The 288358-nt window shown below is 37.7% G+C and overlaps 7 protein-coding genes across 20 annotated transcripts in view; 4 read left to right on the top strand and 3 right to left on the bottom strand.

Annotated features, from left to right (window-relative positions):
- foxp4 (forkhead box P4) overlaps positions 1–2282 on the top strand; it is a 130438-nt gene extending 128156 nt beyond the window's left edge. For all 4 annotated transcript variants that reach the window (XM_060857897.1, XM_060857896.1, XM_060857899.1 and 1 more), the window contains one exon: positions 1–2282. This exon is cut by the window's left edge and continues 3419 nt beyond it. The gene's annotated coding sequence lies outside the window, so the exon portion shown is untranslated.
- A 6448-nt stretch (positions 2283–8730) lies between these two features.
- Positions 8731–43963, top strand: mdfi (MyoD family inhibitor). 2 transcript variants are annotated; one of them, XM_060858097.1, is made up of 5 exons: positions 8731–9146; positions 9892–10038; positions 24222–24353; positions 40788–41078; positions 41914–43963. In XM_060858097.1, the coding sequence occupies exons 2-5, from the start codon at positions 9930–9932 to the stop codon at positions 42165–42167; spliced, it is 786 nt and encodes a 261-aa protein (XP_060714080.1). In that variant the 5' UTR covers positions 8731–9146; positions 9892–9929; the 3' UTR covers positions 42168–43963. The 2 variants fall into 2 exon arrangements, with proteins under 2 accessions (XP_060714080.1, XP_060714081.1); XM_060858098.1 differs by lacking the exon at positions 9892–10038.
- Positions 43964–102036: 58073 nt separating this feature from the next.
- tfeb (transcription factor EB) lies at positions 102037–135055 on the bottom strand. 4 transcript variants are annotated; one of them, XM_060857710.1, is made up of 9 exons: positions 134731–135055; positions 114084–114331; positions 110858–111139; positions 109486–109560; positions 106572–106689; positions 106061–106117; positions 104680–104755; positions 104360–104507; positions 102037–104229 (listed from the first exon to the last, which is right to left on the bottom strand). In XM_060857710.1, the coding sequence occupies exons 2-9, from the start codon at positions 114267–114269 to the stop codon at positions 103690–103692; spliced, it is 1482 nt and encodes a 493-aa protein (XP_060713693.1). In that variant the 5' UTR covers positions 114270–114331; positions 134731–135055; the 3' UTR covers positions 102037–103689. The 4 variants fall into 4 exon arrangements, with proteins under 4 accessions (XP_060713693.1, XP_060713689.1, XP_060713692.1 ...); XM_060857706.1 differs by lacking the exon at positions 134731–135055 and adding an exon at positions 120242–120591; XM_060857709.1 differs by lacking the exon at positions 134731–135055 and adding an exon at positions 120242–120591 and having other exon boundaries at positions 106061–106108.
- A 4024-nt stretch (positions 135056–139079) lies between these two features.
- tmem183a (transmembrane protein 183A) lies at positions 139080–145268 on the bottom strand. The gene is made up of 8 exons (XM_060858540.1): positions 145054–145268; positions 144727–144816; positions 144282–144440; positions 143781–143940; positions 142844–143024; positions 142227–142307; positions 141971–142126; positions 139080–140184 (listed from the first exon to the last, which is right to left on the bottom strand). Exons 1-8 carry the CDS (start codon positions 145115–145117, stop codon positions 139999–140001), a joined length of 1077 nt encoding a protein of 358 aa, XP_060714523.1. The 5' UTR covers positions 145118–145268; the 3' UTR covers positions 139080–139998.
- A 722-nt stretch (positions 145269–145990) lies between these two features.
- On the top strand, positions 145991–243356 carry ppfia4 (PTPRF interacting protein alpha 4). Of its 4 annotated transcripts, none has more exons than XM_060858507.1 (30): positions 145991–146888; positions 211128–211229; positions 211749–211913; positions 212106–212180; positions 214823–214897; positions 215772–215993; positions 216829–216963; positions 217224–217358; positions 217443–217526; positions 218071–218202; positions 219029–219091; positions 219848–219939; positions 220536–220668; positions 222708–222934; positions 223785–224013; positions 225367–225402; positions 225586–225716; positions 228904–229013; positions 229112–229184; positions 229778–229859; positions 229985–230185; positions 232797–232859; positions 233907–233933; positions 234354–234529; positions 234731–234828; positions 237000–237175; positions 238422–238490; positions 238658–238838; positions 239189–239277; positions 241449–243356. In XM_060858507.1, the coding sequence occupies exons 1-29, from the start codon at positions 146640–146642 to the stop codon at positions 239245–239247; spliced, it is 3600 nt and encodes a 1199-aa protein (XP_060714490.1). In that variant the 5' UTR covers positions 145991–146639; the 3' UTR covers positions 239248–239277; positions 241449–243356. The 4 variants fall into 4 exon arrangements, with proteins under 4 accessions (XP_060714490.1, XP_060714491.1, XP_060714488.1 ...); XM_060858508.1 differs by having other exon boundaries at positions 216817–216963; positions 222729–222934; XM_060858505.1 differs by having other exon boundaries at positions 216817–216963.
- A 1645-nt stretch (positions 243357–245001) lies between these two features.
- Positions 245002–247018, bottom strand: myog (myogenin). Its single transcript, XM_060858040.1, has 3 exons — positions 246129–247018; positions 245639–245744; positions 245002–245536 (listed from the first exon to the last, which is right to left on the bottom strand). The coding sequence occupies exons 1-3, from the start codon at positions 246663–246665 to the stop codon at positions 245418–245420; spliced, it is 762 nt and encodes a 253-aa protein (XP_060714023.1). The 5' UTR covers positions 246666–247018; the 3' UTR covers positions 245002–245417.
- Positions 247019–257394: 10376 nt separating this feature from the next.
- On the top strand, positions 257395–276127 carry si:ch211-86h15.1 (uncharacterized protein LOC558435 homolog). Of its 4 annotated transcripts, none has more exons than XM_060858166.1 (5): positions 257395–257683; positions 260041–260465; positions 266682–266776; positions 269538–269692; positions 269805–270880. In XM_060858166.1, the coding sequence occupies exons 1-5, from the start codon at positions 257503–257505 to the stop codon at positions 270161–270163; spliced, it is 1215 nt and encodes a 404-aa protein (XP_060714149.1). In that variant the 5' UTR covers positions 257395–257502; the 3' UTR covers positions 270164–270880. The 4 variants fall into 4 exon arrangements, with proteins under 4 accessions (XP_060714149.1, XP_060714148.1, XP_060714151.1 ...); XM_060858165.1 differs by having other exon boundaries at positions 260035–260465; positions 269805–270869; XM_060858168.1 differs by lacking the exons at positions 269538–269692; positions 269805–270880 and adding an exon at positions 275706–276127 and having other exon boundaries at positions 260035–260465.
- Positions 276128–288358: the final 12231 nt, after the last annotated feature.

Raw genomic sequence — 288358 nt, 5'->3', positions numbered from 1 at the left:
GTTTGTATTGTTCTTTTTTTTTCTTCTTCTTCTTTTCTCTTTTTCTCTTTCTCTTCATCCTTTAAAATCACTCAAAAAAAAAACGAGCTGCAGAGAAGCCGGCTGGTGGTAGTAGTAGTCGTAGAAGCGCTGGCGCAAAAAATAAATATAAAATAAATGAATAAATACCCTGAATATCCCAAAGATTTAACGTCCATGCTAAAGACGACTACGATAAGGCTTAGAAACAGGAACCGTGCTGAATCTCACAGTAATAAAGGAACTGCTGCATTAATGAAAGAACGTCAATCGTGCTTTAAGGTACACACCTGTAAACAAAAGTTGTTTTATAAAGATGTAGACTGATGTACGTCAGTGGTATTAGCGATCACCATAATGTTTTCTTTTGTTAATCTTGTTGTAATGATGTATTATTGTATATTACAGCTTGGCTTGGCTCTCAAGGGCATTGTTTCTCCCCACACCTTTTTATTTTTTTGTCTTTATATATTTTTTTTTGCTGTTTTTTTTTTTTTTTTTTTTACGTTAATTTCTTACAATCCTCTAGCTATTGTAAAACTTCCTATACTGTATTGCTTATGCTGTATGTATTTATCATATTATGTGCTGCAAGTATCATTATTTTCACTCCTCTTTTTATTTTCTTTTCTTTCGCCTTCACAAAACATCTGGGACGATGCTTTTTTTTTACGTGTATTATCTCAAAAAAAAAAAAAAAAAATCTAAATTAGGTTAAGTGGTTTAGGTAAAAAAAAAGAGAAAAAGAAAAACACCAGTTTGTATATTTATCTTAGTTAGGTCTATTTTGATACTTTTTTGTCTCTGTATTGCAGTTATGCATTTTTAAGGGTAAAAAGAGAGAAAACTAAATTTTAAAAGAGTTTAATTCATTGTTGCAATGATACCTCAGAAGGACTTTTTTTTCCTCAAAGGACAGGACCAAAACCTCAAACAAGGAGAAAGAGGAAAATACAAAACCTGAAGAAGAAAAAATATGTAGCCCTCTCTTGCTTTAAAAAAAAAGTACTTTGAGGTGTTTGTTGGTCCTTTTTAGGTGCCAATAGATGTATTTGTACAGATTCCCTTTAAACCAAACCATTCCTGTAGTTTGCAGAAAACGTCTCAAAGCTGTCGCTCACTTGGCAATGGTGTTTTATATTACAATTACGGCGAGTTTGTCTTTATTCGTCACGTTTGGCTCAGAGCCCAGTGGACTGCGCAGCAAGGCTCTCATTAGCTTAATTGGCATTAATGGCTTAGTAATTAAAAATAAGCTGGTGCATTGTCGTCGTTTTCATGCCATCATTGAATCTATTGATTCTTTTTTTTTTTTTACTGTTTTCTTTTTCCCTTTATTTTCTTTAAAGATGCATTAATTGATCTCTAAAACAATGGGACCATGATTTCTGTTACAACCTGTTTTTTTTTTGTTTTTTTTTAGGGTTATTTATGATATTAATTATTGAAATCCTTCCGAGGCTGTGCTGATTGGATAGAAATTAAAAAAAAAAAAAAAAAAAAGGAAAAGCTTTTCACTTTTTTTTGTGGAATACCAAGCACCATTCCAGTGTCACTGAATTACACTGAATCTGTGTTCGATCATCCCCCCCCCAAACCCTTTTTTTTTTTAATATAAATATACCATTCTGTCTATTGAGCTGTCTGAGCTCCATTTCTGTGTGATTGACAGTTTTAATGTGACGTTATCCAGGAAACAGGTTCTTGCCCAGGAGCTGTGCCTGACGGTATTAACTTTTTTTTTCTTTTTTTTTTCTTTTGGTTTTTGGCCAATCAAATGGATTTACCACTTTAGCTCTCGTTTCATTTGCATCTTAAGAATGTGTGTACATTTTTTTAATCAGCAGTGATTTCTATGTACTTAGTTTAGTATAAATATATATTTTTTGTTCTATTTTTTTGTTCGAAACTTTCGAATGAAAATTTTAGGGGAATGAACACATGGTGGTTCTAAGATGGTATTAAAAAAATAGTTAAAGAAAAAAAAAAAAGTAAAGGCAACTAGCCAGCCACCGTTATTGTTTTTAACCCTGGGGTGACCGTGTTTATGCCAGTCACTGCCATTTTTCTTCATGCTGTATAAAAAAAAACTACAAAAAAACAAACAAAAAAAACACATATATCTGTGTATTTGTAACCTGAATCTTCATGTGTCTGCTCATGCAGACAATAAAAAAACTGTACAGTAGTTCTAGTTGCATGTAATCTGTACTAATTATTGACAATGGCATTATAAAATGCAATAAAATACTTATTACACTGTCCTCAGCTGTGTCCACTGCGTGTCCTCATTTTCTGGTTAAATTCAAGTTTTAAAAGATAAACGTGGCTAAACTTGAGAAATACTTATGTCTTATTTCTCAGATCTGTTATTTTGCACAGCTGCAACAGAAAACAAAAAAAAGCAGGATTACGTCCAGAACAAAAACGTGTTCTTGATTAGCGTCAGGCAAAAAATAAAAGGGAAAAAAAGCGTCAGATGTGACACTTAGCCATATCATGTTTGGCATGAGCAAATGATCGGGCCTCATTTGCTCACACTAAAGACCCTAAAGCTGTTTACGAAGCACTTGCTGTACAAATTCTATGATCTGGACTGACTGCTGGATAAGGATGCAGAGTGGGGGGAAAGGGAAACGTGCGTTCAATGGGATTTCAGGCTACAGCGTTCTGTGGTAAAAACATCTGGAGAGAGGTCTGTCCAAAATCTGGCTGATACAGACCTCCTTAACGTTAATAGGGTAATGTTTACAAGTGCCACTTTTGTCTAACAGGATCAAACTAATGATAGTTATTTGCGTTTCATTTTTACTTTCGTTGCATGCACTCTTTTTTTTCCTCTCGCTTATAAGCTGTCTGTATTGAATGGGTGCCAAGGACCTTCATCTCAAAGGACAAAAATGATAGCTATTGTTAAATTGATAGTGATGCGTGACTCACGAGTGTTCAGGCTTCACAAAAGTACATTCAGTCAAATAATGAAAAAAAAAATAAAAATCACGGCTTTAATCAACCCTTGCCAAGACGTGACACTTTTAGCAGATATATTTCTTTATTTTAGTGAATCAATGATTTAAAGGTGATAAAGAAAAAATAAATAAATAATGTTTATTTGTGTCTGAATTTCTGTTGAGATAAAGGAGCTTTTCTAGAGCCAGTAATTACGATATTAGATTTAAATATATATATATATATATATATATATATATATATATATATATATATATATATAAAAAACACAAAATTGTAACAAGGAATGGGGTAAAGCAGGAAATTGAGAAAAAGCAATATTTAATTAATTACGTAATAAAGTAATTACGTGAGATCTAAGACAGTTGATATAAAATCTATATATATATAATATATAAAAAAATAAAACATATATAAAAAATATACTGTATATATATATATATATATATATATATATATATAGAGAGAGAGAGAGAGAGAGAGAGAGAGAGAGAGAGAGAGAGAGAGAGAGAGAGAGAGAGAATCATGACAAAATTGTAACATTACAAAATTGTAATGGGGTGAAACAAGAAATTGAGAAAAAGTTAGATTTAATACAAATTTAAACAAACAAATAAAAAGTGCACAACTACTCATAAGAAAAATGGCAGTTTGCTCTACATGACTATCACTGCATCTTCTGTTCAGATATGTGCCTCAGGTCATGATGTCCTGGAGACAAAAATCCAGACTGCAACATTGGCTTCAGTTTTGTTTGCTGTGTTTCAGGCTCCGTCCACCAGGAGGGGTAAATAAACCAGTCAAAAAATGAGTGTAAAAAAAAAAAAAGAAAAGAAAAAAGAAAAGAAGAAAAATAGAGTAGGACAGGCCGAGCCAGTGAGCTTTCACACTCCTGAGAAAATCTCATGCTGACACACAGACAGGGTGTGGAGTGTTATTGCAACCTGCTTAGACTTGCGATCGGGTTCTCTTCTTTTACTTTTTTGGCTTAGGTGAAATATGCATGGTTTCAAAACCTGAATGCAGTGATTGCATCTATGAGAAGGAGTTGCTCATAAAAAGCAGACTGGACTTTTTTTTTCTGCAGGTCCAATATGTTTAGAACATTTCAATAATTTTTCAAGAATTAATGGTTTTGTCAGTTCAGCCAGAAGAAACACCACACACATACACACACACACACAAACAGCATGAATCCATGATTGATGTAATGCAATCTCATGCTGCTTACCATTATAAAGCCCTCATGGAGTTCATGACATAGAAGTACAGACCATGCTCCTGTAAGTCTATCCACCTCAGACTTAGAGCTGTTTATCTAATGACTATGTCTATTAAAATCCATCTTACAACACACTGTCCACATCGTGTCCCAGACTCTGTTGCACAATCCGCCTTGCTGTCCTGGCCACCCTAATGAGTCTAATTAAGAAGTCCCTGACAGACCAGGACTGGCCTGGATCACTGGCTCATACAGGACTCAAGTCAGAGAACAAAAGCATCTTTGTGAGTGATTGGAACCACATTTTCATGCATGTCTTTCTGTCGAGCCGTTCTTGCTGAAAACAATCGGCTTCAAAAGGTTAAAATAACACCTCAGAAAGTCCTGCTAGATATCTGTGGTACGTTATGGCTTTCTCTCACACTAACTCCTTCTGCCTTTTATCTCGCCTTAAAAAGAGCTACGCAAATTGCTGTCGGTTCGACTGAACGCTCTCATACACCTCTATCATATGCATGATGGGATTGCTAAAATATCTTACCAGTAACTGTTGTATACACACAGACTTGTAGTCACTGGAAGACAGGAAGCCTTTCCGGGATTTCACAGAGTGTTTGAGGGGATTGTAGGGCCAAAAATGATTGATTTTGCTACATGCTTTTTTGTGGAAAACTACTTGAATTAGTGAAAATGCAAGAACAGGATTCTTAAACGCCTAACAGTGAAGACACGAGTAATTACTTCTCTGATAGCTGTTTTCATGTTCAACACATTTGAATCAAAGGGAGTTTTAGCTGTATGTGCATTTTGATGACATCACACAAGTCATGGTCCAAATCTGCAGAAAATTGCAGTAACTTAAAAAGAAAAGAAAAAAAAAACAAGCACCTTCGTATATTGTGCTTGATTGTGATAATTTCTGTGATTGCAAACTTACAAAACTCTAAAGGGACTGGGCAACTCCATTAAAGCTGAATAATCCGTGTGACTCTGACATTTAATTTAGACAATAATTGCTTAGTCTATTTAAGTCTAGATTTTCCTCCAAAGAGATCAAAGATCAAGTTTTAAATCCAACGCATTCATATTTCTTACAACTGCTTTTGGATTTCCAGTGCATTTTCTCAATAACTAATGATGACTTACTGGATTTGGTTTGTGTCAAGGCATCAAAGCAGGCGTAGATAAATGATCCCCAATACAATTAAATTTTATGCTATTCTATTTATATAGCATTTTTAACAATGGACCATGTTGCAATAAAGACTAAGAGACACCACCGGAAGCTGGGTTCGAACCTGGAGCTCCACGGTAATCGTAATCAAATACAACATGTGTAACAAAACCATGGGAGCTGGAAAACACAACACAAAACAATGACTGACAAAGACATACAAAAGGGCTGATACAAATATATAGGGCAACATATTAGGGAAAATGAGGAACACGTGACATGGCATGAAGGGCAAAGCACAAATCACGTGAGAAATAGCAAACTAAAAAGCTCCCTCTGGTGGTCTGTCAGGGAAGTGTCCCAGAAGGATCTAAGTGATAATTCATCTCATTTTCTACCACTTATCCGAACTACCTCGGGTCACGGGGAGCCTGTGCCTATCTCAGGCGTCATTGGGCATCAAGGCAGGATACAACCTGGACGGAGTTAAGTAATAATTGATTATTTTTTTTTATTATTCCTAAGATGAAATTGCCAAGGAAAATCAATGCACACACAATGTAGAAGCTTTATTATTATTATTATTATTGTTATTATTATTATTATTTGTTTGTTTGTTTGTTTGTTTGTTTTCCAAATGGGTGCAAATCTAACACCTGGGCTTGAAAGAAACCAGCCCCAGCTTCAACTTCATAATACCTTACTGTATATTTTACATACTGTACAACAGTCAGTGGTGCTTTGTGTTTTTTTCTACAACGTTGGAAAAAAATATTTAACAGAAAGTAAAAATATGATGTGTATGCCAGAAAACAGATCCTTAACCAGGCTTGATTATAACATCTATCTGAATGAATAAATTAAAGGTGTTGCACAAAACAAGGACACACTTTAAATTCACTCTTTTATTTTGCGTTATTCAGCTTCAAGGTTTTTCTCTTCTCTAAGCATATAGCATGCATAATAGTTCTGATGATTGGCCAAGCAGTATTAGTTATTCATTCAATTATTTTATTAAATCTTTATTTCATTCCTCCCCACTGAGCCTGCAGGGTGGAATAGCATTCAACTTCTTGTATGGAACAATGTGTTAAACTGGGTCCTACAGAACTAAAGTGTTTACTTCTATATAGGAAAATGCATTTGGTATACATTATGAACTGGGGTTGGGACATAAGGGCTTTGTGGTTAACTAAGAGGTTTACCTTGCACCATCAGGGTTGGGGGTTTGCTCTGGGTACTCTTCCCCCAGTGCAAAGACATGTATTGTAGGCTGATAGGTATCACTAAATTGTCTGTAGTGTGTGAATGATTGAGTGTGATGGGTTGGCAGCCTGTCCAGAGTGTTGCCTTGTGCCCCAATTCCCCAGTCTTCCCTATGGGGTAGACTCCAGGTTTCCTGCAACCCCGTGTTGGAAAAGCGCTACAGAAAATGGAAGGGATGAGATATAGTGCTTATTTTTGTCTCCCTCTCTTATCCTTTCTTTCTTTATCTCTATTAAGACATGCACTATATGATAGCTATACAAATGAGATTAAATTGTAATCAGAATTGCTCAGTAATTGCTTTATACTAGTCAGGGTGTCTATGGATCCAGATCATGACCAACAAAACAGCACTTTTACTACTGCGTTTTCCACCATAATGGCAGTGGTGCTACTTTACACAAGGTGTCTTTAGCAACGGCCAAAAAAACGATACTGACGTTCATAGTATGTGTAAGATCACTATCAAAGCCGAGAAAAGACATCAGTCTGTATGATTTCTCTTAAATAAACAGCTATGAAGGTTAGAAAACCAAAAAACACACCCAAGCCCAATACTATGACTTGATTTTAAGTCTGAAATGAAATGATGTAAGATGTGAGATTCACACTATTTCAAAACGGAAATACGCCATAGCCCTGCATGCAATTAGTCCATTTCACCAAAGATTTGATGACAATATATCACAAGGCAAACACACAAACAGACATTCACACACACATTCACACATGGGGAAATTTAGCAAAGTTATTTAATCTATCTGCATAGTTGTTCACACTTACAGGTAAATAGAAGGAGAAGTTTTCAGAAGAAAACCAATGGATACAGTACACAGGGCAAACAAAAAAATCAAGGCCTCAGTATCAAACTAGGGGCCTGGATGCTATGAGGCATCAATTATGCTATTATCTTTACTTGCAATATTGCACCAGTCAAGTTCTAGGAAAAGTTTGAAAAAGAAAAATTAGGGACAGAGTTAGAGTTCATGCAATTAATATTCATGAATAAAAACAAACAAACAAACAAACAAACAAAGGCAACCACAAACATTGCTCACTTAAACAGTGTACAGTACAGTATATGTACAAATGTTTAAACTAGTCATGAACTTATGGTGGCCTAAGCAATATCCATGATAGTAAAAACAAAGGAATTCCAGATTAAAGCTGACAAAATGAGTTTAAATCGGAATGCGTAAAATCACCCAGATAAAAATGCAGTGCCAGCGGCAGCTAAAACTGATTTACGAATCACAAGACATCAGCCATTTCTTATCATGTCAAATTCACATGTGATTCTCATCTGTTGAACTTGAGGATCTCAGATCTTCTGTTGAACTCTGAGCTGATCCTTTTACAAGTACAGACCTGTTAGAAATGAATAACAAATTATTACAATTACAAAAACAACAATAGAAACTGCATGGTTACAACAGGCTACAGGACCTTTAGAAACCTGTGTGCACACAAGTTGTCTTGGGTTTTCTTGTATTGTCCCCTGTCTTATGTGTGAATGTGTGGATGGATCCCCATTTTGCACCCAGGGTCATAAGCTCCGATTCCACCATATTTATGACCAGGATAAAGTTAATGATAAAAGTAAGTATTATACTTAAAGTAAATTACTTAAAGTTAAGTATTGATTAATAATAATAATAATAATAATAATAATAATAATAATAATAATAATAATAATCTGAAATAATAATAACAATATAACAACAACAGTAGTAAAATAATAGTATTATTTATTTATTTGTTTGTTTGTTTGTTTGTTTGTTTGTTTGTTTGTTTATTTATTTATTTATTCTTACATACATAGTTACTTACTTGCCTAATTATGACTCAATAATGAGCAGTAACTTTTCCTCTCCATATATTACACCTTTTATTGTTATAAAAAAAATAGATGCAATTTCCTGTTGAAAACTCTCTCTCTCTCTCTCTCTCTCTCTCTCTCTCTCTCTCTCTCTCTCTCTCTCTCTCTCTCTCTGTGTGTGTGTGTGTGTGCGTGTGTGTGTGTGTATGTGTGTGTGTGTGTGTGTGCGCGCGCGCGCTTGTGTGTGAATCTCAGTTTGAAAGTCTTGAAGCTGAAACTTAAGACTTGAAGCTGAAGCCCCGAAAACAACAAAGCGTGTTTATCCTCTTAAAGAAGAGGATATCCAGTTTTTGTTTGTTTGTTTGTTTGTTTGTTTGTTTCTTCTGAAAGTTTCCTGAGAATAACGTGGACTTTTCTTTTTATTTTGGAAATGTGCGTTACCGAGAGGGCTGTCAAGTCTTTTGGAAGTTAGTGAACGTGGAGCGTTGTGTGGTGCAGACTGTCATTAAGAGCAGTTCAGAGAGAGAGAGAAATAAAAAAGTTTCTGACACAAATGTTGGTAGAACATGTTGAGGACCGAGACTTTTCACCGCGCAAACGGGACTTGTTTGAGGTCCTCTTAATGTCGGAAGAATATGAGTTACTGAAACAGCTTTAAATAACATCTTGTCTTAAAGGTAAGGCTTGATTTTGGACTCGATCAACAGGTTTTCATCCTGATCTTAAGACTCTGTGAACTTGTTTGGATTTGTTAAAAAACGCGATTATTAAAAATGAATAAATAAATAAATAAATCATAACTGTATAACCGTGCAAAAGATTTTCTTTCTTTTTTCAGTTCAGAACTTGTTCTTTTTTCCACAATCACTGTCATTAATATCTACAGATCTCATGAGAAAGTTGTTCTTTAGGATTATAAAATACCATCTGTCAAAAAATTTGTATTTCATCATATAGCAATGTATAATACTAAAGTCACAAAGCAAAGGAAAGTGAGGTGTTTGGATTTCGTTCGAGTTGCAGATCAACAAGAACCGTGAGAAAAGATACGAATTAATATATCTTTAAGGATGTATGTGATGTGGATTGTTACGAATGAAGTACAAACCCAGGTTGAAATAAACATTTTAAATTGTGTAATTTTAAAATTGTATATGATCAAAAAAAACAACAGTGACTGAAAAAAACAGAAATGTGATTTGCTTAGTCAGCCCCAGTCTAATCAATGTTTGGCTCAGATTATGCCCACTGGTGCCTATGCTTTTGCTCTTGCCAGTCATCACACCCCAAGCAGCTCACTGCTTTAAACGACTGGGAGATTTCCAGCACTGCGAGTTGGATTGCCTAAAATGCCAAACACAAGGAGGGCTTGTGTTGGCAAGGTCTCTGGTGAACCATGTTCTTGGCTGTCTGTGTGTGCAGGATAGATTCTGGTCTCCTGGCTCCCAGTTTCAGAGCAGATGTGGGAGGAGAACCATAGCCCGGGTGCCAGCTTGCCTCAGCCTCCAGATGGTGCCCATCTCGGCCCAGAGAGCTCACCAGAGGAGTGCTCCAATGGCCCAAGCTCAGGTGGGCACATCAACAAAGTCTTTTGCCCTGTTGAGCATGTTTGGTTAGGACACAAAAATGAAAAAGTTTTAAATTGACCTCTATGAGCTACTACTCCATTAGTAGTATTTACAACTCCACGATTATTTGCAGGCTGATCTGTATAGAATCGGCTAGGAACTGGAATCAATGAGAAAAACCTTCTCGTATACAGTACATATAATTCAGAGGCAATAAAGTTTGTGATGCAAATATCAAAACTAATTGAATATACAATTGTCTTTATCCCTTGTTTGTTTTTTATTATTATTTTTAAATAGGGCATTTTAAGTATGTTTTTCCTCAAACAGACAGAATTCTTATTCTACTCTGTCACGTTTCACATGCTTCTCATTTCTGTAGCAACATGGATTCTAAACGCCATACCTTGCATGCACATATATTTGGTTCAGATTACATAAATTGTACTTTTCTCAGTCCCTACTGCACTCTAGAGCACGCTCAGTTAGAGTTTTCCTAAATGTACATTAAGTAACGCCGGCAGCATGATCTGCATAGTTTTTTTTTTGGTTTAGTTTGCAATAAGAATCAAAGAACGAGGATGTGATCTGTTCATTGTTACAGAAAACATTGTTTATCAGAAACGACAAAGAGAGCAAATCATACGGATTCTTTTTACATCGCACTGCATATTCTACAGTTAAATGCAAAGCATAATATATGTCTGGGTCTGGATAGGGATAAGCAACACATCTAGTGTTTTTTTTAAGAGTTTGCAAGATAAACCCATGTTATGAATCTTTTGCATAGTAAATTTACAATCAGAGGAATTTCATTGCAATTCAGTTCAGCATAGTTCAGTTCAGACTGATCATCTTGTTAACAAACTGAACAGCTGTGAGCAGTTTGCTCCTCTTACTGGCCATCTTGATGGGGAATTGCTCTTAATACTGAGCAAGAGTTTGGGTATTTGTGAAGTGACTGTAACCTCATTTTTGATTGGAATCAAGTGGAAGCATGGTGCAGGATGATTCCTTCCCCAGGAACTCATTCCTCGTTGAAGTTCTGATTTTGACCATTAGGTGCAATAACACTCAGGAGCTAAATGACTGCTGACATCTTTGGTGTGGCGAAATAGGTTTCACTACAAGCTTTATAATATTCACAAACCCTTGACTTGTTTGGGGCAGTGAAAAAGGTCCAGGCGTTTCATCATAAACAAGGTTATTCGAGAGTTGTGTTTAAAACAGTTAATGACAAATAAACATTGGTGGAGATTCACCCATTCAATTGTCCTTTTCCTATGAAACTGTGTGACTCTAGGTCATGTTTATTAATGAAAGTGACCAAACCTTTTAATCTAAATGTACGGCCTGTGAAACTGTCAAGCATAGAATTACTCTGGACATTGGGTATTGGTCTGAACTGAACCATGAGACTCGGGAATAGGACAGTTGAAATAATCTGGAATAACCACTTGGGAATGACTGATTGATCTTGCTCTGAGTCGTGCCTGGTTTGTCATCCTGATCTTTGCCAAAAGTTGCCCACTAAGTTGCAAAAGTATAGAAAAGCACGGATGTGGTCTCTGCTTGTATGTGGTATGTGCGTTCTTGCATCAGTGCTTGTATATTTAAGTGAGTGTATATTTCAGGCCTCGGTGTGCAGCAACTGTGTATGCTACCACACTTGTTTGCCACAGGAGTTCGCTTAGCAGGCGGAGTTTAGCAAGTCCTGGCCCAGTCCTTCGTTCGCACCAAGCCAAGGCGAGTCAGTTCCTGCACGGCTGCCACAGCCAGTGGGCCATGAAAACTCAACCACATTCGAAAAATTTGCCCACTAGGCCTTGTTTAAATCTGCCTCGTTCCCACTAATTACATTTAGCTATGCATTGTTTTCAGCTCTCTGAGGCTTTGTCTTAACATGAAGCTTAGGATTCACACCCAAATTATTGACATCTTTCTTTTGCCTTTTGTTTCTTTTACCATTTTTGGTAAGTTTTATTCTTCTAGCACATTAGTTGTGTTGGCTAGCATGGCTTACTTCTGAAGGCAAACACCTGAGTTGACCTTACACGTGTACAAAAGCGCCCTTTCATGGCTTGACCTCACAGGAACGCACATTATCGAGTACCATTTCTAGAGCTGTTCTTATTATTGACACAGATTAGTGCACTCTGCGAAGATCTGATCTCAGATCATCGGGATAAAAAGTGCCTATTTTGAGTTACATTAAAAATACAGGCTTCAGGCCAGAGCTTGATTGAAAATATGGAGCTTGTCTGAGCTTTAACACTAACTCCATTGACTTAGCTGGCATGTGCCGGTTTCACAGAAGTGTGTCTGTCTGCTGTCTCAGAAAGTCACTATTGAATGTTGATGCTTTGATCAAATGATAGCCATAATATTCGTTATTTCGCATAGTTATGATTTGGGCAATATGTGTTGAAAATACACTGTTATACTCCCTGTTTAGTAGTCACTATGGATGAGTTCAATTAAAATTTTTATTTCATATACAGTATAGAAATAGTTTAACAGTTGTTTTATCCTTGATCCATTTGAGTGTAAACGGAATATTTGTATTGAGTTACATTGGTTTAAATCGAAGTCTGAGGGAAAAACTGTTAAAGAAAACAATTCTGCATGCATTGCAAATACGCAATTTATTTTTAATATGTTGTTGTATAGATGAGGATCATTCTGTGGAATCTTTTGCAGAAATCTTGACAGTTGTCGTAACCTTTTCCAGAAATTATAAGATAATTGCAAATTTACAAAAATGAACTTCCTTTCATGCTCTGTGGCATATATTATATACAATATAACGAGCAGACCTGTTTGACCTCGATTTCCGATCAAGAGGAAAACATCTAATTCTCAAAGACTGCTCAAATAGCTAATCTTTCAATAGGCGGAGTAAATATAGTGACAGCAGCGTTTCGATTTTTTGGGTAAATAGAGACTGGAAATTGTGGTCAAAAGCACACTGACCATGATCCTCGTGTATTAGTGTGATATGTGAGCAAAAACAGAAGAGCATCTGTTCTTCAGGTGAGTCAGAATGTCAGTTTAGGGTGTGGTCAGACTGTAAGAACAGTCTAGAGAGAGATATTATAATAGCGCTGCAGTGCATAAAGTCCAACAGCAACAGTGAGGACTGGTGTGTGGCGTAAACCAAAGGGAACGTTACAGACCTGTTATGTTGTGGCAGCATTTATTTTGATGGCGTAGTTGCAGACCATTTTTGCCGTTATGAGGCACATTTCTATTCTGATGAGAGTGGTTTCTTCTAGGATGACTCTGCCCCATCCACAGGGCACAAGGGTTCACTGAGTCATTAAAACACTAAGATCATTTGGAACATTGGTGTTCATCCCTAAATTGTGTATGTAACTGTAGCTGGTTTATGTTAATGCAATTTGAATTGATCACACTTGCTCTATTAATAAAGAAACTTTAAATATTGAATTAAGTTTAATTTAAGCAATGAAAATTTTAGTGTATTTCAAGGTGCATTGAAGCTGTTTTGGTGACATGTGGCAGCCCAAAACTTTACTAAGACACTTTATTTTGCTTTTTCGCGCTTTAATTTCTCACCTGTCTCTATAGTGTACTGAGAGCCAGATGTGCACGTGTCGGAAAGTGTCAGGCAAAAAAACTTGATGCACACTCATCATCTCATCATGCAAACCGCAACAGTTCAACCTAATTAAAGCTTCTGTATTTGAGGATCCAACTGCGGTTGTTGTGCACTGGTGAACCACAGAGACATTAAATAAAGACTCATTTGCCAAAATATGTACATTGTTGAGGGCATTGCCTATTGATGGTTTTAATTAATTAGCTGCTGTGTATAGAATAAAACTTCATAATAAATTGTGCACTTTAACAGCATTATTAAAAAACTGTTTCCCTAATAGTTCTTTCAACATGGTCTTTGTAATAAATTAGTATTTTCATATACACAAAATTATTTATGAGACTGACAAAAAACCCTAAACCCAGTTCTTCAGGAAAACCATGTACCTGGCAACATTTTTTATAAAACATATAAGAAATACAAAGAATTTAATGTTACTTTACAACTGGATTCAGAAGCGTGACATCACGAACAGAACTGACTGCTATTAATTTACTGAAATAAGCAACTTACAAACTAATCAGTACCACCATTTTTTGTGTATTGACTTTTGTGTGTTCATTTACAATACCACTCGTTCACACAAGCTGTTACATACAGCAAGGGTAATGTATGAAAGAGAGAACATATGGCTATGGCTCTGTATATACAACCCACATGCTTGTTCTGTAGTTGCTTCAGACTAAACAGAGAGAAATCATATATTTAAGTAAACAATATTTTTTAGTACAGTTCAGTGTGAAGAATTAAAAAATATATGTTAAATAGGAATAGATTCATTTTTACATTCATTTTTTGTGAACTGCTTAGTTTATTCTGGTGTAAATTTCATAATCGTGTAATGTTAGGATGCCAAAAGTAAACTAGGTCACATCACTATATTAGTATACTCATAGAAAACTCGCAGAAACTTCCAGAAAGTGCAAGAAACATGCAAAAAGAGGATACTGTAGTTTTATACTGTATCTTTTCCATTAATAACTGCTTGAATAATGTTCTTTGGCTGAGCATAATGAGATATTGATCAGAAGAATGACAGAATAACGCTCAATGGTCATTCAGATATACAATAAGCTTTGAGATTTGATTTGGTTGCTCAGTTAGTAACAGCTAACTGACTATTTTCTCACATTCAGGTATAAAGATACAGAATGTTTTCAATTGTTCATTACATGGAGGCCATTTTAGACTCTGAAGCACTGCTTGTAATATCATCCCTCCTCTATTTTTTCTGTTTTAAAGCACCCTCATACCTTCATTTTCTTTTAAACACATTTTGTCTCAGGTTCTTCAGCAAGCTGATAGAAGTTCTCTTGGCACTTGTGTATCATGAGCAGAAAGCCTTTGCAGCAGGGACTCTATTCATCTTTTCTTTTTTTTGCCTGCGTTTCTCTGCTTATGAAGCATCCAGTGTTCATTCTGGATTCTGTGTGGCAGTAAATACACTCCATATGACTTTCTTGGCCTTGGATTAAATGATATTTTTGCTGCCTCATATCTTCAGAATAAATTAATAACCTCATGACTGATGAAGGTATGTAAGTATGTGTGTATATAATAGAGATGAAACAGATTGGATCAGATATCAGAAGAAAAGAAAATTAAAAAAAAATAAAAAATCCACTCTATTGAGTGTTTAGTCCTAAGTATCTAAAAGTGTAATAAATGGAAAGATGATGATGACAGATAAATGAGTATTTAAATATGTTTAGTAATAATGGTTTACAGTTATATTTAAGATCTTAAAAATATGTTTTGTGTCCTTTTTTATTTACACGTCTCTCAGCATTCTAAGCTTTATACTAGAATAATATAATACTCAAGTTCTCAAACTTTTTTCATAGACAGTGACTGCAAATGCAGTCAAAATGCAATTTTACTCTTAAATCTACAATTCTGCAGGCTCCATCCAAACATTCAAATGATGAGCCAATTTTTTTTAAGAATTAATGATGCCATAGCCACTTTATTAATTTTGTAACCTTCCACTGACAGAGCACATTTGGTCCAATTTTACATTATTTATAGGCTTTTTGAAGTTTTGATGACTCAAGTGGTCGAACAGGTTAAACAGTTAATAACAGGTTATAAGAAGTCAATAATAAACATGACCAAACATCTCAGAGGGTTCAATTCTGAGTGTGGAGTTTTTTCTCCCTGTGCTTTGAGTGTTTTTTCCAGTGTTTTTTCTATGGTTTCAAAGTAGTCAGTCCAAAGACGTGTGTTATAGACATTGGCATTTCTAAATTGCCTGTAGTGTGTGTGTGTGTGGGTGTGTGTGTATGTGTGTGGGTGGGTGTGTGTGTGTGTGTGTGAGAGAGTTTGTACCATGTTCACCTTCTCTACTGTGTCCCCTGCCTTGTGCCCCAAGTCCTCTAGGATAAACTCCAAGTTCTTGAACAGATTTAAAAAGATACTAGAATCGAATTATACTCAGGTTTCAGTATTAGAAATGAAAAATCATACACACATATAAAAGTGATCTATATATAAATGTCTCTTATGCAAGAACGTATAACAGTGTTCTATTATTTGTCTTTCATTCCCTGCTGATGGATTTCAGTCTTTCTGAGAAGAATTAGTCACCATGTGAGTCACAGTGACTGAGTGACAAACCTCTAGTTAGTCTCCCCTGAATTGTGTTTTAACCTTTTGAGACACAAGAGAGAATAAGAAAAGGACTAGGAAAGATCAGGATCAGTACAAGACTGACCATTCCCCTGCATTGTTTCATTTTTAACCTCCTGTTGATCCGTGCTCGCCAAAGGGACACGACTGCACAAGCATATGTTTTTGTCTTTAAGCAGACATAGATGGCTGCAGAGCACCACGTCTGCTTGTGTGTTTCAGAATGCAGATATCCCTCACTATTCACCCCCTTTACCACCCCCCAGCCGTCAAACCCAACATGTACATTGAATAAATCCATCTAAAGCCTGTTAAACACCACTGAGTTTCTCATATAATGAGCTTACACTTTTTCTTCCGCTCGTCAATCCTTATCCTTTTCACTAAATCAGCGTATTTGGACAAATTCCAGCGTGCAGCTTTGAAGCTGCTCGTCGGGTATCTGTTTTCACTCCTGGCTGGCTTACAAGCGCCGATTAGGAGCCTATTGTCTTAGACCTGAGGCTTAGTAAAGACGTCAAGACAGTTATCAGTGCATCTCACAGGCAGATCCGTCATGGAAGAGCTGCTAATTATTTTCTCTTTACCCCTTAATTGTACCCCTGAGGGGTCATATTGGTGAAATCAAGCAAAATTCGCAGGAAACGCAAACGAAGGGCGGAAGATGGATGCACACCTTGAATCCAGTCATGGCGTCGTTCTTTTAATCCATTCGAGACGTTTGGTTAAACAGCACCACCTGTTTCTCACAGCCCACTGCGCTGCATTTACATTCCTGCAGCTGGATCGCAATAATTTTATGACAGCCATTGATTGTCAGAAATGGTGTCGTTTTGTATTGGTCGATTTTTTTTCCTTATCTGAGGAGAGCCGAGGGAGGCATTGCAGCATGTAAAATGTTATATGACGCATGTTAATGCTGTGAGGGACCATTGAAGATGAAGCATGTGCAGAGAACTAGGGCTGGATGGTTGGGATGCATGGCTTCACATGATCCTGATTTCTGAATGGATGACTGGAAAGATGGTTTGAAATGAGAGAGAGAGAGAGAGAGAGAGAGAGAGAGAGAGAGAGAGAGGGTTTGGGAAAGGGAGAGACAGTCAGTGAGAGTGGGCTTTACTGACGCATTTTCTCTGCTGGAATTACTGAGTGCTGTTTTCACTGTATCTATTCATCTACTACATTCCCTCATAGCCACACACACAGAAAGACAGACAGACAGACAGACAACACACACACACACACAGATTTAGTTCTGATTCTCAAACCAAGCAAATTACAGAATATACATTATAGCTGACTCACAGATCACATGTTCATAATTAACAGATACTTATACATTTGACAAAAGTCAGAAAATTGTGTAACTTTTTTTTTTACAGCTATTTAGGCAATGACAATTTTGACAATATACTATAGATTTATAGGATTTGGGTGGAGGATCTGCCTCATTAAGAGTGTCTTTTTACCTCACACCTACTGTTTCAGGGATAGACTCTGGACCAGTCGTAACCTTGACCAGGATGAAAACATAACCATAAGATGAATGAACAAATAACTTAATCATAATAAGAATCAAATACATTTTAGCAGAAAACTGAAGAAATTGACAATTTTACCTTGTGTGAAATCCACATACACAGCATCCTTTCCTGATTAAGATCACTGACTACAAGCTGACGTGCGTACGTGTATCACTTTAAGTGGCTTTCCACAAGCGATGGTTTAAATCAGTCTAGGTAATTAACTTCTATAGCAGTCTCCCATCACAGTGGTCTTCAAGGTCCGTCTTTTAATTTTGGCAGGGACTGAATAGATTTCTCTGCTCCTGCGTTGGATTGAAACCGCAATTGCAACCTTTAGGGAAGTCAGACTGAAAAGGTTTTCAGATTGGTGTGAATAATTGCGTTACATTAAAAAAATATGCTTTCCATATCTCGCAGCTTCTATGTTTTTAAGGAAGGTCTAATGGAGCCTAAGTAAAAGTTTTGTCAGTGTGACTTTTTGAAAGTTTTTTTTTAAAGCATCTCACTCTTGCCAAGTTCACTGTTTCATCTGGGTGTAAAACATCCCTAAGTCTCTTGTCAATTTCTTTTTTTTTCTGTTGAGTCGACACATCTAAACCAATGTAGTTTTCTCTTTCGCTTCATTGACTGACTTTGGAACAGGTATTAGTGAGGAGTTGTTAGGAGACAGAGCAACCCTGCCACAGAAAGGGGGATAGGGAGGGTTTGGAGGGACTGGAAGAATTTCAAAGTGTCCCTGTAAAGCCACATGGCTCCGTTACTTCTAATACCAGACCTCATACCTGCCTCCTCTAAGCTCCTAAAAGACTGTCTGTGCTCTCACACATCTCCAGAGAGTAAATAAGGGAGCACTCCCTGCAGGTATAAAGTCAACGAGAGAAAAACTTGAGAGAGGAGATGTTAAAGTTAGCCAAAGTCTATTGGACATAACTTTTTGTTCAAGATCATAGCTAAACAACTCCTTCCATTCCACTTTAAGGAAACATATGATATATGTCAGTTTTACTATACGGGACATCTATGAATATAATATAACATCTATGAATATATATGGTTTTTTTTTGTTTGTTTGTTTTTTTTTCCGCCCATCTTGGACTGTTAGAAACAGTTGGCAATTGTATTGTTGAGATTCAAACTTGTTATTTCCTGATTAAAAGGCCAACACTTTTACATTGTGCCACTGTGGAGATCATTAGAACCTTTAAGAGTGATCACCTTTTGGTCTGGAAATTAGGAGTTTGAATCTTGTTAATGACGAGGGAGCAAAATCGCCTGTGCTGAAAGGGTGGGAGTGATGGCATACTCTCTCACCTGTCAATCACACCAACACTGGCCAGTCATGGGCATCTGTGAGATCATGTATGTAAAAGATGGTAGATAATGCTTTTCTCTGAGTGTGTCCCATGTGACCAACAGTTTGAGAAATTGTTGCTGGTTGACTTCATGTGTCTCAGAGGAAGATCTGCTGTAGCACGATTAAGGAGAGCTAGTTGGTGAGTGAGAATTAGCAGGTGACTAAATTTTGGGGTGCAAAATTAGGAAATGTCCAGAAATTTAAGGTACTGTAGTTAATATGTCACTGGTTGGTCCTGGCTGAGGTAGACCTGGAGGCTACTTCGTGAACATGGCATGTGGCAGCTTGCAGAAGTACATCTTAAAAGTTGAAGTTCAAAATATCGAACAAGAAACTTTGCATGTAAATTTAAAACAGAAATCTTGAAAGTCACTCTGTTGGCTAGGTATAGTATGTATTGCTGGGGCTAAATCTCTTGCAGAGCAGTTGGAACATTAAATTAAGTTTTTATTTGGTCTTATAATAAGAGGAATTGTCTATGACACATTTTTACAAGCCTCGCAAAAGGATACTTTGATTTGTTTCTCTTAGACTGCTATGAGGAAACCTACAGCAGATGGTTTCCCTGTGTGGTAAGATATGATCCTGAGTAGATAAAGAACCTTCATCTTCATCCCAAGAACCCTTGAGGAACACTTTGTTTCATGACAGTGTTTACTGTTTCAGCAAGTATAATATTATAGAATCTGAAACATTAAATGATCTATTATACTGGTTCTAGAGCGACACGTGTGTATACTGTGTTAGATCCAGTTGTTTACCTTTTTTTTAACATCCACCAATGACCGAGTGTTAAAGGTTTGAGTGAAGTATAAATCTCTATATCGCTGGCTTCTTAAACCCTGCAATCTAGTACAAGTGGTACCCATTATATCTTAAAGTGTTATATGCTAGTTGCTACTTTATAGTTTCCAAACAACAATCTTTCTTAAGATACTAGTCTGTTTCTGTTACTGTGTGAAAAATATAATAAAACTCAGGCTTAGAACTCTTAAGGCTAAACAGGATGTCAAGTAGTGTACCAGCACGTTATGACCAACAGCCATAACAATATATTTTTATTCATACCCTTTTTTTATGAGGAAGCGTATGAGCTGTGTTTACAAGTTGAGTAAAAATTCCATATGTTTCTCACCTCAGGTGGTTCATGCATGTACTGTAGCATGCATATGGTGCATCCTGAAACTGGCTTCAGTCTGATTTTAATTAACTCTGACTTACACATGTCTTGGGATGCCAGATATGGAGCAAGTGTGTCGGATGTTCTCATGTCACTTTTGTTCATTCGTCACAGAAGCAACAGATTAGTCGTCTGCCCCGAGCTTGAGTAGTATTTTTGGTTGATAAACTGACCTTTTAGTGCAAGTTTAATCTTCATAATTGGGTGAAACATATGGCAATAAAATATACCATTATAACAACAATGGCAATGAGGTAATCCTAATCCTTACTGACTTGCCTTTGAATGTTGGTACCAAAAGAAAATCATAAAAATAACAGCAAACAAATTACCAGCCATTCTTTTATTAGATTTTAGCCATGTATGTTTTTGCTGAACTCACACTATGAAGGTGACCTGATTACAACAACTATTACCTACTCCACTACTATCAAACTGTGGGATGATAAGTTACTCTACTGCTCTCTGATTCAAACAACTCTGATTTAAACATGACACGCCGAATCAGTCGTTACTCGGCGTGTAACACTGAGAGATATTGGATAGCTTCCACAACTGATCGGGATCATGCCAGGGTTCGGCTGAAGTAAACACAAGATCACCATTTTTAAGAGGACTAGGGATCGACTCTCTGGTTTATTGGCGCTTCACCAAATGCACACACCTTTAGGGAAAAATGCCAGAAAAATGCACACACTGTTCTGTATTAACTTACACTATAAACTCTCTGAATATGGCCATAAAAGAGCAAAAGGAAACACTTTAGCTAAATTAAAACACTTTTATTGAGAACATTTTGTCACTCTGCCTTTGCCATACTGAGCAAATCCCATAAAGGTCAAATAATCTGATATGTCCTAATGCATACTGCTTTTTTCTCTTGACCGTATTAGAAGCCGAATTTTTTTGAAACCAATAGCTCGGGTTTATGTGATCTCCCCAGACTGCATTAGGAGTGGATTATGATGGAGTATTATGGCGTAGCACTTGATAATGGCTCAGCTCCAGTCGTTAATGCCCACTGATCCAGACCAGTGGGACTGTAGCAGCCGTGAAGCCTTCGTTCATGGGTAATGAAGGCTGTGTTTTTGGGTCACGAAGAGGAGCCGAACATGTGACGCTGAACATAATCTCAGTCTGTTTTCAGCTCCAGTTTCTCTGTACCGCACACAAAGAAAGCCACAGTTTAAATCTACCCTGTAATTCGGTTCGAGGAAGTTTCTCAGTCTCAGCTTCTCCGTCTTTGTCTTTTTGCTTACGTCTTCACAGTAAGATGTAACACACACGCTCATACTTTCACGGCATCCAGTCCGCAACAGGCTTTGCGTTCAGATTTGTGCGTCCCCTGACAATGAATTTCGTGTAGATCCTGGCACTCTCTTTGGCAGTAATAAAAGCGGCAGAGAGAGAGAGAGAGAGAGAGATTATTTTGAATAACTCCACATGGTGAGAATATCCAGAGAGAGGGGAGTAAGAGGCAGTAAGTCCTGCAGTAGTATTTGGGGGAGTATTTCAGCTTTGGGTCTAGAGAAACACTTACTCTTAGCTAGCACAGGATTTAGCACAGGTTGTATGTGTAATGTACTACACAAAGGCAGAAATTATACCAGGATCTGTGCAGGCCAGTTTACAAATGTACTGTATATTTAGGTGTGATAGCATTCCATAGTTTCAGCAAAACAGTAATACAGCATTTAAAATATAAAATGTGATTTATATACTGAGCATTTGTGAAAATAAACCATTTACCTGTGTCAAAAAATCAACACGAAAAGGAAAATATGTTCAGTCAGATTTAAGAAAAAATAATAGTAGTAGTAAATATTAAATTTCACAACAATGTGATTTTACTGCTAAGACTACATTTAATTTAAACACATTTCTGATTAATAGATTGAAAGATATAAAGTGAGTACGATCAATTCGTGTAGAATTAACATAAACCAAATAAAATAAAATTCGATTCCCAGCTTAGGTGAGAGCGGGAAATTAAATTTTATTCAGGGCTTCGAAAATACCCACTCAAATCCTGCTGTATGAAATTTCAATGAGACTTTTTTCTCAACTCAACAGAAACGCATACTAATCTCCGTCAGCTACTTAGACATGGCCAGAAATAGCATTAATACTGCTGATACGCTTAGAATGAAGTACAGCAATAGTAAATGATGAACATTTTCTGAGCTGTCCACCTTTTCTGTATCATCACATGCTGTTTCATGAACACTTTAACTTTCTTAGAAATTTCTGCCAGTGTCTTGAAATGCTGGGAAATGTGGTCAATCTGTGTGTTTATAAAGAAGGAAGACGTGTCCCCATGGCCCATGGACAGTCCAGCTGTTGAGTTTTCAGGCAAGGAAATGAGGGAGGAAGTTCATTATAAGTTGTCTCGGTAACGAGTTGTGTGTGTGTGTGTGTGTGTGTGTGAGAGTCTGCTGAAAGGAGAAACTGGCTTGAGGAAAGACAAATGAAGGGATAGCTTCTGGTGTTTGGATGTCATGCTGTCAGCATCCAAGTCTGTCTGCTCCATATTGTTTATGAAGTGCAATAACTCTTTGACCCTTGTCCTGTGCTTTACCGGCAGAAAAATATGTGTTCTCTGTCCTCTGCTTTAAAAAAATAAATAAATAAATGAATGTCGCCCAGAAAAGAATAAGGACGCAAGTGAAGGATGCCAAGAGCGAAGAAAAACAGAAGTCAGCGAGCGCGAGTGGCTAAAGCAAATAAACAAAAAGGCGAGCGGTGCTGCAAAGGGGGATGCTGGGTATTTACCGGACAGCAAATAAAGCCCAGCTGGCTCCCATTTGGCCAGGAATGAGAGAGAGAGGCCATTGAGCAAAATGCAGCGTAGCACTGTTTTAACTCTCATCTTGGTTTTTCTTCTCCTTTTATCTCTTTTATGCTTTCCACCTCCTGTTTCTTCTTTTCTCTGTCCTTGCTCTTGTCCTGTTGTTTATTCTCCTCTCATCCTCCATGCTTTCCTGTAATTTCCCCTCCAGTTCTCGTACTCATCTTTTTCTTTTATCTTTGCTTCTTTTTGTCCCCTTTCCTTTCCTTTCCTTTCCTTTCCTTTCCTTTCCTTTCTTTTCCTTTGCTTTACTTGCTATTTTCTAAGTCTTTGACACTCTTTCACATTCTCTTTCCTTTTTTACATTCCTTTTCTTCCTTCCTGTAATTTTCCTCTATTTTTTAACCCTTTCCTTTCCCTTTTCCTTTCATTTCCTTTTCCTTTTTCTTTCCTTTCCTTTCCTTTCCTTTCCTTTCATTTCCTTTCCTTTCCTTTCCTTTTCTTCTCTTATGCTGTCTTCTCATGTCCTCTCAATTTCTACAGCCTTTTCCCCTCATCGAAGCCCAAACCTGCACCGCTTTGAAGTCTGCTCAGTTCAGGCTCTTTCAGACAGCAGTGTGTAATTACCGGGCCGCATAATAAGCCCGCTTGGCTCCAGCATTTGCGTATAAAACACATGCTTGCCCACACACAAGTGCACACGCACACAAACACACGCACACACAGAGTGCGCATGAATGCTCCTTTGAGTATAAACATGCACAGTGCGCAGTGTGCCCCACATGCTCACGCTCACACATGTACAAGCACGTACTGTTGTGGCTACAAAAGTGATGAACAAGCAGAAACCTCTTGGACATGATGAAGCGTTCGTGCCATACTGCATTTTTCTAAACAGACGCTGTTCCGTTTTAGGACAAAACTGTTTGCTCTCCGTCATAAAATTAGCAACTGAAAATGTTGGGAGTTTAATATTTACCATGTTCCTCAGTTTGCCCTCAACTCATTAACTCGATTTGGAATCAAAACTGGCATGAGTTTAATGTGTGTGTTTTTTTCCACCTTCCTGTGTTTTGTTACCCTCAGGTGGAGATGGAAGTGGCAGGAACTCAGAGCTGGAGCCACGTATGGAGGAAACAACAAACATGGACAATGTCGACAACAACAACAGTCTATCACAGCTGGATTTCAGCAACACATCCAGCAAAAGCATCACATGTAAGCTACTTGCATGTTGTTATATCTTATAAGATGCGACTTCTGACTTACAAGCTATTATCAAGACTATACATCTACTTTAATAAGAACAGATGTACCTTGACTAGTAATCCAGTCACCAGAGCCCGTGTTCACAAAGATTATAAGATCACCTCAGAGAACTCCTAATTTAGTTAAAAAAAATTTCTATCTAGGAATCTTTGCTTACGAGTGATTCAGGATCTCAGAGCAACTCTGAGCAAGGAAAAGAAAACTTTTATCTTAGATAGGAGGCGGGACAGACCCCGTTGCTAGGTATGAAACATTCTTTTGAAGATTGTTATTGGTTGTCCAATAAAACAAAGATTCCATTATTGAAAAAAAAAATTCCAACATTGGTGAGAACATTGGTGAGACCCGTGGAGATTATCTGTTTCTGTTATTCAACTATTTTAAATGCAGGCTATAGTTGGTCATTCTGTCTGAGAAGGAATGATGCAACTTAGCAGACTTTGTCTGGTGATGGAGTATAAGAAACTAGCAAATAAATGATTCGTCTGACTGTCTTCATGTGTCTTGGTGGAATCACATGTTTGCCTTCACCCAAGTCAAGTCAAGTCAAGTCAAGAAGCTTTTATTGTCATTTCAACCATATATACTGTAGCTGTTGCAGTACACAGTGAAATGAGACAACGTTTCTCCAGGATCATGGTGCTACATAAAACAAAGACAGAGCTAAGGACTAAGTAAGTAGTCCTAGTCACATAAAGTACATCTGTGCAACCTGGTGCAAACAGTGCAGGACAAAGGCCAAAAAAAGACAAACAAAGAATACAAGACATTACACAAAGGCAAAAGATAATACACAAAAGACAATATACAAAAACAGCACCGATTACAGTGTAAATACTCGTATGTTCAGTCAGTATTACGTGTGTGGAAATACTGGAATGAATACGTTATAACACATTAACCCTCTCTAGTTGTTAGCTATGGTCAGATAGCAGAGAACTGTGATTGGGCTGGGAACTGGACAAGAAAAATTAGAGCAAAAATAGGATAGAAAAAAATCCTAGAGACGTTTGTCAAAAGGTTTTATCGTGACTCTTAATGACCTCTTAGATTTAGTGAACCTGTCTACGTATGGACTATGAGAATACTAGGGGGTACGTGTTGAGACAGATGTTATGGTTGGCAGATAAAGCATGTCCTCCTTTAAAGCACTAAATATTGACAAGTGTGAGATGATTATAAATAAATCAGCACTTTGGCAAACATGAGGCATACAGGTAACGTGTTCAAAAATGTGCCTGCTGAATCATCATTGGCAAAGTGTACTCCTACTCGTCAAGAGTGCTGAAAACAATTGACCACTTTCCAAGAGAAAAGAAGCAACTTGTGCAGGGAATTTGCCTTCAGCTTACTCATTTTTCCTTCGAGAGCCTGCCTGCCTTTCTATAAGGCCCAGCTGTCATTCAGGCAATCTGTAAAGATTACAAATCACCAAAATGATGACTGAAAGATAAAAGAAATCAATTACGTCAAAATCCCTAATAAGTATTCAGAATGCAGTGTTAGTGTGTTTGTACAGATTGTGTTAAATGTGTTACGATTTATCTTGGATTTGGATACAGTCTGAATCGTAAGTACTGTATTTGGACAAGGACACAGTTTTCTGTACACCACCACAGTGGATTTGAAATGAGCAAAGCAATCAAGATGTGATTGAAGTGTAAACTTTCAGCTTTCAGTCAAGGGGTTTATAAAAATATTGCAGCAACTATTTTGGAATTAGAGCTGTTTTTCTATATAGTTCCTCCATTTGAATAGGCTATAAAATAAAATGGACAAAAATTCCAAATATATCCCATGCGCATCAGCTGTCACATCATCAATAAACACCAATGACTGACTTCCATTGGCAGCCATAGAGTACATGCTCATGCCATAACACTGCCTCCACCATGCTTGACAGATGATGTGTTATTCTTTGGATCAGCTCTTTTTTCCTTCTCCATACTCTACTCTTCATTTTTTTCTGGTACAAGTCAATCTTGGTTTAATCTGGCCAAATAATCTTGTTCCAGAACTGGACAGGTTTTTTTTTTTTATTTGTTTTCTAGCAATGTCTAATCTGGTCTTAACCGGTTTTTGTATCATGAGGTATATTTACATTTATTAAGCCATTTCTTCATTTTAGTTGTTAACAATGACACGGCTACGACTTGGCTAGGTGTTGTAAAAAGGTTTTTCTTCTCCAAGGAAAGAATTTTGAGATCATCCATCATTTATATTTTCTGTAGTCTTCCAGACCTTTTGGTGTTGTTGAGATCGTTAGCGCTTCATTCTTTTTAACAATGCCAATTTGTTGTTTTGGTCATTCGACACCTTTTTTTACCTGGACATGAAACTACTTATTAGTCAATTGTCCAGTTCTTAAACCCTTAGCATTAAATCTGAAAGCCTACATGACAATTGTATCTTGATTACTTCAGTCCAAATCCATTGTGGTGGTGTACAGAGGTAAAATTACGAAAACTGGCTCACCTTCCAAACTCTTATAGACCAAAATGTATATCTTATAGTTTTGTATATGTTTATCCATGAATGGATATGGAAATGCTCATATAATTCAGTTTTGTTAAACTGCCATGTGAGTGTCAAACAAAGTCATATAGAGTGAAGAGAAAGCTTTGTGTCGTATTTCTAGATTTAGCAAAAGTACACAAGCGCTTGCTAAGACCATATGTATTTTCACCCTGTGGGACAGCTGGCCAAGGAAGTTGCTGATCTTGCGTTTTTTCTTCCTCACGCACAGTACCACTAAGAAGAAATTTGATTCTTCCGCTGGGTTCCATCGTCTGTCAATGCTCTCTCCGTGTGTGTGTCTGTGTGTGTAAGAAGCAATTTTTATGTGTTATATAAATTCCAGGTGAACATAAGGCTAAATAGCTAGCTTGCAGTGCTCTTATCATTATTACTGCAAATTGTTGAATGCCGTATATTAAACATGATACTATTTACCTGAAGGAAAGTGTGTTTATTTGCAGATTTTTAAGAACAGGCTGTGAAACATGGAATACATACTTCCTTTAGGCAAAAAGGTTGAGCTTGTGTTGTGAGATATCAAAACATTCTCAGACTGTTCCAGATGTGTTCTGTTTTCTGTGTTATAGTAACTCAGAGGAGCATGTCATTATAGAGCTTCGCTAGACTAAATGTGGGTGTGGGTGTGTGTGTGTTTAGGTGTGTGAGTGTGTGTCGACAGTTGGGTATAGGCCTCCACTAGACTGTGACTAATTGTTCTGACTAAAAGTGCACTGATGTTAAGATCTGTTACTGAATCACACTGAATTTCTGCAGTCTGGTTTATACCAGTCCAGACCGATGTATATTATTCACTTTTGCGTAATCCACCTCTGTAAAATATTTCACAAATTATTTGGTAATATATCACTCTTTACTCTCGACTTCATCAAAAATAATAAGTTAAATAACCCAGTCTAGAGTTTACGTCTTTCCATGACTAGGTTTATGTACAAATTCAATTATTTTCTGTGGTAACCACCATTGTTAACACGTTGCCTTGACACCAGCGCTACCAGAGTTACTTTTGTTATGGGTCAATCGCTCTCTTCACTCCTTCACATGATCGTCCGTGTTGAACGTTTGGTGTTTGCATTTCACTTTGGTCCATAAAATCTAAGCTTATGTTTCTTTTGATTTATTATCCAATCTTTCAGCAGGGTTTGACATACGGGTTTAACTCCTCATTCAGTCACAGGAAACTGCTTACATGCCTCTGATGATTACAGCTTGCGCTTTGGACATGTGAAGCTGTATTGTTTTTTTTTTTATAGGGTATTGGCTATTGGGTAGCAAACATGATGTAATGCCAAGCTTGCTATGTAGGTAAAATGATTACACGGATACAGACTAAGGGATTAACCGAGGCTGTGATGTCCTGGGTAGGTGGTGGCCGAGCAACCGTACTCCTTATCTGCTCATGTTAATGTTTTTATGAAACAAATTGCATTCGTGGTGACGAAAAGTCACCAAATACTTAGTTAGTGTACACTATATGAGCAAACATTTATGGTTTCATGATATTACTATAATTTTTTTTGTCTAAATGTGAGGTTTTGTCAGTGTTTCCACACACCTGTGAGTTATATCGTTGCACCTAAAATCCAAACTTTGGGAAACCAAGAATAAAAAATAAACCTTACAATCCAGTTGGGAAAGTTTTCAGGGCTACCGAACTGTCTGACGTAATTAAATGAGGGGAGGAAATAATGTTCCTGAGCTGCTGTAAGTCACCCTAGCAATTATGTAATAGTAAACCACCTTTAGTACAAACCATAAGGCATGTACTAGGTGTCGCTGATGAGGTCATATCCTGCTTGAGCATCTTCAGCTTGCCCCACTGACACACTGCAGGTCTTTACTACATGTTATTTAACTAATCATATAATGTTATAGTGAGCAGCTCAACTGAACTGCTAATTGCTAATCACACGGAATGTCTGAACAGGGTGGCTGAGTAGCAGCATCGCAATCAATGTAGAAAGAAAATTCCTGAGACTAAAAATTCAACATTTCTGTAATACTTAGAAGTGTTGAAAGTTTACTCTCAGGAATTCTGAGAACTTTGGAGCAGGGAGAGGCATGTGGAATGTGATAGAGCCCGGGGGAAAGAGGTGGACTGGGTGAGAGGGTGGAGGCGGTCTGATTCGTTGCATTGGCAAAGGAATAGAAGCAGAATGAAATGAGATATTGGGTGAGCTGATAAAATGGCGCCACCTCATATTATTCCTCATTCCAATGGTGCCAGTGAAGTTTAAAGTCTTACCTCTATTCCAATGACTTCTTCTTGAAGCCTTCTTCAACTGAAGCTCTCATGTGTCCCAGTAGGTTTGTTTAAGAGGATATAAAAAAATATAATCTCTCATACTAGTTAACTTAAAGCCCTTTGGTCAATCACTGTTTAATAATTCAAGATTTTGAAATAGATGAAAGTGCAAAAAAAAAGGAATCATGCTCAAGATATTTAGCAGGTGACAATACAATGAGTATGAACTCAAGAATTACTGTACCGTGTGGTAACATACGAACAATGATACACAGAAGTCAAAGAACAGCTGAACACAATCAGCAACAGACCATTGAGAGAAGGTGAAGGAGACAGGAATAAAACGGCAACAAAGACACATGGTTTTATAAACAAAAGCACATGGAAAACTAAGAACAAAACAAATGTCACACCTCCAGGGATGTGGGTTCAAGTGCTGCCTCTGCCCTTTGTTCAGGAAGTTTGGGGAGGAAACTGAAGTACCTGGAGGAAAGCCTCAAAGACAAGCATTGCTGATTGGCATCTCTAAATTGTCCGTAACGTGAGCTTTTGCCCTGCGATGGTTTGATACCCCATCAACAATGTCCCAATGTTCAAGGTTGCTGCTGAAAATATCTGTCAAGGCCACATACACACAATATTCTACATTTCTTTATGCAGACGGTGTCAGAATGATTCTCTGACATTACATGAGGAAGAAACTCATCCTCTTTTGGGTGGCACCAAATAGTTGCTTTATAACTGAGCACAGTTATAACTGAGCACAGTATACAGAGAGCAAGTGTGTTGAAAAGATGTTCTTCTGCATATTGTATCCTGAGATGTGTCTTTATGATAACGATAACAGCATCGGATATTAGTAGGTACAAATCAACAGGATCCGGGTGAGATTATGCCAATCATATCTGGAAAGGGTCAGTGTAGATGCAGGTTTTCATTTCAACCAAGCAGCAACAACTAAGAAGTGGCTTACTTCATAATATGTGTAAATTCTGAAACCGAATAATGCTTGATTTTTCATTCCTGGACTGAACGAATTGGGCTATAAACAATAGACCCGCATAAGTAAGGAGTAACATACTCTAGGGTGTTATGATGTAACCAACACAAAGCGAATATGCTATATTGTATAATACAACATAAATGATCAGATAGATTTGGTCAATCTGACCTGCATTCCTGATTGGATTGTTCCAGACAGTCTTGATCCAAATCACTGTCAAATCTTAGATTAAATAATTCAGACTCCTTAAAAGTCATTCATGACCTTTGAGAGTAGTGTAATATCGTGGCTCACATGTGCAGTCTCACTCCTTTTCCCTTCTGGTTTCCTGTGACGACAGCGCATGAGAAGTGTCTGTTTGGAACTTGTAAAATAGTGAACACCATTGCTTCATCGGCTTTATGAGGAGAATGTCTCTTTATAGATCCGTTCACTCTCTGAGGCATGTGCTTACTCTTGTGGGTTTTTTTTTTTTTTAATCTGGTTTGTACATTGTTTGCCCCATATGTCGAATGACTGGACAGTGAAGATAGGAAATAGATTATCAAGTTGTGTGTCAGATTGATGCTGACAGAAAAACCCTGAGGTCATATCACGTTCCACGAGGTCCAGATGCTCAGGCTTCAGAGCGATGATGTCATGAAGGTTGCATGCATCTGGACAAAGTGCCTCCGGCCGGCGTGTCTATGTACAAAGTGCGGCGAAAGCCATGAAATGCAGCTAAACTGCTCTTTGTTGTGTGTCTGTGAGAGAGCATCAGTTCCCACAGGGAGTCATGTGGATAAGAGAAAACAGAGATTTTGTCTCACATCTGCATCGTTGTTTTTTATTTATCAACATTTACTCACGTCTTTCCAGAAATCCTGCTGTTTCCTGACGAAAAGGGGGTGCATATTTTCCCGACATGTGTGAGATCATTTCTAAGTTTATCCTCAGACCTCAGCCATATGTCCCGCGTTTGTCTGGAAGAATAATAAAACACTCCTGTACCTCAATTCCAGGCTGTTTACACCTCTGATAGTAGCATTTATCGTATTTTCCCCAAGACTAACATGGAAACAATTGGGATTCATCTAAACGTGTTGCTCTTTGCCTACAGTATTTAATAGCACTAATGGGAATGTTTATGTTATTGGCTTTCTGCCATCAGCAGCCTATAGCATTCTTTGTTACAGATCCTCAGCTTCTCTTGGTTTTTAAGCAACCTCATTGTTCACAAATATCTTCTAAAAAACTGTGGTTTTAAATGTCATTGAATAAAGTCAAACACCATGGTCACACCTGAGCTGAGAATCGAACACACAATGCTGGTGTTTTGCAAAAATAATGAATGAATTACATAATAATGATATTAATGAATTATTAAAATAATGATTAAATAATCATTAAAAATCTAGTATTATAGTTCTAATTCACATCAGTGCCAACATAGTTGTGAGATTTCCATGTAACTGGTTAACGTTAATACTATGTACACCATTCCGTCTTGTAATTCGAAACTTTTCACGTAAACGTTTCACGTTTAAATAACGGTTTGTAGCGAAATATAATATCTTCATGTAAACTATGCGCAATATTTTTTCTTAAATCTTACTGACCACATGATCCCTTTTTTAGTATGCAATCAGTACATGTCGCTCTACCTTTACTCGCTTTATTATTTATTGTTTCACTTATTTTGATTTTTAAACCATTTTTATTATTTTCATATATTCTTTTTTAATTCTCTCTCTATGCTTTTCTATTCTTTAGATTATCAGTTGTTGTTTTGCAGCAGCAGATCTGACCATCCTTGTTATTAAATGTATTATTAAGCTCCAGTGATTATTAGCCTTTTTGACAGGACTCTTAAATTAAATGAGTTTAAACCAAACCTCAATAAATAGGTTTATATGAATAATGTTACCAGTAATGTTGCTTAATGGGCTCTGTTGGTGAAAAATTCAGACATAAAAATCTCTTTGGCTCCCAAAAAATAGCCAAATATTTTTGTACAATGCTAAATCATGAGCCCAATATTTGAATAGCTGGCTTATGTTCATTAAAATAACTTTATACTGATGGCGACGTTGGAATATATTTTAGTTTATATAAGTCCATGTCTGCATAATTTCCACAACAGCTAATCTACAACAACCCACACATCACTGATAACACACAGCATTCAGTCTTTAGCTTTAGCATGGATTTATCATTTTAATGGTCTGTATTTCCCTGTTTCACTCTTCATAAATGATTGTTACATTCAGATTTTTGACCATTATTTTTTAGTGTGGTTGTGTGTAGGCATTGGTGTGTGTGTGTGTTTGTTTGACTGTGACTGAATATGGATCCGAATAAGAGGAAGAAGGTTTTTCATTAGCATGTACTTAGTTACTTCTTTTGATAGTTTAATCCAGTGTTTATGGGGACTTCTGGTTTAGGCCACACCCATCAAAATTCAACTACAAATACAGATACAAATTTAAGAAGCACTAAAAAGATACAAGTACAGTGGGATAACATTACACCCCTAGTGTGTGAGTGAGAATGAAGGTGTGTGTGTGTGTGTGTGTGTGTGTGTGTGTGTGTGTGTGTGTGAGTGTGTGCGCAGTACTGAAAAAAGCCAGAACAAAGGCCTATGTTAAGACTTTCGTCTAATAGCCCATCAGGGATTTATATCCTTGGCTAAGAATATGCTCATCTCATCTCGTGTGATGGAATGCTTTCTCTTTTTCGCGCTCTCATCTTCATCTCTGGCTCAGACGTAAGAGAACATTTATTCAATCTCAGCAGGACTTAAAGCTCAATTCCGGCCATTTTTCATTCATCCATTATCACCCTTCAGAAGGGCCCTATCAGGGGAAATACACTCCTTTTAAAGCAGGTGAAAAATGATGGCTTAAGCCTCAGTTCTAAAATTCTCTAATTAGATGTCTCATCACTGGAGATTGTCATTGAAATGAGCCATGGCAAGTGTGGATTAAAGTACGGTTTGAACTTCTTCACCATCTTTTTTTTTTTAAGGAGTCGTCGAATCGTTTTTGTGGATCGGATCTTAATGAAGGGTCCAAGCAACATAATGTACAGCATCTGTAGAGAGGATAATATGTTTTCTTTTTACTTTCCCAGTTCACACTGTTCATGAGATTTGGCAACTAATTTGTACTGTCCAGAACAATCTTCTCATCAGTTTTTGTGTGTGCTACTATACTTACTATATACCCTCTTGTGCTACCAACAGGACAAAGTTAGCTACATATTGTAGCCCATAACTGTCAGATCATGGACTCTTTAAGGTGTGTAACGAAATCTTACATATTGAAATAGTTTGCTATCATACTGCTCCTACTCAGTCTAGTGATCAGACTTAAATCAGATGTTTGTCAGTGATGAGCTAAAGATGACAGTGGAATTTTCATAATGAATTAAATCCTTTTTTGCTCGTTAGGTTTAAGAAGACACCCTGAGCATTCTCTAAACATGCTGGATCAGTCCACTATTACAGTAGAAGGTGCAGTGTTTAAAGTATAAACAGGAAGTGAGGCGTTTAACATTTCTCAAAACTCCATGGTCTCCGTTCAGTTTTGAGCTCGGGATACTGTTTGTGCAGAGTTTCTTTGCACGTTCTCCCTATGCTCACTGGTTTCCTCTTAACCTCCAGACACACCCGGTCACTCTAGGTGTGAATGGGCATATATGAATGAACAAAACTTGACTTGCGCTATTGCTCGTCCAAGTAATATCCAAATATACAAACTTATAATCCAGATAGTATTTCAGTTGTACCTGATAAAAGTTATAAGATTCATTAAAATAATGTACTAATTTAATCAACAGCAAGGGTTGGGGCAACATGGAGCCAATTCTAAGGGCATACCCTAGAGGGAGTGTCACCCCATCAGACAAATGCTTTTAACACGTCTTTCGACTGGGAGAGCAAACCCAAAAAGCACTGGGAGTAGAAGCAACTACATACATACACACAGCAAAGGCTGGAATCAAACCCCTAACCATGGAGGGCAAGGCAAACTTACCACTAAGCCACCTTGTCCTACTTGATTAAAGACTCAAACCCTTAAATGTCTTTGGTACCCATGACTCTAAGTGTAGCTCATCAGACATATCCACGGGGTACATAACATTGTCCATGATATTTAAAAGTGTGTAGGTCTCCAAGTCCAATGCTCAATAACTCAAAAATAATGTGCCCTCTGTATAGAAATACACAGGAATATGGAATATGGCTCTAATAAAACATCCTAAATATTATTCTACACATTTAAGTAATGTTCTTTTAATAAAACTGTAATAAGGGGTCTGTGGAATTTCTTTTACTTTATTTATTTATTTATTTATTTATTTATTTATTTATATTACAAATATAAATAAATAAATGACGTTTGAGAGCCCCAGCTATAGACATTTACCATATGATTGAGAAATTTGGTTATCAATCCTTTTTATGAAAAACATCTCCATCATGAAACAGAAAATGATTTTTGGAAACAAATGAAAAGAATCATGCCTTAACATTAAAGCGTAATGTTTTAAACATGCTGTGTTTTTAGTAATTGTGTGTATTTGTATTGTAGCCCTTTAGCATGAGTCAGAGAGCACTGAGAGCACTGAGTCATTGCTCTCTGCTGCCATGTGGCTGAAAAACAGGGGCGCCATTACTCACTGCATTTTGGATGCAGCAGGAGATTAGGGGTTTAGGTTTAGGAGAAAAGGTTCTTTTCTTTGTGTATATGTGTGTGTGTGTGTGTGTGTGGAGCAGAATGTGCTTTTTCAGGGTGGAGTAGCCATCACAGGCTGAATCACCTTGCCTTTGACTCACCTCTAGCTCCCTGATGTTGTACTGCTCGACTACAAGCCTGATGTCCACACCCCTCTTTTATTCGCTCTCAGCATTCTTTTTTTTTTCTTTTTTTTCTCAACTGTGTTTGTCCCTCTATCCACCCTGTCTGTGAAGTTCTCTGTCATTAAGAAGCAAAGTAGTGTATTTTTAGCCACCTGAGGGCTGAATCTCATTTGTTTTAATGTCTAAACAAGTTTCAGGCCTGCAATAAGGTGTTCTTTTTTGGTATTTGTTTCCCCTGCTATCTAATACCCCCCCACCCCCCACATACACACACACACACACACACACACACACACAAACACACACATACACATGCACCAATTTTTTTTCTCTCCATAGTGCACAACTGGGAGTTGGCAAGAGATGGACAGCTTGTCTCTTTTGAGATGTGTGACCCATAAACCAGACAAAGACTCCTTTCTCCTGACTGTACAGCATACAGCAGTTTGCAGTGGTTTGTGTGTGTGTCAGAGAGAATATTCCAGTGCTTGTGAACTGGCACTGTGGTCAGTTATTAGTGTTGATTTGCATTCTGCCCTCTCGCTTTGAGAACAGATGGCCATGGCTAAATGGCTAACACACACACACACACACACACACACACACACACACACACACACACACACACACACACACACACACACACACACACACAGGGCTCTTACTCTCCTTTGCAGGACCTATTGAAGCTAAATAACCTTAACCTACATCTAACCCTGGCCTTAGTAATAAAAAAAAATCTTTTGGCTAGTTTAATGTTTTAAAAATAAGGCATTAGGTCAATACTGTCAGACAGAACTATTCTTTTGAGGACTCCAACTGGATATAAGTAAATGCTGTCTCACACACACACACACACACACACAGCCAATGTAAGACAGTATGTTTGATACCGTGCCCAAAATTTTTCACCATTTTTGTCTAGAAACAACTTCTTAATAGACTGCTCAGAAATCTCAAGAAAACCATGTCTTGATTTTTAAGTATTTTAGATATACTTGAAACATTTTCATATTGTTTTTTTTTCTCACAAGGTTATAATTTTTTAATACAAAATCACATTTCCTTCCTGAGTCACAAAGTCAGAGACTTTACAACTTTGTAGCCCTGATCGAAACATCCAAAATAAATCTGTTAAGGATTTAAAGGGGATTACAGAAAACTGAAAAATCTTAAAAAAAAAAAAAAAATCTTGAAATGTTTGTTTAGAGTTTATATTTCCTAATGTCATCAAAACAATCCCACTGAGGGTTAAATTACCTTGACTTGCTGTGGTCGTAAAGCTCAAAATGGACCAGATTATGGAAATGCTGTTAGACTGTTTCCCAAAAAAAGTTTTGGTGGTAAGCGTGTAAGCAGCGGGTGGTTCTATTTGTGTGTGAGAATGTGGAGGGTGTTTAATTTAAAACTGAAAAGCAGTGTGGTTTTTCTAAGACTGGTTCTTGTTAGCGTATAAAGCCATGACTGTGTGACTGTGTTGTTTTTTTTCACATACTAATGAGAAATTGGCTTTTTCTCACTGCTCATATTTGAACTCGTATAGCGAACTGGTTAAGAATCAAATTTGTTTTGCGATACCTACAGTACGTATGCTTCCTGACAGGTAGAGCGTGATGCTTTTATGCACTTAACATCATGTCCTGCCCTGTGGCATGTAAAATCCGCTGAGCAAGTCCAGACGATCTGGATTTTGGACTTGTGTAGAGGTTTCATTGTTTGCAAGGAAATAGTCTCAAAGAAATAGTGGATGTATGCATGTGTGGCATACATCCAGAAAAAGTACAGCTCTGAAAACGTGACCTGTACCCCTTCATCAGCCCTGTTATTATTTTTTGAAACATTTTTAGGTCTAACTGTAGATCCATGTAGTTCCAATTATCACTGCAATTCGGTGCAATTCTTCTGTTTGATACTTATCCTTTGGTGAAATTCTATACCGATGCGAGTCGCCTCTTTAATGTTGACGCCGCCCACTTCCATATGGTTCAAAACTCACTGAATGGTTTGATGATGAATAAAATCATAAATCATTGTAAATCATCATCTGTGGCCTTCACAGTAACCATATTTCCACACATACAGGATTTCAGATCTGAGAACACCATCATCAGTGGTGTTACATGGTGTAAAAAAAACTGAAATTTGTCAAAGGATATTTTATAGCATGGGTATGTTCCCAAAATGTGTAAGAGGATCAGCTCCATAAAATACTTTCCTTTATAAAAATCCAGATATGCAACTGGCATGACCGAACAGGCTACACTTACACTTTAATGCTGAAGCATTAATTATTGTTTCCTGGCTATAAATAAGGCATCAGTTTGAAGCTATTACCACTAATAGCTTACCACTATTGACTGAAGGCATAGACTCTAAACAGATGAGGCATCTGTTTTGAACTAAATGTGAAGAATAATCACACATTTCCCTTTGTATGAAACATTCTGTTGTCAGAAACCTACTAAAGTCTGCGCAAACTTTTTGTTTTCTTGACGGATTGCTTTCGGTGAGCGATTTATAGAAAGACGTGATTGAGAGGACAAGAGAGGATGTTTTTTTGTAAGCCACTTAACACCTCCAGTGCGACTGATTCAATCCAGTAGAGATTGGTTTGCTATGTTTTAAGAGGATGCCTGGAACCCTGAAAACTAACGATGCGAAATACAATAAAAAAAAAACAAAACAAAAAAAAAACAGATAATAGAGGCTGGGATAAGCTCCAGTAGCAAACTAATAATAAAAAGAAAAAGATTAATTGAATTAATTAATTAATTAATTAATTGGATTTATTATTATTATTATTATTATTATTATTATTATTATTATTATTATTATTATTGTTGTTGTTGTTGTTGTTGTTGTTGTCATAATTATTACATTTTCAATATTGAAGTGACACTTAAAAATTGGTCTCCGGCTTAATTTAAAATAAGTCTGATTGTTAAAATGTTTTTTTTTTTAAATAAAAAAAATTTTTCAATTTTTTTTTTCTGCATTTCATTCTCCAGATGTCTTTCATCTTCCTATCCATCACACTTTCTTTAATGTGAGCTGTGTTGGGCATTTCTGCGGAAAACCGACACTCACTGTAAACGTGGCAAAGCCAGACATGTATACATTAGAGCTCTGGTTTTTATAGGTGGGTTTGGGGAACAGTGGGGGTGGTAGCCAATTACCATCACTCGCTCTTTCTAACTCCAAACCTATGGATCCCATAGTGAAATGTGGTCATATGCTTGTTTTCATTCCGACCTAGAGAACGAGAGACGAGGGCCTACTATGACTTTTTAGCAGCTTGAGGGATTTGACACGCATAAATGCAAACAAAAAATAAGAACTTTAAAATCTTTCTTCTAACAGGTCAGACATCTGGAAGTTTGAAAAGACTGAATGAAAAAATATTCAGTCACACTAGATTAGTTGTTGCATAACCTCAATGGCTTCCCAAGAACAACAGAGCACTATTGGTCTAATGTAATTTTTTTTTTTCAAGTACTATTTCATATGCTTCAGGCCACAGTGTGTGGCAATCATGAGAGGTGTGTTTATCTACCCATAGGCGTTGGGACAAAACTCTTCTTCTAATGAATTCAAAATTTCACTTCCCTCTCAGGATCTTTTCTGTGTGACCCAAAACCAGTATGCTATGGTCACGAAAATGTTCAGTGCTACAGTACATCAGGATTCTATAAAGTCTTATGATAAGTTCTTATTTCAGATTTATAAAAGGGTATTTCTTTTGGCAGCAAAGGTGTGCTTTTCACTTAGTTTTTCTTTCGTCCGGCGTAATTAGGATGTGGTGTTCGGGAGTAAAATATATGCAGGTCTGTCGATAAGCTGCCAAGAACAACTCGCCGAGTGGTTTTGCGGAGGAACACTAGAACATTTGTAGGTTGTAAACTTATGGGGAGTCTACGTCTGAACTTCAAAAAGCAAAGAAGGAAACCAGAGGGACTGACCCGAACTATATGGCGTAAAAATATAGAAGCTGTCAGAATTTAGTCAGAATGTGAGTTTTTTAATTAATTGATTGAAAACAATTGGCAACCACAGTATGTCCTGAGCTAAAGTATTTGGTTTACAATTTCTCTGAGCAAAGTGTTTACTGCTTTCCAATGATACAAGGGGTGTTCTATTAAATTGTGAAACAGCAACAAAGTCCTTACATACAAAGCAACTAACATGGAGTTACTTTTTAATGCCGACTCATTCATTTTCTTTATTGCTAAAGGACATGCAGAGTTTGTAAGTGCTTTGGGGTTTCTTCTGGGATCTCCAGTTTCCTTCAACAGTCCAAAGACATGCATTGTAGGCTAATTGACATCTCTAAAATGTCCATAGAGTGTGTTTGTGTGATTGTGTGCTGATGGCTTGGAAACCTGTCCAGGGTGTCCCCAACCTTGTGTACCAAGATCCTGGGATAGACTCCAGGCTTCTTAGAGCCAGTGTAGAATAAGGGCAACACATAATGAATGGGTGAATAGTCTATAACATATAAATTAGACTGTTTGAACTGGATATGGTTAGGTTTCTATTTCCATTTCTGTCTTCTCTACCTCCATATCTCCAGTTTGTCGCTGGACTAATGATCTTTCTTCAGCTAATTCATTTACATAAATGCATGGGTTTGGATAAGCCACAGCAGATGACACAACAAAGAAGCTGCAAAGTTTTATGTTGTTTTCAAACGTTAATCGGTTTTCTATAGCGTATTTTCTAATCCTCAGTCCGATCCAATAAAAACTGACAGCATTTGGAAACAATCTGCCAATTTGTCATCTGTCATTAGCCAAATAGCATGTGTAGCATGTTTAATGATGAAAAGCAATGCAATTGAATGATTGTATGAACCAATTAGAACATTATGTAAACTGTTTTAAGTTATAATTGCCGCACTTTATTTATAGTCAGCAGGATTTTTTATGTTTGTGTCCCTCAGGTAAAGCAAAACGGTCCAATGAATTTACAAGAATTGGATTTCTCTCCTTGTTTATTCTTCTGATTACACAAATGCTTCCAGAGTTTTTAATGATATTGCAATCGGTTCTTGCCCGATATGATTTGTTTAGCTAGGTGTTTGTGTTTATTTGCCATACAAGTCCCCGTGAATGAGCTGTTACTGTACTTTAGAAACTAGAAAATTTCATGGAGCCGTGAAGAGTGACAGCCGTAACGAGTCGCTGCCGTAACGAGTGACAGAGCCCTGCTGTTATAGAAAATTAATCAACACTTTCAGCAGCTCTTCATGTTGCTATAAATTTATTTGTAGTGCTAACATCTGGTTAGTTATTATGGGATGGATATTACAAACACATGGACTTATTCCATCAAGACACATGGTCTTAAAATTGAAGGTCCCTGAACTGGCGTAAATCTCCCACGACCTTTTTTCTGGAAAAAAACAACAACGATGCTATTTTCTCAGTCGATTATGTGTATGCATGGGAAGCAGATCTCGTAGATGCTGAGTTATCATTTGTGAGTGTTCAAGTAAAGGCTTTGAACTCAGAAACTCAGGAAATCTACTATGAGTAGCATTCATTTTAATACTCATTAGCATTCCAGCCTGTTTTTGAGGAGGAAACAAGATACTTGATAGGTGTGTAGTACAAAACTGTGCAGACTTTGGGATTATTTTTGGGTCTCTAGGTTATAAGAGGAGAATAATTGTACAGTGGAAGACCTCATATTTTAACAAAGTGCTTGACCACAGTGACGATTGTCTCATCTTTGTTGTATTTTATCATTCTTCTCTAGGTCAACCTCAGGCCAGGTCTACACCCCTGCACAAGTCGTTAACCAGCCCCTCGGAGTCTGCAGCACTTATGAAAAATGGCAAGTCTCTGAAACACCAGGTGCACAGCAATGGCGTCAAGAGCGGCGCAGCAATCTTGCGGGCAGCGGCGTCGACATCCTCATCTTCGTGTGCACATCATAAGACCCCCAAAAAGTTGCAATCAAACCCGTCGATCAACAGCCAGAGCAGCAAGAGAAGTAAAGGAAGCTCCAAGTCTAACAGCTCACAGATCCCCACAGAAGCCCAGGATGGTGGGTACAGTTTATGTTTACATTAAGCATTTAACAGCTGCTCTTATCAATTAAATTTGTCACAAATCTAGAAATGGCTTATTGACTAGGAATACCAAAGCTAAAATTACTACATAGAGGGGTTAGTGTGAGTTTTATTTTCACTTAGCCCTTACATTATAAACACTGAAAGATAAGGTGAATTACTTTAAATCGAATTGCACCTTTCAAAAAGTGGTGGGACAAGGTGCCCATGCTGAGCCCTGTTCACTGTTGAAAGCACCTACAATGTGCATGTATGCATCAGAACTGGACCATGGAACAATGGAAGGTCCAATGAATCGGGTTTTCTTTTACCACTTGTTAACTGCCAGACCGCACTATATTAGGTAGGTGGTGTTAATGTTATGGCTGATGGACATCTGTCCAATGTATTATTGGACTCTTCTGAGCTATCTCCATTAAACTGTAGCATGATATAACCTTAGGGAGTCTAATTACCCTCTCCAACTTGAACTGATCTCAACCCATTTTTAAAGGTCACATGGTCATTTTGGCGAAAGAACTCCACATAGATAGTAACCCAAGCTCAGGATTGAAGCAGAGACCCTGGAGCTGTGAGACAGCAAAGGTACTGGCTGTGCATCATAGTCCACTAATGTCAGAAAAAAAAACTCTTTTGTGGGAAAAAAAATCAAGTCATAAATCACCAACTTTCAATGCAAATAAAAGACTTCCAGCTTCTGCTTCACTGCCAGTGTGAACACAGGGTTAAAAATCAAGCAAGTATTCTGCATCACACATTCATTTACTAACGTCAGAATTTTATGACATCATTTCTCTGTGTGTGTGTCAGACTGCTGTGTTCACTGCATCCTGGCTTGCCTGTTCTGCGAGTTCCTAATGCTGTGCAACATCGTGCTGGACTGTGCAACATGTGGCTCCTGCTCCTCTGATGATTCGTGCTTCTGCTGCTGCTGCGGCTCAGAAGAATGCGGAGACTGCGAGCTTCCGTGTGACATGGACTGTGGCATCATCGACGCCTGCTGCGAGTCGGCCGACTGCCTAGAGATCTGCATGGAGTGCTGCGGCCTCTGCTTCTCTTCCTGAACCTCCTGTAGGGGTCACTGCAGTGTCCGCTCAGAACTTCTTGTGAGAAGTTACACGTGGGAAATTCAATCAGAGGACTCCTGACTCACTGGGCTTCGAGGTTCGTTTCCCAATGAGAAGCATGACAAATCCTGTAAGGAAGATCTGGTCTGTGTTTCCGAGCTTGCTGATTGGGTTCCAGTTCAGTCTGCTTGAAAGTCAGTGACTTTTAGCCTCAGATTTTACAAGAATTCTGGGACACTGGCTTTTTTTGCAGTCTGCTTTAAGACTCTCCCTTCTGATCCATCTTCTGTAGTCCAACATGATTGGGAAAAGACATCTTTAAGACATAGATACTTGCTAATGGTTGCAGATGTTGTAGGCTAAATTGGCCAATTTCACTCCTTCATATTGCATTACAACTTACACATTTATTCAGAGAATGAATATCACCATCGCTGCTTAATATTTTGGTGCACCAAATCCCAGTGTGAAAATTCAGCAAAAATCTGCACATTATTATTATTATTATTATTATTATTATTATTATTATTATTATTATTATTATTATTATTATTATTACATTTCACCTTTAACAGTCCCACATTTCATTCCCAAAAAATGATGCTTGAATGAGAACTCACTGGCTTCTTTTTTTAAATATGATGTCATCTTTTTGAAGCAGCTTCCATTTATATTCTCCAGGAAACTGTAACCAGATTTGACTTCATCGATTTGGCGACGCTGACGGCACTTTTCTGTCTTCTAAGACACTGACCCAATGTACAGTAATGCAAAAGGGTTCCTTCTATATATGCACACTTACTGTAACACTCTGCTGTCCATAAACTGTGAGCACAGGACTGAAGTGGACAGGAGTTGGAGAAAGGGCTGTGTTTATTTAAAAATTTTATGCAATGCACAGGTTTGATGATTATTGTATTTACTCATGTGAACAGAGAGATTTGTTGCTCTCTTTATCCTGTCCTGTGATATTTTCAGTTTGTTCGTTTTTACTTTTGTTCCTTTTCTTCCAATTCTATTCTATTTCTTTTTTCTTTTAAAGCCCTGTTCCAAATGGCCAAAATACTGTGCAAGCCTTGCGTATGTTTTTTCCAAAAGTACAATTGGAGGCAAGAAATTAAGAAAAAAAAACTTTTAATTTTTAATTAAATTTTAAATTCTTGCTTGAAATTAATGTTATTGCTTAAAAAAAGAAAAGAACAGACTCCAATAATAATTAATATTAATTCCAAATTTTGCCCAAAATTTCAGTTTCTGCTAATAAATTTCTTTCTAAAATGCCAGCATCCTTGATTATTCTGTCATTTGATTACATCCTTTGTTAACAGTTTCAGTATACAGTATGTTTGTTGTGATCATGAAAGTTCTAAAATTGCTGATATCGGTAAACATGCATTAGTTTGAAACTGAAAAACACGAATGGCTGATTCTTTATTTTTCAAGATTCTATGGTGATGCAAATGTTTCAGCTTATTTGTTTTAACATGTGTTAATTTCATTTGAGTTTAGCCTACACATCAAGTCTTATTAATAGAAGCTTCTTATTGTAAGAAGCCCGATATTTGTTTTAATTTTTTTCTTCTCTTTCTTCTTTCTTTTTTTTTTTGTTAGCAGTAACATCAAATTAGCAAATCATGTTGTAGTAAGTAGTCGATAATGTTTACATCTTGATGACAATCTACAAAAAAAAAAGGAACTGGATATTAAATATAGAAAATAAACATAAACTTGACAAAGAGACTAGATATGTAAAATTCTTCATATAAACTATGGAATAAATGACAGTGTTGAAACTCTTGTGTTTGTACCATTTATTCCCACAGTATATTTGGTGCATTGTTTGTCATTATCTTTTATATCTTGTATACAGTGGAATGAAATGTTTCTTCAGGAAAAACATACAATAAATAATACCGTAGAATGAGCAAGACTGGTTCAAAAATAGCTGTTAATAAAATATCTGGCATGTATTTAAAAATTCAATATGGTAAATATTGTACATACTATGTGACCATCGGACATCTGATCATTTCATCTATACACCCATATTTTCTTAGTGAACGTCCCATTCCAGATTTGTCTCTCATTTGCGCTTATAATAACCTTATAATAATCTTCTGGGAAGGGTTTACTTTAAAATCTTTAGTGTGGTTATGGGGATTTGTTCATCCCAAAGGTATACAGTGGAGTTGAGGACAGGGCTCTGTGCAGACCATTTGAGTTCTTCCACTCTAACCATGTTTGTCATGGAGCTCACTTTATGAACATATGCACTGCTGGAACAGGTTTCAGCCTCTTAGTTCCAGTTAAAAGAATTTGTAATGCTACAGCATACAAAGACATCTTATACAATCGTGTGCTTCCAAATCTGAGGCAACATTTTGGGAAAGTTCCACATACGGGTGTGATGGTCAACATTTACAAACGTTTGTTCATATGTATAGGGTATTTCAAGGTTGGATTCATTGCCAATTGGGTTGATATTTAAGTAATCATTAAGGGTACTTGTAGTATAATCAGCCTTCAACATTTCACCATTTTGCCAGAAAGTGTAATAGATGATGATCAAACTTGGATGTTGTCTTAAGGCTCAATTTCAACTGCTTTTCTCTGATCTGAGGGGCTTTTTTTTGCGAAACAGAGAACTTTAATGCACTTTTTATAGGATGCCAAAGTGGTTGAGGAGAAATGCCAGTGCGCCAGTAAGGGAGGTGCAGGTTCTTGTTACTTCTTTTTTACTCAGGAGTTTTTAACCCTCTAATGTAAAAAAAATAAATCAGATCTACGTTTCTCACCTGTTTTATAAGCAGGAATCTGCTCGCTTGACACCAAAGACCGGATGCATACAGAGCATCCATTCATTTCTCTTCAGGACACTGTTAACAAGAACATCGCTGGGCATCCAACAGTTCAACAGTGTCCTGTATCCTGGACACCCAGTGCATTGGTATTCACACACATACTTTCCAGCAATCCCCTCAAGATATTCTCATATTCTCACACTTCACGAAGAGAGGACAAGTGGCTATTGAATATTAACCATGAAATTACAAAGCCTGCATTTTAATCGAGGTGATGGGGTCACCAGCTGTGATGAAAATCATAAATTAATACTCCTGACATAGAATTCGCCTTTGGCGCACAGAAATTTCGACTTCCCTTTTTCTCCAGAAGTCGAAATATTCCAAACACAGAACACAGCCTCCACTTTATTAATGTAGGGGTCAACAGAGAGCAAAGGCGTCCACAGAGCTGTTGTCTTTCAACTAATCCAGTTCAGACTAGAAGGCCATTGGTTCTTAGAAGTGGAGGGTGAACTGTAACCTCTCAGAAACATGAACCAAGATGAGAAGTGGTTGATGAAGTGCCGGCTTCTTTATATTTTACAAAGCCATTGAGAAGTGTTGGCTCTAGAATCGGCTTAAACAACGCAAACTAAACCTTACCGTCATATGCCATGTATGTGGAATAGAGGTCACATCACTTCGAAATGAACTCTACCATCTGGGAAGAATAAAAACAGGAACATTTAGTGAAATTCTTTGGTTTTTGCAAATGAGGACTGCAGTCAATCGCCCGGAACCTTCCTCAGTTACCACTAATATGTGCAGATCCAGCATATCTAGTGGTTTCTTTGTCATTTTGTGGCTTCTTTACACATGTAATGTACACTAAATAGCACACACACCATTGCAGATCAGTTTTGAAGAGTCTTAATGAGACACAAGCGCTGTGGGATTGGAGCCAGACTCTCACTACGACTGAACATTTTGGATTCCCACATTAAAGAGACGTTAGCTGCCCCAAGGCCTGTTTCGGAGCCATCCCAATCTCACTCTCTTTCTCTTTCTGCACATACATGCCTTAAAAACACGTAGGCTACATTTACACACAGCCTGGTGCACTCACTGGCAGGCCTTACCACAAAAATATGCTAAAGATTAACTGTACAATTGAGATCAAAACAACAAATACAATATGACTGTGTTTTCTCCACACTGATAAATTTCCTAGGGTGAAAATAGGTCAAATTTGAAACCTTCTGCCTTTTTGTTGTTTGGAACGCAGTCCTTTGCCAACTGGATTAGGACAAGGCTATTAATCTTCCTTGCAATATACAAAACACTGGCTTATTGTTTAGGACAGTGCTACATTCTGTCTCATAACATGCTGTTGTGGTTATTTATGTGGGAATTTAAAACTGCTCAGGCTTGCGCATGTCAGCTAAGACAATCCTGTTTCTTGTGCTTGTATTGCAATATTTTGTTTCTTGCTTAAAGTAACTACAGTAGATAGAGAAAAACAAAACTGTGTGCAATCAGCTGTTTAACTCGTACCCTCAAGGTAAAAAAAAGTTTTATTAGAAACAGCTGTTCTTCAGTTTGCCCATTGGCTGAAGAATGAGGCGTCACTGTTTTATGATCATGAAACACTTTATTTAATCCAAATTGTTCATGAGAGACGAGCAAATCAATCAGATGATCGGCGCTCAGAGCACATGATGAGCCAGAGAATGATGAGAGAAGAAATAGCTTATCCAACACTTCTTTTAAGTGATCAGAGTGAGATTTTTCAAAGCTTGCTATGTGCAACTACTCCAAAACTACTATAAGCCAACAAGCTTGGAGTCATTACAAGAATGCATTTTTCCAGTTAGTGAAATCTTTGCCAGTCAGACAATTTGAACCACAGCGTTTGCTTGCACAAGATCCCCATAGGTTTAAAAAAATTTTGGCTCTGCCTTCTTGATTTGTTACTACTCCTGTCTCACGGAAGCAAACGCGTGCTGGACACCACTCTACATGGTGGTGGAAGATTATCCTGGGAAAGCATCCCAGTCTGAGTTATTACTCAAAATGCAGAGTTTTTAGATAATTAATAAAGCTCACATTGAAAGCTGAGCATTTATGTCTAATGAGTGAAGCAGAGGACGATAAATGTTCTTGTTTTCCTGGATGAACTGTCCTGAAATGCTGAGGCAAACTGATAATTCTGAGTTTTACTTTTAAAAAAAGATTCTTGGATGTGCCAATCCACAGTGTAATTCATCAATGGTCTTGGCTCTAACATGACATACCAGCCATGGCACCCTTTGTAACGCTACGCCTCGTCCCCCTCCCTCTTGTTTTTCAAGATTGTGGTCATGCACCAGTCCCGTGTGGCGTGGAGGCTTTCATAAGAAACACATGTTGAGCTGAGTTCTTCTTCTTAAACACAGAAAACGGCAGAACACATGCTTGTCTGGACTCCTGTTGGAAGCTACAGAAAAGAACAGCGTAGAAATAAACAATAAATGTTAGGAATAAAACCAGTCAAAGATGATAATACACACATCATCCTCTTCAAATCAAATCAAAGAGATTTTTTTCAACGTACTGAGGCACAGCCACTATATATATATATACATGCATACGTTTTATATATATATATGCCTCCGTTCCCCCTCTTCACTGATTTTTTTTTAATGTAATCATCTCCATGCATCTTCATAGATGCATGACAGAAAGATTAATCAGCCTATCCAAATATCCTTGGTGGGAGACAGATTGCGGAATAATGAATCAATTGATGAATGTCCAGATATATCCCTCTTTTTTTAATTGAAGTTTGCTAGTTGGACAATGGCTATGTGCAACTGCACAATGAAGGCGGGGAGGATAATGGCGGTTGGAAGATGAAGGCGGAAGATTATTTCCAGTGGACTGTGGCAAGCATCATGTGTGAACTTAAATTAAAGGCAGAATTTGCACAACAGATGTGGGGGGCAGCTGGGAGTTGGGTTTTAACAAACAGAGCCGAGCGGACTCGTGAGGCTTTAATGACCTCTGTGCGGTGTTGATTCAGCTCCAGCCACAGCCTTGCGCAATTAACAGCCACATCCACCCCATGGCTTCTTATTTAATCAAAGACATATCTTAGAGAAAGAGAGTGAGAGTGAGAGTGAGGGAGGGAAAGAGAGAGAAATTAAAAAGGGAAATATTAAAAGATGAAGGAGATACTGCAGAAGCCAGTGGCTTTCATAATGAACCTGTCCTTATACGCATAATGCAACATTGAATAAAATGAACACGACTCATAACACTAAACCTATGGAGCTCAGAGCATAACATTAACTGGGATACAATTGTGTATTTCTGTACTCTTTAGACATAATTCTTTTTTTTTTTTTAATTAATATTATTTTCCAGATTCTTCAGATTAATACATAATAATCTGTGCTGTTAGAGGAATCTTAGCAAGATGCGATTATGGCAAGATGCTTGTATAACGGAACTCGGTTAAGGGGCTTGGACACTAAGCTTGTTTTCAAATTATTTATTTCATTTCTATGAATTGTTTTAGAAAGCACCTTTTACTAGTTCTAGCTTACCTCAGCAAACTAACTAGACTTGTTGCTATGAAAATGCTTGCCTTCATTGTAGTATTTGATGCAGGAAATAAAGAGAAGCTGCTTGTGTTGCACAATATTTCTTTGTCAAATCTCTCTCAAGTCTCACAATTGCTCACTAACACTTTTTTCACCAACACTTTGTTCTCCGTTGCTTGTGAGCAAATAGTAAGTACTGAAAATATTTCACTTGCAGTATTTCAAGGCAGCCCCATTCCATTGAATTGTAATGAAGCTTTCTTTCAAATCCATGACCGACAATGAAAACCTGAAAGTTTTATCCATCTTCTTCTTTTTCGTATCTGGAATGCCTGAAGGTGTATCAGTGTATAACAGGTATGACATTGAATCCTAGATGTCTCTGGGACACCCTCATTTTAGATGAGTTTATTTTAGAGTCAGAGAGTTGTCTTTGTGGGAAAATGGGTTAATTATATTGGAACACTCCCAAGGTAGAACTATGTCATTTAAGTGTTGGAAAGCACCTGTCCTTAATACGGCACCCAGGAATTAAACCACGTGCCTCTATTTTTGAGCACAGATGGCAATTCCATCCACAGGCATTAAGAGATACAGTATATGCCCCTTGGTCTTGTTTATAGCAGGTTATTAGGCTTGAGAATCAATGTTATGTTGCACTGTATACTGTACATTATGGACTCAATCCACCATTGTTTATGTTAAACAAATTTTTAAAAGTGCATCAGAGAAAAAACAATGGGTTAGAACTCGACGGATAAATTTGTTGATGCTGTATATCCATGGTAACTTCACATACATTTTTGGTGTGTGTTTGCATTTGTATTCAAGTCATAAAATAATACAGATACAGGTCAAGAGATTCAGCTAACATTCATGTCAAACATCAGTGACTTTAACTGTATTTCAGAAACTGCTGTTATGGGATTTTCACACACATGAGTTTTAGGACGATAAAAATCAAGTGATTGGCAGGCCTGAGCAGAAATGCCACTCTTTACGGCAAAGATAAACAGAAAAGCATCTCAGGTTACACAAAATGCCTAACCCTTAAAGCAAGAAGAGGAATCTTAGGGGACAATTGCATTACTGGACAATTGAAGATTGTTAATGAGTGATAATTTATGCTTTCTAAATGTAAATTGTCATCAGCGAAATGATCGAACAAGATTACTTTGAGACAAATGAAGTGTTTTGGTTGTTTAAGTGACATGAAAAGATCCATGTTGGTAATGCAGAGAGTATTCATTCATTCAGGAAAAATTATAAAGTAGTGAATGAAAAAAAAAGGTAAATATGCTGCATGTAAGTGAGACAAACAAAGTTATTATTCTTTTTGTTAGAATTTGAGCCCCAGTTTGAGATTTCAGATCCTTCCATAAAAATATGCACTTCAAGTCCTGTTGCTAAATAACCCACAGCATTTTGGGTATCTGTGCTAAATGTCAAACAAACCGTTTGCCAAAACAGACTGCCATTTCACCCGATGCTGACTCATAGCTACTTAGACAAACACTGAACACACACTGTGGCCTTGTACCATGCAGCGGCCCCTCACGGAGCCTTGCCACATGTAAACATTTTCTCACAGCTAACTGCTTCTCCGATCTCCTGCTCATCTTAAACATTTGGAGAATTTTGTCTCCTCTAATATTTATGCACGCTTGATTTGAAATGTCCCACTGTGAGAAACGCTAAAGCATGGCTAGAAGAGAGTGCACAGAATGTACCAGCTTAATCAAATTAGCATTCGTCTGGCTGGTTTGGGTTCGTGGCCGGACTGTTGACTGGAGGTCTGGCTATTGATTTTGGAAGCATGAAAGCAACTTCATATCCAGCAGGCTTTCGGTCCCAAAATGGAGCAGATATTTGTACAGCTTTGTGAAGATATGTTACAGATCAGCAGCGTTTGAAGGTCCCCAGTGCTCAGATGGAGACGGTTGCAGGTGTTTGGAAACACAAAGGACTATCTGGGCATCCTGGGCTGGAGTATCAGCTTTTTTCTTTTAAACAGCCAACAACAAAAATATTGACTTCCTCAGTAAAAATCTAAAACAAAGTAAATACTTAATGAACAATATTTTGAGTTAAAACACATGGTGTGGTTGTATGGTTTTTCTTCAAACTTTTCATTTTCAAACATTCTGCAAAGATTCAAAGTTTTATTAAAAAATATTTGCTAAAGCCACCACCTGGCCACAAAGAAGCAGTAAATTTGCTGAATATATCACGTTGTGTATAGCCAAAATATTTGATTTTAGTCTCTTCTAACCACAAAACACAATTACTATTGTAGTTCCAATGATGCTTTGTGAAAATCAGGCACTAAAATTGTGGGAAATTTTAGTGAGGATTAAATGTGTGCAAAGTTTCCAAACAGCTTGTTTCTACAGACGTGGCATATAATAGCTGATTTTATAATAACCCTAGTTCTTTTACAATCACTCTCACTGTGTGGGCAACTGAGTGTGTATGCTTTTTTTTTTTTTTCTAGTAACAGAACAAACTCTTTAATGACCTGATTGAGTTTATTCATATTCAAAACTGTTTATGTCTATTTTTGTTAAGAGAACAAAGAAGCAAGAAAAAGAACAATAAAAAAAATCAAAGATTTCACAGAGACTGTAGACCCCATAGAAGCAGTACCAAAATATATTTAACTGTTCTTATAATGCACCTTTTTATTGTTATTTTTCTTGCTAGAGGAATGCTGTTTTTGTCTTTTCTATTCAAGTTGTGTGCCTTTTCATTCGAAGTTCTATCTGTAGTTGTGTAAGAATATTGGACTATATATGATTTTAAGTGCTATAGATATCTGTAAGTATGGACGTGATTACTACTGGATTGGTAGCCCGGGTCTATCCAGAGAGTACTGGACTGGATAGCTAGACACCCAATTTCATGTCTACAGTTAGGTATCCAATCCATCCACTGGCATGTGAAGAAATCAGAGAATCTAATGGCAACCCATGTGAGCAAGATTTGATTTACAAACAAATAATATGGAAAATTTGCTTTGTCTTTGTCAAATTGTTCAGGTTTGCTGATGCTGGAGTGGCCTTTTACTTATTATGTCATAGCTAGACTTGCCGGACCCTTGCCTGCACCTGAGCTCCCAGAGTTTCTGAATGCTCCTGACTGCTTCCAGATTGCCTGATCTATCCTGAATTCCTACTTCTGGTTAAAGTCTCATCATTGGACATGCTCACTGCTGCTGAAGATGCCCCCATCTAGACAGCCTGTAGATACATGGAACAACCACTTGGAGACCATGGCGTTGGCACGGAAATGCTGTTAGCACAGTCGGTTGTGAGGTTTGTTGGCTTCAGCAGGTGGGAATTTATGTAAAAATCTATAATGATTTATGCTCATAGGGTTCTCAAACACCATTAGTTTCCACAATTCTACTTGACTATATACAGTTATAGAAAGGAAATCATTTATATTCACACTCTTCAGTGTCACCCAGACAAGGATGGCTTTCTTTTTGAGTCTGGTTCCTCTCAAGGTTTCTCCCTCATTTTGTCTCATTGAGCTCTTGCCACTGTTACATCTGGCTTGCTCATTAGGGACAAATTTTAAATGTATATTTTAAACTTTTTAATTTTTAATCTAAAGTTATATATACCTGGACAGATGCTTTAAGATAATGTAAAATAAATAAATTACAATTTTAATGAATTTAATAACATACTACGTGCCGTTCTAGTATGTGCAGTTTTTTTAAGTAGGATTTCATACTAAATTCAAGTCAGTTGCAGTAGACTACATCATGTAGCTATCTGTTTTGTTATCCTCTAATTTATCAGTGTCTCTCACTGGAACGGATAAAAGACCCAGTCAAAATGTGAATAGAATACCACCAGGGAAACTCAGGTTAATTCTGGAGTAAATGCTACAGTGCTACTGGGCATTCATCCATTGGGCTCTTAGAAGTGTGAACACGCTGTGGTACATAATCTATCTGCAAAGAAACCTGACATTTAAAAATTAATTTTTTAATGAAATTCCACTCATGATTTGTAGGACAGCATACAAGTGTAATAATTAAAAATGTTATTGATCTAGAACTTTTTATACATTTCCTATCCAGCGAAAAATTGCATCACGAGATGGTACAAGCATAACGAGAGCAAGAGAAGGAGCTGAACGGTGATAAGTTTAATAAATGTAAAAATATTTATTTAGAGAAAGAAATTCTTTCTTTACAAAAGAACTGAAATTGACATTTTTGCCACAACTGAAACATCATGTAATCTTAACACTGCACACCCTGGGTGAGAAATAAAATCTACAGACTGCAAACACTACTTCCAGGCTTAATCCCATGCATAAAAAAATGCTCAAATAGTTAGCAAGTGCTTATTGGAATTGGAAAATTCCCAGAATTAAACAGCTTCTTGATCTCTTCACTTAATGCTGCCAAGACAAACGGGTGGACCAGGAAATGTTTTTGTCAACCTAGTTAAAATTTCAATATAGAAAGCTATTGACCATGTTAAACTGTAAGGAAGGAAACCAAGAGTGTCACTTGTGTTGGTTTAAATTTCTTAAAGAGACATTTGAGTTTGACAGAATAGTTAGTTCAAGCATTTAGATTAGTCAAAAAATCACAGTCGAGCAGTACATCCGGATTTGTCCTTTCTTGTTAGCTTGGTTAAAGCACTTACCTAATTTTAAGTCTAGAATGCAGGGATTTATGGCAGTTCCAGTCTTCTTAACTTCTAGTCTCCAAGAGTAATGACCTAAAAGTCCATCTTTACTTCTGAAATAAGTGCTCTACGATATTTAGCTCTATCTTCACTAAGCTGGGGAACATGTCCAATATGCCCCTTTGTCAGGTGGGAATTAGGATTTTCTCACTTCCACTCTGGGATGAGTGCAAGAGTGCCCAGAGAGACAGAGATAACTCAGATGACTTAAGAAGAGCAATGTGAACTTGTGATTGTCTCGCACATTTAGTCTGTTTCAATAGGCAAGAATTTCATACATACTCTGCCTTTTTTTTTTATTTTTTTTTTTTTTGAAGTTGGCTGAAATGCTTTATTACAAATTCTGTGACCAGTGAGCTGGAATATTCTAGGTGGAAGCTTATACCACCGCTATTCAAGTGAAATTTGTGAAGGTTCAGCTACGTAAAATTCCTTGCTTATTAAGGTCCTGATAAGCAGCTAGCATGACTGAATGGTGACAACAGTTCCCTTTTCATGCTTCATAATTAGATATTAATTCAAGGCTATAAATTAGAAACATCAATTTGACTCTGAACTGAAATTTGACTCTTAGCAGATCTAAAAAATAAGTAACAAATACTTCTCTGTCCAGTTGTCCTTAAAAACTGTTTTTTTATCGTCAACTTTTTTTTAAATAAGCCATACTGTCATTTCAGATCTGACGAAAGAAAAATAAAACCTATGAAAACTCCTTGCACTCATTGTCATGAGCTGCCATCAGATAAATTATGTATATAAATGCCTGCCATTGGCTGCAACAGAAGCTGTGCTACAGACAGTTTTTAAAAATGTTTTGCAGTTCGGATACAATATTTTTTCAAGTGCATATTATTTTTTTTACCCAGTTCAAAATATTTAGTTCGGTAGGTATCCAGGCTGCCCGAATGCAAGATTCCAAAATAAAATGGCTGATAAAATGGATGTATTTACTTAGAAATGTATATTTCTAAATCCTCCCAGCGCTTTAATGCTGCTGATTATCTTTTAGAGTGTGGCATTCCAGCATGTTGGGCCAGACACTTCCCACTGGCCAGCACAGGCCTCTCCTACCTTTTTAATGAGGTCTGTATTATTGCAACTGTCAAGACACTCGAACGGTGAGCCACTTCATGCCCTCCGCTTCTCAACCCCCACTTCAGACCCATTGGTTCAGCCTGAGTAACTTTGTGATGTGCTGTGCTCCAGTGTAGGACAAAAGAATTGCTTTGTCTTATCTTCCAGTGGACAGAGGGTGACCTTGTGGAGGAATGAGAGAGGCAATTAATACAGCAATCACTTCTGCAGCGTCAAGAGTGCTTCACCGGGTCGTCCATGGTTAACCATTTCAGAGAGACGCAGAAATTAGGTTGGGTGTAGTGTTTGACTTGAAGTTTGTAAAGATAACCGTTTATACCAAAGTCCAACTGGCAAACCAACTGGGCAAAACTTTGTGGTTTGGGTTATGTTGAACTAAACATAAAATAAAATAACTAAAATTATTTACTTCACCACAATGACTTGAAGAAAGATTCTGAGGTTTACATTTACATTGTCCATTTACAATTCCAAATTATACTTTACTTTGTTTACCATTGTTAATTAGTGATATAACTGAATGCAAATATGTTATTTAGATTGCAGGACCAAAAAGCTCATTAAGATGAATGGCCTTACAGTAACTGCCTACTTAGCATTGTGGTGGTTTAAATTAGCCTAATAGTTTGCTTATATTTTGGAAAATAGAAGCAACTTAATCCCCTAGAAAATATTGCAGGCAAATAGAAATAATCACTGCGCAAGCAGACTTTTAAAAATAGATCTAGTTAACCATTACTGTCTTGGTTGGTTCCAAACTTCGCCCTGTGTACTTTGTGTTTGCAAGTTCTCCCCATGATTTTTGGGTTTCCTTTGGGTTCTTGGGTCCAAGTCCATAGACATCACTAGTTTGTCTGAAGTGTGTGAATGGGTGTGTGTGTTTGTGCTGCGATGGCTTAGCTTGTGTCCCAAGACCCCAGTGATATTCAACAGGTTACGCGAGACCCTGTGTAGGATAAGTGGTACAGAAAATGGATGGATGGACTATCTCGGTTGTTGTAGCTATGTTTCTAGGGATGTAGCAGTATGGTTCATATTTCATTTCAGGTTTAAATCTGATTATATACATTTAGTATAGAGATATTTGGAGCAGATAGAGCGATTATGATAGCAACAGATTGCTGTTTTACAAACAGGGATCCACCTCAAGAACTGAAAAATTAGTTAATCCTGTGCTTATTTGAATTGTGCCAGGCAGGGGGTTATGCTGTCTCCAAGGTAAGCAGACAGAGCTGCTGTTTTGACAGAAGGCTTGACTTGCTCTTTGTATCTTTGTGTGGTAAGCTTGGCTGAGAAAAATGGAAAAAGAAAAAGCAATGCCATACCCAATATGATGAGGCGGGACTGACAGCAGAAACCCACTCCACCTGCTTGGAGGAGATAAAAAAGAATGGATCGATTGTGGTGTGTCAAACAGAGCATACACTACATGTCCCTACGTGCTTTCGACAGCTTTTGAAAACAATTTAAGAGCATGTGTTTGTGTGGATGTCTGTGAAAAGATCTCTCATGCATCGTCATCTTTCTGGATACATTACATTTTGTTTTAAGGGCCTGGAGTCTGACAAGATGCTGAAGGATTCTGGGAAATATTCCCATTGTATAATAATCAAAACATTAAAATGGCTTTTATATGCCAAGCTAGAATACATTCGTACTTTTAGTCAATGGTGACGTGCCATAGAAAACCATTATCAATATGTAATATACTATAAGCTTGAGATCTGTTTATCAAACAAGATTTGTTTGAGAAGCTTCACATTTCGACAAAGTAATACTCACCATGATTTATTTTGTCACGTGTGGTACTTTTTTGAAATAAGTGTAATTATACTGTATATGTGTCTTTGTATAATATGTCATTTTAACCAATGCGAACATTTCTGAGATGTCCAACAGAGTTATTGTGAAGCACTCAGAGTCAAATATTATATTTGTTAATTTTATCCTATAGGTAAATGTATTTCATCTCAGGTTTTTTTTGTATAATCCTGCAGTTCTGTACTTGCCCAATAGATCCATTAGAAAAGTTCTATGTAGAACACTTGGAGATCAATGAATTTTTTTGAAAGAAAAGTTTTAAAATAAAATGTTTAAAGACTGTGTAAGGTGAAATCAGCGCCATTACTTTCTGAAATTTTATCTCTATGTAGATCATACAGAGAGGTGTTTCAAACATGGTTTATGAATGATTTTTAATAAGATCAAATAGTTTATTAAATGTGAGATTTTTTAAATTTTTTAATTATTTTATACATGAATTTATACACAAGTTTAATAACAAGTGTAATCATTTGAAATACTCACTCACTCATTTTCTACCGCTTATTCGAACTACCTCGGGTCACGGGGAGCCTGTGCCTATCTCAGGCGTCATCGGGCATCAAGGCAGGATACACCTTGGACGGCGTGCCAACCCATCGCAGGGCTCACACACACACACTCTCATTCACTCACGCAATCACACACTATGGACAATTTTCCAGAGATGCCAATCAACCTACCATGCATGTCTTTGGACCGGGGGAGGAAACCGGAGTACCCGAAGGAAACCCCCGAGGCACGGGGAGAACATGCAAACTCCACACACACAAGGCGGAGGCGAGAATCGAACCCCCAACCCTGGAGGTGTGAGGCGAACGTGCTAATCACTAAGCCACCGTGCTCCCCCATCATTGGACATATGATTACAAAAAAGGAACTCCCCAAATTTGCAGCCATTTCAACCTTCATAATGTGCACAGCTTAGAGACTTTAAAGAGTATAATCACTTTAAACACAGACACAAACACACACACCAGCAAATGTTGTCTGGTTAAATTAGTGGGGAGAAAAGTTAATCAGCTCTGGCAAGAAATTTTGGAATAGCATAAACATTGCAGTTAAACTAAACAGTTATAGTCACGAAATGATCCATATAATTTCCCCAAAACACTAAATTCAGTCTGTAGACCCAGTAAAGTCTTTCAGGTCCTGTTAATACTCTGTTCTCTGTCTGTATAGAGTCCCACTGTGTGTTATTTAGGATTAGAATGTGTTTGTCGAACTTTTCACGCACTGCTTCCCAAAGGTGTCATTCTGCATTTTTTTCTTTTTAAGGACATTGACTTGGATCTGGACCACTCTCACACCACCCACCCACACACACACCTGTCTCCATGTCTGCAAAAAGCATCACTCTCTGTCTCTACGTTTATTATACACACACATACACACACACACACACACACACACACACACACACACACACACACACACACACACACACACACACAGAGTTTCCTTATTTTAAATAGATGTGACTGCACATTGAGCCACTCAGTTCCAGCACTGATGCATTTAGTAAGACCAATATGAATTTAATCTGAATTTTCTGGGTCACTGCTTAGCCAAAAAACACAACTGCCTACATCCACCAAGTAACTCTGTATTCTGAGTGTAGAAGTGGAACATTAAGAAACAAGATGTTTGTGTGATCTCTGTGGCAGTGGTTGATAGTAAAAATCTCCACGTACTGTTATAATTATTTACTGTAATTTGTTCTTCATAATTAAAGCATACTGCTTATACATGTTTTGGGTTTTTTTTTTGTCAAATTTACAGTTACGCTTAAGCTTTGACACCATAGCTGTTTCCCGCGTTAAGATTTACGATTCAGCCCAAAATATTTTAGTCAGCAATAGCAATGTCTGAGACACTAGCTAGCCTGATTTGTCATTTGTTGTCTTCCATTTTATATGGAAACATTAACTTATTAAACTGAAAATTATTCTGGCCAAAACCTGTGGAGATATCAGCATTTCACAAACACATACAGTACAACTCACCCATCGACTAGCTGAGTGAGCTAGACTAGCGGGACAGATCTTTTGAGGCTTTACAGAATGAAATTGGTGTGGCATCATCCAAATGCTGCTAAAGCCTATAGGTAATGATCAGGATCTTTTCTTAATAGCGGAGTATGTAGCTACAAACATCTATTTAACAGTAGCTATCTATATAAAAATCCTTTCAAGCCGCTGAAACCGCATGTTAGCTAGCCTGTTGATAATTACCTTTGCGCTGATTGTGTTGTTCGCTTCAGCATATCTTACTTTGTTAGTTTTATTAATGCATTTCTCATATGTAGAATGTTTACAAGATTGGTTGTGTGAATTATGGAGATGTACAGAGTCGTTTATAAAGCAACTCAAATCAAAATCAAATCAAGTTGTTTTTCAGCAGATCTATTTTTACTCTGTTTCGTATTCTTCAACAAAGCTCATTTATACAGAAAGAATTAAGTAATAATTTTTGTCATTATCTGCAGGGAACATTACATGAATTATTTTCATATTAATGCATGGAACATGCAGAACAGTTAAAGCCTACATTGGGTGACATACGTAACCCGGTTTCCTGAGAAGGTAACAAGACCGTTTCATGGCTAGACACTATGGGAACGCTTCTTGTTGAAGCAGTGTCTGAAAGCACACCAATCTATTGGCTCTAAGTGGTCATGTGGTAAAGCAATGTGCACCAGCAAGTCCATATAAGGGCATCTACATCACATCACTCCAGCTTCTAATTGTCTGAAAGAAAGTACGAGTGGATGCTCAGAGTGTGGCATGCATTGCAGTGTCAGGTTCCCTTTTCAAGAAACGGGTTACATATGTAATCTAGTGTAGTTCCCTTTAAAGGAACATTGCTTGACACGATGGGAACGTCAATATCACCACCACCACATGCCGGGAGATGCCTGTACTTAAGTGCTGTGAGAGCGACATGGGCAACTACCAGAGCAGAACACCAAATAGCTCCATAAGATGCAGGATCCCGGACTGGGGTCAAAGTCTCAACTTTAAAATTTGATAAAGTCCAGCCTGCCACTGAACAGATATCAGCAAAAGGAACAACTCGAGTCAAGTCACTGAGAAAGGCAAAACTTCTAGTACAATAAGCCCTAATGCCTAGAGGCAAAGACATATTGCACACCTCATAGGACTGGAAAAGCACTGCCACTAACAAGTGCGCTAGGTGCTCCTTGTAGACCGCATTGCCTTTATTGCAGCTGGCAAAGTAGACTAGAAGTGCAGAGGATTTACAGATGACACGGTGGGCATCTTGGGAACGTATCCCAACCTGGGACCTTGCAACGACAACATGCCTTGAGAGTGTGACCCAAGGTTAGAAACCGGTAAGAGAGTAACAAAGTGCATAACACACAACCCTGATGACCTTGAAAGCGGTGAAACCCCTGCTCCTAAACCGAAACGACCTCATGTGTAGCAGACCCAAAGGGATAACTTCTGTGCCTGAGCAGAAGAGAGGTGTTGGCCTAGCCAAATGTCCTTTACCACAGAAAGAATGGATTTCACCCGAGTGGGACAAGCATGCCCGCATCGTGGTCGAATCCCAAATCACCCCCAGGACGGTGGTTCTCTGAGAGGGAAAAAAGCACACTCTTTTCAGTCCCAAAAGAAAGAAATTTTAGGAAAATTCTTAGAAAAGTGAGCGTTTCCATTCATTCATTCATCTTCTACCGCTTATCCGAACTACCACAGGTCACGGGGAACCTGTGCCTATCTCAGGCGTCATCGGGCATCAAGGCAGGATACACCCTGGACGGAGTGCCAACCCATCGCAGGGCACACACACACACTCTCATTCACTCACACAATCAAACACTACGGACAATTTTCCAGAGATGCCAATCAATCTACCATGCATGTCTTTGGACCGGGGGAGGAAACCGGAGTACCCGGAGGAAACCCCTGAGGCACGGGGAGAACAACCAAACTCCACACACACAAGGCGGAGGCGGGAATCGAACCCCCAACCCTGGAGGTGTGAGGCGAACGTTGTAACCACTAAGCCACCGTGCCCCCGTGAGTGTTTTCCCTTTAAAATTAAAGAGAAGGTCACAGTAAAGATAAAAGTCATTCACAAAGCATCTTATCCAAGGTTTTAAGCAGACCTGCCTGCCTTTGTTTAGAAATGCTGATGTAGCACAACACGGCTTAGGCAGGGAAGAGATGGCTAGCTAACCATGCTTAATGAGCCCTATGAATGCTGAGAAGTATACATGTTTTTCCACGACTTCGACATCTGTTTGGAAGTCGGGAAAGAAGGGAAGCTTTCTGCATGGAGGCAGCACACAATCGTGAAGTTTAGACCTGACAACAGTAGCCTGCTCATCACGTCAATCCAAACCAAGAGCGGAACCAATTCATACGCAGAGCACTTTCTGAAGACAAAGAAGCTGGAGTGATGTCACGTGGATGCCCTTATATGGACTTGCTGGCACACAAACGCTTCACCACATGAACTCCTAGAGCCAATAGATTGGCGTGTTTTCACACAGAGCTTCAGACGCCGCTTCCACAAGAATCGTCCCATAGTGTCATGACATGAATACACATTCATTGAGAAATTAGGACTGAATCCCAAACCACATCACATGCTCTTTATAGGATGGTTAAATATCAGTGATGACATATGTAAGTGTACCTACTGTACATATGTGTGTGTCATATGTGGTAGACTAGTGTTTAAGGTGTCGGAATACAGACTGGAAGGTCATGAGTTCGAATCCCAGGTCCACCAAGCTGCCACTGCTGGGCCCCTGAGCAAGGCCCTTAACACTCAATTGCTCAGTTGTATAAATTGAACTAAATTGTAAGTCACTCTGGATAAAAGCATCTGCTAAATGACAGAAATGTAAATGTGTCATGTAAATGTGTCCTAGCCACGTTATATTTTATGTGGCTAGGACAACTTACTCTAAGTCCTTGCAACCTGGAGAAACGTTGTTTAAATTGTCTATGTACTGCGTCAACTTTATATAATGGAAATGACAATAAAAGCTTTATGACTTGTATTGATATGGCGAAATCAACTCTAGACTACATTACCAATTCAACCCCTGCATGTCACATGACCTCGTGAAATAGAACTCTGCACTCTACAATACCCTGACTCTAGGGTAAAATGTGGTATGGAACACAGCCAAAGTATTTATGATTCTGAAGATATAATTATCTGCTGAGTCTGCAGAAGTGGTATAAGAATAAAAGCTTTATAGATATTATCTATCTACGAATTCATCTAATATAACCGTAAAAGCAGAGAAAAACGTGACATGCACACTCTTAGTGACAGTAGCATGCTCACTAAAACTAAGCAGTAGATAAAAAGTCATAGATAGTTATAAAACAAAATATACTATGTACATTTTTAAATGCATATAGTTGGCTAGTAAGTGGAATGTGATACCACTTTATTATACCACTAATTAAAACAGCTTAACTGACAAGTGGCTAATGATAGAAATGTCCCGAAGTTCACTTTATTTCTCATCAAATTAGAGAACTGTGGTTTACTGTGTAAGAAAAAGTTAATACTCCATGAGTCCTGACTCCTTTTTGCAATGTTTTAATATAAACATATGTAATTGTTAGTATCAGAGTAAAGATGTTGAACAGCTACACGAGTGGACTCTGTTACTCAAACTCTTCATCTCACTTTTAACATTGCACTTCTTACTATTTTTATAGTGGACACTTTTATTTAAAGCTACTTACAAGTCAGTACAAGTCGAGTCTAATCCGAGTACATGAGCAGTTGAGATTAAAAGGCCTTGCTCAAGAGCCAAACAAAAGCTCTCAGGCTCTCAGTCCCGGGGTCTGAATTCATAATCTGGTCACTAGTACAGAACCTTACCCACTGATCTAACACTGCCCAGCATAGGCTTATTGGATAATGACGGCAAAATCATGTCCGATTCTTTATTCTTTTTTTTTATTTGAAAGTGTTCCAGCAGAAGCCCTGCGCTCCCTGCTGGCCAGCAGAGTGTGTGGGCGAGCGAGAAGAAAAATGAGAGCACGCCAGGCCTCATTTCAGTATTCCTCCAGCACCCAGCCCCAGCTGTTCCATAATTAACACTGGTGAAAGGAGATGCTCTTCATCCTGCCTTGATTAGATAATTAAATAATTAATTAAGCAGGGGCCTTGCGTAGCCTCTTCAGATCTGTCTTTCTCTGTGGAGAGAGGGAGGACAAGAGGGAGGGAGACGCAGAGAATAGACACCACAGATGAGTTGGTCTCCCTTCTGCAGATCCTCTCATCAGACAGGGGTTCAATCCAGTGGCCTTCTGACCACACACCAAATCATGGCCACACACACGCATCTGTCTTACTATCTTAACCTCATTCACCAAAAAGCAAACATTTTGTCTCTTTTACATTTATCTTGTTGCAGTTTTCCTTATGGGGACCAGCCAAAACTTCACACAAGGTCAAACACTGGCCGTTCCCACAAAGCTATAAAAACACACCTCCATGCACTTACATACGTATACGTGTCCTAGAGACCCTGCCAGTGCTCCTTATATTACTTTTTGGCACTCTTTGTATCCTGTGCGTCTTCCAGTACACAGTATGTTACAATGTGTGTTCCAGCAATTATCATCTTCATCTGCCAATTATGGTTTCAAGTGAATACGAGAAGCGATTGTTGAAGCTTCTCAAAAATAAAACGCATGGCTTGACCAGCGTTTCCGCGTCCAACTGCTGACCGTGACAGATGTGTAAACGAATAGTGACTCTGAAACAACATATGGAAGGCTTGGTCACGCCCACTGTGTAATTAAGTGTTGGGGGGAGAAAAGGAAAGCAGCTGAGAGAGAAAATAAGTAATAAATGTCACTGCTTGCTTGTGGGTCTGGAAGCTTGAAGTCAGTAAAAATGTAATAATAATAAAAGAAGCCCAAATGCAGATGTAATGGCCTGTATTTATGTGTTTCATTTCGTCTTCAAAGATGGGTTGAAATGAAACAAACGTGCTGGCACAAAAGGCCACTTTAAAAATAATCCTCTTTTTTTCCACCCAAGAACGATCTCATCTCTCTATCCAAAGAGAATAGAGCTACCAGCAGTATGAGACGACATTAAGAGAAGAATATGTGCAAAAGAGAACAGAAGAGAGAGGGAATGAAAGAAGAAAGAAGCAAGAGAGAAAGAGAGAGAGAGAGAGAGAGCGAGAGAGAGAGAGAGAGAGAGAGAGAGAGAGAGAGAGAGAGAGAGAGAGAGAGAGAGAGAGAAAGGCAAGCGATGACAAAGATGTTTTAATCCCAGTTATTTCCGCCCGCATCAGGGCCCCCACACTTTCACACAAAGCCTGCGCCACTTCCTCTGCGGCTCCATTTTAAACACTCCTTCAGCCATAATCATTTTCATATAATTCACTTTCATACAATTCTTTCTCCTAATCATTATCAGGGCCACTAACGTCTTAATGACTTCATAAATTTAAGCTATAAAAAGTAATGGAGAAAGACAAATGAGATAATTAGGAATAAATCTTGGTGGAAGCCCATTTATCAAAACATCGAGAGCCACTGAATATTCAGAATCATTAGGCCCGGTGTGTAATTAACAAAGCCCCTCAGTTATGAAGGAAACCTGTTTCCAAAGATATTAAGATCCAAAAGGCTCCATGTTATTAAATTGACCGATGAATCTGCGCCATATAATATGATGTGGATTATTAGGATCCTTTTTAATTAAAAAGTACGTTCCATTTTTTTTTTATTATTTAAATTTTTTAACACTTTAATGGAGGGTTGAATTCAGCCCCTTCAGTCTTATAGATAGAGGGCAGTAGGGGTCTCTCTCTCTCTCTTTTTCTCTCTCTCTTTCTCTCTTTCTCTCTCTAGATAGAGTTGAAATAACATACAGAAACCTAGCCCTAAGTCTCAATATTTTACCCTCCCTCAACAATGTTGTACAGCACACGGACGAAAAGCGTATTTTATTTTAACACATTTTTAATTTGTATTATCTTTAAGAGTGTCTAATGAAATGGACTCTTCTGATTAGGGCAAGTGAAAATAAAAATCATGTTAAGTGCTGCTAAAGGACTTTTTTGATGTAATAAATGAGAACAGCCCAAATATTACTGTTATGACTGCAAAGTATCCTACATTTAGAAATTATTTCTAAAATCAAATTTCTTTTCACAATATACACACACTCCATACTAGTCTTTTATATTTATTTTAAATTTGATCACAAGTTCAAATGCACTTTCAATAAACTTTGAGTTCAGAAAGTGAGAAACATCATACACACTTACTGGTCATCCAGTGTGAGTTTATTATATAATAAATATAACATAAATCACAGGAATGATTAAATTCATGTCAGAATTTACTGAGAAGGATTCGCATGTACTGTTTGGATGTAAGTAATAATCACAGGGATCTGTAGCCCCCTGAAGAACTGGGGTCGGGGGGGGGGGGGGGTACAGAAATGGATGGCTCTTCTTCTCTACAAATATGTAATCAGCACACAGACACAAACACACACACAGACACACACACATACTCACAAACACACACAGACACACGCACACACACAAAGACACGCACACACACATACACACACACTCACAAACACACACACATACACACACAGACACAAACACACACACAGGCACACACACACAGACACACACACACACACACACACACACACACACGCACTCTCCCCCGTCGGCTTCACCGTGCACGGGCTTATCATCAGGACGCATAACAGCTCGTTGTTAGAGCATTAATTGAAAAAGTGTAATTAATCCAGCCACACTGGCCGCCTGGACCCCTGCCAGTTTCATCTGGTTGTGGTGAGCGAGAGACAGCAGCCTCGCCACACGGCTACCTTACCAAAGGGTGAGAAAGAGTGACGGATGCTGCAAGCTCGGTGTAATGTGACTCAATGCTGCCCCCTGTTGTCTGTCTTGTGGTCTCCGTGGGCGATTATGTGTGCATGGTGTAAGGGACAAAGCTATCTCTCTCTCTCTCTCTCTCTCTCTCTCTCTCTCTCTCTCTCTCTCTCTCTCCGTCTTCGAACGCTCAAGAAAGCCTGTGGCGAGTGAACGCACCTCAGACTGACACCCCAATGAGCTGCAATTACCCCCCTGACCAAACCTATTGTGTTCATGTCACCCCCCTGCTGACTGCGCACTCTAAGCAATCGTTTCTTTTCTCCTTCAACATTTGTACAAATAGCTTCCAGGAGCATTTGAGACAGGCAGAGAAATTAAATATTATTTTTTTTCCTCTCTGTCTGACAGGCGAGTGGCAAGTGGTGAACAGATACACCTGGAGAGTCATTTTGAGTTACATTTGATCACAGGGGCTGTTCTTGCAAAAGAAAATATCACTGTTGCTAACAGAGGGGCTTTGGGAGAATTCAATCATTCAGATGTGTGATTATTCCAATCTGTATGTGGCATGTTTTATTGTCAAGTCTTATGCTTGGAGAGTGTTTCCAGTTTACCTGTGCCTTCAGTTCTGTACAAATCACTACTTTGCTCTACTAAGACCCATGTGACTTTTAAGCAGGTGTTGAAGTAGTGCTTTACAAAATCTTTCTGGGTTTATTCCATGTGTCAGACACATCACAAAAAATAGTAGTTAGTGTGACTTTTTTTAAAGGATCAGAAATTCAAGGCTTGAAATTGCTTAGATTTATTTGATGTTAACTTCCAAATAGTCTCACATCTGCTTCCCACACAATCAAACGGTCATTCTAAAGCCTTGTGAGCCTACAATCAAGTCTCATTTCACTAATATCCATGTTACATAAATGCAGAAACAAACAATTTCACTTTTTACAGTCAACAAAATATTGAAAAAAAAAAGGTGAAATGTCTTGAGGACAAATATGTGTTTGATTCATGATCCGTTCATTTGATATAACAGTTTCTGAAAATCAAGAAGTAATTAAAAAGGCAATTAAAAAAATAAAAAAGTGCAATATTAATGAAGCTTATTGTAGATATGTCTGAAGAGGGAGGGGTTTAGAATAAATACAGTAGTAAGTATTTTATTAGCAAATGTGGACATATTGTTCTTTTTCTTATATTTCAATAAAAAGTTGACATCAGAAGTATTAGGTTATAATTATACTGAACACTTCTATTTTGAATTAATTTCTGATTGATTATTTCCATTACAAATCACATTACCAGTCGAAACAAGTGAAAGGTAGATACATTTCAGATTTTTTAAATATGTGGTACGTCCCCATTTCATGTTATGAACAAACCAGTAGAAGGGGAAAAGACTCAAAAAAATTTAGCAAATCCAACCTTATAAAGAGTTATACATAGAGTTATAAATAGTGTTATACATAGAGTTAACATAGTCAATCTGACAAATGTGCTTAGATTAGAATAATGACATAGAAATAGTTTAACAGAGTCTTGGACATTTTTGATAGTGAATTTTTTTCTTTCTTTTTTTTTTTTTTTTTTTTTAGAATTTTTCTAAATTCTAAAAGTTTCTGTTTATAACCAAACAAATAATAAAATAAATATGTTACAGAATTTCAACATGGTTTCATAGTTATGACCATACTGTATATAAACTATTAATTGTGACATACAGATTTTTATTGTTTAAACTTTCAGGACTTGCCATTGAGTCAGTACATCCATTCTCTTGTACTACAAACCCTTTCACTTTCACACTTTCACTGTCCATACCAAATATAAAACTATTGCCTTGACTGTATTAAATGTCTGTTATTTTTCCACTTGATGTACCATTAGAACCGTACACCGTCACACCCCACCGGTGTCTGCTGGATGTGCACACCCTGTCAGAGCTTCCTCTGGCCTTATGCGTACTGGATTCTCCCCAGAGAACTCCTTTTAACACACTCATATGAATGAGGCTGTAATTGGCTAACCCTGGACATATAGATCCTTCCGCAGGCTTAATTAGGTTGGCAAAGTGTCCCCATTTCTCCCCTCCTTTCTCACTCCACCAGACTGCGAATGGCAGGTCATGATGTGTGAATCGTCATGGCGATGCAGTGTTGTTTCTGAACCCTTCCCCCCCCCATGCGACAGAGATTACGACTGCAGGAAGACGAGGTCCTAGATCAGCAGTCTTGTGGATGTCATTAAAAGTGCGGTCCTTGGATGCGGTCCAGAGTGAGAGATCAGAGCGGGTAGTGATGAGGTCATATTTTTATGGACACTGGCTGATGATGTGAAGTAATCAGACTCTTGGCACGGACTCCACGGCTGGCTTATTGATACTGCTGAACTTTGGGTTTGCTTCAAGAAACTTCACCAGGCAGTATTAATTGAGCTAGACTGCGTCATAAAGTTTCTTATTTCTTGCCATGCTACTCATCAAGGTTTGATATGTAGTTCAATAAATCCACCTACATACAAATAAATAAAGATAAATAAAGCTTTTAATGAGTAATAAAGTTATACTTAGTTGTAATACTGTACAAGAGTGATTCAATGACTGGAGTGCTACTGTATTTAGTGCTGTCACTCTGTCCTTATAATCTAAGAAACCATGTATTTACTATTCATAAATATAATCTCTGTTGGCAATGGTTGCATTTTGCTTCTACGTGAGTAAGGTTTGAACACTTTTTAGAGTAGAATCATTTATGTTAATGGCACGAGGACATTAAGGACATTCTAATCACTGTTTCAATTTAATTAATAACCTACTTTCAGGCTATAATGTGGGTGACAGTGCTGTACATTTCAAATGACACTGGCAGTCAATATCACAGTGTCACCAAAGATAAAGTAAAATAGAATGATAGAGAGCTCACTTTTGTTTTTCCAAGGATCTCCATGAAACTTGGCATATCCATATTTTATGTGATTTGTGAAATACATGGATGAAAAATATTTGAGAAACTTGAGCTTTGTTAGTATACATATATATATATATATATTTTTGCGTTTGTGAAATTGAATACTCATATTCTTCCTTAATTACCTTGAAATGACATTGGAACCCAACTCACTTTTTGTACTACTCACATTTTTATTTAGACGTTCAAATTTGTTACGAAGGTCTCTTTCTCCTTTCATCTTGGCATCGACTGTATGCGCTACAGAAACCGAATGAGCTCCAGTGTATTTTATTAGCAGTTCATTTACATCTCATTTTAAAGAATCCAATCTAATCACCAATGAAGCCAGTTCATCCTCTGCCATGACCTACGACATTTCATCTCTTAAAAACATTTTTTTTTTCATTTTTAATACTCAAATGCATTTAAAAGTAGCACCTTTTTACTTGAACTCATTTGTGCCACGTTTAACCGAGTAGGATTTTGATTCATTATCTATACTTTCACTTATACATTTACTCATCTGTACTTTTCTGTTCCTTCATGGTTATTATTAGAGTTATGTGAATATATGGGACTAAAGTACAAATTTTTCATGATCACGAACAAATCTTGTGGAAAAGTAAGTTTCAAGCACTAAAGGGATGTTAATTTGATTCAAAAAAGATTTAAAAAAAATTATTTTGGAGTATTTTATTGATTATAGTATATCAAGATAAAGTGTAGTTATAATGGGCTGGAAGTGTTGAAGACAGGTTTTGTGAACATTTGAAGTTTTTCTGAAATTTACCCATCGGTTGGTGTGATTGAAACTGTTTCAAATGTAATTCAGCTTTAATTTACATGCATATTTATAAATGTAATATCAGTGGGACGCAAATGGCACGGCAGTCATGCAATCAGTCATATATAGACACATGGTGTGAGCGTCTTTGCAAATCCAGTGTCATATTGTTTCATTTGCTGCAGGATATTGTGCGCATTATATGCAATATGTGCTATTTACACTGTCCAAATGATCACCTTTCCCATGCAGGTGGAAATTAATAAACACCTCCTCATTAGAATTTATTCTCTGCTTCTCTCTCTCTCTCTCTCTCTCTCTCGCTCACTCTCTCTCTTTTTCTCAGTAAGTCATTCAGGCATCATACAGAGACACAGAGGAGGGATGCTTTAGCTGGCTTCTTTGCGAGTAAATTGGTGGAGGAGCAAGGCTGGCTTACTTTATTATTATAATCCGCAGTGCTGTCTCGGTGACCTTTCACGAGATGATTGTTTCTCATTTATGAGTTTGAAGGTGCAATTTACTGAACGGTTTGATCCATAGGACCTGACCTTTGTAAATTGGCTGTTAAGCATATCAGGACTCGAACCAACCTGCCCCACACATGCTGCAGATACACAAGCACGTGCCAAGATGCTAAAAAAAAATGCAAAATGCTGTCGGTGATAATTGTGGCATCTCTAATTTACTCTAAACAAATAGCACCTCGTTCTAGCTTAATTGAGACCTGTGGCATTTTACGCTTTTAATTACTTTAAGGTCATCCTGCCTGTCTGTTGAAGTTCTCTTTAACCCCAAATGGACATGTAAGTAATCTTTCAGCCTTGTGTACAATTCACTACCTTGTGAAACTATCAAATCAGGTCATTTACTTTCATTTGTTATGAAGCTGCTCATAATACAGTACATGCATCACAATCTCATTGTAGTTCACAGAGCTGGAAAATTGTATATAATATAAAGGCAGAGGAATTTTTTTTTAATTCACTTATTTATTTTTTTACACTGATGAAACAATGCATAATTGTGGAGAAATTTCCATTATAAAAGAGCACTAAATTATCATTATGTTAATCAATCTAGAGCCAAATGAGTGCTCTTTTACCAACACGCTCCAGAACAGAACATTATACCTCAGGGCCGTGCTGCAGGCAAACTATTTAAGATGGAGCACCAAAATCATTTAGCTGAGCAATAGATTCAATTAACGTATGAATTACAAACCCACTTGCCCATAAGAGAAATTGCTTCAAACCAATTAGATTTCAGTTCTGGCGAGTGGACCTGCATCTTGCACCTTCTGCTAAATAAAGTCTTAATACTTCCCCGTATATTCGTCCTCTTTTATTTTTTCACTTTAGGCTCTGCAGGGTGTGCTGTAAGGTTTCCCAAAAGCTGTAAGATTATAAAGGAGATTGTCTGGGATTAAACAGATGATTTCATTATGGATTCATGGGTGTCGGATGTCATTTCATGGATTAAATCTTTGCCGATTAAGTCGTTAGGGATCTTCTGGGGCATCTCATTAATAACTGATGGCAGTAACATGTAATTTGTGGTGGTAATCATTTGGATTATTCTGGTAAATGTATGCAAAGATAGAATGGATAGCATGAGCAATGTGGGATACAAAGAAAAAAGAATAATAATAAGAAGAAAAAGAAGCCTAAAGCTAATCTCATATTTACAGTAATATACATGGAAGTGGTCAGTGAAACTGTATACCTTTGCACAGAAAGACCATATAAAACATAGGTGTCCACATAGGCATGTAAATTGTAGATAAATCTGTGTTGATGTGTGATGACCAACTTAAATTTCAAGATTTCATCAGTGTCACATCGCCTCAAGGGACATGATCCTCGTTTGCAATAGAGCACCTTCTTATGACAAGCGACAGCCTTTCAGACATGAAGGACAGACGAGGAGGAAACAGTCAAACGGTTGAAGGGCAGGAGGGACTCAAGAAGAGGACAGGAAAGGAGCAGTGAGGCCACTTGGTTGCAAGTTGGCTGTAGGAAGCAGAGACATGTGAAATTAATGGTGATCTTCCTGCCATTAAAGAGAAAGAGAGAGAATCAGGCATTTTGCCCCATAGAGACCCGTTCGAAGGCATATGCCTCTTGCCAATCAGAGCTGCCTGGAAGCTCTCTGGCTTCACTGATGAAATATGGACAATGGCGCGCAAGGTGGGCACAAGGGGAAGCTGCCGACTTAATGAGGCAATTTCTCAGATAATAAGATTGGAGGATATGCTAATATTTCTACCTTAAGGAGATAATTATGATGTAGAATATTTTATCTTAAAGAAACAGTGCACGGCTGTCGTTCCTTTCTCTGAATCTTTTCTTTCTTTCAGAGTTGTTGGTGAGGATTTCTCCACAACAGGGGAAAACTAAGTCATTTAGGGATGCTTTAAAACAATCAAAAATGATGAGGATTGACCTAATACATTAAGGGACAGAAATCGTTTAGAGCTCACTGAAGAAAAACAAGATGTTTGTATGCAGTGATGTTCATTTAATTAACTCTTAAAACTATACAAACGTAGACACAAACAACAGAATACCTCCCTGTTGCTGTCAGTCTCTTTATAATCTGACAGCATGTTTTACTGATTTTCATTGCTTCATTAGCATTCATCTAGAAACGACTAATGCCTTTAAAGATGTGCATTCTTTCCCCAAAATCCCCCACTATAGCCATAATGATAAGGGCACCCAGCATGCATCAGTGAACCTGTCACATGGGTATTAACCAGGTGAGATATCACATGATGACTCTCGGGTCGTTAATTGGTCAGCAGTTGAAAAGGGCCTATGCTAATACTGGCGCATATCATTTGCATTATAAAATGGTTGTTTGTCTCCTGTTGATAAAAAGCTGAGGGTCACCGTGAGGGTAAGGAGCTCCATGGGCTTTTTTTTTTTTGCTTTTCCCCTTGGTCCATTTTGGATTTTATTGCCCTCCTTCTGAGGATGAGACCGCTTGCGCCGAACCACTCCAATTATAACCCATAATGAACCCATCAAATAATTAAGAGCTCAGCTGGACTGAAAAACAAGAGGCCAGAGCTGGTGAGCCTTTTAAACGGTGATGACAATCTTAGCCGAGGCTCAGCACGACTCTGATTAGGGATGGAATTGTAATGAAAAATGGAAGTATTAAGAGTATGCATTTTTTTCACTATATTCAAAAGAAGAGGACGACATTAGGAACGTGTTAAATTATTTCGGTGGGAAAAAATTGGAATATTCTTCAATGGACATGTGTTGCTCATATTATTTACTCATTTCCAACAACAATGGAGAAAATTGTGTTTTTGTCGATTTCATTTCACTTATTCAAGACCACACCTACGTTTGCTTATTATATATTTTTCTTTCATTATAATTTGTGCTATTATATTTACAGCTAGTTTCTTAAGTTGATCTCTTTAGGAGAACTTCTTAACCTCAACTTAAATAATTCAGGAGCTACACTGACATGATTATGAAATGTTTTGTTATGAGTTTGAGGAATGTATGTCTTTAACCAGTAGCAAATCCAGGACGCTAAGATGTTTATGTATGATTTCATCAGCATAACCTTGTTTTATGGAACAAGCCAGAACGTATATAATGTCTGATACTTTAATAAATACTTTTTGCATGTTAATTGGATACATTTCTTTATTTACAAATGGTCATTTCTATAGATTTCTTTAATCTATTATGTGCATTTTCACAAATCCTGTATTTACACATTTACACAAATTTCACGAGTCCTGATTTTTAACAAGTTTAAAGATTCCTTTCATTTACCATGTTAACTTTTACAATTCTTCCATAAATAGATTGATATACTGATAAACTGAATTAGTGATTTCACTATTTCCAAATGTTAATTTTCACAATTCTGTTATCTCCATATGTGCATTTTTATAATTAAATACACATGATACAAACATGATTTTTAAGTTTGTTTTCAGCCTTTCTTTATTTTCACGGGTTAATCTTTTACAATTTCATTTACTTTCGCATCATATTTCACATGTAGCATCTCAGATTTTGAGTGTGACCTTAAAATCCATGTTCACATGATTTCACCGAGATTTCACCGAGATTTACTTGAGATTTACTTGTGCATGGAGGAATAGATGCTCACATATTTCTCACATGTAGAAAATCATATCATCACATGTTAAATGTGTGGAACTTTTTTCCCCAGAAGGGGAAACACATTTCAATTTGTTATTCAACTTAAAAAATGGAAGGGGTGTCACACTACATACATCAATACCCTCTTTAGCATACTGACTGATGACTGTGAGAACACCGGCTCTAGGCAGCCCCGGATCCTTTTGTCAGCCGCCTCCAGCGCATCTAATAGAATAGTTTTTTGGAAGCCTTGCATCCTATTATACACAGCAAACTAGGTACTTTATCCTTGACAGCACCTGGCAAGCTGGCAAAATATGCACAAGCCAATCTGCCAAACACACCCTGTTCAAATCAAATTTATTTAGTTAGAGGCACTTTCAAAGACACCCTTGTAAGCTATCGTGTAACACTGTGATTAGAATACAGACAAGCAGAAAAAAAATTCATTTTCAATTCGAGGCTGCCCGGCTGCCTATTATGCGTCAGTATCAGTAAATTGTAAACGTGCCATCACGGCATTACAATTCAAGCATGGTTAGTTTTCTAACACCTGATTTGAATAAGCAGGGGTAAAAAATGAGAAGAAGAAGAAGTAGAAGAAGAGGAAGATGAAGAAGAAGTGGTGCTACATCCTTTATGTCTCAGCTGAGAGAAAGAGAAGGATAGATGCAGAAAGCAAAAGGCATGTGAGCAGGAGCAAGGCCTCTTTCGGAAAGGCGATGGCTCGGTGATAGCGCCCAGGGAAAGTGGCAGCTAATTTCAATGCAGCACCTGCAGCACAATTATTATTATTATCGGCAAATCAAGGAAATAAATTAAAAGAGGTGCTCCTAAAATAGAGCATCTGGGCCTTTGTACTTTGCAGGTACACCCAGCGGGGATTCAGAGAAAGATGACTTTGCCTCATTATGTAGTGTGTGTGTGTGTGTGTGTGTGTGTGTGTGTGTGTGTGTGTGTGTGTGTGTGCATGCATGTGTGGTAGAGGGCTGGTGAACTTGCATTAATGTGATCATGCAGTAGAGCCACCACCCTTCAACTGATGAGATAGGGGCTGTAATTTGAATGCCGGTGGGGGGTAATTTAAACACATGGCTGACAGAGAACATCAGGGCTGGGTGACACACACACACACACACACACTGATCAGGATTTGCCTAGGACCACTCTCTCCAAAGACAGTTCTCCTCATCAAAAGATGGCTCTCTTTTGGCTCTCAAAATAATGATTGTAAGTACACTAGTATAAGTTCATAAAAATTCAGATATGAAAAGTGACAAATGCTTAAGATCAGGCCAAACCACACATTTAGCAGGCTTAGGTTTTCTCACGACTTTTAGTATACTATGAATATACAGAGGCATAGATTAAGCCTTATATATAATGTTAACTAACCCCCTTACCTCAGTTTCCTATTAGTTTCACTGTAGTAACTTATTAATACAGAGTAGCTTCTGAATACAAATACTTATGCTAAAGCTTTAAGGTATTAAAAATGAGAATATTTTTTTTCACATGAATATATAAATCATGCATATTGTAATATATGTCAAATATTTCAAGACATAGGTTTAGTCGATGATTAGTGAGTTATTAAACGGTTGGCGTTTTATAACAATCCTTTCAGATGTAGTGGAAAATAATATAAGAAAGCAAACTCCTAACATTATTATTATTATTATTATTATTATTATTATTATTATTATTATTATTATTATTATTATCAGTAGTAATAGTAGAAATAATACCATGATTATCTTTACATGTATCTTTATATTTTTACAATTCCTTAGACACACATTTGTCACACGTTGAGCAATTTGTGAGTGAACAGCTAGCTTTTCAGCGTGAACTGTATGGCAACTTATAGCTTAGAACCCTGTTCCAATGAAACTAGGAAACTATGTGAAAAACAAATCATAACATCACACAGTATTTGTAAAAAATGTAAAAATTCTAATCGTAAAATCCTAAAATCGTAAAAATCATAAAAAAAAGAAAGAAAAAACAGACAAAAGAGTGACTTTTGGTAATATTTGTTTCTCTTTTGTAAAGTAGAAATTCTCAAATTTAATTAATTTAATTCAACTAAGGATTCTGTGAGTCTCTATAGGAACGAATGGGAAGCATTGGTTTTTAAATACTGCTAGGGAACCTTGACACACACTTGATTTTTAATAAATCATGGTGCATTAAAATCTAACCCTATATTAGTCACTCTTGTTAACATTTTTACTTAATTAGTTACACAAAAATGAAATAATCAACATGAGCGATGACCTTGTTGCAGTTGAAAGCTGAATTGTTGTACTGTACAAGAATAACCCAAGTACATCAAATGTACATACTTGCCACATGAACACAAACTATAATACAGTATCATCTGATGCTGAGTACTTTTGTGTAGGTCGATCTAGAACCCCAGAAAAATATCCATATCATCTTACTCATCTTCAGGAAACTGAATAGCTCCTTTTTCTGCAAAGTAACCTGTCAAACAAGACAAGACAGGACATTTGACAGGATGTCAATCTTTTGGAACAAAGGCTCCATTAGTGTACCTGAAACACATGTGGTGTAATCTAATGCAACACCTCATAGCATCGAATATAATGTGAGGAACGTTAGATCAGATAACCAGACATGCTCGGCAACTGTCAGGTCCTGTCGTCGTCCATCCTTCTTGACTTCTTGTCTCTTGTCTGTGTTTTCATGTTGCGTATACTGGTCTTGTAGGTGTGTGTGTTCTGGTTAGGTCCTTGGCTCTACACTCTTGCAATCCTCTACCTATCCAAAAGCCAGTGACTCATTCCTCCTCCTCATCCCCTCAGTCCAGTGATTCATGGACTTGAAGCAGGGCTCCCAATCTCCCTAGAGAAATTAACAGTGATTTTAATTGCGTCGACGTCTCCAATTCATTACGGCCCACTCGTCCAAATTTTCACCCTCGCAGGTGTCAAATGGCACTTAACACCTCTGCCAATCACCGCAGGAATAGAGGAGAGCTGAAGGAGAAGAGACGGGTGAGCTATCTCTGGTTCAGGAACTGCACAAAGACGATTCTACGCCTTCTTGTAGTATCTACAGGATGACTGAAGCAGTCCAAACGGCCAGTTACAAATGAAAAGCAAACACACAAATTCGACAACGACCTGAACTTGAATCAGGGTCTTGTTGACACCTAGGTCTTTTAAACAAAATAAAATTTCAATTTATAAATACATTGAGTTCATGTTCAATTTCTTTCTGAACATCTCACAAGCTGAAAAAGCACCGCGTGTGTTGCTTTCAGATAATCTGCGGCAGCTGCTTGACCTCACAATTTAACACTTAAATCCACTCCACTTTTCCCTCCGGCGCTGACAAGCGCTGAAGCTGAGTGACAGCTTCAGATATACAAACAACACCTTGCACATGTGCATACTCGATTTATACTGACAGGTGGAGATGGATTTCACATGTTTTTTGATTATTAACAATACGAACAGGAAAATGGCTGCACTTAAGTATCATAATTTGCTTGCAGGAGATTGTGTGTTTTTTTTTTCAACACTTGGTGACAGTATGGTAATGAGAAGGCAAAGACAGGGCACGAGTGTTACTGAAAAGTGTAAACATTATGGAACAGGAGAAAAAACTAAGCTCGTCTCCTCGACTCACAACACTGCAAACGAGCTGAAAAGATTAGTGGCCTTAATTGAAGGAAATTAATTAGCTGTAATTGGAGAAATATGTCACTGGGGAAATGGTTAACAGTGTCTTTTTTTCATTCACATTTGGATCTGAATTCTGCTAAATGCTCTGTTCTCTTACATTAAGTTTTACAGTCCATCAGTCATGACAAAGATCAGCAAATATATAAAAGGCAACAAATGTTCAGATGACCTGTAAAAGATAGATAGATAGATAGATAGATAGATAGATAGATAGATAGATAGATAGATAAATAAATAAATAAATAAAAAATAAAATACTAAGTTTTTCAGGCATTTAATAATGTATGTTAATTTACATCAAGTATAGAATAATTCTTATAAATAAATATATCCAGCATAATTATCAAAATTGCCTTAGGAAAAAAATTATTTCTATTAATTTTCTTTTTTTTCAATTTCTGTATTTTTTTTACATTTTAAAATAAACCATTTGAACTATTCCAGTATCTAAATAAATAAGTAAAATTTTTAAATGTCAATTGTAATTATTAATTTTTTATATGCAAAGGAAGCAGAAACACTCTCTCACTCACTAATTTTCTACCGCTTATCCGAACTACCTCGGGTCACGGGGAGCCTGTGCCTATCTCAGGTGTCATCGGGCATCAAGGCAGGATACACCCTGGACGGAGTGCCAACCCATCGCAGGGCACACACACACACTGTCGCACACACACACTCACGCAATCACACACTATGGACAATTTTCCAGAGATGCCAATCAACCTACCATGCATGTCTTTGGACCGGGGGAGGAAACCGGAGTACCCGGAGGAAACCCCCGAGGCATGGGGAGAACATGCAAACTCCACACACACAAGGTGGAGGTGGGAATCGAACCCCCAACCCTGGAGGTGTGAGGTGAACGTGCTAACCACTAAGCCACCGTGCCCCCCGAAGCAGAAACATATTTACAGAAAAATAAAACTGCTATTGTGGAAAAACGGATAAAAAATGTTACTGTGAAAAAGATATTTAATGTAGTGTGAACCTCTCAGGCAATATTTTGATGCTATATTGTTAAAAAAATGTTCCCTGTATAGATGGACCTATTGCTATTATCTCACTGCTATTGTCTCTGTTGCCTCAGTGTGTTGCAGTGAATAACGTTTCCGCTTCACGGCTCCATGGTTGCTGAACTCCATCCTGAACTCAGGCTATTGTCACATTTTCCCTGTGTCCACGTAGCTTTCCTCCAGGAGCTCCGGTTTCCTCCAAAACACACACTGACAGGTGAATTAGCTACTCTGAATTGTCCTTTGGCATGAACGTGTGTGAGTTTGTGCATGTGTGTGATGGCTAAAGCAGTTCCTGAATGAAATAGTAAAAACTGCAATATGTCTTAGGCAATAATCTCACTGCTGTAACAGATTTAACAGAAGCGTCCCCAGGAGGTTTCAGTTGTTAGTTCTAAGTCATCTGGCTCCTCGCTCATGTCTGACCTCAAGCTGACAAGGAAACACAAGGAAAATTTGCAGAAGGTTTGTTTTGGATCAGGTTTTTAATTATTTTATTGACCGGGAAAGAGAGACATGTTTTTGTTGTTAGTGTCTGCTCCGCTAAAGAGAACAAGATGCTGATGCTCTGCAGAATCGTCTGCTCATCATCAGCAGAGATAGAAAAAGACGGTTTGCTATTTAAACTTTTACTGTAGGAGCGTCTCAGCCTTTTAGACTTCCGTTACCATTACATCCTTCACATTAAACACAGAGTTCATACACATAAACAAGCAAAGTGTTTGTGTTTAACATTGTGTTGAACTTTTAGTTAAACTTTAAATGCAAGTTAATCAAATAATTCAATTCATTTCAAATTTATTTAACAATGGACGTTGTCGCAAAGCAGCTTTACAGAACATAAGAAACATAATACAAAAGGTTTAATATAATACAAAGATTAATATTATTCAAAAATGCATTATATGTATTAGACTTGTATTTAAATGTGTTTGTATTTATCCCTAATGAACAAGCCTGAGGTGTCTGAGGCAACTGTGGTGAGGATAAACTTCCTTAGATGGAAGAGGAAGAAACCTTGAGAGGAACCAGACTCAAAAGGGAACCTCATCCTCATTTGGGTGACACAGAGGATGTGATTATAAATATACTGCATAGTCAGGCAATAATAAGTAAATATGTAAATAAGTAAATATGCAGGGAAATACAATGTTGGTAGAAGAGAATAATGTCTAATAATTTCTACTAATCAGCGTTTCAATGTGTTCTATTCCACCTAGACCACAGCAATTTAACACTGACCTCAAGTTTGAATTCATAAGTTACTTTTTATCTGTTTATAGTTACTGTTATTGTTGTGCAATGTCCAAGAAACGGGTACTTTTTTACTTACATTCTAACAGCTAATAAACATACCATCAGCAGTCCAGATCTCTCTCTCTCTCTCTCTCTCTCTCTCTCTCTCTCTCTCTCTCTCTCTCTTTTAAAGTATAATAAAAAAGTAAACGTAAACATTTTGGTGCCAGAAAACTTTCTGACCTTTATATAACCCTAATATTCTCTATCCATAACTCCATCCATAAATGTTGATCTCTTTACAGAGATTTTCACCATATCACTGATCATATGTTTTCTTTTTGTTGTTAAGAAAATGAAGGCTTAGAGATAAGAATACAATATTGTCACTTGCAGCCTCTGGTGCTGTGCATGATTTCCCCTTGAATCAGGGGTTTCCTACCAGTTCTCTGGTTTCCTCCCCAAGTCCAAAGGCATGTGATTGGCATCTCTGAATTGTCCGTAGTCCGTGATTGTGCCTGCTGATAGATTGGCATCCTATCCAAAAACAATTACTATAAAGTCTTTGTCTGTATACATACAGCATGCAGTACACATCCTTTACAGATTAGAAGATGACTGTACAGTCAGATTCATAAAAAAATATAGTTATAGTTAAAAAAATAATCATAGTTAAACATCAAGTCCAGGCCTTTGTAATAAATGTCTTTCTATAAAGAAATTCATGTCAGTTTTTCTGTAAAAAAAGTCTCTGTGGCACGCTGTGGGTGGGAAAGACACATAGCTCAGGGTCAGGACCCAGCATGCTGTGAGGTTTTGTCCCACCGGTGAACCACACAGAATTAATTGGTCCTCATCACATGGAAAATAGGTGAGCAATCCTGAGAATCAAGGCACCGAGTGTTGAAGGCCGTACGAGAGTGCTAATTACCGTAACATTCCTGTTTTTTTTCTTTATTGTCCTTCATCTCATCCTTTTTTGTGTCCCTGAAGAAAAACTAGTCACATTTGCACGTACACAGTTTTGGAGATTTGGCAAAATCATGAGGAAAATAGCTGTCTATCAATCATCAGCTTTTAATACTGCTACGACTGCCAGGGAATGACACGCAGTTAATGACTTCAAGCAAAATGTCACGATTCTGTTTCTTTTTTACAATCAGCTATTAATTATTGCAGAGCACAAGGCATAAAAGTCAGAGATTGATACATGGCATGCTCAGGCAGTAGACTACGATCTATCAACCGACTTTCTTGATCATTTTCTTTTCTTTCCCAATTCAATTCAGTTCTATTTTGTTTGTATAGCATCAATAGAAATGGTCACAAAGCAGTTTTTACAGAAATCTGGATGAGGATTTAGATCTATGAGCATTGAAGAAAAACCACTGAGAAAATATGAGAAAGAAACCAGGTTCAAAAGGGAATAACATCAGGTAGAAGGAATATAAATTATTACTCTTCTACTCTTCTTTATATTGTGGATAAGAGTCCTGGGACAAGCACAGAAGAGTCTTTAAGAGTACAGGAGAAGCACTTATGTTCAAATCTACAGTATCCAGGTGAGATTACACACTGATTCAAGGGTCTTGGGCAAGACCTGATTAGTGGATCTTTGGGGATCATCTACAACAGCAGGACATGAGTCACAAGTGAACAAGTGCAGTAGAAGGATGAATCAAGCAGATCCAAAGGAAGAAAGGAGCAAGAACATCCTGAGCGTGTCAGAATGTCCAACTCGACTCCACCCAGAAGAAAAGAGTAGATCATTTAAAATGACTGATATCCTGAATGACAGTAAACAGAAAAGAGAGATCTGTTTTGTTGCTCCTTTATCTATTTGCATCTTATTTGTGGAATGTCCAAGTTCAGCATTGATTTTCATTGTCATGTCATGTTTTTATAAGTATTACTGTTTTTAAATAACCTAGGTTATTGATGATATATTCATCAATGAGTTAAACAAATACAAAAATTTCATTATTAACACAATTGTATATGATGATGTCAAACCCAAAGATGCCCCAAGTGCTTATTCATAAGCATCTAAGATAACATCTTGAAGATGTTATCTTCAGTCATTAAAATTCTCTGTACAGTTATTCCAACAGAGGTATAAACGGAATAAAAATGTCCAATAAGTCGATTTCCATTCCGTCTTCCGGTTCACCAAATGCCTGGCTGCTTTATGTCGCATCCTATAGGTGTAATGTAATGTATCTTCTGTATGCAGAATAATTTTCAGCACTTTCCCATGAGCCAGCAATCAAAAAATGTCAGCAACCCTCTTCAACAACACATTATGTAAAATGGCTCAAGCAATGAAGCCCCTAACTAAGAGGTGTTTATTTGTGTGTGTGTGTAATATGAGGTGTAAATCCTTCACATTTTTTTAAATGCCAAGCTAGATCAGGGACTATAGGCTCACACTAATTACCCATTGTGCCAAGCTTTTACAATTAATTAGCCCCTTAAGCTGCTTTTGTCAAATCTGGTAAACAAGGCAAGGAGAAGTTAATGACTTCCATCAAATGCTGAGGTTTTGTCTCTGTTTCTATGCCTGCATGTGTGGGAGGTTCAGTGCCTCATAAGGCAACGATTTCCTTTCATCCCCGACATCATCATCATCAGCAGCACAGTTAGATGCAATGAAAAATGAGAACTAGTATGAGTATCGAGTCCCAATGATAAAAGAATAAAACAAATCTTTTTGTTTAGTCACAGTTCTTTAAAAGAAATAATTATCATTATTTTCATTATAGGGGAGGTATTTTTGAAAGATATAGATATATAAAGCTCTGTAAGTCAAAAAAGTGGCCAAAAAAAAAAAAACAAGGACACCACAGTGAATTATTATTATTATTTTATTTCTTTTAGTAGTCGGAGACACTTATTCTTTGGTGGAAAAAAACCAAGGTCACACAGTGAACTTCCTGACCATTAAGAGATCACAAAGACTGGCTGAGAGAGTGCATAATATCCTCTCGGCTATTTTTGGCCTCAAATTAAAATATATGACATGTTGAAATGACTGCAATGTGCAAGAAGGGTATTCAAACCAGACACTAATGATGCTTATTAATGGCGTGAATGAAGTCTTGACAGGTCGTGTGTCATTTTCCAAGGAATGCTCGACTGGCATAATGGCTAATGTAAGTGGGTGTAATTATATATATTATACCCTGTCTTATGGTATTTTGGCAGAGGCTTGAAGGAGTCAGGCAGTTAGGATGAAAATCAGACGTCTTACACTAAAAGAACAGAAGACGGAAGGGAGGATTGCACATTAAATTGAATTCTCTCTCCGTAAACTGGACCATTTGTAAGACCAGAGAATGCAGTAAATGTAAATGTTTTTGCTAAACACTTACATGAAATAACACACAATGCTTCTGCATCTTATAAAAGTAAACCTATAGATGATCGATGTATTAACCAGCACCATATTAGAACTAATCCCCACTAAGAGACAGAAAGAAATCACATGGTGCTCTAATATTTTTTTCATTGTGGAAAAAATCTCACTAATTGGAAGCCCAGAGGTAAAGCCTTTCATTAATCGTTAAGCCTTCCAGTCTTTCCATATCCATAACAGATATAGGAAGCTCAAACACCTTTCTCATTTATTTTATATTTACACTTCCCTCCTTTTTTTTAAACCAAAGAGGAGGAGACCCTACAAGCTGACAAACCTTTTTTTTTTCCAGGATCAGCCAAGAAAAAGGATCTACGAAAGCAGTAACTTGTGCTCACTGGGAATTAACAAAGCTCTTAGTAATTAAATCTAAATTGACATTCTAGTAATTAGCCCCTTCATTACAAGGAATAACACAATTAGCCAGCGAGTCTTTACTAATTGTTAATTAGCACAAGCAAAGTTCCTGTGTGTGTGACAGGGAGAAGCGTGTAACAGAACAAATGTTAATCTATCTCATTCAACGTGACTCCCCCCAATCACTTTCATTCACAGACACAAACTCCTGCTTCTCTTGTTTTTTTCTGTGGAAGTGATTCATGAATTATAGTCTACTGGATGCCACAAATACCAGAAACTTGTCTTTGAGACTTTTTTTTTTTTTAGTACATTTTTAAATAAATACAATAAAGGATTTGTGGTTATTCTTAGAGTGTGCCATATCCGTCTGCTGAAAATCAGCATAATATAGGAGGCAACCACTGAGTGATTTTAACAGTTTGACAGATATCAAGAGCAATTTTATTCGGATTTGTATAAATGAAAGCAGGCAGAAACGAGTTACAAAGCTGCCTCATAACTCCAGGGACCTCGTTTCAGTCTTGTGTGGGGTTTCACATGATCTCCCCTTTGGCTATGTGGGTTTCCTCTCAGATCCTAGAAATATTTGTTACACTAAATTATCCGTAGGTGTGAATATGCATGCATGGGAACCCATGATTATCTGGTGTCCAATTCAGGCTGTGTTCCAAGACTTATGCAACATTTTCGGTAACTTTATGTTTAATGGGTATCCTCCCACAGCCCAAAAGCATGTGTTGTAGGATGATGTGAATCATGTGAATGAGTGTGTGTGTCTGTGTGTGTGTGTGTGCGATTGTGCCCTGTGATGGATTAAAACCCTGTCCAGAGCATCTCCCACCTTGTACTCTGAGTCTCCTGGTTCCCCATGACCTGTGCTACAGAAAATAGATCAATAGATGCATTTTAAAGCTGACCTCAGGATGTAAGAAAACGTTCCTGAATTTTGGTAGGAATTATCATTTAAGTGTTCAACTTGTCAAACTCTCCTGTAATGTCATCAGCTGTAGAACTTGAGGGCACATAAAATAAAATAAATTGTAAAAGCTATAATGCTGTAAATATTAAAGTAAATATTTGGCTTATTTATATAAGAATGTAAATTGTGTGAATAAAGGGATAGGTAAGAAGGTCTGATTGGGTGATACAGCAACTGGTTTTCATATTTAGCTGCAACAAATCCCAGTCAAGATGTTAACGATATAACGTATGAGCAAAGCAATAACATTAGCTCTGGCCAAATCACTGGCTACCCATACTGGCTTTCTGGACAAAAAAAAAAAGGTAAAATTATGAATGTTTGTGGAAATAAACACACTACATGCACATATCTACACAGCATACATCCAGTATAATTAAGCATTTGGTTTTGTTTTGTTTTGTTTTCAGATCCATTTGCTATGCTGTAGATAGATTAAATGGCTAGTTAATCATTTCCACATTATACACAGTCACTCAAGTTTAAATGACTGTTTATTCATGTGACCTCCTCAAACAAAACGATGTAACTTCCTGGACTTGGTATGGAGGGAGGTTTTTGAATCCATCCAGTTGTACAAGTTCACACTTGTTAGCTCATGCAAATTCTCATTCTGTCCAGCGACTGAGTGTGATGCTAATGCAGTGTGTCTGATCCGGCATGGCTTTGCTTCACCATGATCACAGCCACCTCTCCCAGAATCAGAACTGTGAGATAAGAGATTAGCCAGCACAAATATTTGGCCAACAGTCAGGCCATCTTGGAATCCAACCGAACATGAAATTAACCAGAGATCAGGGAAGCAGGAGTGCAGAGCACTGAAAACATGAACAGGCCTCAGTTACCACAAAAGTAGAGAGGTTAAAAGAGTCACAGGCTAAAATCTAAACTTTGCACTTTATTCCAAATTGTTTTCATCCACTCATTTTTAGTAAGTACCTAGTACTGGTCATTGACTAGTACATGGTGGATCCAGAAACTATCCATGCGATAGTCCATTACATGGAACCGTACACACCCAGACATACACATACACACACACATATTCCCACCTGGGGGCATTTTAGAGTCACCAGTCCACCTACAGGCATGTTTGTTTTGGAGGTGGGAGGAAACGGGTGAAGAGAGCAGGTGAGGTTCTTTACCTGTTATTTACTCTACCTGGGGGAAAAGGGTGGGGGGTATCAGCTGCCCTAATATCAATCCACATTTTGCCTCTGATCATAGCGCACCTTCCGCATCACTCAACCTGACCGGTCTTGTTCACGTCCTATTGTATTGGCTGGGGTTTGAACCAGCAACCTGTATACCCAGACGCCATCCACATGAGTCACAGCAACTCATACAAGAAGTCTGCTTTATAGACCTTTTCACATTCATCTAAATAACCCTGACCTAAAACCAAAACAAAGACACACAGAGCTGATCCTCACACTTGAGAGCCCAGGACACTAAACTCTACATGACGGTAGGACAGAGCATGCTGTTGTTTATTAAACTTTCGTCTTAATAAACGGCTCAAAGAGAACCAATGAAGTCTTTAAGGAAAGAGGAGGAGGTGGAGGTTCCATGTGGATCTTAATCTACAGAATCTTCAGATTTCTGTAAGTTTCTGTAAAGGCGTGACAGAGGTCATTGATTAACACCAGTCCCGTGTGCGTTTTTCAAACCAGCTAAACATGAGCAGAGCTAAATAAAATGTTGTGTGAAGTGTCTGCTGGATTCACACATTTCACTGTCAGAAAAAAGATGATAAGTAATATACAATACACACAGGTGTGTGTCGAAGAGGTGTTGATGTATTACTGATCACTAAACTGACTAACAGCACTGATGTAATTTACGTCATAACACTCTGGCTCATCCCAAACTGCAAGAGTGTTCTTAAACTACTGTATGTCTTTTGAGTCTGTCTCTCTCGCTCACTTTGTGTGTGTGTGTGTGAGTGAGAGAGAGAGAGAGAGAGGGAGAGAATGTGTGTGTATTGTGTATTTGTGTGTGTGTGTGAGAGAGAGAGAGCCAGTCAGAGAGAGTCATAGTGTGTGTGTGTGTGTGTGTGTGTGTGTGTGTGTGTGTGTGTGTGTGTGTGTGTGCGCATGTGTGTGTGAGACTGGCCCTCATTGCAGTATGTGCAGAGGGAGTATGGGAGGCCCCCACTGTTCCTATCCAACTGGGCCTTTAATTGGATCCTTATTACCATTCCAGCTTCCCCAATGATGAATTTGTATGTGTGAGAATTTCATTAATCATTATTATTCACAGTCCACAGAGGGAGAGAGAGAAAGAGAGAGAGAAATTAATATTTTTTTGAGAGACTGGACTGAATATCCTAATGAATATTCATGCCTGCAGGATATTTGGGGTCAGCGGTAATCAGGCAGGTAATTTGTAATTTGCTGTTTTCACTCAGGACTTGCTGCACAGGTTAATATGCATTGATTTTTTTGGCCGAGTTGTGGGAATTTGGGTAGCTCTGCATCTCTTCTTTAGAGCTGCACTTTTTAAGTAAAAAAAAAAAAAAGAAAAGATATGAAATTGAATAGTGCTATGAAGAGAGTTGTGATTAATATTCATTATGGTTATTGAATATAAAGAGGTAATAAAGATGATTATCTTTTGGTGGTGAGATTGTTCTCTTGGTGTGACACTGATCTGACATCAGTAATACTACAGAGAAAAGGCTGACTTCTGCATGTTCGCTTTTTCATTTTATTTACCATATGAACAGCATTCAATATTTCTCTAAAATGAAGTCCACTAGATATAATCAGAGACTCACTGCAAACTTGGAACGGGAGCAAGACGAGGAGATTAAAAATGTAAAATATTCCAAAATAATGTAAATGAGATATACATTAAAGTCTGGCTCACCTACACTGTTTTCATACTAAGTGACATAGTTAGCATATATTTTCTTTTTTATATATTTATCCTCTTAAAATGAAAAGCCGTCTTAGTGATGACCTTTTTACTGTTTCTGTCATCTCAGTATTCAGTGCTTACTTTGATCTAGTGTAGCTGAAGGGCACAGTTTTATTGAAATAATAATAAAGCGAGATTTTATTCAAAGGGCGTTTATACTGTAGGACATTTAAAGAAATGCTGCACATTGTATTTATTTTCATTTTAAAATGTAGTTTGTACTCTATTATAATTCTCATTCCCATCCAGTCTTTGTTTAACAGCTCTAGCTGTTTAAGTGCATTCAGTTTTGTTGCTTTTGTGATTAAAAACTTTGTCCAATTAAGTGAAAGACCTAGTTTACAAGTCAGAGAAGTACTTTCAACATGAAAGACTCCTCACAGATCATCAGTGTATCCACTTTTAAGAGCTCATCCCATCCAAAAGCATTTTCTCTATTCTTTTTGAAATTAATCCCATCTGGCAACATTATTTTATGTTGCTCAATTAATAATTAATCAATACATTATGCCTGATTAAAATTCATGAAAAGAAAGTATTTTTACGTCCAAAGTCCCGTGGGAGGCTCGTGCGGTTTGAAGCCGTCGCTAGTTCTTGCTAAAAGAATTTACCTGAATGTTTAGAAAGGTCAGAGATATGCCACACGGGTGCAAGTGTGTTTGTAACATCACACACACAAACACACACACACACACACACACTCAAACTCAATACTTTTCCTGGAAATGATTTCAGTAGCTAACGATTAGCTTAGCCTTTACCCTCACTGTATGAGAAACAAGAGCCGCATTAGATCAGTGCCTAAGCTGGTAGTTTTAGGGGGAAAATGACAGGAAGTGTGCAGGTAGGTGTATCTAGAGCAGGAAGAAGAGGATGAATGGAAAGATTTTCACAGTGCTGTGTGTTCCTACAAGAACAAAATTCATAGGAATTCTAATAAGCATCTCTGGTTGTATCATGAATTTATTTGCATCCTTTTAAACATTTAAAGTCTTAAAAGTCCAATTAATTTTGGGTTGAACTCAAGAAAGGTAGGAAAGATATGGTATAATGTTGGTGTGAGTTAACATAACATAAGAACATGCCTCAATATGTTTTATGTCACTTACACCACAGCAATTGAGCCAATGAGTACTAAAGCTAAACTATACATACATTAAATACATTATATTTTATCCTTTTAATGATATGGATGGTCAGGTCAGCAAAACTTGTTTATTTTTGCTGCTATTGCTTATGTTGTAGCATTCATAAATGGTTAAAACCCTTGTTTTTTTTTTTTTCTCTCTCTCAAAGTTAGAAGAAGACAAAATGTAGCTTGGCATGTTACTGAGAAAACATGAACAATTCTGTCCCTGAAGAGCTGGAATCCTCTCATTCAAGCTTGTCTCTGTAACTGGAATTCATACAATCAGACCATGTATTTTGTAAACTTTGAAAAGTCTTGAGATTAATGTTCTGTCTCATTTTGGGTTTTGTCTTATTCAAGGCATGATCACCAAAAGGACAGCTGAAAAGGAGTATCCTATGGGTCTGGCTTTCACCACATTTCTCTTTAATTTAAGCATGTCAGCTTAACCACTTTATAGGCCACAGACTGCTTTTTAATTATCATCCCAATACCACCAAATCCCACCTGACATGCTGCTAAGAGATCAATCATTCAAAACGAGGTCTACGGTGACTTGATAACAATTTGAAATGATCTCCGACTGCAAATAGTGAATGAGTCAGGTGAGTCTCCTGCTGGACACGTGTTACATATTACAGGTGATGGAGGTTAAGGAAGCTGAATGTTGCAGACCTGAGGGTGATGATTGACAGGATGGTGATTCTTAGCCACAAACAAGGCTAAGAAAGATTGTACTCATTGCACCTCATTACACAATCGTCTCTATTGTATCCAAGCTTTTGTGCTCTTTAATTAATCAGTAATATAGTATAATGAATTATTCCAAATAATTAACAAGAAATTTAGCAAAGAACGATTTGCATCTGCTGAAAGACAGAGTTGCAGCTGATGCCTATGCTTAATCAAATACTTATTTGAAATATACATATTTGATCTGCAGGAGGGACTTTTGTCTAGTGTGAAAATTGCATAATATTTTAATTAATTCAGGTTAAAAAAGGTCTGAAGGGTTTCATCCAGGCAGCTTGCGGAAATTCTTTGACAGACTTTCTATCTAATGTGACCGAGTACGTGTGGAACAAGCTTTCAAAAAACAATGATGTTCTTCCCAAATCACAAAATAGTCATTTATACTAGACAGCTAGTAATATTTATGTACATTTATATAAATTTTTTGCTTATGCTACATTCCAGAAAGAACAGAAAGGTTTACTGGCATGGTGTCAGAATCTACTATGAAGCCAGTGTTCATTACGCAGCACTGTATTATTATTATTAAGATTTTCCTTTAATAAAAATAAGATAAATTGTGCTAATTAAACACAATAAAAATTCCAAATAAACAGAATAATGAAAGGATTATTTTTTTCCCTAGCAGAGGTATGCAGCCTTATACACAGAGAACGATGCTATACGGAGCAGTGGCTCTATGAATAAAAGGATCTCAGTAAGGCAGGATTTAGGTCAGGCTACTGGAACAAACCATCAAAAAAATAGTGCTGTCGTATTCATAAAGGAACAATGTCTTTGTCCTAAACTTTATGCTAACACCAAGTATGAAAGCTTGTAAGAAAAACAATTCCTACTCATAGAACTTCTCATGGAAGTCCCATGAGATCCCAGTCTCAACGTTTACTCCCATTCTACAATCTGAGGCCTTGTGGAAAAAACCTACAAAATCAAGCACTGCACCTACACTCTTAAAATAAAAGATAAAGATTTTTATCTGAGGCTAAGAAACATATTTAATTTCTTGGTCAGGGAACAGGTGCCTACAAGGGGCACAGAATCCAGACCCAAAAAACACTAAGCAAAAAAACGTGCTAACCACTAAGCCACCGTGCCACCCTCTGGTTAAATCTATGAGATAATTAAAACTGAAATGATAGAAACACTTCAGTAAGATGGAAGAGTTTCTGTTATCGGTATGATAGGCAACTTTTTCTTAAAACAGTGTTTTTAAATAAATTTATACTTCTGGAAATGTGTAAAATTGTATGTAATAATAATAATAATAATAATAATAATAATAATAATAATAATAAAGGAAACTCCTAAATAGTTTTAAAAAGAACTGTTGAACCTGTATTTAAATAACCACATTGTTATTTTTTTTTTAAATCCCATTTTACCCCAATTATATTTTTACCCCAATTTAGGTTGGAAACAAGCCCATTCCTTAAACAGTGTACTGTATTCATTTAGAATGTAGTATCTGTTCCAATATACATGTATGTTAAATTGGTAGATTATTTTTACCATGACCTGGTATCACAAAAAAAAAGTTAAATAAAATAAATAATTAAATAATAATGACTTGCTTACAATTCTAGTTGTCATGGGAAATGCAAAGCAAAGTAGGAGACCTGCAATTCAAAATGAAACACGCTATGTGTCTAATGCAGGAGTGAGTTTATGTATACTATTGCAATATGTATAAATGTACTGTATGTTCCATGCCCAGGTTCAAAAGGCCAAACACCCATGAGGTTTGAGGAGTCTTTTAAAGATACGTGCTCACTTAATCACTCAAGAAAAGGGCCCCCTTGAGCGAGCCTAATATTATAATTAATTAATTCACCCAAAAGGGTATTAAATTTCCTCCCTCTAAGGATATTATCTGAATTCATTGACCTTTTAGGAAAATGCCTCCTAATTGCAAGCAGGTTCTGTTGCGTTTGCAGAGTAACTTGTTTTTTAGCCTTATCTCTCCCTGCCATCTTCTTTCCGCCAACCGTAATAACGATGATATTGAAGAATAGATTCTCCAAGACAGGGCACGCTGTTAAGATCTGGCTGGTGCACAATCATCCTTGCTTTATCTCCTGCAAGCCAGGTTGGAGAGTGAAAACTTTTCTTATTACCTGAAACCTGAAAATAGATTCTTGAAGTTGTGTTGTATCTCAGTATCTGGTCCCATAGACATAGAACACGCTGGCATTGACATGCACTGAAGTTTGGGAAGTTTCAGAGATTGGGGCTTTAGACAAAGCGAGGTTATTCAAGCAGGTTGGTGTGGTGACAGTTTTATTTTTAAATCAGCAGATATGAAGAAATGGATTATACTGCCTAGTGTGTAATACTTCATAAAGCCCAAGATCAGAACTCGAGTGAATGATATATGAAGAATATGCAAAGGTGGATTTAGATTTCAACAGCAGGATCTTAAAGGCTGACTGATTCGCAGTGATTTATGGGTACCGGATAACGATGTGCTCGTTCAACAGAATAAAGTTTGCATATATTTTATTTCTTTTGTTAAGTGCTATTCTGAACGCAAATGCATGTTCTCATTGATTTACACAACGATATGAATTTCAGAATGCTAACTTTAAGATTAAGATTACGGTTATGGATGCGCTTAGCTTTTTGTTAAAAAAGCCTTTTGCGCCTTTTGCTAACATCTTATTCATATGAAATTCAACTAAATACAACTTGATTGTTTAAATCTAAATACATGTAAATATAAAGGCATGATGCTCAGTCAGAACATATGGTTTGGGTGATTTATTTGAGCCTGGCTGTGTTTTTTTGAAAAAGGGCTTCTTTCTATTCCATAGCCCAGACATGTGAAGGGAATATGAGAGATTGTTGTAACATGCAGAGAGTAATCAGTACTTGTCAGATATTCCTCTGCAGCTTCTTTTAATGTTGCCCTAGGTCTCTTGGCAGCCTCCCTGGTACTATTTTGTCTTGTCTTGTTATAATTTTTTGGACGGACATCCGGGTCTTGGTGATGTAACTGTACTGCTCCGTTTTCTTTATTAGTTGATAGCCTTTACTGTGTTCCAGCAAATGTTTTGGCAATTCTTTTATACCCCTCCCCTGATTGATACCTTTCAGCAAATGAGATAGCATACATGCTTGGTAATCTCTTTGTGCACCATGGCTTCAGTAATCAGATGAAACTAACAAGATGTGAATAAAATCCAACAAAACAGCTGATCTTCATTTGGGGTTATAACTTCTGAACATGAAATTTTTACACAATTGGTTTATTCTGTACACAGAACATTCAGAATGCATCCCCAAAAGAGTATAAAATGTTTAAAAATTCACTTAATTTTTACACAATGTAATTTCACACTGAGGGTTGAAAAATTTCTGACATAATTTATCTTGGTTTGATTTTTTTAGCCATTTGTAGATTTTTATATCCGTTGTCCATTTAAGTCCATTTTATTCCCATATCAATTTAAATATAACCTGAAACATATATGTTATATTAATGTATGATAAGTTGATGTTCTTGTTTATTGGGCCACATGAGACTTGCATAAGCACATTGTGATAACTGACATTAATGATTGACAGTAATCTGTCACTTCACATGAATGTTATGTCAATCTGATGGCAAAAAAAACTGTGTATGTAGGTTTATGGCATGGTGCTTGTACTCCTATGAAGACTAGCCTTAAGCAAAGTGTTACAAAATCCCAAAGGTTATATATAGATATAAATTTGACAATCCTTTACTATATTAGTTATATATTTTATATATACAAGAACTTGCTCTTTTTTTGCATTTTTGTCACATAATAAATCAAATGGTAAATATGTTGAAAATGGTGTGCCTTAATTTTGAAAATATATTTAACTAAAACTGTGTAGTTGTGAGAATTTCACATACACACTATTGTCTTTTCTCTAAAGCATTAAGAGGAACAAAAGGTGTTTAACCTGCCCTCTGATATACCTTCATTCTCACCATCTTTAACAAAGCCCTCTGGGTCAAGCACCAGTTGAATAAACATGAGTCTTCTTCACTCCTTCTCTCTTTTTCTTTTTTTTTTCTTCATTTTTTTTCTCCTTTTGGCCTTTTTACCCCTGGAATCAAGACCTATGTGTAAAATGAGTAGTCTTTGCAGAAGCACATGATTTTATTGGGTTTTTGGACAATATTTTCTATCACAATTAGAAACTTATTTCAGACTCATTTCAAGATTATACGTGTATGAGTATCACTGTTCTGGATAAATGTTAAAACTAATGCTGAAACATTTTTTAATCCTGCAGTCTGGTGCAGTTTATTTCTCCATGACCTGCGCTGGACTTTTAATAACAAGGCATAATGAAATCTTCCTATGAACTGCATGTCTCATTTTGGACACTGAGGCCCAGGTAGCCACTGAAATCCAGGCTCTCCTTCACCATTACTCGGTCTCTGCTCATATATGGACCACTGCTTCCCCCTGTTGGATCTTTGTGTGCAGGTCAGTGCTGTCACTAACGCAGTAGCAGATAACAGCAGACATGCACAGTGCAGCTGCAGTGGTTTTGCAGAAAGCAGGAGTTCAGGTTTTAATCAGCCTCTGCTCACGGTTTGTGTAACTTGGAGCTCCATCCAGTCGGAGAGAGGCCCGGGAAAACACAGCTGTATGAAGTATGCAAAAACACCCAACTGCATAGTTCTCCATAATAAGTTTTGCAGTTCTGTGTGATTTCAAGTGGATGGGATTTGAAAAGTTTCAGCACTTGCTCATAATGCCTCACGACATGATATAACGATGACACACAAGCCACTTTTGCAAAGGGATCTCTGCTCTTAGAGTGGGATCTCAGAAGGGAAATGCTGTTCCTTTGGGGTAGAACATAGCCTACTAATAACACTCAGAATGAAGGAGTGGATGCACTGAAGATATGGTGCTCTAATCTCCAAGGTCAAACCCTGGTTTCATGTGACCTTAAGGCTAATCACTGAAGTGTGGTTCTAAAAGAAGCCCATTGTGGCAGAATCCACGCTTTTATTCTCAACCGCTCGCCCATTAATTGCTCGCGAGTCGATTTGATCTTCCCATTTTGCAAACAGTGAATTGGTCTCTTATTTCATCATTTTCCATCCGTGTTGCTTTAATTAGACCTATGTGAGGCGAAGAAAGGACTGATGGGTCATAACGGCTCGTCCTGAGCGAGTTTTGATCCACAAGTAATGAAAGCAGCAGCGTGTTCTAAAGACTGGACAACGGCGTTTAGTCTTCAAGCCTTTACTTTCTATCCTAAAGGCAATGGCTCCGTAAAAAAGGACTAGGAACCATAGATATGATATTAAGGGTCCTTAAAAAACAAGGGACCCAAGGGAACCCTAGGGAAGAAAAATTTCTCAGTGCATTAACCTGTCAAGGGGCCTGAAAGACACGAAAGGTCTCCATGTGAAGAATAATATTCACCTTCTTTCTGCCAATTTGGGTTTCCTTCTGATGCTGAATCGAAAAAGGGATTAAATATGTAGTGGAAAAGTAGGTGAAGTCACCAAGCGAGTACCTATGAGAGAGCTGTCACGTAAAAGCACTGACCTTTCGGAGAAAAAAAACCTGAAACGCTTCCTTTTACCTTCCTGACACAATACGGTGCACGTCAATCCTCCAACTTTATTATTCCCTTTCTAAAGAGCTCAGGCGCAGACAGGGGCCGTGGTTCTGTCAGCCTCATTAAAATAAGCCACGGCAGGTGGGCAGGAACTACTATTGATCATGGAGGATGTGTGAGAGGAGGACAGCACCATAACGAACACATAACTTTCAATTCTGCTATGAAACCTCACATTTCCATGAGCCACGTGTCAGGCCTGAAATACTGGCTGTCGATTCTCTGCCACGAGATCATAAAAAATGGCCTGTTAATGGATGTGCTAGGATCAATAAGCAATATCTAAAGTTTTAAAACAAGGCTATACACACGAACTTTTACGAACTTCACAATGTCACTCAGTGTTAATAAAAGTTTCTAGCATCTTTGGATGAAAAGAGATAAATCTGTCCCGACCTGTCAAGTTTTACAACCCAAACCCCCACCCCGCCTCCCACCCCGCCCTCTTGATCATTTTGATGTGTGCCTATTAGGAATGAGAATGAGAGGCCTCTCGCGTCCAAGAGCTAAATTACCTCAATCAGCAGCCTTTCGACCCCTTGATCCCTTGCTGGTAGGGGGTGCGATGACATACCCTTCCCAGGGGAACTCTCTGGGATGACAGAGTAGGAGTTTGCACAAGAAGAGGAAAGGAAGAAAAGAGACAGTTTGTAGTAGAGAAAGGCAGAAGACAAGTGAAATAGCTGGAAGGTGGAAGAGGATAAATGCACAAAATGCATTAGAAGTAACTTAAATATAGATAGAACACATTTGATGAATTGCAATGGATAACTGGATTGCTGAAAACGTCCAGCTTCAGTCTAACATTTTACACCATTGGGTAACTGTAGCATTTTAAACCCATCATGAAAGTAGAGTAGAAAGTTGGGGCAAATTAAATAAATGGTGGCACTTTACATGCATAATGACTTGTAACTCCAGGCATCAGCTATCATAGAAACTGATTTCATCGATTTTACTGACTAGCCGATATAACCCCTAAGCTTCATATGACTTTCCAGTCTGTCTTCATTCAAACATCATAACAAATGTCAGATTTCCGGTTTCTTTCCAGACTCACTGACATCTCATAAGCATACTACAGAGCACTGAGCATGAAAACATCAAAGACCATGAACATGAGGAACAAAAAAGGACAGATAACTGCTGTGTAAAACATGATGTGTAAATAGGCTGATGTGACGTTTCCATAACTCTGATACTTAAATACTTGAAATAGTTTGTCTCTATTCTAGTTTTTATCATCACTAATTTTACTAATTAAATACTTAATTAGGGGGCATGGTGGCTTAGTGGTTAGCACGTTCACCTCACACCTCCAGGGGCAGGGTTCGATTTCCGCCTCCGCCTTGTGTGTGTGGAGTTTGCATGTTCTCCCCGTGCCTCGGGGGTTTCCTCCGGGTACTCCGGTTTCCTCCCCCGGTCCAAAGACATGCATGGTAGGATGATTGGCATCTCTGGAAAATTGTCCGTAGTGTGTGAGTATGTGAGTGAATGAGAGTGTGTGTGTGCCCTGCGATGGGTTGGCACTCCGTACAGGGTGTATCCTGCCTTGATGCCCGATGACGCCTGAGATAGGCACAGGCTCCCCGTGACCCGAGGTAGTTCGGATAAGCGGTAGAAGATGAATGAATGAATGAAGTACTTAATTAAATTGAAGTCATATCGTATTGGGTGGGAGCCTGTGGTTTGTTGTGCCCTGCAATGGACTGCAGTCTCTTCTGTAACTTCCTGTGAGATAATGCAGTTACTGAAGATAAAGTCATGATTAACAACATTCTGGTGATATTTTTAAAAAATTAGTGATCTTTTTCTAAAAGTGAATCACAAAATATTTCTGAAATCGTGTTGCTATAGAATTCAATAGTCTGGGTCACACGTACATCATTTAAACTGTATACACTTTGATCAGCAAACTACCACAAGATCTGCAACATCTGGAGCTGTACTCACTTCAGCAGTGCTACATGCACACACCACAACAAATTAGTGTTTTTCGCAATCCCCCCGGACCCTCCATTCTCACACTCAGAGCCACCCAACAGTACACGCTTAACAGGCACTTCTCCTACACAAAGAATGAGCAGAAGAGAATGAGAGCACTAGATGGGGGGTGTTGTATTTGAGCGAACGAGCCATAACATCTCAGTACTTCAAATCTATAGGGATTTATTAGATATGGAAGTCAATTAGCATCATAAAGAAGGAGTGGAGAATGGTGCTGCGGTGAGGCTGGGACCTGGCATAGCTTAAAGACACAGCGACGTGTGAGTTGAAATAAGCCGATTTTCTTCTTCACGCCTGAGAAGGGCTGTTTTAAATGAAGAGTGCTGGAGATACATATCTATTCGTAGCAGCAACCGGGCCTTGTAAAGAGCCAGGAGTTTAGGTTAGGTTTTCTTTTTAGAAGGAGTTAAGACTGAGGAAGCCTCAGTTTTGGACCTGTGTAGTAACCAGACAGAGGGATAGAATTAAAAAGTAAATGTGAAAGAATGTAGAATGAAATGAAATGAGTGAAAAAAGGAAGTGACAAATGATGCGCATACGAGAAATGTTTAGCGAAAGGCTGATATAATATTGATACAACAGATACTGTAGGTGTTCCATCCGACAATAGAATCCTGACAATCACAGAACTTCTCTCTATTGCTCAACACACACAAACAGCTTAATGAACAGTGGCATGGCAGTGTCTCAATGTCTGGCCAGGTTGAAAGTCTCCTACTGGGTGTTAAGGGTATTTTACACCGGAGCTGTGGAAAGTCTTGTCACCTTCTGGGTCATAGGTCAACACTGCCCAGGACCAAAAGGCACTGTCCAGAATGGTGAGGATAACAGAGAGGGTCATCTCCATTTAACAATATAGGACCAGGACCAGTGCCAGGAGAATTATGACTCTTAAGACTCTCACCTGGACACAATAACTTCAGAGTTCTCTCATTAGGGAAGCAAAACCAGATCCTAAAGACAACTACACACACACCCACACACACACACACACACACACTTATCAAATGAAATGATTTCTGGGTAACATTTTTTCTTTCCACCCTCACCTCAGTGTTTAAACTTTAACTATATTGCTATTATGTGTATTTTTTCAGTCAGCCTGAAAAAAATGATCAAAGTTTCTATGTTTCATAGCCCACGTTCCCAACCCTGGTCCTGGAGAATCCTTCATTCACATTTTATTCACATTTTTCCTGCTCTAACACACCCACTTCAACTCAGAAAGAGCTGTGATATTGCTGATTAGGTGAGAGGACACAGAATAGGCTAAAATGCACAGGACCAGGAGTGGGAACCTGTGATTTGTAGCAACACAATGAAATAAAGAAGTGGGCACTCCACAACACATGAACACTTCAGCTGTAACAATTTTGTGTATGCTCAACACTCACCCAATATTTAGTGGATAATCTCACATAGCTTCTGTAGATTTTTACCTAAGAGCTGCTGCTGTACTCATAAACACTGTCTTTTTTCCCACAATATACTGGACAGCATACTGAACAACACACTTAATACTGTTGCTCTTTACTCTTTTACACCTGTAAGATATTTAATCCGACTATCCGTCACGCAGAAGATAACGTGTTCCTTTTAAAGTCTGGTTCCTTTCAAGGTTTCTTCCTCAAATCGAATCTGGGAATCGAATTTTTTTTTCAGCTTTTGGTTTGCTCATTAAGGATAGGAATATACATCTGGATTTCTGTAAAGCTGCTTTAAAATCCTTATACAAATTCAATTCAATTTAATTCAGTTCAATAGGAAAGAATCTTCTTCATTTATTGTTCTTCATCCAAGCTTGAACTTTTTACATGGTGATAATTGGATTTGCCTCCAGTTTGACATGAATCCGTCTGTTTAGTGTTGTTTGTTTTCTCTTCCTAACTGAGATAATGTGTCTCAGCACTTCTAATTCAGATGAATTCCCTCTGTCATGCATCCTCTCACTTTTTAAGATTGATTTGTTTAAATAAAGCAGCAGACCCTGCTTTGGTGTTCAGACTGTATGTGTGTGGTGGGGGCATGTACAGCTGAACCGCATGCTACTTTATTCCTCATCTCATCCTATTTTAAACCTTCCCCTATCCGGGATAAACCGCCCTAATAAAATGGTATTTAAAAATAGGTTAATTGCATCGCAGGTCTATTTCTGTAATTGTTACATGGGGAATAAATGAGATGAAGCTCTTGGCAAGAAGAGAAGCATGGGGAATTTCATGGGTCTCTAGTGCCCCCTGGCGGAACCACTAGGAATGAGCACCATGTGTTTTCTTCCCACTGAAGATGATTTCCACTTGAATCACAAGGGCTTAAGGAAAATCATTGGCCACGGCAAATTAACCATGATTGATGCTTGAATTATAGCTTTAAACCTAATTTTCTTTTCTTTTTTCCCCCTCTATTTCTTCTGTTATGTGGTAAAAGCATGTGGAGTCAAGCTACATGTTCCAGTGAGCCATCATTACCAAGGTTACTGGATTTAAAGCAAATAACCACTTTTATTATAATAAAAATGGATTATGCTTTTCAAATACAGGAAAATATATATTTATATATTTTTTTATTTAGATATTTTTGTAAAGTTATTGCCACAATTTTGTTCAAAGCAATTGATATTATAAAACATTTATTTAAAAGCAATATTTGTAAAACATTTTTAAAATTTAAATCAATGGTTTAATCAGAAATATTGTTGCTCTATTTATGACCAACTTTAAAATTATTAGCAACATTCATGATAAAAGATTATGTTTAAACAACTGAAATTAAGAATTGAAATTTAAATTATGTAAAAATAAATAAGGGCAATTAATTATTTTTGAGACTTTTCTTTCTTTCTATACATCTTATATATTAGACCATTAGACCAGAGGATGCCAGCATCTCATCTCATGTCATGCTCTTCTTTTTCATTATGGAACTGATTGTGCATAATTCTTTTTTAATCATGTAGGATTTTTATTTATATTCATTACCAAACTTGTGCATGTCGTTTCTTTTTCATTTCTATTTTAAACCTTGTATAAACCCTTTTAATATTTTTGTAAAAAATATTTTTACTCCTTTTGTCCTTTTACTTTTTTTCTTTTTTTCTGTTTTCCACACCAAATTAAACATATTTCGAATTTCCTCCATGTTTCCAGCGCCCTCTGCTGTTTGAATCATATACAATAATCCAGCCTTCCTTCACATCAAGTATGCTTTAATTCTTTACTTCAGTGTAGGTTTAGAAGATTATGATATGATAAACAAAAAATGCAACATCACAATTCTAGAATGTGGCTTGAACTGGAATATGGCAATAAATGCATTGAGGTTTTTAGGAGGTTTAGGGCAGGGGGCCAAAGACCGGATTTGGCCTTTACTTTGTGGTGTGTTTTAACACACATTCATATCCTAACACTAACACATGCCCTTGAGCAACTTATCTGATTTATAACCCAAAGACAAAAATAACATGATAAAATGCAATGATGTCATTTTTATCTAATAATATTCACAACAGGGGAGCACGGTGGCTTAGTGGTTTGCACGTTCGCCTCACACCTCCAGGGTCGGGGTTCGATTCCCGCCTCCACCTTGTGTGTGTGGAGTTTGCATGTTCTCCCCGTGCCTCGGGGGTTTCCTCCGGGTACTCCGGTTTCCTCCCCTGGTCCAAAGACATGCATGGTAGGTTGATTGGCATCTCTGGAAAATTGTCCCTAGTGTGTGATTGTGTGAGTGAATGAGTGTGTGTGTGTGCCCTGCGATTGGTTGGCACTCCGTCCAGGGTGTATCCTGCCTTGATGCCTGATGACGCCTGAGATAGGCACAGGCTCCCCGTGACCCGAGGTAGTTCGGATAAGCGGTAGAAGATGAATGAATGAATATTCACAACAATCGTTTGATGTAGTCTGTGAATGTTGTCTTAATTTTCTTTCTAAGCAACTACCGGTCAAAGATTTGGGCAAGACCTGCACAGAACAGTGGATTTAATGGTTTTAAACATGGCCTTAATACAGAATACAGTTATTTTCACACAGTCATGGGTCATGAGCGTATATCAAGGATTTTACACCGGCTTGGACCAAGGCTTAGCTGATCATATTCTATAACTAAACCTAATGCTAGCTTTATGCACTGTCTGCTAATGTTGTGGAGCAGCACTCTGTTCTGACTGTAAAAACCTTAGGTTTTAGAAGTGAAGTTAAAAACTTTTTTCCCCTTCATCCCTTTTTTGCGCTTCCCAGCTTTACTCAGAAACCTTGATTATTTCATAATCATTCAGTAACACACACACACACACACACCCCCATACAGTAGCCTATGGCTTGATATAACCATAAATTCACTATATGTCCAAAAATTCGTGTACACCTCAGAATAACACCCATACAGTATGTGCTTGTTCAACATCCTATACACAATTCATTCGTTATAATAAGCTCCACTCTTCTGGGAAGGCTTTCCACTAGATTTTAGAGTGTGAGTTTGGAGATTTGTGATCCTTCAGCTACAAGAGCATTAGTGAAATCAGGAACAATGTGCACAGAATCAATGTGATGCTGGAGAAGGTTTGGGCCTCTTAGTTTCAGTGAAATCTTAACTCTGAAGAATACAAAGACGTTCTATGTACAAGTGCTTCTAGATTTGTGGCAAGAGTTTGAGGAAGAAGCAGATGTAGTGTGCGGTCAGGGGTGCACAAACTTTTGTACAATCTCTTTTTATATATATTTAAATAGATTTTTTCTTGCTAGAGTTGATCTAGAATCGTACATTAGCTCGTTTGAATAAAATTGTAGCATATGTATGAGATTAATTAAAACCTTATGGCAGAAAGAAAATTAATTCATAGTTTCTCTTATGATACCCTGACAATAGCCCAGAATAGACAATTAATAACAAACACACAACACTACTGTATAATCATCTTAAATACATTTAATAATAGATGTCATTGACTTTCATAAAATTTTACAAGATTGAATTCAAAAGGCTTTTGGATGTGTTTACTAAAATAGTAACAATCATTTAAATCACAATCTGCCTGTGTTATCTGATGAGAGGATATCATTCCTTCATTTAGAGCAAACCTTATCATTCCTGGAAAATAACATAACAAAAAAATAGTACATTTAAGCAAAATTAAAAGAACCCCAACACTATAACAGCTCAGAACTGATTCTAAATGTTACAGTTTACCAAGTCAAAGATTTGCATAGGAAAAGTCCTAGAATGCTGGCGTTGGAGGAATTTTGGACTTTAGAAGTCGGAGCAAATAGAGGTCAGAAAGCTCTGAGCCACTGAAACACTGTAAAAACTATTTAAACTTTGAGGCAGGTTGTCTTTAATGGCTGTAAAAGGGGTATAGTTGTAGGAAAAGGAAGGCATCATGGGAAGAAAAAAAAATCATGCTGCTTTGCTTAAAACTAATATTTCAACTATTTAACTGTACAACAGGAAAAATTCACATTCACAAAGTTTTAATCCAAACTGATAAAATTACAGAATCATCACTCATTCTATATTTTTTGAATAACTATGTTAAAAAAAATCAAATCAATATAAAAACATGATACATGTTCTTTTTACGTTCTTAAAAGCCTGATAAATTCTAACATTAAAAAAACAATAATAATAACAACACGGCTCTGCTTGCCATGTACAATAAGGCTAGTGGTTTAAATATTTTCGTATTTAAATGGCTCTGCAATCTGATAGCAAAGGTCATTTTTGGAAGATTAAATAAAAAAAAAGTTACATAAGATAAAAATACACTTAAGTGGCTTAGTGGCATATAAAATCTTTATATATGTATCTATATATATATATTCTTTTTTAATCATCTCTTTTATAGTCATTGAATCATAATATTTCCTTCAGTGCTTTGGGAGAGAGAAAAGAAAAGAAAACATTGCAAAGGCTATTTCTCTTATTCTTTTTTTTTTTTTTTTAAACATCTCTCTATATAATGTTTTTTTAAAAAAAATTCCTAGCTGTAATTGCACATGAGATCCTTGCCCTGGGCCAGAGAGGAAGTGCACATAGCAATGAGGAGCTTAAACCTCATGTTCTGTTCAGGGTAAAATGACCCGAATCACATTTTAATCTTTTCAACATGAAACTTTATGTATGCTTTCATTTCGCTAATAAACATAAAAAATAATCTGAAAGGTCTCATATATTCTTTCTTATATATGTTGCAAAAAGGGGGTCATTTTAACCTGATTAACAAGGTAAAAGAAAAGAGATAAAAATGACTTATTCATAAACAAAAAAAAAAAAACAGATTACTGAGTCCATCACTCTCCATATTTATTTACAGTGCACACACACATGCACACTCACATGCGCATGCTGCTGTAAGGAGTGTATGAATGAGGACCACGTGTGTGATTATTATTTCTATTGCTAATAGCTCAGATAAAGATATTGTAGCCGTGTTGCTTTTAAATGAAAAACGCAAAAATGGCCTGGGTAAATATGAGTGAGTGGTGAACACTCATCATGGGGGATGTTTTGCCTTGCTGAGGAAGTACACTGGCTGGATTAACAGGCTAGCTTCATAGTCTGTGCCACTTGCATGTTTTTTCTAGCACCTTGATCATCCTACTACACTAATCACCTAATGCATATGGCACTAATATTGAAACCAAGCCCATTTATTACACTATTATGTTCTTAAGTTTTTCTTATTACTTTAAGGATCCATCTTGAAAGTCAATAAGTCAATACTTTAGGTACAGTTCCTAGCACACCATTTATAGAGTTGGTTTAAAAACAAAAAACAAACAAACAAACAAACAAAAAAAAAAAAAAATAAGGGATGCAGCAGAATCGAATCTACAATGATGAGTTGATGATAAGGGAACTTGTTCAGCTATAGTCACTTTTTGTGACTCCTGGACACTGGCGCAAGAACCTTAACTTCGGAGCTACCATTAACCCATGTATTTACACTTATATTGACATCTTTATTAGGTCAAATTGTATATAAAACAAAAAATCAAATAAAAGTCTATACAGGATTTCTGAATGCCTTCAAAAAGGGATCTTCAAATAAAGGATTACTTTAGATCCTTTTTGTTTGGGATGATCTCCCTGATGAGTTTTTTTTTCCAAAATGCCTGAGAAAAAGCTGCCATTCAACGATAATATTTAATTAAAAAAACATACCGTATGCATTTCTATATCACTCTATTATCAGTCTATGCCCCTTTTCCTTCTTCTGTTGGTTTAATGCTGAAGTCACCGATTAAGGCTATGCGTTTGGAGTGAGAACTAAACATTGCTTGCTACTTGTTGTTTTATCACCAACAATTGCTTAAATGTTTCCTTCTGGATAAAATGGCCTTTTGGATTTGTGTGGTAGCACTGGTATGTATTTTGCTTGGATTTTTTGGATGTATATATACATAAGAAATGTAAGTACCAGATTTAGTGTATGTATGTTTTTTTTTTTACCAGTGTATGGCTATGTATGGCAGTGTATCAAATCATATCTAACGTAATAAAGGTTTTTTGACTGCTGATGATATAGAGATATCCTCCAAAATGATCTTGAAGACATAAAAAGTTGCCCTTTTTGTTTTAATAAAATTGGTGTTTGTATGTGTTAATATTCCTGCTGGAGCCATTTCACAGTATGTCCGAGTCGTCTATGCTGAAGCTGCTACGGCGGCTGCTGTCCACAGATGCTTCGGGCGACATGGCAGAGAGCAGTGGGTCTGTGCCCAGCGGCGATAGCCCCTCATCCATCCAGGACATCTCGTTCTTCTTGCCCGCGTGAACCATAGTGCTACCAGCTGTGCCCCCTATAGAGCCCAAATCTCCCAGGCACCCCATGCCATCAGCATAACCTGGTATGCTGCCATCGCACAGGTCCAGTGCGTGACTGAAGTCAAAATGCTGTGTGCTCCCTATGGCCGAGTACTGCAGCGGTGGCTGGGGGTGGAGCTGAGAAACCTGGGGGTGGAGCTGCTGAGGGTGGAGCTGCTGAGGGTGAAGCTGCTGGGGCTGGGAGTGGAGTTGAGGGGGCTGATTAGGAGGATGTCGCTGGTGGTGAAGCTCATCAGGGCTGTTCTCCTGCTTCACAAACTGGTTCATGGTTTCAATGTTGTTCATGCCTGAGGGTGAATTGCTAGGCAGACCGTGCATTCGGGCTTGCATCTCCAGCTCCTGTAGGAAAAACACAAGAAATGAATACATTTCCCAATAATGTAGTCTAACTGAATTTGAATAGCATGCGCAAATCATAAGCTTTTGCTGGGCAACTATGACATGTTTTCACATCTTTTTAACCATTTACCTGGATGCGGAGCCACAACTGCTTATTGACCACCTCCATCCTCTTGAAGTTGCTCTCCACTTCCCTGGTTCTCTGCATGTCCTTCTGCATCCGTTTAATGTACTCTACTGAAGCCCGGAGAATAGTTCCCTTGTTCCAACGGACATCCCTAAGGAAGAAACAAGATGATGATCTACTACATTCTAACACATATCTAACACATTCAGTTTATTGTTGTGGAACTGAAAAGATATGGGAATAATTTTGTAAAGATACATTCTTGTTTTACTGAGAACATTTCCCAACTATACAGTATGCGTGATTGGCTGAAAAGGACTTACAGGTCATTCGTTTTAGGAATCATGGTGCCCAGCTCTTTGATGCGGTCATTAATATTGAACCTCCTTCTCCTTTCAACTAAATGATAAAAGAAAGCAGAATATGGCAAAATCAGTTATTTATAATCTGGCAAGCATAACGCAATACTTTGCTGAAGTTTTTCTACATTCCTCATTGGCCTTTTTTGCTCAGTCCATTCCACAAATTGTCTATGGGATTCACATCATGGCTTTCTAATGGACACTTCAAAACATCTAATTTGCCAACTTTGGAGGTATGCTAAGGACCATTGTCCTGCTCAAAGCCCTATCTGAGAATTTTACCTTTCTGCCTTCAGGATTTCTTAATAATCCACTTCCCTCGTGATCTCATCCAATATTTAAAGTGCAGCGGTCTTAGCTTGGTATCCTGTGTTTCTCCATAAGTTGTTCAAATCAATATGGCAAAATAGTTTTTTTGCTTCATCTGACTAGAAAACAATCCTCCACAAGCCAAGGTCTTGGTGACCACATGCAAGTCTTGAGTTTTGTATACTGGTCTTGGAGTATGGTCTTTTCTCCTGGATAATAGTCTTTCAGGCCATAGCATACACACATACTGTATGTAGCTGATGCCTCCAAATCTTCACCAGTCACTTTAGGGTTGACTTGGTGTTCAGTTGAACCTTTCAGTCCAAAATATATTCATATGTAGAAACTAGACAAGTGGAGGTCAACTGTGGTCTTAGCTGAGTTGTTTTAAAGTTCTTATAGTATCAATAAGGCATTCTCTCTAAAAGCAGGCAGTTATACAGCCATCACTATCTATCTCATTATTATGACAATTGGCCAACCGGAAGCTTGAGGTCATGACAACTTCTGGAATCTTCCTGCAATCTTAATCTTTTTTTAAAAAAATTACCTCTCATGTGAAGAAAGCAGATGCCTTAATTAACTTGGCAAAAAAAATTTAGAGTTATATGAAATGTGTTAGTTAGTTTTCTTTGGCTTTGACTGTAGGCCGCATTTTATGACCTCACACTATGACCAGTTCATTGGCAGCGAAGCATTTATAAAGCAATATATATGATGTTATTATAGTATCCAAAGCTGATCAGGTTTGGAACTTAGTGACGGTCCTGCAGCATTCCTGTTGCTTATTGTACCCATTCACTACCTGCAAATTGTCTCAGGCAATTACATTTTAATGCCATTGCAGCAGAATTGGCCTGGGTTAACGATACACCAAAGTGTTGTATGAAGTCAGCTAAATTTGCCCGGAGGTGGTAGGGGGTGGGAAGCAATGGAGGGTGTTTTGGGCAGGAAAAAATGGGGCCAATGTACTTCAGACTGGGAGTGCTTGTAAATGAGAAAGGAAGAGGAAGGCAAAGAGCATAGAACTCACTCAGGTTGTGGTTGTCTTTTTTCTGTCTCTCCTTGGCCATTGCACGAGCTTCAGCATCTCAATAGAAATACAAATGGCAATCAGTCATGGTTGTTGACTCGGTGCTGTGCAAGTACAAGATGACTTTATGACCATGTTTTATATATACGTATGTATAATGATGAAGCCTTTTCCCCCATAAAAAAACTGTTTGGGAATGGTCAAGATGTCTTGTGGATCATATAACAAAGTTACATAAACTCTTCCATTACTTATTTAGGTTTTAAAGTAGTGATCTTCATATAAAAAAGCTCTCCCAAATAACAATATTAGACTTATAAACAGGCACCTAACACATTTAACTGATACTGCCATATAAAAACAACAATACCTGCTCTTTACATACTGTCCAAACTCAGTCACACACATTATATGTATATATATTATATATACACATTATAGAATTCATAACATAAGAACAGCTACAGTAGAATGAAACACGGTGTGATGCCTTGGTTGTGATCGGTTCTACCTGATATCTCTCTTTTGTGATGTAGGTTGGCAGGGCAGGAGTTGCTAGTCATGCCGATGGCAGGACCTGCCATGCCAGGTCCAGTGTACACGTCCAAATGGCTGCTGGACAGAGGCAGCTAGGACAGACAAACAAAAGAGACATGAGAATTTGACAGATAGCCTTCCAGAATATTGTAGCATATATAAGAACACACTGGTCAGAGTCTAAGTAGTCAACATTGAAGAGATCAGGCAGGGTGACAGGCAGTGAGCTGTACGGACAACCAGAGGAAATTCGTCCTACCCCTGGGAGAAAGGAGATAGGAGAGACACCACTTTATTGTGTTTGAGGGATGTGGGTCAAGCCAAGCCGTGGTATTGGCTTGATGCAGTGCAGAGTTGGATAAGTGACTTCAGGCAGGTATGGCCTAGTCAATTTTTGGCTTTGGAGACATGCATCATGTGTGTTTCAGTGCTTTGCATGAGCATAACACCAACTGTTATACTGCATTTTGTATGCACCATTTCATGAAGGTACCACCCTTACAAGAGATGTTAATAGTTTTTTTTATGGCGCAGAATCTAGTATGACCTTGTCATATCATCATGATCGCAGTAAGCCCAATAAATGCATATCTTTAGTGCCAAGTTGTAAAATTGACAGATTCTATGCTGATACACTAGTAACACGCTGCGTTTTTTGCTCTAGAGGTGAAAGCAATGACTAACTTTGGCAGCTATAGCTTAGGAGCTTTATAGTTTTATATATCCTGTATCTTTTATTCCATCTGAATGACTCAATATAATTCTTGGTGAGTGAATGCTTGGCTTCTAATGAGCCTTGACTGATAAGCCAGACTTCAATGGCCTCAGATAGCTTATCGCACGAGCTACTGGAGACCACAAAGGCAAACAAACACAAAATCAACACTAAACAAGGACCAGTAAAATCAACAAAATGGACGTATATGGCTTAAATATACATTTAATAAAAAAGCATCTATTGTATACTTACTGTATTTGGTGGCACAAAAAAGCTTTTGTCCTCAGACCCCAACAGGAGTCCCATCTTATGCATAGTTTTAGTGGGTAAAACGTCTAAAGAGTCTCAGTTACATGCTTATGGAGGGAAATACCAGCTTGAATCTTTGAACTGGTTATGACTTTCTTTAAAGTTCAGACTCAATCAGTGGTTAGGGACAAATGAGACAAACAAGCTGCCTCTGATTGTGCTGAGAGACCAGAATTATGGCTGTAGTCTGCACTTCAAGAAGCACCGACCCCATATATATCCATCGTTCAATGCACTCTGTTGATTTCAAAAAACAAATCTTGCATGTATTTATAAATTGGAGTTTTTCTATTGTAACTCTCCCTAAGCTCTCTTTTTTTTAAACTTGATTTTCTTCCATTAAGACCGATCTCATAAATAATAAAAACGCAAATCCATTGTCCACCCTCTTTATTTAATCTGTGTTGCATGTATGCAAATGTATAACTTACTGTACATACTCATAACATCTGTTAGCTTCCAAAAACATGGGAAAACACCCAATGCCAGTGTCCTTTACACACTCATACAGTAGGCATTCAAATTCAAAACCTACTGAATTCCTTTAAGCAACTTGGAGCAAAGATCAATCCTCACAACAGGAAATAGAGTCTAAGCACTCTGTTGAATGAGAAAAGCCAATCAATTGCTAATCAATGTGCAGGGAGGTCATGACAGATCAGAGCAAAACAGAGCAAACGCTCGATAAAGCTTGATAACTCCAGAACACAGCATCAAAATATAGTTTGTTGATTGCTATTACTTGTGTTTTGGGGCCAGATACTTAAATTTTGTGTACAGAAAAAAAAGATTGAATTCAAATTAACATTACCATAAATGTAACTTTTAATATGTTAATATAAGTTTAAATTAGGACATTTATAGAGGTAATTATTGAGATAAGAGAGTCAAACGATGCACATAAACCCAGTCAAAGATCTGAGCAAAAGCAACTTTCACACACCTACATTTTTCCTAACAATAAAACACTCTCATTCTCTTTCTGTCACTCACAATCTGGAGCTCTGTGCTGTTCAGATAAGCAACAATTTCTTCTCTCTCTGAAGCAGGCAGAAAATCTCAAATGAGATACAAAGGAGAGAATCAGTGACCAGACCTGCCTTACCAGCTGGAGTTTCTCACCGTCGATCACCTCTACAATGGCATACGTCTTGTTCATGTCCTTCATGCTAGCTGCTGAGTCTCTCCTAGCTGCTTGAGCCGGCTGTCTGAGCGACTAAACTGACCTTCTGCTACTTTATCCTCACCACAAAAAAAAAACAATGAACTTTCCCCTATCTGGACTTTCAGCCTTGTTTTCTCCCCCATCCTCCCTCCTTCCTCTAAAGTCTCCTCCACTGCCACAATCCCAACCTAATGCCTTGTAAACAAGTTGAACTCTAACTGGAGGTGGCTTAATTGTTAATGCTGCACAGTTCTTTTAAATACAACATCATGCCATTCTGAGCAAGAGGTGTGTTACAGAAATTGAAAATAAGCTGTTCTGAAGTGCATATACAGTAACAAAACAGCATTGCAGCATCACAGTTGTATGGAAAGGGTCTGTACTATAATCAGAAATTATTTATTGATGACCAACAAAGCCGCTTTCCTTCTTCCCCTAAGCCCAATAACATCTAGGCAACAAATGGCTCATCAGTATTGCACTACTGAGTCACTGCATGTGTTGAAAATAGACACTATTAAGAAGTGGTGATTTATGCTTACAGTGTACGACTTAATCAGTCCATTTTCCACTTACCTTACATGAGTCACTCATTCGCGTTATTTATCTTCGCAAAAGGGCTAAGCAGACTAAAACATGTGTGTGACTCAAAAACAAAACAAAAGGAAACAAAAAAAGATCAGGTCGTTTACTTACTGTGTTTGGCATCTGTACTACAGGGTCGTAGCTGGACTGCATGCTTATGATGTCCTCAATAACTTCCTCCATCTGCTTGAAAACATATAGAAACTGCTTCTTTACTGAGTTTTTTTGGTCAACAGAGCAAAAATAGTCAACACAAAACTTCATGGATTTGATTTTTTTTTTCTTTTACATTAACTGCAGTTTAAAATGATAATATATATCATTTTATATATCATATAAAGCATTCTATGCCATATAAGGCATTATATCACCCTGAAAACAAAACATTTCTAGAAAGGGTATTCCTCTCTGTGTCATCGTATAGATTTATCGCTCAGTTGTTTGTCCCACAGACATCATACTACAGACTTAAATGTGAGAAGATGAGGAAAAAAGACCAAAGTCTACCGAGTTCAAAAGGACTCTGCAGTGTCTTCTGCGTTCCCTGTCACTCTATAATCTCTAATTACACCACTGCAACCATAATTGGCCACTTAAACTACAGTGACAACAGAGTTTGGCTAGTTAACACTCTGACCTTTGGGTGATATAAAAAAAACATGCAAGAAATGGAAAAGGATAGAAAAAAGACTGAATGCACTAAAATGAGTGTGGATATGGTGTGCAGTGAATTCTGGAATAGTGTGGACCAATTATATAACATTTATTTATTTTGCTCTAGGTACATTAACACACTGTTTTAATTAAAAAGAAGTCCAAATAAATTAGAACATGCATGAGGTCAACTGAACTCATATCAAGTGAAATATTTGACCCTGACATTCAGTCACACTTAGAAATATTTTTAATTCAGCACTACTAGCATATTTATAATACCTTTAGTTTCTATTAGTTATTGTGATCTTTTCTTACTTACAGGTAGAATTAACACACACTGTTTAATTATTTGATCTATTAACTTCAATTTGTGGATTTTCTTCCAGTTTCGCTAGTTTTTACAACCCAAAACCCACCATTCCAAGTAATTTAAAATGTTATGATTCCCTAGGGTGTGTACAGAAACAAAAGCTTTTACACATTAACATGCATCATTTTAATCTGGTAGGTTTTATGCAAATTCGTTTTAACTACTCATGATTTATGGCTGTTTCAGTTTATTAAGCTCAACCTCACCACAATATAATGTAAATATAATTTTTCTATCCTTTTCCATACAGTTTACACATTTTTTGGATGTCCACCAATGAGGTTCAAAGTATTTTGAGATTTCCAAGCTTCGGACAAGCATTTGACATCAAATTTGTAAGTCAAAAATCCTGGGACTTGTACACAAAGATATAGCATATTATAAAGGGGAAAAATACTTTGTGCCACAAAGATATAAGACACAAATATATAGTGTTCTAGGACTGGAGGTATGTACCTCTTTCTCATGGCTGCAGCTGATGTTCAGCATAGCCATAGGACTGTTGGGGGCGCTGTTCCCTGCGGTGGTGACAAGCTGTGACGCGCATGGTGACGGCAAGGGTTGCACAGCACCGGCTGACTGGCACTGCGCCATGCAGGGTGGAGAGGGGTGGACTATCCCGGCTGCAGCATGGACAGCTTGCTTGGGGGCGAATGTACTAGACAGGTACTCCTTCACCTGCTGCTTCTGAGACTGGCGGATGTGGTAGTCAGTGGGGTTCTCCAGATGTGTTTGTACCTGCCAGGGAAAAACATGAAAAGTCATCACTGGAGAAGGACCCAAAAAGAAATGGGAACCGGAAAACAGGAAATTAGCACAAACAGAATTTAACTATTGACTCAAAAAAAAATCCTACAGTTTCAGTAGTGATTTTAGTCCCAACGTGTGAAAGTTTCATTGTTTTCCCCTAATTTCTACAAGTCAAAACCAGGTGTTGGGCATGAAAGGGGCATGGGCACGTTCATAAAAATTTTGGTCATCTTCTGCGAGGTAACGTGCCTGGCCAGATTGATCTCATTCTTTCACATAGGGTCTATCTCTCTTAAACCTCAAAATTACATCTGCCACAGCCACGGCACATAAGTGCCGCACATATGTCTGTAAAGATGTAATGACTGAAGGAGAATGCTCATTTCATTTCAAGCTTGCACTACCAGACCAACACCATTCACTCCTTTTAATGGCTGTGTTTCTACTTAACAGTAGACACAGTCACAAAGCAGCTTTACAGAAATCCGGTTACAGGCTTAGCTCCCTAATCAGCAAACCAGAGGTGATGGTGTTGAAGGAAAAATTCCCTGAGATGACAAAAAAAATCTTGTGGGCACCAGACTTCTGCATGGCAACAAATAGTGGAATTACAACATTTATACCAACTGATCCTCAATCTACTCTGGCCTTTGCACAGTTTTGGTCAAGTCTGTTTCAGTCTTGTCTCAAATCCAATAGTATTGGATTACTTTTCCCTGTTCAAAAATGACCAGTAAGCATTTGCTTTAAAACAGCACCACCCTACATATAGCAGAAAGTCTATAGACACAATATCCCATCTTTGTAATTAGGAAAAAGAACATGTTAATTGGATAACATCCAAACAGTCAGCAGGTAGTAGAATGAATCCTACAATGGCTCTGGGATTAGCAGGTAAAAGCAGCTCTACTTTCAGATTTTCCCAATAAGCATTAATCAATCGTGTACTGGCATACTTTAAATAAACTTAATGGTCAAGGAAATGTTTAGCAGTCAGCATTGACAAAGTGAAAATAATGCCACCAAGGGCATTTACACTTAGCTCATATGCCCAGCCCTGGGAAACAGTACTACATATAGTCAGTTGCTGTGAGATCCCAGAAGTGAAATTCCAGAAGGGCAGTGAAGCTGGTGGCCACTGGCCATAATGCTTCCTTCCAGATTTCTCTACCCAGACATGGCAGGATGAATGGCTCTATAAACTTTCCAAGCCCTGGCTGGCATATGCTGATGACTCACTCCTAATGCTTCCCATAAGTGGCATGAATCACAACACTCCCAGCTCCAGTATGGCATCCACAATGAGCACGCAGTCCAGTCAGAGAGGTGGAAGCATACAGTACAGCTACCGTACTTTCTCTTAAAAGTCTTTTTCTCCTAAAAAGCCTCACTTAAACCAATGTCAGAATGCCAGTTAAGGTGCACTGGAGTTGCCTTACTTATGCAATCCTTAGTTACAAATTGTACTTTAAAGCCACAGATACAATCGCTTTTTATCTGTTTAGTAGAAACAAATCACGTAACTAATACACCTGATCACTATCAGATGTAAAATTCCACCGTAAAATTCCACTCAAACCCTAAACAACAGGGCTGAGCATCTGCCGGTAGTAATTTCTAGCACAACACAGGAACATTAACCGTACATGTTCCGTAACCGGAACATGTTCTTTTTTTAATCTAATGCTTGTGATGTTCACTGAGGTCACAAATGTTTATGAAGTGGAGAGGGGGCACAGTGGCTTAATGATTACGACTCTTTTTGCATGTTCTCCCCGTGCTTCAAGAGTTTCCTCCAGGTACTTCAGTTTGCTCAGCAAGTTTAAAGACATGTTGTGGGCTGGCATTGGTTGTCATTTCTAAATTGTCTATAGTGGGTGAATGGGTGTGTCCTGGGATGGACTGGAACCCTGTTCGGGGTGTCTGACCACCTTGTGCTCCGAGTACCCTGGGATATACTCCAGGTTCCCTTGGTTCTACATAATACAGAAAATGGATGGAAATTTGCTACAGTGTAGAAGGAATAATACACTTTGTGGCATGTTGTTATAGGAAACTCTGTGTCTTTAAGCCACCCTGGTATATGTATCAAAACATGTTTTACATACGTATTAACAGGTTCTCACGGAAAACAAAACAAAACACTTGAAGATAGACATGTGAAGACATTTCAGTTTAGCAGCTACCCCAAATGTACACAAGCCCATGAAGAGGCACTGGGCTGTCTGTTTTCTGCTTATTGATAAGATCAGGAACAGTCATTTATAGGATTGGCCATGTCAATCTCACCTCTTATCTGATTCCATGACTTATCTCCCCATTGAGAACACATCATGGCACAAAGACTAACAATAGGGCTAAGCATCTGCCAGTAATAATTTCTAACAACATACAGGTAGGTACCTGTTTTTTCCTACAACCTACATGATTGCTGCTCCACCACATTCTTCTTTAAAAGATTCATTGATCTTTTCCATTTCCTAACCTTGCATGAGCTCTGGTCAAGATTTCATGAGTAAAATTTGGCTTGAGCTACTGTACCTCTTAACCAGTATGGCACGTGAAAAAGATTACGCAAGTGCCCAATTCCCAATAATTTGGCCTCTTATGCCCTGTTGGGACGTCATCATACTGCAGCTCTTAGTAGAAAGTAGGATTTGGCAATTCTGAAGGACCTCATACATGCCTCTAAAATGCTTGCTCGGAAGGAATAGGAGACTTGGATTGGAACGAGAGTGCATACTCTAATGAGACTCAGCTTTAAAGCTTACATATCTCTGTCAGAACTTCTCACACAACACGTTTTATATTATTAAAGCAAATATTCAGTATAGTCACAGAGGCAATGAGGTAGTAGTTGACAGTATAATCATTTAATCAAAACTTTTGGGATTAAAGTCTTCACGATGCCACATGCATGACAGTTTCTTACCTTCAGCACCTCGACAGGCACCTGCATTGGTGCTGGGAAGTGCACAGGTGCATTGATGGCGGGCGTGGGAGCAGATCCGGACACCTGCTGTTGCATTTGATGCAGGTGACGCTGACGTTCCCGCTGCTCCTCCTGCTGCAATTGTTCACGCATGAGCAGCTGGCGCATGCCTACGCGGGACACCATGGCAGGGGGGCGTGGGGGCCGAGCAGCTGCCGCACAGTCCAGCCCGAAAGATGGTGTGATAGCTGCAGGAGAAGTTGGAAAACAGACAGGCATAAGGATGTAAAGAAAAACATTATGTGCAATTTAATAACAAAGCAAATATTATTCATTTTACATTTGCACCACGGAAGAATTTGCATTAGAAATGATTGGTGTGATGTACTAAGCTGTCTTAACATATATCCCGTGGCCTACTGAAATTCATATACTGTACTATAATGATCATCAGCCCTTTTCCTGGAGATCTGTTTTCATACAATCCCTATCTCACATCTCATCCAATACACCTGCTTAACCTGATTAACCAGATGAGCTCTGTTGGAACTGTCAGGAGATTTCCAGAAACCGAACTGGGGTAAATGCTGTAGCATCGCTGCGTGTGCCAGGAGTACAGACTCGAACTGATTGCAAGTGAAATAAATAAAGCTTAAAGTCATGCTGCGTAACCTCGTCGCTGACTGAGGAAGTCATGTGAGCATCATGTGCCCTGCTTGTTTTCATCATGTGAGTGGTATGTCCTTGTGGGATACACCCCCAAACATCCTCATGCTAAATCTCTGCCCCCCTCCTATTTCATCTGGAGGACTGGGGAGTCCCTACAAGGGTAAGTTCCCCTTTTTTTGGTTCACGGTTACAAGCTGATGCAAATCGCCCATGACTTTGCTCTTTTCCAGCTGCTGAACCATAGAGGAACAGAGAAAACCCATGAGCATTTCAGGGGAGGATGGATCATAAATCCATTATCTAGCCCACCAGAAAAGTAAAAGATCTTATGTGCCAAAATCTATATTGCTAGATCCATGTTTTGGCTGCATGGAAACCTAACTGAGTAACTGTTTGGTGGCTAGTCCAAGTGCAGGGCTTGGAATTGAAGTTTCAGAAAGCCCTGTTACATTCTGAAGAAAAACAGGAATCAAAATAAGTGAACACGAATGTGCTGGATGAATAAAGTTTTTTAAACAACAACCAATCTCGGTCTGCCTCTTGTTTCATACCTAGCTGTTTGGAATGAGCTAGCTCATGTGAATTCTTATGAATTTGGCAGTGTGGTGGCATGGCTGGAGCAAGCCCAACTCCAGGTTCCAGTTATTAGCACTTACCGCTGACCATGTTAAAAAAAAAGGAAAAAAAAAGACAGGCTGGATATGGAGAAAAGCTTATTGTGGACGAGGTACAATAAGCAAGACAGCTCCTATTGAGATAGGACTGAAGCAGCATTTAGCCCACTGTGTATATTTCAGTGGCTGATTTAGACACACACACACACACACACACACACACACACACACACACACACACACACACACACACAGCTGGCTTTGTGGTGATGGATAGTCAACAGACACTCTCAGGCTTTGTCACCAGGGCCACAGTTTGACTCCTTTCCAGCAGAACCAAGCTCTGGGACCAAGTGGCTCGAGGACAGCGGACACTCAGCACAGCTGGCCTGACTCACAGCTGCCAGAACACCTGGGCTTATTCCAGGAGATAAAAAGGTGGTGTGCAGTTATGCCATGTAATGTATTAATAACCATCACAAAGTGAGGGATGTCATTCTTGACTGCTTGAGTAATTACCTAGAATAAATAGAGATGGAATAGTAACCCTGAAATGCTCCAGCCTGAATTTGTTAGTTACAGTAGGTTTGTATAGCCTTGCTTCCCAGTTGTTCTTTACTTCAAACTAACATGGTTTATCTTTCGGAGTTTTCGCTCAAAGCTTTCCCTCTGAAGCTCTCCCACTCCGCCCATGTGGAATGCCAAGCTTTTGAATGCACTGACTATGACGTTCAAACGTGCGAACCTCGCACAAGTTGCCTATTGTCAGAGCCGGGCTACGATATCACAGTATGTCCACATCAAAGAGGAGGGAGGGACGAAATCTCATGGAAAAGATGGGCCGAGCAATGGTAGCACAAACACACATGCTATGCTTTTTTTAGCTGCTGACACTTCCATGTTAAGTAGTGCTATTTTACAAGGCCGGCTTAATGCATCTAAATCTAGGGCTACACTTAACTGCATTGTGGGTAATCTTTTTTCTTTTTTTTTGATAATATCAGAGTATTCTTCTTTAGCCATGTCTATGATCTTAAACCTCACATTGAGAACATGTAAACATTGTCACTGTAAGGACAAAAGAAGAATTTCCAGCAAAATGGAAAGAGGAAGAGCTACAATTGCAGTTCTACACAGGATTTCTCGAGTACAATCCAATATGCATTAGCAACGGCTAAACCTGAGACTAAATTCATATCATTATCTTTATTTTGAAATCGGATATGTGACTAATCAATATGGATGTAAGCACGTTGGATACGTCCTTGATTGTTCTAAGTTCAGGTTCAACACTTAGCTCTTGTCCACAGGCTCATGAACAACCTGACATTGCCTTTAGGGTACACTCACCTTCCCCAACCATGTCTCCCTTTTTCACCCTCTCTTACTGTGTCTAGCATAACGGTGAGGCAAGAAGGACCAAAATAGCCTCACGCACTTTCTGTTCCTCTTTTCAGATACACCCTTTTCCCCTGGGGTAGCTTTACCCAGGGCCTAAGTGTAATATGGAGCTATGTCTAATGTGTACAATGAGCTTTCACTGACAGTTTTACGGATTGGATTTTACAAGCCTGAGCAGGTGATTTAGGTTGGGTGGGGTGAGGGGTTTGTTGATGGGGTTTGAGATGAAGAGTTTTGGGGAAAGGGTGTTTCCTAAGAAGACTTTGATCAGTTCTGGTACCTTGCTATGTATGGAAAATATCACAAAATAGTATAGTATAGTATAGTATAGTATAGTATAGTATAGTATAGTAATAGTATAGTACTGCCAATAAGCAGTTTTGTAAAATGACAGCTGATTCAAGAGCATTAGAAAAAAGTGAAAAATGGCAAATAAACAAATAAAACAAATAAACTAAAACAAACTTGGGTAATTGGAAGGGTTGACGGATATGGCTTCTGACTATGGACTTCTGAATATGGTGGTGCTGTTCTGGACCACATGCCTGGTCTAGAAATCCAAAAAGGAGCCCCGATTGGGTGTCTTGTTCATTTGACTGCTCTTCTGGCTTTGCTACCCTACACTTTTTTCCTTCCTCTTTTTATGTCAGACTAACTAAAAGCCTACATTTTGGCTGACAACAAAGTGCAAAAGTGCAGAAAGAAGTCCGACTTTCATACATAAAGTTGTTTAAAGCGATGGAATTTGACACATAATGAATATCTTGGAGGTCTTCAACTCATAAAAAGACTTGATACAGTTTAACCTTGAAATTTATCTGCAAGACTCATTCTTACTTCAGAGGATATTATCCTTCTAAGACTTACAACACTACTTGTAATTAACGGCCTTTTAACACTGTCCAATTTTGCAGTGTACAATTATAAAAAAGTAATGATTTGTGATCCCTTGATCCGGTGTAACACATAAGATTTCCATTTTGATTCTGGTTGTTGCTTCATGTCTTTCCAGCAATATTGTCCTTGCATTGCAAATAAATAAATAAATAAATAAATCAAAACAAAACTAAATGCAATTTCTTTTCTCTTTTGTTTTTGAAGACAAAACTTATTGTTTTTAATATGCTGCACGTTATGTCCCATGATTAAAATTCCCCAAATGATGTAGCCATCATGTGCCATGAAGTCATACCAACAGAAACGCCCATCCAAATCTTAATGACCACACTGACGGTCCAACCTCCTCCTCCTCAAAAAAAAAAAAAAAAATAATAATAATAAATATATATAAAAACATCACATTTCTTCTGACTCTTATTGGCTTCTGCTTTCACACAACATGAAGCAAGTGAGTTATGTCCTCATACCAAATAGAGAAGTGCACTTTTGCAATCCAGTCAGTTTCATTTTTCTGTAAAAGATCTGATTTAAATAAAACATAATTTATCAAGCCAACGGGAGCCTAATGGAAATAAAGTGATCTTTGAACAAAATGAAATTTCTCAGCATTTTGCATTACAAAAAGTTTCAAAAATGGGAAGGAAAATTTGAGAATTATTTAAAGATCCAGGTTTAGGCAGCAGTACAACCTGCGAAAGTGACAAAGTCAAAATGTCATCAGTGTTGGTTTTGCTTTTAACAGGTACCTAAAATTAACAGCAAATAATTATCCGTAGCTCAAACCATAAAGGTAGCACTTCTACTTGAGTGCTGTTCAAAATACTATTCGGGGGAACCCAAAAAATTTCCCAAAGTCAACCTGAAGTTTCAGTTCCATTGCATTCTCAACACACAACTGAAGGAACTTCCAGAATCTGATATTATGCAGATTACAGCCAGAGATTTATTGTTGTCTATTAGGTAGGCATAGCAAATGTACACATCAAAATATTGTCATTCGTTTTTTTTTTTGTAAAAAAAAAAATATATATATATTGTTTATTTATTGATTAGGGCTGTTTCTGTGTCACCGCACTGTCGACTGTTTCAGAATGTTAATTAAAAATTTCAAAAGACTTTGTGCTTGGTACACTTTTCTGATATCAAGTGAGTTTGAAACGTAAAACAATAAAATACAGACAACCTTTTAAAGAAATCATCACTTCCTTTTACAGATATGGTACATATTATGGTCATGGGACTTACTAATGCTCAACTTGCACAGTCAAGTCTACTACAACAAGCATTTAAATCTGAGTTCAAATATTGCATTAAAATGTGTAATATATGTGTCATTTTGATTGTGACATGCTCTGAAGACTCTCTATCATGTACACTGAAATCACATATCTCATGCAAATCAATCAGAATTATTACACAATACACAAATGGACGATTAGTACTTAATTTTGCTGAACACGTCCTTCTATGCCTTTGCAGATTACTGGTTACTTGTATGTTATTGATGTGCATGTAAATATTCCCATATTCATACATCCTCCAAGGCCTGGTAACGATTTACTGATGTATCTGAGAACATTCATACAAAAAGAATCTTTAATGTAATATGGTATATAGAACATTGCTAGAGACATGTCTCTAGAGACTTTTACTAGGTTTACTGTGCCTCAAAGTAGCTAATGAATTATCACCCATTTTTAAACTCATGTTTTGTCATAAACCATGCTTTAAATCTACCTTTCATCTCTAACCGGCACACTATTAACAAACCAACCTAAAACCCCTCAAAGTTTCCTGAATTACATACAGAGGCATATTTCAGTGCTGCCTTCTCTGCCGCCTTTGTATGTCCCTATTTATTTATGTCAGAGGACATGGCCACAATTATCTCTTTGTGCAAAAAAAAAAAAAAATACTGAAAGTGATCCGGGTGTCACTATTCTACACTGTGCTTTCTAGATCCCTGCGCCAAGCCGGGGACAGGCTGAGAAATGGGAGAAAAAGAAACGCACAGAATGAGAGCTGATGAGTTCAGAGTAGATAGCAGTATAGGTGATTAGAAGCAAGACTTCATACACAAACATGCACACACAGCTCCTGAAAGGCCAATAACACTGTAACAGGTGCATGGCAACAATAGCATGCGGCTTATTAATAGAGGTGCAGTTACCCCAGGGAGGATAGCTAGAGTTACATGTGGTGAAATGTAATAGTAATTTGATGTTAATCGCATAAACAAGTCATTTTAACACCTCAGCAGATGGGATTCGACTGCAAATTCTCAGTATATTTAAAAAACCTTAATAAAGCTTAAACACAATGTACCAATCAATAAACTGGTAAGAAAAATCAAGTCAAGGCCGGGTCATTTAGAAGACTGGAGAACATTTTGTGCAATGTGTGTACAACGATTAAATGAATTCAACCCTTCTATAGATGTATGATCACATGACATGTATCCTGCATCGTAAGCTGTACATAAATAAAGAGTTCTAAAGATTCGAACAAGGTGCTGATTGAGACCTTTTAGTTCTTTTGAATATCTTCTAATTTTATAACGGTTGATCAACTTACCTAGCCTTGTGTATTCAAGAGTCCCAGCCATCCATATTAATCAGATTCAAAGTTGTGTATTGAATCCAAAAATAAGACCGAAAGAAACAGAAATCGCAAAAAACTCACAAATCGTAGCCGTAAATTGATGTATTATGTACAACGTATCACCCTACTTTAGTGGGATCTGGTCACCGGATTGATGTGCTGTCTAAAGCGAGTTCACAATGAGCATTGATACTGGCACTGCTTGCTTTAACGCTGCTGGAGCTGGTGGAGGCAGCCACTCTCCTCACGAGCCAGAGCAGTGGAAAATAAAGAGAGAGAAAGACACACAGGAAAAGCCTTAGTCATGGCCTGTTGTCCAGTGTCTACAACTCCTGTCTTCCTCCGCCTCCACTTCCCCTAAATTACACAAGAGCTGTTAGGAAGATTCGGAGAGGAACAACAGCCCTTAGTGTCCCAATTCCCTTTCCTAGAGCAATATTCTCTTCTACTTTATCTTAGGGAACTAGTATGGCTGTGGTGGGCGTCTGCTGAATCAGCCGGCGACATGCGTGATCACCACACTTGTGTCGGACGAGTTCTGTTCCCATTTAATACATTAGCTTTGTTCTTATGCAATATGCAAATCACATCAGTGTGTAGCAGCCTAGAGGTTAAGGTGTTGGGCTACCAATCAGAAGGTTGTGGGTTCAATCCCAGGTCCACCAACCTGGAGGGAGGGGTGTGAACTTGGAGATAGCGTGCGAATGGACAAAACAGAGGGGAGAAAGAAGGAAGCGACAGCCACAGAATCACACATGATGATACATATGAATGTCATGCATATTGTTCCACTTGACAAGAAAACCTCCATTAGAACTATAGTATCAATACATATAGTTCAATCTATATAAGAAAAACAACTTGGGTTAAGATTGCTTGAAGCTTAATTGCGGTTAGCTCTAAAAATAAAAAGAAATAAAAAGAGAAATAAAATAAAATTCCACCTCATCCATTCAGCATACTTTAAGCAATGACTCCTGACTTTAGCATTTGCATGGGGCGTGTACATGCCAGTCCTGGGTTATCACTTGAAGGAATTTTACCATTATCTAAACAATGTCATACACAGTTCAGGACCTGAACACAAAGTTATATGCATTCTTTCTTTCTTTCTTTCTTTCTTTCTTTCTTTCTTTCTTTCTTTATTCATTCAGAAAAAAGGGTCGAAATTAATTAGCAGTTTATTTCCCTTTTTTTTTTTACAATCCAATACAAGATATTGTGTCAAATGGGATCTAATGTCAATTTTTCTGTGGAGGGAATTCAGAAATACAAATAAAGACCAAATTCATTTATTCATTGGGATACAGGTATTCTTGGAAATCCTGTTATTTAAGAAAAAAAAAAATTGTATCCTATATGAAGAGAGATCACAAGTTGATCATAAAAGAATCATTATTTTAAACCTCAACTGGCTTTAAATCATATAGTTGGTGATGGGTTACTACTGTCACAGGAGCACACGCAAAATTTAATAAAACGTTTTGATTATTTTGAAAAGGAGAAAATAATATTAATTTGAGAAAGGCAAGAAATATCCATGTATTAAAACAAATTGACCGCTTAATTCATTAAAGAAAAAGCTGTATAAAATGGACGCTGAGGACGCTTATATAGGAGTTCTGTTTTCCATGGCATCTTCTTCACATGTTGAGTAACACTTTATATCCAAGTGATCAACTAGTGACCCATCTAGTATGTCTCAATTTGCAATGGGTTGTATACTCCCTAATATTCTGTGTGTGGGCAACATCGGGTTCTTCCTGATAACATCAGGCGTCCTTATGAAACGTCCTCCTACTTTTCCAACATAGCATAATGGACATTGGTGTGTGAGAGCCTTCTGGCTGGGACACTTACAAGCTATTAAAAAGCCTCAAAAATATATTTCTAATTTCTTTTGCTGTTTTTTCCTCATTTTGTGCTTTAAGCGCTCTCTGAGATTTACCTTATATGGAGTTATGTTATGTGGGTGTAATTAAATAGCAAATGAGCTTTGTCGTGCACTTTTTTTGCCATTCATCAACAAACACTAGAGAAGATCTGGAGTGAAGTCAATGTTTCAGTTCATCCCAAAGTTGTTCAGGTAATGTTCTTGTTTTCAAGCAGCTCCCTTTGTGTACAAGGGCATTGTCATGCTGGAACAGGTTTGGCCTTTTTCTTAACAGTTCTTGTTAAGAAAAATTGCAATGCTTAAGCATATAAAGACATCCTATACAACTGTGTGCATCCATCGATGGTTTCATTTTAAAAGACAGCAAGGGTTTCAGACTATAAGCTGAGGAATGTTGTGATCCTTGGTATAGACATTAGACATTTCATAATTAGAGAGTCTGATTTGTGACTGCGATTGCTGACTCACAGTCAGCCGGTGATGACTTGGGTATTTCTGTGGTATATACTGAAACTTAAAGGAAGCCAAGCTGCCTTTTGTATCTGGTGACATTTATGAAGATGGCAAACAAGGGCTAATTATTATGCAAGACAGGAGGCATTTGGGTTGCCAGATTAGTGACCAAAAACAGTATTTTAAGAGTGACATTACATTCAAATACTCATGTAACCAGCATTTGTGTTTCAAGTACATATTATTTTCAGCCAATTTCTGCTGAATTTCCACCTGCTAGGTAGTTCCCCCATCACATGACAGCTAGTAACTGGGAAGGTAGATGACTAATACAAGCATCTTTAAGCATAAGCATCTTTCAAAATGGTGGTCCTCTGAAAAATGTTTCATCACATTATTTCACATTTAGGATTAATTTGGAGTAGCCAGTCCATCTACTGGATGGTTTTTGGAACCAGAGGACACAGAGGAGACACACACACGCAGAGAAAACACAGAACTCCACAGACAGTAATTTAAGTATTACAGTAAATATCCCAGAATATAATATTATGGTAATATTCCATATTATTATTTCACCAGTCTATGTTTTACTATAAAAAGGTTATATGCATGTGTGCAGTAAACTAGCATACTGCTGATGTATTTCTAACACCGATGTCATTTGGAACTAAGCAGGAATAAACTGAACATTTTTTCTGAAAGAATTAAGAAGTTACTAGAAATGGAAAAATGACCTTTAATCATACCAGACATCATGTTTATATATTATTCAAAAGGCATGCAGTCTTGTTTTTGCTTATAGTAAGTTTGCACACAGTTGGTTGAAAGAAAATCAATATAATATTATATGAACTAAACAAATTTATAGAACAGTTAGTTTCGGTCCACTAGTTTTTAGCATTCCAAGAGTTATAACGGTATATTTCCAATAACCGCACCAAGACCTTTCACTGTGTACATTACTCTGCTCAACACTACATAAAAAATTCCACTTCCTATTTTTTCCTACGACCCATTACTGCATTTGACATAGCGACATAATCAACAGAGTTGGCTAACGTTACTTTTCAGAAAAAATAAATACATTTCGACTTAAAATTTGAAAGCTTTTATGACTTCAAGTTTACTAGAAGCACCCTTATAGAAAGGAGCTAACTAGCCGATGTGCCGCAAATTCGTGAGTATTTTCAGGATCTAGTTCCTATAGCAAAGCAACAATAAACAGAACACTTGGCTATATTGTGTCCGATCGTGTCAGTTTCTTGATTTCTTGTTTATAGAGCTGTTGAATAAAAGTGATGTAAGATTCATTTGTTGTGAAGTGTAAAAATAGGTCCAGTTTTCTGTTTAACCTTCATGTTGTCCCTGGGTCTTTTTGACCCCGCTGGAAAAATTTAATGTGTCATAACTTTGGTTTTCTTCCACATATTTGCCTGAAATTTACAGGATTGTTCCAAATTATGAACTTTGCAAGCAAAATTAATTTTGTCTATTTTCATTGAACTATGTGTTCAGAACAGTATAGGGCACACAAATTGGGCATTGCATTTCATTAGGCCTCCAGAAGAAGAAAAAAAAGCCAAACATTTGTAAATATTTCACACTTTTGATATGCCTTCGCCTAGCAGAGGGCAAAATATGATCTACCGAAATGATGCTACACACATGCACGCGCACACACACACACACACAAGCATTGGGCATTGCAATTCATTAGACCTCCAGAAAAAACAAAAGCTACTCATTTGTAAATATTTCACACTTGTCAGATGCATTTGTCCAGCTGGGGGCAAAATCTGATCTACCAAGAAGCTTCACACACACACACACGCACGCACGCGCACACACACACACACACACACACACACACACACACACACACACACACACACACACACATTCATATTTCTATAAAGAAGTTCAAAAATAAAATACAATGTGTTTTGTAAATCATATTTGTTTCCTCTCTCTTATTTATAAATTTAGTTGCATCAGTAAGCTTTGGCCTAGAGATATGCTGAGTAATGTTTGACATTCATCAGTCAGTAGTTATCCAAAATAATATTTAATAATTTCTGCTTATTTTACTCAAAACATGCCATAATTTTATAAGGTTTATCGTTCATAAAATAAGTGTAATTAAAAAAACATAAGGAGTGCAAAAGAAGTTTTATTCACATGAAATTATGCAATGTTTTTGAGTGTGTGTGTGTGTGTGTAGCCTGTTGTTGGTTGATCAGATGACATCAGGTGGGTAAAACAGATATTACAAGTGTAAAATAGATATTACACACAGAATGGTGATAATTGTAGAATGTTTGATTTATAAGCATTCAAGTCAATTTGGCCTGGAAAAAAACAGGTTTTGTTATTTGCTGACATTAAATGGTCAAAATGGTTTCAAAACAATCTCCTGCCCTTGAAATATACCAGCGTGTAATTGTGCATCAACTTTTGTGCCTCTATAGTGAAAATAATTAAAAATTTCTGTTTTTTTTTTACTAAAAAATGAGGCATTTTTGCATATTAATGAGGTTTATTATACCAAATATGACAATTTTTTTTGCAAAATATATGTTAATATGTTGGAAACAAGTTGCACTAAAAAGGTTAAAAAAAAAAAAAAAAAAAAAAAAAAAAAAGGCTATCATATATAGTTCATTTTTTATAAGCAGTCAAAACAGACAAGGTCAAGTTAACTCAGCGCTCCTAATTTGTATAGGAGGACAACACAAGGGTTAAGCGATATTGACTCAATTATGCTAATTGTTCTTGCTATAATACTGTTTATGAACTGAATCATGCAGTTTACACACAATACTATATATGGCAAGTGATATATATATGGCATAGTATATATATATGGCAAGTGAAAACTGCTTAAACAGAAAACCAAAAATAGATTTACAAACCAGGACCAATCCCATTTTTACACAATTCCAAACCATTACAAGCTAATCTCCTTTTACGAATCTTGATGCCAGCTGTGTCCTGAGGTTATACTGAAGTTCCAGAATGTTCCATTTGGCAACGTTCATGGCTTCCAAATGGGGAGTCAAGTTGCATTACATGTTGAGTCATATTCCACTTCAAAACAAACCAAATGAATATAAACATGCTGGTTAATGTAATGCATGAGTACAAATTTCTGCATCTCACTCTTGGTGAATCAAAAGGTTACCTAGAGTTTACTAATCATATATTGATATTAAACAGAATGTTGTTTTTGTGTATGTGACAATCCTCTTAGTCCAGCCTTCAGTACAACACTTGATTACTCACTAATTTCAGAGTATTTATAAGGAATTATGAGGAACAGGAGTAATACAATTCAACAGCCTGTTACTCAGTCTGGACTCATGTCTGCTTTTTGAGAAGCAATTAGTAAGACTGAATTAGTAAGACTATTTCTCTAAAGAAAACAATGTACATGACGTAACAATAAAGAACAATTTTCATGACTTTAATTCAAATTTGGATTTTTTTTGGATTGCCCATTTTGCGCAAAATTTTTTCCGCAATATTACAGGCAACAAAATCCGATATATGATATTATAGTTTGTTTTTGTTACTATAGACAAAAAAGTTACTCCAATAGAGTAGATTATTTTTTCTGAATTTATCTGAATTAACATCTAAAACGATTTAGGCAGGTGTTATGAGCTCGATATTAAGAGATGTTGTTCCGAAAGATTTGCACACTTCCCCTCCGTCTCGCCCGCTCTCGGCCTCCATTGATTTATCTTGGGGTAAATGGAGAATGCCTTGAATTCAGTAATATGAAAGAAAATCTAATGGTGTATATCCAATCTAGCATTGTGTATACATACGTACACACATTTATGGCATTTGACAGACTCCCTAATCCAGAGCGACTTAAATTTTATCTCATTTTATTCAAGTGAGCAATTGAGGGTTAGGGGCCTTGCTCAGGGGCCCATAGCAGTGGCAGCTTGGTAGACCTGTGCTTCGCATCTATAATATACTATATATATTTAAAAAAAATTAAATGGTAGGGTTGCATAAAAAAAGGGTAGCAGGCGTAAATCCTGTGAAAAATCAAAATTTGATCTGCTGTGGCAACCGCAAACAGGGAGCAGCTGCAGGACAACAACATGCATTGTATGTGCATTTCCTTCCATATTATGTTAATCATTATAGTGTGGAATATGTGCAATATGTCCCACTCTGCCACTTTATGAGTACACACATTGTTTACATCATTACTGCATAGGAATTTCATAGGAAGCGCGCACACACACACACACACACACACATATATATATATATTAGATGCTTTATTCACATGACCAACTTGAAATCTTCTTGTCGTTTTTGTTCCATCACTTTTAGATAAATAAAACATTTATCGCAGGGATAATTCTATACTTTACTGTGAACTCTACTGTGCCTGAGAACGCTGCAATTATACATAACTTTACAGCTCTATTTTTGCCAGTCCCAGGACAATTTGTTTATTATTAATTTTTGGAGAAATTAATAATAAAAGTATTAATTGATTTTTCCAATCAATCAATACATACATAAACCATTTTGTTTAGGGTATTAAACCTTGTAGCAGTTTTACATTGATTCATTACATGAGTGTATTGTAACAGGTTCCGTTGAATATCTGTGAAGATGTACCACCATTTAAAAGAGAACATCATTAAGTGTTAAAGTAGGTTGTGTTGTTAATATAGCTAATATAAGATTCATAGTTAAGCACAACCAGGCATAGCGTTTTACCTTTGTTTGTTACTGTACTTCTAGGTTTTTTGGTTCTGTTGGACTTTTGTAGGCAAAGCTCTGTTGTTGTTTCCCCTTTGTTAAGAAGCTGAGTGGGAAGCTGTTAATAGGCTGGCCACCTTGCATTTCTATTCATTCTTGCTGACCTCCCTGCAACCTTTGACCTGACTCAGGCATACACGCACAGAGAGTTTTTACGTAGATGCAAATCGTCACAGAAAAAAGGGTCCGAAACTACCAACATTCAACTCCTGGAACAGAACAGCCCTTGTGCTTGCACACACCGAGGGCCGTTTCAACGCTCTAAATTGAGACAACAATGTATTTACAGTACAGTTGTGATGCAAAGGAAGACTCCTCGGCTACTGAGTGGGAGGCCTCGGCTATGACCAAGAAGCTGTTGTGTTCCTAACAATGGACGGCGGAGACAACGAGATGCAAACAGGATATTTCTAGGCCCCACTCGCATACCCAAGCACTCTAGTCGGTTTCATTTTTCCTCCGTTGCTCGTCCAATTGGGAGAGATGAACAAAAAATGTTTCTTTTATTTATTGCCATGTCATTACTGGTATCTTATTGAAAGTGTGCCTTGCGGAGGAAACAAGGCAGCACAGAAACAGGCTGTGCGACATTGCTGTGATTTTTTAACACGGGTGAAAAATCAGACTGAGAGCGAGCTGACAGATTCTTTAGGAGATGGAGCCACAGATTAGAAGTCGTACTGTATTCAGACATGTTCTGGACAATCAGTGACGGTCATATACAGTTGCCTTAGAGTTTTAGCTGAAGAATTTCTGTCTATTTTCATGTCAACTTTCAAAACAAAATCCTGTTGAATTCTGCTTATACAAAATGCCTACAATAATGCAGTAATTCACTCTTTGACCAGCTATTTTTTATTGAAAAGTCTGTTGCTTTGCCCAAGTGTCTAACTACATAACACTGACAAACTTTTTTACTTTTTAAAGGCTTATTAAAATGTTCAAAAACCTTTAACCATTAAAAAAGACCAATAACACAAATATGGATTTTCACAGACATTAAAAAAGTATCAAAAGATATCAATGGTGGTTTTTACACCTGGTCACTTCATGCGTTTTCTGTGATCAGATAGCTATCCGATCGTAAAAAGACCAGGTGTAAATGCCCTCCGAAACGGTTTCGAGACAGATATAAATCCGATCGCCCAAACCACTTCAGGAGGTGGTCTGGGACGCATTTCAGATGAAACTGGACAGGTGTAAATGAATGTGGTTGTTCAAGCCACATACGTCAGCGCTTTACTCCTCCCAAACAGAAGTACGTCACTCGCAGGTGACTCACGAGTCGTGCATCGCGTCAGAAACAAATATGATTTCCCATCAGTGCTGGCTCCGATCTTTCACCCAGGTGTCTCGTTTGGTCTTAAAATGCACTGCTGCCACCAGCGAAAATGCAGCAAGCAGTAAATGCTGTTTTTTGTAGCAACCGCATACACCAAAGCGTGTTCCATTTCAATTACCCTGGAAATGAGGTAAAATATATTTGCATTTTGGGCGGGAGTAGAAAGATCGAATCAATATCCGATTCGCCAAGACGCATTTATGTGGCCTAATGTAAATGGAACAGTTTTAACAAATCAGATAGCTATCGGATCAGAGAAAACACATGAAGTGACCAGGTGTAAAAAGGCCCAATGTGTTAGCGTCATATTACCAACCAGCAAAAATATCCATAAATAGAAGAAACACTGAAACAAACCCAAGACAACCCAAGAAGGAAAGAAATTCCTAATTTGAAAGAGATCCCTCATTGATATCAAATTCAGAAATATTACTTTGTCTGGTTCCTTCTTAGTATTCTAACTGTAATGTTTTCAGTCATAAAAAAGGTGTACAAACTTTTGCACTCGTGCACTGTGGCATTAAAAGTACACAATGTTCTAACTGCAGGCATTCAGAGAAGGCTGCCTATTAGGGAAGATTTTTAACCGGCTCGTTTTAGAACGTCTGTTGTTTAAGGAAGAAAATCTACATCACCTTGTACAGTAGATCAAATGCACGATGTTATAGGTGTAACAAGTCAATATGCCTGTATGTTGACTGTTCTAAGGCAAACACTTGTATATTTGTAGTTATATTTAATGTTTATCTGCACTTCGTGGTTGGAGCAGTCATGCTGACTTGACATCTCTTTTTGAACTCTGCGTTTTTTCGGCTTGTTTTATGAATTATTAATGCAGCACCAAAAATGTACGAACTTTTGTGCGAGAAGCCATGAATAGAAATATGACTCATTTCATTCAAATTATTCACTAGATAGTCCAAAAGTCAAGCAAAAATTCAAACATGCTTGCCTGATGTTTTGTTTTTATGGAAACCTAACTGACTAGGATTCAAAAAGGTGGGCACTAATGTAATCTAACCCCAAAGGATGAGCAGTGAAATAGCTAGTTAATTGCATTAAGTAAGCAATAAAACACTTGTGGGCTGCTGTTATAGGAAAACGCTCACGGAGAGGGTGGTGTGATGTGAGCAGTTGTGTGGAACATCTTCCAAAACAAGTTAGTTCCTGTTATCCCCCTCCCTCCCCAGCCTCTTTTTTTGTTCTGTCTCAAAAGCTAATAACACACACACACACACACACACACTGCAGCTTGTCATGTTACTAAAAAACCACAAAGCCCTCTGTCCTGACAGACAAATTTCCAATGTCTGAAAACTGAAACTGGAAACTTACAACAACAAAAAAACTAACCATATTGACAATTTTGATTCAAACCATTCAAATGCGAATAATCCATGAGGGCGCCGGTGTATTAGAACATGTTAGAGCTGCTGTTAGGAAATGTACCTTTGAACAAATCAGAATTAAGTATTCAGCAGCACTGTGGTACGATACAGATTCCCAGGAAGACGTGGATGTTCTTCCTGTGAAGTTCGCTTCCTACCTCCTGCCGTGTTTGTGGCAGCTGAACTAAACCACCTTGAACCTGTTATGAGTAATCATGAAGTGATAATATAATGTTAATACATACCCAGCTGTGTGTATGAGAGAGAGAGAGAGAGAGAGAGAAAGAGAGAGCAAGAGAGAGAGTGATGCTTTACAAATTTTACACAGTAACTCATGCTGCCATTCAGACCTCAACAGCGTGCATATATACATATACCCATACATACATATTTTATGTTATACATTATATATTATACATATACACATATACACACACACACACACACACACACAATAGTAATATACATCGAATGTCAGGACACACACAGCTCTGTGTACACACACACACACATAAAATGTGTACACAAGCGATGTGGCACTTTTAATTCCCTACGCTTTACATAATGAGTTCCCGCCACACATGTAGACCGTGTCTGAAATTCCTGGGAAGGAGAATCTCTCTTATAAACATAATTTATTACAAAAACACAAAATCGTGTCAAAAACTGCTTGTTATTGTGATTCCTTCACCTAACTTCAGGTAACTGCCATGATACAACTTCCCTTAAATCAGTGATTTCAAAGTTGTTGTTGTTTTTTTTGAGCTATTATATTTACTTTTCATCTGTTTTGAATGCATCTAATACAACTCAAAAACAATTCAAAAACAAGCCTATATATAATAATTGGTCCTCGTGTCTTCTGGCTGTGGAAGTTTCAGGAAAAAAAGAAAGTCTCTAAAAGTCAAATAAATAGTAAAAATAATAATTTAACTGTGAGCCTAATGTCTGGGTCGTGTTCATTAAATAAATACATGATGTATATAAAAGACATAATGATAGTGCTTGTGCCACATTTTGATGCCTTTTTTAATTTAAAGTCTTCTTTATACCTTAAAAGTATCAACAAGTGCATACGGTCAGCTCCAAAAGTATTCGCACACTACATGAATTTGGATGCAATGAGTGATGTTTTAAACATAATTATATAGGGGTAAATTCTTGGTGAAACCGATTTCCATTACATCTAAATCATGGCACTCCTCAGAAGACTAAGAGTGATGAAATGGGTAAGAGAGGAAGCCTCACCCTATTTCTTGTACAGCCAAAATTCCCCATGGTCATACGGTCAAGCGTAATGCAATAGAATTTGTGCAACTGTTCAGCGTAAACACACAGCGATATGGCCATGCTTTACTTTAACTGAGCCACTGGGGGAGGATTAAGCAGTAAAAATCCACTTTTAACAGCCAATAAATACGCCTCTTTGTGTTTATTGATATATAGGGCGTCCCTGGACTCCGTAGGAATAATCAGGTGGAAACCACGCCAAAACAAAGCCAGCACTTTGGCAGTGAACCAGGAGAAGATCTGTTTGCTCAGACTAAGTGGCTGAAGTCAGAGATATAAGTGTGAACATGTAGGGTACAATTTAAACAGGATCCTGTGGCAAGAAACAAGATGGGCAGGTTTAGGCCAGGATTCATAATAACAGCACCTGAAGCAAAGTCTGGGCGAGGGAAATGAACCGCACATATTTATTGTTACATAATATGGATCGTTGTATAACTGAGGACGAGAGGGCAGAGGATTTAGGTGCTCTTAGCTGTTCAGAGGACATGCAGGGTCTTAGAGATGGTCAAGTTAGTAAGTAATAAGTTGTTGAGGATTGCTTAGATACCCTACATCTCTGTCTCTCTGTCGCTCTCTCACTCACTCTTCACGCTCCACCGGCTCTGAGGAACCAAAAACAGGTTGCACATTTACAGGAAAAGGCCACATTACCAAGAGGGCTGTATAAAATCTGTTAAAGTTAATAGTACAAGCAGGAATTTTTGTGAACAGCTATTTCACAAAGAGAAACAGAAAAAAAAAATCTTGAAAGTGGGCTTAATTTATTTTATCTCTCTTATTTGACCTTTTATTCACTATATGACTGCTTTTTTTTTGAATTGCACAACAACGGACCATTTTATTTTGCATCACATTTACACATAAGCAGGTATCAAGATTAAAGAAGTCGATGTGTAAATACACAACTGTGTCTAAAATACTGAATTTTAGAAAGAGAAATTGAAAATTATTAAGCTGCTTCTTCTAATCTCATCATAAAACGTTGCGGTATTTTGCTGCCATATTTCTAAAGCGAAACAAAATCTGCCAATAGAATAAGTCTTGTCTTGTTTATTATAATTGCACACTAGGTTTATTCCATTCATAAGATTACATGCATTATTATATTTTTGGCAAAACGAGAAACAAATCAAATCAAAACAAAACCACTACCTAAAAGCAAGCAAAAATGATCATAATAGTGATTTCGCACTGGGATGGGAAATAAAGGGAACCAAGTTACCTATTAGACGATGTGAGAAGTTTCACCTTTAGTACTAGCGTAGTTTGTGTGGTTTGCATACAACCAAAAAAGTGTCAGTCGCTCTGGTCGATGCAATAATGCAAACATACATTATGTCTTGTAATAGTGTGAATATACTTAATTTTCCTAATCCTCCTGAAGTTACATTTTGTCTGACCACAATGCCTTGAGCTCAGCACGTGGATTTGAAGCCCCAGTCAGCAAGTAAGACTGAGAAAGCCTGTTCACCATTGCTGTACTCATCTCTTAGAATCAGGATGGAGAGATTTTTTCTTTCTGAGCTCTTTGACTATACTAGATTTTCTGTCTTTGTTTTAAAGAATATGGTACCGTGAATCAGTCAGATATAATCCCTAATACTGCACCAAATGATAACCAGCATGGAAAGAAGGATCTAATTTGACCTGTGGAAATTGTGCATTGGGAAGAATATACATTATATATACTAAATTCACTTCAAAGCTTTATCTATGTAAAAGTAAAAGAAGGATTAAAATAAATGGAACATTTGAGGACTGTGCATAAAGAAATTTATATATGGACATTTTAAAGTACTGAAACAAACCAAATGCAACCATGCAACACAGGCTTCATGGTGAAGGCTCTGGATTACAGGTCAGAAGGTTTGATAAGTTTCTGTTACTTATGTACTTATGTTTCCATCCAAGATACAGATGTAGGTTTTTTTTTTTTTTTTTTTTTATAAACAAACAACAAAATGTAACTTTAATTCAGTGAAAAATTAGAATATCATGTAAAGCATTTGCAAATAAACCATTTCTGATTCTTGTGTTCATGAAAACAATACTGTCATTTCTGGGAAAACTTTTTACAAATCACATGCTTTGTCACATGACATATTTCAAGGAATTGATTCTGTAAATGTCCTTCCACTGTAGTCCCACCTGCCTCAAACTGCTCAGATTAGATAATGTCCAAATAAAGGGACCTGCCAAATGCCATGAATGTAAATTTTAGCATTTGTTTTAAATGCAATGTCCCAAACTCTGAATAGAAATGCATAAATGGAAACATAGCTACAGTATATCTCTGACCGTCTCTGCTCCAGGGGCTCTGTATCATGGCTTCCAATAATCAGCAATATGGAAGAAAAGCATTTCATACAGTATGTGGCAAAACAAATTAGGCTGCTGATTGGCTTTTAAACAACACAATCCCTGCATCCTATACAATGCCCTGCACTCTTATCAGCTCCCTCTAGGGTACATTAATTGCCCAGTTACCCCAAACATGTATTGTGGTACTCCATAAGTGACAAAATCATGTGCTTTGTAATGCAATGGAGGCAGTTTATCTTCTGCATTTTTGTAAGTACTCCATCTTTTAAAACTTGCTTTGATTTTCCAGCAGCTCAATTTTTTTTTGTTTTATTTACACAGGATATGTCGAGCCTGTAGACAAAAATAACTCAGTGCTCCACATTGTGCTTGACACCACAACCTGATTGGCTGATCTGTCCGCGCACGAGCGCTCCAATGCCTCCTATTGGTCAGAACGCGTAGCACAACTCGCCTTCCCTAACGCTCATTATAAACTAAACATGGACACACACATGCGCGCGCGCACACACACGGACACTCATTTAACCAGGCGATTAAAGCAAGAGCTAATATATATATAGTTAGAACTAATATATATATATATATATACTTTTATAAGTAAAAGCACCACAAAAAAAAAAAAAAAAACCTGTGTACTGTTTATGAGCAGTCATATAAACTAAACTATATAAATAAAACGTATATAAATAAACACGTTATAGATGCACGTCAACCAGACGATTGTTTGTTTGTTTGTTTTTTAATAAATAGATAAAATAAATTAAAATAAAAAACTTTTTCCACTCTGCCTCCTTTTACCGGAGGTGTCTGATGTGACAACTTTCAGTACAAAGCCAAAACCATTTCCAACACAATAACAACACAAAATACTGACCTTAAATTAAGTCCTGAATTAAAGCTAAACCGTATCCGGTGTTCACGAGAGCCGCAGCGCGCGCGCACACACGTTTTAACGTGTATAATAATCACTCACCCGCTGAAGGTCAGAAAGTACAAAGTTAAAACCCGGCTGTTGCAGACGCGCAGCTCGGTGACGGTGTCAGAGCCGCGCTCTAGTATCGCTTCCTCCTCCGGTTTCTGGAAGTGAAACTGGTAGAAAAGTGTCCCCTGTGTGACTTTTTTTGTATTTCACGTCGTCATACCGCTTTAGCGGCCCGCTTTTTGTTTTCGTAGGTCGGTCACCTGTAGGCGCGTGAAAGTGACAGCTGTGCTGACCAATCAGCTTCGAGCATAGAAGGCTTGCACGCGCTGCTATTCATTTACATAAACATCATGGTTGATTAAATATGTTTTTTTCTTTCTCAAATGCTGCCTTCCATAATGAACACCAATAAAATAAATAAATAAATAGTAATAATAAAAAATAAATCTCTGCCAAATAACCAGGAATGAATCACCCTGAGTTTAAATGAGATTTCAAAATTATTATTTATTATAAGTGTCTGTTTACATTCCTGTGAAGGCTTTTTGTTTATACAGTGAAACACTCCTTCAACACACACACACCTCTACACACACACACACACATCTACACACACACACACACACACACACACACACACACAACTCTACACACACACACACACACAACTCTACACACACACACACACACACAACTCTACACACACACTCAACCAACACACACACACACACAACCAACTCTACACACACACACAACCAACTCTACACACACACACAACCAACTCTACACACACACACACACACACTACACAACCAACTCTACACACACACACACACACACACTACACAACCAACTCTACACACACACACTACACAACCAACTCTACACACACACACACTACACAACCAACTCTACACACACACACACACACACTACACAACCAACTCTACACACACACACACACACACACACTACACAACCAACTCTACACACCCCCACCCACTACACAACCAACTCTACACACCCCCACCCCCAACTCTACACACCCCCACCCCCAACTCTACACACACACACACCCCCAACTCTACACACACACACACACCCAACTCTACACACACACACACACCCAACTCTACACACACACACACCCCCAACTCTACACACACACACACTACACAACCAACTCTACACACACACACACACACACTACACAACCAACTCTACACACACACACACACACACACTACACAACCAACTCTACACACCCCCACCCACTACACAACCAACTCTACACACCCCCACCCCCAACTCTACACACCCCCACCCCCAACTCTACACACACACACACACCCAACTCTACACACACACACACACCCCCAACTCTACACACACACACACCCCCAACTCTACACACACACACCCCCAACTCTACACACACACACCCCCAACTCTACACACACACACCCCCAACTCTACACACACACACACCCACCCACCCCCAACTCTACACACACACACCCCCAACTCTACACACCCACCCCCAACTCTACACACCCACCCACCCCCCAACTCTCTACAAACTCTACACACACACCCCCCCAACTCTACACACACCCCCCCAACTCTACACACCCACACACCCCCCCAACTCTACACACACCCACACACCCCCCCAACTCTACACACACACCCACCCCCCCAACTCTACACACACCCTCACCCCCCCCAACTCTACACACACCCCACCCCCCCCAACTCTACACACCCCACCCCCCAACTCTACACACCCCACCCCCCCAACTCTACACACACACCCCCCCAACCTACACACCACACCCCCCCCAACTCTACACACCCACACCCCCCCAACTCTACACACCCACACCCCCCAACTCTACAACACCACACACCCCCCCAACTCTACACACCACACCCCCACCACACCCCCACACCCCCCCAACTCTACACACCCACACCCCCAACTCTACACACACACCCCCCCCAACTCTACACCACCACCCACACCCCCCCCCCCCAACTCTACAACACACCCACACCACCCCCCAACTCTCACACACACACACACCCCCCCAACTCTCACACACACACCCCCCCAATCTACACACCACACCCCCAACTCTACACACCACACACCCCCCAACTCTACACACCCGCACACCCCCCCCAACTCTACACACACACACACACCCCCCCAACTCTACACACACACACACCCCCCCCCAACTCTACACACACACCCACCCCCCAACTCTACACACACACACCACCCCAACTCTACACACACACACACACACCCCCCAACTCTACACACACACACACACACCCCCCAACTCTACACACACACACACACCCCCCAACTCTACACACACACCCCCCAACTCTACACACACACACACCCCCCACAACTCCACACACACCCCCCCCCCCAACTCTACACACACACACCCCCCAACTCTACACACACACACCCCCCAACTCTACACACACACACACACCCCCCAACTCTACACACACACACACACCCCCCAACTCTACACACACACACACACCCCAACTCTACACACACACACACCCCAACTCTACACACACACACACCCCCCAACTCTACACACACACACACACCCCCAACTCTACACACACACACACCCCCCAACTCTACACACACACACACCCCCCAACTCTACACACACACCCCCCAACTCTACACACACACACACACCCCCAACTCTACACACACACACACACACCCCCAACTCTACACACACCCACCCCCCAACTCTACACACACACCCCCCCCAACTCTACACACACCCACCCCCCCCACTCTACACACACACACCCCCCCCCAACTCTACACACACACACCCCCCCCCAACTCTACACACACACACCCCCCCCCAACTCTACACACACACACACACCCCCCCAACTCTACACACACACACACCCCCCCAACTCTACACACACACACCCCCCCAACTCTACACACACCCACACCCCCCCAACTCTACACACACCCACACCCCCCCACTCTACACACACACCCCCCCAACTCTACACACACACACACCCAACTCTACACACACACACCCCCCAACTCTACACACACACACCCCCCAACTCTACACACACACACCCCCCCAACTCTACACACACACACCCCCCCAACTCTACACACACACACCCCCCCAACTCTACACACACACACCCCCCCCAACTCTACACACACACACACCCCAACTCTACACACACACACACCCCCCCCAAATCTACCCACACACACCCCCCCCACCTATACACACACACACCCCCCCCAACTCTACACACACACACCCCCCCCAACTCTACACACACACACCCCCCCCCAACTCTACACACACACACCCCCCCCCAACTCTACACACACACACACCCCCCAACTCTACACACACACACCCCCCCAACTCTACACACACACCCACCCCAACTCTACACACACACACCCCCCCCAACTCTACACACACACCGCCCCCCCACTCTACACACACACCCCCCCCAACTCTACACCCACACACCCCCCAACACAACACACACACACACCCCCCAACTCTACACACACACACACCCCCCTACTCTACACACACACACACACCCCAAATATACACACACACACACACCCCAACTCTACACACACACACCCCCCAACTCTACACACACACACACCCCCCAACTCTACACACACACACCCCCCAACTCTACACACACACACACCCCCAACTCTACACACACACACACCCCCCAACTCTACACACACACACACCCCCCAACTCTACACACACACACACACACCCCCAACTCTACACACACACACACACACACACCCACCCCCAACTCTACACACACACACACACACCCCCAACTCTACACACACCCACCCCCAACTCTACACCCCCCCCCCAACTCTACACACACACACCCCCCAACTCTACACACACACATACCCCCCAACTCTACACACACACACACCCCCCAACTCTACACACACACACACCCCCCAACTCTACACACACACACACACCCCAACTCTACACACACACACACCCCCCAACTCTACACACACACACCCCCCAACTCTACACACACACCCCCCCCAACTCTACACACACACACACCCCCAACTCTACACACACACACCCCCCAACTCTACACACACACCACCCCAACTCTACACACACACACCCCCCAACTCTACACACACACACCCCCCAACTCTACACACACACACACCCCAACTCTACACACACACACACCCCAACTCTACACACACCCCAACTCTACACACACACACCCCAACTCTACACACGATGGTAGTAGTGCTGCTTCTCCACTCAAACAGGAAATGAAGGGTTGTAATATTTATTACAATGAACATTTCTGACATCCCACTTTTACAGTGAAGAAGTGACACCAACTTTAGAGCATCTCTCCAGGTGCAAAATAATTTAACATGTCTTAGGTCTTATGACATCACCCTAAGAAGCATCTCTTGCCAGCGGAAAAAAAAAATGGCAAAAGACATTGAGCCAATAAACAGCTGACCCAATAAACGCAAACGCAAAAGCATTTGTATAATACATATCCTACCACACATCATTTATCTGATGAAGCATGCATTGTAACTGCACACACAGTCCTAGAGGGTAAACCAGCACCACCACCACCTTGGCCCTTCAGTCAACACAAAATTAAAAGCTAATTTAAGAGTTTACAATAAGCATTGGACCCAACATGAAGCAGGGGAAAAAGAAAAAAAACATCTCTGGCAAGCTCATTATAGATTTACAGAGGAACGTTTAACGTGTTTCAGATGACTTGTTTTAACTTTAAACATTGCAGAAACACAAGATACAACTTTGCAGTCAGACTGCACTCTAAATCTCTTCTGCATGGATATAGTTTTTCTGGAATCTATGTTTTCCTCCTTTGTAATCAGTGTGCGTTCATTCAGACTGAAAGAAATGAGAAGTGCATGCAAGACAACATGCTTTTTTCGTCATGTATTATTTTAATACCTGACAAAAGATGCTGGAAGTCACCCTCTGAAAGTACAGAATTCTGAAACCAGTCTTTGACTAGAATGACTTGGTGTGAAGAACCTAATAAAAAAGCGACTTCAACCCTAAAATACACAACACCTGCATGAACCCAGATGTGCTCATGCACAAAATAAGCACACTAACGTCAGAAAAGAAAGGTCCGGAAATGATTACTAATGATGGAAGAACGGCTTGATCTTCTTGCCCCGCAACCTATGAAATTTTAAGTGCAAGCTGCCATGGGGAATTGAGGGTGCCACCAGTCCATGAGACGCACACTGTAGACAGGGTCAAGCACCACCTGTACGCCTTGCTCCCCTCGAAGCTTTTTCCCCCGGAGTATTGGGGAATCCTGGAACTCCAAACGCACCCGGTGGTGCCGCATGTCTGTGCTCACATTAATGGTAAACTGAAAGAGGCAGAAAGATGTGGAGTGAGTTCAGTGTTTTCTATAGAAACAGGATAAACATGAAATGCAGGGCAACAATGTGATTCAACATACACCTGAAAAAATAATAATAATAATAATAATAATAATAATAATAAGTTGACCAAGTAACAACACAATAAGTAAAAGGGGTTGGATGCCTAAGAAGACTCTAGTTTCAGATAATTAACAATTTAACCAAACGGTATAAAATTTCTGTTCATTTCAGAGTTTTAGGAAAGACAGACCGCAGACGAAACGTATTAATACTGTATATTATACTGTATACAGGAGGAATATTTTCTGAGTAAATTATGTCCCGAAATATCCAGTAGAGTTTCAGTCTCAGGCATGTCAAACCCGAGTAGTTTAATCCTTTGTTTCACTTGTTTAAAGGAGACGATGTATAATGCGTACACCCATCAGAAATAACATTAAAATTGTTTAATTAATATTGTTTTAAGTCTAACTTGTGCTGCCAAAACAGCTCTGACTCGTCAAGGCATGGAGTCCACAAGACATCTGAAGGTGTACTGTGGTGTCTGGCATCAAGACGTTAGCAGTCAATATTTAAGTCCTATAAATTGCAAAGAGGGCCTCTCAGTATCAAACTAGTCAGACTGAGATCTGACAAATTTGAATCCCATGACAACACCTTGTCATGTTCCCAAAAGTATTCCTGAACAATTTTAGCAGTCTGCATTGTCCTGCTGAAAAAAGAAGGAAAGAAAAAGTGAAGTTCACCACTTTGCTAGTTCACCAGTTGTCCTTCCTCGGACAACTTATGATAGATACTAACTACTGCATAATGGAAACCTGTTGTTTTAGAGATGCTCCGACCTGGTGGTCTAGCTTTCACAATTTGGCTTTTGAAGCAGGAAGGATCTGAGTGACTCACTGACTGTTCACTTGCTGCCTAATATATCCCACCCTCTGACAGGGGCCATTGTAACAAGATACGCAATGTTATTCACATCACCTGTCAGTGGTTTTAATGTTATGGCTGATCGGCGTATACACATTCCAGATTCTACTGTGACAGGCTGAGCTGCTCTGAACAGTGCAGGAGACCAAACACCATTTTTAATAACTTCCTAATAACCACCATCATTACAAGTCTTTGAAAACCAATAGATTTGACAGTGCAGACTTGTTTAATCCCTTTTTCATGTATGCTACTTTTCAGGTAATTGACCAAAACAGCAGTTTTTCCAAATGAAAGAGAGACACTTAGTTAGCCTTACCTTCTTCAGAGGAAACCTTAATAAATATAGTCAAGTATTAATTAAAATTTACTATGTACAGCATGGTCCAGTGGTCTGAGAGTGCACTGAATATCTCCCCCCTCCCCTTTTGACATTTTAAATAATCATTTTTAAATAAAGTTTAAACAATTTGAAATACTTAAAAGAATTAAGGTAAGCATTCAATATCTTGCATTTTAATATTCAGTATTCTGCACTTTTTCTAGATCCCTATTTAAATGTAAGCAAATTTGTGATATCAACCATCTTCCTTCACATGTTCAGGTGACACTCCAGTGGATTTGATACAACATGAATCATCAGTTTTTACAAACTAGTAAATTCCACGCCATTACGTCGTTGTAGCAAGTGGAGGACATCCAAATATGTAAAATTACTGAAGCACATTATACGAGATTGTGATTTTAGAGCACAGGGACGTGAAAATGTGGGGTTTCAGTGCCACAAGGCTACAATGACTTATAGTGTAACTCATATGTACATGGAAATGTGGTGTCACTGACCAGGGACAGCGTCATGCCCATGACGACAGAAGTGAAGATGAAGTTGAGGGTGGTGACACGCAGTAGGTAGCAGTCCGAATCCGGGTTTTTATTGACGTCCTTATACTGCCTGGGCAGCTCTAAACCATGAGTGCAGCCATTTTTCACCTTGGTTGGCTGAAAGTTAAGAACAGCGGTGAAAACTCGAACATCGCTTTTGACAGTGTGTCTGGGTGACCTTTAATGACTTTTAGGTTAGTAAAGACTATAAAAATACCTGCTTTTCGAACTTGAAGTTGAATTCCCACATGGGCTCGGATCTAGCGCCGGTGACTTTGTTGACCCAAAACAGCAAACACTACAAATAAGGGAGAAGATGAAAACCAGTCGTGCTGTAGTCTTTATTCATGCAGTGTAACGAAAGGGGGATTCATTTTGAGTAGTGGAGACACTATTTGTTTATTTATTTTTTTAGCAGTACTACCTAAGTGACTTTCCTATCTTCTTGACCACTTGGCTCAGCATTGGAGTGCTTGGGACAGCTTTTTATTTTTTCTTTCTTTTTTTTTTTAAATACCTTCTGACCAATCAGGTCAAGTTTCGGATCCAGTGGGACAAAATAAACATTGAGAAGTTGCTAGTGAAACATTAGTGATTATATACAAGGAAATTTACAAGATGATGAATTAAAAGTATTTAATTGTCAACAGTGGGACGTTCAACAAAGTATTCAATGTGATGATTCACTTTAAACTGTAGCTGCATGGCTTTCACATGCTTTTCCTCCTCCAAAGTTACAGAAGCGAATGACCTGTTCATAACCATATACTAGCTATGACTGGTTATAGGTACTTATCATACCCGCCTAACATTATCTTTATTTCTGTTGCTAACCTTGGAATTTAGTAGTGTGCTTGGAGTTGATTCAGGAAGCGGTGGACTCTTGGACACTCGAAGACTGAATGGCTCATAGAGATGAAAGAGGGAGCGGATTACACGGGCACGGAGACAAAGCATCTTCAAAAGAGAGCCAGGCTGAAGGCGAGAAGGAAGGTCTGCATCAAGACTGTAATGTCTGAGAGAGAGAGAGAGAGAGAGAGAGAGAAAGAGAGTGTAATGGAACCCAGAGGCAACATACAGAGTTTTGTTTAGTGCTGTTACCAATGAAGTGGATGAGCATCAGCTCCTGATGAACAACTCTGACTATAGACTATAATAAACCACAATGTCATTTTCATATTCATCAAACCATTCAGTGTTCCCTCATGGCTACATAATGGGATTGGAGTCATGTATGAAGAGACAGATCCCACCAGGAGAGAAATTTTTCCACATAGTCTATATTATCTGTATCGATTATATATCTATAGGCAATAAGATATATAATAAAATGTGCAAAATTCCAGTTAAGTTGTTTCCAAGCTTTAAGTCAATACACTTTGACAGTTTTATGTCTTGGTAGCTTTTAGAAGCTTTAAACACTTCAGGTGGAAGAAATAACTCTTTGTATCACTGCTGTTGTAAACAAATGTGACTGCTAGAATGGTGCCTTTGCAGGAAAAGAAAACAGTTTGGTATTATAATGCGTTAGAATTTCTCTGATTTCTAATGATAAAGCTTACAGAAGCTAAAATATATAAATGTTTCACCCACTAACCATTACCTGCTATATTGCAATTTCACAATCAATTGTGCTATGCATATATACATACATACATACATACATACATAAACAGTTTTAGTTGAACTCATGGTACATAAAATGTGCTCAAAGATCATACATTATATATAATCTATTTGACCGACAAAGGAAATCGACAATTTGCCATACCTCTTATAGAGTCTGGTCCAAAATGCTGCAGTGCACGTGACTGCCCAGGCATTCTTACAGATCAATGCAAACCTGCAGACATCTTCAGGCCGGATGTAGGCAGCAATAACAAGCCATATGTCAATGGGATACTCTTCCCCATCTGTGCCTTCGCCGTTTTCTACAACGTACACCACAAAGACCAAACTGAGGCAGCCAAAAAGAAAAAAATTCAACTGCAACTACCTATGCATGTTTACTTCCTTAACAAAATTAATGATCAAGAGGACTGTTATGGCCCCAGGGATTAATTTTTGAAAAGACTGGTAGGGCACTGGACAGCATTTTTAGGCATCACTTAGTTGTGGTCCCATATGATTCTCAATATCATTGCAAACAATTCTGTTTATGGTAAATAATATGATTATTCAGGATCATTCGCTTTCTTTACCACACTATAAGCACCATTTATGTTTATAGACTACAAGTCACAGCTAGTATCAAAGTTATGAAAGCGGTTACCTTTGCGTCTCTTGTTCTTCTTCTTACGTGACCCTCTGATTTCTTCGTTACCTCCTTCAGAGTCTAACTCCTCACTGCTGTCATTCTCATCTTTAGCCGTTGACGACAGAACTTCCTGTACAGGACCTTGTGAAGCCTCCACCCCACACAGCAGTTTTACTGAAGCAAATACAACAAGCATAAAATCTTTTAACTAACGTTAACTCCAACGTAAGTAACATTTAACACAAATATCTCAAAGCTCTCCTTTTAACCTTTGCAGGATTATCAGATGGCTTGCAGTATTCAAATCAAAAGTTCTATTTTTTTTGTAAAACACATCTTTGAAATTCAATTGGATGAATCGGTGCGAAAAGATTCGACTCAATCGACTCCATGACTCGAGTCACTAAAAATCATTCTGAACGTCAATGAAGAGCTGTTTAAGTCCCCTTTATAAGCTTACCCTTTTTTTCGAACGCATTCGCAACAGCTTTTTTTAGTCTTCCAGACTTGACGATGGCAGGATCGGCATTGGCATAGTCAGCCACCGTTACTGCAATCAAAATAACAGGACAACACAGACCGGAAGTGACTCTTTCACATCAGTTCGGTTCGGTTCAGTTAAATCTTGTAGCATAAACAGCTACATTTAAAGACAACAAGCAAAGATAACAATGATTCAGTTAATGAAACAGTTCACGGGACTTATTAAAGAATCCCAAGCTTATTTTGTAACACTATTTTGCTGGAAATTAGCCTGTATGCTAACACTGACTGCTAGCTATAATACCTGACTCTGGACAAACATCGTTGGCTCGAAATTTCAGCCGTTTTCTGTTCCCTTTCTTGGGCATGACGACAAAGCGAGTCTGTGACTGTCTACCGTGACTGCGTGCCCTGCCATGTTTCCAGCAGAGGTAACGAAAAACAGAAAAAAACGGGAGAGAAATTGAAATAAGCTCCTCCAGGATCTTCAGCCATCATGGAACTAGCCTTTGTGCTCACGTTGTTTCTCGCGAGAGTTCGGATTTCTCGCGCGACGCTGATTGGATCGCGCTAAAGAGTCGATTCTTCATAACCGGAGTCTAGTTGCGTTATGGATTACGTCATCTCAATATTTGTTTTACTGTAGACTCTAGTTTATAGGAGTGGCCGATGTTAGAAAAAAAAAATTATTAATAATAATAATAATAATAATATAAAGTTATAATGATGAAACATAAATCACGACTTATGTATTTCAAAATGCACATTTAGATTAATTAATCAGGGCATTATCAATATAATCCAGGAACACCTAAGGTTACAGTCATGACAGGGGAAACTAAATCTATTTAAAGTATCAGATTTGCCTGATATTTATTGGATTTGATATTTATCACCTATAACGAGTGATTAAGATGATGCATTCATTCAGTAATATATCTGACAGTCATGTGACTTGAGGTCAGATTTGGGAATGCAGTGCTTATTTCAAGTATAGCAGCTGCCACCCAGACAAACCATAGTCTCATGCCACGCCCCTGATATAAACATATAAATATATAGTTATTTAGGCTACAGGAGAAATGATTCACTGTAATCCAGCTGGCTCACTTTTACAAGGCTGCCACCAGGGGGCGCTGTGCAGGCCGCTATTTTAGTCCCCGGTCCTGATACATGAGTGTGCGTGACAGCCAGAGCGCTCGCGTGGTGCTGATGTGAGGAACACACCGGGCTGTTTTTTTTTGTTTTCTTTTCTTTTTTTAGGAGCGATCACGGACGGACATGCGTTTCTTAATGCACGAGATGGCTTTTAAATATCGGCTCTGTGTCCTGCGTTATCGTGGATGAATCCAGGCTATGTGTTTATTATTGTGGAGATAGCGGATCGGCTGCGTTCCTTCGCGCTTGAAGGTGGAGGAGGAGTTGGCTCTTGGTGGATGGCAGATGGCAGATGGCAAAGAGATCTGGAGGATGCGATGGACACGATTACCGCGATAATCACTGCAACTGGTGGGCGTTAAATCAGCACGAATTTGCTGGACCATGCAGGCTGATGTGCTCCTCTCTTAAGTGATCTGTCCGTCAAAAATGCCACGGAGCTCTAGAAGCAGGGTGGAGAATGTCAGGGTGGAGAAAGCCTACACCCGTGGAATGACTAAAGGTCAAGTAGTATAGGGAAAGTCATGGTTTGGAAATGAACAGGAAAGCACAATCAGTATGGTTGTCTTTATTTTGCCAACTCATGCGGATGTTAAGGCATCTTCAGTGAGTGATACCCAGCATTGATTGTCCAAACCAAAGGACCTCTCTCGATAGCATCACCTCATCTAACTCATCGAGGAAAGCGTCAGTCCGGGACTTTGAAGCAGGTTTCTGAAAAAGGTTGGCAAAATGATGTGCGAAGTGATGCCGACCATTAACGAGGGAGACTCGACGAGTTCCCAGAGAGGTTCTCAGAACGGCTCGGACGGGGAGTCCAATTTCGAGCAGCTGATGGTGAACATGCTGGATGAGAGAGATAAGCTACTGGAGTCATTGCGTGAGACCAGAGATGCTCTTGTACAGTCACAGGCCAAGCTTCAGGAGGCCCTTCACGAGAGGGATGCTCTCCAGAGACAGATCAGCTCAGCGCTGCCACAGGTAAAACCGTGCACATGTGCAGGGAGTGGGGTTTCAAGGCTTAGAAATGTAGTTATGAAGCAGTCTTAAAGTCACATATTCTCCAGCACCGTTTATGGAGAACAGTCTCTAGTAGAGCCTGATCATGTGTGAACAGATCTCCAAGAGAATGGTTAGTAACTGCTGATAAGTACCATGGAACCTCCAGTATTGCTCCTGGAGTTCTAGCATCCACTCAGGGCAAAATCTCAGGGAGGGAAGCATGTCCAAGTGTGGTGTAAGTGTAAGTGTGATAGTGCAACCTGAATGAACAGAAAAGAACAATTTAATAGGAACCAGTCTTTAAAAATGTTTTATTTCTTTTAGACAACAGCAATTTGCTAACAATGACCATTTTTTCATTAATGACACAGACTATAATGACTAGAGCGACTACCATTTATCTCATTTATCTCATTTATCTCATTATCACATAACTGAACAGTTGAGGGGTAAAAAGACCTTGTGCAAGGGTCCAGCGATGGCAGCATGACAATGGTGGGAACTTTTGCTCAGTGGTTCAAAGTCTTAACCACTTCCCTATATCCCACTACATACAACTAGTGATGTTAAATGCTGACTACAAGCCTCTGTTATAGATAGATAGATAGATAGATAGATAGATAGATAGATAGATAGATAGATAGATAGATAGATAGATAGATAGATAGATAAAATAAAATGAATGTATTAGTATGGGTGCTTTTAAACAATCATTTGTATGGGTGCGTTAAAACAATCATCAAATACAGCTGGCAGAACTCTTAAAGCCCTGCTGTTATATATATAAAAAAAAAATCACCTTTTGACCAGTCAGAGTTGAGGAATTCAAGCATGCTAATGGATCCAAATTATTAGCATGTATTAGTGTGTACTTACAAGAATGAGGAAGTCTAGACCTGCTGGCAGAAGCTGTACATTTAAAGGCTTAGTGTTAACACATGTAAAAAGTTTGTAAATGAGATAAAATAAATATATCAATGGGAATCTAATAATTATTGATATTATAGTGAACTAGGGAGTTCAGTAACCTTCACGATCAAGGCTACTATAATTAGCACACTACGGTGATGGTGTAACTAGAAACATTGTCATTACATAGTTATTACATTACTTAGGTAATTTACTCAACTCGTGTGTGGTAACTAGCATTATTATGATAGCTTAGATTATAATCTTATTTATCTTTTTAAAAATCGGAGGTTTTATATTCTTCTTCTGTGGAGTTGTTGCTAACAACAATCTCTCTAGAAAATCATTGAAGTTGTTGAATCTAAATAAAATTTGAGGGTGGGGTGTCTTTGTGTCTACCATAAAGTTTGTGGTTTTCTTATCCAATCTATTTCATCTTATTTCCATCTTCATAGTTATGGAATAAAAACTGTCCAAGAGAAAGGTTAGACTCTAACAGTTAGAGACCAGTGCCCTGTGTGCTTTTGTTGCTGTTCATTTGTGTCCCTTGATACATTTGTCAACATTAATTGATCGATATGGTGAGGTGTTGCTCAAGGAATGTATAATGACCAGGGAGGCCCCTGCTTTGGAGATGATAAATGGTAAAGCCTTCCATTTGTTTGATTTCCAGAAATAGCTGAGCTGGAAATGACTTTATTCATTCCACTGACATTTGGGGAGGAATGTCACTCATTCCCTGTGTAAGAACTATGAAGGAAAACGCAACCCTGAAACACATTAAATACGTGCAAATGTTGGATTTCCAAAATACCATATGGCTGTATAAGGGTCGAGGGTCGAGGTGATAGAGTAAATGTAATGAAATGTTCAACATTAAGGAAGATGATGCAAATCCATCTACATCATGCATATCATTGGCTCTTTTGATAGCAGTCAGAACTTTGAACTCTTTTGGATCATAATCCTGTCTTTCACCAAAATGTCATGGCAGCAAAAAAGTGTACAATTATACATCATTAACTTTTGAGGACCTCTAGATTGTTTAAGGTCTGAAAACCATATATATTGAACTCTATTAAAAGACTTATAAGGACTGTTGGTTTTTTGTCGTTTTAATGACTGGTGTATAATGAGGGGTTGGCTAGCAGGGCTCATTTTATATTTGATACAGAATGGTATGAAGAAGTGAGGCAATGGGGCTGATTTCTTTTTAGCCCAGACTGTAGATTTACACAGACCATCAGTGACAGTTGTGTCTGGTGATTACACAAAATCAAATACACCAGATAGGTAGGTGATTTTTCTTAGCACAAACCTCTGACACATCTGCGTGTAATAAACATTCATTCATTCATTTTCTACCGCTTATCCAAACTATCTTGGGTCACGGGGAGCCTGTGCCTATCTCAGGCGTCATCGGGCATCAAGGCAGGATACAACCTGGACGGAGTGCCAACCCATCGCAGGGCACACACACACACACACACACACACACACACACACACACACACACACACACACACACACACACACACACACACACACACACACTACGGACAATTTACCAGAGATGCCAATCAACCTACCATGCATGTCTTTGGACCGGGGGAGGAAACCGGAATACCCGGAGGAAACCCCCGAGGCGGGAATCGAACCCCCAACCCTGGAGGTGTGAGGCGAACGTGCTAACCACTAAGCCACCATGCCCCCCTGTAATAAACATGAACATTTTTTTCCAGATGCCTTTGGATGAGAAACCAAAAAGCTAAGCAGCGTGAACATTCTCCAAACCAATTACACCAAATTACCAGTGGCACAGAGAACAACTGTTTAGCGATTTTTTTCTATTTGCATTGTTTAGTATTCAGAGGAAACATTGTAAAAATTCAACAATGCAGACTTCAAACTGAATGCAAGAATCAGCTGTCTAAGTGTGTGTGTTTGTATGAGTGTAAGAATTTACACCACATCATTCTTAAGTCATTGATTAGACCATATGATCTAATGTATTGCTGAACATTTTTGATAGATAGATTAATCCTTTCATCTAATATCATACATGTAATGTGCATCTGTATTAATTTCTTATTTTGCTCCATTTTAAAGTGTGAGTTTGTAAATGTTATTGTGCTTACTGTAAAGTAATTTTACTCTTATCTGTGCAGGTCATGTAGCTTGATGGCTTTGTTGTCTAATTAATGGAGTCTCTAATTATAGTCCTTCAGGAAGTAGACGTTAAGTTTCTTTTTTTGTCTCACATTATTATGTGCAGGTAGCTTGCCAGAGATGGAAAAAAAGATGGTCATCTCTCTCTCTCTCTCTCTCTCTCTCTCTCTCTTCCTTGCATATTGTGCATTTTTTTACTTCCCAGTTCTAAATTACTTCAACTCAATTTATGCAGTTCATTCAGTCGGGTCAGAGCAGGAAAAGATGGAGCTAAGACCGTTCTGGCCATGTGCAAAAGAATAATGTATACCATCAGAGGATAAGTTATTGAAATCTTTTTCAATCTCCACTGGACCGAGGAAGAGCAATATTTTCCTGCACTAGTTATTTTATAGCTCAGTGTCTGGTAGAAAATGTAAAACTAGATTTTTCTAGTGTACTGATGCACTATGCCACATGATGATATTTCACTGCACTAAGAAGCCATTTTGGAAAATGTAGAATTACACACACACACAGACACACACACACATATATATATACCGACAAATAACATATGGTGGAGCCCATGGTGGTGTTACATGTAAATAATCAAGGATGCAGTCCAAAACAGTGCTGAATTATATTGCAAATTGTTCTATATGTTCTATTTATCTTAAACCACAGTGATTTTTCCAAATGTTTTATCTACGGATTCTTTCTCAAAGTTAATAAGAGCACTTATCTTGTGAGCTATTGTAGCTAATACGTTGTGAATTGTCCACCCATTGGTTGATGCTAACAATAAAATTTAGCTTTACCTCTGAAGGATTGTTTTTTTTTTCACTGTGCATAACCCCGACTTATCATTGTACTAAACCCCACTTTTAACCCAGAGAAAGGGTAACTTTCACACTGGTAATTTAGAAGCAGGGTTAGCATCACTTTTTACCTGGGCTATGTAACTCTGAAGCAGGGTTAGCATCACTTTTTACCTGGGCTACAGTATGTAACTCTGAAGCAGGGTTAGCATCACTTTTTACCTGGGCTACAGTATGTAACTCTGAAGCAGGGTTAGCATCACTTTTTACCTGGGCTATGTAACTCTGAAGCAGGGTTAGCATCACTTTTTACCTGGGCTATGTAACTCTGAAGCAGGGTTAGCATCACTTTTTACCTGGGCTATGTAACTCTGAAGCAGGGTTAGCATCACTTTTTACCTGGGCTATGTAACTCTGAAGCAGGGTTAGCATCACTTTTTACCTGGGCTATGTAACTCTGAAGCAGGGTTAGCATCACTTTTTACCTGGGCTATGTAACTCTGAAGCAGGGTTAGCATCACTTTTGCAGTGCCACATTACTTTGCCAGACGTATACAGTGTAAAATGTTGCAGAGTTACATCTAGATGGTCAAGTTACGTCTAGATGCTTAGCAACAGAGACTCAGTCAAAAGACAATGTGGTGGCTCAAGTGGTTAAGGCTCTGGGTTGTTGAACAGAAGATTGAGGTCCTTAACCCTCTCTACGCCGGGGCGATGTATCATGGCTGACCCTGTGCTCTGACCCCAACTTTTAATATGTGAAGAAAGAATTTCAGTGTGCTATGATGTATGTGAGACAAAATAACGGCTTCTATTCTAAAAGCAGAAGACCACTTTGAGTCCCTTTCCTCTGACAAAAACAGGAATCTGAGCCTATCATGGACACAGACTCACCCAAACTGTAGAGTTGAAAATTGGAGACAGTTGGAGAAAGATAAATGAGTCTGTTCCTATGCTAACCTCAGTCCACAGTTAAAATCACCACATTTTTTCTCTATTCTGATGTTTGATTTGAGCATAACCTAAAGTTGCTGGCCTGAATCTGTGTGATTTTATGCACTGCACTGATGCCACATGATTAGCTGATTAAGAAATTGCATGAACGTACACGTGTTGAACAAGTGTTTCTAAAAAGTGCACAGTAAGCAGACATGCCTAAGATCCTGTCCTGCTCTGCAAACACCACCCTGAATACACTGGGACATGATAGATATATGGATGTATGTCAGAGCTCTCCTGGGTTTACACAATGCATTGTTGGCACACAACGGGGAAGCGGGCATCTCAGCAGAACTGTCTATCAAAAGTGATGACTGTAAATAGAAGCTGATGTCTTCAGTGCAGAAAGCGTAGAGGATCTAAAAGCTAAGTGGGGAATACAAGTAGCAGTTAACATTTTGGATACACCTCATATGTAAGACATTTGTAATTACTTTCTCTGATAGCTGTACGCATGTTCAACGTACGTGATTTGAAAAGGGGCTTTAAATGAATGCACATTGTATTGATGATACAATGTGTACTGGACTAAATGATTACAGGCCTGTCGCTCTTTCATCTGTCGTCATGAAGACCTTTGAACAGCTGGTATTGGCCCACCTAAAGACTGTAACAGAACAGATGCTGGATACCCTATGGTTTGCCTACCGAGCAACCAGATTAAGTGGACAACACAGTCAACATTGGGCTTCGCTACATTCTGCAACACCTTGACTGCCCAGGGACATATGCTGCTATTCTCCCTCTATACCAATGACTGCACTTCAAGTGCTTCAACTGTTAATCTCCTGAAAATTGCAGATGATACTACGCTCATTGGTCTCATCCAAGATGGCGACGAGTCTGCATACCAGCAGGAAGTGAAGCGGCTGATGCTATGGTGCAGTCAGAACAGCCTAGAGCTAAACACCCTCAAAACTGTGGAGATGATAGTGGACTTTAGGAAAGACCCCTCAACACTACTCCCCCTCACAATATCCAACAGCCCAGTGTCATCTGTGGAGTCCTACAAGTTTCTGGGCACTACCATTTCCCAAGACCTGAAATGGGAGTGCAACATAAACTCCATCATCAAAAAGGCCCAGCAGAGGATGTACTTTCTATGTCAATTAAGGAAGTATGGTCTGCCACAGGAGCTGTTGATGCTGTTCTACACTGCAGTCATTGAATCTGTCCTGTGCACATCCATCACCATCTGGTTTGGAGCAGCAACGAAACAGGACAGGAACAGACTGCAACACACAGTTAAAACAGCAGAAAAATGAAACAAGAACCAGAAACCCAGGCAGGAAAAATCAGTACTGACCCTTCACACCCTGGACACAACCTCTTTCATCTCCTTCTTTCTGGCAGGCGCTACAGAACTTTGCTTACCAAAACTGCCAGACACTGGAACACTTTCTTTCCCCGGGCAATCACCCTGATTAACAACTCACCATAATTATATTCCCTGCTTCATATCTACAAGTACTGCATTATCAGAACTATCAGTCATCACATCATCCATATACGTTACACACACTACTGCTGCTGCATATTGCACAAAAGGCATAATAATATTGCACAATATTGTTATTTGCACTACCATGCACTTCTCACATGTTATGTACATAACTGATCAGTCATATATTCTGTATATACAGTATATTTAATACTCATACTGTCTATATTGTATCACATCGTCTGTATTGTCTTGTATAGTCTGTATTGTCTTGTCTTGTATAGTATAGTGTTATTTACGACTGTACTATTGAGAATCACAAACAGCTGGAACAAAATTCCTTGTGTGTGTCAACACTCTTGGCCAATAAACCTGATTCTGATTCTGATTCTGATGATACCTGACACATCTAGAGAAAATCGGAGCTTCTAAATGCTTTTTCTGTGCTTAAACCTAATTTTTTTGGCTTCTGTTTATTCTAAGATTTATTGGGTACATTTGCCAAAACCTGGCAACCTTCACCAGGCGCTAGAACCCAGCAACAAAGAAAAAACCTTAACACACAATATTTTTCCGTACTGTGGAATTCACAACTGTTATATTATTTCAGTTCTCTTTAACAAAAAAAGCAACAAACCCAACATATACTACGCCTACTGTCTGTATGTATATACAGTATATTCTCATTTGATTCTAATTTATACATTTATATAATGAAGTTTCCACCACTGCACATCAAGTTTATGCCTTTATCAAGATGCCAGCTTTGTATCGATGAGCTTTTAAAAGTATTATTGTCTGCCAAGTATGTACTATGAATTAAAAACTAGTATACTGGATATTTCTGTTTAAACATACAATAAATTAAGGTTTTTAATGAATGAAAGCAAGAAAACATGCCCATTGATTTGAAGGATAAGGACAAGAAACATCCATCTACTACAGATAATAATTTTTGATACATTTGATCCAAAAAAAAGACGACCTTTCCATAAAAAAAAAAAAAAAACATCCTGGATATATTTATACCTACAGAATTTTAATATGTACTTTTCCATAGCCCTTTTTATATGATCCTTTTATTATCACCTTTATTCTTCTGTGATATAAAATAGCAGGCTCATGTCTTGATTAGCAGTTTAAGATAGGAAAAGCATCACTGTGATGTTTTATGCATGCTAGCAAATTATGCTGCTAAAGGGACTGCATTAAGTACAGCTTTTTGTTATTAAGTAGCTTTGGGTGACAGAATTGTAATTGGGATTAAAAATCTGAAGAACTGCTCTTACTGTAATTTCTCTCTCCATTGCTTGGTGCACTGAGCAGCTGTCTGTGTGTGTGTGTGTGTGTGTGTGTGTGTGTGTGTGTGTGTGTGTGTGTGTGTGTGTGTGTGTGTGTGTAACATGAGATTGCTTTTACACCCAGTCCCGCCCTGTCTGAGAAAGCTGAGCATTGCTATTTAGAGATTTGTGTGTGACTGTATTTCTTATACATCTGCCTACGTATGTGTTGTGTAAGCATGTGCATATTGAGGATATTGGCAATGCAGAGTCATGTACACATGTGCCAATATCATCAGGGATTTTGCACAGGAAATCTCCACGGATTACCATATTTGATTATCTTGTTTTTTCTCCTGAAGTCCTAGCTATACCAGATCTTATGGTTCCAAATGTTTAAAATTAAATGATTAAGGAAAAAAATAAAGAATTCATATTAGATAGCAAAAGTTGCTTTACTGAGTCTAGTATATTACTGATATATTGCTTCAATGTATAGTCAGTTATATTGATCACATTAATGACTGCAAATTTGCTGTAATGTAACAATATGGCTTCCTTTTTTATGAACAGAATATAAAATACCACTTGATCCAGCGCATATTATTTTGCCTTTTTTAAATATATATATATATATATATATATATATATATATATATATATATTTTTTTTTTTATTTGAATAATTTGCACAACTTAATGTAGCTACTTTAAAAAAAGGAATGCTAATGTAATTTGCAAACTGCAAACTGTTTTAAAGACATCATGCTCATAATTTGAAGCGTTTGAAGGATGGATTCATCACAATATTGTCCATAAAAAATAAAATCATTTAATAACGCCATCGAATGCCATTTCGTCGTCTTTTAAAGTGTATTTAGAGCCAAAAACATGTAATTCAGCATGACATACTGGGGTTACATCAAACTGTCATAGGGTGGCACTTAAATCCAAGGTCAGATTTATTATTAACTGGGCCACATGTTATATATGAGGTCTGATGTGAACAATTATAGAATTTAATCCTCATTATCTACTCTTAATTACATTCCAGATACAGCCTTGTTTTTTTTTAGATTTGTAGATGTCTAAGAGAAACATTATCTCTCTCAGTTGTTAGAAATACTACAAATATTCTATATCGACTGGGATTTAAAAACAAAAAAATCACATCCTCAGTAAAATTCTTTGTTCTAATTTACACACCCATACATATGTAAATTTCTACAATTCCAGCTTAAGGACTTTTGTGTTTCTCCTTTATCTCAAACAACGACTCAGCAGCACACACAGCTCAGTAAGTTCCCCTCTCAGTGATAAATGATCCTGATCAATATCTGCAATTTTCTCATCCATTCTCACTGGAGGATGCTTCGTTTCTGCAGAGTCTTTGAAAATTTACACTGGCCTGGAAGAGGTCTTTTTTAGGGCAGCAGACAATTTATTTATAAATAATAAAGCCTATGTACAATTATTAATAATAATAATCAAAGTTTAATTTAATAACGGTTTTAAATAAAACAGAATGAGATTCCTATGTAAAATGTTTGGAAATTTTGGATAAAACTGTGGATAGAAATGATATATTGTCCCACTTTATATACGATATAAACTTTTTCAGATCATTTAGGTCTATAAAAATGTTTTTAGAATTTTAGTTTTTTTTCCATCAATCCAGATGAAACAGGGAGTACACACAAAAGTCACACAGACAGGATAAAAAGATTGAACCGGAGACCCTGTAGCAATGAGGCAGACTGTACCAGCAGGCTACCAAAATGTCACATCCACTTTCTTAGCCAAAATGAGTTGGAATATTCTGTAGCTGGACCATTGGAGGCTTTTCCACACTACATCAGTACCACCTAGTATTGAAAAAATATTCGAACTCTATGAAATGGGGGTATAGTGCCCTTTAATGTAGTGCATGACTCATAGTAGGGCTTTTCACACAGCGTTTAACTTCAGGTTATCGTCGTTCTAAACTCTTCTCTGAACCCTGGGTAGAGGAACATTTTACATTTGTATTTTAGAAGCAGGGTTAGCACTGATTTTAAACCCGGGGTTATGAAACACTGCTCTGAAGCAGGATTAGCAGTGGTTTTGCAATGTTAATCCCACATTGCGGTGACAATCCTGAACAGTGTGAAATTATGTACTGTTAGAATGTTCTCAACTAGATGTTTAGCAACAGACATGCAATCAGAAATGCCTCATATCCAGTGAAAACCAGGACGTAGCAATATTTAACAATAACAGCTTGGCAGTTAGCATCAGTTGGCAAAACAGTGGAAATGGATATCAATGATCAACTGGTCAACTACATAACAAAGTTAAAAAGGCCAAAAGATGTATAATGTTATGAGAAATAATAATAAAAAATGCTTGGGCGCAGAACAGTAGACATTTTCATTGAGTTACGGCAACTGGCTCAGCTTGCCAATGACTTTGTTCTTTGTACTATTACTTAAACTGCTTGATGAAATCTTACTTTTACTTTTTTTTTTTATTTACAAAACAACTATTCGTTACACTGAATTTCTTATAAGCTCTATTTAAATAAATGTAAAACCAGCACACAGTATTTGCACTGACAAATTGCACTGCAGCATAAATATAATATTGTGCTTGCTGTGTTTGTTCTTAACTTTCTATTAACATTGAATTTGAAGAATATTCCTCTTCCAACCCAATACAATAAACTACACTACACTGCACATTAATAAGCAATGCAGTCTGACCTGCTAGCTGTCTCAGATCAGCTACACTACTCATCTGAATCAAACATATACTATATGGCCAAAAGTATGTAGTCTTGCCATCAAACACACGCACACAAATCTTCAAGTTGAATGCGCACAACTTTAACTTTTGTCAACTTTAAGATTTCCCTGAAATGGAATTAATTGGCAAAAACCTGTTCCAGCATGACAATGCCCCTGTGCACAAAGTCTGAGTGGGATTACATGAACGACCTGAACAGAACCCTGACCTTGATCCCACTGAACGCCTTTGGGATGAACTGCAATGCCGATCATGCATCATTCCCCGAACTAAAGCTAATCACGCCATAGAACAGCTCTGAAAACCTTTGCCACATAAGCATTTCTAATGAAAGCTGAATATGTCAAAAGGTTAATATTATTAAGATTAATATCATTAATTCTCCATGAAGAAAATGCAGGTATACCCAAAGTTTAAAGTGAAGAATAAGAAAAATGTATAGGATTATACAAAGAGATGCCTTATTATTTGAACAGTAAATGTATTATATAATAGCTAATCCATAGTCAAAAGACCATAGTCTTTTGTGGACCCTATGGACATTTCTGAACACTTTCTATATTGGTGGTACAAATTAGAATTTGTAGGCTACAAATTATTTCTAACATTTAGCTCCTTAAGATAAACAGGGTCACTAAGATGGCACTGTTTTTAGGTAAGGTAAATTTTTGAAAAATTTCTGAAAGCTTTGAAGAATTAGATTTTGTCGCAGGTGGTGCTGATTGCGCTCAAGCACTACCAATAGAAATAATATTCTTACTACATCTTCTAACTTCTGTTTCATTGCAAACTTTCAGATCAGGTCTATCTATCTCAGATAGCAGGCAACATGGAAATGTGCTGCATAACTTTCCACCATCTGATTCCGCCTGCTATTGCTCCTGCACCATGTTCCACATATCGCTTCTAGCAAGTTTAACCATCTTCATTGCGTTCTCCAGCCTGGAATCTCATCAATAAATGAAACGTCCATTAAACAGCCCATTAGGGAAGATTTTTCAGGCTGCTTTTAATCTCGTACAGCTTCTCAAGCTGTGACAGAGTCTTTTGTCTCTCTAAATGCGTTCTGCATGTACAAGCCAGCAGAACTAGGCACCCGTCTTAGGGTAACTGATTGGTATGGGTCATCTTCTGAACAACTGATTAAAGTGACATGAGGGAATGGAGAGCAGTTGGGTGTAGGGTAGGCAGAGCTCTAAATGAACATGGTCTGAGGAAGTTGTGCTTGTCATGCTAATGTTTGTCAGATGGAAAAGCTGCTTAGAAAATTAGATTGGTTTGTGTAACTGCAATGCTGGTCAGCCACTCTGTGAAGAAGAAGGGATTAGAAATTCTGCTTTGCTGGGAATGAGAGAGAGAGAGAGAGAGAGAGAGAGAGAGGAATGATGGTAGTGTCTAGAGGATTACTCTGGGGTAACATTCTCCATCCAACATTGGAGACAACGTCATATTCACGTCGTACTGGAAAATAGTGGAGTCATTCTAGGTGTTGTGTATGGCCTCATTTTATCCCCCATGTTATTATTGCATTATTTGTCTGGAGTTATTTATATGCTATTCTATTACATGACTAAAATATAAAGACACAAATATATTCATTATAAATGGTTTCCTCTTGGAGATTTTGAAAGCTTGTCAGAAAAGTTCACAAGGCATCTTGTTGAGGCTAGAAGTATGCACTGGAATTGAACAGTCTTTTAGAGGTTTTTTTACTTTTACACATATTTTACTTGATACGGTTTCTAGTTATTCATCCTTCACAAATGCCTGCTCAGGGCTGCTGTGGTTTAAATAAGTCTATGTTTATATTTTGGGAAACAGAGCCAAGTAAAAGTGCATAAGCAGGATTTAACTAGTCCATCTCCAGTTGAAAGCAATTTGGATGATGTAGCTGAGAGTTGAGGAATTGATAGAGACAGAATTCACATACTATTCTGTGCCTTGTTTTAGACTCTTTGCTCTTTGAATTGTTTATATTTGCATTTTAATTCTATATTATATTTTGTCACTGTATATTTTGTCCATCTATATCCATCCATTCCTGTTTACCAACAGTAAAAGGACCATGTGTTTGACAGACACTGGAATTTTGTATAGGGCTCATTTCTTATCTCACAAGCTACAAATAATAAACTCTTCTCTAAATGGCTTTTGGTTTGAACAAATTTGTACATAACAGAGCAAATTGCTTTTTCCACATGACCAACCACATGTAGTGCAGTTTGATAGATGGCCTCTCTTGGTATGGTGCAAACACATTACAGATTTTACTGAAGCCGTTTAAACCATAAACTTTTGAAAATCTTTCATATTTTTCATATACAGACCACCACATACAAAGTTAAATACATTGAGATATGAGTAAAGATTAATGTTAAGATTAATCTCGAATGGCTGAGCGTAAAATTATGAATATGAAGATGAACAATTCTTTTTTCACTAAAGCTTCTAGTTCTAAGCACAAATGTTTGCGGTAAATAAATGGTGTGGTTTAAATAATGAACTAGAACAAGAGAAAGAGAGATATAGAGTTAGAAACTAAACAAGTTTGTCTCTACATCATATTTGTGGACATTGTGTGTCTACAATAGTTTGGCTTTTTGGTAAGTTTCTTTATGTTTTTGTAGTATTATGAAATTAATCCAGAATTTCTCCTACCTTTGGTTTGCATGAAGAAACTAGGAAGTAAAGTCCAAAGAAACAAATGTCTTGGGAATAATGTGGTGATTTGATGAAAGTATCTTTAGCTGGGCAAGCTAACAAGAATTATTTTTAGTAGTAATAAAAGATTACTACTGCAGTCTGGTATGGTAAGGATTTGTGGGCGTGGTTAAAGGAGTGGCTGGCATAAAATGGGGCCTATGGCCACACTCACATTTCCCTTGTTTCTATTTTTTTTTCTTCTGTAGAAAATAGTGCAGAAACATTCACTACAATAAGACTATGCAGTGTAGCATGGGAGATTGTGAAGGTTGTCAAGAAAATCGGAAGCACAGTAACTGACATTCATCATATTTTACACACTGTATAATTTAATAAGGACATCCGTCGTACAGTTATCAGCCAATTATATGGCTGCACAATGCAAAATATCATGCAGATACAATACAGGTAATAGCTTCAGTTAATGTTCACATCAAGCATCAGAAATTGTGAAAAAGTGTGATGGTTGATGGTACCAGATGTATTTTAGAAACTGCTGGAAAATACAGAGGAAAATAGCCAAATTGCTTTTTTAGTTTTTGAGTTGACAGGAAGGATATAATAACTCATATAATCACTCTTTACAACCATGGTTAGCAGAAAAGCATCTCAGAATGAAACAAACCTTGAGGTGGATGAACTACAAAAGCAGATCACCACAACAGGTTTCATTCCTGTAAAGCAAGAATAAAAATCTACCCCCACAATGGACAGATTACGAGCACAAAAAAAACAGATTTTTCCCCTAAATCTTTAACTGTCTAGTTTGTTTGTGCTCATGATAGCCTCATGTTCTTGGTTGACAGAAGTGGAACCTGATGTGGTCTTCTGGGGTTATAGCTCATCCACCTCAAACTTTTATGTTTAGAGCATTCTGAGATGCTTTGTTGCTCACCGTAGTTGAAAGGAGTGATTTATATGATATGAGTTACTATATCATTCCTGGCAGCTTGAACCAAGGTGATTCCACCCATAGAACTGTTGCTCATGCAGTGTTTTTTGTTTTTTACACCACTTCTTACACACAATAAAGTGGACTGTGAGTGTATATACAGTATTTATGTCCTCCGCTCGGGTAGGGACTGGTTTAGGTGGTGATGTCCAGGTTAGAGACTTTTCATCTTTTCATCTTGAAGTTTTAACTTCTTCAATCTTTACAATGTGATAAAGAAGCTGGAATCAATTCCTTTTCGAAGAAAGATGGCAATTGAATTTCATAGATTCTGTTGGTAAATGTTTTATGATGCTGCCTGCAATAGGAGGCAAAGCGACGGTTTAAAAGATGCCATGGAACAGCTATGGAATTGAATTGATAAATACGTTCATCAATGTAAGGGAAACGTTAATCTGAAAGTTTTTTATGTTTGGAGCTTTCTTGGAGGAATTTCTCTCACAAAATCTAAATATATTGTATAATTTTAATGTTTAAATGAAGGATGAAACATCAGTAAAGAAGCTGACAAGAATGTGCATTTATATGTGATGCTCATAATCAGTGACACGTGATGGTTCAGTGGTTAAGGCTTTTCTGAGGGTGCCAATCATTTTGAAGCTGTCTTTATGCTTTTCAGTAAGATCAAAATAAAAGAGATTTCATATTTGGAAACCTGCTGCACATGAATTTACCCAAATAAGAATGACAGAAATCACATTTGCGTTCTAAAAAGAATGATGTGAGCTTTGAAGGTGGCAGAGCACTACTCCATCAGAGCTATATATTTTGAGCTAATATCAATATTCAGAAGCAGAATTGTACAGATTGCTCTCACAGGACCCACTTCCCAGAGCCGTATGTTTAATTCAGACCTGTCTATCAGCTGGCAACAAAACACAAAACCTCCACCTTCAGGCCTCAGCTGTCAACCTCGCTGCCACACGAAAGACTGACTGCAAATTCTTTCGTTATTTTTATGTCACTCTGCATACAGGAGAGCTATATCAACCAATCCTTAAAAAAATACTCTAGCTTTTAAGTCGTGTGGGTCTCTAGCAGGAAAGTCTGGAGGATTTGTTTAATCGGTGTCGTACAGCTCATTCATGAAGAAAACCAAAAGGCAGCAAAAAGTTATTAGAATTGGATTCATGTGGTGGTTTTGTGAATTTGTCTCGCTTTAAGTTTTTTTTTTTTTTTTTTGAGTCTTGTGTTTTTTTGTTAAATGACAGCAGCAGTTTTGTTAAATGGACTGGGAAACAATAGGTCAATCACGTCAGAAGATAAATGGCTCGTCCGTGTCCCCATTGCAGTTCCTAACAGCTGCTCTTTACAACATTATCCACTTTAGTTCGCCTGATTCACTGCCTTATTACTCAGTGATAAGCATCAAGGCTCGGGCAATCCAGTTTTGATTTATTCACACCTTGGGTTTAGGTGTCTGAGACGGTGCTGCCGTGTCGACACACCGCTTTATTCAAAAGGGAGACTTATCTGTCAGTGTTATGGAAATGTGAGGGAAATAATCTTTTCCATTCTCTTAGATCAACTCATAATGGGCTCTTATGCTCTCCAGATACAGTTGCCAAATATTAAGTTCTCCAGAGGCATTTTCTTGGCCTGACTATAGAAAAAGGGCAATCGGATGATAGGCACCGTCTGATGCATTGTTCATAAAAGATGCAGGCATTCGGAAAGCATGATCACATTAATCTTTTTCCCAGATCACATTCCATTTCACATTCTCCAACATGGGTTGGATAATATCTTGTGCATTCATGTTTATATTTCAAAGCAGCCTATGCTAGTCATACTCAGCATGAGGCAAACTATGAGTATGAGGCATAATGTGTCTACAGCATCACTCTACAACTGACTGTATTGTTTAGTGCAGATACTTATTCTGAGCCGTTAAAACTGGTACCAATCAATTCTTCAGATATCTACTAACCAAGGAGCTATTTTTAGACTGCTGTTAGGGATTCGCCAATTCAATAATGCTGGCTTTGCTAATAGGCTGTAATTACAGCTTCCCATGCAGAGGGAATTTTCCAGCATTATATTTGGGTTTGACTCATGACTATTTTCCTTATAACTGGTGTTTTCTTTTGTGCACAAGCATGACATTGGAATTAAGTTAATTTTTTCCTCCAGCTGAGGATTGATCAAATTGATTAGGCAACAGAAGGTGACAAGGTGACAATACGCAGACAAGATGAAAATCAAGAGACATCAATTCTAAACCAACCTGCATGTGTGATGGGCTGCCTTACTAACCAATAAATGGTAGTGTCTCACCTCTTGACATGGTAATGGCTGTCAAGGTAATGTCTCACCTCTTGAGTGTGACTCATTTAAATGACCCTGTGACTGCTGGAGACTTGTGTTTGTGGGTGTGCATGTGTGGTGTCTGTGCGTGCCATGGTTCTCAGCTTGTATTATCATCCACCATTCTGTTCTTGAGCTGTGAAAGCTTAATGCGCTCTGCTGTGCAAATCACAGCCTTGTGAAAAGCATTCAGCAACCACATTCGGATATTTACTCAGAGGCTGATTTATATAGGGTGCGCCTTTCATTGGGTACAGTGGAGAGTAAAGGATTATAAGTTGTTTTCTGATCAAAGATAGGTGACCCTCTGTTTGGTTTATTCCAAAGTTTGCATTGCTCTTTTTTCTACACATTACATCACTTCTCATATCCATATCCATGCTGCCAGAAAGGTGATTCTCTGAAACTCAAAAATCAATAGAGGAAAATAGCTTTAGAAGGTAAGCCATGTATTTCCTCTCAGTCATAGTAAATATGCCATCTGTTGAATCAATGATTCAATTTTGCGAATGCCTCAAAGGTATAGCTGCAAATATCCAGAGTGATTACTCGTATGGAAAGCCAGATTCGATGAGCTGCTTGTCTTGGTCTAACCTTCATTATTATGTAGTATCATGGGACCCTTTGGAAAACAAGGGTTTGTATCAGCCAAGATGCCCATCAATACTTGGTGGATAATTCAATTTATGGTACTCAGTTAAAACCAATGTTTCAGTGGGATTTGTTGAGTTGGGATATAATTAAACTAAATGGAGTGTAGACGTGATATCTGTAATGCTTTGGGATCCTGTAGTAAGTCTGACATTCTTTAATTTATGGGAATATGAGTATATTATCACTAACATCTTACCCACATTTGGTGCAGTTGATTTGTTGATAAATACAAACATTTTGAAAAGAAGCATTTTGCCCTAGCATACACCCTATATAGCACCACCAACAAAGTTTGTTGCCATTTTGATGGAAGAAGGTTATGGATAGAACTGCTTTAGAAATGTTTAACAGTTAACCATCCAAAGAAGACTCGTGAAGCCCATTCATCAAGCGTGTACCTTGTTTGATACTTATAAAACAAAATTTTTGATGAAACGTATCAGTGCTATTACTTTATTATCATTACTTCTCTTTTAGCCAAGGGGCAGTGCTTGGGCCAGGATTTGAGGCCTGCTGCTGGTCTGCTGTTCATTTATGGAAACTTACAAAACTAAGTGCTGCCAGTATGCACTAGAAATATAAGATTTATCTTATGTTGGTATTTTTATAATAGCACAGTAATTGTTGCTGAGAAATCCTACACATTGATCTATTTTTGCATGGCAACATAGAGCAACACCTCCAGATTGCTATATATGGTATATTGCTATATACAGCTTCACTTTAAAATGCTGAATTTATGGCTACGTGTGTGCCCCATTTTTATTTTGAAAACCTGGGGCATTGTCACAATTCCTCATTATTGTTATCTTTTCATCTTTTCACCTCCCTGATCCATCCTGATGCCCTACTTCTTTGAAGGAGTTCTCATCACTTGGAGGCTGCTCACTGCTGTTGAGGATGACCTGATATGCACAGCCTAAAGATACATGGGATTACCGTGAAACAGTTTTGCACTCAAGTCTCCATCAGTGAACAGTTGATAACTGGTTACATAATTGTACTTTTTGACCATATAGTACAATTATAGAAGAAAAACTATTTATAATCACACTCTTTGGTGTCACCCAGATGATGAAGACTTCCCTTTTGAGTCTGTGTCTCTAAATGTTTCTTGGAAACGTCTCATGGAATTTTTCCTCTTCACTGACATGTCTGGTTTGCTAATTAGGCAAACACTTTCAATTTATAATGTATATTATGAAATCAGATATTTCTATAAAGATATATAAGCACCAAATTCAGCAAATGCTCGGTCAATAAATATACCACATGTACGAGAATAATTTGCGAAAGCATGGATTATGTGCTAAACTAAGCATACACATGGTTAATAAAGGCTCACAGAAAAAGTAATGATTTACTCGCATCAGACTTTCATGTTACGTTATGCTTCACTATTGATTTCCTTCATCATGTCTGCCTCATATCATCTCTCAGAACCAACACAGCCTGGAATTTTATCAAGCGGTTGAGTTGCTTCCTCATCTCCACTGGCTCTTTGATGTATGTCTCTTGATATATGGTGAGCTTGCACCTGCTGCTCTGATTGGCCTAAAGTGTTCAAGGCTTCATTTCTTCCCCAGATGGATGAATTTGGCAACTCAGGCTATGTGTCAGCTCAAGATAAGCTTGTACTGCCTGGCATTAATCGGAGCAAAGCCAGGCATGAGTAGTGAAAATTGTAGCTCATGAATAGAATAATCCAGTAATTCGAAAGGAAAATCGACCATGGATGGTTTAGGTGGTTTGGTTTGGATCTTTGCTTGGAAGAGAGCTAGATGAATGAAGAATATTTTGAATGGTCTGACATAGATACCCTAGAGATTTACATTTAGTTTATCCTCAACACTAACCTATGCTTCAGTGGATAATTTCACCAGGATACTGTAGATTTATATTGCTGTTGTAATCATGTCCTGTTCTCATCCCTGTACTCTTATTCACTATTTGTTTCAACACACTTGTGCTATTTGTTTCCTGTCTTCATGTCATCTCGGGAAATTTTCATTCTTGCTTGCTTTCCTGCCGATCTAAAATTACATCCGGACTTCTGTCAAGCTATTGTTAAAAGTGCTGTACAAATAAAAATGAATTAAAGGAGGATGATTTATGGAATTTACTTACTTGCGTCAGTGGACTCCATGAAGACTGAGTGATTCAGCTGACCTTTAAAGTGGCCTGACCTTCACAGAGAGACTCCCTGAGTGATCTTTGGATGTGTATCAATTTGACGTGAATGAAGATATAAATCAGTATACACTGTTTTCTATTTTATTTTTATGGTTATTTTTCCTTTTTCTTTCAATGTATGATTTTTTTCCCTTGTGCCTTTCATTGATTAATAGAGATACAATCACTGCTCAGCATTGATGGGTCAATATATAATTCAGCATTGCCCTGGTGTCTTCAAGCAATGAGAGATAGAGATGATCATACTCTGATACATATTTTTTCCAATAGTCAAATCAAGAATAATAGACCAATTACCTTAAATACTGTACCTTGTTAACTCATGGGCGGATGAGAAAGCTTAGGAAACCCCAGGAGACTGATTGCTGGACCAATGAATAAAGCTTTTAACCTGTATTGCATCACAATACATAGTCTTGTGCTAAAACACATATTTCTATTCAGCCCATTAAAAACAGGTCAAACTGCTACAGGGAAATTCTTTTTTTTTCCGTGCTTTTTTGAAAAACACCGGTAATCTGTCACTGCCAGCTGGGTGTCAGTGTTAAGTACTGTATAGTAGTCTAATTTATGTATTTATAAAACATAAAACCTCACCAGGTTTATGCAAATATATAACTGTGGCTTGTATTATAATAATGATTACTATATGCGTAATATATGGTAAGCATGACCTTCCACAGTGTTTCAGGATGAGTCAGGCACAGGAAACACCCTCTCTAATGGCACGGATATACTGGGCACGCATACGTACCTTTCTGCCAGTTGGCACCATTTACGGATATTTATTCTCACTTGTTTGCCATTACAGGGAAGCCGTGTGAAGGCTGCAGTTGGCCTTAGTAGTAGTGGTTAAAGTCCGGTTCCGTCACTTCTGTTGTTTCTTACGTTATATTTATCCTAACTATTTCTCTCTGAGGAAACAGAGCCTTCACCCTTTCCAGATAGCAGGGCAGATTAACTATGGCAGAGATGGGACACTAAGGAGAAAAGGGATACAACCAATAGTGCATTGTTTCTTCATAACTGTCTTGTGATTATAATATAAATCATTCTAAAGATGTTTATCAGATAAGCTACATAAACACTGTATCTACTTTTTAAAGCCTTTATAGCTTGAGTTGCTGAACTAGACATCTTGCAACATGACTAAAGCCAAGCTGCCTACAGCTGTGTTACATAAAGGTCCTGAGGTCTCAACACTCGAGCAAACCTCCATCACAGAGCAAGGTGCAGTGGCTCTCTCTCTCTCTCTCTCTCTCTCTCTCTCTCTCTCCCTCTCACACACACACACTCACACACACACACACACACTTTTCCTCTCTCAGCCACATCAGATGTACAACACTGAGGTTGATAATGAAGGCCTGTGTAACTAGGAGGTGCCATTTTGTCACTTCATCTCTCTCTCTCTGTCTCAGTTAATGAAATGTTGCCTCTTACATTTGCACATTTGCAGACTGTGAGGTGTTCTTTATCCTCAGGGCGGACACATGTGTCAAGTCACAAACACATGCACAAAAACACATGTTCGCTCGCTCTCTCTCTCTCTCTCTCTCTCTCTCTCTCTCTCTCTCTCTCTCTCTCTCTCTCTCTCTCTCTCTCTCACTCACACAGAAATGAAGAGGGCTGTGTGTGCTTTAATTAATCCATACTAGATGGTCAGTGGAATGTAATATGTAGACACAAACGAAGCACAGAAGTTCTCTGACATTTATGCCTGATTGCACCATTTTCTTTCTGCTCAGTTAAAGCATCTTAATCAGGAACTGCAGGCCTTATATAGGTCCAGAGGGTGAGTGTGTTTGAGTGACTGAGCAAGGGAGTGTATGTTCTATAATAATTCTAAACCTGTAACTGAAAAAACATTGTGCTTCTTTTTAGGTGTTAGAAATGAATACACTGGATTCTGGATCAGGTTTTTGGCTAGGATTAGGCTAATGTGTACATATAGCTGTATGTAGCTTAATAAGTCAGTCTGATAATACTGTAATGATTCCATACAGTACATATAAACAGAGAGATAACGGAGAGATGATACAACCACCTTGGATTTTCCTGTATAAAATTATGGTAAATACCTAGCTTGATTTTTTTTAAAAAAGCTAGGTTAATTATGTATAAAGAATTTTAGATGTGTGGTTTTTATTTTTCAGTCATTCCATGATTGAATTCTTGAATTATCTAGAAATCATTCAATATGTTATAGTTCCTATAGTAACATCTCATATACAGGGACTTCTAGAGCAAATGCTATACATATTGACTACTGTATATTGCTAATAATAAACAGATATAAGTGTTTTGTTGTTAACATGGTGACATTTTCTGTTAGAAAACAGTTATGCAACATTTAGGAAAGGAGTCTCAGGTGCTTTGTGGTGCTATCAGCTATCAGTTTCCCCACATGGAAGAGTTTTCAGGACAGAGGACTTTCAGGACACACAACAAGCTGCAGTTTGCTTCAGCATCTTTATGCTACCATTAGCATAATCAATTAACTTATCCATGTTTGATATTGCCAAGAAGTATTAATACAATGCAAAAGCATTTTACATAACAATAAAAATATTACTCCGGTTATAAAGTTCATAAACCCTCAGATCTCCTCTGCACATGCACCTCAGTTACTCTGAGAAATTTATCATTATTGATTGTAAGCTCTGATAAATTGATGTCCATCAATCAAATTTAGGTGATACGTTAATATAAATACAGGTCGTGCAATCGAGTCCTTGCAGTCCTCTCTCTTGCAGACTGGCCACCACATGCTTTAAAGGGAAAAAAAGGGAAAAAATGTTATAGAGTAAGCCCGGAGTCGCATTAATCTTCCGCTGGCTACCATGGAAACAGTTTGGTGTTGCAAAGGATCAGACTGCGATCTATTTTTAACAGTGGAGAGAGGTGCACATGCTGCACTCTTCTGTCTCTCCACCACGTCTATGGTTGTGGCAGAATCTGCCCTATTCTGTTGTCCTGAATATTTGTCATTGTTACTTGTGCTATTTGAAATTGACCCAAATAGCTCCCATTTTGATAGCACATATTCAGTTAAATTTTTTTTTTCTAGGTCACAGTGTCAGCAGAGGCATTTTTAGGTTTGGAAATTGTAATCATCTTTCCAGAGATGCATGCTTACAATTACGCTAACAGTATATCTTCTTTGCATGTAAATCAGTTATTTTCTTAAAACACAATAAGCCAAAGTTTGTTACTTTGCTTATACTACAGTGATTTTCACAAATAAATTAATCACTTAAACAACATATCATGCTTTTAAACCATTTATAGTTACAATTAATAACTGCAGGACAACTCAGATCCTTCTGTTACACCAGTTTAAACAGTTGCAAGTATGTTGAATGCTATGGGAGTAATTCGATGCAAATTGTAATGTGAAGACATATTGAAATATGCCTGGAACCATGTCTGTCTATTAACATACTTTCACACATGAAATGTCTTCATAAAATAATTTTGTCTATTGGACTCAATGTAACTGATTATGCTAGGAGTCAAATTGTGCACATTCCTAGGAATTAATAAAACTATCCATCCATCCATTAATCCATCGATCCATCCATCCATTTATCAATCCATCTCGGTAGCACTTAACCTACACAGACTTGCTAGGAACCTGGAGCCTATCCCAGAGGACTGGAGGCAAAAGGTGGCGGACAGGGTGCTAAATGAATTAGCAGTCTTTGAATTATTCCCTTGAAATGATGGATTTAGGTGCAACATAATCAGAGAAACGAACTTGTCAACAGGTCAATTTTAACTTAAAAAAGTATAGAATTTCAGAAACCTAATGAATACTTTTTTGGATGTAAAAGAATGCAAAAGCCTATTTTATTACTTATTTTATTGACCAAAACTAAGGCAGCAGGCTAGTAATAAATATATCTTAAGAACACGGTAAGCCAAAAGCAATGAAAGCTTTGAGGGGAAGTCCTACTTTCAAAGCAGACTTTGCCTTATTGCATTCAGAACACTGCATCCAAGCATTGCAGACAGCTTGGGACAGTTTGTTTGTTTGAGTTCCATTAAGTCCAGAATCTATAATGATCACATTAGATTGTCTTGGGAACTGCTAGAGGATATCTTTGGTCTCTCCTGTTCAAGGCCTTAACCATTAAACCTTTTAAACGCTAGATTTTTATTTGAACAATAAAAACTGCAATAAAAATTTCTCTATAGGTCTAAAGGCTTCAACCTACATTATAGCTATGGCCACAAATGAATCTGGTTTGGACTAGGGCTATAGTCAAGATGGGCATGACAAGCTCAACACCAGAACTAGTCAAACTCATATCAAAATGAGTTTTAGGGGGTGACGATCAAGGCCACATCAAGAACAAGTGCAAACGAAAGCAGACTCAAGACTCAAGATAGAGACCAATATACCAACAATGCCTTTACTCCAATGAGTTTGCTTCATTTATGCTTTGTGCCAGTGGCACTTTTTCTTTTTACTGGAGAAAGAAATTATATTACATTATTTCACAACCTCTTGACATGTCATAATGTCAGCACAAAGACTATGTCATAATGTCAAGACAAAGACCATATTTAGGTAGACCAAGTTCCAAGATGGAGACAAGTCCTAGTACAAGTATCAGTAAGTCAAAACAGTAGAGTTCTCAAGAGCAGAAATAAATCCTACAGCCCATCTTTGACATATTTCTATAAAAAAAACATTATTATTTGTCTAAACATTATAGAATTTTATTCAGGTTTATTTTATTTGACCTTATTTGATCTCCTTGCAAAAATCGCATATATTAAGGAGGCAATTTAACAAACTAGAGCACTAAATCCAATCAGATGGCTACAACCTTATTACAGCATTTGATTTATCTCTCTTAGATACATTAAGTATAGTTACGTAAGCCTAATAATCAATCCAGTTTGTCCTCAGATCAAAGTTATTCAAATGTCTGGAATGATTTTGTTCCAGATCCAGAAACCAGAGAAGAGCACTTACACATTCTGTACACATGAATGAGAAAGAGTTTTGAAATGTTTCATGGACCTAATTAAAAGACATTAGCAAAACAAAACTGAATTAATCAGTGATAATTTCCCCACCAAGTAAGCATGAACAATGATCAGTCAAGTGATGAGGCGATGATGAGGCTGGTATTTCATGGCTATAATGTTTACCTCAGGTGATAAGCCAGAGAATCATATAGTTATACCTGTATTTATTTATCTGTATCTTTATCTATATTCATATGTATAATATGTAATATATTATATTATTATGTCACAATATCTTTTTTGAGCTGTTTATGAACGCACATGGGCATTTTGATATTTGGATCCTCCTCTATGATAAGAGATTGAAGATTTTCTCGTCACAACCACACTGAGCTACAGTCTTCTGCAGCATATCCCTATTTCTGGCACTCAGCCTGAGGGAAATTAGTTCTGACTGTGCCTGCTTAAAGATCCACACACACACAGTGTAGATTTTGTCACCCCTTGGCTGCATTCTCTATGTCTGGGACATTAAGTACATATTTTCTTCCTTTGTTTTTCTCTTTGCATATTTTTTCCGTCCTCTTCCTCAGATCCCTGTGACAAATGTTCTTTTACCACGCAACAGTAATCTGCATTGTTGCCATAATGGGCTCTTGTTGGGTATAATTGATAGCATGTGTGTATTGGTGTGCCAGACAAGGCATGTAGTAATTAAAACACAAGGGTTTGCCAGGGCTGGAATTGCATATGGGAATTACTAAAGCCATGCAACCAGATTTCTGGTATTTCATTTCACTGTAAATATTTCTGGCGTGTAAATTCTCGTGACTCGTGACACATGATGATGAAACTGACATAGAAAGCAGTAGTTTTATAAACAGGAGGCTTGTAACACTGCCTGTCAAAAGTATTGCATTTTGGTTAAGCTCATGTTAAAGTACAGTAAATTAGAAACTCTAAGTAGGGAATATGTATAAGTGAACTGAAGCATGTTTGTGACTTTTCATTTTATTTAAAACAATCAATCTCTCTATTGATCTAATCCGAAAAAGCCCCAATCTATCTAATTAAAGCCTTTTATCTATGGGCTTAACTGGTTTATCCTCCAAGTGCAGTTACCTTACCAATGTGCAAATTTAGAGTCCCATTAGGATCTGAAAGTGGCTTTTAAAAAGTCAGTGAATATGAGGATAAAGACCTTTAGTGGGACATACTTTTTTATTCATTCATTCATTCATTTTCTACCGCTTATCCGAGCTATTCTCGGGTGACGGGGAGCCTGTGCCTATCACAGGCGTCATCGGGCATCAGGGCAGGATACACCCTGGACAGAGTGCACATACTTGTTTAATTGATTTAAATAGATTTTGTCATTTTATATTCTGTGGAATCTGTCTGAGTCCTAAGAATGATATTATGTATGATCATTATTACACTGCCTTCTGTTCTAGAGGCAGGTGTCTAACACCTGTATAAAACATGTTTGTGTTATTTTAAGGTTATTTTGTCTAGGACACGACCAGACCACCTTTTGTTTTGTCTGTATTCATTTCAACAACTATTGACATCATAGATATACACAGGTGTAATAAATGTATTCTCTATATTTTGAGTTTGTGATGATCGATTTTGCATTTTTAGTCTTTTTTTGTAGCTTTGGTATTTGCCAGCTGTACTGTCATACCATGGTAAAGCATGTGTGAGCATGACATTTCAGCACATGAATGTTGGTGTGTTTGTAAAAGACTGTGGAACTATTTAAGTAATCATGATGATCTCATCTTTACAGCTGACAGATGATATGAGGCATATTCCAGGGATCATACCTCTAGCCCTGCCACATCTTTCGTTTTATGTTCAGGGATGTGTTTCTGTTTGCATGTGGCTCCTACCCAAGAGCCTTGAGAAATCTGTTTCCTTGGAAACGGCAGAGCGGTGTGGCTGTGGAAGTTGACTTCCTGCCACCCATCTGCCCTGAGAAGTGTGCACTTCTTGACTTGGCCGCTTTCTTTCTCCTTCTATTTCTTTCTTTTGCAGTCAGATGCAACCTGTCATGCAGAAAACAGTTGAAACATCAGTCTAAAGCCAAACATAATTTTTATTGAATGTGTACACATGTACATGAACATGCGTGGTTGTGTAAAGCATGACATCATGATGTAAATGTTTGTGCATAACTCATTTATTTTTTCTTATTTCATATCACATTAAGGAATTGGTCTTCTTTAATCTCATGGGTAAATATTAGATAAAGGCTCCTAACAAAATCCCTCATTTGATTTTTAACTTTTATGATATTACTTAACAGCCAAGGTCACATACAGTTCTAAATGTACCTCTATAGTACATCACCTCCATAACAAAAATTTGTAGGCTGTATTATGCCACTCTTAGGATAATATTTGGTTGCCTCATATTCATTTTATCATCTGACTGCCATCTCTTAAAAGCGCTCTTGAACATCAGCCAATTTATGAGTTCCTTTTTAAGCCAATGCCATAATGACACACCAGAGAAACATAAAGACTATACGTGAGTGTAATTAAATAGATAGGTTTGATCATCAGGCAGCGGAAATTTGTGAGCTTATACACTCAAGGATTTCGGAGCACATGAATCATTTACGTGGCAATTATTTATACTCTCACTCCCTTTTTCAGAAGCCTGTTAAGTGCTAATGCCATGTGTGCTATGTGTGTTATGATATGTGATATATTAATCAATTATTTTTTCTGGATTAATAAATATTTTTTTGTATTATTCTCAGATTATGTGGCATATGCTCCATCAAGTTACTGAACTGTTACTACATTTATAGACACCTTCAGATTCAGATTCCATAATATAACACTTCTGTAATATAAAGTTTATTCAGGTCTATTAAACTTAAAAATTCATAAGAAATAGCCTTTTATAGTTTTCTTAGCAGTTTTCCTTCTTAGATAAAAATGTATATCCATTGAGAAGACTTCACTTTCCGTTAATGTAATAAACAACTTGGGACTGCCCACGTCGGCAAAATGAAAAAATGTTTCGAGTGAATCACCGAAACTCATGGGATCTGCTCCAGAACCTAAAGTGATGATTGCAGTTGGACTCAGTTTTCGCACGTGTGTGTAACCGTCATTGCAAAAATCTTTTTTAGTTTTAGCGACATACTCACGTTATGACTCAAGACTGGAATGAAAAATTAATTGCTTGCCAGAACAGCTTTAAAGGAAACTCTACATGGTTCTGAATATACACTAGGATATATATGAGAATATTTGTCAAATAAACAACAACAAAACCCCTAATCTGATAGATAACACTTTTTCAGAATGAGGATGTGGGCTTACATTTATTGGCACTTATATACATTATACCGAATATTTTAACTCCACTGTGTAATTAATCGTACAGAACATTACCTGTGAACATTTTTTACGGTGCCTCCTGTAACAATCCTGGTTTGGATTTAGTTCCGGATCACTACTCTGAAGTCAGCGCAATAAGGCTAGCAGTGCTTTGATGCTCTGAAAGGGCAGTGGCTCTGATTAAAAATCATGGTTGGAGCATTACGTCATGCTGACAGTAACGCAGCTCTGAGCGGGCACAGTGCCTCTGCATTTTTTATGGGGCGACAGAGTGCAGATGAATTGGTGTGGTGCCACGTGAGGCATGTGCCATGGCTGTAACACTTATTCACCCCACACACATATATACACACAATGTGTGGTGTGTGTGACTGTCATTTTATTCACCACACATTCTTTGACTATCATCTAACCCAGGCCTCATTTATTGTGCTTTAAATTTCGATCTTTCAGTGGTGATGAACTTGTATCCAGTGCAGACTAACATTACTGTTTTTGCCTCTCAAGAGCAGAATCTTGTTTGATGTGCTGTTTTTGTAGCCTGTCTGTCCAAACTTTCATCATTTTGTGCATTCTTGGATGCTTTTCTGGTCACCACAGTTGTCTAGAGTGGTTGAGTGGTTATCTTTCCTTAAGGCCAAATCAGTCTTAGTCATTCTCATCCAACCTGTCTCATAAAACAAGACAATACCGCCTCTCATTAAATGTTCATTTTTGTTGCATTGTTTTCTTACCATTCTGTGAGTCTGTGTAAACTCTAAAGTGTAAACTGTGTTGTGTGTGAAAATACTAAGATATTATCAGTTTCTGAAATACTGAAAAACTAGCCCATCTGCCACCAAAAACATGGCATGATAATTTAGATGAAAAAATTTAAAAAACCCAATTCATATTTTTGATATTTTCTTGCTTTAAAGCATTTTCGGATAGAACAGAGAAATGTTGTGTGAGAGTCGAGGTGGTCAATGTAGTGAATGTCCTGTAGTGCACTTTCTCTCTTTGGTTGCTAAGTAGGCAAGGCTCAAGGTCACAACATCCCGCCGTCTCATATCCTGGCTTTCTTCCAACACACCATGCACACACACACACAAAACATTTGGACAATCTCTGGTATACACAGCACACAAACACATGAATATTCATGTATACTCTATCCTGCTCTACTCCCTCCTTCCTCCCATGTTCTATTTCCATTTGCTGAATTCACATGGATTGTGCCAAATCCACTCTTTGTTAAGAACTTTAGAGGAGCTATGAGCCAATATATTAATGAAATATGGCCAATAAATTTTTGGCTCGTTGGCAGCATTATGAAGATATACTGTATGTTCCACTGATACAAACTCAAACCATGCCCTTTCACATTGTTGAGGATCCTTAAGATTGTAGTGATAAAGAAGTAACGAGGACAAAAAACAGGGACACACATACAGTATTAGGGATGGATAGAAGGATGTCTGATGTGAAAGAAGTTTGGGTGGATGGATAGTGGTTGGTTTGGATAGTGGATAGTTTAGATGGATGTATTGTTTCATGGATAGATGCATTGAAATGTAGAGATAATTTGGATGTGTATGTATGAATATATGTATGGATGAAAGGAAATGGATGTAGATGTTCAATGTATGGAAATGGATGGGTAGTCAGAGATAGATGGATGGATTAATAAATAAATGAATAAAGGTGATTAATTAATGTAGGAATGTATGGAAAAGGATATGTACTTGGAGGTGGATGGATGAATAAATCGATGGATGTGTAAGTCGATGCATGAATGGATGCATAGGTAGATTAATAGAAATAAACGAACGAACAAACAAACAAACAAACGGAGATGGATGGGTAACTGGAGATGGATGGATGGGTGCATTGATGAATATACTGTATAAATGAATTTATTGTTGGAAGGGAATAAATGGATGAAAGAATGGACATGGACGGAGTGATAGTAATGAAGAGATGGTGGAATGCAGAAATAAATAGAGATGGATGAATGGATAAACAAATGGATGGGTAGATATATGGATGGATGGATGTGTTTTATTGATCTTCAAGGGAAAGTTTAAGAGAAAGCAGGATTCAGAGATCTTGAAGTTTTTAACTCATGTTTGCATATGATAATAAGAAACACACAAAAATCATGTCAATAAACTATGACGGAGGATATGACTATTTTGTGATTAAGAATTATGATATAGATATTCTGATATTACAGGCAGATTGTGTTGTGGTTAGATTTGGTTAGGAAACAAGAGCGAGATGAAGAAATCACACAGCATCTATCAACTACAACTATACCAAGCTGTTTATTTCTGTGCCATAAAAATATACTCAGATGAGGTGGAACCCGAAAATGTGTGTTTGTGTTGGTGGTTTTCCCACACTGCACCCCTTAGCCCACTACCAACCAAAAACTATTGCATTTCCCCCACAGTGTAATTCTCCATGGTGTCATGCAATTTACTGAACCACATGACTCATGCTTTAAGTCTCAAGGAGTGTGTGTGTGTGTGTGTGTGTGTGTGTGTCTCATGGCTCTTTTAAAAACTAAAAGAGCCAAAAGATTTCTTTCTGTTTATCGAGTTTAAGGTTAGCGTTTGTGTGTGTAAGTTGTGGGTTTGTGTGTGTGTTTGTGGGCAGAAACAGCATACAGTATGCCAATCACAGGTTTTCATATTATAACAAAAATGGGTTAGTGTGTGCCTTGGTAAGTTCCGCTACACTGAAGCAAATTTTTTTTATAAACTAAAACTGAAAATTAACCCTTTTATTGGAAGCCATCTACCAAAAGTAAGTGGTAAGGAGAGTATTAGTACTTAGAGAAGCAACCAAAAGAACAAGAGTAACTCTGAATGAGCTGGAGAGATCCACAACTCAGATCTAAAATGCTGGTCCCATTATAACCAAAATGTGCTTTATTATTTATATAAAATACCAAATTTTGAATTTTGTCAGAAAACATGTCAGACTCAGCAAACTTGTAACTCTCTCTAGTCTAATGAGAACAAAAAGTTTTGGCCATGGTGCAGAGTTTGGTATAAATCCAACAAAGAATCCATCACCCTGAGAACATCTTCCACAGTAGACAATCCTGAGACTGAGATAGGAGTCTTAACATTTCAACAGATCATCCCAGACCTTAAACTGAGAATTTGGCACAGGACTGAAGCAGTGTTCTCTATTCAATAAGACAGAATCTGAGTAAAACTAACATGAAGACTTGCAAGTTATTTGAAACCGTAATTACAGTGGTACCAGGCACTGTAAAATACCCCTACAATAATCTTTTTTTAATGGTAAAAAATCTGATGTGCGATTTTAAATTATCTAGATGGGTGTTGTGCCAACATTTTTATCTAAATTCACAATTTTTTTTCTTTTGAAATCGATTCAGTAAGCATTATAAAAATAGGTTAATCTACTATATACAATATTCCCTATATTACTTGGCTACATGATCTACATACAACAATAGCCAGTTAGATAAATTAGCTAATGTTATGACTTATAACTATGACATAAATAATAGCAGGTTTAATCGCTGAGAATGTGACAATACAAAAGAAGACTGAAATCATACAGTATTCATGTCTGACAATAAGCCTTTAGAAAATTGTCTGTAGGTGATGATTATCTCCCACCTGGATGACAATTATATTAATACAAGTTCCTATTGGGTTGTTTTTACTACTAACCAGGTTTTGTTTCATAACATTACACAGTCATATGCTGTTTAAGTTGCATTAGCGTTTTAAAAGATTGTAAACAGCGGTTTGAAAATAACATGTAGGGATAGCATTAACACACACAGACTGTAGCACTGTTGCGGATATACAGTACAGCCGAACTGGAAATAGGAATGTCACTGGTACATAGTGTATGGTTATTTTCAATTCTAGGAAGCATGTTTTTAGAATGAGGGACTAGGACAGGGTGTGAAGAATGACCAAGTGAGGACCAAAGGGGGATGACAAGCCCTGGCGCCATCCTGGGTCTCTCTCACCCTTTTTTCTTCTGTACTAATCCCTTTGTCCCTTGATCAGTATTGAGTTTCAGCAGCTGTATCCCTCTCTCTGTGTCTCCTCATGGTCACTGTAAACTAAGACACCCAGTGAGTCAGTCACCTCTCTTGGAGCACTTGAAACAGTATTGCCTTTCTATATTTAACTTCTCTCTCTCTCTCTCTCTCTCTCTCTCTCTCTCTCTCTCTCTCTCTCTCTCTCTCTCTCTCTCTCTCATTCTAGCTCTAGTCAGTGTTGATGTGGTTACTTTTCAGAAAACCACTTAGTCTTCTCTCTCACCTACAAGACCTTTCTTTACTACAATTAATAATGCTACACCGAACCACTAATCAGTGATCAATACATCTTTATTTAGGTCAAAGAAACACATGTGCTGTGGCTGTGTTTGAAATCTTAAAATGGCATGCAATACACTGGAAGTGGACAACACAGATATTTTCAGGACGCCAAAGATAGCCCGATGATAGCTTGATACTTCTCAGAGAGGGCTATCTTCGTGGGGCATGTCAATCCCACACAAGATTATTATAACTTATTTTTTAAAATAAGATCCAGACCACTATTCGAGGAAAGAAACAGCAAGAGCAATACATGCAAATGTATAATACTGTATATTCTCATAATGCTGTATGTTTTCTTCCTTGGATCTGTTTACACACTGTTAGTTACTCACTATAGGCACCAAGAAAATCGACACGACTTTGAATATGAGTAACTTTTATTAATTAAATATTGACATACAGTAACAGTATTACTTAGTGCCCATAGCAACAACTAGAGGTAGGTATACAGAAGGAAAGAGAGCTAAATATAGACAGGAAATACAGTTTCATGTGCTCCAGCAGAGGTGACTGACTCACTGGGTGTCTTATGTTGATTAAATACATTTGAAAAAATTTACTTAAAGACACAGACATTCTTCACTATATGTTAGAACTTCCTTTATGCAAAACAAAGTATTGTTTTTGTAGTTATCCAGTTATTTCTTACCAGTACCAACCATTTCTTTACAGTTTCTTTCAAAACTAAGATTAATTAAGTTCTTTAATTGACTTTTTATGCCTCAGTGCCTCAGGTTTTGGCTTTAAAGGTTATGGGTGACAGTAACTGTAAATGCTGAAGAGGTCTATTGCAATTTATATATTTCAGTACTTATTGGTGCAGTATGCAGTATACAATACAACAATCAAATAAAGTCTGTGATCACTTTTAGATCACTTTTAGTACTTTTGGCAACTCTGACAGTTGGATAGGATTTGACCTTGAGAGATCCGATCCTGATTTCTAAAGTATATCAAATGCATTTCATTTCATGGCCAGCTGCACCTAAAGACAACAACTATTAGCTCATTGTTGACATGACAGTTGCTTACACAAGTAAAACTTTGTCTTATTTTTATTATGTGTTATCCCCAAAGTTGTGAATCAAACCGGGGTTAAAAACAGACCCAAATGCAGGATAGTAAAAAAAAACAAACAAAACCAAACACAGACAAGACAAAACAAAAGACACAAAAGGGACAGGTGTGCTGAGGCGGGAAGGAATAGACAAGGGTGGGGCAGACACGTGAACACAAAACGTAAACAAAAGGCACATGAAGAAAGTCCGGGCTAGATCCTGACAGGTGTTTAAAAAAGTTTAGATTAGTTATTATTCTAGCTTTAGCATTCTAAAAGTACTATCTAAAATGTCTTTCACTAATTAGCAACATGGCACTGGCTAACATAAAAAAAACCTAGGGACATCTGAGCTTTAGATTTAGAGCATTTATATACTAATATGTTTAGTATATAAAATTCCAGAATGCTGTGCAGCTGTACAACACAGTTGCACAGAGCTACAGCAGCAGACCCTTGGCTAGGTATTGAGCTATAAACTGACTAGCATGATGGCTTTACCTGTGATTACCCACATAACAAGGAATGTTGCTGCAATGTTTTGGATGCTAGAAACATTATTAAAATAATGTTGATAGAGTGTTCTTATAACATTATGAATTTTCTATATAAGTTCTTGTAATCTTGAGAGAAATTGTTCTTACGATGTTATTTGTACTTGATGAACGTTCTCAGAATTTTGAGAGAAAACATACTTCAAAACAACATAGCAGATGAAAGATATGAATTAAAAGACTAAAGCACTGCTGTACTGCTCTGCATTGGTGGATATGAGTATCAGTAGTCTGGTGGTTAAAATGGAGAGGCTCTTTCCTCAGACCACGTGTCCATCATACAGAACATTTAGGAATCCATAAAAACTTAAAGTTACATAAAGTTACTCCACTGTTACTACATGTAAAATACCTGCACATTTGGTCCATCACTTTCTTTTCTGAAACATTTGCACATTCTTTACTGTTACTACATGTAACATAACTGCACATCATCTTTAACTGCTACTACATATAATATGTAACTTACTGCTTATCATATTTTTTTATATTCTTCTTTCTTATTATTTCTATTCATTCTATTTTAACATATTTGCCTATATATAGGTAAATTATCAGCATATTTTTCATTTTTACTGCAGTTGTATACTGTACAGTACTGTGTACATGACAAATAAAATCTTGAATCTTATAGTTAATGTAGGAAATAGACATCAAAACTCAATGAAACAAAACATATACAATTCAGTAATATTTCATTTGATATATTACTGAAGATCACATCTTATGTGTACCGAATAATATGCAGGTCGTTCAAGGTGAGTTCAAGCCTGTAAGTCATGAGCAAAACTATTGTTTGCACTCTACTATTGTGGTTCATGTATTTTGTACTCGTTACCTCTTTTATGTCTCTTTTGATTGTTATTTAGCTTATATCCAGTCAGAGTGCTGCAGATTGCAGAAGTACACCATTACATGTCAAAAGGAAGAAACACAGCTATGTGTTAATGTAGCACTCCCAAAACACTCTCTAAAATGTAAATCATGGATTTAGATGGATTAGACTATATGGTTTTCTATATGTGTTGTGTAGCAGTATGACACGTGTACTGATGTATGAGTGTGAGGACTGGGTTAATTACAGGAGAGATGTGATGCTAGATGAAAGCAACAGATTTGGCTGTGTAGATGCCTAATGAGCCTGATGGCAGACACATGACAGATGAGACTGGTGCAAGTCCTGTTGTCATGACTGTATGTGTATGTCTGTATGTGTGTCCAGTATAGTGTACAATGGTATTCTGTTTTTTGAGTCTGATAAAAAAGTGATTGAGAAGGAAAAAGAAAGACGCAAAAGTGCATGAAGGAAGCAAAGATTGTGATAGCAATACATAAAAGACAGGAAAAAGGAGGCTAGCAGATGGGCAGAATGGGTTTAAATTACTTATAGTAATTGTATGAGACACTTGGTTGGTGATCCAGCTACACATGTCTAAGCTGTTTTGATTCACATGCATGGTTTGTGTGTATGTGCTAACATGAACGATTTTCTTAGTCCATAATGAAAAGCCATTATGGAAATAGCAGGCAGCAGTCACTGTGCTGGAGTCTCGAATGCAGCAGATGATATGAACAGAACAAGCTAGTGGAAGGGTGTTATGGTGTTAATTGGTGGACTGTTCTATTATGCACTAACCCTTGAGGTATAAAACATTTAACTAGAAAAAATGGTCTGCTGATCAGATCTTCACACAAAAACCTCTGTAAACAGCTCTTTTCCTACAGTTCTTAGCGGGTTCACAATTTTCTCATTTAACTTGTTTAGACTACTATAATGTGTATAAATTTGTTTATGGTCTTCATTAGCTTGTCAAGACTATGTGATGAACACATATAACATGAGCAAAAACTCTACAAATGCAGCTTTCCAGGATCAGTATTGGCTGGAAGGCCCATCAGTGTTCAAAAAGTCTGAACATAGAAAGTGTAACTGTTAAATAAGGTTGTAGATTGGCAGGAAGTGTAGTTCATCATAGCCTGCCATGGCCTCTTCCATGACTCTTCCATCACCAATAGAAGAGTGCGACAAGACAACACCTACCCACCCTCTCACCAGTGGAGCTCTTTACACCTGGAGATTGATAGTACAATCATAAGAATGATTTTTAAGAGGTTACAGTAGGCAGCGTTGAGTCAAAATGGGGCTACTGCAGGACAGGTCGAATTAGGTAATATGAATGGGAGAATTGAGTTTTAAAAAGGTGCCTGCTGTATTTAAACACTCTCAGTACAATTAAGATTGGTGATATCTTCCTGGAGCCATGGGATATCCAAGGATATGGGAAGCAGGATGAGTGTCTGATAAGACAAATATGAACATGCTCTATATTGTTGCAGTTACAGTTAGGGTTACAGTTTCGGTGACATAAGCCCTATTCGGACGGGATTAGTTTTACATGGGGACGTGGAGTAATGCAATTTTACCTCAGGACGTCTGTAATATAAATTGGCCAATTCGCACGGGACAAGGCATCTCAGTAAAACTAGCAGAAGTGGGAGGGGTAACTCACTTCGCACCACAGTAACCTCCTTGTCGTCATGTGCGTATGACGTTGCTTCCTGTTATCACGTGCGCAAACAGACAACATGGCGGCTCCATGCTTGCAAAACGCGCCAAAAACTACTTTTAAACAGGAAATGATGGAATTTTACCGTACATATTTACAGCGGGTCTATTCGGACGGGATTAGTATTACCTGAGGTAATTTTTCCGGACCTTTTTACAGAGGTAAAAGTCGCCGTAATCTTTACTGACATTGTCCGTAATGATTACCGAGATGGCACATTCGGACGGGACTAAAATCACAGAGAAGCTCTGGTAATAATTACTTTACCCCCACGTCCCCACGTAAAACTAATCCTGTCCGAATAGGGCTATATTCTCTCATATTCAGGGATTCACGTTCAAAAAAAAGAGTAAGTAAAGGACAAAATGGTCTTTCACCTTATACCTCTTTATGTCAGCGATGCAGGGATAAAAACAGACCCAAATGCAGGACAGCGTAAAATAAACTGAATTTATTAACTAAAAAAACACGAAACAGGAACAAAGACACGACAACCAAAGACGTGACCAGACTAGACTAGACACGGGATGATAGATGACAACAAGGATTCCGCGCTGCCAAAGGCCATATATTCACATGACAATTAAACACATGAGGAACAGGTGTGCTGAGGCGTGGAGGAAGAGACAAGGGTGGGGCAGACACGTGAACATAGAACATAAACAAAAAGTTCTATGTCAATCTTTACAACAATGAGTTTACCATTCTGGAAATGTTCTGAGTAGAATTTATTTAGAAGCTTGCAGCATTCACTATTTAAACAACCCTTGTGGAACTCTTTATTCCAAAAGTGTAAAGGCCAGTTATATAGTTTTTGGTGTATCACAGAGTCTTAGATAAAAAATCTGAAACAAGTGCTTCTCTAATTTGAATGTTTCCAAACAGAAATCTCCACAATCCTTGGGGAGGCTTCCTACTAAAAGTCCAAGGGTAGTCCACTGACAGCTCTGGTGTGTTTAATAATTGTAGGGTTTCTGTCTAATGGAATATTAAGTTGGTTTGCTGATAATGAGAAGAATTTTCTTCCAAAGTGATTCAGTGAAGGCAATTATGTGGATCTGTTGCTTATTCATGTGAACCATGATAATCACGCGCTCAGTTGGAGATGGGTGAACATAGAAAACAGCTCCAACTTCAGATGAACTGCTTACTAGACTTTCAAATGCAGTCGCAGGCATGATTTTGGAATGATTATTATTTCCTCCCACAGTAGTAGCATAGCTGGTGGTGTATTCTTTATGCTGTCTCTTAGCATGATACTTGGGATCAGGCCAGATGTACAGGGGTAATGGAAGCAAGGTTAGTGGCTTATAAGCTAGTGGGGTCTTGGCTTGCTCTGCTTCTCTGTGCCAGTCTCGGCACCTGCGATCAAGTTGGATGTCATTGGAATATGTGAGACCCCCAAATCCAGTTTAGTGAGACTATTTTAATCTATTCTGACAACTCGATAAAGAAAGGTGGTTGTAGAGCCACTACAGAGCCACAAGCCCTCTACATCAACTTAACAGGAAGCTCTGATATAATATGACACCTTTGCCCCAAGGTTCTTAGCTTTGACACAGCTTCTCTGCTGTGTGCTCTGGTCCATCTGCAAGGGTAATATCGTACAAGGAAGACTTTATTGTTGAATTGTGGAGACTAGGATAGAAATCTCATGCATTCTTTGATAGATGTGTCATATCATGATTGTGTTGGAACAACACTCTGAAAGATGGGTAAAGTAGCTGGTAGGATTAGGTGGGCCAGACTTATTGAGCTGGATTTTGTAGTTGATGTGTATTTCTCGTACCGGCATCACTAGCTAAGACACAATGTGAAGGTTGCTGACTTCATCTTGAGGAGTAAAATGGCTCCTTGCTCAGACAGTTGCTGAAGTGTTTCTCTACTTAAGGGACACCTTATCTGGAGAAGTGCTTTGTGAAAAATGACAGAAAAAGAGAGAGAGAGAGAGAGAGAGAGAGAGAGAGAGATGTGCACCATGCAACTGCTGACTCCTGCCTTCTCTGCAGGGAATGTGCTCTGCTGAAAATGTGACATTTTTATTTTTTTTTTTATTTTTTTATTTTTTTTTTTTTTTTTTTTTGTGCTTGTATACGAAACAATTTTCATCTTAAGGGTGCTCACTGTGTTGCTTTTTTGTGGCTACTTTGTAGTTTTTCTTTTTTGTAGATCAGCAGTAGCTCATCCATAGTGCCAGAGGTGGGGCATATCTGTGGTAAAGTCTTCACATGTCCATACATTTTAAATTCTATTAAAATACCAATTTCCTCTTTTGAGTTTTAAAGAAATGTTCTTTAACAGATACGCCAACGTTCCATTGACTTTCTAGATTATGTACATTTAGCTCAGTGGAGTTATTTATTTGCAAACAAAATTTGAACTGCAAGAAATGCTAATAGTGGGCCACTGGGGATGGAATCATGCTGCTCAGTGGACAGATAGCTAATTTAAGAAAAATAAATAAGAACTTGAATAATGTACTGTAAAAATATACTGTTGCTGTCAACATATAGTTTTATAGAAAACAATCAGAAATAAATGTACAAATTTCTATAAACAATTGCAAAATATTTCGTATGCAACAATAATTCCTTTATGCAGCAACCCATAACCACAAACCAGGCAGTCGTCTGGAATAAAACTATGTGTGTTTATGATTTATGGGTCTTTTTCTATTCTTAGATACTATATTGCTCAAATTAGAGAGGAATTATGGACTGGATAACAGCCCTACATCAGATTGTGACTTTCTAAGTTTCAGGGCTAATTTCAATTGTTTTGTGTGGTTTTTTGATGATGTTGGTCTAGATATTTTGCTGAAACCTGTCAACCCTGGTTAAAGCTATTACCTCTTCTTACTCAGCTTGACTAGAAACACATCTACTTTAAAATTTCACTAGATAGATGCCTACAGCAGAAGTCAACTGTGATAGCCATGCGAGTTAATTTTGTTTGAAGCTACGTCGTTATTAATGTCGTCCTGCCACACCAAAATCTATGGCCATGAGCCACTGCTGATTACCATCATCATCATTATCCATGGTAACTGCCATAGGTGATAGAAAATGCATAAAGAGAACAATGAGAAAGCTTTTTGTTCTGCGGTAGGGGTATAATAAAATTAAAGTCGAATTGAATTGAGTGGGAAGTGTGCCACAAGCAAAAGTGCTCCAATAAATGCTAATAATGGGCTTGAAGACAAATGGGTTTGTTTTATGACTTGCTCCAAAATATGCACAGCTCCATCTAATATGGTGCTGTTTGTACACTCAGGGGGGGAAAAAAGGTTTCTAAGTGGTTCATTGGTTAAGGGTTCTTATATAGGGAATCATTAACTTTTTCCCTAAAAGTTAAGGGCTCAAATACAGGGAATCATCCAGTTGTAGGAAAAAGAAGGTTAGAAACCTATAAAAATTCCTACAGTTTGCAAGTGCTGTATTTATTCATCATTTATCTTCAGTAAGCATTTTATCCTGCTCAGGGTCACGTGGGATCCGGATTCTATCCCAGGAAGCACTAAGCGTGAGGTGGGAATACACTGCCGATAGATTGTCCTAACTGATTCACACCTTGGGGCACTTTAGTGTAGCCATTATGTGAAACCTTATACAGGCAGTAACTTGAGCTCTGAATTAAACCAAGGCCCTGGAGGTGGAAATGATCCCCAACACACCCCATTCTGCCCTTTATACACACGCACACACAATTTATTCAACAATTATTTAAAACTTGTACCTACAAGCCAAGTAAAGTATATGTAATTGTTCAAGTCTAATTTCTACATGAAATCAGCCCTTTTCTATGGTAATAGTTTTAAATTTATGTTCAGTTACTATTCTGTTATATGACCGGTCACTGAAGTGCATTATCTTTTAGAGGAGTATAAACTTAAACTGTACACTGGAGTCTAGAACAGACAGTAGTTCCACTGCTGAGTCACAAGAGGGCCTTGTCTCATTGCAGATGATTGATTTCCTTTTACACATCTCAGGACAAGTGGCAGTCAAAACAGGCTAAGAATGCTAGGGGAAAAGGCTTTAAACCTGGAAATAGATTTCAAAAATGTATTAAGGTATTCCCAAAAAAGATTTTGAGGTTGTGTTAGTAATAAACCCAAATGCTGGGAAGCATTTGGGTTTATTACTAACACAACCTCAAAATCTCTATATGGGTTAGTGTCGCATTGGATTTTGGGAACACTTGGCATTTGGTGGGAAGACATCCTGGATGGAATGAGTGTTCATCACAGATCACCATTAAAAAAAAACAAAAAAAACGTTAATGTGGACATACAGTAGGGCTGGAAAAAAGAAATGACTAACCAACAGAGACAGAAAAAGCAGAAATGTCTAACAGCACCCAGAAAGGTCACAATCTAGTGATAAGTTCCTGAAGAAGAGAATTAGGTGTGAATTAAGTGAGGCGACAAGAAAATGGTGTGTCATGAAAACATCTTTACCGAGGTGTTCATGGACACTGAGCAAATCACACAGGACAATGCCACTGCAAACAGAACTGATTTATATACCAGAGTTAATCCTGAGTAAATATCAAACACTCTTTCACTCAAAACATCATCTTAATCTTCACTCGGCTCAGACATTTGTTTACGGCTTAGGGCTGCGCGTAGACAGACCTGACTATTTTCCTTTAACACAGTGCCATTTCTTTTGTCATAAAAGGAATAAACATTTCTATTAATCTTTATTCATGGGTTTGTGCTGCCATGCTTTCTTGGGTTTCTCAATTCTGACCATGTAAATTAGCATGATTTGGGTTTTTTGATAGAGACAATAAAACACTTCTATATGTCTGACATAAAGGTATCTGCTAATTGTAGTAAATAATAAAAGTAAGCTTTTTAAACTTGTGTATACTTTGATTCAATTAAATTTGATTTAATTTTGCTTTTAACAATGCTTGTTTTCACAAAGCAGCTTACATATATAAATTCAGGACATACATTTTAAATTTATACATTTATGGAAAATTAGGAAACTAGGAGAACCTTCCTGCAACAATTCTTTTGATACAAAGCATACTTTAGAGAAACCACACTCAAAAGGGTGACACCACATAGGGCGATTGTAAATCATTTCCCTTCTGATACCCATACATGGTCAAGAAGTGCAATTGTGTAAATATAAAATTCATTTAAGTAAGTCTATTTTGTTGAGCTTATCAACAATTCAATGATGGAGACTTGAGTTCAAAACTGTATCATCTGAAGTCCAATGCCATCTCTATGGATTCTTAATTGACACCATCAACAGAATCCACATGTATCTCCAGGCTGAGACTCCCAAACAAAAGTAGGACATCTGAGATTTCCTATATCGGAGACTTTTACCATATATAAAAGTAAATACAATAATCCAATTCGTGCTTTACATTTACGGCATTTGGCAGACACCCTTGTAAAGCGGCTTACATTTAATCTCATTTTATAAAACTGAGCAATTGAGGGTTGACATGGTCCAAACACTGGCAGCATGGTGGTACCTGGTATTCTTCATCTGATCAGTAGTCGAACACCTTAACCACTAAGATACCACACCCCACATTATGTATGCACTTATCACAGGAGCTGCAGTGTAGTGAACATCAGCACAGCTGTGACACAGCTATTGATTTCCACAGCAAATAAATCAGAGTAACTGCATCTCTACAGTAGCTATCTATATTTTTAAAGGTCTTCTGTGACACCATGTAAAATCACAATCTTTATCGAATCAATTAAGGGATGTAGAGGAAACTGGAGACAAAGGCAAGTCAGCTTAGATTTGATTTTACTGATAGCGACACCAAGTGTTGAAACTGGGAACTTTTTTTACTTTCTTAATAACAGGACAGCTGTAACTTTATTTTACAAATAACCTTGATAGGCTTTTACAAATAAGCTTGACTTATTTTTACATTGATGGGGGAAAAATGCCAATTATTGTGGTGTGAAAGATGTGACATTGGCTCAAATCCTAATTTCCAGAAAGAAGAAGCAGGATAAAAACCTGTTACACGTATCCAACACTTAACAGTATATACTGTATGCCATATATTTATATAGAAATGTTATTTTTTAAAGGTGGTTGTGTTCCCCACAACATTCCCCTCTCATGGAGACTCAAAAGTGTCCAAAGGTGAGGTTGTGTGTTCTCTTCTATAGCAGAAAATGGAAACAACAGAACAGCTAATGCAAGTCTTAAAGCAGTTTTTCTATCTTATCTTATATAGGGTAATTTCTGCACCAGTATGTCATGTATAAAGTGTGTCATTTGAAATGAAAAGGAAAATAACAACAGTGGTTCAGTTCAACATCAACATTTCAGCATGAGAATCATGACACAGATGAGTTCCCACCATGCAAATGATCACTGTTAACATGTAAACAGTGTTTAGAGAATGCAGCCTTCAGCATAACACGAATGCTTGAACAAAATTAGCACAAGGTCAGAGGGAGGTTACAGGGCCATGACTAAACATCTGAAGAGAGGAGGGCATGGGTGTGGTGCGAGTTGCTTAGATGTTGAGTTGTTAACAACGTATGCTTGTTGATATTTAAAGGATTCAAATATTGCCGGCATCGTACTGCCGAGCTGTTTAGCTTTGCACCTGCTTGGAAGTCCACACACATACACACACATTACCTACTGTACACCCGAGTAACAGCAGCAGAATCCAAATATACAGAACATGTCAAATACACATAATCATTAAATAAAATACTTGTGGTGTGTGTCAGTGTTCAGAAATGATTCTATGATAGGAGTTAATGTTATACTACAGAGTGGATTCTTTTTCAATAAAAAAAAAAACTGTTTTATTTCTCTTATTCTACAACAATGTTCTAACAGTTCTAATCCATTAATGAACAACATGTCATGCTATTTCATTTTAGTAAACCATCCAGGAAATTTGTTTTATTTTTGTTATACTAGCTAGAAAGTATTTTACTTGACTTTCTTTTTTGTCTAGATTGTAATAAGACAAGTATATATATATATATATATCTTGCCGTGTATTAGGAAAAAACAGGGACATTCCAGCTGACACTGTAGAAAAGTGACACTCACACTGGAGACTCCTTAGTTAAATACTGTAAATGTCTCCTTGCACAACTTCACCAAATCAAAGCATCACCAAACCAAAGATTACATAATTTTCATTCTTAAAAACAACATTGCTTTAACCCATTTATCATCATCATCATGGTGCTTAGATGATGTGGAGATTATGTTTGCTATATGAGCAAGCAAGCAAGAAAATGGTGTCTTCGCTAGTGAAAATATCAAAAATGTAGTCAAATGTATTGATTATTTCCTGTTAGAAGATTACAACAAATAAATAAATAAATAAATGTAACCAAGCTTTAGTACACAGATATAGGAGGATAATGATTTATAATCACATTATCTGGTGTCATCTAGATGAGGATGGCTTTCCTTTTGAGTCAGGTTCCTTTCAAGGTTTTATCATATTACATCAAAGAGTTTTCTTTCTCACCATTACCTCTGATTTGCTCATTATGGAAAAAGTCATATATTCGCATACTGAATGTCTGGTAAATATCTTATACATGTCGGCTACAGAAAGAAAATTGAATTGAATTGAATTGAACGTATGCTTACTTACTAATGAAGCTGAACAAATGAGGTTTAAATATACACCATTACTATCATTCACACATTTGTATTGCATAATAATAATAATAATAATAATAATAATAATAATAATAATAATAATAATAATAATAATAATATCAGTCCTACTTTACCATTCAGGAGTATGTTTCCAGATGTTATGATTATTTACACTTAATAGCCATGTCATGCTGTCACACCTCCGTATGCTGCTACTTACAGTAGGATAGCTTATAATTACATGCAATTTTCATAGTCAGTGTGCACAGCTTTACACACTTACTGTATGTTATCTGATCAACACTTTTACTCCCGCTGGGCCTTGCTGTAGAGTGTAATTATCTGAAGTCTTCTGGGTAATTACTGTATAATACATAACGCTTGTCTGACACTCTTTTAGAGATATTTGTATTCTTTGTATGGCCCTGTATGGTTTTGTCTGTTAGACTACTATGTCTTCTCATTATAATTATTTGTATATAAATGGGATGACTTTATATTAAAAATACACTTGCGCTAGATTTAGCTCTTACTTTGGCATGAATTTAGAGCTATTTGCTAAAAAACATTCTTTGGATTTATCTTCCTACACTGAATAGCCAGCCTAACTAACTATATTAAAGGTTCAAATTAAACCAACTAATTCACTGAGAAGATATCGAATGTGATACGAGATTATAGAAAAGAAATGTTACCGGAGCTGAGAGAAGCTATACTACTTCTTTGTCTTTTTCAGCAGAATCTGAATCAGCTTGACACTTTTCAAATTAGCGTTTTCAGATCTCATGCAGTCTTCTCATTAACATAAGCATGTAGTTAATATCAATATCCTTGCTGTAATATGTTATTGTTTTTATAGCATCAACCTACACAGGGACTTGTATGGCAGATGCACTGTGTTAAAATACTGATTTACATATTAACGTTTACTTAAAATAAGCATTTATTTAGCAGGATCTGTTGAGGATCCTGTGCTTCTGCAGTGGAACTAAGCTTTCTGACTCAGAGAAGTCTTCAGGAAAAAGAGAAATGCAGGTTCTCTGAAACATGACAAGCTGAATTTTTTTGTCTCATTAACTACGAGAGAGAGAGAGAAAAAAAGAAAGATGCTTATTTTATTGCTGCTATAATTTTGAAGAAAAAAAACTTGGGGAAAAAATGCCTCTTGACTTGAAGAGGCACTATGCATGCATTTATTCATGCCATGTGGCAACTGAGCATAGCTAATCCAGGTGGGAATCCAGACTCATATAAACATTGGAAGAACATGGAAAAACTCTTCACAACCAGGAAAGTAAACCAAGCTCAGATCTGAACCGGCATACTGGAGATGTGGGATGGCAACATTACCTGCTACACTACCAAACCACCCATATAATTCTTTAATAAATAAAAACTGTTGCCGTTGCACAGCAATTACTGTGGTATAAAATAAATGACATATTTTGTGAAATGTTGATTTTAGAAAATAATCACCACCCTGTCACTGTTGCTTTATCAGCACGCCCTGTCAAATTGGATACTTAAATTTACTTTATTACATAAGATATATCTATAAAAAAGGTCACAGTTTCTTTATGGTACGATATAGACATGACTGTCATCCATTGCTCTGTGAAATAAAATTGATCAAGGGAGTTTGAGTGCAAACTGCCTAATTAGTGGTTAGCATGCTTGCCTTGTACCTCCAGGGTTGAGGGTTTTGATCCCTGTCACCACCCTGTGTGTGTGTGGGTGTGTGTTTGAGAGAGAGAGAAAGAGAGAGAGAGAGAGGTTACCTGTTCTTCTTTTTACTTTGGAGTTTCCTCCAGGTGCAAAGACATGAGTTGTAGGCTGATTAACATAAGTTGTTCTTGTATACAAGTGTTGGTGTGATTTTGCCCTGTGATTGGTTGGTGCCCCGTCACCTACCTTGTGCCCCATGTCCCCTGGGATAGATGCCAGACTCCCTGTGACCCTGTGTCCAAGACTTCCAAAGCAAATGTCCAACTTAGAAGAGAAACGTTTGCACCAAAATAAGGAGAGGGCAGAAAGAGAACGTTAAGCAGTTTCTTTAATAAGAAAAGGAACTTTTCTTGATGGAACTTAATTCGTAATTAGATGCTTTAAAAAACTGCAAATGAATGCTTCTTAGATGTCCATGAGACTCAGCTTCCTACTGCACACGTTCATTAATGTGAGAAAAACCCTGTCTTTATAAGTTTGAAAGAATGTCTGTGTCACCGTCTCATTAAAGAAGCTTTTAGCTGTATTTGGTGCTCTAGACTAAGGATCTGTGTTAAGCTTAAAATAGATGTCCTTGCTGTGTAAGCTAGCATTAATCCCAGTAACTGTACAACAGACACTGTGTTTCTTTTTATATAATTCTGCATTGCATTCTTGACTCGCAGCCAGACGGATGGTAGTGTCGGCCTTTTAAAACGGTTTGGAATCATTTTGAATATTTCATTATAGACCAAAGGTGGAATTTGCAGTAAAATTTGGCTGATATACGTTATGTTGTAGTAAACCCAAGACTGACCATGTTGAGTGTGAGGAGAACATCTCGGAACATGCTTAGGGGGCATTTATTCATTTGGCAGTCACTTTTATCCAAAGTGACTTACAAGTAAGGCAGAATCCAAGCGCAGAGCTGAAAAACCTGCTGCAAGCTGGTTGGCCTGTCAGCAGTCTTACAGTAGACCAGTCATGAAATAATGAGAAGTGTCACATACTCCAGTGCGTATGTCTGATCTTCTTAATCATCCGTCATCATCTGTCTGTTATACTTGGTGGATCTTGATGGTATTAAAGATCACAAACTGAATTTCACAGTTAACGGTCTTGCCAGTGTGACAGGAGATGGCAATCCTTCATCTACTGAAGGGGTTATGAACTGTTAGAATGCAGAAAGTATTACGTCTGTTAGAGTATATCTGCTAGAATGCAGAAAGTATTACAGCAGATTGATTCAACTACTTGAATCACTCTTTCACTCACTCATTTTCTACCGCTTATCCGAACTACCTCGGGTCACAGGGAGCCTGTGCCTATCTCAGGCGTCATCGGGCATCAAGGCAGGATACACCCTGGACGGAGTGCCAACCCATCGCAGGGAACACACACACACACACTCTCATTCACTCACGCAATCACACACTACGGACAATTGTCCAGAGATGCCAATCAACCTACCGTGCATGTCTTTGGACCGGGGGAGGAAACCGAAGTACACGGAGGAAACCCCCGAGGCACGGGGAGAACATGCAAACTCCACACACACAAGGTGGAGGCGGGAATCGAACCCCCAACCCTGGAGGTATGAGGCGAACATGCTAACCACTAAGCCACCGTGCCCCCCTACTTGAATCGATATAAAAATATTATAGTAGATATTGCAGATATTGTAGCATTCTAGATCCGAATCATTTTCATGTTGTCCTAAATTAGGGGTATCTACTGAGATTCAGTAATGACAGATAATGGTCACTGGTTACATATAAACTGTCAACAAAAACAGATCTGATGTGAGCAAACAAATCTGAATTATAAAAATACTGTTATAATGTGAACATAGCCTAAAGTTAAACACTGCTTAAAAACACCTTATATCAGCTAAAGTCTATTTGCTGGTCTTACAGTAGCTATTCTCTCATCCTGTCTAGCTGGTGTTAGGCTGGTCCGGATGGTGGACTAGTTGCTCTCATATCCTCAACTAGACTGGTTGAGCTAGTGTTGGCTGGTCAAGCTGGTGAGCCAAATATTCTCCAAAATTGGTCTAGCTGGTTGACTAGTTGGTCTCTTATCCTCATCTAGATGGTCTTAGGCTGGCCCAGCTGGCAAACTAGCTGCTCTTCTACATTGGTCTAGCTGATAGGCTGGGAGCTGGTGGACTAGGTGGTCTCAAAAACTTATCTAGCTTGTGTTAGTCTGGCCCAGCTGATATGCTAGCAGATCTACCAGCCTGTTCTAGTTGATGTTTAGCTAGTTGGTTAGTCTGTTTAACTCCCAGAATGACCTGGCTGCCAGGCTGACCAACAAGTCTGGGAAATGCTGCTGAGCACTAGAGAGTAAGTGGCATTCAAAGAGTGACATCTTTTCAAAAATCAATTCTGTCCACTGAGATCTTAAATACGATATGAGTGGTCATACTTAAAGGACAAAAAGAGCTATTGACTAGAACCCCTTATTTTGGTCTGCCGGTTCCACTTTTTCTTGGGTTGTACATCTGTTTAAGAGGAGAGGAATCAGATTTGGGGTCTGAAATGTTGAGGACTCGAACCCTGAGAGGTTAGGGGGTTCACCAGAGGAACTGTGATCTGTACTCCAACACAGTCATCAGGTTCCACTGTCTTGATGTAGTCTTGGCACTGGATGGTGTTTTCCAGCATGAAGTGCCTGCCCCCCTGCTTATACTATTGTATGTTCTTGTTCAGAGAAGATCATCACAGGTTGATTTGTGGAAAAAAGAGTACGTATTTCATAGGCGGTGCAGGTAGCTGAATTTCACCACCATTTTTAACAAGTCATATCAACAAACAGTCACCATCTAATCCTCTAATTTTCTCATCTCTAGCTTTTCTACATAGTTTGCTTTTTCTCTCACCCTCTCTTTCTCCCTGTCTTCACTGTTTATTCTCTCCTTCCCTCCCCTCCCATTTCCCTCACTCTCATTTTCTCTCTCCTCAGTCCTGCTCCCAGTCGGCTGAGTTTTGCTCCGCTGGCCAGAGAAGCTCATTTATTCTTCAGCTTACTGTCATCCATCAGAGATATAGAGAGGCTCTCTCTTTTCATTCTGCACTCTCTCCTCCTCTCCTTTCCCTCCTGCTTGCTTCACGTTGTTTGCTGCTCCAACCCAGGTTCTGCTATGCTTCTTGCGACATGACCCACCCTTTTTTGAAGATTCACCTGCAGAATGGCATAAACGTTAACCCTTATATGTACCAGGTAGGAACAAGATATTAAAAAAGGATCAGCTTTGGTTGTATGTTGTTCATGTTGTTGATGTTGTTGGTCACATGGTGTCAGCTTGTTAGGTCTTGCTGAGTCCAGTAGGGTTGTGTCTAAGTTTGGAGTGGGATGTCCCATAGGGAATTGTTCCAAGCCAACCATGTAGACGGTTTTCAGTAGATGGCCTGTTTTACTTTCTAATTTTTTTTTTATTTTGTCAAGGAATCAAGCATGAAAATCGTATTGCTAATTATTTCTGAATACAGGATATGCCTTTGTTATATAACTGAACACAATACCTAAAATCTGAATGTTTTATCACACGAAGTCTCTCAAGTCTGCTATATTTTGCTTAGGACTGCTTAGAACTTTTACATTTAGTATTTACTTAGTAAAGGTATTGTATATATTCTCAAATTACTGTAGGAGACAAAACACTTTTTAAAAACCTTTATTAGACATTATGTCTGGAACGATTCATGCTGCAAAGTGCTCAGTGTGTGTAATATTTTTCTTACCGGAAATGAGTTTACAATGTACAAACTACAGAAGTAATAATAAATAAATAGGGAGAACATTCAGCTAAGCAAACACAAAAAGGATCAGGTACTCTGTGAGGTCATGGGTGAAATATCATCAAAGAAGACTGGTACATGCATACAAACAACAAGTGAAAAAGAGTCCAAAGGGGGTGACCCAGGAAAACACAATCATAGTTCAGATGAACTGCAAAAACAACCAGACACTGGCTTAGTAACACTCAAGTGGGAGCACAGATGGAGACACAAATGTGTGTGTGTGTTCTGGGGAAGTTAAATAGTCCATACAGTGGATTATGAAAGAAGTAAGCTTTGGTAAGTCCAGGGAAGTGCTATGTCACCACATTCTTATAAGCATTCACAACTTGCAAGCAAACATTCTCTATCCATCCATTTTTTGCACTGCTTATTAAGGGTCACAAAGAGTATGGAGTCTAATCCAGGGGACACTCTGAACAGGGTTCCAAACCATCACAGAGCACAAACACATAAGCACTCACACACCCATCCACACAAGACACTAAAATTTAGAGATGCCAGTCAGTCTACAACACTTGGCTTTGGACTGGGGTAAGAAATCAGAGACCCAGAGGAAATCCCCAAAGCATGGGGAAAACATGCAAACTCTACTCACACAATCCTGGTGATACGATACAAATATGCTAGCACTAATGATTTTATTTACTATAGCGCCGTGAAATTCTTGATTCTGATTGGTCAGAAGGTGAACAGCAGCTCTGACAGTAGCTCCAGCAAAACAAATCACAGGTTTCTATTGATGCATTTGTTCTAATGTTGTTGTTTCTATACTGCTTAAACAGGGATGTGTATGATGGACAAGTTTAAAAAAGATAGCTTGTGTAATCGAAGATATGATGAAGTTTTCATCAAGATGATTATTTAGCATTTTTCAAAGGAGTCTTCTCTGTCAGCATTTTGTTATAGCCAGGTGTAATGCTCTACGTTTTCAGACAGGGGAAGATCTTTAAGATCGATGACTCAGTGTTTTGCGGAAGATTGCAAGCTGCAGGTTTTTAAGAAGTAACTTAATGACAGAGTAAACGAGAGACACTGCTAGGAGATTCACTGTTTATAGCTGATTAACTAATTGTTTTGTGGACGTTCATATTGTTATGTGGACATATTTAAATGTAAATGTGTCGTAAATAGAGAAAAAATAAATAAATAAATGTATTCATTGGCACATTTCTGTGGTACAAGAGAAATAAAACATTTCCTCCAGTGTGTAATACAGCTGCAAAACGGTATTGTCTCTGCATCATGCAGTTTTAGTCTGCAGTCGAAGTAAGTTCTTCTAGCAACGTTTTTCTCAGCTATATGACGTAAGTGATGATGCATAGAGTGAGAGGCAGGATGTGTGAAGAGATGCAGTTGCTCTAGAAACGTAGTGATAAAATGCTGACGAGTGAATCATCTCAGCTCTGACTGTCACTGCACCATCTGTCAGTCACAGCTTTGCTACTGCAGCATCGCTGCACACCTTATATTCTTATTTTTTGCTGAGTTTTCCTCTGAGAAAACCGAAAGCAAATGGTCAGCTGAGATCCATTATGTATGTGTCATGCAGGGATAATCATTTTATTCCTATCAAGACAAATCTATAGATAAAAAAAAAAGAGAATGTTGGAATGTTACAGTGACACAAATAAGGGATCTTCTCGCTGCACTCAACCCCAGGTTATGATCGCTCATACCCCACTTTTCACTCCGGGGTAGAGGAACGTAGATGTAGAAACACCTCTTTTCACATTCTGGTGCAAACGTGTACAGTGTGAAATAATGCAGAGTTAGAATATTACAACAAGTTACTTAGCAGCAGACACCAAGTCAGAAATTGAACACAGTGTGCTTCATATCATATGCTTTGTATGGTTACAGAAACCCTGCATCTTGTATAAACAGTAGTTACAATATTTGAGGGGAAATAATAATGATAATGTCAAATAGTGAGGAAAAATTTAAGTCAAGCAGAGGAGACAGATTTATTTTTATGTCAGACAATCAAAGGCAAAAAAAGATTAGAAAGCTGTAAAAGATAGCAATGCCTGCTCGGACACATAATGGAAGACATGACTTCTTTTTTCTCACTGATATGAAAGCATGAGTCAATCTGGGTGCTCTGGGTATTTGGTCAATAATGGTTGTTGATGGTGCAAATATTCAAATAAGAATGTTAAGCCAGGGTTTTGGAATGCACAGTGTGAAATGTCAGACTGTAAACAGTCAGGATTAAGTGTTAACCATGGATAAATTTTGAACAGTGTGAAATGTCAAGCAAGATAACACAGGATTCTGTTTACCCAGAGTTTACAATCACCCAAGGGAACTACTGTATTTTGTGTGGAAAGAACTGTAAGTAAAAATGTGTGAAAGGTTTACTGTCAATAAAGCTAGTAAAGACAGAATGCAAGAAAAATATATATAGTTTATCAAGCGCCGTATAACTCAGACCTTTGCAATTGCAGGCTTTTATTAATTCCAGCACACAATCAAAATAAGTATGAAAGTGTGTGTAAAAAGAAAATTTTTTTTTACAGATATTCAGAGTTTGGCGCTAAGTGATGTGTGTGTGTGTGTTAGTGTGTTGCATTAATTTCATACATAGACGTTGTTTTGTCTCTCAGAAGTGTCTTAAAATGAATTGTCCCTCAGTACTGTTGTGTCTTTATATCCTGCACTATTACTGAGATAAATGATTCATAGTAAAGTGAGGAAAAAAGAATTACTATTTGTGTGTTAAAAAACTCTACACACCTCATCTAGAAGAAATAGCTGCATTTAGCTGAGCATACATTCCCCCATCAGGCTCTGTTTATTAAACTAGTATTTTTGAAGGCTAAAATTCATCATTTTCATTATTATAATGCTCTATATTTGCTCTTTGCCATTAACAAATAAGGTTAATTAATGCTGGAGCATTTTAATGGTACTATGTATTGTTTTAGGTGTCTGGATATCATTGATTATGTGGTACCGAATGGCATCAATTGTGCTAAATTATTACACTGTAAATTAGTTTGCAATTTAGCTAGGTACATAAGCTAGCAACTTTACTTTTGTAAATTAGCTTGTGTCATTAGCTAGCTAGTTAGGTATTGTAAATTTTGTTACATTAGCTAGCTAGTTAGGTTTTGTAATTTTGTAGCTTGTTAGATGTGCTAGCTAATTACATATTTTTGTTGCTAATGTGCTTATTTCTTAAGTAAGAATAATTTTTGACTGATTAGAGAACTAGCTAGTCATGCAGGGTCATGGCATTATGAACTTCTAATTAGTTTAATATATTTGCTGTTTACTTTTGAATACTTGTGTTTTTCCAATGTAGATACTTTATGATTTTTATTCAAGTAGATTTTTGCCTTAATACGTTTAATTGACTAAGATTTTTGACACAGTATCCATGCTCTTATGTTCAGTTTTGCTGCACTTCATTCACTCCTGAATTTACTAATGTGTACATAGAGGAAAATACATTTGGTTTCAGGTGTATTTAAAGTTTGTGCTTGATATATCAATGTGTCTAAGTATACATGACGAGACGCACAATAGGTACAGAAGTACAGAAGTTATTACTTTATTTTTACAGGTAACACTACACGTCTGGTGGGGGCTAAATATACAGATTTATTCATATCAACTCACCACAAAGCTTATATGTGACATATACTGTATAACAGTGCAAACGGGACAGTTTTATGTTAATTTGGTTCAAATTGTACACTTAGCTAAACCATCTGGTGATGGCATCAGTTAACTGAACATTGCTTATTTATTTATTTATTTATTATCTGTTTTGCTGCATTTTCTCTCACATTTCAGGATCACACTGTATCACTAATGAGCTGGTGCACAAATCCGAACCATGTGTTGCGGCACAAGGCTGCAGAAAGAGTTAGAGAAATATGCTGATGTGCATAAGATGAACTTGATGCAAAAGTTTTTGAGTTGCATCCATATGTGTGCATACGTGTGTATGTTATGACAGAAAATCATGACTAGATAGTGCATATGTAAGTTAATTGTTTCATGTCTGTGGCCATATGTGAACCTCCAAGTTAGGAGATGTCAAAATCAAAAACATTTGCAGTAATTTGATTGTTCTGAGAAAGGCCTCACCATGTTGTTACACTAAACACACCTTACTAAACCCTCATGTGTGTTCATATCAGGTTATGACCTACTTTACTTTTTCTTCTATTAATACACCTTTGAAACCTTCATTACTGAACAACCTATTGCCTGACACAAAAATGCGAAATACCTGGAGGAATGTTTCACTGGCACAGGGGAGAACAGGCTCAGACTGTAACCCGAGTTAATGATTGAACCTGGGACCATGGAGCTTTGTGGAGGCAAGACTACCACCATGCTGCCATCATTTCAGTTGCAGTTTGTAAAGATGTTTTGTTTTTAGACATATTATAACAGGTATAGCATTATAACAGATTGACAAATTATATAACATGTTTAGGGTTGACTTTCCCAAACTACTTATATGCTTAAAATGGGCTTTAAAGTGTTGCTATAAAATAATAACATCATTGCTTTTGATAGATGGAATAACTTGTGGAAATACAGTATGTCAATGTTTCACAAGGTTTATTCATCTGATTGTAACATGCCTAAGGGAACACTTTCACAGCAGGAAAAGTTTTAATGTTAAAATGACTTTTGGCTCTGGTTCTGTCTCAGCTTTGATAATCAGTGCCCTTGTATCTCTCCATTTTTTTAAGCACAGCTTTCTTAGACTAGCTTGCCCTTCTTTGCCCATCAGAACATGTGACTCTAATCCCCTCTGATACCTAAAGAGAAGCTTCCAGACAGAGCGATCCATTATCTGCTAATTTAGTCCAGACACACTTGAAAAAGACCATGTGGTCAGTCAGATTTAAGAATAAAGTTTAAATGCTTATAGTTTTGCATTTTTTTACATTTACATTCCTTACACAGTGAACTCAGTTTAGATTGAATGATGTATATTGAGCGTGTTCAATTCACGTAAACCAATTACATTGTAAAATATCAAGAGGATGTTGGCACTAATGGGAACTATAACTATAGTATGGAATTTAGGCAACTAAAGAATAGTGCAGTAGTAATGTACCGTATTATGTGTTGTGGGTTTAATTATAAGTTCAAGTGAGCATGGTGTATTATTTTATTCAAATATTGTGTTGTGTATTCATTCATTCATTTTCTACCACTTACCCGAACTAACTCGGGTCACGGGGAGCCATCGGGCATCAAGGCAGGATACACTCTGGACGGAGTATTGTGTTGTTTAATTGGGTGGAATTGATGTACATGTGAAATTGAAATGAAATATGGTGCACAAATACTTACATTTGATGTTCAATGTTTGATGTCTCATTATAAGGTCATGCAAAATGCTCTATTATAGAATTAGATAAAACTGTAAAAAATAAGATTGTATGCACCACAGTGCAGTTTAATTTATTGAGGAGGTTGATATTAATCCATCATGAATAACAGCACTTTTCTGACAATATTTCTAGCTGTAATAGAGTACATTTACCACCACTGGAGACTTTTCAGGACAGATTTACTTTGTCCTGTTTTTCAGTAACATAAAAAGCTGAAATTTCTATGCTTTTCTCTAGACATTCACAATTTAAAAAAATAAATAAATAAAAAAAATGTATGTATGTATAGCTTCAGGATATGCTTTTTCTGTGACAGTAACTACACCAGCTTACATATGTAACCCAGTTCCCTGAGAAGGAAAAATCACATCCTGAAGCAGGACTGATTTACTTTGTCCTTTCCTGTTTTTCAGTAACATGAAAAGCTGAAATTTCTATGCTTTTCTCTAGACATACACAATAAAAAAAATTATATATTGCTTTAGGATGTGCTTTTTCTGTAACAGTACAGTACCTACACCAATGTACGTATGTAACCCAGTTCACTGAGACGGATAAACGAGGCGTGGTACTGATGTGAAATCATTCCGATTTATCAGCTCATGTGACAAAGCAAAGCTTTATGAAACCTGCTGTAGTTCCCTTTCATGGGAACTCGACACCATGTCATGGCTGATTCTATAGGAACAATAAATACCAACTCGTGAGGAAGAGGGCAGAAGGCCTGCAGAAAGATTGGACAACTGGCCATAATGGGGCTATTTGGGAACGTTCACCACCCAGAGATGCAGGGCAGCCAGGAGTAGACCCTAGGCAGGAGGGGGCAACTGATGGGGCCTGTAGAACTCAACTTCCCAATCATGTTCTCTGGAGGGTAAATTGCTCACAGCAAAAGAAACTTGATCTCTACCTAGGGCAAGAGCTGGTGTGCCAATCTGAACAGAGGCCACAAACGCAGACCATCCTAACGACTGATGCAGGGGACCACCAAAGGTAGTGTTTCAGCACTAGAAACATGGCCTCCATCTTCAAACACTCTTGCCCCTTTTCCACCGAGGCAGTTTGAATGCTGGTTCGGAGCCAGAGCCTAATTTAGAACCAGTTCTTTCTTTTTCGACAGCCAAAGCACCGGCTCTGAACCAGGAAAAGTGGTTCTTAAGAAGCACCAAAACGTTGCTGGTCTAGACTTAAGAACCGCTTGTGTCAGAAGCTGTGGGCGGGGCTACTGTTAGCGCATTTGATAATGTACCTTAAGTATACTAACGTTTAATACACTTTTACTTTACCGCAATACGATCAATTATTAATGATAAAATAATGTACTTTCTCGATTACAACCTCCGTTTATACAAATTACATGAAGCTGCACGTACACATTGGATTCGCCGTGTTTGGATGCCAATGTAAGTTCGCAAAGCCATGAGCATTAACAATAAAGCAACATCTGCCATTGTTGATGTTGTGTTTGTGTTTGCCGCTGCTGCGCTATCGTTGCTGGGAAATGTGACACGTATATAGTGATGTCAGACTCGGCTCTGTGGTGGTTCTCTATCCGATGGAAAGGCAAACCAGTTCTTTTGAACCAGTGGAACCAACTTTGAACCAGCCTTTTTTTGGTGGAAAAGGGGTATATGTGTGCCATGAGAAACAGGAACCCTTCCAAATGCGAGAGGCATCCATCGAAAGAGTTTTGTGACAATGACACACCCCATGAGTGGGACCCAAGGTGAGAACGGTTTCTGACCACATAAGAAGGTAACTATTGCTGAGCCAGCGTTGAAACTGTGTCATGGGTAGCAGACACAGGAATAGCTTTGGCTGCCATGCCATGTCCCTTGATTTAGCCAAAATGGGTTTGGTCTATGCCAACAACAGTGGGCAGCACACCTTTAAAGGAGGACGGGAACACAGACTTTTTTCCATGCAGCCTATGAAAGCGAGAGATCACTTCAACCAAGACATTGCAACATGCCTCTGTTCATCCAGGCCCACAATGGCTGAATAGTTAGCAGTGGCCAAGAAGAACAAGCAGGCAGATAAAGTATTATTCAAAGGTATACACTTAGGTGTTGAGGTCTGGGGAAAATGGGAAACTTCTGCATGAAGGTGGAAGGCGGCGTCAAGTTAGGTAGTGGTCGTCAAGCTTAGAGCAGTCTTAGCTAATACAGCATGTGTAATCACCTTCAGTAGCACATTAAACACCACAGAATGCAGTGGCAATTTGACTGCTGCTTGCTTGCTATATATTCGCAAAGCAAGCTCAGCAAGCCAAAGCAGAGGCATTTAAGTCAGCTGAGAGCCACGAGAAAGGAATGTATCCATCTCTCGTTCGACTTCTGCTAATTTAACCTGCGACCTACCAGAGCAGAAGTGGAGAAATTGCCAAACAAACAACACAGAGAAAATGTGAGTCTCCCTGTAATATAGCAGAGGCACGCATGCAGGCACTTTCTGAACTGCTTGCTCGCCATCTTTAATAATCTCTGTTATACATCTTTTTTTCCCTAATCTAGAGAGACAGGACAAACATACATAGAGCGCTTCCTGAAGACAAAGAAGCTGCAGTATTATGACGTAGATGCCCTTTTATGGTCTTGCTGGCGCGCCCCTTGTTGGTCACATGACCTACCCGAGCTAATAAATAGATGTGACACCACCGTCATGACTTTCATTATATTCTTCTTGCAACACATGACTGTATTTTGTTCCTTACATAAATATGATGTTAAATAAAATCTACTGACCAAGTTTAGAACAGTTTCTTAAGAGAGATGGACATTCCAAATTATCACAGGGGTTTTGTCTTACTTTCTTACTTTCTGGCTATAAAGCAAAGAGCAATAATCGTTCAGGTGAAAATTAAAACCCTTTCATCAAGCCTCCTGGATACCAGATATTAAAACATTTGCAGCACAGGGTCAAAGAGTCAAAGAATATGTGCAATTATTTAGTAGCAGCAATATATTATAGATTTATACAACATATATACACTCCTCAGACACTTTAATAGGAACATCTGCATATTCATAAAGCAGGGAAATGCATATAATAATGCAGAAACAAGCCAAGAGCATCAGCATTGTGGAAAAAGTGTGATTTCTATGACTTTATCCGTGGCGGAGATATGGGTCCCAGATATTTTGGTTTGAGTATTTCAGAATCTGCTGATCATCTGGGATTTTCACACACAGTAGTCTCTGAAGATCAGATTCCTGTCCTGGAACTTGATTTTGTCATCTGCTGAAGCTCAATCATCTTGATGCGCTTCAGTGTGTTCTAAGATGCTTACTGCTCAGCACCATAAAGACTGTCTATTTGCGTTACCATCACATTTCCTGCTCAAACAAGTCTGACGTGTCTCATCAACAAGGCTTTTTTTCTGCCTGGTGATCAAATACATGTTCTTAGCTTTTTCTTGATTTTCTGCTTTCTAATAAGAGCTTCAATCAGCCAGCAGCTTTCTTTTTTTTAATCTAATCCAATCAGATATAGCTGATCCAAACAGGACCCAAAATTGACAGGTTGAGAGAAAGTTTAGAGAAAAAAAACTCTTTGAACAGTGTCTTTTCCAAAAAATCTTTACTTTTGTGAAAGACTGTTCTCATGATATCCTAGGAATCTTGTTCTTGGATAAAAGTAGTCGAACTTCATGCAGTTGTTCTGCTGTTGTAGCTTTTCTAAGTTATTCCAACTCAAGGTTAGATGTTTTGTGTTCTGTGATTCTTTTCTGCTCAACACAGTTGTAAAAAGTGATTATTTGAGTTACTATATCCTTCCTGGCAGCTCAAAATACTCTGGCCAGTTCCAACTGTAATTTTTTTTGTTTTTGTTGTTGCCACCAGGTGGAAATCCCCAGAGGTCAGCAGTTACTGAACTGCTTAAACCTGGAATCAACAACCATTTCACGATCAAATTGAAAGACATTACAAACTTTACCCATTTTGCATAATTTGATGCAGTGATGCATCAAATTAAATAAAAGCACAGAAGCTTTTTTTTCAGCACATATACATTACAACACAGTGGAATTCTTTTTTCTTTTTTGGAAGTCCAGCTTAGGAGGTTGGGGTCAGAGCACAGGGGCAGCTTGCAGTACTATGGCTTGAACCCAGATCTTCTGAGAAACAATCCAGACCCTTAACCACTTGAGCCACCAATGCCCATGTGCTCTTTTCATAAAATTGGTTGTTTGGATAACTGCATACTGTAAATGTGCAATGGGGCAGATGTTCCTAATAAAGTGAATAGAGTGCACATACTTCTTCATGTTGTACCATAGATATCTATACACTAGATGTTGCATTGGGGTCCTAAAAATGCGTCAAAACTGCCGCCATTTTTGTACGGTACTCCTTTACCTCAAATGCATGGACGATGCCGGACTTCTGTGCTGCATATGGTTGTTCAAACGAAAGAAATCTAAAAACCAGACAAGGGTTTACAAGGGATTACATTTCACAAGTGGGAATGTGTTTTATGATATTGAATGTTAGGAAATTATATTTCTTGTTCCGTTGCTTTGTTTTAGTCCTTGGTTAACGACCGCAGCTAATCCCTGCTAGTTATTCATTAGTTTTTGACAGTTAGGAAAACCGACAATGTTTGTAGATTCCGAAGCTCTTAATAAGGACGTTAAAAATTGACCCATGCTTTTTTGCTTAAAGGTGAAGACCCAACTTTATGTAAGAAAATTGATTCCCTTATCTGTCAAACATATTTTATTAGATTGTCCTGGACTTAACACAAGCAGAATGCTCTTTTATCAACTTACTTCACTTAAAGACATATCTAATGACATTATGCATAAAAAGGTTTTGGATTTTTTTATCGTATGTTAATTAAAATAAAAAATTGTATAATATGACTTGCTGTTTATATTTGTTTTGTTTTTATTGCATTTATATGATATTTGTGTTTTTGTAATTGAATTTTTGCCATGAAAATAGCTTTTGATTGCTGACATGGCATTAAATAAAATAATCAGAATCTGAATCTGTTTGTAGATTCCCAAGTGATAAACACAGACGAGTTGCAGTTGCAGCACTAAACACTTTTTTTTAAAATGGTTAACTCAGCTGACAGTCCTGGAAAGATGTCACCAGTTAGGTTGGCAGTTCAGCCTCAAAGTCAAACTTTGTGGGGTTTTTTTTTGGTTTATGTGACTTTAGTACAGTACATACTTATTTAATGTGGCAAAAGTATTGCGGGAAAAGAATAAATAAAAGATTCAACAGTCTTTGGCACCTCAACTATCTAACTTTCACATTATGTTTTCAAATTGGTGATTTGCTTCCACCTGCAAATTGCTTTGTGTATCATATTTAATAAACCAATACAATTTAAATGTTTAAATGAACATGTATAGTCACACCATTGTAGCAGTGTTGCATGCAGTAGGCTATAAGGTAAGTAGTGATTGTTTATTTGAAGTTTACTCAAGTGAAAGAATGTAAGTAATAAACTTACACCTACTAGCACTATGCATAATATTGTGAAAAAGTAAAAAAACTAGAAATCGCATTCATGACGATTTATGGTTATTTTATTTCTTTGCCTACATTGACGCTAATGCAAGAGGAGGGGGTTGGAATGTTCGAATTTCCCCCAGGCGCATTTGTGTACGAAACTAGATCTTATTGAGTTTTCAAAACTTCCAGACTACTCGGGGTGATTCTAGCAGCAGGTGCTAGAATCTAGGTGGGGGAGCATCCTGGACAGGGTGCCAATCCATTGTAGGGCGCCAGCTCACACACACACACACACACACACACACACACACACACACACACACACACATTTACACACTACAGACAATTTAGAGATATCAATCAACCTACAACACATCACGTCTTTGGACTGAGGGAGGAAAACAGAGAACCAGGAGGAAAGCCCCAAAGCACAGAAAAATATGCAACATTGCAGCACATTGTGGCTTAATACTTACATAGTGATGGTAATGGGAATATAATTAGATAGGACTGAAAGCCAGAAATGATTACAGAAAAAAAATAGCTTTTGAAGTGACAAACAAACAAACAAACAAACAAATATATAAATATTATTTTGAACGTTGAGTTATTTTCTAACTAAATGTTTTGTCCTTATTGTTAATATTTGAATATTTTTAAATGCAGTATTTTTATTTATTGCATTTGTATTAATTTATATGTATTTATTTATTTAATTCGTTTATTTTACAGTAATGTTTTTAACTATCTACAAACATCAGATCGAATTTCATTGTATGAAATAAGCTGCCTTTGTGACAGTAAAAGTTGCATTTTGTACATTTTATAAAAGTACTTTATCACATTTTATGTTTCTTTTTTGCACTGAGTGGGTTTGCAGAGGCAGAGTGTGACCAAATCTCCTACTCTTAGACTGCACTCTTTTCGTTGATTTATACTGCCTTCATTCCTTAATCCCACAGCTTTTAGAGAACACACAGAGAGAAATCCCTCAAGTTGTTGGAGCTCAGGCTGAGCCGCAAAGCTGAATAATGTCACTTTTTGAGTTTCCCGTCTCCCATTTTTATCTTTTGGAGGTGCTGCATATGAAATCCACTGAAGACCGAAAGCCTTTTTAAGTGATAGCTTGCTTGAAAGTGTACAAACTTTCTGTTTGGTGGAAAAAGTGTTGCTGTGTTCAGTTAGGAGAGAGTTTGATGACTTACTCTTATGTTAAACAAAGCAGTTTCTAAAATGAACTAAAAAAACATTGCTAGATGTGGATGTGTCCAGTGACGTTTCACTTTTTCAGACTACCATATCTGAAATTATGAAACTGATTTGAGGATGCTGAACTTTTTTACTGGCTGTTGAGTCTCACTGTCTTTTTCCTTTTTATATTTTCTATCATTGAGTATCAAAACTGTCAATGCTGGAAGAAGTTTGCAAATAAATCAGACTTTTATGGAAACTAGGGTGCTCTTCTCTGTGAGTTTGTGTATTTTCACCATGCTTCGAGGGTTTCCTCTGGGTAATCTGGCTTCCTCCACCAGTGCAGAGATTCATCTCTAAGATGTGAGTGTGGTTATCATTGTGTCCACTGCCTTGTGTGTTCCGAGTCATCCAGGCTTCCTGTGACTAGGTAGTACAGTTGGTCTAGAAGATGGATTGGTGGATGGATAGATGGACGAATAGATGGATGGATTGGTGGATGAATGGATGGATATATGGATGGATGGATGAATGGATAAATGGATGGATAAATAGATGGATCAGTGGATAGATTGGCGTATAGATTTGTGGATGGATGGATTGGTGGATGGATGGATAAATTTGGCCCAGGCTAAATTTTTTACAATCTGTTAATTTGTTTAAGGTAACATTTTTACAGCAACTTACATTTTTATTTCCCCTTGACAACAAACAAAAACACCAAACTATTTTCTAGCTTTCTCCTCTCTCACTGTCTTCTTTCTCTCTATCACCAGTTCAGCTAGCTAACAACACAACGCAATGTAACTGTTAAACCATTCCGCAGCCTTTTCTTTTCTGCTGTAATCGTGGAGTGTGTCGATTGTACACAGCAGTGCTAATGTGGCATAAATGTTGACCCCAGACAGTTGCCTCAGAGTTAATTATAGAGAGAAAGTAATATTCTGATACACCAGAATGCCTTCTAGATAGAAAATTACCAGACAGGAGCAAAAACACGCTAATGCTCTAATCCTAGTGTTCTTTTGTGTGTGTGTGTGGGGGGGGTCAAACAAGCTGGAAACCACCATTTTAGGAAGGTATAGTTCTAGTTTGTTTAAAAAAATTAGCTCTTTTTAGAATGCCTTGCAGAATAAACTGATCCGAAACAATTTCTAAAAACATCACTGTTATATTCATGGTGCTCCTTAGAGTGCATCTGTAATGAAATGTCTGTATTATATATTTAAATCTTAATGGATTTTTAAACTTCATGAGCAAGGTTTTTAGCAGGTTTGTATTCCTGAAATGACCAGAATGATTCAATTATACATGTCAATGATCTCACAGTAATACATCATCGACTACAATAACTATATATAAAGTAATTAATCTTCATGTTATTTTCAATATGTTTATTTAAGTTATTAATGAATAAGTTATAATGAAGTTAGTCTGGTAAGATAGAAGAGGATTTTACGATGATATTGCTTTAAAATGAGACGAGGTCGGGGAAACATCCAGAACATGAAGGCTGAGTGAGTAGAAAGCTGTAGGCTTTAGGAGACTGAGCCATTTGGATAGAGCAGTAATTACACTGTACGGGTCAGTGAATGGCAGTGTGGGATGAATCAGTGGCATGTGTGTAAACGCTGCAGAAACATTCAAGAATGTACTGTATAAGCCATATTTCAGTGTTTTTGTTATTAAGTATAAGTTGAACTGCAATTATGTTTTAACACTAAACTGGACATCCATTACTTCAAACTGATTTTGCACAACATGCAATTCTATTTCTTTCTTTTTATTTCTTATTTATTTCATTCTTTTTTCAGTTGCAATCTTGTTTTTAGAATAGAATAGATCAAAATGGATCCGTTTTATTGGTTCTCTGTTTTGTGGCTCATCCACTCCAAGGATCAACAAGGCTTTCTCAGATGCTTTTCTGCTCATCATGGTTATTATTAGTTGTTAATTAATAGAGTTGTAATTTGAGTTACTAAACAAGTTTGGGTACTTCAGTGTGTTTCTTGTGTGTGTGTGTGTGTGTGTGTGTGTGTGTTTGACTGTGTCTGTGCTTCTGATTGGCTGAAAGGAACGGAAACTGATGTGGCTTTCTGCTGTTGTAGTACTGTACATCCACCTCAAGGTTTGATTTGTTGTGCATTCTGAGATGTTTTTCTGTTCACCATTGCCATAAAGAGTGATTATTTGAGTCCTCTAACCAGTCAGACTAAACATTTTCAGCCACAAAACTGTTGCTTGCTCAATGTTTTTTCTTTTCCCACAATTCTGTGTAAACTCTAGTGTGAAAATCCCAGCAATTTCTGAAATATTTACACCACTCCACATGAACCATGTCACAAATGAAGTCACAGATATCACACTTTTTTCATTCTGATGTTTGATGTGAACATAAACTGAAGCTCTTGAACTGTATCTGCATGACGTTACGCATTGCACTGCTGCCACGTGATTGGCTGATTAGATAACGGTAAATATGTAATCCTCCTATTATATTGGGCAGTAAATTTACATTTCTGCTAAAGTTCAGTTACTTACTCGTTAATGAGAATAAATGTACCTTTATTACCTCTGTCTGCTTGTACAATAACCTCTGTACTGTACATTCTGTTCTTTGGAAAACATCCAAGAATTTCTAATGTTACTGAAACTGAATCATACTCCAATACCCTGGGTTTTAGACAAAGGAAATTAAGCAGTTTTGCATGAAATCAATCATATCGATATCGAACATTATATGCCAGGAGTCAGCAGTAGGGGTTTAATGAGCAAACAACAGTGCTTAGAGATCAATATGAGTATTCAGACGGTAGTTAAAATAGGTTTATCAATACATATATGGTAAAATGCATAATGGGTGTTTTATAAGCAAAATCTCATTATCAGAATTTCTCTCTCTCTCTCTCTCTCTCTCTCTCTCTCTCTCTCTCTCTCTCTCTCTCTCTCTCTCTCTCTCTCTCTCTCTCTGTACAGGAGTTTACATCACTAACGAAGGAGTTGAGTGCATGCCGGGAGCAGCTTCTGGAGAAAGAGGAGGAAATCTCCGAGCTTAAAGCAGAGAGGAACAACACCAGGGTGGGTGTCTGTGTATGTGTGTGTGAGAGAGACACAAAGGACGAGAACGAGAGGGAGACGGAGAAACAGTGGGATACAGATAGAAAGAGAGGAGCAAAATACAGAAAGTGAGAGGAAATAGAGTAAGTGAGAGAGAGAGAGAGAGAGAGAGAGAGAGAGAGAGAGAGAGAGAAAGAGCTACAATTGTCTTACATTTCACAATACTGCCATAGAGAGAGAATGTGTTTAACATTTAATGGAATGTATAATTTAACTACTTGAGCTCAAGATTAGGGCCTTGAACCTTAGGTGTAACTGCACGTCATTCAAAGGCCATGCCGATACAATTTAACGCCATTGATTTGCACACATCAGAATAAGATAACGTGATGTAACTGTTAAATAAAACTATTAATGATGGCTGGGCAGTTTTTTAGTAGTACTTTTGATGTCATTTTTTAATATGATTGGAATATATAATAAATGAATAAACAGTTTCCTCAGAAAGCAGAATTGCATGAATACAGATTTCCTGTATAGCTCCTCCTAGAACATTTGGAGTGCTTGGTGTCGCGTCACGAACGCTCTTTAAGGATGACTGTGGTGAAGAGACAGGCTCCTCCACCCTCTGGAGTCTCCAGTGAAGTGGAGGTGCTTAAGGCTCTCAAATCTCTGTTTGAGCACCACAAAGCCCTGGATGAGAAGGTATGACATCACTATAGTGCTTCAACTGTGAACTTTTGATCTGACTAAAATACTAAGAACAATTTGGAGTGTTGTGTGCAAGTCCTTCACAGAGATCATTTTTATTTAGCCTTAAACCAATTTTTACTATTATCATAATAATGCTGCTAATGTTGAATGTGAGTGTGAGTTCAAGTACTTGTCCTGTTGTAGGTGCGTGAGCGGCTGCGCGTGGCGCTGGAGAGAGTGACAACACTAGAGGGTCAGCTGGTAGCCGCCAATCAGGAGGTACATGTACTTATACTTGTCTTTTGTGATGACAGTTTTCACAAGAACATATTGTTCAGCATTTATATTACAAATTTCATTGATTAATATATTGTCTGAATACATTTTTCCCCAATAATATCATTTTTATAAAAAAAAAATTTAATGAATACATATTTTATGAATACAAATTCACCAGTACAAAGTCAAAAGATGTGGCAACCCAAAAGCAACAAACTAAATAGGTTAATTTATACACACCCCCACGCAAACTTTAACCAACTGCATGTAAGGATAAAGCATACTTGTAAACCTTGTGTATTCTTTGCAAAATACTGAGTGTAACTTGTGTAACCTTGTAAACCTTGTGTATTCTTTGCAAAATACTGAGTTGACCCTTACTCTACTCTATTCTTTTTGTATAACCTTCAGAATTTTGGCTCACGGCTCAGTAGCTCGCATGTCCAATAAAATGTTGCTTGTAAACAAAAAACAGTATTTGATGGGAAACAATGGCACATTATAGAAGTCCTTTCCTATAGTTTTATTTGATGTAAAGCTTTATTTCTGTCACATTGTCTTTGCACATAGAGACATTTTGCACATAGAGTTATTTTAATTGGCGGCATTTAATTTTTGTTTTGCTTTGTTTTTCTCAGCAAAACCACAAAAAGATCAGCCATGAAAAAAGGAAAATATAGAAAGAAAAAAAAAAATATATATATATATATATATATATATATATATATATATATATATATATATATATATATATATATATATATACTTCTTAGAAGTGCAAACATGTAGACAGGAAATACTGTATTTTAGATGCTCACATGCTTGCTTATCCATGTGAGTGAGCATCTGGGTCAAATCCTGCAATTCAGCTGAGTCATTAAGCATTCACTCTGTGTTTGTGTGTGTGTGTGTGTGTGCTTGAGAAAGTGTGGCCTTTGCTCCCAATAATGAGCTAAGATGACCTTTACCCTTGTCTTTTGACTATTTATGTTTGACCTGGACTATTTCTTCAATTGATTTCATTCTGATATAATTAGCAGGTGGTGTGTGTGTGTGTGTGTGTGTGTGTGTGTGTGTGTGTGTGTGTGTGTGTGTCTAACTTTAACACTCAGGTTCAAATTAAAAGTAAGTTTATAAAGGTTATTGTTGAGCAAGATATTTTGAGGCTTGTTCTACTTTTTAGGAAATCAATAAAATGGCTTCCTTTTCAGTAGAATGTCTAGACTTCTTTTTTCCTCCTATAACAGGGTTGAGTTTAATAAAACATTTCAACATCAGATTGCTCACACTGTTCCTGTTGCCCGAGGCTTCTGAGATGTAAAGCTGCAGGGACACCTTTAATTGCAAAATAAATACCATTAATCCTCTCAGTAGAAATTGATTTCATAAGTATTATTTAATCGTAAAGTCTGTCTCATGAATCAGTCATTATTCAGTATGTGAATCGGTCGTTATTTAGTATGTGAATCGGTCGTTATTTAGTATGTGAATCAGTCATTATACAGTATGTGAATCAGTCATTATACAGTATGTGAATCAGTCATTATACAGTATGTGAATCAGTCATTATACAGTATGCGAATCAGTCATTATTCAGTATATAAATCAATATGGTAATCAGTCATTATTCAGTAAATGACTCAGTATATAAATCAACATATGAATCAGTATGTGAATCAATCATGAATTGGTATACAATATACTAATTCATGAAGCTTATTTTATATTGTTTAAAGTAAATTATAAAAAATAGTCATGAATAATTGTTCTATTACATATCCTTCCAATTCATGCCATTAAACATTAAAAAGTTAGTTTAGTTGTTATTATAGCAATTCTAATTAGAGCAAGTCTAATAACTTTGTTAATGTTGGGTTATAATTTCATAAACTAAAAAAATAATAAACTAATAAATTAACTCTTGATTTTCTTTCCTGAAACTCACCCCTTCTCTCCCTTACTCTCATTCTTCCTGCATTTTCCTTTACTGTTTTTCATTCCCCCTCTCCCCTAAAATTTATTTTCTTATTCTTATTTTCTTCTATGCTTCCACTTTCCTCCCCCTCCTATACCTATTTTTCTGTCATTTATTTCTTGTACTCTTACCTCTTGCTTCTTTCTCTTCTTACTCCATTTTCTTATGCCCTTTCTTTCCCTTTTTTCCCCTCATCCTTCCTTTCTCATCCTTTTCTCCTCTCTAAACCTTTCTCTTCTTTGCATGGATTTTTATGCATGTACTCTTACCGCTTACACTCTCTTTACTTGTCTTTTCACATATTTTCTTTTTATCCTCACTCATATGTCTTTTTCCTTTCCCTTACTCATCTTTCTCTCTCTCTCTCTCTCTCTCTCTCTCTCTCTCTCTCTCTCTCTCTCTCTCTCTCTCTCTCTCTATAATAATGTATGTAGTCATTAAAATAAGAATACATCTGTTGATTGTAATAAGCTTTAAGTGCTCAGAAGACATCAAGTCTTCAGGTAACACTGACTAAGTGCCAGCTTATGGATATTTTCCAAAACGCGCACACATACACAATTAATTAGTTACTCCATTCAAAAGCATTTGCATTAGGCAAATAATTACTCTGCTTAATTTCCATTGCTCTAATACAGGCGGTTTGTTTATTTTTTTGTGTCCACAGCTTACCATGGTGCGACAAGGAAGAGATGGAAAGACAGATGGGAACAAAATGGACAGTGCAAAACCAGCTTGGAAGGTTGTTAAACATCATCATTTCCAAAATCCAAGCTGATATAACTTGAAAATGTATTATGCAACTTTTCTATGAAACATTCTTCATCTCTGTGTTCTACACTGCAGTAGATTTTTTAGCATTTCTAAATAATACAGAAGACATGGAGAATGAAGAGGTATTATCTGTTAACATCTTGTGTTCCCCTGAAGGTTCCTTTAATTAACTTCCAACAATGTACTTAGCTTTAAACCAAACATCCACCTACACACATGGAATTCCATGTGAAAGTGTGATACAGACACACACACTCAAGTTGTAAGTCATGATTATTAAAACCATACTGCTGAATCAAGGGCCTAGGGAGGTAAACATCTTTCTGCTAACAGAGAGAGGAATTCATTTTAACTTGATCTGTGTATCCCAAACCTGTAACTGATGCTTCCTTGATTTCTTAGTTCTACTGTATGTCCTTCAGTCTGTGACCTAGAAAATCAATCGAAAATCTATCAGGTAACTATAAAGAAGCACAAAGTCTTAAAATGCATTTAGAAGAATCAAGGAATGAGGAACGTGTAGTCTTTATTATTATTATTATTATTATTATTATTATTATTATTATTATTATTATTATTATTATGCCATGTGATGTAACAATGTAGTATAATGTAGTATATGAATGTTTCTTCAATAAATAATACAACAATAATGATCACAAAAATCAAATAAATTAAGTCAGTTAATATGATTTGGAAACTATCCCCCGGACACAGATTCCTGCTTTGAGCCACTTCTTTTATGTAGATCCCACACATCAGTGTTAAAGAAAATCCACAAGGACAACAGTATGGCAATGCAGTGACTTTCACGTCCCTACTCTTGTTTTCGTTCAATACAGCGGCTTCCGAATGGCTCCATAGATGTCCATGATGAATCGACTCGTGCTGTGGAGCTGCAGGAGCTGCTAGACAAAGCTAATAAAGATCTGTCAGCAAGTCGTGAGCGCTTTAACACGTTGAATACCCGTGTGGCTGAGCTAGAGAGCGAACTCGCCAATGTGCGCAAGGAGCTTCTGAAGAGCGAGGAGATCAGCACCAAACACCAGCGAGACATCCGTGAGGTTAGTGTGAGCCACATAATGCAGTAAAACATCCTACTTTAGCATTAGCTGAGGTACATTGTTGCTCACAATGAAAATATAGTAAAATCTGGAAACATAAAAACATCCTGAGACTTAAGGAATCATGTCATTTCACCTTGGCCAGTTTAACAGGGTGTCTAATGTGACCTAATACTAATACTAATACTATTCATGGGTCAAGGACAAAAGCGGGACAAGTTACACGCCGAAGTTTTGTCAGGAAGAGTATGCAGGATAGTAAGAATGTTGCTTTGCAAAAAATTACAAAAATTATTATTATTATTATTATTATTATTATTATTATTATTATTATTATTATTATTATTATTTTTATCATTTTTATTACAGCAACCAAGAGACTTTACTGTAAACTTTACCGAATGTTTACAGCTTTCTGTGTTATGGTTACAGATCACTGACACTTAAATGTTATATACTATGTCTCCTCACAGGAACTTTAACAATTACTTTAACAATAATGTCATACAATTTCTTTTCTTATTTAATTATGTTACACAATTACCCAACAACATACTAAAATCACTTTGTAAGTTGTTACTATAGCAACAATAATCTGACCAGTCAGATTGGAGAATTCAACAGTGCTTAACAAGCACTGGATAAACAAGCTTCTCAGTCTTTTCTCAAATACAGCCTCTAAAACATCACAAACTGTCGCTTTAAATCACACTGTATTGAAAGTTATCAGATATTAACATTAAATAGAATTCTGTCCTCAGACATATATAAAGTTCTATATTCCACGAGTGTGTTGTGCTCTTAGTATGTGCCTGTTCAACAGGCCATGGCACAGAAGGAGGACATGGAGGAGCGGATCACAACGCTGGAGAAGCGCTACCTGGCTGCACAACGTGAAACAACCTCCATCCATGACCTGAATGACAAGCTGGAGAACGAGCTGGCCACCAAGGACTCGCTCTATAGACAGGTTGAGTTCACCAGATTATCATACAGCAGATGAACTTTTATATATAATGATCACAAACACATTTTATTGGAAGTTAATCCACTTTACCTGTTTTACCTGTTCTGTGTTTATTTCTAGTTTAAAGTCTATTAATTCTCATGGTGAAGCTTTCTGTAATGTGTGGTGTGTAGAGACAGTGTGCGAGTATGCACTCTCCATATGTGCTTTATTGGGGTAAATCCAAGCTTTGTAATCCAAGTCTAAATCGGTGTGTTTTTCAGAGCGAGGAGAAGGTGCGTCATTTGCAGGAGCTATTGGAGCTGGCTGAGCAGAGACTACAGCAGACAATGAGGAAGGCTGAAACACTGCCAGAGGTGGAGGCTGAACTGGCTCAGAGAGTGGCTGCTCTTACCAAGGCACGCACACACACACACACACACACACAAGTTTGGCAATATGAAAATTAAACACTTTTTTATTAGTGACATTCAATTTTGCAGGCAGAGGAACGACATGGAAACATTGAAGAACGTCTTCGGCAATTAGAGTCACAGCTAGAGGAGAAGAACCAGGAGCTGGGCCGAGTGAGTAGCATGTGCTCATGTGGCTTTGATGATGAAGAGTGTGTATTCGTGTGCATAAACGCACTAAAGAAATGTATGTTTAAGCACAAATGTGAAGGCTTCAGAAATCTGACATTACCGAGAACTGGTAATGTTGCCAGTCTACCAGTTTGCTGAATGGATATTCATGCAGGTTATTGGCATGGCAACCATAGAAATACAATGAAACCTATAAAAGACAAGTGATCTGTATTTTTTCCCCAACACTTATTAAAATTTCTTCAGTTGAATATGTATCTCAACTTCAACAACCTGGCTTCTCAATGTCCAGACTTACTGTGAGATATCACAGGACTCTTGTACCAAGCCAAAGATGTTCAGATTACTGGTTTCACTGGTATCTGAGGAACTTCGTTTACACATTTTTGAAACATTTTTTTTTCTCTCCAGTCTACATACATGTTTGAATGACAAGGCCTGCCATCTACTGGTTGCATTATATAACTTTTTAGCATTATGTACTTCTTACGACTCCTTGTTGTATTCCCTCATATATTTTTATTAGGCTCGTCAAAGGGAGAAAATGAATGAGGAACACAACAGGCGTCTGTCAGATACAGTGGACCGCCTACTTACTGAATCTAATGAACGCCTGCAACTCCATTTGAAGGAACGAATGGCTGCCCTGGAGGATAAAGTACACACACACATACACACAGATTAAAATCAGCGTTTTGTTTTTAAGCATATAACCTGTTTTGCCTGAAAACAGCAAATGCATGATTAATGCTACATAAAATGATTGCTAATGGATTACTTGGATGTAAAAAGTCTTATGTGTAAGCATTTTATACCTTCTAGGCAGACAAAAAGGAGACCACAATTTTTATGAATCTTTGCTTACTTCATCTATTGAGCTATTTTACTGAGTTGATGCAGTCTGGATTCTTGTCCATCATCAGACATGCACAATAACTGTAGCATTAATTAAGTTGTGTAGTATGAGAAAGTCACAAAATACAAACTGTCATAATTCATAAAATGATGAAATGAAATCAATTCATGAAATGATTCGATGCTGAACTTTGCCCATGAGACTTTAAGAGGTCTAAATAAAAATGTATTTAAGCAAGAGTACTAGTATTTAATTTTAATTATACTTTTACAGGTATCTGAAGTATTTTCCACTTTGCTTGTCACAAAAATCTCTGTATCATGACAAATCGAATCTCTAAGTTTTGAATCATAACTCTATACTTTACTAGCTCTGTATATAGAACATAAAGAACATGAAGTAACAGAATCCAATACAATCCACACAGCATTTCCTTCAGAGTGCAGAAACGTGAACAGTAATGCTTAATTTCGAGTTTAGTTTTCTTGTAGGTAGAATAAAATTGAGTGGAAGGAAAGTAATACAGCTTTCCATTTCAGCTTCACTTTTCTAACAATACATTTTTGGTACTGATAAAGCCACATTTTTAGAATGATAACCCATTGTAAAATTTAATTTTCCTTTCTAGAATGCACTCATCCAGGATCTGGAGAATTCACAGAAGCAGTTGGAAGAGTTCCACCACAACAAGGTACTGTTAACAAATAAGAGTTTCTGGATTTGAATAGCGTATAAATTCAATTCTGATTTCTCTGTAAAGTATTAAATTGACCATTTTTATATTTCTAAATATATCATGAAAAAAAAGAGTTACACATACTGTAGCTAAACAGCTCATATTTAAGCAATGTTGCACAATCACAAGCAAACAGGGTGATTTTCGTAGCTACATGTAATCGCAGCTGTGTATTATTATGTATTCAACCTATTCGTATGATTAGAACAGTTCTTTAAACACAAGCTTAATATTCAGTATGTGAATACAATAATGGCAAATATTTGCTTGTTTTTGCTCCACTAGTGGAAAATTATCCTGGATAAGCTATGCTCACAGCATGCTGGCTTGCTAGCTCACAATGATTTGTACAAATCGGTTAAAGATGCTTCTGTTAAAATTAGTGTCCAATGTTCATTTTATCTGATGAGCTTTTATCATCTATGTAAAATGTTATATTCTTGAAAAGTATCCTTTGTCTGCAAACAATGTCACTAACACTGTAGTAACTATAAGGTGGATATTAATGTACACAGAGAAACGGAATGATGCACATTGAGAAACATTCCAGTGCGGTTATAGTAATAATAAGCACTCTTGAAACACAATCAAATTACTTTTTTAAAGCTCATATTTGTGTTTAAAGCTCAGATTTGTGCAAAGCTTGTGTTTTTTTAGTTAACAATATGCTGTTTCTTCAAATTTTTGTTTTTACTGTTACCATATTTACAGGAGAGACTGATAGGGGAAATTGAGAAGCTTCGCTCAGAGTTAGATCATCTAAAGAGAAGGAGCGGAGCTTTCGGAGATGGAACACACCCTCGGTAACTTATACCAGAGATGGGGGACTCGAGTCATATGACTTGACTTGAGTCAGACTTAAGTCGTAAATTTGAGACTTGAGACTTGCTTGACAAATATTAAAAAGACTCTACTTGACTTTGACTTGACATTCATGACTTGAGACTTGACTCGGACTTGAGTTAAAAGACTCAGAGATGGGGGACTCGACTTGACTCGAGTCAGACGTAAGTCGCAAATTTGAGACTGGAGACTTGCTTGACAAATATTAAAAAAGACTCGACTTGACTTTGACTTGACATTCATGACTTACTTGTGACTTGCACATATGTGTCTTACTCCCACCTCTGACTTATACTATATATAACATTAACATACATTAGGGTTATTTCACCATGCTTTGGTGAAGCTAAGTGCTTTTTAAAATAAGTGAATTAATTTAGTGTTGTTTATTAAGGCTTAATCAAATTTGTGGTGTTATTTCAACGGATAATTCTGGGTGCTAATTTCAAACTTTAGTTTATTAATTTGTATTGGATTTGTGAACATGCTAATATTTGATGCTGCAAATTGTAAGTATTCGTGCGTATTTTCTCTCTTATCTATGTGTTTTTTCCAGGTCTCATTTGGGCAGTGCCACAGACCTGCGTTTTTCTGTGGTGGAGGGACAAGGGGAGCACTTTTCCTCTACAGGAGTCATTCGGCGAGCACAAAAAGGAAGAATTGTAGCACTCAGGGACGAGCCGACGAAGGTAATGAACTCTGTTTATAGAGTCCATTAGAATCCATTCATTTTCAGTGCAAATTCAAGATAAGATCTAGATAACTGATCTAGATAGATAAGTAATGAAATAGCGATATGGAATAGATAAAACAAAGAGTACAACTTAAGATTATTAACTTTGAAATATAACACACAACTCTATAATTCTCAACTCTCTTGTGATAGTATCAGGTCCTGTGTGTGCAAATGCATCATGAATTACAAGTTTCTAAGATTCCAAATTAACATGCATGAATTTGCATGAGCATCAATTGGCTGTGTTTTGGGTGATTTATAAAGAATAATTGCTTGAATTACACCTTGTGCAAACCCAAAATTGAAAGCATTATGTAAATTACGTCTTTGCGTACGCTCTTTGTTCTCGCTAACCCTTGCAGCTTTAGATATTTAAGAGACTCCTTTAAAATGCTGTTAGAATTAGAGGTGCAAATTTGCTCTGATTAGTGTCATTATTTTAAGTAACTGACTCTTGATCATTTTGAGATACAATAGCATGATCTTGTTAAACCCTTACATAAAAAAAGCAAGTAAATGGTATAATTTTTTCCACAAATTTAATACGACTCTAGATGCACACAGTGATGAGTCCTGAGAAAGTGCATACATCTGCCCTCAATTTTCTGATTTTATTTATCAGTGCATAAATAACACTTGTGTGGTCACCATAACTTCCATAAATTAACAAATAACCTGGATTTTTTTTTAGTATTTAGTAATTATTTTCTCAAAAGAAGCAAAGTTTTTGAAACAAAAAGATTAGTATGCTGTTTCTACTTCCACAGTCATTAAGAGATTAATTATTATAGCAGCCTGGTGTTATTAATGAAATCATGAAGTGTGGAGCAGTCAGGTGTGAGTCTATATCGTGCCAAGAAGAAAGGATGTGCGCTATGACCTCAGAGAAGCAATTGTTGCTGCTCATCAATCTCAGAAGGTTTATAAGGCCGTCTCCAAACAATTTGAAATTCACCATTCTTCATGTGAGATGGATTGTTTACCTTTAACCCAGATTGGAGAGTCTTCAAAACAGTTGCCAATCTTCCCAGGAGTGGGCGTCAAAGCAAATTCAGTCGAAGGTCAGACCGTTTAATGCTCAAAGAGATGCTTTGACAAAATCTTAAGAGAGCCGTGTATAAATTAATGCCTTCAATAAACATCAATGAACTGTAGACAAGATCACTTAAAAGATGGGTGAGAGAATGATAAACTCCTGACAGTCAAGGTTTTGCTGTTAAAAGTGGTTCTTCATGTTCCTGCATTATAGTGACATTATTTTTTCAACCAGGTTTCTAAATGTTGGTTACTTAATGGGAAAAATTACTATATATTGAAATCTTGTTATTTAGTCCCTGATAAATTGAAGGAGGGTTTTAAAGTCATAATTATGTCTGTATCTGCTGCTGATGAATAAAAATAATTTCATATGTATGCTTAGAATATTGCATTTTCTTTCATACATAGCAAACTTGCTCAGCGGTAATATTATTAAATGTCTGCGGCTAATACCTTTAGCTTTACCAGAATAATGCTATTACACTGCTGTTGAAATATAATATGCAGAGGTTACACCAAATTGCTTTTTCACTTTTAAGTTATATGACTATCGCTGCAAGGCAACACCTTGTAATTATAGATTTAGCTTGCTAGCTCTATAAATTCCTACTGTAAATTCCTACTCATACTGGCTAATAATATTTATTTTGTAAATAATATACCAACCTATAAAATTATTCTTATATAAAATTTATAAAATGTTTTTTGTCTCTTACTGCTTCACTGGATGTTCGACTTACTGTAAGTTCTATTTTAAGATAGCTTCAAGAGGAAACTCTTTGAAAGAAAATTTATAATGAATAATTATGTTAGTTTTAATTTAAACAAATGTTTTAATCTTTAAGTGAAGTAGATAGTAAACATATAAGATTCCAGTGTTTTTGCATTCTGTGAGATTGAGTATTGTATGAAATAACGTGCTCATATGAATGGATTAATCTCTCTCAATTTCAGATCCTACCGATGGTTGAGCAGGACTGGGAGCGATTACAGCCTTCTAGCCTCCGAGGCAGCCGCTCACACCTGATGGGCAGTGACACAGAGCTCTCAGACCTGGATGATGACGACCGTGAGACCGTGTTCAGCTCAGGGGACATGTTGTCTCCTAGCGGTCACTCGGATGCTCAGACACTTGCCCTCATGTTGCAGGAGCAGTTGGATGCGATCAATGAGGAAATCAGGTAACATTTGAATACAGGTTTGCATGATTTTATGATGTTTTGCTGTAGCTGACTGATTGGACAGTTGCATGAATTGTATTTCTTTTCTGAACCCCATGTTTAGAAAGAGTGGATATTTCTTATAATTACATGAATGTTGAGTATATATTTTATATATTTATTCAACTAAATTTTACACAACAAATGAAACAAACACAATACGTGAAACGTGACTGAAAACAAAAACACAACATGGCAAAAACAATAACTCAAGATGCAAAAAGTCAAAAGTCCGGTCTACATCCTGACAGGCAGAGTAAAAAGGATAGTAGTAAAATCTGAGTAAATTCCACAAAGCTTTACACTGGAAGATATTGTCATAGACTGGTTGCACATTTTGGGCATTCTTTTCCAATATTTTCCTGCTTATTTTGAAACCATTTATCTTACTACATGCCAGACAATCTTCTGGATTTTCTTTATGCAAACTCAACTATTTACATTAGGATATCTGTCAAATATGGCACGAAACAATAGAGCGAATGATTAATTGAGATTGATGGTACCAAACAATCTGGAAAAGATTAGGCCCCACATGCAGACATTTGGCATGATTCATCTGATTGTATCTTGTATAAGAGATTGATTCTCCAAGGACATCTGTTAAAACTGATAAAACAGGAACATTTTTCCTGTGTACATTCTGTTAACACTTTAATTGCTATACAACACAACTACTGTATATCAAAACACCTTACTGGACCAAAAGCTACAAATTTATTGAAAGCTGCATTAAGATAATGTCTGTAGAAATCTCTGTAGTAAATACTGTGTGCTACATTGAAGATATTCTCATTTTTATTTGCTGCAGGATGATCCAGGTAGAGCGAGAATCAGCCGAGCTCCGGGCAGACGAGATTGAGAGCCGTGTAAACAGTGGTAGCATGGACGGGCTGAACGTGACTCTCCGTCCACGGTCCACTATTCCCACCTCGGTCACTGCCCTCTCCCTTGCTAGCTCTTCACCTCCCGTAAGCGGTCGCTCCACTCCAAAGATGGCATCTCGCTCCACTGCCCATGAGCTCGGTGTCATGACCCTGGTGAGAAATGAGAACCGGCACTACACACTTTTTGGACCTATAATAATTCCTATACAGTTTGCATTTAATTATTATTAATAATAATATATATATATATATGTAAATAGTCATAAAGATTAATTGATTCTTGATGCTCCTGATCTGCACAAATAAATAAGAAGCCAATAATAGGCTGAAGCTATCCTTTTTATATATATTCATATACAGTATATATAGTATGTATATACAGTGGATTCGGAAAGTGTTTAGACCCCCTTTAATTTTTTAATTAGATTATATTGCAGCCTAATACTACAATCGTTCAAATTCTTTTTGTTCTCTCATTAATCTACTATCAGTTCCAAATAATGACAAAGTGAGAACAGAATTCTAGAAATGTCTGTACATTTGTAAAAAAAAAAAAAAAAAAGAAAAGTGAACCATCACTGCAGCCCTCCACCGATCTGGGCTTTGGCAAAGTGACAATGCAAAAGTCTCTCCTCAGTGCAAAAGACATAAAAGCCTGCTTGGAGATTGCAAAAAAGTGCCTGAAGGACTGAGGAACTGTGAATGAGGACTGTGAGGAAAAAGATTTTCTGGTCTGATAAAACCAAGATTTCACTTTTTGGCCTCAATATAAACGTTATATCAGGAGAAAACCAGGCACCACTGATCACCTGCTCAATGCCATCCCAACAGTGAAGCATGGTGCTGGCAGCATCATGCTGTGGGGGTGTTGCTGTGAGCAGCATGGGACTGGAAGACTGGCCAGGGTTGAGGGTAAGCTGAATGCAGCAAAGTATAGACATATTCTTAACCTATTCCACAGCATTCAGTACCTCAGACTGTGCCAAAGTTTCACCTTCCAACATCACAACGACCCTAAGCAAACAGCCAAGACAGAACAGGAGTGGCTTACGGACAACTATGTGAATGTCCTAGTGTGGCCCCGCCAAACACACAAGATGCATGTTTTTGCCATTTTTATCCTTCCAAATAATTTATTACACACAATATTCCCATGGCTACAATTTGACCTCATACAGATAAAGCTTATTTGTTTGTGTATTTGCCAAATCAATTGTTTCATGTTTAAGTAAAACAGAAAGAGCCGTGTTTGTGTTCTTGAAAGGCCTAATACTATTTATTAGATCTAAGTAATATAAACAATAACCTTTGCAAATGCTCACGCTACAAATAGAACTAATTTATTTTTAATTTATTATTCAGTCGTATTCTGGTTTTGGCCAGCAGACATAACAGAATCTCAGCAGGGCATCAGCATCCAATTTATTTTCCCTTATCTGACTGTGTGTTTAATCAGCTTAACCCGTCTGTTTGCATGCTTGTCTCTTTTCTTTCTAACACTACCAGCCTAGTGATTTACGAAAACACCGCAGGAAAGTCACTGTAAGTCTCTTTCAAAGTGATCAAAACAAAAATTGTTGTTGTTTTCTCATATGTATGAGTCATTTTTAAAGTATTTGATAAACATGGAACATGAATTACCTGAAAAGAAGTTGATGTTAATACTAATGTTAGTAGATAAAAAGTATTAATTTTGTGTTTTATTGTGTGTGTCTGTTGTTCTAGTCTCCAGTTGAAGCTCGTGAGGATAAGGCCACTATAAAGTGTGAGATGTCGCCCCCTTCCTCACCTCGTAGTCTCAAACTCGATCAGCTAAATTTTGCTCATCTGACTGGAAGCCTTGAAGATGGAAGAGGGTATACACACACACACACACACACACACACACACGTGTCCTGCAATAAGTCCTGGATAATTTTTGTAAGCTGTGTTGCCATGTATTTAAATATTTTTGCCTGTTTACAATACTGTGTAACCGACACAAATATTAGCAAAAATAATAATGCAATATTGTAATTTTATTAAAAACAAATCAAGCCATAAGACAATGCTGACAAAAGTATACATGTAAACATCATAGATGTAATTTGGTATGTTTTCTTCAAAATGGAGTACTGAGGGTGACACAAAAATCCAGTTTATATAACAAGCTAAAGCTAATTGACAAGTAGCTAAATAGACAGATTTTACTAGAATATCTTTTTAAAACATGGGCTAAAGCAACATCTGACTATGTCAATGCTTTTCTTTAACATCTTATTGTAGGTTTTTAAATCTGGGGTAACAGAGAGCTAAAGCTAAAGTAGTTCTGGGGTAATTGTGAGGTAAAACGTTTAAATTAAGCGATTGTTTTGTTGTGATTCTGAGGTAATTGTGAGGTAAAATCTCAGCTAATTCTGTGGTACATTTTTTATGTCATTTCTCTGAGGTAAGGCTGGAGTGCTTCTAGAGTGATGTTGAGTTAAATATAAAGTAATATTGAGGTAATTCTGAGGTAATACTAACATAATTCTAAGGTAAATCAGGTCATTCTGAGTTAATTCTGAGCTCAATCAGAGTCTCATCAGTGTACTGTAGTATGCCAGAGTTTAGAAACACTAGGTTAGATACAATATATGTACTGTCGCACTTTATGGAGTACTGCCATAGAAATACAAATGTCTATATTTCTGATGCCTCTACTGCCACTGGCATTGAAGTCATTACAGTACATGTGTTCGGTAAAGATGCAACCCAAAAAGTTTTTTTTTTTTTCATTTTTTACATGTTCACCCAAATAGATGTGCTTAGCATAAGTGTTTCTCTACTAACCTACTGTAAGCCTTTAAAGACCTGTTATTGAATGTTTTGTTGCTCGTCTAAGATCATTAAGACTTTTGTGAATAAGACAGCTATAAAACACAATTTAATTACCTACTGAGTTTTTCTAGACAGACGTTTTAGAAGCGACTCCTGTGCTGTTGAATTCAAATCACACTCAATCATGAAACTGCCCTCTGGCTAATGTGTTACTTTCACAGATGTACCACATCACTTACTGAGTGTTCACACTGCAGCCACCCTTAAAATTCCCCTCACACCTCATCATACTGTCAACCCTCATGCTTCTCATTTAATGGCATGCAATTATTATTAATGGTCTGATGCAATAGCTGGACAAAGACGTCTCCTTTTTGTCCCTGACTTTCTTGCTCTTCATTTGTCTCTCACATTCACTCTCTCTCTCTGTCTCTCTGTCTGTCTCTCTCTCTCTCTCTCTCTCTCTCTCTCTCTCCCTCTCTCTCTCTCTCTCTCTCTCTCTCTCTCTCTCACACACACACACACACACACACACACACACACACAAACACACACCTCCAAGTGCAAATGAAGTTATCCCCTAATCTCCTCTGAAAGCAAAGTGTCTCTGTGGGAAGCAAGCACTCTATAAATATTCATGGAGGGGAAGTGAATCCAAACATTTCATTTTAATGGACATCAAATCTGAAGCAATAAATTACATACATAAAGTAAATGCATATAGGGGAGCTAAAATATGTTAAATTGATAAGGCAGGATAAATATTAAATACACCTTACAATACTAAATGTTACCTCAAATAAGTAGGTAAGAGCCTGGTTATACTGGTTATACTGTATTTCTCCTTTTTTTCTCTTTCAAATCATTTACACTTAGTTCATTTACACTTACACTTAGTTCATAGTTAATTTTTTAAAATCCACTCAGAGAAGTGAGGCCTTTAGGATGAGGATACACCGGCTCTTTAAGTCTTTTTTCTATGTTGCATGTGATGGCAGCATATGTTTAAATTTTCCAATTCAACAAATATTCAGCTATCCAGTTATTCATCCTAAACCATAATCATTCAGTAACGAATTAATTATAATTATATAATTATAATTAATCAATTCATTAAACTAACAGGAATGCAATGATACAAGACAAGTCCAAGTCTGGACTCACTGTTAATAATGTTAATTAATGCTAATTCAGTATGTAGTCACAGCATGTTGTGTTTATTCACATCTGTTATGGCCAGTAGCCATAATGTAGCCAGCAGGTAATAGATAATAACAAGTCATTAATAAGTATTAAACCACAGAGCTGTTCTTGAATCTGATTAGACAAAAGGTGTTGATTAATTATCTGTAACAGCATGGCCCTGACAGTAGTGCCAAAGCAGTTCACATGATTATATTATTGTGCTTTTCTAAATATGTTGTTGTTCCTTCAGTAATAACTTCATTCACAGGGGTTAATTACAGCCTTGTTCTTTGGTCAGTAAATAATTAGACACTTCAGGCACTTGGAAATTGTTTATTCAATTTTTATTTTTATTTATTTAAAAACACTTTCTTTGCTTTATAAGTGATAGATACTGTATGTGAAAATGATTGCAATATGCATTATTAGTTGGGAGAGAATTCATTGCCTTCATTATTCTTAAGTATGAAATTATTATTATTATTATTATTATTCTGATTATTATTATTATTATTATTATTGTTGTTGTTGTTGTTGTTTTTGCTAAACATTTACAGTGAGAATTACAGTTTTACTTATAATATATTAGATTTTATAATATATTTTATTATAATATAGAGCATGTACTGTACAGTACTGTACTATTATAACTTTGTCAGGATTTAGAACCTCTTAAAGTGATAAACTTCATGTTTCTTGATGCTACCAAGAAACTACACGTATAACATTTTGCCAAGTGTATTAGTATAAGAGATAAGTGACTTAACAATGCAATAAAAATGTACATTATCAACATCAATAATGCTCACTGGTTCAGAACCTACTGTATATGATCATTAAGAAAGTGAAATTTTTATGAGACATGCTGTAATTAATTATTTTCTGTTAATTATGTCTTTTAGTCCTTACTAAATCAATGGTTTATTCATTTATACAGTATTTTATTTTTTCAGCATCATCAGGGGATGTTTCTAAGCCATCCTTGTAAGTTATGCAAAGATTATCCTTCAGCTTGTCAGATATGTTATATTTATCCTTTTTCCTTTTCCTTCTCTTCAGTGGCAACAAAAAGAAGGGAATCAAGTCCTCCATTGGCCGTTTGTTTGGCAAAAAGGATAAGCCCCAACCAATGGGCAAAGATGGCCAAATGACCCCGCCTGTGATTCCAGGTCAGCACATTTACAGTACATGATATCTCTGCAACAATTTGGCTGATGAATCTTTGGAAGCTGGATTTTCAGCTCTGTGTATTGTTACTGAATTGCAGATTTTGAAATGAGCATTGGAGATACTATGACCCTGGGCAAGCAAGCTGAGAGAGACCGCAGGATGAAGAAGAAGTACATGTTCTTTCCAATTTTATGTTTGTCAGCATCAAAATCAATCTTCTTTCTCATCCTTGCACATATGATAGCGATTTGATGTGTACAAACAATAAGTGAGATTTTTCACCAGATAATCAGATTCTGCCTTAAGGTTAGTTAGTTATGCTTTCATTAATAATACTAATGGTCAAATTGAACTCAATGCAAAATAGGTTTAGGTGAAACAGGGGGCTGTTACAAAACACACCAATATATTCCCACATAATGTGTCAGAGATGCCGAGAAGGAAAGAAGATCTATGACAAATATTTATTCTCACAATGAATACTGAAACTTATCCAAACTTTCTGACAAATTGGGAATTTAAATCAGTGATAAAATAATATTCTAACTTAGAAGATGAAGAATTTATGTTTGCCAGAATGAAGGATTGCCTGTTTCTGTTCCAGACACTGTTCAATCACTGTTCCATTAATGACATAACTAAATTGCACCCTAAAGCAATTATACCTCACAAGAATTTCCTTGCATCCCAGTAGCATTTTTGATTACCCGTATGTGAGACATTATCTGGCAATCCAATGTTATTTTATCCCTTTGTCTATCAGGCATGAGCTTTTGGAAGATGCACGGAGGAAAGGCCTTCCTTTTGCTCAGTGGGACGGCCCAACGGTGGTCTCTTGGCTTGAGGTAGAGCATCTCACTCACATTCTCACACCATGTAGCCGATACAGTGATGATTATAATTACAGCAATCGCACTGAGGAGATGATGATGATGAGGATGATGGCCATTGACTCTCTCCTGTCTCACAGCTGTGGGTTGGAATGCCGGCATGGTACGTTGCGGCTTGCCGTGCCAACGTGAAGAGTGGTGCCATCATGTCTGCGCTTTCTGACACAGAGATCCAGAGAGAGATTGGCATCAGCAACCCACTGCACAGGCTCAAGCTCAGGCTGGCCATCCAGGAGATGGTGTCACTCACCAGTCCCTCAGCACCGCTCACCTCACGCACCGTAAGAGCTTCACCCTTTAAAAAAAAAATCAACACCTAACAAGACCCCCTCTGTATTATACCATCACATCTATCTGATAGACAGTATTTTGGCAATATTCTCACATGCTGACATACAAACATTTACTGTAGGTACAAATCTAAAGGTTAAGCATCTTGCTTCAGGAGGCAACAGTGACATCATGACAGTGCTGGGATTTGAACTCATGACCTTTTGAGGTCTTAATAAAATCAGTAACTACTGAGTTACCAGTACATTATGATCTGTGTCAGTAATAAGCTTAGTATTAGATTGTTTGTAATAACCTAAACTAAAAAATGCTCCATCACAGAGCAAATAATAAACAAAAATATCCATAAGGGAAAACATACAGGCCTGCAAACACTACCCCCCCCCCCCAACACACACACACACACACACACACACAATAAATTGATTTATTAATTAAAACAAACAAAACTAGAACAGAGACACAACAAAAGACAATTAGACACATAAGAGACAGGTGTGCTGAGGTGGGAAGGAATAGACAAGGGCAGGGCAGAAACATGAGATAGAATATAAACAAAAGCACATTCTGTAGACTCTAGACCTAATATAAAGCCTTGTTTATGATCATAACACAAACTCAAAGTGTGACATGTGGGTGTGGCAGAAATAATATATTTCACAGTTCACAATGTGTAGTGTTGTTCTAAAAAATGGCAGAATTAATACATTATCAAGATGTGTGGTTAGACATGTGAACTTTCAATCAACATCTCTCTATAAACTCTCTATAAACAGCTTATCTCTCATCTCATTAATTAATGGTGATTAATCCTTTATTGGGATCAGTGGCAGTTCTAGGATTTTTCTGTAACATGGGCCATTAAGGGGCCACATATTACATTCAGGGGCCAAGTACAGGGTACATTCAAGCACACAAAATAATTTATTCAGTACGGTGCAAATACATTTCGGCAGTCATTCCTTTTTCAAACGCTCGAGTGCCACCAATTGTTTGGGGGTGGAATTGCATCTGTGATCGTTGTGAAAAATTCTCTGGTTGCTCTTCTCGTCGACGATTGATGGAACGGGGGCCAATCAGGGGCCAATCAGATTTCAGCAGGGGCCAGGGCCCCTGTGGCCCCGCCTCTAGGACCACCCCTGATTGGGATTCTCTCTGTTGCTGAGAGTTTTACACCACTTGTTAATAGAGAAAAAAACATCAAAAAAAACATTGATCATCGGTCACTTCATTTCCTATTTTACAGGAAAAAATAACAGATGAAAAAATAACAGCCATAATGATTAAAATATTTTATTTTTTTTTCAGTTTTTAAAATATTTTACAGGCACCAATAAAACCATAACAACCACCAAGCACTATCCTCACAGTACTAAATAGATAGATAGATAGATAGATAGATAGATAGATAGACAATTTTAACAAAACTAAAAGTAATATTATTTTTAAACAATTTAAATCAATTAAGCCTCATGTTTAGACCCAATGTTATGGCATAATGTTAACATTATTTTGGACTAAAGTAGGTTTAGATATATCAGTGCTCTGGCAGAACATGATGCCCTAGAATAGAAACTGTCCGACCCCTGCTGCTCCACCCACGTGTGTTTATTTCTGGTCATGAAAATTCAAACTGGCTCACACCAAGCAAAATCAGCAATATGTTTATTCCTGATCCACACTAAAATATTTATACAGTCCTAACTGATCCTAATCCTACATTTCAGAGATCCCGATTTTTTAAAGACTGTCCTTCAAAAACCCACAGCAAACCTACCACACTAAAGGATTTGAATAAAAACAGGCACCACATAGTTTAGGTTCATGTCTTAAACAAGATTTTAGAGGAAAAATTAATTTTGAATGAATTTTGAATGGACTGCAAGTAGATCAAAGGTATTAAAATTTCACACGTTACAGAATAATCTGGGAATCTTTTATGATCAGGATCAAATCATCACTCCTTTCCTATTGTGGTCCAGGTATTATACCTGTAATGAACACAGAACAGAGCGGACCCAAACGCAGGATAGCATAAATTAACAGGGTTTAATGACAAAACACAAAACAGGAACACAGACTCGAGACGGGACTAAACAGGACTAAGACCACAGTAGATGCCGCGCTGCACGAGGCAACGCGGCACAGTTAAATACAAAAAAGGACAATGACACAATAAGGATCAGGTGTGATGACAGGGAGGAGCAGGCGAAGGCGGGGCAGACACGTGACGAGAAACGTAAACAAGCGCATGTGGCCAGAGTCCGGGCAGAGTCCTTACAATACCACTGCTGTGCTAAACTGCTCATTTATGGTACTGTTCCTGATAGGCTAGCAGTTTCACACAATACCTCTAATCACTCCCATTTTGTCTCCCAGTTGTGAGTGTAAATGCAAAGTCTAACTAGGATGAACGAATGAACAAGTGAACGAATAAAAAAAAAAAAATAGAAGTTTAACACTGGTCAAACAGTTTCATATAACATATATTATGTTGCAGTATCATCTTACTTTGACCCCTCTCTCTCTCTCTCTCTCTCTCTCTCTCTCTCTCTCTCTCTGTGTGTGTGTGTGCGTATGTGTCTGTTCTTTTCTGTGCAGTCCTCCGGAAATGTCTGGGTGACTCACGAGGAGATGGAGAACATGGCAACCTCCACTAAAGCAGTTAGTCCATCTGGGTCGCACCTCTGCCCCTGCAGTGCCAAGCATATGCTACATTTCCTTTTCTCCCTACTGCCTGTTTAACACCACCCCTAAACCCCAAATTCTGCAACAATGCTGCATTTACGTATATTCTTCAGGCTGTTTTTTCAGACTATGGTTAAGTCTTATATTAACCTGAGAATTACCTTACTTTAAAATGACACTTAATCTGGATCTGAAAAACAGCCATTTGTGTGTAACAGTGGTGTAGTTTTGTGCTTCTCAGTGCTGCGTGCATGTTAAATGAATCTTTTCATCACTTAAATTATAACAAATCTAAGCAGTCATTTGCTCACCAGATTTTGTATCTCTTGAAGTTAATAAAATAAACAACAGCAAAAAATACGATTCAGCATGAAAAACCGCGAAGATCCTGCAAACTACAACAGAGGAACAAGATGGAGTTGGCTTCTTTAAAAAAAAAGAAATAAATACAATTCTATTCAATTCAATTTATATCGATAAGTATATAAATAAATATTTTGTTGTCTCCATATCAATGATGAAATCAATACATGTTGAATGTCCTCAACAAGTCCCTTTTGTAATTATAGAAATGATAATTTATTAAAATAAGAATATTACTACTATATACATCAGTTATAGGTATAATTTATGGATGCAAATACTGTCAGGGATTCAGCATATTCTGATTGATCTGAATGGAGGATTCAACAGCACTGTGGTATATATTAATAAAGATTAATATTATTAATCTCCATTTTCTCAATTTGACCATTTCACATCCCCAATTTAAGCCTCTTCATTGAGTAACATACATCAGCAGAAGGCAGTTATCTTTTACAATGCTGTAGTGTGTTTAAATCCTAAGGATAATGTTAAATGTCTTCTGTTCATGTGGCTTGTCATTTGTTTTGTTGTTCTGCAACTGGCATTGCACCCTTCCTGTCCTTCTCATGACTGTACTAATTAAGCTCCGTTTGAAAATGGACTGACTCGCTCTCTGCTGTGCATTAACATGCTGTCACTCTGGGATTTGGCTGACAGGAGAACGAGGAAGGGAGCTGGGCACAGGTGAGACAGACAGAGAAAGAGAGAAATGGAAATGTATCTCATTCGGATTAATGCCACAGCAGATCATTAGCTATGAATGCCTTGTGGTGCCTCCAGTCATTAAATTCAACAGCAAATAGAAAGTTGCGAACTTTTATTATTTCAGACAAAAACAAATAGCTTGAATGTGCTTTTGGAGATTGTAGTGTTTTTTTATAGATACCTGAAATGGACATTGATGATTTTTTCGGTGCTCAAAGTGAGGGATAGTTCTAAACTAAAAAAGTATAACCTGGCTTTCAACAATTCTAGCATCACTTAATATTTAAGTTGTATATAGGAAAACAAACAAAAAAACTGGTTTAATAAAATAAACCCAAATACAGAAATCTTCCTCTGTTGACACTTAAATTTTTAAAACTTCAGTCATGTTGTTTTCAGACCCTGGCATATGGAGACATGAACCACGAGTGGATAGGAAATGAGTGGCTGCCTAGTCTCGGCCTGCCTCAGTACCGCAGCTACTTCATGGAGTGTCTGGTGGATGCTCGTATGTTGGACCACCTCACGAAGAAAGACTTGCGCACACATTTAAAAATGGTGGACAGCTTTCACAGGTAGGAGATACTGCTGCTTTTAAAAGTCTGGACATAATGGTCTTCAAGCAAGTGATAAAGTAGTTCTGATCAATTTTGCACATGAAAAATAGGCTGAGGTCAGAATGGAGCATAACTGAGACATGGCAATTATTCACAGAATTCAGATTTGCATCATTTTAAATCAACTTTAATTTACAGCTTGCTTTTTTATTGAAACAGAGCCAGTTTACAGTATGGCATCATGTGCTTAAAGAGGCTCAACTATGACAGGAAGGAGCTGGAGCGAAGGAGAGAGGAGAGCCACCATGAGCTGAAAGGTAAAACCACCATAACCTAATAATATCACAATTGTAATATTTACATTTACAGCATTTATCCAGAGCGACTTACATTTTATCTAATTTTTTTAATTTTTTTTTTTTTTTTGTACAACCGAGCAATTGAGGGTTAAGGGCCTTGCTCAGGGGCCCAGCAGTGGCAGCTTGGTGGACGTAGGAATCAAACTCACAACCTTCCGATTGGTAGCCCAACACCTTACCCATCAGGCTACCACATCCCCAAGATTTCTGTATTTTATTCAGTTTCACTTCAAATCAGTTCGTATAGCGTTTTAAACAATGGATGTGTGGAGCCATTCTTAGCAGCAGCAAATGATTTCCAGGTGACAAATTATCTGTATAGAAGTAGGGCATTGTGATGGATCAGGCAGGTCTAGAGAGCAGAAGGAGCCTGGATCATTGTTATCTTTCACGTTAGCAGTGTATTAGGAAACATAACATGAAAAATTGACAATGTGAAAGCTTGATATAGCTCAGGAAGCGCAGCATGGTAGTGAACCCAGGCTTACCTGTAGAAGTTGGTCTGATTTTGGCTGCACTGGAACTGTGTAAAATAAAACTCATACTTGGGTTCAGGACATCAAATAACCAGCGCATGTGTTTTAGCTGATGAGGACATCATTATTTTCCACAAAACACACATAGCATCATGAGTGGTGGATCAGAGAAGAAGTGAGTTACCTTCAGATATGATGATAAGCAAAGAGGAGCAGCTACAGTAAAACAAAACTGACAAGAATGCAGAAGGCTTTTAAAAGCACCAGAATAATTAAAATATAGTGTGTAAGAATAAAGTAAATGCACCAGAGATTGGGAGAATCAAGTCTCAAAGCAGATCATAAGGGTACCCTGAGACAAAAACCTTCAAGCTCCTCCACCATCAACAAACCTGAGAGAACATATATTAAAAAAAAAAAAAAAGATTTCCCTGCCAAACAGCATCATCTAGTGGTAACTACATTTGGAAAAAAATCGACAGCTGAGACTCGGTGTCAAATCCATTTAAAAGCCTCGTGCCTTGTTGAACTTGAGCGTGACACATGAACCCGATCCAGCTGCTGGAGCCTTTTATGTGCCACACTAGCAATGCACACAAGACACACTCACGCGTGCAGATTTTGTAAATGTACTCGAGCACACACGTGTGCTGTCCTTTAAAGTTGACTGGCCAGCTGTGTGGAAAAATCACCAAGAATATGCATCTGTTGACATAAGGGCATGATGTTACTATGAGTTCATTCTGTTCTGACCAGGCACTGCACTATAAAATTATCATGTGCGTTGACATTATCAACACCAGTCACCGCAGAATATCAATAACAAATATATGCAAAGAATAGAATAACAAATATATGATTGTTTGATTTGGCTTTTTAAATAAGGCAGTTCAACCAGTGTCCTCCAGAAGCTGACGTAAAAGAATTGTTCTCTTTTGACACCCTGCTAAATAAGTGTCATACCTATACTGAACAAAATTATAAACGCAACACTTTTGTTTTTTGCCACAAGACTTTTTTCTATGTACACAAAAGGCATCATTCATTCATTCATCTTCTACCGCTTATCCGAACTACCTCGGGTCACGGGGAGCCTGTGCCTATCTCAGGCGTCATCGGGCATCAAGGCAGGATACACCCTGGACGGAGTGCCAACCCATCGCAGGGCACACACACACAATCTCATTCACTCATGCAATCACACACTACGGACAATTTTCCAGAGATGCCATTCAACCTACCATGCATGTCTTTGGACCGGGGGAGGAAACCAGAGTACCCGGAGGAAAGCTGGGGCTTGAAAACCAGTCAGTATCTGGTGTGCCCACCATTTGCTCACGCAGTGCAACACATCTCCTAACCTAGTTAATCAGGTTGTTGATTGTGGCCTGTGGAATGTTGGTCCACTCCTCTTCAATGGCTGTGTGGATTTGCTGGATATTGGCAGGTAGTGGAACACGCTGTCGTATACGCCGATCCAGAGCATCCCAAACATGCTCAGTGGGTGACATGTTTGGTGAGTATGCTGGCAATGCAAGAGCAGGGATGTTTTCAGTGTTGCGTTTATAATTTTGTTCAGTGTATATTATCGTTTTTAAGATGGACAAGTAACAAAAAAAAACAACAGGTAACTGTTTATCTGGTTCTCCACAGATGCTCTGGTATGGACTAATGAGCATGTGATGAACTGGGTGCAGACCATCGGGCTAAAGGAGTACAGCAATAACCTTCTGGAAAGCGGCGTACACGGTGCTCTCATCGCCTTGGACGAGATGTTCGACTTCAGCAGCCTGGCCCTCATCCTGCAGATTCCCATGCAGAACACACAGGTGACAAGCATTGACTTAAAAAAAGTTTTTTTTTTTGGCCAAATATGATCATTTCCATGAAATTTCTAGTATGAAATGTTATAAAATGTCATACACAACACATACCAACACATCGTACACTGCTTACACTAAAATCTACCTTTTTTGCTTTTTTTATAATCCAAAGTATATGTTCACTTTTGTTTCTACCTTTAATGCAAGTTAAAATCAGCACTTGTGTGTTGCACATGGTGTACTGTAAGTCGCACTCACGTCTTAAAATGATTCAGAGGCGCACTGTTTTGTGTCGTACAGTTGTTTTGCTGATGAGTAAAATGAAACTGCTAAGTGTGATGCACTCTGGAAGTCAAACAGCAATAGGAGCAGATATGACACAAATTTGTTAGTTAATGCTAGCGATACAGAATGAATGAAATACTGATGGAATTTAGCAACTTCTCTCAGGCTTATACTGGAGATGCTTTATTCTTTTCTTATTAAAGGTGAATATGTCGTTATTCTTGTACAGTGAGAGGAAATTATTGCCAAGGAATCGGACATTTGTTTTGTTTGACTAAAGTATATTGTTCTATCCTGAGCTTTTAGACTCTGTGCTTCATTTTTAGCAGTGGCATTTGGCATGGAGTGTAAGAATGGAGGTGATTATAGTTCTGTTTAATGCTTATTGTTGTTTCTTGCTGCTTTCAGGTTGTCCTGCAACTCTTTTTGAGTTCCCTTGACCTTCCTTATTATCAATCCCAGAGCGTTTAGTGAAATCTTTTATGACACATGTCCGTGGATAATTAGTTATGTGAACGTTCCATCTCCATATTATCTATTTGCTTGTACTGACCCAGATGTTTATATTTTCAGAACTTTGCAATGGCTCTGTATCATTATCCATTTAAGTAGCTTTTAATAATGATGTCTAACCCTGAGAACAATATTGTGTACCTTTCACCTAATAAATTTATTTTCATAAGTTTTAGGTTTTATTTATATTATTTTAAAAAACAAAGTGTCTGATTACTTATTTCCTCTCACTGTACAGTATGTGTAATGGGAAATATGTAGGAAATGGATGAAATATTCACTTAGCCCTGTAATATTCTCTTAACTTCTGTTACACCATCTACAGTAACAAAGGATAAGTATTTTGTGATAATATGCAAAATGAACACTTACAATGTTCAGTGTGTAAATCATGTAATCAAGATAAACGTGATTTATTGTCTTTCAAACACCCTGTATCTGTTCCTGATCTCAGGCCAGGCAGATCCTAGAACGGGAGTTTAACAATGTGTTGGCCTTGGGGACTGACAGGCGTCTGGAGGAGGTACAGTACAGTATGATCATTAGGTCTTTTTACTTTGTCATTATTAGAAATGCTTAAAGAGCCTGCTATTTCCTTATTGGTCCACATTTGTAATATAACCATATAGTCAAATTGGTCAAGGGGTACTGTTTCTGTACAAATGGGCACTTTATTTTTTTCCCTAACAGAGCGATGATAAGTCTTTTCGGAGGTCCCCATCATGGAGGAAACGTTTCAGACCGCGGGATGGCCAAGGCCTGGGCATGATGCCCGGTTCCATTGAGACGCTACCCTCTGGCTTCCGCCTCTCCACCATGTCCATTCCCTCCTCCATGAATATCAATCCCAAGAAACAGCTGCAGCCTGAAGGTAAAAAACGGGTTCCAGGGGTAAACAAGTTCAGCTTTCTTTCTAGCTTACTGCATTCATCTCACAAGTCTAGCATCACTAACAACATGTATTCCTACAACTCTTTTAACCATGTACCACACACACATGTGCCTGAGCATTTGTCTGGCTTAACATATGAGCCTGGCTGCTGAGGCTAGGATTATAATCTTGTGCAACTGAACTCGCATGCATTAATGCTAATCACCTGCTTTTTTTCTAGTTCTTTGTGATGGAAAGAGAAAGTACTGACGCTAAATCCATTCATTAGGCTGCTTTTCTTTTGCCTTCTCATTGCATGTTGTATTCCGTCTGTTCCTGTGAAATTATAGCTGGACCCCAAGCCCCTCAGAGACTTGACCCCTCTGCCATCAGGACTTACTCTTGCTAACTCTGCTTTACTAACAACACTCATTATCAGGTAAGCTGTTCCAAGGAAGCTTCACCACAATCATATGTCCTCCAGTCAGGGATGAATTAGACTTTGCGGTTCTAGCTTTCTTTAGAATTTATCTCAATGGAAATGTGTTTGATTCAAGTGCCTGGAAGCAATGAAACAAGACAATGACACGATTCATCTTGCCTCTGAGATAGTGTTAATTTCATCAGACGAGACGAGACGAAATATGTTCGTCGCCAACCTTTTTTTTCATGACTAAGACGAGACGATGACAAGACTGCACCACTGTCCAAAAACGCTGACTAAGACTAAATTAACATGCATTATTGTTGACGAAAAAAGACGAGACGAAAATGTTTTGTATAAAATAAAAACTACGATAAAATCTCTCTTCATTTTCGTCTACAATTGTCTCTGCTTTTTCATCAGCTGTTACGCCTTTAAAATATTCAGAACGAGTTCGTGGCTTCGCGCTGTTTAGTGTGTGCGTAGAAAGAATTCGTCCACACGCAAGTCCACCCCTGGTCTAGTCAGGCTTTTTGTATTAAATTATATTTCCTGTCGCTGCGCAGGCTCTTTTATTGTAAATGACAGCTTATGTCCCGATGACCGGTCTTTGCATTACGATTAAAAGCAGTATCAATAAAGTAAAGATTTGTGATGACGAGTGTTCTCAACTTCTCACTGATACTTTTGTGATTCGCGGACTGTAAATAGGTTGTATTTTAGGCCCACAGTAAAGTAGGCCTATTCTTTTCAGTTTTTCTGAGTATATTTATTTTATTTCTGATTTGAACAGAAACATGAGACACAAGGCAACCAAAACAGTTTTAAAAACCTTTGTAACTTAAGTTGTCAGTCGGAGTCTGTTGGGCCCCAGCTTTTGAATTGTGTTGGTTAAAATAAAATACTCTTCAGAACAGGTTCATCATTTGTGAATGTGTCTCCTAAATCAGAAATTGAAAACCAGACACATTTAACATTTGCCTTCAACAAAAATCATTCAACAAGTGTATTTTGTCAGGTAATTATGACATTTAACCAATGTTTGAGATGTGAAACACTTTTTTTACTGAAATGTTTATCAGTAATAATCTCAGTAATAATGTGTTATTTAAAAAAAAGACTACAATGTTTTGACTAAAACTAGACTAAAATTAAAAGACTTTTAGTCGACTAAAACTTGACTAAGATACCTTGAGTTTTCTTTTGACTAAAACTAGACTAAAATGACGAGACTTTTAGTCGACTAAAACTTGACTAACAAAAAAAGATATGTGAATGACTAAATATGACTAAAACTAACAAGGACATTTGGCACAAGACTAAGACTAAGACTAAATAAAAAATAGGTGATGAAATTAACACTACTCTGAGAATATAGTTTCTTTCCATGGGTCCTGAATTCTTTCCCATATATTTGTTTTAATTTACTTAACTAGCTAACTAGCTCACTATATTGTAACATTTATGTTAGCTAGCACTTTGTTGCATAGTCAGTTAGTTTTCTGGAAATGTTGGAGCCTCCGCTTGCCTAGTCATCAGCTAACTAATGAAATTAATTTGTCCATCCCTGAATAAAATAAAAAGTAAAGGTGTGTATAACAAGCACAACATAACATGTAGTCTGCCATTTTCATCCATGAGAAATTTGTACAAATTAAATGCTTGTGAAAATAAAAAGAAAAAAACACCAAATGTATACAGTGTGAATTATGATCAAAAGAATAGTTTTTCCATTATGTTTCTTCTTAAAACATAATATTTGCTAAAGGAAATCATGCTAAATTGTTGTTACAGTTGTTTGCAGTCACTTTGGTGCTAATTTGTTTACATACACAATTCAAAACTCCAGTGCTCAAAACATTGCATCGTGTATTCATATCTTTAAAGTATCATTGGTACAAATTACACATTTCTCATGAAATAGCATAGGAACATTAGTTTAGATCATTAAATGTTGTAGAACAGTTGTTAACTGTGAAGCATGTGGAATTATTGAACATTATCAGAAATGTATTGATGAAATACAATCAAATCAAAGTTTCTTGAATCAGTTTAAAAATAATTAGCTACAAAAAAACCTACAAAACAGTACACATTAGTGTAGCTAAGATCAGCCAGAGAGGTTTAGACATTTTTTGCCTGAAATCTGTTTCCTGATTCCTGTATTCTCTGTTCTGTCATGCCAGTGCATTCCCACTACCTGTATGGACACACACTGGCGGCCTTTCGAGAGTGATATGCCAAATTCCGAAGGGGTATTGATGTCCTCCTACCAAATGAAACCAGTGCTTTCAAAAATGGGATAAAAAAAACAAAAACTCAAAAGCTGAAATTTGAACTTTTGAACGCATCTTTTGCGTAGCTGCTCTTAGAGGAGATATATCGTCGTGTGAGTCACTTTCTAGTAGCCACAAGTTATTTAGTCATTGTGATGGTAATTTTCAGCTGATGTACTTGGCCCTAGTCTGTCAGTTTTAGTCTACTTTCCAGGGTGTGTTGATGGCAACTTATTAGGCTTCCCCCTCTCTGGTTATGCAAGGTATTAATCAGTCTGTCTGTATATACAATTGATTCTAATTGTTTTTTTATATTATATATATATTTAAAAAAATGCATATAAATGACATATATTGGAATTGTATATGGAAAAGATTATATCAATATGATATGAATACTGACGCTATGTCTCAGTTGTGATTGTTTCTGTTTGTTTGAAACTGTTTGACCAGTGTTAAACTTGTAGCTTCTGTTTTTGGACAGTGTACATTTTGAATTAAGCTGCCCTTTTCTGCTGATCTGAGACCTGTTTTGCTTCTAAAATAGTCAAGACCATGTACAACGAGAAGGGCCAAATCCATCCCATCCCATCCCAGATCAGTAGAACAAAGGGCTTATAATATCAGTAGCATTGATGGTGTTATTCGAAGATGATTGTTTGCAATCACATGAACAGTGCACATCTATATGTCAGTTCATTCCAAAAAAAAGAAAGAAAAAATGAAAAACCTTCCAAGACTTAAACATAAAATGCAGCCCTTTATATTTGACCGAAAATTGCTTAACTAGATGTATAATGCTAAACAAAAGCAATAGCTATCCATGTCTTCATGTACTTCATACATACTTGACAGCACAGTTCGAGAACTTGTGATATTATTGTTCTGTTTGAATTTGTAGAGAACATCATTACCGTATGAATGAATGGATGATGAGACGGTTTACATTGAAAAACTGCTTGAAGTTTTTGAAAAAGGCATGCATTTATACCATTGTTTTTTAGGAATGAGATACCAGATTTAGCAACCTACTCACTAGCAATTGGGGATAACATCCCCAGTTTATATGGTATAACAGCCATGTAAAAGGTACACACACATTTTCATACACTTTAGAAACTTAGACTTAAACTTAGATCTCTGTAGCATTCGGTTGTTGATTAATTAAGTGAACTATATTAGCTAGCTGCAATAGTTAGTTAGTTAGTTTGGAATATTGTGGAGAGTAGGTTGATCATCAAGAACAGCATCCTGGCTAAGACCTTCTGTTAATTTTCATTTTCTTTTTTTCTCTCTCATATCCAGAATTTACTGCCGTGTGCAAAGACCTTCTCATGCTAAGTTTTATGTTTAATGTGTTGCTTGGTTCTTTTAATACGTTAATATGGTTCTTCCTCTTGCAAAGTACAGTTTACAGTCATTGTAGACATGACAGCATACACTAAGCTTACAGTATGTCATTTGGTATTGGGTGTTAGTATAGAATATTTTTACAAGTATGACTAAAAGCGCAGTATCAAAGCAATACCCAATACCAGCAGTGGTATTGATGCATGCCTAGCTTCAAAGTATACAAATATGTAAAGAGGTCTATTTGTTGGTCCGTAAATGGCTCACTACCTTCAAATCACATAACTGTCACACAGAACCTTATCGATACAAGTCTCACATTATTTGAGGAGCAAAGGTTTTTTTCCTATTAGCATTAGCCAATTAATCTACCTGTTGAAATGTTTGAATTGCATAACTGGTATCTTTTGGTTTTGTGTATTTTTATTTATTTATTTTTGTAAACAATGATTCTATTACAAGACGTGCCACTGAGGCAGCTATTTTGCTAATTTATGTATATGTCTGTACGTAAATATATATATATATATATATATATATATATATATATATATATATATATATATATATATATATATATATATAATGTGTGTGTGTATTTTAGTGTGTATTTTATGCCAAGTAATGAATCAAGCCATTTTTGCCTGTTTACTGAGACATAACTGAATCCAAATTTCCACTCAACAGCGAGTATATATCATGATGTGTACAGTATGTGAAGTGAAGTAACACCGGAAAATTGATTTTCCTGTATGGGACACTATTGGCAGGAGGGGGACATGTTGGAGCAAGCATGCCACAAACCTGACAATCGCTCTCTCTCCCTCTTTCTCCTTCTTTCTTTCTCTCTCTTTCGATTTGTTTCCCAATCACTCTTTTTTTCTCATCGTGTTTCTATATTCAGCTGATAATCAATCAGTTGAACACTTAAACTTGAAACCCTGTGGTGTGCTGCTCTTTTTTTTTATTCATTTATTTTTATCTCTGTATCTGCCAAGTGTGCCTGATCAAATACAGCTCGATTCACAGCTTCACAGATTCACGGCCCAAATGTATTTTTGTATCTTTTTTGGTCCCCCTTTCTCTCTCTTCATCTGTCTCTCTGTCTATCATTTTAACAGATCGTAAACTCAAACTAACTTATGACATATTTGAGTTGTTGAATCTTGACCTTGACCAATCCCCAGCGATACTCTTTAATCCAGCAGGTAGATGATGTGTGTAAATTTTGAACTGACAGTAACTGAAGCCATCTGCTTTTGCACTGTATTCTCTCGTGATTGTTGGTAGCATTTCTCACCCCGCCGTTCCTCTAGTTCATGACAGTAATGTGAAATGTAAGACAGGTGCAGCGCTCTCTCTCTCTCTCTCTGTCGCTTGTTCTCTCACTCTCTCCCCTACTTCTCTATTTCCCCCTTACTTTCTGTATCTTTCTCTCTCTCTCTCTCCCTGTCTCTCTCTCTCTCTCTCTCTCTCTCTCTCTCTATCTCTCTCTCTCACACACACATCTGTTTGTGCATCTCTATCCCCCTCCTACTTCTCTATCTCCCCTTACTATGTCTCTTACGGTCTTTCTCTCTTCCTTGTTAACTACTTGTGTCTCTATCTGTATCCAACTGTCTCCATCTCACTACCTCTCTTTTATACACGCATCCCCCCCTTTTTCACCCTTTCACTTTCTCTCTTTCTCTCTTCACTTTTTCATATTTTAATCTGTGTGCATGTGCGTAGGTTTCAGTGTCTGTAAATAGCCTATTTGTGTACAGAAATATGTATACAGTAGTTATATCAGATTCCACATGAGGCATGTGGGTGAAGTCTATTAAAGTGAAAATCCTCCTTGACTTGTTTTCAGAAGGAGACTATGTTCTGTAGGTTATTTTTTCTTTCACTGTAAATCTATATGCATATATATGTACAATATATATATGTGAAATAAATATTTAACTATGTAACTGGTGTCTGGGTGTTTCCTGGCATGTTTTTGAATGTGCGAGAGACAAATAGAAGAATTCTCGATGACTGAACCATTTACAAATACACAACAATCTTTATTAAAAAAGTCCAAATAAATTATTCCAAACACAAGAAATATATAAAATAAACTAGCAGATCCACTCGGTAGAAAATAGGAACGTATTTACATGGCATTATGGAACTAGTTAAATTAAGCAAATATTGGTCAAAACGGTCAGAAAATATTGGCCCCATAAATGAATATTTGTTGGTAGGCATAACACACATGCAGAAAAAAAAGAATGCAAAAACAAAAAAAAAAAATTGAGGAAGGTTGCAAAAGACAACACATCAGTCTAGACTAGCTAGCTTGAACATCTTCCAAAAATAACAAAACAACTGGAAATATTTCTGATGGACCACTAAATTTGATTGGAAATTGTACCCAGGGTGTGGGCTTTACATGGATTTGTTTGGGTTTTAATGCTTTTGGTGTAACAGGTAGTGCTGTATTTCTAGGTTTTCTGGAACTGGGTGTTAGAATGGTATCACTTCCAACACTTCTTCACCCTTTCACTTTGTAATGTCCACTGAGTAAGCGACCTGCGCTCCTTCTGTGCCCGTGATGCTGTCAACGATAGACGTCAGAGATCTCAGATTGGCTTGCTCTGTAGAATCTTCGTTCAGCAGATCTGTGGGAATACACCAGGAGGTTAGCCTTTAAACCCGTGAAAACAGATTTTATGTTTTGCCTATGACACTGCTAAGTGCCGTTTGGTTCAATGAGCCTTTACCGTCATGGGTGGAGCCGTAGGCTGGGGTGCAGTGCTCTGATGCGGTGCTCCATTCCGGGCTGCTACAGCATGTGCTGCCTGAACCCTGCTCACTGGAGGATGACACCTGTTACACACACATAGCACACAGACACCCATTACTCACAACATTGACCAATTTACATAAAACCGACACTTTGTGTCCAAGAGCAAATATGCATGAGGATCTGTACAAATTTTCAAATGTATGAATAAGCTCATGGATTTAATCTTGACACTACAGTAAATTTGGAATTGTAAGCATTATTTTGTTACAACCATGTGTCCTTACATCCTACATAGTCAACTGTAATGTATTATGTAGCTCTGAACATGTCTCTATGTAGGAACTGATCAAATCTTTTGCTATCACCTATATTCTATATCCATAGTATACATAGGCAGTCTATATGCTACCATATACCTGGTATTTCGTTGCCCAAAATGTGCTTTCCTATCAGATATAACTTACCCTCTGAGCAGCCGAGGCCCGGTAATGCAAGCTAGCCTGTTCGTGCTCCTGCTGATTGAGCGAACTGACAAGTGCCTGTAGCCGCTCGATGTACTGGATAGCACTTCTGAGGATCTCCACCTTTGGAAGCCTCTGGTTAGGATTGGTCAGTGTGCTCCGCTTGAGCGCCTCAAACGCTTCATTCACCTTCTTGAGCCTGCGCTTCTCACGCATCGTGGCCGCTCGACGCCGGTCCATGCTTACTGACTTGCGCTTACACACCTTGCAGGCCCATGGCAGGCACTGACCTGGGCAGTGCTCTTGCTCCTGGTTGGGTGAGAGTGACAGAGAGAGAGTGGAGGATGGAGATGGTTTGTCCTCCAGTCCTACATTGCCAGAAAGCAGTCTTCCATCCCCACATAGCCCTACCATGGAGCTCCGGTCTGTGTATCCTCCTTGATCAAATCCCCCTGAAAGCCTGGAAGGGAAGAAGTTCTCGCCACTTTCATAAAACCGCTGCTCGGGGAAAAAGTACGGGTTGGTCTCAAAAAGCTCCATCTAGGCTGACTTAAGGCTGGAGAAGTGTGCACTCCACTGGCTTGCTCTCTTCTTTCCTCACTTGCTCTTTCACGTAGTAGGTCCTGCGTGGTGTGTGTGTGCACTGCACGTGTGTATCCCCGAGCTCGTGCCGAACAAGATCTGTGGGCGACAACTGCTCCACACCAACTGCAGGGGTGGCATTTAAACCCTCTGCTTGGTGTTAGATCACTAGGATAAATATAGCCAGGGCCCTGAGAAACCCGACCCCATGTTAAGCTGTTGCCACACATCTATACTTTACTATCTCTGTCGGTTGCCCCGAGTCTCTCTGGGATGTTTTTGGGGTCCATTTTTGAAGTAGGACACTGTTGTAGTTTGTGAAACATGATCTCTGTGCCAAGGAAATCTAACAAAACACAGCTTGATTTGATCAAGCAATTCAGAGTGACTACTTTAATTAGGTGAACTCTCAAAATAAAATCATCTCAAGTTTCACAGGACCTAAATATATGTAATCCTTTCAGATTTTGTTTTTTAGCTCTTTTGGTTTTTCCTGCAAACATAAATTATGTCCTATATCTTTAATTAGATCTCATTTGAAATTTGTCAATCTGATCTCATTTGTCCATCTGCACCTTATTGGGTCCTTTGTGTTGTCTTTCTTTGCAAATTAAAGGATTTATTTACCCTATAATAGACAGTTTGCTTTTTAGAAATTGTTTCCTGTAGAACCTTTTTAGACTCTAAAGAACTGTTGTGGAACACACATATCTGCATCCATTTCGTCTTGTCTTTCATTGTATCTCAGTATTGGTACTATCCACTGAAACAGTCCCTGACCTCGTTTAGCAAGTTAGCATTTCCAGAGAATAGAAATCCCCCATGTGTATGTCTAGTTTCATCACCCATTATGCTCATTAATTTAATCTTTCTTTTAACTCTTAATGAAGCGCTCTGGCTTATTTATGGTAACTGTGGCAGTAGCAGCTACGTGACACATTTCCAATACAAGCCAAAGGGACTTTTTCCACAATTCAGCTTTGTCATTGCTTACATACCATATGATCTGTGTCTTGATTCAGGGTTTAATAAGTTTTTGTGGATGTTTAATTTTTGACATAAGAACTGGTTTGAGATTTGTATTCTTAAGCTTCCTGATAATTATAAGTTTACTTTATAGTTTTATTATCATTATTATTACTGTTCAAGTGGAAAAGAAGGAGAGCCAGCAAATTCAGTACATTTAACAAGAATGAACAAGCTAATGTGTGCTAGCTAGCAAACTCTCTGAGGATCTACTGTATAAAGTGTGTCAGCTCACATGGTCTCAGGATCTACTTCTGTTATCGGAGCAAAAGTAAACAAAATATTTGGAAATATTGTGACCAAAGTGTACTTTAATATTAGTGTCTTGTATATAGAACTTTTGTATAAATGCAAAAAATTGTATAGATGCTGTATATTAAATATATAAACAAATATAATAAATATTGTTTCCTTCCATAAGCATGTCTAATATAGATGATTAGATTCAGTATATAATGCTTTGTAGGTCATTAATACAGATAAAACGTCCTTTATACTCTAGGTGTTTATATTATATATAATGTATAGATATGTATGTGAGTACATCATATATACTGTAAGTACAAGATCATAATATTAAACTTAGACTGTGTTTTATACACTTCAGTTTTTATGGGCCATGAAAATAATCAACATTGTTTTCAAAGAAAGAAAGAAAGAAAGAAAGAAAGAAAGAAAGAAAGAAAGAAAGAAAGAAAGAAAGAAAGAAAGAAAGAAAGAAAGAAAGAAAGAAAGAAAGAAAGAAAGAAAGAAAGAAAGAAAGAAAGAAAGAAAGAAAGAAAGAAAGAAAGAAAGAAAGAAAGAAAGAAAGAAAGAAAGAAAATGGAAAGACAAAAAATGGAATATAAAATAAAATGAACTAGCTGTAAGGAACATATCAAAGATCAATACACAAAATAAAAAAAGACAGCCTATGAATACAATACAGTGACTGATATTATGAATATGGTGATATGAATAAAGTATGACTGTTTATGAATAAAGTGCTATGTGCAGTTACAAGCATATGAAAAAAATATAAAGTTATCAAGTAATTTGTACATAAGTTAATTATAATTATACTAAAAAATATGTAAAATATTTTAGACCCAATATTTAATTATAGATAAAATGTCATGATAAACACATTATATAATAATGACTGGGTTAGTATTTTTATTACCTGTACAAACAGTTTGTAACCAGACTTTGATCAAACGAATATTCACTTGTTAACATGTCAGAAGGTGAAGTTATTATAAGGTTTATTAAATCTATCCTAAAATATACAGTATATCAGTATATTCACCTCAGTAGATGGTGATATAGAAAGAATTAATGAAAGTAGTGTAGTGTAGTGTGTTTGTGTGTTGGTGGGTGGGGGGTGTTTTGTGCACAAGTGATCTAGAGAATGTGATCATATTTAGACACTGTATATCTGTCTTATCTGTCAGATCATATCTGTACTACAAAATTTTAAAAGTTGATTTAAAAAGTAGAGACATGTCAGGAAAATTCATTTCTAAAAAAAATAAAAAATAAGAATTTTTTTTTTAAATCTCAAATTTCTAATAAAAATTGTGCTTTGTTTTGACCAGAAAATAAGGTCTAAGCAACACCTTCACCCCGTCACGTTGGTACCACTTGCCCTCTCGTTGTCGTAACCCAAGATTCCAGGCCTGGCAGGATTAACAGACTGTGCAGTTGAGTTAAAATGTGTCAGGTTAGAATGTGATGGATGGCCACTGATGGCTGAAGGAGCACAAAGGGCCCTCTGTGGCTCTCTGGGCTGGAAGGAGCACTGTGTCTGTATCACTCACTCAGGGCCTCCCTTTAACTCCATTGTCAGCATGAGCAGGGTGGCAGCCGCATGCACCCAAACCCACACACACACACACACACACACACACACACACACACACACACACACACACACACACACACACACACACTTGTTTTTCTATCATTGTTAAGCCCTTCCACTGGAATTAAATTAGTTACAGTAAGAATTTTGAATGTTTTAATTTTTTATTTAAAACTAATAAATAAATAAATACATTTCTGAAAACACTTAATTTTTATAACAATCATTTCAATGTAGACTTCTTGTCTCCAAAGAGGTTAACAAACACACCCACGCACACACGCACACACACACACACACACACACACACACACACACACACACACAGCTAAGACCCCACTTAAAAAAGGAAAGTACTTTTTCAGCATTTTGGAGAGGTTGTCCATCTGCTCAGGCAAAGTCACCTTACTCAGCTCGCCTTACTGATTTTTTGTTTATTTTCCCGCATGTGACATTTCACACATACTCTCAAGAAAACAAGTAAAATCCAGATCAAGAATACTTTTAGCTGTTCTTTTTTAGCTGAGCCATTAAGGGTTTCCTTTTCAGTGACGGTTCAGATGAGAACTGCTTTAATAAGGAACACTTTTTCTAAATTCTACTGCACACTGACTACTTCTGTGGGTCAGCAACTAAATCATTTGCCATGGCATACACATAAAGTCAAGGGTTATCTGGCACAGCAAAAATAAAAACAAACAACTGCCACAACATGGCAGTGCACAGTATAAACAAATGAGTATAAGCAGCTCCAGATCTCGCTACCCATGTCTATTCAACCAATATTCCATCCACAGATTCTCTTCTTGTTTCTATACAAATTAGCATTAGTGTCACTCTCATGCCAACTCTCATTTTTATGTATGTGCAAAAGCAGAAGTAGGGAATCAGGTGTATTCTCTCCATGTGAAAGATGGTGTGGCGTGTGCCTCGTCTGTGAGAGAGTGTATAATGTGCATATTCCTTACATCCACCGGACAACCGATCAAAAGCGATTAATGTCAACGTTGTGGAGTCTGAAAAGGTTAACGATTCGTGTAACGAAATGTAATTTGCTCTTGGATTAATGGTGTATTAAAAAAGTATGAAGGTGTATTGCAGAATTAATATTAGAAGTATTTTGAAAATATAACGATGAATAATATTAATGATTGCTGTGTTTACTTATCAAATATTTGGTACACTTATTTTATGATTAAACCAAGATTAAGGCAAATTTTCCAAATTCCATGTCATCTGACTTACATAATACTTACACACCCTCTTTAGGTCATTCAGCATGGAGGCTTGACTCACTCCTCAAATGGACAGCTGATGAGAGTTTGGGTCTTCGGTGTGAGGCGGCGTTCGGTGCCTCTGGGAAACAGTGCTCTACTTCTTCCTCAGTGACAAGCAGCAGCACATTGCATGACAGCTGGTACAGGGAGGAGGGTACGAATTGGCCTGTTTTAAAGAAATGCCCAGAACGTGGCTGCATTAGCCACGGAATGTGCGCTCTCCTCTCATGCTTTACTCATGAGCTCCTAGAAGAAAAAAGATTAGGTCCTTCATTATTGCTTCAACAGGAGAAGTGACTAGTGACTGCAACAGATGCTTGGAGGGGTTAAGGATGGCTTGCTGCTGGTTCACTTCTTTTTTTTTTTTTAATTGGTTGGGTCCTTCTTTTCAAGCTCCTCTGCTCCAGCTACATGAATAACTATGCTATGACATGAAATAACTGGCTTGTTGCACCACTAATATTAAATAGGGAAAAAACAGCAGTACATAAAATAGAAAAGAAAATGGAAAGAAAATAACCAGACAGTAGGGTTGAATTTGTATTTAATTACCTGTCACTATTAATTATAACTTTGTTCATTATCACTCTTTTTTTATTTTTATCTGCTGTACTTAATATATTCATTCATTCACCCTTCGTCCTGGTCACGGTTGAGGAGGATTCAGAGTCTATCCTGGGATCATGGAGTTGAAGGAGGATTATACAATGTGCCATATTTTTCTATCTCCTTCATTTAAATTCCTTTTTTAAGTTTTACCTTTAAATGAGAGTTGAGAGTTGCAACACTACTATCTTTGTATGAAATAAAATAAATTGAAAGGATTATTACTTAGCCTAATCATCAATTATACATTCATTTACACACTCATTCACATCATTCATAAATTTAGAGCGGCCAATGGAGAGGTGGGAGAAAACCGAAGAACTAGAAAGACACCCATGTGGATACATTTGGAGCTGTGAGGCAGCAATGCTACTGTCTCCCACTTTTATTTTTTAATGTATTGTAGGCATTAATGAAATAAGATTTCATGCATCAGGATTCATAGTGTCTTAAATATGTTCTCTTTGATATGGAGACTGTTGTAGGAGCCTTACACAGAGCCTTTTACAATTACCCAGAAAGTTAAACAAAAATAATTGTAATGGTTTACATACAAATATCTTGAGAATGTTTGAAATATTCTTGCAAGTTTAGTTATTTTTGTGACATTTGTCTCCAACAAAAATTTGTGCATTTGTCAGTTTAAGGTCAGTAACTGACTTGAAAAATATTGCTAGTCAAATCCATTATGTCTTTACCTGTTCATATGAACCATATCTGCAGACAGGGTGATGTAAGCAGTGAATAAGCATTCTAAAGCTATGCTAATCTGTGACTTTGCATTCTGGTCTGTCAGCACTGCGCCACTAATGACGCTTTGGCCATTTACTGCAATGTGGTTTGCATAGACCTAACTCTTACAATCTGGCTTTAGTGACTCTCGAATCAGTGATTTAACTGCATAGGTATCTCTAGCATTCATAGATAAATGGTACATTTTATACAATTTATGGACATTATATCAGTATGTTGATAACAGCATGATAGATACGATATCTTTTCAGAGACGTTTAGATTATTACATTGGAGCAGCAGTGGAAAAATACATTTTGTTGATGAAACTATGAAAATAATTTGTTACTCAAGCTTATTGGTCATTCACTTAGTCTTATTATAAAACTAGAATAGTTTCATTGTCATATAATAGAATAATATTATAACATTTAAATAAATGAATAATAACTGGATTTTACTTATTCACATGGAACACCCCGAATGTGGAAATACAAAACAATTTACCATTTTATTTTAGTGGATTCCTTTTTTACCTGCTATAATGCTATAAGGATGGCCATAGCAATGTGTTTTGGTATACTGTTATACCATCAATCACACCACCATTTCAAATTCTCCTGTTTTTACAATAACCAGAGGCAACTGTGTAGTTACAATATTTACAAGGCCCTCTGCAATGGATTCAGAAGTCTTCATAAGTTTGAATATTGTACATGGTCCCACAACACTACAGTCATTGAGTCCTTTTATTAGTTAATAATCCCCTACAACAAACAGAATGGAAGGCATGTGCATATGCAGCTGTCTGTGTCTTAGTGCAAGTGGTGTCATGTGAAGTCACAGGAATGACTGTGTGCCCTGCCTGCCTCACCCGACAGTGGCATTCTCCTTGCTGTTAGTAAAAATCCAAACCACAATCATATTGCCAATTTTTGTCAGGACATTTGAGGAACTACCATGATGCAGGCAAATGGTAGGATCTATACAAATAAAACAACCAACTAACCAATCAACCACCCAACATTCAAACAACCAATGAACCAACCAATAAGCAACAAACAACAACAACCAAGCAACTAAACAAACCAACAAACCAACAATCAACCAATGAACCAAAGCAACGAAGAACAAACCAATCAACCAAACCAATAAACAACTACAAACAAGTAACCATCCATCCATCCATCCATCCATCCACCAATCCAAACATCTATCTAAAGGAATAGTTGGATGTAGCAATCTAAACATTACATTGAATCTTATGCAGTGTGTCAATTTGGCCTCTAATTGGTGGATAATGTACTCACTGTCAACTAGCCATCACTTTATGACTATACCTTAATTGCCGGCATCCATGTACAGTTCATTATAGAATCCATTCACATTGTAAAGTCCACCACTAAGGACTTTACCGTGCTAATGTACAGCTGATATACCCCACTAGAGTGTGTTAGGTTCTGAAAGAAAGAAAAAGTGCCTCATTTAGTCTGTACACTGCTGCATCATGGTGTATATCCTAAAACACCTACACTTATAGATCCAATTGTAGCATGTCACAAATTTCCCAAAGTCCAGGATTTGAGTGCTCATGACACACTATTTCTTTGCATTATGCAGTCAAAGCCATGAATAGATTTATGAGTCATGGAAATTGTTATGTATCTAAGTATAGTGTATGGAATTCCCCATCGAAATGTTTGAAGACATGTCACCATCTTGTCTGGGACATATTTTGGGTAACTTCAGTAATAAAATTCATACATCTGGGACTTAAGCTCGTATTCTTGAGCATGGCATTTGTTTTACAGTCTGGGCACGGCAAACATGGTGGCATTCAATTGTTTGACAGAAACTATGGCATGAATTTTCTTCACTGTTCAAGTCCAGATTCCAAAATCTGAGCCCCATCCTAGGCTTTAGCAACAGAACAAAAATACTATCTACGAGCTTCCATCCTTGTCTCTTCTATGTTTATATGTGGCCTGGGCTTCATTGACCTTCTCCCATGTCAGTGAGGAGACAAATTTAGTGCTTTGGTTTCCGGAGAGACCAAAGCCTGACAATACTGAAACCAAGGTGAGAATATTTACACGTCTTGAGATATGGATGCTCAAATTTCAGCTCACCACCTCCAATAATATCAAAGTAAGAATCTAGCATGTAGAGACAGGATCATCTTGTAGAAGTATATATTTGTTCCTCAAAGTTGTATTGGCTGTAGGGTTCTTGAGAGAGTGGCATGTGACTAGTGTGCTGGGAGTGGCGGGATGACAGAGAATGGCAACCATGTTGTAGCTGTAATGACATGCCTGTTCATACCAGCGCTCTGGCGTCTGCTACGTCACTGTTGGCCTACAAATCTTTTTCCACCATATTCTGGATCACTGGGGTTAAAATAACCAGCTATGCTGTACCCGAGGAATCTACATACTGTAACTCCCCCACAACACATGAAGTCACATCCATTTTATTAGAAATAAATGTTTATCTCAATTAAGACAGTATATTCAATCATCAGTTAATATTACAGACATGAAGAATATAAGAGATTGTTGTCACATACAGGGAGTGCATCACAGTGTCAGTATTTAAAACCCAGTGAAGTTTCCAGAAGACATGATTTTTGCTTTATTGTGAATGAAAGTGTAAGTTTTTAAGATTCACATCCTTGTGTCATGGAATAAAGACTGCAATTGACTATATTTAGCTTCCATATCCTGTTCCAGGTTTAGATTGTGTTGAATACTACATCTGAATTGTTATGTAGCTAATTAACTAGCAAGCATGAAGCTTTTCATTCTGACATACAGTACTGTATAATAACATCTGCTTCAACCTAATGTGTTTAATCAATACATTCTTCTGTCAAATACAAGAATTGGGAGATTTTTCAGTGCCTAGTCCACAGAGGCAGCAGTGTTTTGGCAGTAATGTGAGGTGGGCTGGAGAGAAAAAGTTTGCTACCATAGTTGGAGAACGGAGGGCAGGTGGCTGAGCAGACCCTGTCGTGAGGAAGAGCAGAGAGGACAGCTGCTCCTGTCAAACAATGACTTATTCTTCACCATTCACTGCTCAGCACTGTACCACACAAGCTCCTTGCATGTATACTGTAACCAGGCACTTTACTGTGTGTGTGCGTGTGTGTGTGTGTGTGTGTGTGTGTGTGTGTGTGTGTGAGAGAGAGAGAGTGTGTGCTAGAGAGAGAGAGAGAGAGAGAGAAATACAAAGAATTGTTCTATATCTAGACCAGATAATTTTATCGGATTAACATGATTTATTAATTAAGATTCCAAATCACAATCCTCTTGTACCAAGATGTGCAATAAATAAGAATGTGTCTGTGCAACTGACCCCAGGTAACCTCCAATGTTTCTGAGAATCCTGTTATTTGGACACCTCTTGGAGACTGATGGTGGTTAATGAGGTAGTATTTGTAATAAATACTTCAGTCTATCGGCCATCTTTCCTTAGAGCTGGCATGGAGTTACCATGATATTTGGCTGTGATTCAGCTATATTTATATATGTAATTAGTGTGTTGTTGCAGCCCTGCTTGAATACAATGTCACAAGAAACAGGACTGCCCTGAAAGGTGCTCAGAGATAAGCTTCATGCTCACACCAATAGAATGTGGAGAAACTGCACGATGACATACAGGCCTCCTGTAGCATTATGCCTTCAAGTCTATGAGTAAGAGATGCTTGATGATTAGAGAACTTTTTATGTATAAAGAGTAGAGAACTTTTTATGGATAAATGCACCACCAAAGGAGACATGCATCTATACTCTTCTATGTCCTGACACGAAGCTGGTGGAATGAACTTTTCTTCACAGTCCAAACAGCCGTAAGTGACCTGAATATTTACTAAACACTTTAGCTCTTAAGATACTACTTAATCCACTTCCTATCTACACTACTATTGCTCCTAGGTGTGAACAAGTGTGTGAAAGTGTGTGCATGACATCCTGGTGAACTGGCGTCCCATTCAGGGTGAAGTCTCACATTGCACCCAGTGATTAGCTCTGGATCCCTAGCAACCCTGACCAGAAAAAAAGTGATTAAGAATGAATGAATGAATGAATGAATGAATGAATGAATGAATGAATGAATAAATGAATGACTGGATAAATTACTGTTTCCTATACTTGCTTATTGGTGTTAGTTTCAAGCCGACTTCTCTGCTGACTTTCTTTAATAAATACAAAATATATTCATATATTTATATAAATATAAAGAGTGTGTAAATGATGCCCCGTGATTAGGATAAGTAAAAATAAAAATAAAAAAGTGATAATCGGAAATGTTAAAACATCACAAATAATAAAAAAGGAAAAAACAACTACAAAATTGTATCTGCCATAGTATAAATTGATTTGAGCAGTTACTTATTCTTCTTCTTCAAAGATATTTTTCCTAATGTTTATATTATTGTTGTTATTATTATTATTAGTAGTTGTAGTAGTATTTTTGGTGGTAGCATGGGTGGTGGTGTTGTCATCAATATTCTACATCTTCATTGGTGATAATTAATAAAATATTTTGCAAATAAAAAATATATATATATATTATTATTATTAGGGGGGGCACGGTGGCTTAGTGGTTAGCACGTTCGCCTCACACCTCCAGGGTCGGGGTTCGATTCCCGCCTCCACCTTGTGTGTGTGGAGTTTGCATGTTCTCCCCGTGCCTCGGGGTTTCCTCCGGGTACTCCGGTTTCCTCCCCCGGTCCAAAGACATGCATGGTAGGTTGATTGGCATCTCTGGAAAATTGTAACTAGTGTGTGAAACACACCTTTGACACTTTCATTGTAACTTTGAACAAATGTTTTAAACTCATGGTATCTTAAGTATGTAACTTAGTGAGCCAGCATTAATGTATTCAATGTTAGAGATTTAAGCACTTGTGTACGTCGCTCTGGATAAGGGCGTCTGCCAAATGCTGTAAATGTAAATGTAAATGAGTTAATGAGAGTGTGTGTGTGCCCTGCGATGGGTTGGCACTCCGTCCAGGGTGTATCCTGCCTTGATGCCCGATGACGCCTGAGATAGGCACAGGCTCCCCGTGACCCGAGGTAGTTCGGATAAGCGGTAGAAGATGAATGAATGAATGAATATTATTATTTGTACAGTATCTGTGTACTAAACCCGTGCTCCAAGCCACACGGGGGCGCTAAACAATGTATTTCTATATAGCATTAACACTGTTAAGCTGATAGGAGAAGAAGGACGGTAGTAAATCCTAGGTCTATTGTTGTCATTAAGTTTGCTGGTTATTTCTGCAGCTTTGTTAAAGCTGTTTAACGTCACCATGACGAATCTGCAATCTCTGAGCATTTTCCTAACAGAACGTTTAATGCTGGCGGCCCAGGAGATTTTCAAGGCAGTGGAAGTTACCGTTACTGAATATCACGACGAAATTTCTCGATCCAGACAAGAAAACGAGCTTCTGAAGAGCAGACTGCTGGAGGCAGGTATACAGTTTTATCCAGGTGAGTCTGCTGGGTGTCATTTAAACCGTTACACTTATTACTTCGACCGGGTTCAAGCTGCTTTCTGAGTCGCTTATGTTTCTGGTTCACTTCAAAATGGCGCTACGGTCACTATATAAGTGCACTAGGTAGGGTGTAGAAGAAAGACCTGAACACCACACGTAGGGGATTAACCAGTAGGGAGGGAATTGGGATGCAGCCAAAGACTGTTAGCTTTAGCGTAAAGTGTAAACACAGACAGACACTCAGGGAAAAGGGAATGAAAATAAACACACCGGTCTGTTTTATTTCTACATACACACATTAAAACTACCTGACTAATACTGCAAATGTTTATTCTGTGCTCTGATACATCACTAGACCTTAAGGTGCGCTGTAGTATTTGGCACTAAGACGTTAGCAAGCGGATCCTTTAAGTCCTGTTAGTTTGAGGTGGAGCCTTTATGGATCAGACTTGTGTATGGATCAGACTTGTGTATGGAGCAGACTTGTTTATGGAGCAGACTTGTGCATGGAGCAGACTTGTGTATGGAGCAGACTTGTGCATAGAGCAGACTTGTGCATAGAGCAGACTTGTGCATGGATCAGACTTGTGCATGGAGCAGACTTGTGTATGGAGCAGACTTGTGCATAGAGCAGACTTGTGTATGGATCAGACTTGTGTATGGAGCAGACTTGTTTATGGAGCAGACTTGTTTATGGAGCAGACTTGTGTATGGAGCAGACTTGTGCATGGAGCAGACTTGTGCATGGAGCAGACTTGTGCATGGAGCAGACTTGTGCATGGAGCAGACTTGTGTATGGAGCAGACTTGTGTATGGAGCAGACTTGTTTATGGAGCAGACTTGTTTATGGAGCAGACTTGTGTATGGAGCAGACTTGTGCATGGAGCAGACTTGTGCATGGAGCAGACTTGTGCATGGAGCAGACTTGTGCATGGAGCAGACTTGTGCATGGAGCAGACTTGTGCATGGAGCAGACTTGTGCATGGAGCAGACTTGTGTATGGAGCAGACTTGTTTATGGAGCAGACTTGTGTATGGAGCAGACTTGTGCATGGAGCAGACTTGTGCATGGAGCAGACTTGTGCATGGAGCAGACTTGTTTATGGAGCAGACTTGTGTATGGAGCAGACTTGTTTTTGGAGCAGACTTGTTTTTGGAGCAGACTTGTGTATGGAGCAGACTTGTGTATGGAGCAGACTTGTGTATGGAGCAGACTTGTTTATGGAGCAGACTTGTGTATGGAGCAGACTTGTTTTTGGAGCAGACTTGTTTTTGGAGCAGACTTGTGTATGGAGCAGACTTGTGTATGGAGCAGACTTGTTTATGGAGCAGACTTGTGTATGGAGCAGACTTGTTTTTGGAGCAGACTTGTTTTTGGAGCAGACTTGTGTATGGAGCAGACTTGTGTATGGAGCAGACTTGTGTATGGAGCAGACTTGTTTATGGAGCAGACTTGTGTATGGAGCAGACTTGTGTATGGAGCAGACTTGTGCATGGAGCAGACTTGTGCATGGAGCAGACTTGTGCATGGAGCAGACTTGTGCATGGAGCAGACTTGTGCATGGAGCAGACTTGTGCATGGAGCAGACTTGTGCATGGAGCAGACTTGTGCATGGAGCAGACTTGTTTTTGGAATAGACTTGTTTACAGTTTGTCCAGCACATTTTATAGATTGAGATCTGGGTAATTTGGAAGCCAGAACATTTTCATGTTCCTCAAGCTATTCCCTGTACAGTGATTCATCGGTTTCTTCCATCAGTCTGCTCCAATCTTCTAGCTGTCACTGATTTCCCCATTTCAATCTCACAGATTCTTACACTTCCCCATTTTCCCTGCTTCCAAGTGATGACTTCACTTTCTGCCTAATATATCCCACCTCTTGACAGGGGCCATGTTTGTTTGTAATGAGAGATTTATCTGCTGTTCACTTCACCTGTCAGTGGTTTTAATGTTAGGGCTCATATATAAATACATTTACATTTCCAGCATTTGTCAGACGCCCTTATCCAGAGCGACTTACATTATCTCATTTTTTTAATATAGCTGAGCAATTGAGGTTTGAGGGCCTCGCTCAGGGGCCCAACAGTGGCAGCTTGGTGGACCTGGCTACCACATGTTCTCTCTCTCTCTCTCTCTCTCTCTCTCTCTCTCTCTCTCTCTCTCTCTCTCTCTCTATCTATATATATATAGGTCACTATATATGATTAATAAAATGTAAATAAAAGTCTAGTCACAATACAGGACTTTTTCTCTGTGTCTGCCTTCTTATTTTTCCCCCCTCACAGTCAGGGTGTACTTAAGTTAACACTGACCATGTTCTATATCAACTTATTCTAATATTTCTCAGTTTCAGAATTACAGCCTGGGCTGTCTGTCTTCCACGGAGAACCCTGTGTTGGATCTGAGAGAGGAGATCCAGGTGAGAAGATTCAGGTGAAGAAAGAGACAAGCGCTTCCAGGGAAGAGCTTCGAGTTCCACTTCCTCAAACAAACGTGCCTGAAGAACCAGTTTCCCCAAGTGCATGTCTAGAGAATGAACAGAGAATAGAAGAGATGCTACATCCACAGATGACAGACAGCAGTCCTTCACTCCAGGCTCATCAGTGTATGCAGATTAAAGAAGAAACCGATGAGTCGAAGTCTAGTTTGGGAGCAGAGATTTTCTGCACATCACAGAGCAGCATGTCTGATGATCCGAGCAGCGGACTGGCTTCCAACCAGGCGAGTGGGCTTGAAACTGAACTGGACATACTTTCCTCAATGCATAATGCCTCAGAGGTAAGTGACCTCAATTTGTGATCTTTTAAATAAACCATTACATTTAATGGTTAGGTAAATTTGTAGATTTAATATTGTAGCCTAAATCATTCATTGTGTCTAAGTGATGACTAAAATGCAATGCAACACTGAATTACATTCACTTTTTCATGACGTCAGCTTTATTATTATTATTATTATTATTATTATTATTATTATTATTATTATTAATAGTAGTAGTAGTAGTAGTAGTAGTAGTATTTGTTATGTTGAGAGAATATAGTGTAAGAGCAGTGCAACAGAAGTTTTGCTTTTCAGTGTGAAACGTTTTCTCTCTGTCATTATTGAAAAGCCTTAACTGGGTCTTAGAATGAAATTCAGTCAGCAACATGGATTACTTTTTATTATGTCACTAAAAAAAGCAGGTGTATTGCATTTCATATTTTCTTATTTTTTGTCTGGCATGGAATCTTCTCCACGTTCATTCTTTCAGGACAGAAGTGCTAAAATAAGTTTGATGTGTAGGTCTATGTTCATGAACTTTTCAAATGTAGGTGTGTCTTTTGACTATATGTAAAATTCATAAAAATACATACTAAATAGTAAACAATATCAATCGAGTACATTATCGCTGAAGGCAATTTAACCAAAATTGAGCATTTTTGTAGATTAGAAGTCTGTTTGGTTCACCATGCTTTTGTGATGAAATATCGCACTGCTTAGCAAAATTGATGAATCGATCAGTCTTAACAAGGCACTGAACCACCTTCAACAAAGCAATTATCCTACCCATATTTTACACTGGTGATTTTTTTTCCAAAAAGTCACACTTTAGTTTGAATAAAAAATTGGAATGGTTCTAATGTCATGAAAGCGGAGTTTATTTTGAAACTTGAAGGAAGCTAAACAATGATGTTTGGCTTCTTTTCCCATCATATATCAACCTACCCATAGTGTAGAAGAGTAAGCTAATGGGTCCTATTACTGGCTAATTTCCAATTTTTTGAGGCATAACACAACACACACCTACAAGATGGATAATTATACGATACTCGTTATGATGGTAAATTGCGACCATAAAGAGATGCACCTGGATTGCATTCAATGATCCATTGGCATCAAGGCAGCCAGTTTGTGCCAATAAAACATACCACAACAGCCTGATGTGTTGTGTCCATGGATTCATTCTGTTCCCAAATTCTGGCTGTACTATCTGCATGTCAAAGAAAAACAAAATCAAGATTCATCAAGCAGGGGATTAATTTCCAAATCCAGTTTTGGTGACCCAGTATCCACTGTGTCCATAGATTCCTGTTTCTTCTGACTGACTAATGTGGTTGGTGGGTGTATTTGCCAACTTAAATTTTCCCATTGAAACGATCATGTGGTGTGAGGTAGTGGTGCATTTTTTTCAAACACTTTTGCACTTCTAGTTTTTTTTAATATGTGAATAAAATGTGTCCAAATTTGTGCATTTTACTAATCATCATCTGGTACGACCATCAAGAAAAGAGCATTTTGAGACTTTGCATATTGAACACAATTCAGTAGCAGGAAGTGACATCATACAGCAACATGCCAAGGATCCTTGGAAACATCTAGAAGGTTTGTAAGACTTTGTCAAATTTAGAAAGCTTTCAACCTTTTTAAGCGCCGATACGTAGTTGTTGCATAAGGCCGTAATGAGGTATGAACTCAAGAAAACAATGCAAATCAAATTGTATTCGTAAACCTAGATCTTTTTTTTTAATAGAAATTTCACAATGTACGTTGATGAGATTTATCAGTTCCGCACCTCAAAAAACCTCATGCGGTGCAACCATTGTGATTTTTCCATTTCCTCTTTCTGTGGTTTTATACACATTATGATGTTATACTTACAGTTCTTTATTAAACTGTAGTTTAATTCGAAACAAAAATCTTTACATTTAATGTCTTTTCCCGCTATTAATACTTGAGGATGGACATTTCGTTTGTTTTGTATTTGTAAACCTGTTTTTATTAAGAATGCGTATATTAACCTTTTATAACCTTGTTTCCTAGATGCCACTAAGTAGCAAAGGAAAAAGTGCACGTCACAGGCAGCGGGTTAACTCTGACCCTAACGCACGAGCTGAGTATCTCGCTAAAAGGAAAGAAAGGTAATGAAGCCTGTTAAAAAGAAACCATTATGACCATGTGTTAATCAGGCCCAGTTGTATTCTGTAAAGTTTAAAGTGCTCATATTCTATATTTATAGATATTTTTAATTGTTTTCCCCTCGAGCATCCACTATTGTGCTGTAACGTAAAATAATGTTGTTCTATGCACCAAAAATAGTTTATCTTGTAAATAGCTTGTCCAATTTACAAGCTCTTAATCCTTTAGGTTTAAACATGCTCTGATTGGCTGCCCTGTTTTGCAGCTTATTAAACAAAACCTTCTTGATCGCTTTATATTTAAATAAATGTCTATATTTAAAGGGCTGTTTTTGTAGCATTGCTTCAGCCTGTGCACTTTAAACTTCTGTCCTTTGGAATATCGTATATCATGCGTTTTAAAATTGGTTGTTTACAATCTAATTCATGTCCCACGATTCTACATTATTGTTTTAGTTATCAAAGAAGAAAACAGCTGGGAAAGATTAAATATATAAAGTCATGTGACCTGCCAAAGACCGAGAGGAAGAAACAGAGAGCACAATGGAGGGCTGCATCCAAACAGTACAGGCAGAGAAGAAAGATGACCGAGGCAGTGTTCAATTTTATACCTCTGCCCATGGAGTGTGCTCCAGCAAACCTGGAAGATGTAGATGTAAATAGCACAGCAGAAGAACACTCGGCCAATACAGGTCAAGCTTTTACAGACTCTTGTCCTCTGAAGGAGGCATTTAGTCTACTTCACTGGTGTCCTCCAGACCAGAGAGCAAGCAAAGAAAGATTACTTCCTCAGCTGAGAAACAGTTGCGAGGAACTGCAAAGAGAACTTCAACTAGGAAAACTTGAAGGAAACAAAAAGTGACCATTCTTCGTGAGCTTTAGGATCATCACCTGTTATCATCTTTCACAGGTTGACCTGGTTCTTGAGGTTTTACAGTACGGTGGAACCTCTTTATTCCAGGTCTCATCATCACATCCATATCTGGGACTTCCCCAAGTTTGCATTTAACTGCATCACAAATGACATACTTTACACTATGCACTTGCAATATTCAATCTACAGTCTAGTGTATGGATTTTAGTAGGGTTCTATAGTATTATCTTAAATGGAACACTACATTTTTAATTTTTTTTTCGTTTCCCAGACGACAGCAAAAGATACGTAATCCACCTCCGCTAGCTTTAGCAGAATACAATTTTTAATAGTGTTCAAAATGAAATGACACAAAGTGGCACAAAATATTTTTTCCCTGTTTGAACACACAACTGACTATTTATACCACACAATGGTGTAGAATAGCGCACAAGTATGTGAATTGGAACACACCTTTTGTATGGTGCTGTAGCTTTACCATTTCCCTTCATTGGAGCTAAGTGGCCCAGAACAGTGCCCCTGTGCACAAATCAATGTCCATGAACAGTTTGCCAAGATTGAAGTGAAGATCTTGAGTGAACACTACTGGGATGAACTGGGACACTGACTGCACCTCAGTGACTGACCTTACTAGTGCTCTGTAAAAGCAAATGGGAGGCTCAATCTTGAATGGAATGTTCAGAAAGCACATGAGAGAGTTATGTCAGATGTCCACAAACCTTTGACCATATAGTGTACTTTAGTGAATATATCCATACCGTAATATCAGTATCAGAGCCAACAACATTGTTCTTCTATAAGTTCAGCCGCCCATATTGGGTGAAGTTAAACATGCTGTGATTTGATTCTGTTCAATTTAAAACACTCTGATTCAAATCTAATGTAAAGTTCACACAGCGGGCCTCATTTATCAAGATGGACATCACCAAGTTTATTTGAAAATAATTGGTAGTTGAAGAAATGGAATATTCCTTAAACTCTGGTTCACAAAAAACATCTGTATCCTATGTGAGACCTTGAGTTTGTGTACATTTATGTATAAACAACATGTTTTTTTTTTGACATGCATTCCACTTATTATAAATTATTTTAAAGAAAATGTATTGTTAATGTTCTATGTGGCATTTAAGACCCAATAAAATTGGTTTATTCTGCTGTATGGAATTGAGTATTGATCTTTATTGGCAATAGTTTTATTGAAATGTTTTATTAAAAGGTTGAATTATTGATGTATCAACATACAGTATTGAGACAAATGATGCTAATTTTTTTTTTTAAAACACATGGGTGAAACCTCCTATGAGTTGCTGTGGCCTAAGAGCAAATGAAAAAAAAATTCATTATTTAAAACATAATATATTTTTAAAAATGATAAATTACGTGTACTTGGGTAAAATATGCTTTAATTACGGTATTATATATTGGTTCTAATGAGATTTGTTTTTCCCATTAGCACCAAGTTAAAGTAGCTTCCAAAGTATTCAGCTCCAACCACCATAATTATTTAATTTTTTTCTGAATTACAAATAATACATGCACACTTTCTTCCTGTCAGTGTTTTTAATACAAGCTTGGATTATCTAACAGTGAATTTAGTGAAAATAGTGTGTAGAACAGTGTGTGTGTAGGTATTATTTGTATTCCAGATGAATTTAAAGACTTTTAATATGGGTGAATACTTTTATTTTATACAGTTTATTTGAAGAAGATAAAAAAAACCTTCATGTGCTGCTGTGTTGTTGTTTTTTTCCTTTTCATTTCCTTTTCATTTTAGTAGTATTTTACGAAGAGAGAGAGAGAGAATTAAATAATAAACGCTATGCCTCAAGCTTTTATCCCCCTTGATCTAATCCACAGTTTATAATATCAGTTAACTCTTCATGGCGGATCTTTGTGAAGGCTTGTACTGATTGTGAATGACTGTTGTATTGATTGCCATTACATTTGTGTTGTTCATGAAGCATGTGAATCATGATATATGATATAATTGATTTGTATAAGCTGTAGGTATATAGCTTGATTTCAGATGTGGGGGTAGGTTTCGTGTTACTGTTACTGTTGCACAAAGACAAGTTCAAACAAATGTAGAAATGACGCTGGGATATGTTAGTGTTTGATAGATATAATACAAAGGTGACATGAACATCAGCCTAATATAAATAAGGTACCAAATGTGTGTCCGTTTGTGTACAAGGCTTTTAACAGATTTGTATGAAATATTGTAGGTTTATTATCTCTAATACATTTCATGTCCTCCCATATATTTTTAATCCCTCTGCACACCAAGATAATACCTCAATCTGCATATAAAATGTTCACATTATGAATGTAGGACTTAACCGAGACCAGAATAGTGGTTTCACTATACCTGATACTACATACTGGCTCCTCAGAAGGTTAACCAGGTTTACAAATCACCATGAGCATCCTTGTTTGAAGATAAAAACGCCACTTGGGAATGGAAAATCAGGTTGTTACTCATGCGATCAGAATAATTAGGAATGAAAGCAGGTTTAAAGAGAGCAAGTGAACCAAATCTGATTCGTCAGCGCTGACCGTCGTCTATCTACGTAGGTTGTCACGGAAACGATGAAGGCAGGAGACATTGCACGATTAAGAGTAGAATATAGAACACAATAGATTTTTTAAGGTTCTTATGTTATGGACATAACCTAGAACGTTCCTAAATACTTTCTGTTTACGAAATTTGTGCGGATCGTGTCGCAGATCGTCTTTATTAGCATGAACAAAGCTTTTGGAAAAAAGTCACATTTTCATTTAGAAATATTTGCTAGTTAATCAGATCTGTCTGAACATAGCCTAAGTGTGTAGATGTTCTTGTAGCTGGTACACACCATTTAACAAATATTTAGTGAAGTAGTTTGGTAAGCTAGTAGCTTTGTACTGTACATAATTGTTGCTGTAATATCTCTTTTTGTGTTGTACAATTACTACAACTTGTATTTGTACTGTTACTAGTATTAGTACTATTTCTACTTGTATTATATACTACTAATAGTAGCATTAATTCTACTTGTAATGTTACTCCTACTACTACTACGGTTTATTTCAATATAGTTAGATATGCTTAAATTGCCAAAAAATAATAACCAAATCTATTCCCAGTTGCTCCTTCTCACAATGTTATTTCAGCCTTTTTTTTGTTATCATAGCTTTGTTTGTGAAAATCCTATTAATTCTGTCATTTATTCTTTCCTACTACAGCTTCCATTAACAAGCAGAGTGAAGGCCGGTCAACCTAAAAGATGTGTTAATTACAATCCAACAGAGCAGGATAAAGTACTCCAAAGAAGAGAAAAGTAAGTCTTAAGACATTTCGTATTTCGTAGTTTGAGTAGCATTCCTTTATGTTCGGGTGACACATTAGGAGACGGAACATGGTGGATATTGTTTTGGTATTAAGAGTTATTCAATGGAAGAATAGGAAATTCTACATTCTATCGAATTATTTTTTGTCTGATCAAGCAGCAGTGTCCATGCCACGATCAAAAAAGTTTATTTAAAAAGTAGATAAACGGTGTATAAAACTGTCACATGATTAAAAAAAACAGAACAAAAAAAAAACACACAGCACTAAGTGTGACAGAGAAACTCATAGCGCCTTTCGTTAGTCACAAGCTGGTGTTGTGAGTTCTATAGGTCATATCTTCAGAAAAAAATATACTGCAAAATACTATAATTCTGTCTCACTCCCTCTCCTGCCAGTCACCTACCAGTGACACAGTGCTGACTGTACATTACTATTATAGTTTTGAAGACTTCAAATGTCGCATACACATAACAGTGAATCTCCCAGCTTGTTAGGAAGCCTTGGCCATAGCACAAGGTCAGCTGTGATACATAGCCCCTGAAGCAGAGAGGGCTCAAGGGCCCAAAAGTAGCAGCTTTGGAAGTTAAGGGGCTTAAAACCTTGACCTGCTGATCAGTAACCCAGAGCATTAACCATTGAGGCACTACTGCCCAGTGTACAGCGCTAATGATTCACAGATTAATAAGCCCTAGCATCTATAACTACTTATCAAGCGATTATTGCTTTTATTGATCAATTTTATTTGTATCCTTTCCAGCAAAATTGCTTATTTTTTATAATTCCTACAAATCTTATGTGACCGTATACTGCAACAAGATGTGTTGTGGTTAGCTTTGTAAGCTATTTTGTTAATGCTAAATGTAAAAATGCTATTTCCATTATATACACTACATGGCCAAAAGTATGTGGACAGCTGGGTCCCATAGCCATATATGCCTTCCTAATATCTAGAACAATAAAGCCACTGTGTTAACATAGGTGTTCCCTTAACATGTTTGTGGCACAAATATAAGTGTGATGGTCAGGTGTACACAACATTTTGGCTATACAGTGACAACTTCAAGTCAATAAATCAGTTGATAAGTTTTATATTTTGTATCAAAATCTAAAACAAAAACAAATTATTCCTCCTTCTGCCAGTTTTGATGAGCGATAGAGAGAGACAGATATACAGACAGACAAAAACACAGATTGAGAGAGAGGCTGTGAGGAAAGGTGGTGCACTGAGCAAAAAACAGAAGTGTGCAGCTTCTTAGCAAAATAAACAGTTTTTTTATTTAGCAATGGTCAGCATTGCCATGTTCTCCCGTGCCTTTGATAGCGATTGAGTTTTAGTGCAGTCTGCATTCCCTGTGCTGGGAAATGAAGGGTAATGTATAATTTGGGGAGTTCAGAAAGTTGTCAAATCCTTCTACATTTTTGAGCAGTTACAGAAGGACAGAAAAAATAGAGCAAAGAGAAAAACTGATAGTTAAACAACAGGAGCTGGAAATACACTGTAATAATCTGTAAAAGTCAAAAGTTGAAGATAGCCACCCGATAATACACTGAGATCAACTGAGAAAATGTTACCATAGCAACCCTAATACAGTTTTGTAAGTATTCAAACATCTTATATTATTATAATATGTTACTTTTGCTCCAAGTCACATACATCCAATAGTCAGCTAAATATGACAGTTTGTTAATTTGTTGACAAAGTTAATTTTTCAATGAGAACAAATGGATAAATTCTAAATGGCCATACCAATTGCACCATTTCTAGAGCGTTTCCCTTTTTTGCTGATTATTTCCTTTCCATCTAATAGCAATTTCCTCGATTTGCAAAATACTGCAAATTGATGAATTCTTAAAGAAAAGTGACACATATTGTGTAGAGTGGGGTAAGTGCTTATAGCGTTTATCAAAAGTCTCGCTCATTAGAATTCCTACGAATTGTGTGTCCGAGATTGAAACACTGACTTATTAGGAATAAGGGGGAAATATTAGGAGTCTTTTCTCCATGATGAAAAGAAACATGTTTATCAAATATTTGTTTTTTTTTCCACGCCTTCGTCCTATTCCGAATCGAATACTTTGGAGGTAAACGGTATCTAGTTGATATGCAATTGAGCCCTGTCTCATTGCAGGATAGAATAAAGTTAAACTTAATGTGGTCCTGGAGTCTGGCTTTCATGACATTAATTACTCTTAAGAAACATTTCCAAGGTGGAATGTCATATGTAGCTTAGTTTCCAATCCACTGGCTATATACTGATCAAACATCATCACATTCATGGTGTTCAAATGTTTGATTTTCCTTCAAAAAATATAACTACAGGAAAAACAATAACCAAGGCATCTAAGGCTTGTGGGTAAAAAATGTATACAATAATTGTTAGATACTCTGTAAACTGTGACTGAGACTAGTCTAGTCTATGATTCTGAGGAGGTTGTCGATAGGCTGTGCTTTAACATTTAAGTAATGTTTCCTCAGGATTAGCATGTCTGAGTATGAGATGTGTTAATATGTGAAATATAAATATTAAATCGCACTGTTGAGAGTGCTTGGGCCCTAAAGATTGAAACCATGTGGCTGTAAACAACAAACAAAACATCACATTTAATTCAGCCTAGCCTAATTGGAACTGCAAAGCACCTAATGAACACTAAATAACAAAAGAGTGCAAGTTAAAGGGGTTAACATTTGCCTGAACAGTGACAGAATATGTGTTTATGCAATTCTCTTTTTCGCTCAATTTCAATTTTAGATATTCTATGATAAGAGCTCGTGGAATTGGCAAACTACCAAAAGTTGGAAGAGAAAGAAAAACAGAGCCGAGGATAGAAAATCAGAGAGCTTGTAGGAAGAAGGAGAGACTCCCAGAAGTATTCATGTTGGAGGAAGAACAATGCATGCCAAGACGTAAGCAGAAATCATCTCTCATACATATATATGTATATATACAATTATTGGCATAACTTGTTATACGTTATATGTAAATTGACTGTTTCTTTTGCCTTGTGCTGTGATTTAGAGTTATGCATAAGCACAGGGAGCTTGAATGAGAGGGACGTTCAACCTGGCCACAAACCTTCTGCAGTTTACCAAAGCGAACCCGAAGCTAATCTGTGTGTGGTGTGTGGGAGGAGTTTCAGCTCTCGAGGACTGTTGAAAGTTCACCTGAGAGTTCATTCAGGAGAGAGACCCTATCACTGTCCCTACTGCGATAAAAACTTCAGGCAATCCAGTCACCTTAGTGTGCATATTAGGATCCATACAGGAGAAAAGCCCTATAGCTGTATTTCCTGTGGAAAGAGGTTCAGTGATCGAAGTGCATGCAACAGACATGTTAAGGCTCATCTCGAAAATGCCGAACTTGGCCATCAGAGTTGAAAAGATTCAATAATTCAGAGGGGTGTTTTTTTTTTGGTTTGTTTTTTAATTATGTTTTCTTTCTCTTGCTGTTTTGCCTCTCTTTCTGTGATTATAGAAAAACAGAATCTAGTATATTTTATTTTTTAGAGGGTTTTTTTTTCCCTACTTGAAACTTTTAATATATTCCAAAAAAAAATTAGACACTGTATGGCCTAAAGCAGGATGTTTATACTTTTTAAATATAATTACTACAAAGATGCTTACAAGGCTAACAGATATACTAAAGGGGATTAGCATGGACTGTATTCTATAGGGCTTGAAGATGGGTCTTATAAGTTTTAGAATTTTTTAGTCATTTGGATCAGTGTCTTTTATAGAACAATGTATATTAAAAAAACACTATGATTCATCTTAGGTAAATGTAACAGTCTGTTTCTGACAGAAAATGGTAATGTTGTAGCACTGTTTTTGTTCATTTCTCAAGAACCTGACTTGTCAAATATTTGTAAAGCTGCTGTTTTTTTTAACTAACATTATTCACAAAAATACACTATGTAAACAGTGTTCATTTGCCGTTTATTGATGTTTAATAGGACCAGTTGGACTCAACAGTGCACACACTTACAAAAGCTGAGCGATCTAAGGAAGAGCTCTGTCATGGTTATAGGCATTAAAATGCACAGCATGACATAGTTTAAATGTCTTAAGGATTGGTTATAATCCAGTCTAATATAAAGGAGAATATTCAATGTGAGGAAAATTGAACATTTATAAAGCAACACATGGGTGAATTTATCTAAAATTAATGACTGGAAATGGAATCACATCGAGGTGGAAAATAGCATTTCAACAGTGTCTTAAAAAAACTAGGAATTGTAATGAGCGAGAGTCGTCCAAATACGAATGAATTCTTAAAAAAGCTACCTTTTTTGTTTTGTTTTGTTTTTTTACCCCACTGTAATTTAAATTCTTTGCCATTACACCAAGTTGAATATTTATAACTTAAAGCTGGAGCTAGACATTTAGCTTTGTATCACTATGACATCACAAAACTATGAAATGTATTTAAAACCCTTTAAATGTATTAAAGGGTTTTAAATACATATCTCCATCAGTTTCGGTTTAAATGAATATAAGGTACATTTATATATTTGTATATTAGGGTATTGAGTTATATTTTGTAACTCGGCTCGGAAAGCTGTCTACATTCAAGCTGTTTAAGTGGAGAATGTTCTAATGTTGTACAGATAATGAATTGAAAAATGTGTTGATTTGGTTTCAGAGAGGTCAGATCATTTTGCATCAAGCTTTCACTATACTAGAGAGTCTCATTTCAGTTCTATATTATGAAACATACAGTATACAGTGTGGACTTGTCTGTAGATACATAGAGCTCCACTCTTTATGAAGATTAACCTTGGCTGAACTGCTTATAGAAAGTCCTTCATACATATTAAATTAAATTCAAGTGTTAATAGAGGCCCTCTGGGCCAAGACTCATGCTGCCCCTCATGGGTCATGCCCCGCAGTGGCTTAGTTAAAAAATATTCAACAGCTACCAAGATCTTGTTGCAAACATTATTGCAAACATGCAAAGCAGAATTAAGATGAAAAACTATTACATTTCCATAAAACACTTGTAGACAGTTGTACAGATGTACAGAACCAATTTGATTGCAGGAGATGCACATGAAATTCCTACAGTATATCCTAAAACACACACACACACACACACACACACACAAAAATAGATTCCAGCTACATTGTATATCCTGGGTAAATAAAATGCCTGAATAGGGAAAGGACAATCCTATTGCAATCTTCAATAGTTGTCAAGAATATCAGCACTCCAACTGCTCTGGGAAACACTGACCAGTATACAGGTGAAAGCTAAAAAAAAAAAAAGGTAATGAATAAATACTGGAGATCTATGTCAGGAGATCTGTCAATGTGTACCATTGAGAGAAAAGAGGAATAGCTAGGCTGTTTATACTTATTTTCAAAGCCGCCACCAGCTATCTCCATATTGAAAATCCAGCTAGCCCAGATCTAAACTCCCATCACACTGGCACTGTGCAGAACAAGTGCCTCCTGTGTTCGAATACATATATAATCAATCTCTGTTTTGGTCAATTTGGTTGCTAAGATCAAAGATCAAAAAAAGATGAACTGAAGAGTCTACCATCTACTCTCACAAACTTTGATCTTCACTAAATCAAAAAAAAGTGTTTAGTTTAACAAGAAAATGTCATTTGAGTGACCTTGCAACTGACCAGTCAGCAAACGTGTGAGAATGTTGTGTTTAATAATCAGGGTTGGTAAATAGATCAGATCCCAGCCATCAAGCTCCTGAAGCCTGTGGCTGAAAATTGTAAAAGTACTTTTTTAAAAATGAGAATGTACTCCAATAAATTTGATAGTGGGATGTGGTAGCTCAGTGGTTAAGGTGTTGGACTACTGATCAGAAGGTCATGGGTTCAAACCCCATGTCCACCAACCTGCCATTGCTGAGCCCCTGAGCAAGGCCCTTAACCCTTAATTGCTAAGTTGTATAAATTGAAATAAAAATGTAAATCACTCTGGATAAGGGTGTCTGGTGAATGTAATGATAGTGATCCTGATCTTGTTCAAGAAATTCAAATTATGTGATAAGCTGTACAAAAAATGTTATCCAATTATGAAATTCTATCAACTTCCATCCTTACTGCTGTGCATACATTGCTAATTTCTTGTTTTCCTTCTTCCCTCTGGAGGCACACCATCATGTCAAATTCTAACAGGACTCGCTCGGTTGAAGTAATAGAAATTTACATTCAAATTTCACTACTTTAAATGTCTTTGCTGACCTACTGGTTTAATTCCACAGTGCACTGCATTTTCTAAATGTACGCCAAGGCAAACATTAGCATTATTCGTTACCAGCTACTGCAGCAGTGGTATGAAAAGTGACAAGAAGATTGAGTCGATTAAATAGCACCTTCTATGTGCTGACAGTTGGAGTTCTGGCAGGATAGCCACACTATCAAACAGCAAAGAAACATGTTGATTCTCCATCTCTCAATCACTTCTGTCTTGGAGTCAAAATGGAGTCTTTGTTAATCAGTCTCTCATTCTTACCCCTGTACACTTTAAAGGCCTTCAGAAAATTGGAAATGCTATCTTTAGTCACCCTGGTAACCTCTTTTGGCACTCTAAATGTATCATCTCTATCTAACGGTAGATAATACACATGTTGCTATCCTGTCTATTAACCTTTTGGTGGGCTGACACATAACATTTATGTGCTCTATCTTGAGTATATAATGAGGTACCCAAACAAGATTTGGCCATTCAGTACTCTTTTCTCTTTCGCTCCAAGAGCACATTTCAAATTATTCTTCCTGACAAGAGTCCATTAGTTAAACCAACCACAGATAGAGCGATATGCTCAACAAAATGACATTCTCCACACTCACACAATTTGGTTGTTCTCCTTTAGGAATGCATGGAAACACCAGGTTTGCTCCAGTTGTTTTGTGCTGCTACATGCCCAGGCAGCTGTCAACAATCCTTGCTTATTTCATCACTGTACACCATTCACCATGAAATGCCTGCAGTGTAGTTTGGCACACCAAACCAGTATGTCAAGAATCCCCTTGTGTCTGCTTGTGCTACCAGGCATAGCTTGCAGCAGGTTGCCATGCCATGCCTAATCCAACCCCAGTGTAATGAGCAGGAATGATGAGCATGATTCCTGTTCCTTACTGTTTGAAAGATTTTACAGAAGTATGATGATGATAAAAGTTCATTTCTTTCTTAGTGTGGAGAATGAGTTTAAAGACTGCCCATCATATCCCCCTGCCCAAATGGCAGATCCCACAACACAGTGGAGAATAGCAGCAGCAGCAAGACTGGAGATCCCTGGGGTTAACATAAAAGTCTGCAAAGGGTCAAATGCAGTGGCACAACAGCTCATGCCAGTTTCCTTGAGCATATGGAGGAGAAAGCAGTGGCATGGGTAGATGCATCAATCTTCAACAAAACACCCATTCAAGGCCTTTCCATATGCCCGCGGTGGAACCCAAGGTGACAGTACACTTGCTTCAAAGATGCTCAAGACTTACCATGCCCTCCATATCAGATCATCTTTCACCCACTTTCTCTTCAGCTTTTGCATCTGCCCAAGACATAAGCAGATCTGTTTGCTCAAAGCAGATTTGCAGAGGTACCCCACATACCTCAGCAGGATCTTCCAAACCTTCACATGGTGAGGAAGTAGTTTCTCTGTTGCAGGATTGGCAGGTGACACCATGCTCTCCCTTTTGTTTTTTTTATCAAATGGTTCAGATGGAGCAACTTTCAGCTGCTCCTCATCTTGTTGGCAGACAGAACCCAAGCATTGGGTTGAGTCTAGGTGGGTAATTAAAAAAAAAAACAAGAGAATGTTAATCACACCCAATTTACTAGCTGATTCCAGCAAAAAAAGATAGTAAAAACACAAAAAGATGGCTTAAGAATTGTACTTTTTTCTTTATAAACCAAGCATATGTTGCAAGATGAAAGATGCCACCTCAGAGAGCTTTGCCCCAACAAATTAAACAATGATCTATCTATTCCATCTTAATATCTTCTTTGCATGCACTAGGTGAGAAAGATTTTTTAGAAGAGTTTTATTAATTTTTATTAAGTTTAATTAATAATTGTCACAAGATCTGCATGTCTTTAAAGTACTTAAATTGCTAAATTACTTTAAGCTAATTCTTAATTATCAAGTTAACATGATTAATCAAAGGATTAACAGATCATATCTAATAATAAATGTTGCTTGAAACACTGTGTACGTAAATACAAAGCAGTTTATGCCTGCTAGAAGGTGACAGTTAATGTTAGCAATTAGCATTATCAGGGGCACATAATTATTTTACCACAGCATGTTTGATGTTGCATACTTGTATGCTAGCATGTATGCTAAAGGTTTTATGTTTGCAGTATATGTTGGGAAATAGTTTTCACTCTGTGGCAAGAGATGCCTTGTATTTCATATTTGTTTCTTTCAGCCATTGTCTGCTTACTATGACTAGCTGGTGAAATCATGTAATCTTGATGTGACGAAACAAAGATGTAAAAACTACACACAGTCAGTGCTGCACACACACGCAACCCCAACTATTCTCAGTCAGCCACATAAAGAGAGCCATGACTAGGCACCAAGTAAGAAAGGAATGGTACCACACACACACACACACACAGGACAGTTATGCTTCACGGCTGTAATCTGCAACAATAATAATGATATTATATAACGATAACAGTTATACTGTATAAGCAGAGAATCCTAATGATCATCCAGTCAATTAAAGATACAGTATGTGGCTTAAATTTAAGGCTATTGCTTGACAAAAACATCTTGTACAAGCAGTTCACGATGTGCACAGGGCACAGTAAAAAAAACACAGACCCATTTGAATTGCTAATAAGTTTGACCTCATTTGTAGATCAGAAATTGTGGTCTTGATTAAGTGCTGAAATACCATGTTTATATTCTGTTCAACTAATGTTTATTGACTGTCTTTGCTTATAGCCATTCATTAACCCAGAGGATTCTGGATGAAGACAGAGGGCAGCTGTTGCATAAGCCCAGGCAAATACACTGTGTCAGACACTGGCCTTGCAGCACAGTGGACAGCCCCCTACAGTCTCCAGACAAAAATCAGTGCAAGCTGTGTGGAAAGATTTTCAGGCGAGTTTCTGATGTCAGGATACATGAGCGGGTCCATTCCGGAGAGAGGCCGTACCACTGCCCTTTTTGTGGCAACAAATTCAAACAACAAGGCCACCTTCGGACACACGTTAGGATTCATACAGGAGAGAAACCATTCATATGTCCAAAATGTGGGAGACGTTTTAAAGACCCGAGTGTGAAGAACAAGCATGTAAAGCGGTGTAAAGTTTACTCTGTATAAGTGAAGAAAATTAAGGTGGTCAATTTTTTTTATGACTTTACTATTGTAAACCTGTGTTGCAGTTATATCCTGTTAATGATACTAGTACATTCTGTTGTGTATAATTAAGTAAATTAACAGTTGGCATATTTACTGCTGCCTCATCATGCATTCTGTAAGTATGCTTGCAACACTCTTTGTTTCATTCATTCATTCATTCATTCATTCATTTTCTACCGACTATTCTCGGGTCACGGGGAGCCTGTGCCTATCTCAGGCGTCATCGGGCATCAAGGCAGGATACACCCTGGACGGAGTGCCAACCCATCGCAGGGCACACACACACTCTCATTCACTCACGCAATCACACACTACAGACAATTTTCCAGAGATGCCAATCAACCTACTATGCATGTCTTTGGACCGGGGGAGGAAACCAGAGTATCCGGAGGAAACCCCCGAGGCACGGGGAGAACATGCAAACTCCACACACAAGGCGGAGGCGGGAATCGAACCCCCAACCCTGGAGGTGTGAGGCAAACATGCTAACCACTAAGACACTGTGCCCCCCTCTTTGTTTCATATAAATACAATATGCTCTTACATCACTGCTCCTTTTTCTAAATTACCGTATTTGCATTGATTTAAAACATGCCTTGATACAATTAGCCTTGATACAGTAAGTACAATAATAATTACAGTTAAAACACAGCAATTATGATATTAACACTATAATGAGAATAAATATTTAAAAAAAAAAGGTTTCAGCAGTGTCTTTTAATAAACACAAGAGGGCAGACATATAACATTGTTTGTGTTCCTTACACCAGGGATAATTTTCCCCCTATTGAGTATGCGACAAGGCTTTGCAAAATATTCTTCTTCTTTCATAGATAGATAGATAGATAGATAGATATAAATTAGATTTTAATTGGCATTCCTGAATATATTACTCCAAAAATAATACAATAAACAATCAGGATAAGGCATGCTGACAAAACAGTTCTGGATGGAAACTATTGTCTGCTAGCTGATGACTACCCTATGCAGTAGGTAGAAAAAAAAGTGTAGTATTAGGTCAGTGATAAAACGTTTTAAACCTTGCATTATATAAACCTTACTTAAACTGCATAGGGGTTAAATACAGAAGAACACAACGTTACACAACACACCATATATACCTATACAAGCAACAAAAGGTGGTAGAATTGAATGCCTCAGTGTAGGTGTTTGCAGTGCTCATATTTTTGCTCCTAATGCTTCCAGGCATTTATTGACGCTTGCACACTTTCCGTATATCTGCCTGAGTCAGTCCTGATTTTGTAATTACTTGGCGTGCCATTTATTTTTTAACCTGTTGCATAGCAGTGTTGTAATTTTCAGTTCCCTTACCGTTTGTTTGTACTGAGCCTGCTTTCTGTGTTGTTTGAGCCTGAAGGGCTTTTTAAGCACATGGAAGTATAAACAACATTTGTGTCCTGAGTACAGCTAGGTAATGAATTCACACCAATTCAGCCATTGACTCGATGTTGACCCCCTAAAAGAGCGCTGCAGTGCCAGGAAAGTGACTATGGTTCACTAATGCGCCAGGGAAGTAAAAAAAAAGCTTGCTGATGATACATCTTTCTTTGTTAACCATATCAAATTGTGATACATTATGAAAGCCATAAACACATGTAAGAGTCTAGATATTTGAAGCACATGGAAATGCACTGGAAATTTAAACCTTCTAGTCACTAACACAATTTTAAGAGTGCAATTCTAGACCTAAAAATCACCTTACTTTAATATCCAATATGAAATTGAATGGATATTTTGTTAACATTGTGTTTTAGACTCTAGGCATCAGGAGCTTCAGGGTTGCTATCTGAACAGATTTTCACACTTCTGTGCACTGGATTTGTGGTCGTTTTCCCTAAATCACACAGCAGATCAGAAACATCCTAAATTCATATAGCCCTAATCAGGTATGTTACAGAATGCTAAACACTAACACCATTATTAATGTTTCTATTACATGGAAACTGTTGCAGTTGTGCCATCTGTGAGCGTTAACATGCTCGAGACACATTGAGTTTGACACTTTTTAGGCCGCAACCTTCAGAATTTTGAAGATTGTTGTCTGATTGGCAAAAGAACATTCGCACTTTAGCGGACAAACGGGCATCAAACTACTGTAGGCTTAAAAATGACAGAGATGAGCGATTTTCTCTAGATCTCAGAGTTTTTGTGTGAAGAGTTTTTGTCTCTTAGTGGTAAAGATGAAACAAAAATAATTGAAGTTAAATCATTTTAAATTAATTCTAAATAATTTTTTGTTTTGTAACGGAAACACTTGAAAATTAGTGTTGCAATGCAAATTTAATAGATTTATTAATGTAATTTGTAAAAATGTAATGTCTTTTCCAAATTCAATTCCAATGTTTTCCATTTGATTAATTCTATGATATCCAATCCAACATCATTGCTATTTCTGATACCAATCTTTTACATGGTTAATGGTTAATGGCTTAATGGCATTTCTACTTAGTGGTGAGAAGACTATAATGTGGAAAGAGGTCTATAGCTGGTCATCTGTCATGTCAGTCAAATTGCCTCTTTCTCTGAAGTAGTTTTTGTGTGTTTAGATGTGTCACTAAAATCTGTTTACTGGAAGGTTCATTGGACGAACACAAGGCTTGTCAATAATTTCATTACCATTGCAATTTGTTGTACATGTTGTAGGGGTTTCAAACTTGACCCCAGATCATTATTTCACTAATAGAATAATGAATAGAATTCTAATTTTATTGTATACTCATGCTGCAACTAAACATACCGATGTAAATAGTAGGTAAATTCTTCCTTTATCAATCAAATTTGTTTGACAGCTAACTGTTTTTCTCCATACCTTGCTCCTCCATGCAAGATGTGTGTCTACTCTCCGTGGTGTGCTCTGATTCTTTAACTTAACTTTTTTGGAGCATTGTTCTGAGCCGTCACGGCAGCTGCTCAAGCCTCTGTGCCCGTGTTTGTGCAATTTAATTTTAATGTCATCTGTCACTTCACTTCATATAACATAAGCGTACAATTTTATGCACTATAATAAATTTGTTGTTACAAATTGTATTAAATAAATAAATTAATTAATAAAATTAAATAAATTAATGTTTTCCTGTTTCCAGATAGAAATAGTGGTGAAGAAGTAAATAAAATCCTTCCCAGTTTAGGCTGTGCCCAATTCTGGCTCAAGTCCTTGTAGATATGTAGCACACTAAGAAGATACAGCTATCGACAGAGTTGTACTACATGAATCACTGTCAATTGTTAAAAAAAATGCTACAAAAATAAATAAAATAAAAATAACATTGAATTAATCTCTTGTATAACATACCAGGCAACAAACCTGTTCCTTCTGAGTGGTATAATGCTGGAGAGAGCCTTTAGCCAAATTAGAAAAAAGGACAAACGTTTTGAAAGTGCAGTTCAACAACCAGAGACACGCAGCGAGGGCTGAGACTGATTTAATTGCATTGCCCTAAGGATGATTGGGATGTTTGAGTTAACTGGATAAAATTGAAGAAAAAAAAAATCATGCAGAATTATTTAAAGCAACGTGTTCAGCCATTCTTTCTCGTAATATTGTTGTCAACCAGCCTAATAAGTGAGTCTGAGTTAGTTTGTGGTTGTCAGTAATTTGATTCACTCTTTAGTTATACTTAAATAAAATACCAGAGATTTTCAATTCTTTAACTATCCAGCAGCATGGCAGGCTTTAAAATCTTTATCCTGAAGCACTTCTGACATTCGGTCTAACGAAGGAGAGGAGGTGAACGCAAAACCCTCGCTCATCATAGTTTCAGAATTTTTATATAAAAAATTCTGAATGTAAAAAAAAAAGTATTCATTCTTTTACAGTCATGGCCTTTAACATGACTCCAACACTACTGGCTCCTCCTGTGTGTCTTATAGACTATCTTGAAATGAACACAAGAGGTTGGGATAGTCACTTACATTTCCATCCAGCTGGTATACAGTAGTTTGGACACGAAGTGGACGTATTCTATGCCCTGCTAAGTTTTAAATAAAAAATGCACCCTTCATTCATTTTATAATCCATAACCAATAAGTAACAGAAGTCTTATTCTGTTTTGAAATTCTAAGCTGACATTTTTTTAGATAAAACTTTGATATGCTGGTTAACATTTTTCTACATTATCAATACGGAGTCAAACATCGTTGTGAATAGTGTTGCAGTGGAGATTAGGCAGTGCATCATCTCTACCCGAGAGACGGACGCAGCAGTACTTCAGTCCTTTAGTTTGTCCAGCTTTTTGTCCACTCTACTCAAACAGTCCAGCTTCCATTTATTACTACAAATAATTTTGTTTAATTGAATAATTAACTTTTTTTTTTTTTTTAACTTTCAGCTGCTCAGATCCATATGTTGATACTCACAGATTAGGTTAAGCAAGAACAATCACAAATTCTGGGAATGCTGAATGAACACTAAACAAGTCACAAATACAGAACTCCGGCTTATATTGACACACTGGAGGACTTGAAATTCCCACTGGATACCAGTGAGGATGTAGAACATATCGAATCCAGGCTTGATGAAACCGCAAAGGCTTGATACAAAAATATATGTAGACAGAGATACTACACAAGTAATTTTAACAATCCAGTCACATAACTGACCAAAAGTGTGCCATCTTATTTGTTTGTTTGCGTCCTGATCATCCTTAACGTCAATGACACAGTGGTTTACTAAATTGTTTTCCCATTCTAACAGAGAAAAATTCTATCAACACTTGGAGGGCAAGATGTCAGGAAAGTGACCTGGAACATATCGGCTCACATTTTTAGTGACAATGTTAGCAAAAACTCTGCTGGAAGGGGGTCCAACCAACAGCTGCATGAAAACAAATGGGATTCTTAACCATACAGTATGTATTTCTGTGGTTAATTAGACAGTTTTAATTTTGCCACATATGTGATTATAATATATACAGTTGTATGACAAACATTTGGACCCTCTGACTAAATTAAATATTTTGAACATCATTTTGAACATGTGAACACCTCTGCATAACATTTTCTGCAAATGTTAATGCACAAAAAATAATAAAGAAAGAAATAGAATAATCATGCCATTGACTTACTTTATTTTTTTATTTTATTTACTTTATTATCTAAGACTTTACTACTTATGTATGTTTTTACCTAGCCTACGATGGGAAATATTTTCATATAACAGTTCCAAAAATCCCAAACTGTTATATTGTTATATTCACTAAAAAAGGTCTCAACTAAAAACCAACAGCCTTCTGACTAGTTTTCTATCAGTCTTGTGACAAAAAAATAATTGCAGTTTTATTATGGGATGCAAACAAACAGGTAAAGGGTTACATTATGGGATGCAAACAAATCACAAGTCACAAATTCTATGATTTCTACCTTGACTTGCTTTCAGTTGTCTATGACCTGAAACATGATTTGACTTTATAAAAGTCAGTCTTAAATTCTGACTGACGTTTACTTATTATGCTGCTATAACCTGCTGTAGTTAATTAATTGCTAAATAATTTAAATGTTTAGAAAACCTGAGAAGTCATTCTCCTTCTGTAAAATATCTGTCATTTAGTGGCATTTAACTTTTATTTGAAAGCTTAATGGTAAGTTGCAACTGGCATCACTTTGTATATCAGTCAAAATGAGTAAACAAGAGTCCCATCCTATCCCCAAATGACTATAAACACTCCTATTTTCAATAGAGTTATTATTAGTACACTACAGTGACAGCTGGTTGTGATATTAGATGGGAGGGCTAAGATTTTGAATCTATCAGTAGCTTGACAATGAAATTATTAGGGAGGAGCAATGTATTATATTACAAATCCATCAGTGGAATATAAAGAAGATGTTTGGCATCCTATGTGTACTACTCACACATAAAGGCAGATTTGCAGCTTCTGTAATGCTTTAAACCACATGCTGCTTGACCATCTTCCTCCGCAACTGGATCCGGAACATTTGAACTGGGAGACCTCAGTCCGCAATGACTGGCAACAACACCTCCAGCACCAGCACACTGAACACCAACTGTCCCCAGGGCTGCATGCTCAGTCCACTGCTGTTTACCCTGATGACTGTGCTGCAAAGTACAGTTCAACTTACATCAGGTTTGCTGATGAAACTAGTGCTGTAGGCCCCATCAGGAAGAGCAATGAATCCAAAAAAGGACAAAGTGAACCCACTTGCAGAATGGTGTAAAGACAACAATCTGTCTCCTAATATTGATAAGGCAAAAACAACGATTGTTGGTGATTAAGGACACAAGTAGGCCACTGAACAACTATGGAGAGTCTAAAGTTCCAGGTTTCATGGTGTGCACATATCAGAGAACCTTTGGAATCCTGCCTAGCCAACAAGGCCCAGCAGCAAGGCTGAAATGAGCTAAGCTTCCCCCTCCTATCCTCACCACCTTTATAAAGATATAATGTCTCACATTTGGTACAGAAACTGCACCATTTCTGACAGCAGATAATTGTGATAACAGATGAAAAGTTTTCCAATCATCAACACCTCATACAACTACCATTGCAAGCCTCCCGCCCCTGGCATTGACTCTTTACCCTCTAGCCATCTGGCAGAAGGTACCAAAGCATCCGTGGCACCACAAACTGTTTCTTTCCTGAGGCAGCCAGATTATTCAATACTATGCTGCCTTCTCAATTATCACTTGGACTAGTCAAAGCCCTAACCCAGTACAACTCGATACCACTGCACACCTGCATGTTACAATGCTGCATTAGACACTTTTTATTTATGAGACTCTTTTTTTGCTGATAATATAGCTGCTACATTTATCACTGCTAGACTTTTCAGAAGTTTATAGTCCATTGTGCTAGTAGCATTCTGTACAGTCAACATGCACTACACTGCATATCTAATGTCCTGTGTATTCACTGTTCTGTGAATTTAATATTCTGCATATATTTTTCTGGGACCCGCACTCACTTCACAATGTTGTGTATTTGCATCATATGTAGTATTGTGCTGGTGAAAATATGACAATATGAGAATATTTTGTCCCAATGTATACTAGTTATTTAGTGGAATGAAAAAACAACAACAAAAAAAACACACATTTGATTTAAATTACATTTTTATTAGTGTTTCAATTTAATGCTCTATTGATTTGATGCAGTTCTCCCTCCAGATAGTAAACATGATAAACCAAACAAATGTATCCTTTTCATTTAAAAAAGAAAAGCACAAATCTATAGATGTTTGTTCCTCCTAAGCCATTTTATGGAAAATAATGATGATTGACCCCTGACTGTATTTCATTCGCTCACTGATAATGATATGTTGTGTTATGCCCTAAAGGTATTAGTGCATGTAAAGATCAAATCTCACTTCATCTGGCATGACTATTACTGAGAAGCTGTATGAATCTACAGTCTGGTTAAGAAAGAAATCAGCCACAGTATTGCTACAGGATTCTACTCTTGGTGCTGTAGCACTTGGTCCCACAGATGACCTAATATTCTGATACAAATACCAAACAATTGAAGTGAAGCCTTTTAAAGACTAAATTGACAGACAAGATTTATGCAGCCAGCTCTGGAACACTAATTAATCACAAAGTTTTATTATATATCTAGCTTTGTATTTTAAGGCATTTATGTGAATTTGGGTGAGGTGTGTGTTTTCATTTTGTAAGCTCATCTTTGTATCTTTGTGCATGTTTTCTGGAAATGTGTTGAGGAGGAACAAATGAATGAGTGTAGCAGAGAATTTAATCGGATCAAAGTGTGTTGGGAAATTTGTACGTCTGCTCTGTACAGTGTTGAGATATGTTCAGTCATGAGTAAATGCTGTGTGAAATCAGAGAACTTGTAGTTAGCAAAATGTTATAGGAGGATACACTTGTTTAAAAAAAAAAAAATTTAACTAATGGTGTATACTCCAATACAGGGCAGGGTCAGTTACTATGATACATACAATGTCATAAGCTAAACCAAAACAGTTAGGAATTTCACAATGAACCAACCTGTTAATTCAACTTGTTAATTCAATTATCCTATGTAATACTAGCTCGTGTTACTTTATCTGCAAAGGTGTTTAACATTCTCACATCTTTCTCACAGTGAGGAACTAATGCCAATTTTCAGTCACAAGAAATTGAATAGGTGCTAGCATCTACAGTTTTAGACATAGCCTTTAAACTTTTAAACTATGACCCCTTGCTATAGGGTGATATTGGAGCCACCTGTAAACTAAGCTTTTATGCTATTTCAGCCAAAGCAGAGGTCAGACACTAAACTTTAATAAAATTGGGAGAAAAGCCAATTCCCTGAAGGGGAATTGATGGTGAGGCTGAAAGACATTTGTTTCGTATAGGAGTTACTTTTAATTTTCAGAAGGTATTATCTGGGGGATCTTTTACCTGGAAATCTGTAAACCTTGATTATGTGAGCCAGTAGAAAACAAGATTGTGAGACTCAGTAAAAATGGAAATGTTGCTTATTATTATGTGGCAACCACATCAAATATTTGTCTTGCTGTACTTATGTTTGAAGCACATCTGTGAAAACATCTGTGACAAAACAGAATGAACATACTGGTGATGCATGCAACTCAACTATATTGCGTGATCTTGCTAGGGCAAAAAAAAGGCTTAATATCTGACATGAGTTCAACCAATATATTAGTTTTAATTATTTATCTTGTTAGCATTCATAGCCCATATCTATCAACCTATGCTGATGTTTTTATAGTAAAATCTTATTTTTCCTCTCTACACTGCTAGGACTTTCCTGTTAGCAGGGGCGTAGCCATCATTTAAAAAGAAATAGAACAGCTTGCCACTGGGACAGTACCCTTAAAAGGACATCTTTGTACCTTATTTACATTTTTTACATTACCCATCATCCTTTGCACCCCGTTATCCACCATGTTTGTTTCCCGTCTTCACCTGTCTGTTCACCCGGACTCTATTTATACTCATCACCACTGTCTTCACTCATTGTCGGTTATCGTCTTTACTACGTTGTATGTATGTGTGATTTACCTGCTCCTTATTATTAAAATGACATCTTTAATGTCACTATTCATCGTCCTCGTCTCTGTCGTGTACATACAGTGACACATACTTGATATTATGTAGAATTGGCAGAGTTAAACATGCTGTAAAATCTCAGTTCAACATTATCTTTATTCTTATTTGAAGGGTTTTGATAACACACTTGTTAAAACAAAAGACGTTATAAAAGAGTTTATATAACGTTTGTCAAAGCAGCTATTTTTCCTTATAATCCTTTAAATTAAAACTTGCTAATTATTCAACAAGAGCAACAGGCAGAGTTACTAAACATTGTGCAACACAATTCGGATACGACATGCCAACTTACACTGCTTGACATTTTTATAAAAAGGAGTGAAGCGTTTTTTTGCCGCTTTGAGCTCATCGTAACCGAATGCTGGACCGCGGGTGCGACTCGAGCTACAGTACTGGGATGAAAATGAAAAATGAAAAATGAAAATTCTCACAGAGTGTATTCATTCTTTTGTTTTTTAGAAATTGTACTGTATTTGAGTTCATCTGCCCTCTGCATGTGTCCAAATTAAGAGAGGGAACAAATGAAATTTGTTAGTGCCACAGCAGGGGTAAAGTCCTGTTTACTTTGTCATTAATTGGGTCATAAAACTAAATAGCTTTGTAATGATGTAATTTCCTGCGCAATCACATTTCACACTTAAAACTATTTGTCGATTTTGTTGTCTGTTGACTAATAAACATCATATACACATGTGGAGGTCTAGGAAATCATACCGAATGTCATTGATGTGACCATAATTTGCATCAATAAATAATAATCTGTGTGCCCATAGAGAACATGGGTTAAGAAGGAGCTGGTATTTTACTACGCAGTGATAAAAACAGTAGATGTTCAAGAGGATTTCCTCATGCAGCGAATGTCTTGTTTTGATCACGTTATTGTTCTACTCTGTGCCACAATGAACAGATATGCTTAACTGATTCAGCTGTAGATAATCTTGACACAATTATGCATTATGCACACACCATCGCTTACAATGTTACGACAGCAGAAAGCAAATATGTGTAAATTACCTAATAAAAAAAGGTCAATTTAACCAACTCTATAGAACCCAGTGAATTAATTAATCGGGGTTTATTTCACCCTAGATGTTCAAGTAAATTGTAACAGTGGAGAAAATCGTGTGAGGATGAGGTTCATGTTCCTTCCACACAGTAGTGAGGGACTTTTACTTCAGAAGATGAGATTAGAGAGACTGTGTAAGTGTGAATGAGGCTCACTAAGTGATTAGTCTTTACCATTTCCTCTTGTAATTTTTGGATGATATGTCACTAATAATTTTCTTTTGCAGACTGGGTTTAAAATGCTGAAATAGTGTGTTTGTTGTTTATCACCTTGCACCACTGGATAATTTTAAACCTGGTTAAAGATAGTTTAGCATTTGGTTGTCACGCTTATCCAGAAAAACCTCTTGTAATCTGTAGCAGCGAATTGACTGATCCGATTTTGGAATTGATCCACACAGGATCAAGATCACAGCAAGGTCAAATGTCTGAAATAGCTTTTCTTCAAGGATATTTCTGGCACACAATTTAGTAACAAAAACCTGACTAGTTTGTGATGGAGAGTTTTCAAATTCTACTTTTATTTAGATTTACCGCATAGTGTCAAGATGTCGAATAATGGGGAATATCGAGTATACAAGTACAGGAGAGGCAGTTTATATGAGAATAGTACAGTAAATGTTTCCAAAATGTGAGACAAGCGTTAGGTCAAAGAAATAGGCAATGGTCAGGCGATTAGCAAGCAGTGGTTAAAAGTTCAGCGGCTGTGAGTGCATGTGATTAGGATGGGGTTTGTGTTTGGGCTTAGAATGACTGAATGTAGAAGTGTGTGAGTGTATTGTGGTGCAGGTTAGGAAATGAGGTTCACAGGGCTGGCAGACCTGACATGGGATGGTTCTTTGCTTGCAGACAGCCAATGACTTGACTGAGATAACATAGAAACAAGTTAGAGTGTGGGGTAGAGATAGTCTTGGAAACCTTGGGGTTGTAACCATGGTCCTTCTCATCTGACAGTAAAAAATGAACTAGCTTCTGACCCACTGAACCAGCATAATTATGAATTTAAAGATAGAGTCTTCAAAGCACTTCTGTAAGTCACTCTGAATAAGACAATAATAAGATTTGTCTGTAAATTTCATTTGTCCTTTATTATACAAAATATAAAAAGACTCCGCCCCTATCCACAAGGCAAAAAAAATCCATCTCACTTAGTAATATGTAAATCATATGTATGGCTTTCACAATTCACCAGATCTAAATATAAATCAGACCCCTAGATTTGGGGCTGAAGTTTTTTTTTTTGTTTTTTTTTTTGAGTGGTGTTCATTACTCTAGTACAGTTCCAGAAACTTTTAGTATCCGAGATGCACTGGAGCTCTTCTGATGGCTTGTAGACACTTTTTTGTTTAATTAGTCACCCATCTGTACACTTTAAAAGTAGGAGAGCTTTTTTTATGAGCATATGGAAAGCTATACTGGTATATGCTTGTGTTGCTATTATGTACAAAAGAAATTGTTTTTTCCTTTTTCCCACCAGGTTGTCCACAGCCAGAAGAACCGAGCAATATAATTCAGAATAAAAGGCTTGGTATAAAGTTTGTGTTATGTCTCTGGATGTATTCTGGTTCTCTCTCCTTTTATTTCAAGAGAAAGCAGCCTTTCATAACATGAGCTATAATAAATGTGGTGTCTGGTCTCTTTCATTTATGCCATAACCTCCATTAATCACTGGCACAACATGCCTGATGTTTTATAGATGCACTGAATGTTGAGTGTAGTCTCTTTCCATTTTCCATTGTTTATGTGGAATATGAGGACTAACTGCCCTCAGTATGTTCTCCAAAGGTTATTTACAAATCAAGGACATCACAGCTTTATGTAAGATTTTGTAACACAGGTTGTGTGCCCTCCTTCTCTAATGTGCAGATTAATCCGACAGCTGCATGTCCTACGTCAGTTGCACATTCAGAGAAAATTCATGGCTTTGTTCCAAACTAGATAATGCACACTAAGTGATATACCTAAACACACAGATGGTGTTCTGACATAACCACTTAGTCTGATAGTGTGCTGTTTGAAACACAGCCCAAGTATTTACCCAAGCTCTGATAATATAGTCAGGTGCTCATTGTCGTTGTTTCTTCAGCATTATAAAAGTGCTTTTGACATACATTTACT

The sequence above is a fragment of the Tachysurus vachellii genome, chromosome 22 (genome assembly GCF_030014155.1).
Source record: "Tachysurus vachellii isolate PV-2020 chromosome 22, HZAU_Pvac_v1, whole genome shotgun sequence".
NCBI classification, from domain to species: domain Eukaryota; kingdom Metazoa; phylum Chordata; class Actinopteri; order Siluriformes; family Bagridae; genus Tachysurus; species Tachysurus vachellii.
This window is presented reverse-complemented; position numbering and strand designations above follow the sequence as displayed.

Coding starts and splice junctions, on each gene's coding strand:
- myog (XM_060858040.1), bottom strand. CDS start 246,665: ATGGAGCTTTTTGAGACCAACCCGTACTTTTTCCCCGAGCAGCGGTTT. Junction 245,745..246,128: donor GGGCCTCGGCTGCTCAGAGG/GTAAGTTATATC, acceptor TGTGTGTAACAG/GTGTCATCCTCCAGTGAGCA. Junction 245,537..245,638: donor CTACGGCTCCACCCATGACG/GTAAAGGCTCAT, acceptor GTATTCCCACAG/ATCTGCTGAACGAAGATTCT.
- ppfia4 (XM_060858505.1), top strand. CDS start 146,640: ATGATGTGCGAAGTGATGCCGACCATTAACGAGGGAGACTCGACGAGT. Junction 222,935..223,784: donor GCGATCAATGAGGAAATCAG/GTAACATTTGAA, acceptor TATTTGCTGCAG/GATGATCCAGGTAGAGCGAG. Junction 229,185..229,777: donor GACCGCAGGATGAAGAAGAA/GTACATGTTCTT, acceptor TTTGTCTATCAG/GCATGAGCTTTTGGAAGATG.
- si:ch211-86h15.1 (XM_060858165.1), top strand. CDS start 257,503: ATGACGAATCTGCAATCTCTGAGCATTTTCCTAACAGAACGTTTAATG. Junction 260,466..266,681: donor CAATGCATAATGCCTCAGAG/GTAAGTGACCTC, acceptor TTCCTACTACAG/CTTCCATTAACAAGCAGAGT. Junction 269,693..269,804: donor AGAACAATGCATGCCAAGAC/GTAAGCAGAAAT, acceptor GCTGTGATTTAG/AGTTATGCATAAGCACAGGG.
- tmem183a (XM_060858540.1), bottom strand. CDS start 145,117: ATGCCCAAGAAAGGGAACAGAAAACGGCTGAAATTTCGAGCCAACGAT. Junction 142,308..142,843: donor GCACACTACTAAATTCCAAG/GTTAGCAACAGA, acceptor CCTTATTTGTAG/TGTTTGCTGTTTTGGGTCAA. Junction 140,185..141,970: donor TGGGCATGACGCTGTCCCTG/GTCAGTGACACC, acceptor TGCCTCTTTCAG/TTTACCATTAATGTGAGCAC.
- tfeb (XM_060857706.1), bottom strand. CDS start 120,272: ATGGCTGGGACTCTTGAATACACAAGGCTAG. Junction 106,118..106,571: donor TCACAAAAGAGAGATATCAG/GTAGAACCGATC, acceptor ATTTCTATTGAG/ATGCTGAAGCTCGTGCAATG. Junction 104,230..104,359: donor AGTTGTGGCTCCGCATCCAG/GTAAATGGTTAA, acceptor TTTTTCCTACAG/GAGCTGGAGATGCAAGCCCG.
- mdfi (XM_060858097.1), top strand. CDS start 9,930: ATGTGGGAGGAGAACCATAGCCCGGGTGCCAGCTTGCCTCAGCCTCCA. Junction 10,039..24,221: donor CTCCAATGGCCCAAGCTCAG/GTGGGCACATCA, acceptor TGTTACCCTCAG/GTGGAGATGGAAGTGGCAGG. Junction 24,354..40,787: donor ATCCAGCAAAAGCATCACAT/GTAAGCTACTTG, acceptor ATTCTTCTCTAG/GTCAACCTCAGGCCAGGTCT.